At 50.0% G+C, this 281,920-nt stretch overlaps 7 protein-coding genes, 2 long non-coding RNA genes, 1 other non-coding gene and 2 pseudogenes across 36 annotated transcripts in view; 6 read left to right on the top strand and 6 right to left on the bottom strand.

The window, feature by feature from the left end:
* The window catches only part of TOB2 (transducer of ERBB2, 2), a 12,574-nt gene extending 9,762 nt beyond the window's left edge, over nucleotides 1–2,812 (top strand). For all 5 annotated transcript variants that reach the window (XM_027107808.1, XM_027107803.1, XM_027107804.1 and 2 more), the window contains one exon: nucleotides 1–2,812. This exon is cut by the window's left edge and continues 1,129 nt beyond it. The gene's annotated coding sequence lies outside the window, so the exon portion shown is untranslated.
* LOC113621087 (uncharacterized) lies at nucleotides 2,740–12,834 on the bottom strand. Its single transcript, XR_003433025.1, has 4 exons — nucleotides 12,719–12,834; nucleotides 9,830–9,930; nucleotides 4,228–6,934; nucleotides 2,740–3,853 (listed from the first exon to the last, which is right to left on the bottom strand). It is a non-coding gene; the product is annotated as an uncharacterized LOC113621087 (long non-coding RNA).
* A 10,494-nt stretch (nucleotides 12,835–23,328) lies between these two features.
* TEF (TEF transcription factor, PAR bZIP family member) lies at nucleotides 23,329–46,225 on the bottom strand. 15 transcript variants are annotated; one of them, XM_027107792.1, is made up of 5 exons: nucleotides 46,099–46,211; nucleotides 37,601–37,743; nucleotides 32,806–33,123; nucleotides 27,983–28,231; nucleotides 23,329–26,863 (listed from the first exon to the last, which is right to left on the bottom strand). In XM_027107792.1, the coding sequence occupies exons 3-5, from the start codon at nucleotides 33,065–33,067 to the stop codon at nucleotides 26,415–26,417; spliced, it is 960 nt and encodes a 319-aa protein (XP_026963593.1). In that variant the 5' UTR covers nucleotides 33,068–33,123; nucleotides 37,601–37,743; nucleotides 46,099–46,211; the 3' UTR covers nucleotides 23,329–26,414. The 15 variants fall into 15 exon arrangements, with proteins under 15 accessions (XP_026963593.1, XP_026963591.1, XP_026963590.1 ...); XM_027107790.1 differs by lacking the exons at nucleotides 37,601–37,743; nucleotides 46,099–46,211 and adding exons at nucleotides 33,213–33,433; nucleotides 36,893–37,589; XM_027107789.1 differs by lacking the exons at nucleotides 37,601–37,743; nucleotides 46,099–46,211 and adding exons at nucleotides 33,213–33,433; nucleotides 36,385–36,498.
* Nucleotides 46,226–50,804: 4,579 nt separating this feature from the next.
* On the bottom strand, nucleotides 50,805–104,338 carry ZC3H7B (zinc finger CCCH-type containing 7B). 4 transcript variants are annotated; one of them, XM_027107776.1, is made up of 24 exons: nucleotides 104,065–104,335; nucleotides 89,578–89,789; nucleotides 83,970–84,028; nucleotides 80,751–80,784; nucleotides 80,421–80,618; nucleotides 79,409–79,567; nucleotides 76,934–77,014; nucleotides 76,055–76,111; nucleotides 70,565–70,607; nucleotides 69,723–69,916; nucleotides 69,022–69,343; nucleotides 68,107–68,165; nucleotides 67,193–67,292; nucleotides 65,213–65,374; nucleotides 63,372–63,577; nucleotides 62,257–62,357; nucleotides 61,104–61,285; nucleotides 58,717–58,802; nucleotides 55,235–55,368; nucleotides 55,020–55,125; nucleotides 54,772–54,880; nucleotides 54,407–54,540; nucleotides 54,109–54,272; nucleotides 50,805–53,749 (listed from the first exon to the last, which is right to left on the bottom strand). In XM_027107776.1, the coding sequence occupies exons 2-24, from the start codon at nucleotides 89,689–89,691 to the stop codon at nucleotides 53,503–53,505; spliced, it is 3,051 nt and encodes a 1,016-aa protein (XP_026963577.1). In that variant the 5' UTR covers nucleotides 89,692–89,789; nucleotides 104,065–104,335; the 3' UTR covers nucleotides 50,805–53,502. The 4 variants fall into 4 exon arrangements, with proteins under 4 accessions (XP_026963577.1, XP_026963579.1, XP_026963580.1 ...); XM_027107778.1 differs by lacking the exon at nucleotides 89,578–89,789 and having other exon boundaries at nucleotides 68,095–68,165; nucleotides 104,184–104,338; XM_027107779.1 differs by lacking the exon at nucleotides 89,578–89,789 and having other exon boundaries at nucleotides 68,095–68,165; nucleotides 104,065–104,336.
* On the top strand, nucleotides 86,084–88,271 carry LOC113621076 (uncharacterized; annotated as a pseudogene).
* Nucleotides 104,339–116,912: 12,574 nt separating the features above from the next.
* On the top strand, nucleotides 116,913–144,953 carry RANGAP1 (Ran GTPase activating protein 1). 3 transcript variants are annotated; one of them, XR_003433024.1, is made up of 17 exons: nucleotides 116,913–117,140; nucleotides 119,243–119,392; nucleotides 123,539–123,666; nucleotides 126,534–126,593; nucleotides 128,003–128,182; nucleotides 130,399–130,533; nucleotides 132,472–132,630; nucleotides 133,639–133,752; nucleotides 134,118–134,217; nucleotides 134,303–134,387; nucleotides 135,458–135,599; nucleotides 136,606–136,725; nucleotides 138,331–138,433; nucleotides 139,386–139,474; nucleotides 139,748–139,869; nucleotides 140,948–141,149; nucleotides 141,888–144,953. XR_003433024.1 is itself a non-coding variant. In XM_027107775.1 (16 exons), the coding sequence occupies exons 2-16, from the start codon at nucleotides 119,281–119,283 to the stop codon at nucleotides 141,012–141,014; spliced, it is 1,716 nt and encodes a 571-aa protein (XP_026963576.1). In that variant the 5' UTR covers nucleotides 116,913–117,140; nucleotides 119,243–119,280; the 3' UTR covers nucleotides 141,015–144,953. The 3 variants fall into 3 exon arrangements, 2 of the variants coding, with proteins under 2 accessions (XP_026963576.1, XP_026963575.1); XM_027107775.1 differs by having other exon boundaries at nucleotides 140,948–144,953; XM_027107774.1 differs by lacking the exon at nucleotides 140,948–141,149 and having other exon boundaries at nucleotides 116,915–117,140.
* Nucleotides 144,954–146,882: 1,929 nt separating this feature from the next.
* On the top strand, nucleotides 146,883–158,361 carry CHADL (chondroadherin like). 3 transcript variants are annotated; one of them, XM_027107773.1, is made up of 5 exons: nucleotides 146,883–149,531; nucleotides 150,334–152,028; nucleotides 152,556–152,722; nucleotides 153,375–153,573; nucleotides 158,144–158,361. In XM_027107773.1, the coding sequence occupies exons 2-5, from the start codon at nucleotides 150,364–150,366 to the stop codon at nucleotides 158,168–158,170; spliced, it is 2,058 nt and encodes a 685-aa protein (XP_026963574.1). In that variant the 5' UTR covers nucleotides 146,883–149,531; nucleotides 150,334–150,363; the 3' UTR covers nucleotides 158,171–158,361. The 3 variants fall into 3 exon arrangements, with proteins under 3 accessions (XP_026963574.1, XP_026963572.1, XP_026963573.1); XM_027107771.1 differs by lacking the exon at nucleotides 158,144–158,361 and having other exon boundaries at nucleotides 146,883–148,258; nucleotides 149,363–149,531; nucleotides 153,375–154,576; XM_027107772.1 differs by lacking the exons at nucleotides 146,883–149,531; nucleotides 158,144–158,361 and having other exon boundaries at nucleotides 149,959–152,028; nucleotides 153,375–154,576.
* Nucleotides 155,854–174,096, bottom strand: L3MBTL2 (L3MBTL histone methyl-lysine binding protein 2). 2 transcript variants are annotated; one of them, XM_027107769.1, is made up of 17 exons: nucleotides 173,986–174,062; nucleotides 171,553–171,787; nucleotides 169,944–170,077; nucleotides 168,562–168,685; nucleotides 167,671–167,750; nucleotides 166,004–166,121; nucleotides 165,469–165,603; nucleotides 165,096–165,184; nucleotides 162,273–162,504; nucleotides 161,841–161,917; nucleotides 161,550–161,654; nucleotides 160,776–160,923; nucleotides 160,292–160,374; nucleotides 159,752–159,986; nucleotides 159,193–159,258; nucleotides 158,217–158,333; nucleotides 155,854–157,777 (listed from the first exon to the last, which is right to left on the bottom strand). In XM_027107769.1, the coding sequence occupies exons 1-17, from the start codon at nucleotides 174,007–174,009 to the stop codon at nucleotides 157,665–157,667; spliced, it is 2,115 nt and encodes a 704-aa protein (XP_026963570.1). In that variant the 5' UTR covers nucleotides 174,010–174,062; the 3' UTR covers nucleotides 155,854–157,664. The 2 variants fall into 2 exon arrangements, with proteins under 2 accessions (XP_026963570.1, XP_026963571.1); XM_027107770.1 differs by lacking the exons at nucleotides 165,096–165,184; nucleotides 165,469–165,603; nucleotides 166,004–166,121 and having other exon boundaries at nucleotides 173,986–174,096.
* Nucleotides 174,097–181,244: 7,148 nt separating this feature from the next.
* LOC113621071 (uncharacterized) lies at nucleotides 181,245–191,321 on the top strand. The gene is made up of 3 exons (XR_003433023.1): nucleotides 181,245–181,929; nucleotides 182,496–182,535; nucleotides 190,224–191,321. It is a non-coding gene; the product is annotated as an uncharacterized LOC113621071 (long non-coding RNA).
* Nucleotides 191,322–195,125: 3,804 nt separating this feature from the next.
* On the top strand, nucleotides 195,126–195,719 carry LOC113620349 (glycine cleavage system H protein, mitochondrial-like; annotated as a pseudogene).
* Nucleotides 195,720–204,279: 8,560 nt separating this feature from the next.
* EP300 (EP300 lysine acetyltransferase) lies at nucleotides 204,280–278,813 on the bottom strand. Its single transcript, XM_027107767.1, has 31 exons — nucleotides 277,486–278,813; nucleotides 255,236–255,873; nucleotides 249,009–249,188; nucleotides 247,513–247,774; nucleotides 246,049–246,162; nucleotides 244,879–245,124; nucleotides 240,714–240,807; nucleotides 240,004–240,141; nucleotides 237,839–237,956; nucleotides 237,001–237,175; nucleotides 234,529–234,606; nucleotides 233,958–234,067; nucleotides 232,184–232,321; nucleotides 231,483–231,920; nucleotides 229,875–230,054; nucleotides 229,509–229,653; nucleotides 227,276–227,394; nucleotides 225,834–226,073; nucleotides 225,324–225,412; nucleotides 223,210–223,290; nucleotides 221,252–221,308; nucleotides 220,531–220,608; nucleotides 217,082–217,149; nucleotides 215,455–215,605; nucleotides 215,191–215,337; nucleotides 214,447–214,560; nucleotides 213,310–213,475; nucleotides 212,361–212,525; nucleotides 210,575–210,736; nucleotides 207,832–208,113; nucleotides 204,280–207,564 (listed from the first exon to the last, which is right to left on the bottom strand). Exons 1-31 carry the CDS (start codon nucleotides 277,577–277,579, stop codon nucleotides 205,369–205,371), a joined length of 7,263 nt encoding a protein of 2,420 aa, XP_026963568.1. The 5' UTR covers nucleotides 277,580–278,813; the 3' UTR covers nucleotides 204,280–205,368.
* On the bottom strand, nucleotides 215,764–215,866 carry LOC113621393 (U6 spliceosomal RNA). The gene has a single exon (XR_003433177.1). It is a non-coding gene; the product is annotated as a U6 spliceosomal RNA (small nuclear RNA).
* Nucleotides 278,814–281,920: the final 3,107 nt, after the last annotated feature.

The raw sequence follows: 281,920 nt of genomic DNA, 5'->3' as shown, positions 1-281,920 counted from the left end.
TGCCCACCTGCCCACGGGGCCAGGAGCACCCAAGACCACAGAAAAGAGAAAGGAAAGGAAAGGCCAAAAAAAAGAGGAAAAGAAAAATACACAAAAAGATTTCCAGTCTTCTCACTCTAACTTCTAGAAACATGACCCAGCCCGGGCATGGAGTGGGAGGGGCCCCTGAAGCACTGAACAGTGTTTAGCTCAGCCCCCTGCTGCTCTCCTGCCTGCCTCCGATTTATTCGGTTGGTTTGGGTTTTATATTTCTTTTTCTTTTTTTCTTTTTTACATGTAGTTTTCTATATAACATCTTTAATTAGTGGCTTCCTGTGCTAAGAATGGTCCAGATGTGAATTGCTGCTCCCTGCTCCCTCCCTCCCTCCCTCTCTCCCTCTCTCCCTCCCTCCCTCCTTCGCATGCCTGGTTTAGGGTTGGTGTGTCCCAGCTCACAGGGAAGGAAGACAGTGGCTGGGGCCTGGCCCTCCTCAGAACAGGGAGAGACTGCCCCGTGTCACTGTCTTCATCACCCAGCTGTCCTCTCACTCAGAGCCATCCAACCTCAGCAGGCCCGCTCGGGCCCTGCCACCCAGATAGGTCTGACTCCAGCCCCCGCTTCCTCTCAGGCCTGGGCCCTAGGGAGCTGCCAGCTGGCCACTTGACACCCTCCCCCTAGAGCTGAAGTCTGTGACTCCAGGGAGGTTAGCACTCTGTCTGGTGTCCCTTTCATCTCTGTCCTGTGGCCCCATGCCACCATTCCCACCTGGCCCAGACCATCACCGAGGCCCTGGAGACCCAGCCATTGGCACATGTGGCCTCTCTCATGTAGCCCCTTCTTTCCTGGGCCTGAGTTCTTGGGTAGGGAGGTGGGGTGAGTGTAGGTGTGCGTGTGCATGCGTGCGTGCGTGATTTGCTCTCCTGTTTTAAAGGATTCCGAGCCATGTGAAACTTCCCCTCTGGGTGTGATTCTGGGTCGCAGCAAGTGTTTATGTGTGAGGGTGGGGAATGCACTGGGGGTGGGTTGTCAGTCCTTTTGTGGGGTGCTTCACGTGGTGGCGCCAGACTGGCTGAGCCTGACGCTTCCAGAGGAAAGCACTGCAGAAGGAACTGGTTTCCAGACTGCGGAGGGATCTGCACTTTTGTTTTTGACCAAAAAAAAAAAAAAAAAAAAGGTTAGCAGTGAGGGGCTGAGGGAATGCCCAGCCTCTGATACCTAAGAGAAGTCCCTGGACTCGGACCCTCCTATTGTGTGACCTTAGCCCAGGGTGGGAAACGCTTACCTGAGCGCCCTGGGGGGTGGGAGTTTTGGGTCAGTGCCTGTAGTGGGCAGTCCAAAGCCTTGAATTGAGACTTTGGTCTTTTGGCTGTAGATGTCGCTTTAATACATTTCTTCCCCTGCCTGCTTGAGAACCTCTTGGTACCTCTTGCCATCCCCTCACTGTCTGACCCAGGCCCACTGGGCCCAATGCTGATCTCGAGCAGGCTGGGCTGGACAGGCGCTTGGCCACGGCAGGCGCTGTGTCTGGATTCTTGAAGAGCCCTCCCCACCTCTGCTGGAGAGAATTTACCTTGACCCAACCCTAGTGGGCTAGCTTCCACGCCATGACGCTTTGGCAAGTGGGCACGTAGCATCAGGGCCCCCATCACCAAAGCCTTTGGCACCCCACCCTCTCCTCCCCAGTGACCCCAAGTTGGCAACTGCTGTGGCAGCGGATCCGGCCCAGACGGACACTGCCAGCCTCCTCTCCCTGCAGTGGGCACCAGCTCTACCTCCCCGCGCGGGGCAGTGCCCTGGCTCCTTGGCCCGGCACCGTCTGTCCCCCCTAGACTTCTCAGGGGCCAGCCCCGTCTGGGCCACCCTCTCCCGAGCCCTCAGCTCCCGCACAGGTGACAGGCCCAGGCTGCTCTCTGGGAAAGGTTGGATGCTGCCTTATGCCCCCTTCCAGCCCCTCTTCCCCCACTCATGCACACAGGCACCCACCACACCCTGGGCGGCTTGTTCCTCACCACATACAGGGAGGGGGAGACCAACCCCTTAGTGTCTTTTGAAATACGAAGAAAAATGTGTGATCAGGAGCATGACTCCTGTGCTGGGCTCTTGGGCCCACCTCAGTCTGTCTCAAATCTAGGCATTTTTGCTTCAACTTTATTTTTTTTTTTTAAGAAAACAAAACAAAAATCTGCACTAATTTACCTGGTTTCATAGGAAAACTTTTTTTTTTTATTTTTTACATTTTTTGGTGTCCGTTTGTATTGAATAATTTGCTACATTTGTAAAATGTAAGAGGTATATATAATATATGTATATTTCTAACGTAAAGGTAATTTTTTTCTTTTCAAGATTTTTTCTTAAGAGGAGAGAAAGATATTTTTTCAGGAAAAACAAACTTTAAAATAAAAAAAGAGGAGAATAAAACCTATTTCTCCCCTTTCCCCATCCTCTCTCTGTCTACCCCCCTTTCCCAGGAACAAGTCAAAAGGTGGATCGTCTTGTAAAGGAAGTAAACTTTCAGTCCAGAATGATGTCTTTTTCTCAGTGCAGTGAGCTGTAGATTCTCTAGTTTGACCCCTGGGGATGGGAAGGGGGGCACTGAGGCAACATGGAGAGGAGCTCGCGGGAGCAGGGTAATGAATTTGTTTTCTTTAGTGAAGGAGGAATACAATCAAGTGTTTTGTATTCAGAATGTTGTGCAATATTTTGGAATGGAACATTGGTGTGTTTAGAGATTTAGTTTAAAAACAAAACAAAAAGATTGATCAAATCTGTACAGTTTATATTGTTCCAGATTTTTTTAAGTTTGTATTAAAAGCATGATATATAATAACCTTCTGCTTGCTCCCTGCTTGTTTTGTTTCTGGGGCCCCTTTTGGGATGGGGAGAGTTGGAGTGACCCAGCCCCTGTGAACCTCACGAAACGATTAGTCATCCTCACCTGACCCCTGGGTGGGCACAGTGTCACAGGGCCCTTTTACCACCTCTCCCCTCGGCCCAGGACACTTCCGGGTGCCCATTCCCACAGGGCCTTTTCCACACGGAAGCAGGTTCCATGAGGTTGGGAACTGCCCCGCTCCCTCTGCTGACAGGTGGTGAGAACAGGACACACCTCTTCTGGTATTTGGCCATCAGAGACCACTAGACCCTTAGGAGTGGGCAAGGATGAGAAGAGCCTACCTAGGTCAGGTTCCATCCAAAAACCTGGTGCTTAGATTCTCGACCCTTCTCTTGGCTGGGCAATTCTGGAGCTGTTTCAGGGTTGACGTGGCCTGCCTGAGCCCGGGGCTAGGGAGGAAATCAGCGTCTCCTCCCTCTTCCTTGGTACCTGGTGCCCCTCCCCAGCAGTGATGCACATCAGCTTCGCAAGGCCCAAGGGTTGAAGATGTCAGCTAGGTATTTGTTGAATCTTATTTTACACTCACAACAACCTGGTGATAACAGGTATTATCTCCATGGTACAACTGAGAAATGGGCTCCAAGTTAGACTACCTGCAAAATTCATAAAACTAGTAAGTGGGGAAGCTGAGATTTTGCCCCATGTGTGACCTTTTCATGTATAAAACTGTGGAAACTGCTATGGAAGAGTGCCACTGGGGTGTGGGGGGAGGGCTGCCACTGGGTGTGGGAGAGGTGACAGGCCTGGGGGATGCCACCTCCATCCAGGCTGGGGCAGGGGGCAAGCAGCTCTTCTGGGGCATCAAAAGGACCGGCGTTTCCTCAGGCCCCTCACCCCCCAAACAGGCCAACACCGATCCCTCCCCACCCAAGTGTGTGAACTGGGCCTAGAAGCTCTCAGGCCAGACATCCCACATCTGCACAAGGTCCCAGGAGCCCTTGATGTCTGGCCCCTCCATGGGCCGCTTCCTTCAACAGAGCCTGTCGAGGAGAGAGAGGCCCCAGTCCAGGATGCCCAGGCCCTGGCAGAGCTCTCCCTTTCCTCTGCCCTGGCAGGGAGAAGCCCAGCCTGTCTCAGTGTCCCTGTGCACAGGTTGCCCATTGCCTGTGGGCCCCAGGTCCCCTCACATACTCATTCCTATTTATGTTAATATAAATAAAACACCTAGCACAGGTTCTACTAGAGTAGGGGCCCATACCCACTCCCACTCACCCATACCCACTCACTCATTCCCACTCCCTGTGCACGTGCCAGGGAGCTGACAGGCCTGGGGGAGGCCCAGCTCAGGTGCCGAGATCGCCTTCCCGGCCAGCCCCTCCAGCTGAAAGAACAGAGAGTCCGGGTTTGAACAAACCTCCAAATTCTCCATGGCTCAGGCACAGAAATGATTCATTCATACGTTCTTGCCTCCATTTATTCACCAATTGCTGGCTCTGAAGGGGTGCAGTGGGAGACCTGGGGGTAAGGAGAGAAAGAACATTCTGGTAGACTCAGAGTTCCTTGGAAAAAAGGCTCACTTATTCACAAACACTCCATGAGCACCCACTGCCTGCCTGGGGAGCACAGGTGGGACAGCAGTTACAGGAGAGGTGTATACAGGGGGCCTGGGAGCCCAGGGATCAGGAGGCAAAGAAGAGCCAGGAAGGAGAAAAGCAAGACCAAGTCCCCTCCACAGGGAACGTGTCAGGAGGGCGCCCATCAGGGAAGAGTCTAGACTCTGCTCCCTGAGAAAACAAGGATTCCAATCCCAGCCCTGCCGCTTCTGAGCTGGGTGACCTCAAGCAACCACTCCACCTACTCAGGCGTCTCAGTTCTCTCACCTCTAAAATGGGTATAATAATTACACCTACTTGTGAAGATTAAATGAAACAGTGAGTGGAAAATGCTGAGCACCGTAGCTGGCCCAGAATAAATGACAAGTACCATTTCATCAGCAGGGCCATAATCATTCATCCTCAAACACCAGCAGACAGCCCAGTCCTGGATGCTTCCTTGAATCAGCAAACAGGTCGAAACCCAACCCTGCCAACAGCGGGACCAGGCTGGGGTGGAAAAGGAAACTCCATTCTCAAAGCAGACACTAGGCTGGCCCCCAGTCTGCCCTCTGCAAGAGTGGGAAGCTGCTTGTCCCCCAGCAAGGTAACATCCTGGGACGTATACTAATCACCCTCAAAACAGTTTCTCCTGGAGAACAGATGGGTGGGTAGGGGTGAGTCATGGTGGCAGGAGAACCCTGCTCCATTCGTCACTGCCTGCCTGAGTCAGCACCCGCCCTTGGGCCAAGGGGATGCCACTGTCTGGTCCCCTCACTGCCACCTCCCCCAAGTGAGTCATGGGGTGGAGGGGCACACTCTTACCCTCCCTCCTCCTTTCCCTGGGTCTGGCCACTTCAGCCAAGTCCTGAGTGGGCAGGGCCTAAGGACAGGCTGGGACCAGCCAGGAAGTGTCCAAGCCCCTGGGTGACAGGAACCTGCTGATTTTCTGGGTTTTAATTTGGGGAATTTCACTGCCAGCGAGAGAAGTGGGTCCTCACAGCTGCCGACTCTGTGTAACCTCAAATATCTCTCTCCCCTCTTGACCTCTGTCCCATTTGTACGAGAGGCAGTGAGGCTAGGCGCCTGTCCAGCTAGGCCATTTGGGCTGGTCCCTGGGTCAGCACCTCTTCCTGCCCCACTGGCTCCTGAGCTCTGGTGAGGGCCCTGGAGGACCCTGTGCTGTGGCACCTTCCCCAGGGAGGGGAGAAAAGAGTGATGGGCTGATCGCTGGGTGGGACCATAGGGCTACCAGCCGAGACCCCCCACAGGCATGAGGACCTGATCAGAATACTGCTGACCTGTGGCAGGGTTGGTGAGGCCAAGCAGGAGAAGAGGCCTGGTCCAGCCACCTGGACATCTGGGTCCTGAGGCTGGCTCTGCCCTAACTGACTCCAGTAAATCACTCAACATTCAACGTTTACCATTCAACATGGAGGCCCCATAAGTGCTGGACACTGTTCCAGGCATCTTCCTGAAGTGATGTTCTAGGAACCACAAACAAATAAGTGAAGAATTTGTCAGATGGTGAGGATGTTCCACTAAGACAATCAAAACTGGTGATGGTAGCTAGTGACCAAGTGGCTCCTTGAGATTGGGCAGTTGGGGGAAGGCGAACCTTTCCAAGGAGGGGGCTTTCAACCCGCAATCTGAATTACAAGAGAATTGGCAGAGAGAGCAGAAGAGAGGTCAGCCACTCCCAAGGGCGAGGTAGAAAATAGTACGGTGTGCTCAGGGAATGAAAAGGCCAGCAGTAAACAAGAGACAGGCAAAGATGAGGTCGAAGAAGTCCTCAAGGCCGCATCATGGGCCCCATAGCCCAGGTGGCGAGCTGGGATCTAACCTCCAATGTGAGAGTTAAGTCTCTCATGCCCAGGTTGCTGCATCTGTGGCTAGGAGCAGAGATAGAGTTCTCTCACACATTCAATCAGCAAACCTCCCCAGAGCCCCTCCTCTGTGCGAGGTCCTGACCTGGGCCCTGGGCACGGGCCTGCTGGAGGACAGGGAGACTTCTAGTGGTAGAAAAGTGGAGTAGAAGACAGACCCAGGTCATTATGACTTCAACACCTTGATCAGATCCACGGCAGAAGGAAGGTCAGCGAGCCGCAGGAGGCTCCTATCCAGCCCCGGAAGGCTCTTCAGAGGGTTGATAGAAGCTCATGGGGGAGGAGCTATGGCCCAGCACACATGCCCAGCACACATGCCCAGCACACACTTCAGGCTGGGCTGGTACGATGGCACCTGGACTCTACATTGAGGGGCTCCAGGCGGTGGGCAGGGAGATGGGAAAAGAAACAAGACTCCTGAGCGGAGGAGCGAGGGGGTAAAGCCATGGGCACAGCAAGTGCAGATGACCCCCTTCACGGAGCCACAGAGATATCCAGGGGGCAGAAATGTAAAACTAAAACTATAAAATGTTTAAAAGAAAACAAAAGAGGGACTTCCCTGGTGGTCCCATGGTTAAGATGCAGCGCTCCCACTTCAGGGGTGCAGGTTCGATCCTTGGTCTGGGAACTAAAGTCCTGCATGCTGCACAGCCAAAAAACAGAAGGAAAAAAAAACAACAAGAGAAAATATTTGTGATCTTTAGTTATGCAAAGATTTCTTAGATACGACTCCAAAAGAATGATCCACAAAAGAAAAGACTGATAAATTGGACTTCATCAAAATTCCCTTAGATACTGTTAAGAGAATAAAAAGACAAGCTATAGACTGGGAGAAAATGTAGGCAAAATACAGTCTTTGTAAAAGAGCTTTTATAGAGAAACTATGAAGAACTTTCAAAACTCAATTATACCATTTTACAGGATATACAAATATCAAATCACTACACTGTACACCTGAAACTAATATAATTTTGAAAGTCAGTTATATCTCGGGACTTCCCTTGCGGTCCAGTGGTAAAGAATCTACCTTACAATGTAGGTTCAATCCCTGGTCAGGGAACTAAGATCCCACATGTCCTGGGGCAACTAAGCCCACATGCTACAACTACTGAGCTCTCGTGCCTCAACTGGAGAGCCTGTGTGCGGCAAACTACAGAGTCCACATGCTCTGGAACCTGTGCACCACAACGACAGAGCTCACACGCCCTGGGGCCTGCATGTCACAACTAGAGAAGAGAAAACTCAAACACCACAACTAGAGAGAAGCCCATGCACCACAACGAAAGATCCCACACGCCTCAGAAAAGATCCCGCATGCTGCAACTAAGCCCCATGCAGCCAAAAATAAATAAAATAAATAAATAAATCTTTAAAAAAAAGTCACTTACATCTCAATTTTTTTAAATCCTCAATTATAAGAAAACAAACAGCCCGTCCCTGGTGGCGCAGTGGTTAAGAATCTGCCTGCCAATGCAAGGGACATAGGTTCAAGCCCTGGCCCGGGAAGATCCCACATGCCGCAGAACAACTAAGCCCATGGACCATATCTACTGAGCCTGTACTCTAGAGCCCGCAAGCCACAACTACTGAGCCCACGTGCCACAACTACTGAAGCCCGTGCGCCTAGAGCCCGTGCTCTGCAACAAGAGAAGCCACCACAATGAGAAGCCCGTGCACCGCAACGAAGAGTATCCCCCGCTCACCGCAACTAGAGAAAACCCGCATGCAGCAACGAAGACCCAACACAGCCAAAAAGAAAGAACAAACAACCCAGCACAAAATTGGGAAAAGATTTGACTATATCAAAAGAAGATATATCGATGGCAAATAAGCACACGAAAAGATGTTCAACATCATTAGTCATTAGGAAAATGCAAACTAAAGCCACAATGAACACAACTATTAAAATAGCTAAAATCAAGGGACTTCCCTGGTGGTCCAGTGGGTAAGACTCCACGCTCCCAATACAGGGGGCCTGGTTTCAATCCCTGGTCAGGGAACTACATCCTGCCTGCATGCTGCAACTAAGAGTCCATATGCCGCAACTAAGACCTGCTGCAGCCAAATAAATAAACAGATTTTTTTTTTAAAGTTAAATCAAATTGAACATTTGGAAAAATAATAAATGACTTTTTTTTTTTTTTTTTGCGGTACACGGGCCTCTCACTGCTGTGGCCTCTCCCGTTGCGGAGCACAGGATCCAGACATACAGGCTCAGCGGCCATGGCCCACGGGCCCAGCCGCTCCGCGGCACGTGGGATCCTCCCGGACCGGGGCACGAACCCGTGTCCCCCACATCGGCAGGCGGACTCTCAACCACTGCGCCACCAGGGAAGCCCAATAAATGATTTTAAAAATAGCTAAAATTAAAAAGAAAGGCCATACCATGTGTTACTGAAGATGTGGAGGAATTAGTAACTTTTATACACTGCTGGTGGGAATGTAAAACGGTACAACCACTTTGCAAATAATTTAGAAGCTTCTTTAAAAGTTAAACTTCTGGGGCCTCCCTGGTGGCGCAGTGGTAAAGAACTGCCTTACAATGCAGGGGACACAGGTTCAATCCCTGGTCAGGGAACTAAGATCCCACACGCCGCAGGGCAACTAAGCCCGAGTGCCACAACTACTGAGCTCGCACCTCAACTAAAGCCCACGTGCCGCAAAACTACAGAGCCCACACGCCCTGGAGCCTGCATGCCACAACTACAGAAGAGGAAAGCCGCACGCCACAACTAGAGAGAAGCCCGAGCGCCACAACGAAAGATCCCACATGCCTCAACGAAGATCCTGCGTGCCACAACTAAGACCCAATGCAGCCAAAAATAAATAAATAAAATTTAAAAATAGATATTTAATTTTTTAAAAAGTTAAACATCTACCTACAATATGATCCAGCCATCCCATTCCTATTCACCCGTAAGAAAAGGAAATAACTGTCCATACAAAGACTCGTACACAAATGTTCATAGCAGCTTTATGTGTTAGCCCTAAACTGTAAACAACCCAATGTCGTTCATGGGGAGAATGGCTGAACAAACTCTAGTACACCCACCCTATGGAATACTGCTTAGCAATAAAAAGAAATGAACTACTGGGACTTCCCTGGCAGTCCAGTGGTTAAGACTCTGTGCTTCCACTGCAGGGGGCCTGGGGTTGGATCCCTGGTGAGGGCACTAAGATCCCGCATGCCGCGTGGCACGGACAAAAAAATAAAAAATAAAAATAAAATAAAGACAAAAAAAAAAAGAAACGAACTACTGATACATGAATGAAGCTCAAAATATTAATGCTGAGTGAAAGCCCTAGCAAAAACAAAAAAACCCACACATACTGTTTCAATCCATTTATAGAAAATTCTAGAAAATGTAAACTAATCATGCAGCAAGAGAAAACAGATTAGTGGTTATTTGGGGACAGGAGAGGAGGAATGGAAGGGACTGGAGGGAAGGATTAAAGTGGGGAGCAAGGGAATTTTGGGGGGTGATGGATATATTCATTATCTTGATTGTTTCACGGTATATAATATGTCAAAACTTACCAAATTATAATCTTTAAGTACGTGCAGCTTATAGTTTATCAATTATTCCTCGATGAAGCTGTTGGACAAAACAAAGTCCCTGCCCTCACCAAATTCATGTTCTAGTGGGCAAGATAAATAGTAAACCTCATAAACAAATGAGAAAAATACCCTCAGGGAAACAAAAGGATGCCACATGGTGAGAACGCGGCAGAGGGAGTGGTGAGGAGGGTGCCTCCGAGCAGGTGCAGTTCCTCCCGTCTCTGTGCCCCTCACTCCCTGGGGCGGCCCCCTTCCTGTTTCCCATGGTGAACACTTAACTCTCAGCCGCTGTGGGGCTTTGCACAAACTGCTCTGCAGCTCAGCTTCCTGAGCCATGGGGGGCAGGGGGCAGGGGAGATAAGGCTGTGTCCTCTCACGTCTCGGCGTCAGCACAGGGCCCCGCAGTCAGTTCTCTGCCCAAGGGGGCCTCTCACCTGCTCTGGCTGGATTTGGGGACAGGGAGAGCAAAAATGCCAGGAGCAGGAAAATAGGCTTCTCAAGAGCCCAGCTGCCTTCCTCTGAAAGGCACCCCAGGGAGCCTGTCCCTCAGGACTCAGGGCTGCCTTCTGGGAGAGGAAGGTTTGGAACAGCGGGCACCCCTCTTCAGCAGGGCATGCAGAGAGGCAGGAGGGGCTGAGGCGTGCCAGGCCCGGGGACAGGCCAGGTTGGCCTGAGGCCCAGAGGGGCGGGGCAGGAGGTCATCGGCCATGGGCAAGGGGCCCACTTGGCCCTCTCTCTGGACACAATGTCCTGGACTGCTCCAGAGCTTGGCTGGCAGACAGGGAACAGTGACTGGCAGAGGGTTCGGGGAGCCGGCCGAATGGCGGGGGGGCGGCCGGGGGGAGCAGCCTGGCCTGAGCAAAGGGCTGGTTCTTACAACCTGTCCTGCCACCTTGGGCAAGCAGAGGACCAGCTTGTCCGGGAGGCAGGCAGGGGGCCTGGCGCCCTGTGGGGACCTCAGCAATCCCTCCCTACCCTGTGCCCTAGTTGCCCCGTATCACCAGCAGCTGCCGTAACGTGAGCTGAGTTCTCCAAGAGTACAGAACCCTGCAAATGGCAGTCTAGCTGCTCACTGTTGTGGCCTTAGGCAGGTCACAGCCTCCCTGAGACACAGAACTCCACCTGAAAAATGGTGTCTACTTCTTCCGGCTTCAATGCTTGGGAAGCATTTAGGATAATTACCCTCACAGGGGAAGCCCTTGATGGAATAGTTTGCTATAATTACCACATTATAGCAGCAATAACAATGTTCATATATGGAGGGCCTCCGGGGTGCCAGGAGATTTACCTACATTGTCTTGAATCTCCAGCAGCAACCGGAAAGCAGCTTTATCACCCTCATTTTATAGGTGAGGGAACTGAGCTCCAAAGTGACACAGCTGATATCAGGGGGCAGTGGCTCCCTCAGTAGGAACCCAGCCTCCCCTGTGGGCAAAAGGGTTAGGGCCTGATGGGTGGACCCTGGGGGGTTCCTTGTGGCAGAGCTGAACCAGGGAGGGGCCGAGGGGGTGCTAGGAGCTCAGCAGCAGAACCCAGAGACCTCAGTTGCTTCCCATAGGACTCTCCTAGATCCTGATATACAAGCCACGGGAGTCAGCAAGGGTTGGAGGCAGGTGCAGGAAGAGATGCATTCGTACATTCAGAAAATACCGATGGAGGGAAATACAGTCCGGTGTTGCTGTACATGGCCTCTGGAGTCGGACTGCCACTTCGGACTCAGACACTGTCACTAGCGAGCTGTGTGGCCTGGTGACTCCCAGTTTTCCCATTGAAGGTGTGTTTGTCCCTGGGCAAACCAGGACTTTTGATTACCCTACCTGGAGGAGTTACTCCACTTCTTGGTTTCCCCAACTGTAAAAGGACACCAATTCTCACCTCAAGTTGCTGTTTGAAGGTAAAATTAACATGTAGCCTTGGACTCACCCTCCAGGCCCGATAAAGGTGAGCAGGGTTAGAGGCATTTCATCTCAACCTGGCAGAGGCCAAGCAAGAGGGGAGGAAGGGAGGTGTGATTGTCCCCATTTTGCAGATGAAGAGACTGAGGCTCCCATTGTGTCTGAGCAGCACAGAGATCTGGGCAGATACCTCCTTCATCCCAAAGCCTGTTCTTAGAAGGTGCTCAAAACGTGTTGGGTTGGCTACCTCAGAGAGAGACCATGGGTGGCACTGCAGGGGATCCCCAGGTGCTCCCAGGGGTCTTGTGCGAGGACAGCCGGGCAGGGCCTGCTGTGCTGCACCAGCGGGCCCTTCAGCAACAGCCTCAGCTGCAGCTGCCGGCCGGGCCACAGGGCAGACCTAGACCACGTGCTCCCCGGGCAAAAGCCAAGGTGCACTGGGAGTTGACTGGCCCAGTGGGGCACCGCCTACCAGCCCAGGGCCAGGCCCAGGTCCTGCACTTTGTCAGGCCCTGGGAGGGGTGAGTGGAGGATAAGGACAGTTCACAGTTACCTTGCTCAGTACTCAGCAGGTGCTGAAATGCAGGGTTCTTCCCTAAGACCTTAGAAGGAGGGCCTGCGAGCAGCACCATTTTATAGGTGGGGACAGTGAGATTCAGAGAGGCGGTTTACCCAAGGTCACCCAGAGGGTAGGCGGAGGTACCAGTCACCACTGGGCTTCACTGCCTGACTTTAGAATTCAAGATACTGGTGGCCCACACACAGTGGGATGGGAAAAGCAACTGCGGAAGACTCCTCAGCAGGGGACCTCCAGAGCCCCCAACGTCAGGGCCAGGAAGGGAACTTTTGTTCAGAGGAGGAAGTCGTGGCCCCAGCCGGAGCTGGGGCTCTCACCGCAGACTGGGCTCCCCTGGGGGGCCCAAGGACCCTAGCGAGGGCGGTTACCCCCATCCCCGCGTGCACCCCAACACACTGTGCCCTGCTGGACAGCTGCCTCAGTTTCCCCTCGGGCACTAAGCAGAAGGGGAGGATGCCGGCAAGCAAGGCAGCGCCGAGGGAGGCAGCCCTGGCCTCTCCTTTCCCAGCCCCACACCACAGCGGAGCACGAGGGGGAGGGGGAGGGGAGGGGAGGGGTTACGTAACGGGCGCGGGGCGGGGAGGGGCGGGGCGAGGTGGGGCTGGGCGGGCGTCAGCGCCGGCGCCGGGTAAGGGGAAGGGAGGCGCTGGGGGCGTCCTCTCCCGGGAAGAGCCAGGCTGTTCCGTCTTCTCCACACTAGGGCAGCCCCCTCTGCGCTCCCTTCCCCGCTCCTGCCCGCGAGTGCTGGGGAACCCGGCGGGCCTACAGCTGGAGAGACCGAGGCCCAGAGCGGGCGCGGCGAACTCGCCGAGTCCCGGGCTGGGCGTGCGGAGTGGCCGAGGCCGTTCACCGCGGGGAGTCTCCTGCTCAGAGCCACTCGCTGGCTCCCCAGTGCCCGACCTCGGCGCCCCGCAGCCTCCTCCCCAGCCCCTAGCCAGGCCTTGTCACACCTCCGGCTCGGGCCTGGCTGGGAGCTCAGCAGCGCCGCGGACCCGCCTTGAGGCCTGGAGGCCGCCCCCCCACCCCCCGCCCGAAGGTCACCCGGGACCCGAGGGAGCTCCCGGCCCGCGTCAGCCGCGCGCCGCCCCGTTCCCGCTGGAGCGCCTCTGCTTCCCCCGCTCCCTGGCGGCCGTTCCTGCCTCCCTGCTCGCACTTACTTCATCCGGCCCGGCCTCGCTGTTATTTATATCCGCGTCTGTCTCCCCAGCACAGAAGGGAGGCAGCAGCAGGCCCGGCGCTGAGGCCTGCAGGCACACCTGGTGCGACAAATGCCGCTCGCCGCTGGGCCCACCTTTGGCCGGTAGACTGAGACAGCCCTGTGCCTAAGGCCCGGCAACTGCCACCGGAGGTCGTCCCCAGCCCAGAGTCCCACCTTGACGGCAGTGGCTCTCCCTCCCTGCCCCTCGTCAGGGCATTATCTTGGGTCTCCGTGTTGCATCCCAGGAAGCTCCTAAAGTAGGATCATCGGGGCCACTGGGAGGCTGCTTAACAATGCTGATTCCAGGGTTCCGCACCAGGTCCCTCTGAGTGGGCCTCCCGTGAATGATGCCTGGGACTCTGCATTTGCAACAGGCTCTCTAGTAGAATTACGAGCCTTTCTAAGATTTGAGAGCGGTCTGTGCTGTGGTTGCTTTTGGGAGAGGGAGAAAGCAAACAGTAGGAGGGTGGCAGATTGGGACTGCCCCTGCTTTGATTTGATGGAGCAGGATGGAAAGACCCCGCAGGGGAGAGGTTAGGGCAGAGCCATTGACGGCCTCTGGGGAGGGTAGCCTGGGAGACTTGGCTGGAGAATGAATTGTGGACGCTGAGCAACACCCCACCCCCACCAGTAAAGCCCTTTAACGCCAACTAAGGGACAGACCCCCACCGTTCTCCTGCAAAGTGGGCCTTGGCCCCGCCTTACAAGGCTCAGTTTAATCCCTTCATCCAAGCGCTAGCTAGACCCTGGGCTTGGAGAGCGGAGTACCATACTGTTGCTGCCCCGCCAGTCCAGGAAGAGAGGCGGGCAGCAAACATACAGCGGTTACAATCACGATCATAACTGTGATTCGATGGAGCAATGAAGGCTCAGAGCAGAATTGTGAAGGATGAATAGGAATTCCCCGGGGAAGATAGGATACAGGAGGGGGCATTCCAGGCAGCAGGAACATCTTGTTCAAGTGCTCAGAGGCCTGAAATAGCAACCTCTGTAGGAATCTATGAGCAGTTTGGTGAGGCTGAGTGTCAGGAGCATGGTGAGAGATGAGGCTGGATGTGCAGGGCGAGCCTTGGCCAGGCGAGGAGGCCAGACTTGGTCCTGAGTGCATGGGGGCTTGGAGCCCCTGGAGGAGGGATGAGGAAGAGGAGGGATGGGAGGGAAGCTAAACACAGGACACCGCCACAGCAGAGGTGGCAGGGCCTCCCTCCCACCCCTTCCCTGTATTCCCATGGCAGCCCCCTATACCCACTCTGGCTCTAGAAGCTCAAGCTGGAGACTGCCAGGGGACACTGGACCCCATCCCAGCTGGGTGTGATGTGCTGTGAGGCCTGGAGTAGGTGATTTTTGTGCTCCTGGGTCTCAGTTTCCTCATCTATAAAATGGGGGCAGCACTAATCCCTGCCAGTCCCTCCTTGGGATGAGAGTGAGGAGCAGAGGAAATGGATAGGCGGGAGGAGCTTGCTTGTTCTGAGCAATGTTGAGCACAGACCTAGGCACTTGCTCAGCTGGTGCCTCCCCCCTGCCCTCGTCCAAGTGAGCCTTCTCCCCAAATGGTCCCCCACCCCATGCCCACCAGACTTCAAGAATCACTACTTGAGAGCCAGCACTGCTGGCTTCCAGTTCTGGAGCTGTCAGATCTCTCAGAGTAGGGGCCTCAGGCAAGTCAGTCTCTCTGGGCCTCATTTTTCTCCGATGCAAAATGAAATACTCCCAGGTGTTGGGGGAGGAGGGACCCCTGGCAGCCCCTCTGGATGGTGACAACCCGGGCTGGCTCTCCTTAAACACAGACAACTCCCAGGTGCAGGAAGTGCAGATGAGGACCCCCTCTGTCCTACCATGTCCCCTCTGCCACCTCCAGTCACTGCCAGGGACATCCTGTGCCCTGATGATGTCACCAGGCCCAGGCCCTGGGAGCCACGGTTGGCTGTAGCTGACAGCACTCAGGCAGGGTTTATTTATTTATTTGTGTTTTATTATTTATTTTATTTTTGGCTGCGTTGGGTCTTCGTTGCTGCGCGCAGGCTTTCTCTAGTTGCAGCGAGTGGGGGCTACTCTTCATTGCGGTGTGCGGGCTTCTCATTGCGGTGGCTTCTCTTGTTGCGGAGCACGGGCTCTAGAAGCATGGACTTCAGTAGTGTGGCACGCGGGCTCAGTAGCTGTGGTGCACGGGCTTAGTTGCTCCGCGGCATGTGGGATCTTCCCGGACCAGGGCTCGAACTCGTGTCCCCTGCATTGGCAGGCAGATTCTTAACCACTGCACCACCAGGGAAGCCCCAGGCAGGGTTTAGTTTTAAACTCTCAGGGCTTGGTCAGCTCCTTGCCCCCTCCCCACCCCACCCCACCCTGCCTACCCTGTCTCCCACAGCCCAAGCCCCCAGGCCCCTCCTTGAACGTTCTCTTCACACATGCTCTGCTTTCCTGACTGCATCCACCAGGCTTCTGAGGGCCATGCGGAGCCAGGCCATTGGCCAAATGTCTCTGATCACCAAATCCAGACCTGCCAAGGTAAACAGATGGGGCCCTGGAGGTAGACCGTGGCCTCCTCTGCCTCCTGAAGTCCAGAGAGGGCAAGGCACTTGCCAGGGTCCCACAGCCAGGGCTGGGGGTCATCAGACGGGCACTGTAGACACCTGGAATCCGTGACTGGGCCTTGGGGTTGTCACCGTCTTGATTTGAATGCATTTTTTTGAATTAGTTTTTACTGGAGTATAGTTGCTTTACAATATTGTGTTAGTTTCTTGCTGTACAGCAAAGTGAATCAGTCATATGTATACATATACCCACTCTTGAATTCATTTTTAAAAACAGCTTTTTGCCTGCGGGCCTCAAGTCTTTCTTGATGCCTTGCAGCTCAGACCAGCTGCAGAAATAGACGGAGCGCTGGGGCAGCTCCCAGTGGGACCACGGCCCTCACCAACACCCTGGGTAGGGTGTGTCCATCACTCACGGTTGTCACACACTTACCCTCTCAAGTGACTTTAGACTAAGGACCTGTCAGCACCCTGAGCTTGGATCAACACCCCTTTTATCAGTGTCATATGCTGGCCTTCTGGAGAAGACTACGGCTGAAAAACGAGGTTCTGTTGGAAAAATCCATTTGAAAATGACTTGAGCCCTGACTCCTCACCGCTGCTCTGGGAGGCTGGGCAAGGGCTGACGTACAGAGGACAGAAGGAGGTGGGATGCAAACCCAGGCTCGATGGGCAGACTCTGAGCGCAAGGCCTCCCCGGAACTCCTCATTCCAGACACCTTGCTCTGGCTGAGCCCCCCTTCTCCCCACACGTCCCTCTCAGGCTTACACGTCTACTCCCTGCCCAGAAAGAGCCTAGAAGCACAGGCCCTGGGAGGCAACCAGCCTTCCCTTCTTCCAGGCTCCCTGGATACCTCCAGACAGTGTCTGCCAGCAGCCGCTGGAGAGCAGGCAGGGCGGGGCCGAGGCAGCTGGTGCCTCACAGCACTGCCTGGCACGGGAGGCCCCGCGAGGCTTTACTGAGAGGACAAATCTGGAGGCTGGACCAGAGGTCACCGCCCAGGGATGTGTCTGCAGCGCCACCTGGTGGTGACAGTGGCGCTCCTGTCACACCAGCCCTGGTCCAGTCCTCCCGTCCCTGTGGGTTTGGCAGACAGTGCCAAGCATCAGGCAGGCCAGGCACTGCGAATGGGGCTGGGCTGAGAAGATCTGGGGGACAGCACTCCAGGCAGATGGAACGGCAAGTGCAAAGGTTCTGAGATGGGAAGGAGTTGGGCGTGACCCAGGCGGAGCAAAAGGGTCAAAGTGCCAGGGGTGGAGAGGGAGGGGAAGTGGACCAGGTAGACAGCCAGGTCTCAAAGGGCTTTTTAGGCTGCGGTGACAAGTTTGGATTTGTTTCTGAGTGTGTTGGGAGCCACGGGATATGACGATGGTTATAGGCAGCTGTGAGGAGGACAGTCTGCAGGGTGAAAACAGGAAATCAGGAGGAGGCGGCCGTAACCCAGGCAGGACATATGGCAGCTCGGACACCACGGGGTGGCCTTGGGGGTGGGAGGAAATGGCTGGATTCTAGAACTGACAGGAACTGTGGATGGATTGGATGCGGCTGTGAGATAAAGCAGGTGATCAAGGATGACCCCAAGGCTTTATTCTGAGCACCTGAGGAATGGTGGGGCCCCTCACTTTGAAGGGAAAACTGAGGAGGAGTAGCTATGGGGAGACCAGGAGCCTTTGGGCAGGTCAAGGTGGTGCTGGCAAGGGAGCAGGTGGAGGCACGAGTCTGGAGCCCAGGGGAGAGGATGGGGCTGTAGACACCTGTGGGAGTTGCCGGGGCATGGATGGCACTCCAGGCCTTGAACAGAGTGAAAGACCCGGGGAGCAGGGCACCTGCTGACCCTGGGGCCTCTGACATTTAGAGTTCGGGGAGACATGAGGAGCAGCCACGGAGGGAGGTGAATCTGGAGCCGGGGAGAGAGGGTTTCTAGAAGGCAGGAGTGAGCAACTGCGCCAAACGCTGCTCAGAAGCAGAGAAAGACGAGCTTGAGATCGACCCAGGTTGATGTGGCAACACCAAGGCAGTCATCAGTGTGACCTTGAGAGGGTGGAAGTCTGAGGGGGGCTGTGAATGTAGGACTCACTCCTGTGGAGTTTCACAGTAAAGGGAGCGGAAGAATGGTGGTAGCCGGAGGGCAATGGGGGCTCAGGTTATTTAATTTTTAGGATGGAAGATTTTAGAGCATGTTTTGGGCTGACGGAACGATCTTGTGGAGAGGGAGGGGCTGATGACACGGGAGAGAGAATCTCAGGGGCAACGTCCTTTCCCAGGCAAGTGGGGATGGGATGGGTGCCCTTGGGAAGGGACTGGGTTACTGGGGGTGGGACACTTCATCCCTAGTACAGGAAGGCTGAGAGGGAGGGCCCTGGAGTTGGGCTGCCTGGGTCCAAATCCTGGCTCAACCACTGACAAGATGTGGGATTAGAACAAGTCATTCCTGGGACTTCCCTGGTGGTCCAGTGGTTAAGGCTCCATGCTTCCAATGCAGGGGGCTTGGGTTCAATCCCTGGTCGGGGAACTAGATCCCACATGCTGTGCAGTGTGGCAAAAAAAAAAAAAAAAAAAAGTCATTCCTTTTTTCTGAGCCTCAGCTTCCTCACCTGTAAAATACAGGTGGTGATAAGAGTAATAGCTGGCATCTACGGCTGCTTGCTCCATGTCAGGCACTATTCTAAGCATTTCACAAGCTTTAACTCATTGGATCTTCACCTCAAGTGTGAGGGAGGGAGGGGGCCTGGCTGGGTGGCCTGTAGAGGTGTGGGACCATGCAAGAGGAGCAGCTGGTTCCCGAGAGTGTTTGTGAAGCCTTCCTGGTGGAGGTGACAGCTGACTGGGGCCTAGAGGGATGACTAGGAGTTTGTGAAGCAGAGAAGAGACTGAAGGGAAGGCTGGGCTTGCCCATGCCTGGGGTGTTCCCGAGTCTGAACCTCAGTACTGAGATCCACAAGTCCAGGGCTCTTGGGCAGATGGGGAAATTCAGGCCCAGAGCAAGAGAAGCCCAGCAAGTCTGGTGGGTTGGGCACTGGCTCCTGGCTCAGGACTCTGGCCCCAGCTTTTGGCACCTCCACTTGCTCTAGTCACACCCCTGCAGCCTTGGCAAGGCTCTAGGGTAGGCTCTTAGGGCGATTTGAGCTCGGTCTAGCAGCTTCTCAGAGGCCTGGGGTCGGGGGCATGGCCCAGCCTTGCCACAGAGCTGGGTCAAAGCAGTTCTGGACTCAGACCCCAGGAAAACAGCCATGTTTTTCAGCCCTGAGTGACCTGGCCCTGCTGGCTTCCAGCCCCTTCTGCTCGCCACCATCCCCAACCCCCTGGCCCACAGGGACTTGGAGTCAGCCTGGAATCTAGGTGGGAGCGGATGCCCCCTGCCCAGCTTGGAGACACCTGCAGCCTGGGAGCTGATGGAGGCTGAGCACCATGCAGCCACTGCTCACAGTAAAAGGCCCCGCTCCACGGGGTCCCAGCATCAACCTGCTCGGTTGGGAGGGTTTGCTGAAGTGAGAAGCTGATGAGAGTGCAGGGAGCGCTGGCTGGGGGCTGGGGGCACCCACCTTCAAACCTGTCTCTGATTTCGTCTGCTGCTCAGCCCTATCTCTGGCTGGCAGCTTTCCCAGATTAGGTGCTGACGTCAGGAGCTGCCAGCTGGGCCAGTGTGGCACAGCCGCGGGCAGTGTATGGAGCTGTGTGGTAGTTGGGTACAGTCAAGGAAGGGAGCATGTGTCCAGCTTTGGCGATTTGTCCTCCAGGGAGGTGGGTGAGAGGGAGGACTGTGTCAGACGAGCTGCACTGTGTCAGGCACTCGCACGTTATCTGTGTAGCACATCCTTGCTGTACAGAGAGGGAAATAGCTCAGGGAGGTGGAGCCACTTGCCTGGGGCCACAGAGCTGCTCCAACCTCGGCTGCATCCCACACCCTCCGGTGGACACCCCCGTACCCCTCGCCATGGCTGGCAGCTGCCAGGCCTCGAGGGCTCATCTCTGTGCAGCTCACTACCCTCTGCAGCATCGCCACAACACAGCTGCCATGTGGGGAGCACCCACCCTGTGCCAGGTGCCTGTGAGGCTGGTGCCCATTCTATAGACAGAAAACCAGAAACCCAGACAGGGGAAGTGACTCGTCCAAGATCACACCCCAAATCGGTGATGGAGGCAGATCTGATCCCAGGACTAATTCCAAGCCTGCGCTCTTACCTGCTACATGCTCGGCAGAGATCTCCCAGCTTTGACATAGTCCAAGCCCACAGCCCCTGTGCTTCCCGTGGCCACACAAATCTCTGCTGTGAGTGAGAGCATTTGTATGCAGAGCAGAAAACACAGTGGGTTACAACAGTTCATCTCCAGAGAGAAACCTCAAGTTCACAAATCTCAGAGAAGGGCCTCGTATGCCCAGTTGGGTCACATGTTCACTCTTTGACCAATCAACTGTGCCCAGGGCTAGGGTCAGCTAACCATGTAGCAGCCCCTGGAGACCACAAGGTGGCTCAGGGGTGGGGCAGGGCCTGCACAAGGCCTTTGCCTAAAGATTGGACCCCTGGGCCAAAGGTTCTGTTTGAGTTACATCTGCCTCCCCAGGCTTCTTGGCATCTTATTCCCAACCTCAGTAACAGGAGGCTGGGGTATCGGGGTTCCATGCACCCTGGGTCCTCTCATAACTGCTGTCCTGTGCCCATTCCTTTTTGGCCAGCTTGTCTGGCCACGTCTGCCCGGGAAACTGAGGTGTATGGATGGAGGTCAGAAGCTGCCTGAGGGGACTTCCCTGGTGGTCCAGTGGTAAAGAATCCGCCTTACAATGCAGGGGACATGGGTTTGATCTCTGGGTGGGGAACCAAGATCCCACATGCTGCAGGGCAACTAAGCCCACGTGCCACAACTACTGAGCTCGCGCGCCTCAGCTAGAGCCCACATGCCGCAAACTACAGAGCCCACGCGCTCTGGAACCCGTGCGCCACAACTAGAGAAGAGAAAACCCGCGCACCACAACGAAGAGCCCGCGTGCCTCAGCGAAGATCCTGCGTGCTGCAACTAAGTCCCAACGCAGCCATAATACATTTAAAAATCTTTAAAAAGAAAAAAAAAAAAAGAAAGCAGCTGCCTGAGGACTTGACTCTGTGCCCAACTTGTGTGGGAGCCTTGGGGGCAAGTCACATCCATTCATCCTCTGGTCTCAGCTTAAATGACACCCACAAAGAGGTCTTCCCTGACCCCTCCAATATAAACGTTCTCTCCCAGATCCCCAATCTTCTCAGCCACATCACTCACCACAATCCATCGTTCTCTTATTTTTATCCGTGTAACGTTTGTCTTTCCAAGCAGATTGTGAAGTCTGGAGGCAAGGCTGACACAAAATAGACATTTAATAAATATTTGCTGAATGAAGTTTCTCTAACCTTTGGTTTCCCCATCTGTATGAGGGGGTAACAACATCCCTCCGTGAAGTTCAAATAAGATAGTGCCTCAAAGCACCCAACCCAGGCCTAGGAATGTGGTAGGCGCCCACGATGCTGGGAGCAGGGATAGAGGGGAGGCTGAGCTGGAAGGCTCTGTAAGTTGTCAGGAATGGAAAAATCCAAGGGTGCAGTTGGTGAAAAGATGGGGTGTGTGACACTGCCCTGAGCCCAAGGTCAAGAACCGTCTAGGAATTTGAATTTGAAAAGTTGAAACCCACCCTGGGTTTGAATTCTAGCCCTGCTGCTTTGGTTTGGGGCATATCACTTTGCTTTTCTGAGCTTCAATGTTTACTGTAAAATGGCCATTTAAAAAAGTCCACCTTGGGACTTCCCTGGTGGCGCAGTGGTTAAGAATCCGCCTGCCAATGCAGGGGACACGGGTTTGAGCCCTGGTCCGGGGAGATCCCACATGCCGCGGAGCAACTAAGCCCGTGCGCCCCAACTACTGAGCCTGCACTCTAGAGCCACAACTACTGAGCCCGTGTGCTGCAACTACTGAAGCCCGCGTGCCTAGAGCCCGTGCTCCACAACAAGAAAAGCCACCGCAATAAGAATCTGCAACTAGAGAAAGCGCGCGTGTAGCAATGAAGACCAAACACAGCCAAAAAACAAAAAAACTCCACCTTGCCAGCCCATCTCCAAACTCCAAATGCATGTTTTTCCCCTTAGAAACAAAATAGTTCCTGGTCCCTCAAACCACAGGAACCCTGAGCATTAACAACACGCAGCACGGGAAGCACGAGAGAACAGCCACAGTTGTCCACAGGCAGCTCTGGGCCTCACTGAGGAAGCAGGCAGCACCAGCTCCGCATATGCACACACAGAGTGAGCGGAAGCAGCGTGAAGAGTGGGTGGAGAGGCGGGGAGGGGGTGGAATTTGCAGCAGGCTCTGCCAAGGGTGGGATACCCTATTCCGTGCCCACCCCCGGAGCCTGGGCCCGTCCTGAGTAGGGGTCTTGGGGACGCCAATGCTGAGCGGATCAGCAAGACAGTTCTGGTGCTGAGCAAATAGCTGCACCCTTGTGTATAACCTTGTCCAAACTTCCCCGACCAGGGATCCCAGGGCTCGAACCCACACCCCCTGCAGTGGGAGCACGGAGTCTTAACCACTGGACTGCTGGGGAAGTCCATAAACTTGTCTTTTTTATATATATATAAATTTATTTATTTTTGGCTGCGTGGGGTCTTTGTTGCTGTGTGCAAGCTCTCTCTAGTTTTGGCGAGCAGGGGCTATTCTTCATTGCGGTGCACGGCCTTCTCACTGCAGTGGCTTCTCTTGTTGCGAAGCACGGGCTCTAGGCACGTGGGCTTTAGTAGTTGTGGCATGTGGGCTCAGCAGTTGCGGCTCACGGGCTCCACAGTGCAGGCTCAGTAGTTGTGGCACACAGGCTTAGCTGCTCCACGGCACGTGGGATCTCCCCGGACCAGGGCTCGAACCCGTGTCCCCTGCATTGGCAGGTGGATTCTTAACCACTGCGCCACCAGGGAAGCCCCGTAACCTTGTCTTAATTGTGATGGTCTCACGGCTGTAGACAAAATTTGGCAAAAGGAAAAAAGGAAAACCTCTAGAATCCCACCACCAGCCCCTTTTCCACGTTGCCACTGAGGGTTCCCTGTTTGCGGACACTTTTCATGAGCAGTTCCCTGTATTTCTACCAGCTGTGCAGCACTTTTATTTGTTCTAACTGCTTGGGGCCTGATACTTGTCCTTCCTGAGTAAACTGTGAGGTTAGGGAGCAGAAATTACTTCTAGCTGACAGACAAGGAAACTGAGGCACAGCGTGGTTAGGTGACTTGGCCTTGAAGTGGGGAGGAGAGAAAAGACAGCCCCACAATTCTCATCTCAAAATATTTAATTTCATTTGAAAAGGATACATTCCCCGCTTCCCTCCCGCCACATCACTCCGGCCCACCGGCAGCGGCACACTCACACGCACACACGCACATAAGGCCAGTGGGCTACGCTCTGCCTCTGCCCTCACCGGCTGGGAAGAAGGGTTTGCGCCTTGCCTCCTTCCCCAGCAAAGGTAAAGGAGAGAGAGGCCTGCTGGAATGCCAGCTCCCAGGGGAGGACGCAGAGCCCCACACACTCTGTCACGTCACATGCACTTAGAAAAATAAAACCAAGTGGTGTTCTGGCATCCCCAACACTGTAAGACAGCAATATCCACCTGGAAGTCATCTTTGCCATTTTCTAGAAAAATTTATTGCACTTAATTAACAGATGTTAAAGGAGCTCTGGGGTGGGGCTTTGCCATGAAAAACAGGGGCTTTCAGCCCTTTGCTCCCAGGGCCCTGGATGGAGAGCTACACAGCATGAAGGGGCCCTTTTCTGCCGGCCCCCATGCCTGCCACCCCACCTCAAGCAGGAGCTGCCTGCCAGGGCCACAGCAGGTCCCCTCACCAGGGTGATGCTTACCGAGTCAAGGTTCACTACTACGTGCCTTCCGCAACCTCAGGACCCAGGCAGGCAAACCCTTTCCTTTGGCCAAGGGTAAGAATTACCCAGGTCCTCCACAAGGCTGCTGGCCATTGTGAAAGCTCTCTCTCTCTGAATATATATATTTCTCTATCTAGATATACATTTATTATATGCATATTCTTGCAAGATTCTAGCTCATTCATTCATGATTTGTCTGTTCTGAGGTTGCAATGAGGCTGAAGACATGGTGCATAAGCAGGGATGGCGCTTCCCAGCCCACTGCAAGCCCATAGAAAGCCATTGACGTTGGCGTCTCTAGTCTCCAGTGCTTTTTAGAGGATGTCAAAGATCTGAGCATAGGTGCCTCAGTCTTTGGCTGTCAGCCCCAAGACAGAGAGGGTCCAGCGGGGAGTCAAGGAGACTCCCAACTCCACAATGGAAACTGAGTAGGCACCACCCTCTCCTCCTGCAAGGGCTTGATCCTTAAGCCTGGGAAGAAGACATGCTTACCTGAGCACTCTTTTCCCCAAAATGTCAACCTCCACGGATATCTCCTTCCTGTCCCTGCCAGGCTCCTGGCTCAAAGGGGCTCTTCTAAAAGAAGCCAGCACCACACTCTTCCCAAGTAAGGAGAGAACCAGACACCCACTGGCTGGCGGCGGGGGGGGTGTAAAAGGGGAGGGCACTGGCCAGGCAGAAGGTGGGACAAAGAGAAGAGACATCAAGTCATCATCTCACCCGCTGGGGTCGGAAAGTGGACGCCACCCGGGGACTAAATGTCCATCCCTTAGGGAAAAAAACTGAAAAAAACACAAACCATACACTTCTGGCCAAAGAAAATGAAGAGCTTTTAAGCTGGTGGCTCTTCTACCAGTAACAAAAATGAAAAGTGCCCTCTTGGTGGGTGGCCGGACCAGAGGGAGTGTGCCTGGGCGGGACACTGACATGCCGGATGCAACTGCCCTGTCGTGGTTACAATAGAGTGAGAAGTGTGAACATGGTTTTCATAGAACCACAAAGTAAAAGTCAGGGGCCTGCAGGGAGGGCGCTGACATCCCTTGGCCTCAGGGACCCTTGTCAAGTCCCCTGGAGAGACGGGTGTGCAGGTCCCTGGAGGGCCGTGGCGTTCCCCTGGGGTGTGGTCCACGGCCAGTGGATGGCTTCCCCTGCTCTTAACATCTGTTATGAAAAGTCTTTAGGGGTCAAGGCCCAGGACTCCAAGCCACCACTTTAAATAAAGCCAGTGGTGAATGTGACAAAGTGTGCCCATTACCTCTGACCCCTCCTTACCACAGGCTGCCTGCCCTGAGCAAATAAATACACCCATCTCTGGGTGCCCCAGCTGACCGCAGCGAGCAGACGCTTCCACGGATCTCCGTAATTAATCTCTCGGGCAGAGCCAAAGGACGAGTCCAGCTGGACACAAGAGAAAGGAGCAGCTGGGAGGTGGGCCCCTCCGCACCACACCACAGCCAGGCTTGCATGGGTGGCTGTCTCCTGGGACCCAGATCGAGGGGACTCTAGCCTATGTAAATGTCCCAAGAGCCTGCTGTTCCAAAAGAGTTGTGCTGCGACCAGGTGACCAGGTGTCCTGCCTGGTGACGCCCTCCAGGCCGCTCGCACGGGGTGGATCCTGAAGCCAGAACTGGGAAGCCCTCTTCTGCTTTTCAGGGACAGTGGACTCGGGCCTGGCCCACACGGGAAAGCAGAGCAAGAAAGAGCGGGAGCTTCTCGAGAAACATGCCCCAGCTCCCCACCTACAGCGTGAGGGGCTGTGGAGACCGGTTTTCTGAACACCATGCAGAAGGTGCATCCCAGCTCCAGGAAGTTAAGCTTCCTAGATGAGGAGACTTTTTCTTTTAAATCCAAGATCTGAGCTTGGTCACTGGATGAAAAGAAACAGCAGGCCCAGAGGCCCAGTCTGGTGGGACAAATTTGACTCAGGCAGCCTCCACAAGTGACCTGCAGAAGACGAGATATGCACGGCGACCAAGGCTCAGAGACCACCACCCTGGGAGTCTCTCCCCAACCAACGGTGGATGGAACGCAGAGGGAACCCCTCACCAGGGCCTCCTCCTTCCAGGCCTCGGAGCCACAGAGAAAAGGGGTGAGGGAGCCAGGAATGGTTGGGTGCACTTCTGTTGCAGGCCCAGACGCAAAGCCTGTCCCAGGCTGTGCAGACACCCAGCCGCTGCGGCCTGGCACCCACGTGGACACTACAGAGGAGCTGGCATGTCTTTTTACCTTTGAGGAAGATGGGAACGGATGTTTTTCTCTAAGACTTTCTCGGGAGGACAACAGACCCTCCCTGCCTGGAAATGCGCCCTGCTACCTGAGAAGATGTAAGGGCGACAGCCATCATGACTCATTCTGCAGAGACAGGCCAGGACGGCCCAGGCTGGAGAAGCAGGGAGAGTCAGGGAAGCCTGGGTACCCTGGAAAAGAAGAGCCCATGCTCCAGAGGTCCCCTTCCGGTCCAACTGAGACAGCCAAGAACAGAGACTAAGGCTGAGTCACCACCTCATAGATTCTCTCGCAACCCGCCAGGGAGGAGGCTGGCCCCCAGGGAAGTTGCCGTGCTGGCCATGTGATAATGAAGCTTGAACGTGAAGGCTCCTGGGGCAGGTGCACCGCCATGCGCCCACGACGAGTCATAAGTCTCCACGCAGGGGTGGGTTTCAGGGGTCCCAGGCAGAGGTCTGAGGTGAGGCAGCGTGCCCGGGTGGGGGCACGGGTTACAAGGGCCCGTACTTGGTCTCGTACTTGGACACGATGGTCTTGCACTTGCCCACCTCCTTGCGCAGCTCCGCCACCTCCGTCCGCAGGGCTGTGTTCTCCTTCTCCAGGAAGGCCGCCCGGATGGTGATCTGGTTCTCCTTCAGGCGCCGGGCATCCCGAGACCGCTTGGCCGCCACGTTGTTCTTCTTGCGTCTCGTCCAGTACTTTTCGTCCTGTCAGGAAGGGTCCTCTGTGGGTCTCTCCTCTTTCCCATGAGGGAACCCAACCTTCCCCTCCTGCCAGCACTGCACACACCCGACTCCTCTTATAACCCACGCGGTCCAGCCAGAATGAGAGCTGGGACCCCGGGGAAGGAGCTGCATGTGCCCCGGGACACTGAGGGGCCCCGCCCTTTCCCAGGGAGGCGGGATGAGAATGCAAGCCTTTGGTGGGATCTGTGGTGGAAGGAAGGGCGCTCCACCTACTGGTGGCCTGCTCTGTGCTGCTCCAACATAAAGCACTGCCTATACTCTTGCCTCACTTAGGCACTCTGGCTGTGGCTAAGGGTGGGCACTCTGAGTCCAGTCCCCTGAGTTCACATCTTGGTTCTGCCACTTTCTAGCAGTGGAACCGTGCGAGTTCCTTAACCTCTCAATATCTCGTGCCCCTCATCTTTACAACAGGGGATAATTACAGTAATGACCTCACAGAGTTGCTTGAGGATAAAATGAGTTAATATGTACAAGGTGCTTGGCCTACCAGTGCCTGGCCTACAGTGAGGTTTACCGTATTTATTGTTGTTATTATTAAAGCCTCAGAAACATCTCAAGAGGCAGGTATGGTTATTCCTACTTTACAGATGGGGAACCTGAGGTCTGCCTGACTCCAAAGCTTACAAGAAAAGTCCTTCTTACGAGTTTTTCATCAGAGGGAAGGGAAAAACTGCAGAATCCTCCTCCCTCCCCCCTCCCAGTTGCTACAAAACCACCAGCTTGAAGGCTGCTTGCTAATCCCTGGGATGGCAATACACAACCATCCTCTGTCCTTCAAAGTGAGGGCTTGTTCAACCCCAGTTTCTGTGGCCTAGTGAGCTCTTGCCCGAAGGCTGGGTTGAAGCCAGGGAAGTGAGAGCATCAGCACAGCTGGCTGCCAGAAAGGAAAGAGAGAAGCTGCAGGGAGTCACGCTGGGGCCAAATGCCACCCAACTCCCTTTCTTTCTCTCAGTTGCTGCAGGATGTGGCTCTAAGCTCTGAACTCATGCCTTTCTAAATGTGTCCACAGGAGGGAGGGTGCTCTAGATGAAATCGAATGTGAAGAAGCACAGCCCCTTGGCTTCTGAACCAACACTGTACCTTCACTACAGTGGATACACCAGGTTACCTTCTGCTCATCGGGGACAAAGACCTTCTTGGCCTTTTTGATCATGGGCTGGGGCTTCAGGTCCTCCTCTGCAAACTTGTGCTTCCGAGGGTTGAACAGCTCCCCGCCCGGCACACTGGAGAGGACCAGGTCGGCAGGGTCGGGATTGAAGTTCACATCCACCTCCACGCAGTTGGGGTCGATGGGACTGGGTGTCTCCCTCTCCTTTTCCAGGGAGGATTCTGAAAGACACAGAGGCAGGTGGTCCTGAAACAGTCTAGACTCACTGGACGGCCAAGACTCACGTCACACACCCAGACACCTGCTTGAATCTCAAGGTTCCACAAGCCACTGCCGCTTGGAGGGAAGAAAAACTACCACAGCACCAGCCCCCAAGCCAGATTGGCGTATGTGATTCAATTCAACAACACAAACATGGAAAGAATTCTTCCCTTTAGGAACAAAATGCTCAAAAGGAAACAGAGGCCCTCGAAAAAGACAAAATTTTCCGATTGTTTTTTTCCCCCCAGAAATGTTAAGCAAAACATTAAATCATCATACCCCCTTAACTTCCTGTGGTTTCAAGTTCTCAAGTAATGAGAAACAGCTGAATCTCACCAGGAACTGTGATGGGTTAGGGACACAGACTGAATAACGAAATGGCTTCCATTTCTGAATCCCCTGAGACAAATCAGTGGCTGTGCTCATTTAGTCTTATAACAACTCTGAAAGGGAGATGGGTGTTAACCTTATTTTACAGATGAGGAAACTAAGGCTCAAAGCAATGACATGGTTTTCCCAGGATCACATGGATGGTAAATGACTGAACTAAAATTTAAGTCTGGGTCTGGCTGACTCTGAATCCTTGTTCTTCACTGCCCTACCCGGCTGTGGCTTTATAGTGGACATTGGATTTAAGGAACTTTCAGATTTCAAAGGTTATGTGTTAGGGAGAATCCCCTGGTGGTCCAGTGGTTGGGACTCCATGCTTCCGCTGCATGGGGCGTGGGTTCGATCCCTGGATGGGGAACTAAGATCCCACAAGCTGTGCGGAGCGGCCAAAACAAACACACAAAAAAACCTGTTCAAAGATTATGTGTTATTAGAGATAATTTATTTAAAACAATCTACGCCTTTGGCCTACTTGTTCAATGCTACTGATAGGAGTACACAAAATAATTATTCAGTCCACAGATACTTATTGAACACCTACTATATGCCAGGAACTGTCATGCCAAAGACAAAGCAGTGAACAAAACAAGTAAAAGTCCTTGCCTTCATGGAATGTTATTCTAGTGGGGAAGGCCAACATTACACAAGATAAATTACAAGTATCTATATAAAACTGTTAGATGCCATGTGGATATTTGAGAAAAGAACATTTCAGAGAGTGAACACCAGGTGCATGGTCTGTGCACAGGCAAGCACTGGGATAGTCAAGGAAGAGCAAAGGAGACCACTGTGGCTGCAGTGGGTGAATGAGAGGCAGGAGTAACCGGAAAGGCCCAGAACAGAAAACATGGGGCCTTTAATCCCTATAAAGCAGTGGTTCTCAATAGGGGACGATTTTGTTCTGCAGGGGATATGTGACCATGTTAGGATGGGGGGGTATGTTCTACTGGCATCTAGTGGGTAGAAGCCAAGGATGCTGCTAAACATCCCACAGTGCACAGGACAGTCCCTCCCCAACCCCAACAAAAAAATTATCTGGTCCAAGTGTCAATAGGGCCACTGATTTTGACTTTCACCCTGAGTTGAAAGAAGTCATTGGAGGGTTCTGAGCAGAGGTGTGACATGATCAGACTTAGGTTTTAACTGGATCATGCATATAAACTAACTGTATCCTATCAAAGGGGTTAATTACAAACAAGGATGAGTGTCAGAGGAGTGAATGACCAGGGACCAATGTGGTAACTATAGGAATAAGCAACAAACAGTCAAGGCACCCAAGGCTGGCAACTAGACCTCCCCTGTCCTGCTGGTGGAAGTATACATGGCTACAGCCATTTTGTACACTATTTGGCAACACCTACAAATGCTGATTGGGTAAATGTCTGATGACCCAGCTGCTCTATACCTTGGTAAATGCCTGACAGAAATGCATACAGGTATTTACCAAAGACTCACACGCAAATGTTCAAGGCAGTGCTATGTACAATCCCAAACTAGAAACATCTCGTGTGCCCATCAGCTGAAGAGTGGATAAACTGTGGTGTAGTCATACAATAGAACAATGGAATACCATTCACCAATGAAAATGAACAAAGTTCTGCTACAGGCAACAACGTGGATGATTTTCACAAACGGAGCTGAGGAAAGAAGCTAGGCACAAAAGAATACATACTACTTATGTCTTTTCTACAGAAGGAACTGAAAAATGAACTCTTTCATTTCTACCATGTGTACAACTCTTACTTCATCTGTATCGTGGCTTTTCTCTCTGTCACAGGAATTTTCCGTAAGTATGTTCTGTAAATCTATTTTGTTAGTTACTGATGCCCACATGATTTATATGTTACTGTAAGGCTAGTTATAGGATGCTATAAATGTGAGAGTATAAATGTAATTGACTTATGATTGTTTAAAAAAAGAAGGGAACATAATATACAGTTCCATTTACAGAACATTCGACTATAAGCAAAATGAATCTTTGGTGATGGAAATAAGGATAGAGACTACCTCTGGGGAGTAAGGACCGAGAGGGGTCCCAAGGCACTTTGGGGATCCCAACAGTGTTCTCTATCCTGAGTAGTTGCACAGGTGGGTTCACTCTGTGAAGATTAACTGAGTGGTATACTTATGATACTGGCATTTCTGGATGCCGTACTTCATTAAGAAGGTTTACTTAAAAACAAAATCAAAGGCAAATGCCACCTAGGTGGTCTAAGGTGTAAGAAGAGGGCTCATTTCCAGTTCTGTCCCCTACCCACACATGGAACCGGCCTTGCAGGACAACCTGACCTGCACAAAAATGAGCTGCCTTCAGGGACCTCCCTGGTGGCGCAGTGGTTAAGAATCCACCTGCCAATGCAGGGGACACGGGTTCGATCCCTGGTCTGGGAAGATCGCACATACCGCGAAGCAACTAAGCCCTTATGCCACAACTACTGAGCCTGTGCTCGGGAGCCCGCAAGCCACAACTACTGCACCTACGTGCTTCAACTACTGAAGCCTGAGCACCTAGAGCCCGTGCTCCGCAACAAGAGAACAAGAGAAGCCCCTGCTCGCTGCAACTAGAGAAAGCCCACGTACAAAGACCCAATGCAGCCAAAAATTTAAAAAATAAAATTAAATAAATAAATTTTTTTAAAAAAGCGCTGCCTTCAAACAAAAATTTGGCTAGAATCAGCTGAAGCCTCTCAAGCTGAACAGTTTACAGGAAAGAAATGAGGGGCAGAGGAACATGTTAAAAGGCAGTACAGAGATATAGTCAGAAAAATCTAGCATGGGCAATACTTTACAGGACAAACAATTCAGCTTCTTCAACAAATAAATTACAAAGAAATAAAAAGGAGAGGGGACCCCATAGATTACAAGAGATTTAAGAAACATAACTAACTGAAACATGTGGGTCTTGTTTGGCTCCTGATTCAAAGGAACTGTAAAGCAATAACACTTACGAGACAACTTTTTGGAAATTTGAATGCTGATGGATGTATTGTCAATTTCAGATGTTAAATTGGTATTTTTGCTCTGTTTTTTAAAAGAGCCCTTATAGTTTATATATATATTGAAATATTTATCGATGAAATGATACAATACCTAGGATCTGAATGAAAATAATCAGGTTAAGGGAATGGAAGAAGTTATAGAAAACAAGATAGATTACAAGTTAATTATTATAGAAGCTGAGTGATGGCTACTGGAGGTTCATTATAGCAGCCCTTTACTTTTGTATTTGAACGTTTTTCCAAAATAAAAAGAAAAAAAAATTGAGCGTCACAATTCCTTGGGTGCAGGTTCCCTGGGTTCCACACCAGTTCCTGGGGTCTTTCCTGGGAGACATCTGCCTATACGCCTCGAACTGAGCCTGCAGAAAGCTTTGTAGAGCCCCTGAAACAGGGGCCATGCCTCCTCTGGTGGGTTCGTGACCCAGGGGCATGAAAACCAACCAACTGATCTCCAGAGGTAAAACAGAAAAAGGACACGAGGATGCGGGAGGAATCCCAAAGACGATATCTGTCCTGGCAGCAGAAATGCCTTCTTCATGCCAGTGCCTGAGCAGAACCTGGCTAAACAGCCAAACATCCTGGGTTCAATGCTGCCTCCACTTCCTACCAGCTGTGTTACCTTGAGCAAGTTACCTAACTTCTCAGTCTCCTCACCTATAAAATGAGGATAACAGTATCAGTCTCACAAGGGGGTTTTTGTGAGGATTATGTTAATGCCTGGCACAGAGTAAGTGCTAAATATTATAAATGTTAGCTGTTGTTGTTGTTATTATTAGTGTCGCCTGAGCTTCCTAATCATCTGTGGCGAGGTGCGCGTGGGGGTAAAGAGCAGCACCGAAGATGCAGAAGGGATTTCTATCCTGTGAAGCCTCTGGCTGGGAGGGCTCGCTCCACCGGGCTAACCAGCTGCGGCAAACAACCAACAGAAAGGCTCCAGCTGCTGCCGAGGGGACTGCTGTTTTCATGTTCAGCCTTGGGGGGCTGTCCTGAAGGGTGAGGAGCACAGGGTTTCTGCTCCCTGTAGGCCCACTGGGACCTCCCCTGAGAGGAGGGGCTCACTAGGTGCGTGGACACAAGCAGCCCTCAGCAGGAAGCAGACTTCCTTGGATGCGGCAGGTGGCCCTGCCCGAAGGCCCATCACCAACCTGTGCTAGACACGGTTTCCGAGGGCTGAAAGACAGCGGTGGAGGAGGATGGTGGGGACGCCGTGGAGGAGCTGGCCGACTCCTTCCCTTCTAGCTCAGCCACAGGCAGCAGCAGGTTCTGGGCCAGGTGGGTGGGGCTGGCAGGGATGCCATTCTCCAGCAGGAACTCATCCAGGTCCATGTACTCCAGGTGGAAAGACTCGCCATCATATGGGATGGTCTTGTCCCAGATGGGTGGCATGAGGGAGGCAGAGACGGCCATGGTGCTGGCTGCTGCAGCCTCGTCTTCCTCCAGCTTTTCCTTCCCCTTTTCCTTATCTGCAGACACAAAATCTGTGATGAGACATCACTCAAGAGGGTTACTCAATCCCAGGAGGCGAGCAGTGAGCCTCACAGGGTGGACCCACCTCTCTCGGAGTCCTGATCCATCCATGAATGTCAAGAGCCCATTCTATTCTCCAGTTATAACCTGGTGCTTGAACCAGGAGCAATGGTCTCCTTTAGAGGTGGCAGCAGACCCTCATCCGTGCCTGGGTTTCCTAGGATGCTCTCCATAAGCTCTGAGGCCTGATGTATCCCCAGGGTTAATTCAGAATGGGCTGTGGGATTACCATCTGCCAGAGAGAGGCTACAGGGAGGAAATGGAGTTTCTGACCCTTCCTGATATCTTAGGAAAGGGCTGATTCCTCAGGCCAAGAACTTTTGTGTTCTCCCGTCCTGTCCCCTCCAGCTGCGCTTCTCCACAGCAACCCAGCCCGGGGCTTGAATCCCAGCTCTGCCACCCACTGCAGTGATGTGTGACTTTAGCCATGTTACTCAACCTCTCCCAGCCTCAGTGTCCTCCACTGTATATAAGGAAAAAGCTGCCTCTTTGGTGAAGATCAGAGGTAACATTTGAAAGTGTCTTGTAGAGCTCCTGGCACATAGCAGGCATTCATTATTACCGTGAGCTTGTTCAGGGCAGGGATTGTGTCTGATTCATTTCTAGATCTCGGGGACCAATACAGGAGCAGGCAGACAGTGAGCCATAGGAAGCTGTGTATAATGAATGAAGAAGGCTGGGTTTGTAAACAGACTCCCTTCAGGTTTCTCAAAAAGAGAGGGCCTGGAGCTGTCTTTTCAGGACCTTTTTCAGAGCAACCATTTCAAGAGACTTCTATCCCTGAATAAGCAGAGAAGACTTAAGGCAGGTTTTCTGGGAGGGAAGAGAGGGGTGGAGCTGTAGAAGAAAGCCTGCTCCCATTCAAAGCAAAACTGATCAATCAGTGGGGACGGGATCCCACCTAATTGTTTCAGCCCAAAAGTTATACACGTGGATTGGATATCCAAGAAAGGGTAAATTAAGAAAAAAAGACAAAAGAAAAATGTGACAAGGTTGGAAGGAAATCAAAGTGACAGGGAGGCTAATCAGAGAAGTGGGAGATAAAATCATGACAAGTTCATAATAGGTTTTCAAATTGAGGGAGACAACTTTGAATTCTGGATTCTGAAATGAAAAAGAGAAATCAAATATGATTATGTTGGAAATGAACCAGTCATGCACGGACTCCTAGACCACAGACAGCCAAAAAGCAGCCTGTTGGTCCAATAAAAATGGACACACCCAGTGAGTTAAGAAGGTGCAGGTTTTGACAAACAGAATTTGGTCACGGCTTCTAATACAAATTAACTCGAATTCTTGCAACTGCCTTCTGTACCAGGCTTTCGTTTAAAACCAAATGGGAAGTGAGAGAGACAAGCTTTGGTGGGCTGGGTGGGCCAGATGGCCTCCCTGGTCTCCTTCCTTGGGATACTGACTCTACATTCTGTTCAGAAATGACTGAGATCCATGTTGGGCGGGGTCATGGGGATCAAAGGAGGCAGGAGAAGGGAGGAGACAGAAAAACAGCCCTACTAAAAGGACGAGTAACACTGAGTTCCAGGTTTTGTCTGGCCTAAGCAATTATGCATATTTTTAATCAGTGTTTTCATAAGATGGAGTTTTAATTGTAAGAGATGATAAAGGACTAGGCCCCTCACTCAGGTCAGAGGGATTGACATCATCAGTGGTTGCCAATGATACAGTAAAGAGCATGTAAGGGCTAGTTCCGTGACCTTGAGGAAACATCCTCACCTCTCTGAGTGTCAGCTTTCTCCATCTGAGAAGTGGGGTAATCCCCTACTGGATGGCTGTGGAAGACTAAATAGAGATTATGCTGAAGTGCTCTGTGAGCATTCTGCAAAGGTAAGGTAGAACTATCGTGATGGATGGTTATTATTTGGTAATCTGACAGAACCTGACAGATGTGGACACCTGTCCTGAGGCAGCTTAACTCAGCCCCAGATTTGGAACAAAGCATTGCCTTAAAAACAAACAAAAGGGTCTGTGCATATGAGGTCCTGAAGCAGGAGAAGAGAGCCTGGCCTCACCTGATGTGTGGAAGCTATTGGTAACCCAACCCATAGAGATGGGAGCCTGAGAACACACCCAGGAAAGGAAGATAAATGGCATTTTAAAAAATAAAATTAATCCCCCCAGACAGGTAATTCACAAAAGGCCCATTCCTTCCCAAATCCCTGAACTACACCAGTGGTTCTACGAAATTAAAATCTCTCAGATTGAAATCCTCCCTCAGTGCACCTAAAACTCCACTGTAGGTGGCACTCCTGCTGCTCCCTGAACCTCATGTGCCCAGGCCAAAAAACAAGGCCAAACCTGCTTTCCACATAAGCCCCAGGGACCCTTGTGGCCTAGGAAACAAGACAAAGCCCAGCCCTGCCACTGTGGCCCCAAAGACTAGGGTCAGCCCCAAACAACCAGGTGAAGGGCCTCAGTGGCCTCGTTCTAACCCTCATCCCTCTACCTGTCTCATCCCAACCTCCCCCTCAGAAGGCGCCTCCCATTCCTTCTCCTGACACCCCTCCCCCACCTCAGCAGCAGCCCTGAAACTCATTTCCAGAAAATCTCCAGTGAGTACCTAGTACCTGGGGATACTCACACGCAGGGATGAAGACAGGTCCTCCTCTCAGGAGGGGGGACGGCCATATACGAAGACAATTCGCTATCAGAGCATCTCAAACTTTAGTGGACTTTGGAATCACGGAGGTGGGGTGGGGCTCTCCTTAAAATGCAGATTCCTGTCCCAGGAGCCGCAGAGTCGGTGGGTAAAGGGTGGGGCCCAGAAATCGGCATTTTAAACAAGCACCCCAAGTGATTCTGATACAGGCGTCCCCAGAGAAGGCGCCCTGGAGCCTCGTTTAAGGGGCTGCTGCGACCCCCATCAGCCTCCTCAGTAAACCTTACACGTCGCGCGCGCTCCCGGCCGCCCCAATGAACCTCCTCACTGCGACCCCTACCCTACCATCTCCCTCCTGACCCTTCCCCGCCAACCCCCATCTGACCCAACCTCTCTCAACTCGTCCCCGACCTTCTCTTCCCACCCCCTTTGCCTCGCCCTCCGGGCCCCTCATCATCCCTGGCCCCATCCCCCTCCGCTGGACCACTTCACCCCGACCTCCGACCTCCGAGGCCCCGCCCTCACAAGGCCCCGCCCCTGCAGAAACCCCGCCCCCAGGCGCGCGCGGACCCCCTCCCCTCACCTAGGCGCGCCTCGCGCGGGGGGTTCTCCATCAGCTTCTTCAGGACCAGAGGGAAGGAGCCCGGCAGGCCCCTTTCCCCGGCTGCGCGCCCCGGCCCCGGGCCCGGCCCCGCCTGCGGCTCTACAGGCGGCTTCTTTCCGCCGCCCGCGTCGGACATCGTGCCCCGCGCTCTGCTCGCGCGCCTCGCCTCCCCCGCCCGCCCCCCGAGATGGGACGGAGCCGTGCGACCCGCCGCAGCTGCCGACACGGGCAGCTATTGCGCAGGCGCCCAGCGGCACCCCCGCCTCCCTCCATCCCTACCCCGCCTGCGGACAGGCTCTGTCATATTAATTATTCATAAGGCCAGGCCAACTTCCCCGGATGGCAGCCTTAGATTGGCCCGCCCCGCGAGAGGGGCAGGCTCAGCCTTCCGGGCCGTAATTGGTTAGGCCGCCCGGGTAAACGAGACACGTGCGGGGCCAGGTGAGGAGCAGGGCCGAAGGCCCCGCCCCGTCCGCCTCTCTGTCACCTGATTGGTGCCTGCTGGAGTCTTGGTCGTAGGCCCTTTTCGGCGACAGCCCCTTCCCTTCTACCAGCGGTTTCACCTTCGCCTCCTTCTTCGTAACCCCTGCCCTTCTTTCGGAACACTGTAACCGGTCTCCCTTCCCTCGCATCCCAATCTCACCACCTTCGGGACGCGCTGAAGGGAGGCGGGGCTGGGAGCAGCCATGCCAGCGGGGGGAGCCTATCAGAGAGCCCCCCCCCCCCGCGCGGGTCACGTGCAGATGCAGCCGAGTCCAGTCGCGTGGGGAGGGGGAAGAAGGAAGGCGCGGAACAGCCAATGGAGGGCGGGGGCGGGGCCCGGGGCGGTGCACGAGGCGCAGCACGTGCGGGGCTGCGGCGGGGCGGGGCGCAGCGGGCATTTCTATTCCGGGGACTCTGCCCAGGGTCGTGGGACAGGGACGCAGAGGCCAGTCCTCACCCTACCTCCCCCGCGATCTAGAGGTTGGCTGAGGGCAGGGCCGGGGACGGCGACATGTTCCCGTAGGGACGGCCGGAGCAGGTTTGGCCACCGCTGAAGGGGGTGTCAGGTTCCTCACTGATCCCGGGTTTCTGGTGCGGGCGTGGCGGCCAGATAAACACTAGCGTGGAGGGAGCATTCTTGAGGCCGCGGGTGGAGAGAGAGAGCCCGGCCCTGAGCCAGAGCCAGAGTACACGCTTCCGTCCTCGCACTTACTAGTTTGTGACCTTGGGAAAGTCCAGTTGCTTCACTTGAGCCTGTTTCTTCGTCCATAAAATTTAGGGGTTGGGCTAGATAATCTCTAAAGCCCTAAACAGCTCTGAAATTCTGTTCCTCTCTAGGACCTTCCCTTCTTTTTCCTAGGGAAAAAAATAAAAAAAATTCCTTTACACAGGGTACCGGTTACACATTTTGTGGGACAACTACCTCTTCTCAAAATATTTACAAATACTCCCTGGGAGTTCCTCAGGAAACGCCTAAAAATACAAAACGTGAGGGGGTACACAAGTGTGGAGGCCTTATAGGAAGCTGCTCCTAAGTGGCGCCCAGAACTTTGTACCTCTTTACAGCACAGATCATACCCTGCCTTGAACCCAAACAAAACTAGACTCTCCCTCCCTGAGAGGGCAGGGACTTCGGCTTATTTGTCCTGTATCGGCCAGTGACTCCCGCCTTCCACGAACGAGGCTGGGGAATGGCAGGGCCTGGTCCCTGGTTCATAGGGTAGGTGCAGGACCGCAACACCCAGCTAGATGAAAGTTGTCAGGCTGATGCAATCAGAACTGGGAGTTGAGGAGGAAGAAGAGGCTGGGCCCCTGAGCAAGCCTGGAAATCAAGAGGTTTGAAGAAAATCTGGGTGGTGGTCGAGGCCAGGGGATGGAGCTTGACTCCAAAATTCAAGTTCTTATGGCCACACTAATTAGACTTCAGTCGCTTTCGGACTCTGATACCTGCAGCCAATTGCTTCATCTCTCCAGGCCACCTTTCCTTATATGTCAGACGGCGATAGGGCAGGATTGACCTTGTGAGGCTTCCTAAGCCAGTTCGTATAAAATGTACAATTGCAACCCTGCCACAAACAGTAGTTTTCACAGCTTTACTACCACTGATGGGTACAAATCCACTGCTTGGTGTATCCGTTATCCTAGAAGCAGGTATGGTGCCCATGTCGCTGTTTAGTGAAAGTACTAAATTGTGTACAGAACATTTGTTGTGTTGCAGAGTTGTTGTTAGTGGTATTCTGTATGTGGCTAAACTAATATATCTTTAGGATAAACTGACCTAGAGGTTTTGTTGTTTTGTTTTTGTGGTACGCGGGCCTCTCACTGTTGTGACCTCTCCCGTTGCGGAGCACAGGCTCCGGACGCGCAGGCTCAGCGGCCATGGCTCACGGGCCCAGCCGCTCCACGGCATGTGGGATCTTCCCGGACCGGAGCACGAACCCGCGTCCCCTGCATCGGCAGGCGGACATTCAACCACCGCGCCACCAGGGAAGCCCTGACCTAGAGGTTTTTAGAAACAAAATTCAAAGGACGGTCCGAGGAAATTGATTAAAACAATGTATGAAGTTTAAAAAAAAATGGCTAGTTTGGCCGCAGAGCAGCTTGCTGGGTTAGAGTTAAATGTATATTTTCATGGCTAATGTGACATTATTGAAGAGAAAAAATTTCTCAAGATATTAGAGGAGGATTTGTAGTAACATAACAGTGGAAGGTTATAACATTCGTTGTATGACAAAGGTGGTATGTAGTAAGAGGGAGTAAAGATTTAGATTTTTTTTTTAAGGCTGCAGTTGTCCAAAAGGGATAATGCCTACTCTGCTTATCACCCGTCCTGGAGCAACTGATTAAACAGGCGAGTGGCACTGGTGAGAAGCTCAGTAAGCAGCTTAGGGCCTTAAAACTTAGTTTTGATTTGGTCCTCTGTTCATGTACCGACACTCCCCAAAGAGGGATTTTTTTCTCCTGGACAACCGCAGGGTAAATGGTGTGTCACAAACACCACGGCAGGAACATTATAAACATGTTCTCTCTCGCGCTTACTTGCAAGCTGGGAGGTGAGCTACACTGCCAACTGGCAGCACTCAACAGCACCATCCTGGAGGCGGGAGCCATTATGTTCTTGTCTTCATTCTCCGGCTGATCCGAGAAGAGCCACAGCATCCTGTCTCTACCTCTGCCTCCTATCGTAAAGTGGGAATAACAGCGCAGCCTTGCCCCTTCTCTTAGTGGAGGAATAAATGTTGTGAGAAGTAATTGGCTAATTTCCATAGTGTTTGTGAGCCCAACAAAGAAAGAAACTCTATAAAAAGAACATGTTATTACATGGTTGAGACTTCAAAGCTATGAAGTGATACCTTAGTATTTTATAGTAATAGGGTTTCAATGCAGCAACTTCTTGAGGGAAATGTGGTCCTGGGGCAGCAGTGACTTTGTGGGGTTGGGACGCAGACCTGGGTAGAGTCTCTCCACAGCACTGTCCAGCCACTTGTCCTTGAGCTAGGGACTTCTGCTGCCTAAGTCTCAGTTACTTTTCTCTTGGAAACGGAAATGGCTCTGCTTACCTCATAGAGTGGTTATGAGGATTACGTGTGGGAAGCCTGAACAGCATATGGCGTGGAGTGCGTGGGCCTCCACGCTTCCCCTTCATTCAGGTTGTGTCGGGTGAGGAGTACGATTATTTTGGGTGAGGGGACAAGGCTGTGAGTGGGTTCTTCAGTCTAAGCTACTGCAGAGAAAGGATGTGAAACATCCATTTTCCAGAGCTGGACTGGCTTTAAATTCTACTCTTTAGAGTTCCAGAAACTTGCTAACCAACCCAAGTTAAAAATTTAATTCGGTTGAGCATATGCAGAACAGGTGCCTTTCATTAAGCCGCTATACCAACTTGGATTATTTAAATTTGAAGTTCTGAGGAACTAAAACTCCAGCATGGGAGCCTTTGGCCAGATACCGCATAATGATCTCTTTGGCCACATAGTCAGCACCTAACAGGACAGTACGACTCCGTCTTCTGACTTACTGCACAATGTGACATGATGTAAGAGCAGGACGGTGAGAAGGCTTCCATTGAGCTCTAACAAAGCCCAGTGATCTGGGTGCTTTGCGTTACCAAATGCAGGAGAGCACAGAGCTTTGTTCAGGGTAGTAACTCAGTAAGTATTTGTCGGCTCGCTCTGTTGTGGGTGCTGGTAGGAGGGTTAACAAAACCTTTCAGAGCCAAGTCATATACATCTGGAACGTTATTAACATGAAATAACAGTCATTGTGTTTGATTCACAATCAAACCTGGAATAACAAACATGAACGGTTTTTATGGCAAGTCTCCCACCACTGGCCTTGCCCACAACTGCCGCCTTTCGAGCCCACATACCTCGTGGCTGCATGGTTCTGGGCTGTGGTTTGTACCTCGGTCTCAGTGTGTCCTAGGGGAGAAGTGGCAGGTGGAGGCCCTTCGCTAACTCTTGCCCATCTCTTCAATACTCTCAAGAGTACCAGTTTCCTGTTCGGCTTGCATTTTGTCCGCTGCCCAGGTTTGGACTGTAGAAGGGAATGCCCCAAGAGCCATTTCCAGAGAGCAGCCCTCACCTCCAGGCTCTGCCACGTCTCAACAGCCACTTCCTGACAGCCAAGGGCTCTCCAGTGGAGGCTGTGTTGGTGTAGTGGTAGGGTGTGGGCTCTGGAGCTGGAACATCTAGGTCTGATTCCTGCTTTGACTACTTCCTGTGTGACCTTGGGAAAGTTACTTAACCTCTGAGCCTGAGAAGTAAAGGAGTCAATTCAGGTGCACTGCTGAGACTAGCACTAGGAGCATGGCAAGTGCTCACCTGAGGTTGTCACTTACCACACTTTCATGTTGGGTTGTCCTCGAAACACCCTGTCCCTCCTAAGCTACCACTTCCCCAAGAATAGTGTGTGTGTGTGCGTGTGTGTGTGTGTGAGGCGGACCTTGCAGGCAGGGAGGTGATGGCCTCACTCTTCTTTATGACCTTCAAGGCCCTGCAGGCTCTCCCCGTTGCGGGTCTCTCCAACCTCACCTCTTCCTTCCTTCCCACTTAATAAAACACCTCCTGCAGCCACAGTGGCCTTTCATTCCTCAGACACATGTATCTTTCTTGCCCCAGGACAGGGCCTTTGCAGGTGCTGTTCCCTCAGCCTGAAAGTTCTTGATGTACCTGGCTCTTCGTCACCCTCCAGGCTTTGGCTCAAATGTCACCCCCTCAGAGAGGCTGGCCCTGACCTCCCTGATTGCTGACTCTCTGTCTCCCCGCTGGAATGCAAACAGCAGGCGAACAGGGGCAGTGCTTGTCTCACTCGCGCCTGTGCCACAAGTGTAGCAAGGACTCAACGTGATGAATGTTTGGATGACTCGAGAGGTACTGCCCTGAGACCTGGTTCCAGAGACCCCAGGGAATTCCGTGGGTAGGGGGGAGCCTGGAAGCCAGCCAAGCTGGGTTGGAGCCCCTCGACAACTGTGTGGCCTTCCCATCGCTGAGTATTAGCCTCCTCATCTGTACGATGGATCATCACAACTCCCTTGCAAAGCCATTGCACAGATGGAGATGCAAAAGCACTGAGCACGGTTCCCAGGACACACCTGGGAACCAGGGGCCTTTAGAACCAGGATTCATTCCTTTAGCAACCTAGCCTTGGGACAGGCCCGTTAAGATGTAAAAGCCATCTGGACTGCTGGACACTGCTGTCAGTCTCTGGCACTCGGTGAGAATGAGTTTCTCACGTTTCCCTGATCGGTGATGGGGATGGGATGGGGTGGGGGGACAGGTAGAGAAGAAGGATGAGTCCCTGACGCTGGGGTGAAGAAAAGGCAGGCCTGCATGCTGGCCCCGAGGGTAGCCAGTTCCTCTGAGCGTGTTTCCTTGCCATTTAGGAGGTGGTAACGAGGGTTAGAACTAACACATCCAGTACAAAGAAGGTCCCTTCCCGCACTTCTTCCCTGGAAGCAAACTTCATGATTTCTCGGGTTTGCTCTGGTTCCCCAAGACTGGGAGTGGAGGCGACCACATGGACCTTACTGATGCCAAGCCCAGGACAGCCCAGGCTGCACTGAGTCCACTCTCTCGCCTGTTCACCTCAATTCCCCAAGAGGAGGCTACCCAGACCCCTGCCTCTGCCCCAGCGAGTCCCACTGAGATCTGGCCTGTTATCATTCAGCCCTTTCTCTGGCCAGCTCAGCTGGCCTGTCCTGTTTGGTGCGGGGCTGTTGGCACCATGCCCCCAGGAGCCTCAGCACGTGTTTCCAAGGAGACAGCCCTGAGTATGCTCCCACAAACTTGCAACGTCCCCTTCTTTCAAGGAGAATATCCATGGAAAGGAGGGTGGAAATGAGGGAGTGAAGGTCGGATTGCAAATGTGATGTCCGTGGAAGGAGCATAATGCCAGGCCCAGCTGCCGTTTGCCTTTCACAGAGAAAACAGTGGGGCACTTCACAGTTTGCAAATGTTCTCACACGGGACAGCTCACTTAGTCCTGGCCACAAGCCTGTGAAGCAAGCATTCTTCCACAGATTGGGGATGGAAAGAGGCAGATCAAGGATACCGTGCTGGGTGGCCCACAGCGATTCTGGTTAGGAGCTCCTGACACGGGGAACCTGCCTGCTCAGCTGAAAGTGATGGCCTTATTCAACCTCTGGTATGCTTTCACGCTACATGGTTCCCTGAAAAGGAGGCCCGAGTGACCAAAGTTGGCAGAAAGATGAGGGGCGGCCTCTGAACACAGCCAAGGAATGAGGGAAGGATAGGGTGTAAAGAGCTAACAGTGTGGTTTAGAGAAGCAGGGTCTTTCCAGAATCTGGAGAAGGAAGTGTGAGAGCAAGCAGCCTGGAACAGAATGGCCTCTTGGAAGAGAATCCTTGGGAGAAAAGGCAGGTGCGGAAACAGGAAGAACCGTCCTTAGGGGTCAGGGCCCAGAGGCAGAGGGGAAACTGAGTCAGAGCTCGGGACACAGACCCACTCTCTGGCTGGATGTAGATTTCTCTGCCTACAAGAAAGTTGGTTGAACGGGTGGCTCAGAGTGGGGGGCCACCGGGTGGTGGCTGTAGCCTGAAGCCAAGGAGTCTCGAGCCTGGTCAGCACTGTTGGAGGAAATCTGCTTACCCAGGAAAGGGGGGAGCCTACACAGGCTGGGGTGGGAGGCCCAGGGCAGCAAAAGTGAGAGGCCCCGAGGTCGGGGCTCAGGGAGCGTCCTTGATTTAGAAAATGGAGAGGCTGCAGGGAGAGCAGAGTCTCGTGAGCGCACGTTCTCACCCTCCGCACAGCTCCCCTCTGACGTCCCCTCCCGCTGGACCCAAGGTGTGCTCTGCATGTGACCCCCGTGTGAGCTGAAGCACAGTCACCGGGCTGGGGAGAGTGGGGACTTTGTAAAGAGGTCTCCGTCCCCCACCCTGGAGAAACCTGCACCGCTCACACCACAGCACCGGGCGAGAAATCCTGAGGGGCAACCCGGGGGTCCGAAGCCAGAGTGAGGGATGCACGCGGGGGAGAAGCCCTTGAACGACACGGGTTTGAACCGCGCGGGTCCACTTACACGTGGATTTTTTCACTAACTACGTACAGTACTATGGGATCTGTGGTTGGTTGAATCCAAGGATGTGGAAACATGTACCCACGGGGTGACTATAAAGTTATACGCAGATTTTCAGCTGTGAGGGGGGTTGGGCCCCTGACCCCCATGTTGTTCAAGGGTCAACTATGCTTGCTACATGCCCACTGGAAATCCTAGTTGTGATGGTGTGTATACTCTCTTCACCAAGGTATAGTGCCTTCAGCTGGATACTTTTATTTTTATGAAAGATTTGGAGAGTCTGGGAGCTTTGGAAAGTGGCAATGGCAGGTTAGGGGCAGTAATAAGAGCGAGGTCTTTGTGGGTTTCACTGATCCCCTTGACTCTTCGACCCTCGTCCCCTTATTTCATCCACCCATTGGCATCTGTCAGTCTGTCCGGGTCTCATGCTTCTGACTCTCAGTGAGACACCACGTAGAGAAGTGATAGGAGGTGGCCTGAGACTCTGGTCCATCCCCCGTGGACCAACCCAGCTGTACCAAACCAACTGTCCTCTGTGAGGTCGCCAGTTCTCAGCAGAGCTCTCCCTGAGACCCTGGGCGAGTCCCCTCCGTGCTGGGCCCTGACTTTGCCGTCCACGGTGCGCAGTGGGGACTTTGCAGCTGTCGCGGGGCTCTGGGGACCAGCTGGGAGCCGGGGACCAGCAGCTGCTGCTGCTCTTCATAGACCTTGTTATTCAGGTCCGAGGAGCAGCGCCCTGAGTTGCCCCCCAGACCCCTGCCCAGCCGGGAGCTGACCGTGCAGACCCGCCGGCAGCCCAGCTGCTCCCTGTGCCCGCACTGGGCCACCTGGGCCACCCTACCGTCCCTGGGTGCCCGGACCAAGAAGGGAGCCCTATTCCTCCAGCTTTTGGAAGGACTTCCAGCCTCACCTACCCACATGGGGTGTTCAGAGATGGCAAGAAAAAGTCAGCTGTGGTTCATTGGCCAGGCTGAGTTGAGAGTTTCGAGGTGATGGGCTTCTCCTGGTGAGCAGCTGGGGTCCTGAGTGCCAGGAGGGCACAGACTGCCCACAGGTGAGGCCTGAGGGGGGCCTGGAGCTAGATGAGAGAGCCCACGGGGAACCCTGCCCCGAGCTCTAGGAGCCGCCTTCTTCCCTTGGGCTGTGTCTCCATGAACGGAGCCTGCCGCTCTCCTTTCCTGAGCCTGGCTCCCTGGCTCCTGCCTCAGGGCAGGGGCTGTGGTGTGTGTCCTCGGCCTCCGGTTTGGGAGTGGCCTAAGGGTTCCGTGGAAGGAAGTCCTGTGGGGACAGCCAGGGCTGACTGGTGATGAGATGTGTCAGGTGCCAGCACGCAGGTGAGGGAGAGGCCTGAGAAAGGTCCCTTGAGGGGACACCTGGGACTCCTGTCAGACTCTGGCAGCCGAGGGCAGCTGGGCTCCTTTAAAGGCGCCTGTGCAGTTTGAGCAATGAGGACCTGACATCTTCGAACAGAAGCGATTTGGAGAAATATTTGGCAAGAGGGGGCCCCCTGAGCAGGCTGGCGCCCAAAGTTCGCATGGCCCTGGGCCTCTCGGGCAGGACTCGGGAGACACCTGGTGCTGGCTGCCCACTCTGCCCCTCGGTCCACATCCTCCTCCGCCGGCTCCCTCGCCCCGTGTTTGCCTGTGGTATCCTAGGAACCGGGGCTTCCAGCCTGTGGTCCTGTTACATAACAGCTTCCATCCCATCCACGGGTTCAGCCCTCCAGCGAGCGGAAGCCGAAGCAGACGCCCAGAGGAAAGCCTCTTCTCCAGACACGGGAGGCTGCCCGAACCTACAGTCTCTGCCAGCCCCCTGCCACCCCAACATGCAGAGGGAGGAAACTTAACAAGCAGTCAGCATCCAGTGCGTACTCTCAGCAGGGCCCTCTGGTCCTGTCCTTGTCCCGCGTGAGCACGGCACCTGTCAGTGGCCACACGCTGGCCACGGCTTCCCAAAGCTAGCAGGCCCTGGGGGCAGTCCCTGAGTGACGGTGCCACTCCCTACCGTGTCCCTCTCTGCACCCCAGCCCTTCCTCGCCCAGGAAGAGGCTAAGGGCAGACCGCTGCTGGGAACCCTCCCTTGCCTGGAGATGCCTATCCGGCCAATGTGCCTACGGCGGCCTCCACCCCTTGGGCACCTGGGCAGCCAGCCATCACAGACCACGTCCTCTCCTACCTGTCCTCTTCTCTGGCCAAGGCAGAGAGTGCTCCAGCAGGGACTTGAGGACCTCAGGCATGTCCATGGTGGGGGCCACTCCAATCCTGTCGCAGCTCGACATGGCCCGGCAGGGGGTGCTTGCTGGGGGAGTTTAGAAGCAGCTGGAGAGGCAGGAGCTGGCCGGGGAGCCACAGGCTCTGGAGGCAGGCGGGGCGGGAGCCCGAGGCAGCCAATGGGCAGCACGGGCCCCGGCCCGCCCGTCCACCCCCGACTCGGCCCCCTGCCAGCTCCGGCTGCAGCCAGGCCTTCCCTTCCTGCTGCCTGGCAGGGCGGACCTGGCCCTGCGCCAGCCTCAGCACGTGGAGACACAGCACCAATCCTCTGACAGAGAGCCCGGTGTTATCTAACTTTGCAAAGGGAAGTTCTCCCCCAGGCTGGGCGCCAGGACCGGGCCTGCCAGGTGAGAGCAGTGAGCATGCACTACACACTCCGGCCCACTGGGCAGAGGAGCCCTGGAGGCTGGGCCCCGCGGAGAGCAGGGCCTGCCGAGGAAACCAGCCCGGGCTGGGCCCCGAGACCCCGGCAGCAGGCAGCTCAGCACAAGGATGTACTGTGTTGGCACTCACAGGCACATGAGTGGGCGTCACGCACCTACCTGTGGGCTTGTGAGTCTCGAGGGGTTGCTGGCATGTTCTGATGCTGGTCCATATGCTATGCATGCACACGTGCCCTCCCAGGCATACGGTGTGCATGTGGCATGCGTCATTGGGGCTTTACACCATCTGCAGAGCCTGAAGCCTGCTCTTCTAAGGGGAGTGACAAACCTGCAGCCTGGGGTTCCTTTGGTCTTCGGGGACGGGGAGAAGAGGCAGGTGCCTAGCGGACAGGTGCTGGAGGGCAGGCAGAGCAGGCACCACTGAAGGGGGACAGCTCTGTCAACCGGGCTCAGGCTTGTCCTGGGCGAGGTCCTGCTTCCCAGCCTGTGTCCCAGCCTGTGTCCCAGCCTGTGTCCCAGCCTGGGGAGCTTGGTGGCTATTGGCTGTTTGCTGTAGTCCCCTCCCTGGCCCTCTCAACAGGACACTGGCCTCGGAGGTCCCCAGGCCACTTAACTTGAACGTGTGGTTGAAGCCAAAGTTCTGTATGTTGCCCTCCACAAAGACCAACACCTGCCTTGGCCGGCTGGGGCTGGGGGTGGGGTGGGGGAGGGGGCATTGGCTCCACCTCTCCACGCAGTGATGTGGCAGCTAGAACAAGCTGCTGGGTCTCAGTTCCAAAACCACTGAATGTTGCGACCTCCAAGGTTCCTTTCAGCTCTGGTTCTGTCTCTGACGCTCCAGGTTGGATGCAGTAAGCATTTGGGTCCTGCACCACAGCTGATTTCTATGTAGTCTTTCCCCGCTTTCTAAAATTCCATTCTGCACAAACAGCAAATACTTCAGGACGCCCTCTAGCCTCTCCTCTTCCCAACAGCCCCAGCTTATCCTCCAATTACCCACTTTGCCACCCTAATAGTCCTCCCCAAACCATGTTCTTTTCCCAAATTAATTAAAAATTAATTTCAAGTTTTGAATACAAAAAACAGTATATGGCTCAAAGCTCAAAACTTTTGATGAAGGTATACTTGTTATTTTTGGCTGCGTTGGTTTTTTTTTCTGTTGCTGAGGCTTTCTCTAGTTGCGGCGAGCGGGGGCTGCTCTTCGTTGCGGCGCGTGGGCTTCTCATTGCGGTGGCTTCTATTGTTACAGAGCACGGGCTCTAGGCACACGGGCTTCAGTAGTTGCAGCACAAGGGCTCAGTAGCTGTGGCTCGTGGCTTTAGAGCGCAGACTCAGTAGTTGTGTTGCACGGGGTTAGTTGCTCCGCGGCATGCGGGATCTTCCCGGACCAGGGCTCGAACCCCTGTCCCCTGCATTGGCAGGCGGATTCCTAACCAGTGTGCCACCAGGGAAGTCCCTGATAAAGGTATACTTCAGAAATGTCATTTCTATCCGTGTCCCTCCTCCTCGTTCCCCTTCCTCATAACTGATTTAATTTCTTATTTATCCTTCCAGTGCCCTTTGCCTCTGTGAAACCGGGGGCCCTGGCAGTGGGGGACAGCAAAGGTGCGGAGGACCTGGCGCGCAGGCTGTCCTAAGTTGACCTGTGGCTCGCAGGCTGGGGCTGAGGCTGGGCCAGTGCATTAACCATTCCTTGGCCCCAAAACACTTTTGTGTTCGAGACTGGCTTACCCCAAAGGTGGAGTGGGCAGGCGCCCACAGAGCACGATTTCAGAGGCAACAGGAGGTCCCCAATGTGTCTCAAATACACCCACCTGCCGCATGACATTTCATTCTCGGAGATCTGTTCCTGTCAGACCCCTTCCAACGTATGAACGTACGAAGGCTCTAAGACTCTGACTGATTGCTCACTGCATACCTGGCACCAGCCTAGACCTTGTAAGGAATTCAAAGCTAAATAACAGACCTGGCCAGGCAAGTCCCTCGCCTTAGGGAATTTTCATGCCACTGAAAGTCAGCCCACGTGGCACCCCGCACTCTGCAGCTAGGGTGTCCAGCTGGCAGCATCACCTATGGCTCATACAGGGGCCACATCAGCAGGACGCTGGGTCAAGCGGCTGGGGAGGGCAGAGATAGGGAGAGGGGCGGCCACAAACAAGCCTGGAGACATCCGGAGGGGCCCGCATGGCAGGCATGTTGGGATTGCCTGTACTCCTTGGATTTCCTGCCTCAGAGGTCTAATGTCTGCTGTAGATGGCTCCCCTGGTGGGGGCTATGTGCGGATGCAGTTTCCGGCAGAGGCCTCTGGGGCTTTCTCTAGAGAGATGCAGAGCTGCCCCCATCTCCACCTCTGCCTGTCACCCCACTGTCAGAAGCAGCTTCCTCAGAGGCAGAGAGGAGGAGCTGCGGCGCCACGGGAGTGGTGGTGCTCATGGCAGCCCCTAATCACAGGACCAAAGACCAGAAATGGGCCCACATTCAATAACTGCGGGCTGCTCAAGCCAACCTGGCACCTTGATGAATGAAACCATTGACCGTAAATATCTAGGATACACTGGGGCGTGGAGATGCACGTGTGAAATACACTTCAGAGAAAAGAAAAGGTGCAGAACAGTAAGTACACATGGCTTACAAGGATCCAACAATCTTCTTAAGGCTCAAATCCAGGTTCACCTCCTCCAGGAAGCCCTCCCCAGCTCCCCAGCTTGGATGAGTTGCCTTCCATGGCACCTGGCATCTCCCACCATGGTGCCTGTCACATCATCCTACACTCTTCCATGCAGAACCATCTCCCCTGGCAGACTGGATTCAAGGAAGGCCACGTTTTGTCTGTAATCTTGTATCCCCAGGATCTGATATGGGGCAAGTGCTCAGTTAGTGCTTACCAGCCTGAGCTAAAAGAGAACTAGAAGAGAATTTAGGGGAATTTATGAGAATTTAAGAATTTAGTCCATTAGGTTCACTGAAGTACTGCTTATCTTTTTCTTTGATTTTCCAAGTTTAGGGGAGGTCCTGACGCAGGTTTACAATCTCTTCAGCCTGAGGATGGGTCTGCATTTTCTTCTGGGAGCTGGGCCTTGCCATGCCCCTCTGGTTTTTCACAGTGCAGCCAGGGTTGCTAAGAACCCTGGAACGTCAGCGCTGAAGGGAACCTTGCCGATCACCCAGTTCCCAGTGTTCTGGATCTATTTTGTCTCCTTTCTGAGGGTCCTTGGAACCTTCACTGAACCTCTGTGGGCCAAGATGTGGACACCAAATGTACACGTTGCTATGGAGACAGACTTGCGGCATCCATCACGCCTGGCGCACAGAAGGTGCTCAATCAAGTCGGCTGCTCCTGTTACTCATCTGGTCATTTATCAAGTATTTGAGCCCCTACCGCGTAGCCGGCCCAAATGATTCCCTGTCCCGAGAGAATTCACAGGCCTTGGACCTCTGTTCCTGGGGTCACTGCATACTGTAGTATGAAGTTGTCTGGCGAGAGCTTACTCTTAAACGTGTGCAGCCCCTCCCATCAGGACCCCCTCCATCACTGTCACCGCACACAATCCAAGAGATTTGAAAAGGTGCCTCCAGGGACTTCCCTGGTGGTCCAGCGGTTAAGACTCTAGGCTTCCACAGCAGGGGGCGCGGGTTCGATCCCTGGTTGGGGAACTAAGATCCCGCATGCCACGCGGCCAAAAAAAAAAAAAAAAAAAGTGTCTCTGGCAGATACAAGTGTCCCTGATTGAAAATCCCTGATCTAATATGCTCTCTTTTAAGGAGGAGGAAGCTGGGCCCATGTGACTTGGATCTCCCTCAGGCCCAGAGGAGTCCAGGTTGCAGTTGGGATCACATTCCAAAGCATGTCATAGCCCCCTACCTTTCTGGAAAAGCCATACCCAGAAAGGGCACAGAGACAGCCCTCTGGAACCCAGGACAGTGCACACAGTAAAAGCAGGGAAGTGTGGGTACAGGTGGAAAGCCCCACACGGAAGGCCATGAGCCCCCTGACCACTGGGGCCACCTGTGCAGAGCACAACTTGTCCCTGCCAGTGAGGCACTGCGTGAGCCGGGGTCAGCTGGGCTGCCCTGTTTACACAAGGACACAGACCTTCTGCCCCTCACCCCTCGGAATGTCTGCCTTGGGGCATGCGCTGCGCCAGCCAGCTCTGCCCCATGAGTAAAGAGAGGCCCAGGTCCCCGCACAAGCGCCGGGAAGCAAGGAACAGGAGCAACACCTCAGGGACAGAGGTCAAAGTGCACACATTTATTTTCTAGAACAAAGGCTAAAAGAAGGAAATTTCTTTCATTTTATTTTAAGAAGGACAAAAATTGTTATTAAAACATCTACATTATTATCAAGATACTAGACCTTATGAATATTTAATATTAAAGTGTGGTATTCTTAAATTTTTTAATACACAGACATTTTTAAAGGACCATTAAATTTATCACTGCCCAGCTGAGAAACGCAGCATCCCTCTTTGCCCCATCCCAAAGGGACACTCACATCAAGGGTGCCTGTCCCCCCTCACCATATTTGCCGTGATGTCTTGTCCCTGCCTGCCGCCGGGAGACACAGGCCCGATCCAACTCTCTGAGCCTCTCCGAGTCACAAGTGAAATAATCACACTCATCATTCAAAGTGTGCTGTGCCACGCCTCTACTTCCTACTCCCTGCCTGCCCCTCGCTTTCTTCCAAGCCTGCGGGGGAGCCAGCTCTGGCCAAGCCAGGGAGCACCACATCCCAAGGCCCCTGCAGGGATAACAGGATGGAGAAGAAAAATCCGGATTCTAATCCTATTCTTTTGGGTGGGAGACAAAAACCAATCCTTTTCCTTCCCCGAGCACTCGTGCTCTCTCCCCACTAGGCTGGGGTGGTCTGGACGCCATCAGGCGGAGCTGGGCCCAGGCAGGGGCCGCTTCTGCCCCCGCTGCCCATATCACCTCTGACCCCTCGCTCCAGTCCCTCAGTCCTTCCAAATGGCATGATGACCCTGAAAGTCCCTCCTCATTATGCCAGGATGGCTGCATTTTCCGGCCAAATTCTTTATCTTTAGCCCTCATTAGGAGTGATTCCTCGGATACCACACACATATGTAATATTATATAGAGCGATATATTTAATACCTGTGTATATATGCATCACGGGGGCGACATATATACACACTAAAAACAAGGCTGGTGACGACAGACTGCAACAGCACGGATCAGGGAAAACAAGTGTCATCAACATTCACGGCCACAGGCCCCACCTTGGGTCTCTCCTCCCCTCCAGCCACACCACCAGCACCCAAACTCCGCAGTGCTGGCCTGCTGGGGGAAGGGGCAGGGAGAGGAAAGGATGCATGCCACAATTATCAGGAAAAGGTTGGGCAGTGGCAGCGAGAAGAACAGGGTTCTCTGCGGCCCAGGGTGCCCGCCATCATCTCAACGCACACTCGAAATGCTTGTTTAAGGAGAAATAAAGCGTATTCCATTCTCTCTGTCTCACCCTCCCACCAACTCCAGCCTCGATCCCCAGCTCCTTCCGGGGGGCCCCACCCCTTGTGCCAATAGTGTGGGGCGTTCTGGAATGTCTAGGGAACCAGGGGAGGCTGGGTCTGCCCACAAGGGGTGGGATGGAGAGGAGGGGGTGCACGCAGACACGTCAGACGAGAGGGATGGGAGAGGGCTGGGGGGGGGCAGGGGTTGGGGGTCAACTGGGGTCCCAGGCAGCTGGCAGGGTCGGGACCAGGGAGGGGCTGGGATGGATGGTCCTAATCGTATGTCTGGGTCTAGGGGAGAAAGGGAAAGGACTCTTCTGAGTTCCCAAGAAAGAGGGGCTGTGTCCGATCCTGGAGTAGCCCATGCTGCCCACGGTCAAGTTTCCCTTCTCTCCATGTCCCCTGACCGCCCACCCTCCCAATCCCCCCAGTACCTCGTGCAGAACCTGAGCCCATGGGTGCCCTGCCAGGTACCACCTCTCTGGGAGCGGCCATGGGGAAGTGACCTTTGCTGCTATACTCCTTAGGACCATCCTCAGAGGGGACTGTCCCTCTACAGGGCGCTGACACAACCAACCCCTGGGCGGTGCTGCCAGGATCCCAGCTGATTCAGAGACTGTCACATCCCTGCCAAGAGCCTGGAGGCTCCAGCTGATAACTGGCCCTGAGTCTTGTGACCGCAGTTTGCATTCCAGCTCTACCGTGCTGTGGGCTGGAGATGCTGGGTAGAGAACTCCTTCCTTCTAGGCCTGTTTTTCTATCTGCAAAATGGGGGTCTGGGCTGGGTCATCTCTGAAGCCTCTGACGACCTACAATCTACATTCAGCGGCCCACAAAGGAGAGGGGCTGGGCTGGTGGTCTCACCAGAGAGCCACGCTCCTTGGTCAGGCTCCAGAGATCATGTAGCCCAGCCTCTCCCACTCTTCCAACCAGAGGGGAAACTGAGGCCCCAGAGGGTAAGTGACTTGTACAGTATCCCCAGTCCAACCTGGGCCTGCATTTTAAAGCTGGGTGGGGCCTCCTGCCCTCTGTTCTATCCTGATCTGCCCCCAGGGGAGGTGGGGAGGGGTGAGGGTGGGGCAGGGGGAAGGACCCTTCTGCTGCAGATTCAAGTGGGGACCCCACGCTCCCCAGCCCTGAGCGCTGGGCCCCCTTTAGGAGTAGACGGAAGTTAAAGCTGTAGGCTGAAGCTGGAGGGGTCAACCAGGCCCCTCCCTCCGCAACCAGGAGAGCCGGGGTGGGGGAGGGGAGGACCTGCCCAGGGCTTCAGCAGGATGAGGACCCTGGGACCGAGTGGGGCTGCAGCTCGTGCACCTGGGTATGCACTGGGGCAGTGGGGGCAGAGAGGATGGCTGGGGGCCCCAGCCCCAGCCCTGGCCTGCCCCGGCCCTCCTATCAGGCGCTCCGTGCCCACCCCTGCCCCCGATCCTAGGACTTCACCCACGGCCAGGAGCTGGTCTACTCCCCAGTGATGGAGGCAGCAGCAGGGGCTTCTGGGGCGGCACCAGTGGCATTCCCGTCCTCCTGCAGCAGGAAGTTGTATTTTCCAAAGTCGTCATCCCGTGGGCACAGGAGCATGTCCTTGCGGGCCTTGGCCAGCTTCTGCTTCAGCACCTCGCGCCGGTCCAGCCACTCGTTGAGCTCCTCCTGCCCGTGAGCGCAGCGGCACTTGTCCCCGTCCGGGCAGGCCTTGCCCTTCTGGAGCCTGTGGGCGGCAGGAGGCTCACTGCCCGAGCCCTGTGCCCTTTCCTCCACGGGCTGCCGGACATGGGGCCGGCCACTCCGCCTCCCCCGACAAGCCTCTCCCCATGCAGCATCAGGCCCGGGGAAAGCGGGCGTGGCCTGGCCTTCCCGAGGATCTGATGCCCGGCTGCAGGGGACGGGTCCCCACCTCCAACGCCACTCCGCCCCACTCCTGGGTCCTCACACCCAGGAGCAGCTGTCTTTCTGGACATCCCCACCCCGCCTTATGCCACCTCCAGGCCAAGTGGAGCCAGAGCTGGCCGTGGCCTCCGCCTCTTCAGGCCACCCCACAGCCCGCCCGGCCCTGCCCTCCGGGGGCACCTTTCGCAGAGCCGGAACTCGCCCATGGGGAAGCGGTAGGCCCAGCCACTAGCGTCGCTGTCAGACGTGAAGACCTTCTCCTTGTGCTTCTCAGACTGGATGTGCTGCTGCCACTGCTTCTTGCTGTTGCTGTTCTTGCCGCAGAGCCAGCAGTGGTAACCCATCTGGGGACACAGCCACCGTGGGCGCCTGCTCCTCCCACCTGTGCCGGGACCACTTCCCCCAGGGAGGCTGAGCCCCTCCGCACAGCCGTTCCGGGTCAGGCTCGGACCGGGGCCCCCAGGGGATGGGGTGTTACCATGATGTCGGCGTAGTCCGTGGGCATCTGGATCTGCTTCTCCCCCTCCCGAGAGCTGATGGGCGTCCCTTCCCCCGGCTTCCCTGGGTTGTGCTTCTTCAGCCACATGTCGTAGGTCTGTTGCATGTCCAGGACTGGTGGGCAGTAGGGGATGCAGGGCCTGGTGAGAGGGGACTCTCCCGCTACTCTGTCCCACGACCCCTGTGGGACCCCTGCTGCTGGGCTGCCCGGTCAACTGGAGACCCAGAGAGGGCTCAGCCCGGTGCAGCCGGAGTGGGGCCCGGGTGGCCAAGCGAGGCTCAGCAGGTGCGCTTGGGCCTGCCGACGAGGGGGGTGTCCGGGTCAGCCCCGCCCTGCCCACTCACTCTTGTTCTCCTTCATGAACGTCCACATGTCCCTCTCCTCCGGGCTGTGCGCGAAGGAGCAGTTCCCCACGTACTGGCACTTGCGGCCGTTCTGCGCATGGATGCAGAGCTGCAGGGCAGGCATGGGGAGACCCTGCTGAGTCCCGCCGGACTGTGTCACTGCCCCGCCAGCGGGCAAGCCCTCCTGGAGCCCCACGGCCCCATATCCGAGGTCCCGCTGCCACCCTGCATCCCACCGCAGCGCTCACATCGTATTGCTGTGGGAAGTTGCGAATGGACGGCAGTGGCCTCACCGACACCCACTTCCTCTTGGCCTTGGACATCACCAGGAGGACCCGCCGCTCCTTGGTCCAGCTGCAGGATAGAGCAGGCTGTGTGACCTCCACAGAGAGCCCGGCTTCCTCGCCTGTGGTGCTTAGGTGGTCCCCACCCTGCCCGTGCCCCCGCCCGGCACCTGGCTCACCAGTGCCGGGCCTTGGCGCTGCAGTACTTGAGGTCCTTGTCAGGCTCCACCACCTGCCCGTTCCTCCAGCACTGGCCACACACAAACTTCATCTGCAGGTCAAAGGTGCTAGGCCCATGGGTCCGCGGGGCACCCTGCGGAGGAGAAGCGCTGATGAAGCCGCAGGCACCAGGCTGAGGCCCCGGGGTCTGATATACAGGTGGCCTCCGGGAGCACCAGGGCCACCTGGAGCCTGTGGGCTGGTCCATTACCACTTGGTGGTGGGAAGTGACCCCCTAACTCCAGGCCCATGGCCTCTCAGGGTGGGAGCCAGGCCTTGGACTCCTGATGGAGCGCTCTCTGCCGTAACTGGCTATTTCCCGCAGGCCTGCTTGCTGGAGCTGCTGGCGTGTCCCTGGGCACAGCATTCGACCTCACATCTCCCTGCTTTTGCACATGCTGTTCCCTCTGCCTGGAATGCCCTTCTCCATTCTTCATCAGGCTTGTTCTGAAAACTTTCAAAACCCAGCTCAGGCACTACCTCCTTCAGGAAGCTTTCCCTGAAGCTCTCCTAGGTGGCAGCTGCCCATCCTATGGGCCCCCGTAGTACCTGAATTACCTCATGTTGACTGACTCATCTAGTTATGAGGGCCAGGCCTGGTGGAGAGCAGAGCCTAGAAGGTGGGATGCACCCGCAGAGGGTGGGGATGGAGGAGGCTGCCTCAGGTGGTGGGACAGACATCTGGGCAGCCCTGGACTCTCGAAGACCCCACCATGTTCACTCCCCGTCCTCTGCCTCAGCCCTTCCTCTGCAGGCAGGAGGGCCTGCTCTTCTGCACCCCTGCCTGGGAAAGGGTGGGGGGGTGAGAGGCAGAAAAAGTGCCCACCCAGCCTTGTCTCCGGCCACCTGCAACCCCCTCGCCCAGCTGTGCTGGCCACCCTGCTGTCCCTCCTGCTAGCTAGAGCCTTCCCATCCTCCCTGGAGCCTCAGATGTGGAGTTACCCCTCCGCTCTTCCTCCTCTGACACAGGAGTACCCGTGTCCTCGGCACTGCCTAGCCCAGGGCCTCCCCTGAGCAGCAGGGGGCTCTCACTTTGTTGGGTGCCAATTGACCCCTGGCTGGGAGACTTGCGGCCTGGCTCAGCCCCAGGATAGTACACATCCAGACAACAAAGTAAAATCCTGCCTCTGTAACTGGGACACGGCCTGGCTAAAGCAGACAGGAGGCTTATCCGTGTCACTATAGACTTCTAGACGTTCCACTGATTCTCACAGAAGCGTAAGAAGGCCCATTTCACGGGTGAGGTAAGTGGGGTCCGGAGGGGTGCTGTGGTTTAGCCACTGCTCTAGGGAACAGCCATGCCGGTCCACTGAGCTTCCTTTTCACAACTGCACAGACTCGACAGCCCTGGGGGCGGTAGGGGTCATTCCCATTTGACTGAGCAGAAGCAGAGGCTCAGAGAGGTTACTAACCCCGCCACGGGTAAGTGGCCCAAGGATAGGGACCTGGTGCGAGGCAGGGGCTCATGCTTTTCTGTAGGACGGCACAGCTGCACCATGGGCACCAGGCACGAGCAGCTTCTACCCTGGCACCCTGTCCTTGGCCTCACACGGCCACGGGCCCCACCCTCTGACGGCAAGCAAGCAAGATGCCTCATGCCTGGGCCACAGCCAGGTCCGGCACAGAAGTCCCATTCCTGAGCCAGGCCTGACAGTGGCGTCTTGGGTGGGCAGGATGCAGGGGGGTCAGGGGGATAGGAGGTGGTGAAGACTCAGTGTTCTGTCTTTAGCAGATGACGCTGCAGGTCCAGCCTGAGCCCCACACTGCTTCTCAGCCAGGCTCCTGGCCAGGAGCAAAAATAAACCATGTGGTGGTTGGGGAAGAGGACTGAACAGGAGAGGGGCAGAGGACGGGAGCAACTAGGAAGAGGGGAGAAGAAAAAGGACCAGGAACGAGGTGGGTAGGGAGACAGGGGGAAGGCCAAGGGGGCCGAGCAGCCCTGTCTGCCAGACTGGCCCAGGCCTACCCCACCGGCCAGCCTGCGCTGCTCCCTGGCTCACTGCCACACCCAGGCAGGCCTCAAGAGGGACCAGAGGCCCAGGCTTCTCCCAAGGTGACCAGTGCGTGGGCCTGGTATGGTGAGGGCGTCATCCCTCGTGTGTGGATGGCGAGAGGCCTCACCTCACATTCACTGTCTCCTGGGCCCTGAGACCACCCTTCCATTCCCACTGTCACCTAAAGTTACAGGGATCCCCACCTCCTGGGGAGGGTGTGAGGATCAGGGACGACGGGGGCCCCGTGCAGAGCAGGGACTCGGCAAGCTGTAGCTAGCTCCTGTGAGCCTCACACCCGCCCCAGGAGGGGGCAGGCAGGATTATGATCCCCATTTCATATGAGGAACCCTAGGGGTGATGGGGATGGTGCAGGTGGGGAGGGAGCTGAGCGAGCTCTAGACAAGCTGTCAGAGAACCCGGGACCTACTCCGCTCCGTGCACCCCGGGCAAGTCTCTAGCGTGTTCTGAGCCTCAGTCTTCCCGCCTGCAAACGCTACTGCACCCCAGCTCACATCCTCAGGACCAGGGTAAGGATCCAGAGGGGTGGGAGGTGATACAAGCAGTGGTGGAAAAGGTTGAGGAATACCAGGACATTTACATGGTCTCCAAGGACCTCCCTGGAAGATATTCATTAATTACAAAGGAGGAAAGGGTAACTTCATAGTAGAGAAAGCTTTACTGTGGAGGCACCTTTAATCAAGTTACCAAGGTATCGCTGGTGAAGGGACAGATGGAGATGACGTGTCTGCCCCATCAGACAATCCCAAAGGGATGGGCCTTTTACAAAACAACTGCCTCTTCAAAAATGCCAATGTCACGAAAGACAAAGAAAGACTGAGGAACTGCTCTAGATTAAAGGCGATTAAAGACACTACAAATGAATGCAGTGTGTTGCTGGGATTTGGGGAGGATTCACAAAATCTGAATAATAGCACACCACGATTTGGATAAGTCCACCAATGTGAATTTTGTGATGTTGATAACTGTACTGTGGTTATTATGTAAGAAAGTGTCCTTATATTTACTTACTTATTTATTTATTTTTTGGCCACGTGGGATCTTTGTTCCCCGACCGGGGATCGAACCTGCGCACCCTGCATTGGAAGCGTGGTGTCTTAACCACTGGACGGTCAGGGAAGTCCTTATTTTTACACTAAAGTTTTTAGGGGTAATGGGGCATCACGTCTACAACTTACTCCCTAGTGGTTCAGAAAAGTATATTTCTGTAAATAAATGTGTATGTGTGTACGTACACACGCATACACACAGGACAAAGTGAGTGTGGAAAGCAGTAAAATGTTAACATCTGGGGAATCCAGAAAAAGGTATACACAAATTCTTCATACTCTCCTACAATTTCCTGGTAAATAAATTATGTCCAGGTAAAGGGATGGGGGATGGCCCTCGTGGGGGCTGACCTCACCCCCACGGCCAGCCCGGGGTCTTACCAAGCTGCTGCTGGCCTTCCCTGCGTGTGCCTCCACCTGCTGCCAGTATTTCTTGGATTCCTGGACAATGTCTTCGTGGGTCATGCCTGGTGAGGGGGGAGCAGACACAGCGTCCCTGGAGCTCAGTGAGGAGAAAGGCAGGGGGTCTGCAAGGTGCTGGTGCCACCCCAGGCCCAGGGAGGAGCCCCACTCCCCAGTTAGGCCGTGGAAAGATGAGGGGAACAGGGAAACCACTCATCCTGTCTGGACCTGTTGGTTCATCTGCAGTTGGGAACAGAGGCCTGCTCCAGGCTCACACAGAGAATAAAATGCAGGAGCAAGATGTGGGCTCGGCAGCATGGCAGGGGCCTCTCCGCACCCACGCCAGTGGCCCTGTCCCTCGGGCCAGCTGCTCAGCCCCCTCCCTTGGCCTCCGCCTCCCTCAGTGGGGCCTCAAGCCTGACCCCTGCTTGGCAGCCTCTAGCGTGCTGGTTCTTAAGGCTCTGTGCCCGGCCCGGCCCGGCTCCCCAGATCACCGAGGGGCCAGGGCCCTTCACTGCCAGTCGGCAAAGGGCAAATACCCAAACCTTGTGGCCCAGACCCTCCCAATCTGACTGTGGACACTGCGCCCACCTCTTCCATGAGGCCCACCCTCCTCCCGACCCCTTACGGCCTTCTAGTCCCTCTTCCAGAGCTGATTTAGTTTCGGCCTGTCCTATGGTTACTGCTGCCCCGTGGCCACTCGCCATCAGGGGCTTACTCTGGGCCAGGCATGTGCTTGACATCCATCCTCTTGCTGATGGATGTACCTCTAGCCCAGGGCTCTCCCATGACCTTGCAGACCCCCCCACGTGGCTGCCTGCTCAACCTCTCCACTTGAAGTCCAACAGGCAGCTCAGACTCCCCACGTCCCACACGAGCCCTGATGTGATCCCCCCAACCTATTCCTCCTGCAGCCTCCCCTCCTCAGAACACGGCAACCCCACTGGGGTCGACCAGATGCCGTCCTTCGTCTCATACTTCATATCTGGTCCATCAGCTCCCGTTGGCTCCACCATCAAAACACACCCAGAATCTCATCACTTCTACCACTTCCACCCGCTGCCACCCTGACTTGAGCCACACCCTCCCAGGTCTCCCTCCATCTGCCCTTGGCCCCTGACTTCTCCACGCAGCAGCCAGAGCAACTTCTTCAAGACACCGATCAGGTCATACAACTCCACCTACTCAACCCCTACCCCCAAACCCTGCACACCGTATTTATTTATTTTTTTTGCGGTACATGGGCCTCTCCCGTTGTGGAGCACAGGCTCCGGATGCGCAGGCTCAGCGGCCACAGCTCACGGGCCCAGCCGCTCCACAGCACGTGGGATCCTCCTGGACCGGGGCACGAACCCGTGTCCCCCGCATCGGCAGGCGGACTCTCAACCACTGCACCACCAGGGAAGCCCTGCACACCGTATTTAGAACAACCCCAACTATTTCTATGTACCATCTAGAGGTTTTTTCACACTCAGGTCCCTGCCAACCTCTTAGGCCTCATCTCTGACACGCCCCCCTGCCCCCCAGGGGTAAGCTGCTCTGCCCTCACATCCCCACATACAGAAGGACATCCTTCCTTCTGTACCAAGCTTGCTGCTGCCTCAGGGCCTCCAGCCTTGCTGTTCCCTCTGCCTGGAATGCTCTCCCTGCCCTTCCTTGGTCAAATGTCACCTCCTCCGAGAGGCCTTCCCAGACTATCTTATCCCAAATGCCCCCTCCCCGAGTCCCTCTCCATCCTATTGCCTGCTTTACTTTCTTCACAGAACTGATGCACATCTGAAATTCTATCACCCTATTTCATCAGCTCGAAGAAGACAACGATTGTTAGACACGCCATTATTTTATGTTACACACACACACAACAATGCCGCTAGGCAGACGATGACAGGCGTGGGGCACAGTGTGCACCCCAGAGCAGATGGACGTAGGGCCTGGTACCTCCCCGTCAGACTGTCTGCCTTGCCCTCGCGTACACACACCAGGGCCCCGACTCGTTTTTGCTCAAGCCCCTGACAGCGCAGGTGCTCAGGGAGTCCCATTAGGTGAGCAAGTAAGCGAGCGGCTTTCCACCTCCTCATTCCTGAGGCCGAGCTGACATCACCCCCTCACAGAGGACCAGTGGAGGCTCAGTGAGGGGCCGCTGATGACCAGATCCCCCAGGTGGCCCGCGGGGCTCTGCCTCCCTCCCCCTCTCCCCACGTGTCCCCGTGGCAGTGCCACACAGGGAGAAACCCAGGGTCTTCTGGGCCCGCAAGCTCCCTGATGCAGAGCCTGCGCATCCTGTGACGTCCAGGAAGCACCGGCTCCTCTGCAGCCCCACAGCCCGGCACTGCCCTCCTCTGAACTGTGCAGCCCCTCGCCCTCACCTGAGTACTGCTGCAGCAGCCAGACTTTGAGCTCTATGAAGCTGTGGGCGAAGTGGCAGCTGTCCTCCCGCAGGCAGCCGTAGCGCACCTCGTGGCGGCACACGTCGAACTGGAAGTGCTCCTGGAACTGGCGGACCTTGGAGTACTTGAGGGAGGTGGAGCGGACGATGTGCACCAGGCACCTGGCGGGCGGGATGGGGGGCGCACAATGCAGTCCGCATGCCGCCCATTCCCGGTCGGGGCCCCCTCCCCAGGGTCAGTGCCGTTCACCCACGGAAGGGGCTCCTCCGTGGGTGCCTCCCCCTATTAACTGCTGGCACAGGAGGGAAGAGGTGGGGGTCCTACGCTCAGGCAGTTCTGGTTTGGGCCTCAGCTGTGTGCCCCTCTCCTGGCCTTGACCTGCGGACAGCTCAAAGCCGCAGCTGCCAGCAGGAGGAGGGCACCAGACCCCACCTGCTGCGAGGCTGGGAGAAGGGGGCATCTCTCTCAGGTTCCCCAGCTCGATGCTCCAGAGCTGGTCCTGCACCCGGAGGAATAATAATTGAGTTATCTCCTCTGGGCTGGGAATTTTAATTACCTTCATAGCAACCCTAGGAGACTGGGATCATCATTCACTTTATGGATGAGGAAACCAAGGGTCACAGTGGCCAGAGGACATAAAACAGACCATTGTCCAAGCTGGGATTTGGACCCAACTCTGTCTGACCTCAGGGCCGGGGCTCCATCAGCCATGCTGGGGCACAGCCAAGGGGAGTCAGAGGGAGCGCAGGTGGGTGCCGGAGTCCACCCAGCCCCTCCCACTCCCTGTCCAACACCCATGCCGGGACAGTGGAGGGTGCTGGATGGGAGTCAGGGATGTGGCTCCCACCTGCCGGCGGAGTAAGCTGCTTCCAAGCCTCAGCTTTCTCATCTGTTCCTCAGAGACACTCCTCCCCATGGGACTGCCGAGATCATTAAAATACCCAACAGAATGCTTGGAATATAGAAGATGCTCAATAAATGTGGTTCTGTCCTTTCCAGGTGGATGCTGGACCTGAGTCCCAAATCCTACCCCTTGCCTTGACATCCTAGGCCCACCCTCTGCTCCCCAGGGGGACTCTGCACCCGCCCCACCCCAGGCCTGGCCACGGGTCCGGCTGTGGGTCCCACTCACTTGTTGTTATAGAAGCTATGCTTGGCGGCCAGGTTGGAGCAGACAGACGGAGAGTCCTTCGTGCCTTTGCTGATGATCCGGGGTTTACTGTCAAAGCAGATCTGCCCAGGGAGGGGGTGGGCTGGGATCCAGCACGGCCACCCAGGAGGGACAGGGTCCCTGCAAGCCCTGCCCTGCGTCAGGGGAGTGAGGACGGGAATCCCAGGGTCTGTGGTCCCCACCTCTCTGATCCCACCACTCCAAACGCCTGGGGCAGGGGTTACTCCATATCTCTGAGTCTCAGTTTCCTCAACTGTAACCTGGGGAAAACCACACCTGCTCTGTCCCACAGCTTCACTGTGAAGCTGGAAAAAGATCTAATATAACTTCAGGTCCTTTGTAAAGTATAGGCAGCCACCAGGCTGTGGGCTGTGATCCCCTAAAGGGAGAGGGCAGCCCACCTGCTCTAAGAGTCGGAGGGAAGCGCCGGCTGTGTGATGGATGGGGGCTGGCCAAGCAGCACCAAACCCTGCCAGCAACCTGGACCCAGCACCCTCACTTCATGGAGATGGACCTGACACCGTCCCTGCCCTCATCACACTATGCCTGGGTGGGGAGGCAGGGGGCCAGCAGCGTCTTCCGAGACAGCTTTGGGGAGGAAATGAACAGCTTGGTGGGGCTGCTGGGATCAGAGCTGAGCCTCAGAGGGTCCAAGACGTAGACACACAGGGAGGGCACCCCACGGAGAGGGCACAGCGTGGACACAGGCAGGGAAGTGGGCGGAAAGGTGCAGTGGGCATTGAAGCCAGCACAGCTGGACGAGGGGGCATGGGGCGGGTCGGGATGAGCTCCTAGAGCACCTGAGTCTGGCCTACGACGGCAGGAAGCAAAGAGCAGATGTGGTTACTTCTCTTTCTGGCCTCAGTTTCCAGCTCCGAACAATGAGGGGACTGGATAGGATCTGGGCTCTAGCGCGATGGGAGCATATGGGTCTAACTTTCTGAAACTCCCAGGACCTGTGGATTCTAAGGTCAGGCCTCCAAAACCCGTGGGTCCCAGGGCCGAGAGTCCACGGTGGAGCCCGCGGGAGCCCCTCCCCAGCCCCGTCTGTGAATCGACCGTGGAGGGGCTGGTACCTCACAGAGGAACGTGAAGATGCCCTGGTGCTCCTTGAGGAGCTTGGCGATGGTGAGGCTGCCGCGCTTGACGCCCCCCAGCGGGTCGAAGAGCAGGTCGCGGTTGAGGGTGCCCTTCCGCTCCTCCGTCCACACGTCGATCTCCTCCTGATGGTAGGCGAAGGTGCAGTTATCCCCGTACTTACAGTCCTGCTTGTTAATCATGTCTGCAAAGAGGCAACAGGACACACGTTCCGCCAGGCGGGATGGCAGCCCACAGCACCCCCGGTGGGGCCTGCGGAGCAGGAAGGCTTGGCAGGGGTGGAGCGGCGGAGCTCAGGGAAAGCGCTTCCCAGGCCAGGCCCTTCTTTGTTCTACACTTGGGTGTGGGGGCCAGATCTGCACCTTCCCGTGCAAAGCATGGCGGTCGCCGTGGCTCCACCACCCCACAAGGCTGCCTGGTATGGGTCAGGCAAGATGACAGGTGGGAAAAGGGCTTTGTAGACATATACAAGCCGTTTTATCATTATTATTATTATTCTGCACCAGGAAAATATACCACTGGTTCAGGAAGGCATGGGCCTTGGGGTCCAGCAGACTTGGGCTGGGATCCCGTTATTCCTGAGCCTTAGCTGTCTGTCCATAAACAGAGAACACGGTTGTTGTGTGGATTAAGTGAAACAATAAATAAAACTCCTGGGGGCCAGGGAGCAGGGAAGGCAGCAGGTTTATAATTCAGAGACCCGCCATTTCCTGGGGGTGGGAACTGTTTTTCTTTCTTTTTCTCCCTCCCTCACCCTCTTTCTAAGTCTGCCCCATTCCAGCCCCCTGCCAAGCTTGCAGGCACACGAGGACAAGCAGGCCGGATGGCCAGGTGACCTCACAGACTGCTCTGCACTGCGACCAGCTCCACACCCAGTGGGGAGGTCTGCAGGGAAGGGCTTCCCAAGATCCAGGTGCTGCTTGAAGGAGGAGCAGAGGATGACCAAGTTCAAAGGGCACAGCATGTGCAAAGGAGTCAGGGTTCAGCGTATCTGGGGAATGCTTAGGGCAGACGGGGACTTGTAGGCCTCGTAGAATTGGGACTCCATCCACGCTGGCCAGGGCATGGCTGGCGGGGGCCTGCGAGCTCAGAAATGACAAGTCTTTAAGATCCACCTGGGCAGACAAAGAGCTGATCCAGAAAGCCTGGGTGGGCTACTGCCACGGGCTGGGTCGGGGGACAAAGGCGGAGCCTGGAGCGGACTCCCAAAGTCTCCTTCCTCACCCAGAGCTGTCATGAGGATGTGTGATGGTGGGTACAGAAGGGCGACACTATAGAACACTTAACAGTATCAAGACTGTTTATGTCCTGCTGTGCAGACTGCACCGAGATGCTTGGTTGGGGAGTAGAAGAAAGCAAATGAGGTACCTGCCAAATGTCCACTAAATGTCAACCAAATGACATGAGCCAGAAGTGAGGAAAATGACAACAACCTATTAAATTTTAAAAGCTAGTATTTATCAAGCCCTCACTGTGGGCCAGTCCCCAGTGATTTACATGGATTCTCTCTCCATATCCTTCCAACAGCCCTTTGGGACCCTGCAGTGTAACAGAAACTAGCTCTCCGTGAACCACCTGAGCCTTGCACCCGGGAGCGCATTCTGCTGGTGAGGCCCCAGCTTGAGCGTAACATCCAAACACTCCCACCTGTCTGTGGAGCTGGTCAGGGCAGGAGCTGCTCGATCTGAGATGGGACTCCCTCCTTCATGGACCACACCTGTCTGTCTACCTGTCTGCCTGTGATGAGAAGCAGAGCTGCGGCCGGGCGTGAGAAGCTGGGCCTGGGCCGTGCCACCTGCCCCTGCTGCAGCCCACCCACCTTTGCACAGGTAGTAGGAGCCCACGAAGCTGGTCTTGGTTGGCCGGGGCCGGATCCGCTTCCAGGTCTGGTCCTCGGAGCTCCGGAGGCGGCCGAGCAGGATGTCCCGCTTGCACTTGTGCTCAAGGCCCTCACGGTAGGTGTAGTCGCCCGCCCTGGGGCCTGTGGGGGCAGGGAGGACAGGGACTGGTTCCGGAAGCAGAACTGAAGGGTGACAGCCAACGGGCCCGAGCAATGGGGACTGGCCGCCCTGCTGCCTAAAAGCCCGCCTCCTTCCCCTGGGCCTCCTGCCAGCTCCTGCCATCTCTTCCCTGCCATATGCTCCCTGGGGACAGGGGGCTTGGGCAGAGGGGAGCCCCTTTTCAGCACCCACCCCCTTTCCACCACCACCCCGACTCTACAGTGAGCCTGACCACTTCAGTGTTTCTTTGGAACAAATGATGAAGACAGTGCCTGGCAGAGAGCAGGCTCTGTCCCTGTCTTTTCCTGCCCCGGAAAAGCGCTGCCAGACTCAGCCTCCCTCCCCTGCTCCTGTGCCTCTTCCCTGGTGCTCTCAAATCTTCTGACCAAAGGCCTCCTCTCCCCAACAATGGGGTGGGGGGGTCTCCCCAAAGAGACCAAGAGGACCAAGGTCCCTTGTGGGGACCCACGTGACGTGGCTGGGCCAGCACCAGGTGTGCAGTGGCTCTGCTTCCCCAGCACAGGGGGCAGCGAGCAGTGGGCGTGCGGATCGGGGAGGCTGGTGTGGTCTGCAAGGAAGAAACTTCCTCACGGGCATAGCCACCCAGCGAGACGGCGCTCTGCTGCCCATCCGCACGGGGCCGCGGGCTTTGGCAGGACGGCTCTGTCAGGGGTGACATGCGTGTGACATGCGTGACATGCGTGTCCTGTCAACGTCAGCACCTCTGAGAGGGAGAACTCTAGACTGGTAAGATCTGTAACCCTGAGATACCAAGAGAATATTCTAAAATGTCGGAACTATGGGATTCTGGCAAATGAAATACTGCAAGTCTTAGAGTCTAGAATTCTGAAATTCTGGGACTTCCCTGGTGGCGCAGTGGTTAAGAATCCGTCTGCCAATGCGGGGGACACAGGTTCGAGCCCTGGTCCGGGAGGATCCCACATGTCGCGAAGCAACTAAGCCCGTGCGACACAACTACTGAGCCTGCGCGCTAGAGCCCGTGAGCCACAACTACTGAGCCCACAAGCCTACAGCCCGTGCTCCGCAACAAGAGAAGCCACCGCAATGAGAAGCCCGCGCACCACAATGAAGAGTAGCCCCCGCTCTCTGCAACTAGATAAAGCCCGCGCACAGCAACAAAGACCCAACGCAGCCAAAAAAAATAAATTCGAAAAAAAAAAAAAAGATGATTCTAGAATTCTGAAATTCTAGGTGTGCTGAAAAGTGTCTACCAACACTGGGCATCTACTTTGAATTGCTCCTACAGTCTCCCTTGGATTTGAGGGCTGGAAGCCTAGGAAGTACATTTCCCAGACTCCTCTGCCCTCTGCGTTCTAGGCAAGGTTTGAATTCACCCAGCAAGAGGTGGACGGAGAGGATGTGCACAGAGGTGCAGGCCGCCTTTCCTCGGCAGATGTGTTTTCGCAGCAGCCAGCTGGACCCTGCCTTCCTCAGCCTCTGGGCTGTGGGGTGGCCGTGATGCTGGCCAGCAATCCCGGCAGCCCCCTGGGCTCTGTGTGAGAGCGGCGGACCCTGGCTTCTGGGCTTCAGTTTGTGGAGAAGTAGCCCAAAGGCCCGGTGGAATCTCTGGGCTTCCACTCCTCTAGGCTTTCTGGCAGTTTTCAAAGTCCCCGCCTCCCACATGACATCCCTGTCTGCTCGGAGTAGCTGGTGGGGCTTCTGTCTTCCCATGCTTATCTCTGACTGGTACACTGGGATTCTGTCATTCTGGGATTCTACACTCCTGAGATTCCCGGCATCTCTGGGCAGAGGGGTGGAGTATGAAGGTGTGACCTTACCTGTTTTGGGGTAGCAGAGCTGGCACGCCTGCTTGAACTCGTGGGTGGCAGCCAAGGGGTTCTTGATGAGCAAGGCGGTGTTGGGCATGGAAGGCTCTGGCTGTGACAGGGGGAGGTTGGCCATTTGGGGCGCTGGACGATGGCCGGTGCCACCAGAACCAGCCTGGGCACCAGAGGCTGGGGAGCACTGTGACATCCCCCAATCCCACCCAAGAGCAGAACTGCAGCCCAGGACCCTCCCTCTTCCTCCACCCTCCCAGCTGGGCAGCCCCTTGTAACATGATCCAAGAATCCAGCAGGATTAGATCAGCCTAGTGGCGATGCACGGGTGACAGTGACCTTGGCCCAGAATCTTTCCTTGAGTTAAAACCCAACATGAAAGTGGAGAAGCAAGAGTGGCCCTGATTGGGGCCTAAGCACAGGCCCTCCCCCACTCCCATCCTTTCTCCGAAGCCCCCAAGGCATCAACAGATGGGGAAGACGGCAAAACTCAGAGAGGTTAGGTGGCTTCCCCAGGGCCACACAGCTAGTGTCTAGGCCAAGGCCAGAGTACAGGCCGCCTAAGCCCTGGTCAAGCGCTCTCCTCAACTCAAACCTGGCTGAGTCCTGAGACCGCGGATGTTACTGACCCTGGAGAGGTTACTTAACTCCTCTGAGCCTTGATGTCCGATTTGGCCAGACAAGGGCGGGTGGTACCCTCTGCTCACCCTCCCAGCACATGGCTGGGCCAGGAAGGATTTGGAAGGGCTGGGAAGAGACCATCTCTGGCCAGTCCGCTCTTGGCCTCCTTGGGGGATGCAGCACCTTATCCCACGCTGAGGGCTCACCCCTGACTCTGGAGACCACAACCACTTCCCCTCCGTCCCCCGGAGAGCACGAGGTACCTGCGCACCGATTCTCACCGAGTCACTCACCGAGGGGGCTGGTCTCTGAGTACCGCTCAGGGGACGATGGTCCTGTGAGTCGGCTTCCTCTGGGCAAGAAGACACAGGGGTCACCTGCCCTGCTCTGAAGGGCAGAAGGACCCTCCGAGGACTTTCTCTTCCGTATTTCTAACTAGGAGAAGCCATCCAGGCCACACATCCTCTCCCATTTGGGCCACCGCCCGGGGACAGAGAAATGTCTCAGCCTGGGCGTGTCCACCCTGTGCTTACACCTTCTGCACCCCCATAGCCCCCGGGAGAAAGCCCGAGCTCCTCAGCTTGGCTCGCGGGTCCGGTGAGACTAGCCTCAGGCCTTCAAGGCCCCCAACCCACTCCCCCTCCGGCCAGCTCCTCTGCTCATCCGCCAGGCCCTCTATTGCTAGGCCTGTGTCGCACTGCTTCCTCTGCCAGCACATGACCCTGCTCAGCTATCACCTCCTCCAGGAAGTCTCTGTGAAGCCCATCTGTGCCCCCTGCAGCCCCACGCACCCCACTCGGCAGTGAGCGCCCTGAGCGAGGTCCGACTGTCGGAAGGCCGACCCTGCAGAGGCCCAGGCGGGTCTGTTTCCTCACGGGGTCCCTAGGCCAGAGCGGTGTTGGAGGGGCCCACGACCTGGCACCCCCTCCCCCAGCCTCAGGACCATCCGCGCACCCATCTGGTGAACCCAGGGCCCTGGAAGGCTGGGTGAAGAGCACCACACTGCGAGCCTGGAATCCTGGACTACCCCAGCCCTGCTCTTTGACCTTGAACAAGACACGCAGCCCCTCAGGCCTCAGCCCCGCGCTGTGCTGAGCACTGCAGGAGACACAAAGCCGGAAGACGTGGCCCCAGACCACGAGGCAGAACAAGAGTTATAGTCCCAACTGCACAGGGGGTGGGGGTGAGCGTGCCCCTCCAGGCCTCACCCATGAAGGAGCTGGGCTTGTCCAGGGAGCCACGGGTCGACCCGAAGCTGTCGAGGGTGTCCAGTCGGGTCTCCGAGTACGGCAGCAGGTCCAGGGAGTCCAGCGCCGAGCCTGGCGGGTCGAGGGCATCCAGCACCGAGGCAGCCAGCTTCTTGGAGGGGTCCATGACGAGGCCGAAGGAGGCAGGGGGCAGTGGGCTGGAGACGGGGATGGAGCCGCCCACCACAGGTGGCAGCAGCGGGGTCCCGCCGGGGAACACGGGTATCAGCTGGGGCAACTCGCTGGGCACGCCGCTGCCAGGCAGGCCGCCCTGCACCAGAGACTGCAAGGTGGGAACAGAGGGAGGAGTGGGAGGGGCTGGAGAACGCGAGTGCCCAGGCTTGGGCAGGCCCAGGTGAGGCTCCCCACCTCACCCCGCCCCGCCCACCTCGCCCCCCCCCCGCCCCCGCCTGGTGGCCTCAGTCCCCACCTGTCCCACAGGTGGAGCCACAGGGATCTTTACAGTCCCTTCTGGACCCACGTTCTGCACTTTTGTGTTTCTATCCAGAGCGAGTCCCTCCCCTACCCCCGAGGCCTCAGTTTCTGCAACTGCGATGTGAGATGGGGCCTTCCCTCCCCCCGACACGGGACGTAAGGATGGATGTGATGGGGTCCCGGCGGGGAGAAGGGTTCCGGGAAGAGGAGGGGGCAGCACGGCTCACCAGCGAGTCCAGGAGGGTGTCCAGCTCCGGACCGAAGACGTCCCCATCGGAGAAGTCATCCAGACTCTCGGTGCCGGGGAGGGCCCCGCTGCTGCTGTCCAGGGGGGCCAGCAGGTCCAGAACGTGAGGGAAGAGGGGCATGGGGGGTGGGGAGGGGAGGGGGGCCGGGGAGCCTCGCAGGTCCATGTAGCAGTCTGTGGATGGGGGTGGGCTCAGTAGCTGCAGGGGGTCCTGCTTGGTGGGAGTTGGGGGTGGTGTCCTAGGGCCTGAGGTCCGCCTCCAACACCTTCCCCCCTTTCCCTGGCTTCCACCAGGAGCCCTGCCTGCCCTGCTGGCCTGACCCCATCGGGGGAGGCTAGGCCGTAGCGAAGGGAGGCCCCATGGGGTGGGAGAGGGGCCTTTTCGTTCTGCAGTGTTCCTCTGATGGGCCTGGTCAGTGCCTGAATAGCCCACCTCTGGGGTATGCAATGCCCTCTCTCAAGGACACTTTTAAAATGTGACCCCTCCTGGAAGCCAGTGAGGAAGAGAAAGGGAGAGGAGGACTTGGGGAAAGGTGGACTCCCGGCAGGGGGTAGGGCCACTGCTACCCCACTGAGGCAGCCCCTCACCCTCCCAGGCTGGAGGGACGCTCTTCCCGCCCTGCAGGGGAGTCTGTTTTCCTGAACCCACTATTCTTTCATGCTTCAGGTAGTCCCCAGGGCAGGGAGCCCCCAGGAGCCCTGTCTACAGGGCCGGGGATGGCAGGTGCTTGACCCATCTGACCTCCCGGGGTCTTGGCAGGGAGGGGCTGAGCTCTCCCCAGGGCCCATCTCCACCCCGTCCCCTCAGGTCAGGGACACTACCTGTTTCGATGTCATCTATGGACCCCAATCCATTGGAAGATCCCTGTGGAGAAGAGGACAGGGCAGGTCAGACAGACACAGGCTGGGAAGGCCACGGTGCCCGGCCCTCAAGGCCCCTCCCCAAGTGACTACTGCTGATGCTAATTAACCAGGGGGCTGGATGGGCACAGGCCAGAGGCAGGGGGAGTGGGGTCAGACAAGCCTCACATCTGCCCCTTGCCGGAATGCCCTCAGGGGAAGGGATATAACCTCTGAACTCCGTTTCCTCACCCATCAAGGGAGGTGTTGTACAGAGCCCTCCACGCGTGTTCCAGGCAGGGAGAGTTCGCAGCTCAAAGCTGCAAGTGCCGCTCCTGGATCACCAGGGTCCCCTCCCCCAGTTACAGCCCCAGGCTGAGCCAGCCCAGGTGGGATCCCACTGCCACCCGTGGACCTTCTGTTGGAGGGAAAGCTGGGCCCAAGCTCGCCCTATGGCCTTGCCAAGCTCCTCATCCCCTCTGGGCCCGTTTCCTTATCCGTAAAGTGAGGATGATACAGTCATCCACCTTCTACTGTAAAAAGGATGAGATCGGGACTTCCCTGGTGGCGCAGTGGTTAAGAGTCCGCCTGCCAATGCAGGGGACATGGGTTCGAGCCCTGATCCAGGAAGACCCCACATGCCGCAGAGCAACTAAGCCCATGCGCCACAACTACTGAGCCCACGTGCTACAACTACTGAAGCCCGTGCGCCTAGAGCCCGTGCTCCACAACAAAGAGAAGCCACCGCAATGAGAAGCCCGTGCACTGCACCAAGGAGTAGCCCCTGCTCGCCGCAACTAGAGAAAGCCCGTGCACAGCAACGAAGACTCAACACAGCCATAAATAAATAAATAATTTTTTTAAAAAAAGGATGAGATCACTTGACATTTGTACAGAGCTTAGAACTGTGCCTGACACACAGGAAGTGCTGTGTTTGTTAAACGCGTAGCATCGAATTTTAAATCCAAGCCACCAGGAGGTTGGCCTGGGTAAACTAGTGTTCTCGTTCACTGGCCTCCACGTTTGGCCCGAGTGGACTCGCCTGGCTCGTGTCTAGCTCTGGGCTGTGGCGTGCACTTCCCCACCTGCCTGCATGCCTTTGTGCGAGCTGCTCCCTCCTCTCCACCTGCCCCAATCCTGCCAGCCTGGCTCTGTGACATCCAAGGTGAGACTGAAGCCAAGGCTGCCTCAGGCTCTGTCTGGTCCTAGAACTCACAGCCCTCCTTTTTTTTTTTCTTTTTTTTTGTGGTACGCGGGCCTCTCACTGTTGTGGCCTCTCCCGTTGCGGAGCACAGGCTCCGGACACGCAGGCTCAGCAGCCATGGCTCACGGGCCCAGCCGCTCCGCGGCATGTGGGATCTTCCCGGACCAGGGCACGAACCTGTGTCCCCGGCATTGGCAGGCAGACCCACTGCCACGCACGGCACCATCTGTGGTCCCCTGGCTGCAGACTCCGTGGACACCGAGGGTTGGCCCTTGTGGAGCTGGGCATTCCACCCACATCTGCTGTGGCCCTTTGGCCATGGTCATTTAGTCATTCAACAAAGATCTTCCGAGCATCTGCTGTACGTGCCCAGTGCCACTCTGCTTGCTGTGATGAGCAGCTGACACACTACGCACCCCCTCGCTGCCCGCAAGGACCGGCAGGCAGGCTCCCTGTCCCTGGTCCCGGAAGAGACCTGTGAGCTGGCTGGAGGGAAGGGGTGCGAGGACTGGCCTTGCCTCGGGCACCACCGCCCTTATCCCATCCGCACAACCACCCTGGGAACCGGGCACAACTGTCATCTCCCTTGTACAGAGGGGACCTAAGGCTAGGACATGACGTCATTTCCTCTAGGTCACGCCATCAGTGAGAGGACCCCCAAGTCTCCGCTCTCAAGTGAGCTCACTACGGAGCCAAGGGGATGGGTGTGCACACATCGTCTGGCGCGTGAGGAGACGATGGTGAGGACAGAGAGGGACGTTGGAAGCAGACCATAGAGTGGCCTGAATGTCAGGCTACAGTATCCGGATGTGATTGATAACAGTACTTTTAAACAGATACTTTATTATTATTATTTATTTATTTATTTTTTCTGTACATGGGCCTCTCACTGTTGTGGCCTCTCCCGTTGCGGAGCACAGGCTCTGGACACACAGGCTCAGCGGCCATGGCTCACGGGCCCAGCCGCTCCGCGGCATGTGGGATCTTCCCGGACCGGGGCACGAACCCGCGTCCCCTGCATCGGCAGGCGGACTCCCAACCACTGCGCCACCAGGGAAGCCCAGATACTTTATTATTTATTTGTTTATTTATTCGGCTGCACTGTGCGGCTTGTTGGATCTTAGTTCTCCAGCCAGGGGTTGAACCCGGGCAGTGAAAGCGTGCAGAGTCTTAACCACTGGACCAGCAGGGAAGTCCCTCAGATATTTTAATTTACAACCACTGAGGGTTTCTAAGCTGGGGAGAGCCCCACGAGGCCAGGCTGTCGGAGTTCATCCAGCAGCAGTGTTGGGGGACAGGAAGAAGAGTCCAGACAGTCCAGACACTCCCCCAGAAGGGGAGGCCAGCCACGACCTGGAAGAGTGGGATGTGACCTGAACCAGGGCAGTCACTGTGGGAAGAGAAGGAAGGAACGGGGATACCCCATAACGTACCCAGCCAGGGTCCCCCCAGAGTTGCCCTATAATGCACAATCGTGCCACTATCAGCAGAAAACAAAAGGGAGCCCTAGTTTCTCTGGCTCCAGGAATGAGGCAGGAGCCCGAGATCTGGGAACTCTGGATAGGATCTGCCTGGATGACTCCCTGCCTCCCCAGCACCACTGGCAGGAGGGAAGAGGAGCCCTGCACAGCCCCCTCCAGCCATGCTGGCTTCCTGGCTGTTCTTCGCACACACTAGGCACACTCCTGCCTCAGGGCCTTTGCACTGGCTGTTCCCTCTGCCTGGTCCCCCAGTCCTCCTCATAGTTCACTCCTCATCTCCTTTGGGTCTTTGCTCAAGTATCGCCCTCTCACTATTTACTGTTTAAAACTGCAACCCAGGGGCCTCCCTGGCGGTCCAGTGGTTGAGACTTTGCCTCCCAGTGCAGGGGGTGGGGGTTCGATCCCTCGTTGGGGAGCTAAGAGCCCACATGCCTCACGGCCAAAAAACCAAAACATAAAACAGAAGCAATATTGTAACGAATTCAATAAAGACTTTAGAAATGGTCCAAATAAAAAAAAAAATCTTAAAAAAAAAAATTAGGTTTAAAATCAATAAATAAATAAAATTTAAAAACCCTGCAATCCACCCACCCCCCACCAATAGCCTGGCCTCCCCAGCTCCCTTCTCCAAGGCACTGGTCACTTTTTGTTTACCACTTTTTGTTTGTCTCCCCCAGTTAGACCAAGTTTTATGAGGGTGGGGCTCTTTGGCTGTTTCTCCCTCTGCTGTGTCCCCAGTGCCTAGATCAATTCTATGACGGGCACACAGAAGCACTCAATAAATATCTTCTGAATGAATGAATGAAATCAGTGCTATCCGCCTTCAGTGCTTTCCCAACACTCTTACGATGAAGACCTCACCAGGGACTAGGTGCTGTGGCTTCTATCCACTGTTCCAGCCCCACTGGGCCCCCTCCACCTGGTCCCTCCTATACTCCGAGCTCCTCCCAGCCTCAGGGCCTTTGTACACACCTTGCCCTCTGGAATTGTTCTACCCACACACCCTGCCCTTGCCCTACTCTCGACTTCGGGTCTCAGCTTACAGATTGCTGATGCCCAGTCTAAATCAGGCCTCCCAGGCCCAGTGGCCCACAGCTCCCCACCCTCTGCCTCTAGAGCTCTCCTCATGGTTTGTAACCAGAAACGGCTAGTGTCCATCTGCCCTGGACTGTGAGCTCTTCGAGGGCAGGGAGCATGTTTGTTTTATTCAGCACGTACGTACCCAGGCCCCAGCTCAGTGCCTGGCACATACTGGACCAACTCAGACAAGTCTCCTAACTTCTCTACGCCTCAGTTTCTCCTTTGTAATAGTGGGTAAACAGCACCTCCCTCCAGGCATTGTGAAATTATCTGCGATTATGTATTCATTCACTCACTGCTATGGTCTGAATGTCTGTCCCCCAGAAATTCATATGTTGAAATCCTAACCCCCAAAATTATGGTATTAGGAGGTGTGGCCTTCGGGAGGTGATTAGGTCATAAGAGTGAAGCCCTCATGAATGAGATTATGGCCCTTATAAGAGAAACCCCAGAGAGATCCCTTCCGCCCCTCATGTGAGGTTACAACTAGAAGACCATCTATGAACCGGGACGTGGGTCCTCTCTAGACATCGAATCTGCCAGCACCTTGATCTTGGACTTCCCAGTCTCCAGAACTGTGAGTAACAAATTTCTTTTGTTTATAAGTCACCCAATACATGGCTTTTTTTTTTTTTTGGCTGCCCCTCACGGCTTGCGGGATCTTAGTGCCCCGACCAGGGATCGAACCCAGGTCCCAGAAGTGAGAGCGCCGAGTCCTAACCACCGGACTGCCAGGGAATTCCCGGCATCTTGTTATAGCAGCCTGAACAGACTCAGACATTCACTTAATTTTATTTTTTTTGAGGACCCAGTAGGTGCCAGGCCTAATGATTTTTGGTTACAAACCATCGTGACTGCTACACAGGCAGGTCCACATCTGCTTCCCTTGCAGCCTGGTAGGCCCCAAGGGCCAGGACACGCCTAACTCAGCTCTGGCCCAGTGGCAGCTCAGGGGCAAGAAGTGGTTCCCTGGGAGTCTGTTGAGTGAATGAATGAAAGTGTTGTCATGCTCTGGGGGGACGGGGGCCAACTGTGTGACACTGGCCAAGTCCCTTCCTCACTCTCGTGCCTCACTCTCCCCTTACGTACAACGAAGAGGCAGGGCACCAGCCGCCATCCACGCTCTTCCGGCCTGTCCCTTCCCAAGTCCACCTGAGCAGTTCCTGTATGGCGGGCGGTGGGGTATGATGTGTGTGCTGGGCCCTGCCACTCCCGCCCCCAACCAGGACGAGGCCTGGTGGTCTGGTCTCAACTGCCTTTCTCCCTCCTTCCTACTCCCACCCTGCCTGCTGCCATTTGTTTTCTTTCTCAGGGGTCCACGAGTGAGGGTACCCCGACGGTCCCCCTGCGTGACCACTCCCAGCACCGGCAGCCACAGCTCATCCCTATACTTTGCCCCTGTGGTCACAGGAGGCCCCTCTTGGGACGTGGAGGTGCTGTGGGTCCCAGGACTTCCCTCAAGACCCTGGCCCAGGCCCAAGCTGTCACTCACCCCTCTTCCCAAGGCAGGGGCCTGCCTTGCAGCAGTGGGGACAAGGACAGATTGAGCCCAACCCTTCAGTGTGATACCTCTGGCCCTGCTGCCTGCGGTCATTTATATCCCAGAGAATGAACCCAAAGCTCTCATGATGGTTGAACCAAGATAGGTTGGTCCTGGGGCGGGTTGGGGTGGGGGAGGGAGGCTCGGGGTCCTGGTCTCCATCCTACCTGATCTGCCACACCAGCCGCAGTGCCGTTACTGAGCAGAGAAAAGGTTTCCAATTCCTGCCAGAGATTGGAGAGACGTGGGAAGAGATGACGATTCTGCGAATGTGCTCACGGTCCCACCAGCCGGGGCAGCAGAGGAGCCCCGACCAGGCGGGTGGGGTCTGTGGTGCCCTCTGAGCTCCCTGCCCCCAGGCCTGCAGGGAGTCACCTGGGTCAGATTCAGGCGTTTTCTCCCCGCAACCATGGCCTGGGCAGAGGACTTCCAGGTACACGCTCCCACTGTGAGCCCGGCACTGTGCCAGGCACCACCTCAAACCTCTCTCCCTTTGATCCCCCAGGAGCCCTCTGAGGCGGGCATAATTTCCCCCACATCCCAGATGCGGAAAAGAGGGTGGAGAGAGAAGAACTAACTTGCTCAAGGTCACGGCAGAGATTCTAGAGCCATACCCTCCCCGGTGTGCAGCTTCCTGGCCAAATGCAGGAGCCAGATGAATGCACGTGGATCTGAACGAGCCAAACAGGTACCAACGTTTCAAATATGCACCACACAGGGGTGATTTGAGAACACGAGGCTAAAGGACGCTTCAACTGAGGCCACCTCCAGGGTGTTGAAATCGGCCAGGGCAGGGGACGGAGAGGGTTTGCACAGCTGGTGTCTAAGGTGAGCTAGAAGCTTTGGCTGTCCTTTCCTTTGCCAAAAGGTTCTGGAAGTCGTCCCAGGGCTTTCAGCCAACACAGGGAAGAACACCTGCTGTCACCCCCTCTGTCCTGTCCTGGCCCCGGCCCCCTCACGCACATCTCCCAAAGGCTCCTGGTCACCCTCTTCAGGTCTCCCCATCTCCATCCCCGCCCAGGCCCCAGCGCCCAGGGCCCACCTACCTGGGGCCTCTTATACGCCTTCCGAACTCGCAGCCCAAGCTTCTGAGCCAGCTCCTGACCAAGGTGAGTTACACTCTCATCCTGGGAAGGAAAGACACAGGGTAGGGTGGTTAGTCCGCCCTGACTCACGAGCTGTGCTCCGGACACCTGTGCAGCCCTGCAAGGGGGGGTCCCTGTTACCCCAGGTTACGGATAAGGAAGCAGGACCCTGGGAGGGGACGTGGGCTGCCCCAGTCACACAGCCAGTGCGTGGTAGGGCTGGGGCCAGGAACCCGTGCTTCTGTTTTTCCTTGTGTTGTGGGGAGTGGACAGGAATAATTTGGGGGTTTTATTTCAATATTTTCCTTTTGTTTCCACAATTCGTCAAGTAACAGTGTCACTGTAGAAGGCTGAAATGTTAGAGGAAGAGCAACTGCTTCCCTGGATCAGCCCCACCCTCACCCTAGGCTCCTCCCCAGGGGAAGCACAGCCAACAGTGCTGCTGTGTTGCCCTACGGATCTTACCTGGGAATTTACATACACGCATATGGACGACAAAGGATGCTTAGTTTTGCTTTGTGGGTTTTTTTTTCTTTTTTTTATATAAGTGAGATCATATCATATCTATTATTTGTTCTACAACTTGCTTCTTTCACCAAAAAATGTCTTGGAACTCTCTGCAAGTGAGGTCACAGGAATGGAACACAGGCCCAAAGGAGCGAGGCCGTGTGAAGTCTAGAACGCGCCTGGCACATGGTTGGTGCTGTTACAGAACCTGCATTCCTTCCTCCCTCCAGGTCTGTACTACTTTCTGTGTGCTGTGTGCCAGCCACAAGCTAGGGGCCGGGGACACCACAACCACAGGGCAGACGGGGCCCAGGCCTCACGGAGGCTCCAGTCTAGTGGGGAGACCAATCAGTAAACAGAGGAACAGTGACTGCAGTCCTGGCTACAAAGGGACAACGGGGATCCTGTACCTTCGTTGACCTCCCCACCTCACCGACGAACTCCTAGAGTCCAGGGTCTGGGTCACCTCTGGTCCTGATGCCCAGCAAGGAGCAGGGCCCAGTCAGTGTTTACCCATAAGGACTGGAAAGTGGGGGAATTCTCCAACTCGAAGCCAGAAGTCCTTGTTTGGATACTTTCCTCAGGGGAGTTACCGGCCCTCGCGGGGCCCAGCTCCCTGACCTGTACAGTGGGGTGAGAGCCACCCTGTCCCCCAACAAGTGGGTAGTCATGGGACCCGGATGTGGACCTGCTTCAGATGCTGGAGAATGTAGTACAGGTTGGGCACTGGGTCATAAGAGAGGTTCTCAATTGTGAAGTAAACTTAACTGGAGAAGCAAGAATAATAAATAGAAAGTATAATACCAGTGAATGTTCTGAACACTTACTGTGTCCAGCCACTGTGTCAACTGCCCTGTGTGATTTTCTGATTCCATCCTCAGCACAGCCCTATGATGCATGGCATGTTACCACCCCCACTTTATAGGGGTGCAAACTAAGAGTCAGAGGGGCTAAACTGTGTGTCCAAGGTCACAGAGCTAGTAGGTGGCAGACTCAAGATTAGAACCCAAACACAGGCCAGTTCTCTGCAACTGACATCCTTGATCACTGTGCATACAGCCTTTCTGCTTTGCCCACCCAAATTGCTTCTTCCAGCCCCACTCAAGCCCTGCGTCCTCCAGGGAGCCCTCCAGGATCCTGACCACTCCTGAACTCTCTCAGCCCTTCCCGGGCAGCATTTACCCTTCTCCAAGCCCTTTCACACCCATTATTTCAGAGATAAAGTAGGAAGGGCACTTTATAGATGTGGAACTGCTGTGCAGAGAGGGGCGGTGCTTTGTCTGAGATCATGCCAGGGCTCTGTAGTGAAGCCAGGCCCAGACCCCAGGCTTGTCTCCATTTGTCTCCTAATAGACTGTGGGTCCCTGACAGGCACAGATCTGGGCACTCCGTGGGCACTTAGTAAACAGTTGTTAAGCTGATGAATGAATGCAGAGGGGCTGTGTGCCCAGCTGTGCGTGGGCTGGGGCAAGCAAGACCCTCGATTGTTTTTTTTCCCATTGACCGTCCCCACCTGATGACAGCCTGGACATCAGGTCCCCGCACGTGTGGCACCCCGTTTGGTGCCCACTGCAACCCTGTACTCTCAGAGTGTGGAAGTTAAGAGTCAGACTGCCTGGGTTCAAGTCTCGGCTCTGCCGCCCCCTAGCCGGGATCCTGGGTAAGTTTCTTTCTCTCTGTGCCTCTGTCTCCTCATCTTTAAAATGGGGATAATAATAGCGTCTATCTCTATCTCTATCTCTATCTCTAAGGATTGTCACAAGGATTAAGTATTAAGTATTAAGTATTTTCAGCAACGCCTGGTGTTAATATCAGTGTCTCAGTGGAGGAAAGCGAGGCTCAGAGAGGTGTGGTGCCTGGCCCCAGAGAGGGCAGTGCAGAGGGCTGGGAGCCTGGCCTCTGCAGGCAAGGCTGCAGGGCCGCACTCACGTGGGGCAGGGCCAGGGAGCACCGGCTGCTGCACGCGTAGGCCTCTTTGTGGCGCCCCAGCTCGGTCAGGGCCCGCGCCTTGCGGAACAGCGCCCGGATGTTGTCTCCGTCCAGGCCCAGTGCCTTCTCGCTGTCCTCCAGCGCCTTCTCATACAGGCCCTGCCAGAGAGGAGCAGGCAGCGGCCGGTCAGCCTGTTACCCTCCCTCCCCCAGCCTCCTGCCTCCCCCTGGACTGAGGACCAGCCTCCCTTCCCTGCAGAGGAGGAGGGTGTCAGGGAGGGGCTGGAGAGCTCCGGGAAACAGCTCTGGCGTTCAGGCTCAGTCGAGGGCACCCGTGTGTCCAGCTGAAGGGGCTGCTGTGGGGCACTGGCAGGACATGGAGGGGAAAGGCCTTTAAACCGTACAGTGATGAGCCCGGTCACTCAGCAGACCACGGACTGAAATCCGGAAGGCAGCTCAGCGTGCAGAACGGTGGGAACGGGCATCGGGCAGACCCGTTTATCCAGAACGGGCTGGATCCTCTGCAGAGCCCACGGCAGGGCTCCCACAGGGTCAGGGAATGACTGAGTCAGTGAGCGAGGACAGAGAAGAGGAGGAGGCTGGAGACTGAGGGAGGAGCGAAGGAGGAGGAAGCTGGAAGTTGGGAGAGAGGAGCAAGGTTGAGGGCGTGAGGGGGGCAGGCGCCCAGGGGCAGGGGCAGGAGAGGTTTGCAGAAAGAGGCGGTGGACACGATGAGGGCAGCAGCCCTCAGCCCTGACGGCCCACAGACTCCTGCCAGGGCCCAGGCCACCCCGAGAGTCTAACTTAACTCATCTGGGGGAGGGCTTGGGCACCAATGTCATTTCAACCTTTTTTTTATTAGGTATTAGCCCTGTAAAAGCTCTCCAGGTGTGTCTGTTGTGCACTGGGGTCGAGAGCCACGGGAGTGGACGGTGGAGCTGCAGAGGCTCACGGCGGCGGGGGCCCAGTCGTTGGGCCCAGTCAGGGTAGCGGGTGCAGGAGAGGAGCTCACCATGGTGAAGTAGCAGGCGGCCCTGTTGACGTGCAGTTTGCACAGCAGCTCCCGGGGCAGGGCCACCTGGTCAGAGGCGGCGTAGTCGGCCACGTTCAGCCCCTCCACGTACTGCACCAGTGCCTGCTTGTAGTCCTTCTCTCGGAACAGGTCATTGCCCTCAGCGAACAGGTTCTGCACCAGCTTGAGCAGAAAGGCCTGCCGGGGCAGGGTGCAGGGTGGCTCAGGGGGCCTTCTCCACTCAGCCCCAGCCCTGGCACCCGGGCCCCCAGCCCCCCGCCAGGGACACTCCGCCCTTCACCTTCCCCCAGCCCAGCCCCTGAAGCTCACCTCATATTCTTCTTGCTTCAGGGGTAGGGTCGACCTATAGGAAAAGAAGGACGCAAGCTCTGGGTGGGCCCAGAGTTCCCAGCCTCCCAGGGGCCCAGGAGCCAGAGCCTCAGACTAGAGACTGTGCCTAGAGCCGGCTCCCCAGCTCGGACCTCAGACATCCCCTTGTGGACTGGGGTCAGGGGATAGCAGTTTTTTCTCCTTAAATCAACACCATGCTGGCCCTCTGTTTCCGATGGAAGATTGGATGAAGGCCTTGTGTTTGCCCCAGGGCCTGGCAGCCAGGCTTTCCCAGGTGCAGATGCTGAGAAAGTGCTCCAGCTCCAGCCGGCTGTCCTCTGCCTAAGAAACCAGCCCTTGGGAATGACCATGTCCCCCCAGACCAAACCTGCAACTGCAGGCCCTTGGGTGGCACCCAAAGTCCACCTCAGGGCCCCTTAGTTTGGGAGTCTCTGCACTTGTGTCCCTGCCCGCAAAACCCACACAACCCCAGCCAAGGCCCGGCACTCAGAACCTCACCCCTTATGCCAGACTCAGAAAAGCAGATGGGGTCTTATGCACCCTCTCCTGCCCATGGCCAAAACAATGCCAGCTCAGTACAGAAGAAAGCGTCAGCCCAGGAGCCTTGAGGCACATCTCTGAGGCTAAATGGCAGGGCTGGAAGGGAGCTGGGGTTTGTCTTCTGGTCTCTCATGTCACAGAGGGGAAAACAGACATTCAGAGAGGGGCAGTGACTTGCCCAAGGTCACAGAGCAGATCAGAGCCAGGGCCAGAGGGCAGGGCTGGGGCTCTTTCTGTTGCCCGGAGCCACCGCGAACACCTGGGCGAAAAAGAGCAGCCTAAGCTAGTAAGTGACAAGTGGTGAGAGGAGATGCCGGAGGTCCCCTGTGTGTGTGGGAGGAGGTGTCCCTGATTATGACAGCGGGGCCAGTCACCCGCCCTCTCACTTGCCTCCCACCGTCAGAGACCAGGGCCCGGCCCTCCTGCCCCAGCACTGGCCCCACCACTCTCCTCCTAACTGGTCTCCCACCTCCAGCCTCTCCTCTTCCAGCATCAGCTTCATCTTCAATAGGTCATACCCCGTCCTCAAGGTCGCCTCATCCTGGTGTTTAAGGCTCTACACAAGCCATCCACTCACCTGTCCAGACCACTTTATGGCTCCTACGGTGCTCTGTGCCCAGAGGTGCCTAATAAACGTTTGCTAAGCACATGAAGTCGGTACGTGAGGAAACAGTCATTCTTAAAGGAGCAGGTCCTACTATGTATGCTGCAAAGCAGTCCCTCAGGAGACCAACCTATGGGTTCCCAAGAAGCCTGTTGCTAAACCTTCTCAGAGCTCCCCTTTGGGAAGGGGAAGGAGGACACAAGGCTAACATTTATCCCAAGCACAACGACCCTGGGAGGGAAGTGGCATCATCTCCATTTCGCAGGCACTGAGACCACCAGGAAGCAGGGACACTGGGATGTGGATCTAGGTCTGGGGCTCACAGTTTCAGCTCCGCAAAAATCAGTAACTTAAAAATAGAATTCTTGGGACTTCCCTGGTGGCGCAGTGGTTAAGAATCTGCCTGCCAATGCAGGGGACAGAGAATCGATCCCTGGTCTGGGAAAATCCCACAGGCTGCGGAGCAACTAAGCCCGTGCGCCACAACTACTGAGCCTGTGCTCTAGAGCCCGTGAGCCACAAGTACTGAGCCCACGTGCCACAACTACTGAAGCCTGCATGCCTAGAGCCCGTGCTCCGCAACAAAGAGCAGCCCCCGCTCACCGCAACTAGAGAAAGCCCACGTGCAGCAACAAAGACCCAATGCAGCCCAAAACAAACAAATAAAAATAAATAAATTTACTAAAAAAAACCCCAGAATTCTTAAAATAGATAACCAACAAGGACCTACTGTATAGGACAGGGAACTCTGCTCTGTAATAACCTAAATGGGAAAGGAAGTTGAAAATGAATAGATACTTGTATATGTATAACTGAATCACTTTGCTGTACATCTGAAACTAACACAACATTGTTAATCAACTATACTCCAATGTAAAGTAAAAATTTTTAAAAAAGACAGAATTCCCAAGGCTTGCCTTTTTCACCAGACTGGCGTCTGAATAAAACTCAGGCACTTTCCCAAAATCAAAGCCCTCCCCCACATGGAAGAAGAACCCCCAGTGAAGGGCAGCTCTGAGCCGGCCGGAGCCAGGAAAAGTGGCTGTGCTGCAAGCTGAGGAAGGAGAGCGTGGTGTGTGAATATAAACAGGAGCAGACCCTGTGTGTGTGTGTGTGTGTGTGTGTGTGTGTGTGTGTGTGTGTGTGAAAAGGGACCCAGCTTGTGGTGAAAAGGCAGGTCGCGTTTTGCAGGTCTCTATGAGAGAACAAAATTGGGGAGTATATGAGGGTGTGTAGATGCAAATCCCAGTTCTGTGGAGAGTCGTACTTAAGAAAAAGAACACAAAATGAGAAACAAAGAATTGCTTAGGGAGCCTTTCGGGGCTTCAGAAAGGACCCGTGCAAGCGGGGGGCCAGGGGCTCATGCTTCATTAGCACCATGATAAACACGCCTCTGAGGGTCCATTTCAGAGAGAGAAAAGAAAAGGGTTAGTAAAAATATCTTACGTGTAAAAAAAAAAAATATTTTACGTGTAAAGAAAAAGATGAAAAAACAAACACAGCATGTGGGTACAGGGGGCAAATAATGCAAAGAGAGGTGGGCTTGGAGTCAGCGAGACCCAGGTTAGAATTCCGTCATTTAACAGCTGTGTGACCGTAAACACGTTTCTTAACCTCTCTGAGCCTCAGTTTTCTCATCTGCAAAATGGAGACAAGACCACCTGCTTTACTGGGCTGCTGTGAAGATTAGAGAGATGATGGATGTGAAGGGCCCAGCACGGAGCCAGAAAGACATGCTCAGTAAGCAAGAACTAGGGAGTTATTATAAGATGTGCACAGACAAGCAAGAGAATTAACAGGGAGCGTAGGAGCAGGCATGGAGGCGGAGGGTAAAAGGATACGCCAGACGAGACCAAAGGGTAACCAGGGTCAGGGAGCGCAGATGTGCGGGGCAGGTTCACGGCTCAGGGTTAGGGGTAACTCCGGCCCCTGCCATGCCAGCCCCTTCCCAGCCTGTCCCACCTCCCCACTCCCCAAAACACAGGCAGCCTGAGAGCGCGTGCTCCGGGGATGCCTCAGAGGACCCTGCCCAGCCAGGCCCACCGCACACTCACTGAATGAACTGCAGCCCCTTCTCGATGTCCGCTTTCCGTCTCTGCCTCTCCATCAGTCTCTGGGGAGAGAACACAGTCCATCAGGCAGTCAGCGGGGGCCAGTCACCGTCCAACCCCCAAGCCCCCAATGTGTGCTCCCTCACTCCCGTGCTCACCCCACCTCACAGGTGCCAGGGCGGGTGGCAGGAGTGTCCCCGAGGGCAGTGACCTGTCTCGAGGTCTACACAAAGTGTCTGAACCAGGTGCACAGCTCTGCCCTCCACACCCACATCCCACTGGACCCTGAGTTTGCACAGTGACTTTGATGGGCCCAGGCTGCTTGGAGGCCACCTGCCCTTTCCCATGCATGGCTGGGGCTGCAATACTGCACGGGATACCCTCAAGTTCAAGGGAGAAACCTTGTTTTACCACTAAGCACAGTTTGGGGAGAAGAGACACAGAAAAACAATGCTGATGATCACAGCTACAATGTAGCACCACACGTGGGCCAGGCACTCTGTACGAGGGTCTCACTGAATCTGCCATGAGGCGGGTGTCATTTTGTCCCCATTTTACCAAGGAGGAAACCAAAGCTCAGGGAGCCCCCTTCATGAGCTGGCTGGCCCCCACTGCACCAGGCCGGGGTGGCCCGGTACCTGCACCATCTCGGCGAGGTGGAGGGAATTCCCCACGTTACGGATGAGGGAGACCGAGCCTCAGCGAGGCTGAGGGATGGCCCAAAGTTGCACAGCAAGTGAAAGACACTGAACTCGTACAGGAATGTGCTCCGGAGATGAAGGCGGGGGTGCTTAAGGAGAAGGGAGGCTCAGACAGAGCAGCTAGGGGTCTGGTACCTCCAGGGTGAGCCCCCGGGAGCTGGGAGCTCATGGCCAGATACAGACAGCCCACCTGGCTCCCCTTCCCTGCAACCATGGAGGTCAGCTGGTCCCACGCAGTGACAGCCAGGAGGGGGCTGGGCCTTCCCCGGGTCAGAATCTGAGTCTGGGGTGCCCACGGCCCAGCTGGCCAGCACTTTCTGCCCCAGCCATTCATGGGCCCTTTCCATGCTCTGCCCCATCAAACCGTTACTGCAAGAGGATACGGGCAAGGCCGGGAGGTGGGACTGCCCAGCCCGGGACTGGGGGACGGGCCTCCCACTTTGTACCTCGGCCCCCGCACAGCATCCACAGAGGGCCGGTATGCGGACACAGGGAGTGGATCCTCACTGCCTCACTGGCAAAGAGATGTAAAAAGGTGTGAAAAACACCCAGCTACTTTGGAGAGGCAGCAAGTGTATCAAATTGACACCTTCCAAAAATTCTCTACTTCCTTGTCCTTTATTGCCACCTGGGTTCTACAACGTTGTCTTCACATAAGGTAAGCAGGCAGGGGTCACTAAGCCTGTTTTACAGATGAGGAAAGTGGGGCGCAAAGAAGTGAACTCTCTTTCCCAAAGTCACTCGACCAGTGAGCGGGCAAACAGGGCTGGAACCCAGCTTGTCAAGGGCCACATCCTGCCCCACACTCTGAGCTGTGAGACGCCGTGTGGCCCGGGGCCAGCAGGGTGTCCGTGAGGCTCCAAGGAGACGAGAGTATGGGAGCAAAGAGCTCAGGCCACCAGAACCTCCCTCCTCCCGCTTGTCCTTCCCAGGACGGGTAGAGCCACACCGCGTCTTCAGGCTCCCAGAACACTCGCACACAGCAGCTCCCCACCCCAGGCAGGGCCAGGGCCACTGGCAAGGGCTCACTACACGCCTGCTCACCCTGCCAGGGCCTTGGGCCAGGGCTCTGGACTCAGACCTGGGTGTGAAGGCCAGCATGTGCACACAATGTGACTTTGGACCTCAGTCATATTCCTGATGGGGAAAGTGGGGCTGATGGCACTCCCACCGCATTGGCTGTCGTGAGGGGTTAGACTCGTGCAGAGCGCCTGGCTCAGAGCAACAGTCCAACAACCGCGGAAGTATGTGTCCTCCAGCACTGCCCCTCCCTCCTGCCAAAACCTCTGCAAGTGTCTCCTGGGATGGACACAAAGATCCTGTTCTCCTGCAGGAGGCAGGCTGCAGTGGCCCTGGGCCGCCTGTGCCTCGCCGAGCAGGTCTCTTGGTCGGTCTCTCTGTCCTCAGTGTCCCTGTCTGTGACACAAGCTCTCATCATCCTCACACCCATGCCCCACGCAGGCTTCCAGCCGGAACAGGCTGCTGGGCTTTCCTGTCTCCTAGCCTGCGCCTCTGCAGTTCCTTCCACCTGTGTAGCCATGCTCCTCTCAATCCTGTGAACGAAATTCCATCCATCCTTCAAAGCCTGGCTCCTCCATGGAGCCGCTCCTGGTCCCGTCGACACGACCATCACACACTCATTCACCCTATTTCCTGGGGGCCTGGGGTCAGGCCCAATCCTTGCCCTGGAAGAGAGAGTCTTCAGGTGGGGAAGACAAGGGTGTACCCATCACCACACAGGGAGGCCCAGCACCGGCAGGGGAGCTGTGGGATGGGGGAAGGTGCCGCTGGCCGTCACACACAGGTGTAGCCACAGCTGCCATGCCCATCCCTCCACACCACCTGCCCCAGACAAGAACCAGCCTCCTCACTGCCCCCATCTCCTCAAGGTCATCACAGGGGTCTTTCAAACCACAAATCAGACTCTGTCCTATCCAGCCTGGAGCCTCTCTTTACCTTTCCAGCTGGTCCAGCTCCCCACACCATCTTTTCCAACCCCGGCCCGGCAGGACGGCTCCCGCAAAGAAGGGTGGCGAGAAGAAGAAGGGCTGGTCCACCATCAACGAGGTAGTGACCAGAGAATACACTGTCAACATTCACAGGCACATCCATGGGGTGGGTTTCAAGAAGCGTGCCCGTCGGGCACTCAAAGAAATCCAGAAATCTTCCACAAAGAAGATGGGAACTCCAGATGGACGCATTGACACCAGGCTCAACAAAACTGTCTAGGCCAGAGGAACAAGGAATGTCCCATACCGTATCCGTGTGTGGTTGTCCAGAAAACATACTGAAGAGTCACCAAACAAACGCTATAAGTTGGTTACCTAGGTACCTGTCACCACTTTAAAAAATCTACAGTTAGTGTGGATGAGAGCTAACTGGTGATCGTCCAATAAAGTTATAGAACCACACACACACACACACACACACACACACACACACACACACAAATTCCCCACACCAGCCCATGCCTCGTGGGAACACCTGACCTATTACGCTCCCTCACCCCCAACCCCCAGCCCCGTTCAGCCCAAAGTCCTCTCAGAAAACCTCAGTGGTCAGACGCATCTCTGAGTCAGTTCTCTAGGCCCTGAGGTCTGAGCAAACAGAAACCAATGCTGCCTGTAACCATCCCAGTGGTAATTCCTGGTAAGTCTGAAGCCCATGCCGGGGAATAAGCATTCTCTGCCCCAGGCAGCATGAAGAAGGCTCCTCACCCGGTGGGCGTGAATCCACTTCTCTAACCACCAAAATCCCAAAGGAGCAGTGCAGCCATGGACATGGGCTATGGAAAGGGGTTCAGATCCCCCGAGTGGCAGTTTCCTGCTGGGTAAATTGGAGATTACAACTAGCTCCCACCAACAGGATTAATACATAGAAGGCACTCATTTCAGGGCCTGGTATACCGCAGACACTTAATAAATGGTGGCTGTTAGATCAGAATTCCTGTGCTGGACATTCAAGTCAATGTCTGCCATATGCCCATTATATGCAGATGAGAAGGCCAGGGTGCCTTCCCTACTCAGGCCTTACAACCTAGTTAGAAGCATACAAAGATATCCCAGCAGCTGTACCCCAAACCAGGCTCCTGTGGTAAACTGGCTGGGATGAGGCACAAAGAAAGTGGAAGCTCCTCAAAAGGGGCAACGTCTGAATTGGGTTTTGAAGGTTGAGTAGGAGTTGGCTCCTTGGTGTCAGGGAGGGCAGGCCTTCTGGTGGGCTGCATGTGACGGTTTATGAAATCACTGTCATCTTCCACATTTTATCTGATCCTGACTGTGGGCTGGACCATGCTGGGACCCACATTTGAGAGATGGGGAGAGTGAGGCTCAGACGGCTCACAAGGCCTACAACTGCTGACTTTAGGTTGGTAAAGACACTGCTGCCCTCCCCCCTCAAAGGCACAGTAGAGGCGGAACCGCTCAGCAAACTTCCCAGGCACCTGAGCCTGTGCTTGGTGTCCGTGAGCGCTTGTATCCCACAGAAGGCAGATGCGTCTGTGGAGTGACTAGGGGGAAGGCTCCCACACAAAAATATGTTTCTCTCAATTTCCTGTCCCAGGATCTATATATCGACCACTCTAGATTCATTTTATTGAGTGTAAAGTTCCCAGGCCAGGGCTGGCAAATAGATTTCATCTCATTAGCAAAACTACCAGTCACCTAATGCCCCACACGCCTCCCTTTTCCTCAGTTTCCCTGCCCTGGGAAGAACCTTTTTATAGGTGGTTGTGATGAATTAAATGTTTGTGTCCCCAGTAAATTAATATGTTGAAGCCCTAACCCCTAGTGTGACTGTACTTGGAGAAGGGGCCTCTGAGGAAGTAATTCAGGTTAAATGTGGTCACGAGGGTAGGGCTCTGATCCAGAATTTTCTTCTGGTAGCCTGGCTAGACGAATACAGATTTTGGTACTGAGAAGTGGGGCGCTGCTATAACAAACAGTAGAAATACAGTAAAAATAAAAACAGTAAAAATACAAAAGTGGCTTTGGAGCTGGACGATGAGTAGAGGCTGAAGGAGTTTTGAGGTACATGCTAGAAAAACCCCCAGACTGCCATGAAAGAACTGTTGGTAAAAATACGGACACTAAGGCGATTCTGGTGAGATCGCAGATGAAAATGAAGGACAGGTTATTGGAAACTGGAGGAAAGGTGATCCTTGTTAGAAAGTGGCAAAGGTCTCGGCTGAATAGTGTTCTAGCGTTTGGTGGAAGGTAGACGTTGCAAGCGATGAAACAATATTTAGCAGAGGAGCTTTCTAAGCCAGGTATGGGAGTTGTGGCATGAGTCCTCCTTACCGCTTATGGTAAAACACGAGAGAAGAGAGAGGAATTGAAGAAGGAATCGTTTAACAAAAGGAACCAGAACTTGAAGAATCAGAACATTCTCAGCTTATCCATATTGCAAAAAATGAGAAGGAGTGTTCTGAAGAGAACACCTAGGGTGTGGCTGAACAACCGTGTGGTAAGGAGATCAGTATGCATCAAATCAGCCATCAGCAGAAGTCGGAAACAGAGATGGGATTATACCAGCAGAAATAATTCCAGTTTGAACTAAAGGGGACAGAGAAGGCTGGATGACGGAATGCAGGAAGGCTGCAGGACTTCTGGAAGGAATTCTACAGGACAGGATCATAGAACCATTTGGCTGCAAACATGCTCTATCCTTTAAGAAAAGGGAAATATAACCCCAAAGATAATTCAGAGATCATCAGGGCTGCCTCCCTGGTTTCAAAGGGTGGGGCTACTGCCTCCTTTTCAACAGGCCCAGAGTCTTGGGGGGCAAAGTGCTGGAAGAGCTGTGGGGGTGATGCTGTGCCCCAGTGGGTCGGGAAAGGGGAGCATCAAGCCAAAGATGCTTCTCCAGCCTGAAAATCGAATGGAATTTGCCCCATTGGGCTTTGGACTTGCCTGGAACCTGTGACCTCTTTCCTCTTTCCGATGAATCCCTTTTGGAATGGAAACGTCTATCCCATGTCTGTCCCACCACTGTATTTTGAAACCTTCTAACTTGTCTGGTGTCATAAGTTCACAGCTGGAGAGGAATTCTGCTTCAGGATGAATCACACCTCCAGTCTTAACCGTATCGGATTCAGATGAGACTCTGAACTTGAGACTTGATGCTGTAATTAGATAAGGATTCGGGTGCTGTTGGGATGGAATGAATCCATTTTGTATGTGATGAGAACATGAATTTGGGGGGGGGGGCAAGGGCAGAATTGATAGATGGAATGTTCGTGTCCCCCGAAAACCTTATGTTGGAAGCCCTAACCCCCAATGTGACTGTTTGGAAATAGGGCCTCAAAGGAGGTAATTAAGGTTAAATGGGGTTATAAGGGTAGGGTTCTGATCTGCTAGGATTAGTGTCTTTATTAGAAGAGACACCAGAGAGTTCTCCCTCCCTCTCCCCACAAGCAGGCATCACCAAGGAAAGGCCAGATGAGGCCACAGTGAGAAGGCGGCCAGCTGTCTGCAAGCACAAGAGACTCTCACTAGAAACCAAATCCGCCAGCACCTTGATCTGGGTCGTCCACCCTCCAAAACTGCGAGAAAATAAATTTCTGTCATTTAAGACGCCCAGTCTATGACACTTCGTTATAGCAGGGGACAGGGGTGCGATCCCTGGTCCAGGAAGATCCCACATGCCGCGGAGCAACAAAGCCCGTGCGCCACAACTACTGAGCCTGCGCTCTAGAGCCCGCGAGCCACAACTACTGAGCCTGTGTGCCACAATTACTGAAGCCTGCGTGCCTACAGCCCGCGCTCTGCAACAAGAGAAGCCACTGCTATGAGAAGCCCGTGCACTGCAATGAAGAGTAGCCCCCACTCGCCACAACTAGAGAAAGCCTGTGCACAGCAACAAAGACTGAATGCAGCCAAAAATAAATAAAAATAAATAAAAAAATTTATTTTAAAAAAATAAACGATCCTCAGGGAATTCCCTGGCAGTCCAGTGGTTAGGACTCAGTGCTTTCACTGCTAGGGGCCTGGGTTCGATCCCTGGGTGGGGAACTAAGATCCCACAAGCTGCATGGCACAGCCAAAAAAAAGGAAAAGAAACTCACTGATGACAGAACCACATGTTAAAACAACAAGACAACACTTTTCACTCATGAGGCTAATGAGAGAAGAGAGCCAGGTCGATGAGGCGGAGGAATGGGCACTCTCCAACACTGCCAATACAGTGAGTGTGTGAACTGATGGTGTCTGAGAAGCAACGTCTACCAAAATGAGCAAGCTGCCTACCCACCAGCCAGCTCCCCTTCCTCCTCCCTGGCACTGCCCCAATACTGTTGCTTTCCCAGGTACCCCGGTGAAGCTGCACTGGGCTAAACCAATCGTAACGGTCCTTTTCCTCGCCAGGATTGGCTTGGACGAGGGCATGTGACATCACCCTGGCCAATAGGAAGGAGAGGAAATCAGCTAAGGGGCTTCTGGGAAAGATTTCTTTCACACTTAAAATGGGACAGGAGAAATAATCCCTTTCCTGCTGCTGTATGGCAAAGCGTGGTAAGAAGATGGCAGAGAAGAAAGACTGCCCAAAGGTGTTTAATAAACTGACTCAATGAACTGCTCCCCCTCATTTATCACTTGAGATTTTAATAAACTCCATTTTGAGGAAGGAATTCTGTTACTTGCAGCCAAAAGCCTTCCAAATGATAAAATGCCCTTTCCCTTTGACCCAGAAATTTCTCTTCCAAGAATTTAACCTACCAAAATCCTTGTACAAGCCCTCAAATTATATTTGTACAGGGATTTTAAAAATATATTTATTTATTTATTTGGCTGCACTGGGCCTTAGCTGCGGCACTCAGGATCTTCACTGCTGCATGCAGGATCTTCGTTGACGCGTGCGGGACCTTTTAGTTTAAGCATGTGGAATTTTTAGTTACGGCATGCAGGCTCTTAGTTGCAGGCATGCGGATCTAGTTCCCTGACCAGCGATCAAACCCGGGCCGCTGCATTGGGAGCACGGAGTCTTAACCCCTGGACCACCAGGGAAGTCCCCAGGGATTCTTTTTCTTTTTTTTTTTAAAGAGAAAAAAACTAGAAGCAACCTTAATGTCCACCAGTAGAGAATAGCTTAATCAATCACTTGCATTATGGAATACAATGCAGCTATTGAATCTATATGTACTGTCATGGAGATGTCTCTGTACGTGGTTGAGAAAGGAAAAAAGCAGATTTCAGAACATTCTGGGTTGTATGATTACCTCTGTGTGAGAGAATATTCTCCAATTTAACTGGTTCTCTCTGGGACCTGGGATCTGCCAAGAGGCAACAGACCACTTTCCTTTCTGCTTTATATACCTCACCATGGTCTGGACTTTTTGCAGAGAGCAAGTATTAGCCTTGTAATCTAAAATACAAAATGAGATGACTGACATCAGGCCAACAGTAGGACAGGGGCCAAATGGGAACCAGTAGCCTGATTTTAAGCCCAGTGCTCCAGGACTGCCAAAATGTCCATGGACTGTTCTTCCCAAGAAAAAGACCAAACCATTGACCTGAGAACCATGAAGGAAACACATTGTTTTTTCCATTTTGGAGAAGGGTTTGAAGATGACAGAATTTTAAAGACTCAGATCTTCATCAGACCAGGCAGGGACTGTGCTAGCCCCTCCAAAATCTCAACGTCTGGCCCATGCTTGACACAGAGGAAGTGCTCAGGAAATGGTGGTTTGGATGAAAAAGAAATGGATGAATGTGTATCAACTCACCCAATCCAAGCATTACCTAGATAAGAATGAATGAGTGTTGAATACATAAATGAGCAAAACTGAGACCGAGATAAATTCACAATCAGGTAATAATATTAACATTTCCTGAGTGGCTACCATGTTCCAGGGGCTGTCATGATCCCTATACACATAATACCTTCCTTAAGGATTGCACAATCCTATGAGATAGGGACTGCTATCATTCTCATTTTGTGGAGGAGGAAACAGAGGCACAGAGAAGTCAAGTGACTTGCCCAAGGTCACACAGCTGAAACAAGGTAGACCTGGGATTCAAACCCTAGCAGCCTGGCCCCAGGGCCCACACACATCACCATAATTACCCTTATTGTCGCCCATTAAGTAATCAGACCCAGCCCCAGGACCCTGAGTGTGTCATCATGCTCAAGACTCCCCCACCCCCAAAATAATTCCCTCCTCTGCTCCTGAATCCCCTTCTGGCTAGCACAATCTTGATTCCCTTTCTTGGTCACATTTTTAAAAAATTTTTATTGGAGTATAGTTTACAATGTTGTGTTAGTTTCAGATGTATAGCAAAATGAATCAGTTGTACATACACATATATCCACTCATTTTTTTTTTAAGATTCTTTTCCCATATAGGCCATTACAGAGTATTGAGGGGAGTTCCCTGTGCTGTACAGCAGGTTCTTCTTAGTTACCTATTTTATATACAGTAGCGTGTATATGTCAGTGCCAATCTCCCAATTTATCCCTTCCGCCTCTTGGTCACATTTCGTGAAAGGGTTGTCTATGCTGTTCCCACATCCTCACTTCCTACTCCCAGCAAGCCCATGCCCACTCCACTGAGGGTGCCTGCCAAGGGTCCTCCCCGTCCCAGGGGCCTCCGAGCGGCTGAGTCCAGTGGGGGACAGCTTTTTACTGGCCTTTTCTAGGACCCCTGGCTGCGTCTGCTGGTCCTCCACTCCTCTGCCCAGATCTTCCAGTTAAGGGACGGTGCTCTCCTCACTTGACATGCTCTCCCCAGATGAGCTCTTGCATTTCATGATCTCATGAGTCATGTCAGTGACTCACAAATCTATTCCTCCCACCAGGCTCACCCCCTCCCCAGTATTTCAGATTCACATCTCTTACCTTCTGGGAAGCGCTTACCCAGATGTCCAATCCCCAGACTGTTGAGGACCTCTGTGCCTTTCCTCATCCTGAACCCTCTACGTGGAACGCCCTCATCCTCCCCAGCCCGCCCCCAGCCAACTCCTACTCATCCTTTAAGACCCAGCTTGGATGCCTCCGTGTCCAGAAAGTCCTCCCTGGCGCCCATCCCAGTTGGGCTGGGTGTTCTTCTCACTCAACACATCCCAAACTTAACTCAGCAGCTTCTCCCCTAATCCTGCTCCTCCGCCATTGTTCCCCAACTCTAGTCCTAGATCCAACCGTCATCCTGTTCTCAATCTCCAGTTCCTTCCACCCTCACCTCCCAAACACTTCTTCACTCTTCTCCCATCATCTCCACTAGCAGGCCCTCATCATCTCTGGCCAGCAGCCTCCGTCGAGCTCCCTCCAATCTGCTGCCATTTGGTGGTCAGGGGTATCCGACATACATGTCAACGTCACTCCCCCGTGCGACATCAAAACCCTCCCAGGTGCCTGCACACGCACAAATGAATGTAGGTTTAAGAAAAGGCGGAAAGTGAATAAGCTCTGTAGTCCACTAATGTACCAATGCCAGTTTTCCGGTTTTGATCATGTATATTGGCTGTATATCACCATCAAGGGAAGCTGGGTGAAGGGAACTCTTTGTTACCATTTTTGTAACTTCCTGTGAAGAAAGTTAGAAAACAAACCAAACCTTGCATGACACCCACTACCAGGAGGACAAAGGTCAAGCTGCTCACCCAGGTCACACAGCACCCACCCATGGCCAGGCCTGGAATGTGACACTCCAGCAACTTTGGAGCATCCAGCTTCCCGTTCAAGCTGCCCGCTCTTCCTGGAACAACCCTAATGCCCAGTGCTTCTTTAAAGCTCAGCTGAGGGCTGCCCTGGTGGCGCAGTAGTTAAGAATCCGCCTGCCAACGCAGGGGACACGGGTTCGAGCCCTGGTCCGGGAAGATCGCACATGCCATGGAGCCACTAAGCCCGTGTACCACAACTACTGAGACTGTGCTCTAGAGCCCGCGAGCCACAACTACTGAGCCCACGAGCCACAACTACTGAAGACCGCGTGCCTAGAGCCTGTGCTCCACAACAAAAGCCACCGCAATGAGAAGCCCACGCGCCGCAACAAAGAGTAGACCCCGCTCGCTGCAACTAGAGAGAGACCACGCAGCAACGAAGACCCAATGCAGCCAAAAAATAAATAAATAAGAGGATCAACAAATTAAAAAAAAAAAAAAGCTCAGCTGAGGTGGCTCCTCTACCAGGAAGCCTTCCTTCCCCAAACCCCACCTTTGCACAGCACCCCAAGCTCACAAGCACTGCACTGATCCTAGTTAATGTTCCCATTCTCTCCCTAAACTAGGAGCTCCTTGAAGCCAGAAGCTGGGTCTGATTCATCTCTGAGCAGCACAGAGAAACATATTCTGAGTAAGTGGAGTCTCATAAATCCTAGAATAACAGTGAAGATGTGGGTTTCAGTAATCTTTTTTTTTTTTTTTTTTGGCATACCGCGTGGCCTGCGGGATCTTAGTTCCCCAACCAGGGATGGAACCCGGGCCCTTGGGCAGTGACAGCATGGAGTCCTAACCACTGGACCGCCAGGGAAATCCCTCAGTCATCATTTATTAAGCACTTTCTCTTACCAGGTATTATTCTAAGAGCTTTAAGTATAATACTTAATCCTCATAACACCCCTTAAGAAAGTACTACTATCATCCTCATTTTACAGATGAGGAAACCAAGGCACAAAGAGGTGAAGTGACCGGCCAGGGTTCGTTACTAAGTGACAGAGCTGGGCTTTGAACTCTGGTAGTTGGACTCTGGAGACCACACAGTGTCACCTCCTGACTCAAAAGTGCTCCCTCACCCCCACAGGCCGCCTTCAGCCTAGACCCACACTGCACCCTGCCACCCCACCCCGAGCACTCACCTGCCCCAGTGCAGCCTGCAGACGGGCCACGCACAGCATGAACACCACCTGAGCTTACGTCATCTCCACGCCTGGCACTTCTCCTGACTCACCAGGCCCTCGATGGCTTACTCCGAGAGACCAGGAAGGCTTTAATTTCACAGTCCCCGACCTCACTCATCAGCTTTCTGGGTCTGCATGGAGCCCGAGGACCCTCTGCTCCAAGGAGGTCAGGGAGGGGTCTCAGCTCACTTCTGGAGGCTACCTGCTGGGCGTGAAGCACCTTCTATGGCAGGGGTTTTGAACCTGGGGCCCAGGGAGAGAATTCAGGGGTATGTGACCTTTCTTCAGGGGTCTGGGAAAACATTTGCAACTTTTTTCACTAACTCCTACCTGATATTTAACATTCCACTCGATTATGAATGTAGGCAATACACTCAGTAGTGTCAGCACAAGAAATTACAGCTTTTTCCCTGTCAAATTTCAGCTACTGCGGACACAACAAAATATTGTTCACGCTCACCACAACTTCAAAATTACAGTAGTTACATTAGACTCACTGCAGATCTTATTTTTTAGTGCATTGATGTAAAAGCCCAGCTGTAGTTCAAGAGAATTGGTTTCCTTTGTAATCCTGTGTATGTTACTTTATGCATTTAAAAAGAGTATTCTGAGGGGCTTCCCTGGTGGCGCAGTGGTTGAGAGTCCGCCTGCCGATGCAGGGGACATGGGTTCGTGCCCCGGTCCGGGAAGATCCCACATGCCACGGAGCGGCTGGGCCCATGAGCCATGGCCGCTGAGCCTGTGCGTCCGGAGCCTGTGCTCCGCAACGGGAGAGGCCACAACAGTGAGAGGCCCGCGTACCGCAAAAAAAAAAAAAGAAAAAAAAAGAGTATTCTGAGAAGGCATGCATGGGCTTCCCCAGGCTGCCTGATAAGTCTGCAGTACAGAGGTGCTTGGGAAGTCCTGCTCTCAGGAATCAGGTTATTTATCCCTACAGTAATCTCAAAAGTAGGTGCTATTATCCCCACTTTCCACCAAAAAGCGAGACTTGCAAAAATAAAGTCTTTTTTTTTTTTTTTTTTTTTTTTTAAATGAGGCTTGGCGGGATCTGTGACTTGCCCAAGGCCACACTGCTGCATGGGAAGGAGGCTGCAGGTACTGGCACCTCCAGGCTCCGCCAGGAACATCTGTCCAGAAATGAACACGCAATGGATACCCGCAGGACTCAGGAACCTGCAGTTTGTTTCTTTTAACTGGCCACCTTGAATAGAAACCAAAGTTCAAGAAACTTCCCCCAGGCCCCCTCCACGGCCCCACTATAAGCCAAACTAAGAGTCAGCTGCAAAGCGTAATCTCCACCCTCCCACAGCATTCTGGTTCCAAAGGGCTTTTTTTTTTTGTTATTTATTTTTGGCTGTGTTGGGTCTTTGTTGCTGCATGCGGGCTTTCTCTGGCTGCAGGGAGCAGGGGCTACTCTTCGTTGCGGTGTGCGGGCTTCTCATTGCAGTGGCTTGTCTTGTTGCCGAGCACGGGCTCTAGGCACAGGGGCTTCAGTAGTTGTGGCATGCGGGCTCAGTAGTTGTGGCTCGTGGGCTCTAGAGCGCAGGCTCAGTAGTTGTGGCGCACGGGCTTAGTTGCTCTGCGGCATGTGGGATTTTCCCGGACCAGGGCTTGAACCCGTGTCCACTGCATTGGCAGGCGGATTCTCAACCACTGTGCCACCAGGGAAGTACCCCAGTGCCACCAGGGAAGTCCCCCAAAGAGGCTTTTACTTTCTTCATCTTGTCTTTCTTGTTCGCAACAACCTAAGGGCCCAACTGCACAGAAGGGTTCAAACCCACATCTTTCTCCAGGGGCCCAAGCTCTACTCCTGCTTCTCCACCTCCAAGACCCACCTGCTAGGCTGCTAAAGTGAGACGTTTAAACAGTAACTCTTTTATATATATAATAGAAAAGTAACAGAAGCTCACTGTTAAAAAATAAAAATGAAAAAAAAAAAACAGAGCTTGCCCAGAGTCCAGAGCTCAGAGTGACTGGTTACCACTCTTTTTCTTTTTTTTGAGCAATTTGAAGTCACTGCTCCTGTTCATGGGCGGAGAAATCCCCACCTGGGCACCAAGAGTTTCATGGGCTGCTCTGCAGAGGGCCCTGAGCCGGTTCCAGTCCCAGCCCTGTCCCACGCTAGCTTTCAGGGAATCAGCCTGAGCCTCTTTTTTGTCATTTACAAGATGGAGCTGATGATATCCACCTTCCAAGACTATTTTTCAGATTTACATAGTCCCCTCCGCCTACACACACACACACACACACCCCAGAGGAGGTCAGAAATTTGTGTTTCTGCTGAACTGGGCACCATCAAAGAATACTTGGCAACTTTCAAAATTATCCTGTAAGTACTTTTCAATCAGTCAACCCCAATTTCTTTGCAGTTTCCTTCTAGGCCACTGTTTTCTGGCAAGGGCTGCTCCGGACCACCCTGCTACTATTATTCATTTACTCAACAAATAACCACAGGACACCTTTGTGTGCAATGGGCTCTGCCAGATGCTGGGAGAACAAGGTTAATGAAGTCCCTGGCCTTGGACAGCTTGTGGTCCACGCACAGCAAGACAAATAAAAAGGCCAGTGTTAAATGCACAAGTAATGATACAGTTAAGAGTTACACAGGGCTTCCCTGGTGGCGCAGCGGTTGGGAGTCCGCCTGCGATGCAGGGGACGCGGGTTCGTGCCCCGCTCCGGGAAGATCCCACATGCCGCGGAGCGGCTGGGCCCGTGAGCCATGGCCGCTGAGCCTGCGCGTCCGGAGCCTGTGCTCCGCAGCGGGAGAGGCCACACCAGTGAGAGGCCCGCGAACCACAGAAAAAAAAAAAAAGAGTTACAAAGAAACTAAAATAGGAAACGTGGCAGGGAATGATGGAGAGGGGGGTGGGCTGGGAGCTTAGCGAAGGCCCTTCCAAGGAGGTGGCATTTAAAAGGGACAATTAGGATCCAGTCACAGGAACGTGGGAGGGGGGTAAGGGCACACCTGGCACAGGCTATGGCGAAGACAATGGCCCTGAGGTGGGAACAAACTTAGAATATTCAAGGAAAAGACAGAAGGCCAATGAGGCTGCAGTACTGAAGTGAGGGCAGGCCAAGCAGGAAGGAAGGGGCAAGGGACAGGCTGAGGCTGGTCAGAGAGCTACACACGGGCCAAGCTGGAGAGCCAGCACTGTGCTCTATGTGTGCCAGGAAACCACTGGAAGGTTTTCAGCAGAGGAGTGACAGGGTCTCGCTCTTGAGAAGATCCACTTGGCTGCTGTGTTGAGGACGGACGACAAGAGGGGAAGGTGTCAGATTAGTTAGGAGGCTACTGCAGTCGTCCAGGCCTGGATCAAGGTGGGCCGTGGAGAAGAAGATTCAGAAACACTCTGGATGTTATTAAATGCTCATGGCAATCACAACCATGCCCTCACACCGGGTGGTCTTTATAGCTTTCAAAGTTCCTTCATTTAAGTTTCAGAGCAAACCTGAGGCAGACAGGACTGAATCAGCAAGGCCATTTTTCAGAACAGGAGACTGAGGCCAGGAATGACAGGATGATGGTGCCCCAACTCACGCAGCAAGTGTGTGCTGGGACTGAACGAAAGGCAGGACTTTGGACTCCCTGCCCTGTGCTCCTCTGCCTGCAAAGGGACAGGGTATGACACGGAATGCTCCAGAGAACAAGAGCTTAGATGAGCCTCTGAAAAGCCCGGAAGGGTCAGAGCCTCGACCTTGCCCGCAGCCCTCAAGGAAGCGCTCGACGGATTCTCGCTGGCTGACCCCAGCTCTCAGCGTCAGGGAATCTGATACCCGGTTCCCTCTCTGAGTCATGGTGTGGACAAGACAGGAAGAACTGAGGGGTGGGGGGCCCCTCGGGTTTCTTCTGAAAAACAGAGACCTCTTTCACCTTGAAAGATTATCATGAGGATTAATGAGAGACTGTGGGCAAAAGCACGATACAAATGTTAGATCATTAGGGTTTCCAGACAGATAAGAAAAGAGCTCCATGGAGACTGAAATAGCTTGACAGCATCTCTCCTGCAGGACGGCTAAGACCTCGGACTCAGGAGTCCAGCAGGCTTGGCTCCCTCTGACCCCCTGCTCTACCTCAGCTGTGTGATCTTGGAACCTCAGTCTCCCCATCTGCAAAATGGGGCTGTCAAGAGTTGTTCCTGCCTCAAAAGAGTCATTAAGTGGATTCAGTAAGAGAAAGCGCAGAAAGCACAAGCACAGGGCCGGCACACGGCCGCATTCCAGACATGGTGGCTGCTGTCGCTACTGCCACTGTCACCATCAGGCCTGTGTCTCAGCCTCTGATTCGGGGCTCGGGAATTGCCGCGGAACTGAAGTCAACTAGAGATGTCTCCTGGATGCAGAAATGCTGCCGCCCCTTCCCTCTGGGCCTCCACAGCCTGATGGGGAAACAGCGCTAACACACCTGCAGAAGCCATCAGGGTGCCTGCAAAGAAACAGACTTACTAGGAGAAATAAATAAGGTGGGAAGGAGCCCCATAGCTGGTGATGACAGAGAAAGGAAAACGAGCCTGTTTTCTATGGGCCATTAAATGTGATGAAAGGAACTGGCTTCTGTGGAGACTCCTGGGAGCTGACACGTAGCAGTCACTTCATCAACCCCAGCTGAGGCTCCAGTTGAGGCTGCAGCCAGACTTCCTCAGAGGATACCTCCACCTTCTGCTGTCTCACCTTATCACCACCAGCCCCGTCAGCCTCCTGCCTCCCTCCCTCCCAGCCTTACCTAGTCCTCCACTGGGCCAGCTCAAGAGCCAAACTGCCCGGGTTTGCCCTCCAGCTCTGTCACTTACACGATGTCACTTAACCTCTCTGTGCCACAGTTTCTTCATCTGTAAAATGGGGACAATTATAGCGCCCACCTATAGGGCTATCATAAAGATTGAATAAGCGCATCTAGGAGAAACCACTCATGAGAGCTGGCCACTAGCTAATTGCTGGATTGGTGTTTGTTAAGTTACTAAAAAATTTTAAACCCCTCTAGTTCCTCTCATCTGAGTCTCCTGTCCCGATCCCCGGGCACTTGGGCTCCTCCCAGAGGTTACCACCAAACATCATCAAACCTCAGGGCTCATTTTCGGAAAAGGAAACTTGGGCCTGGAGAACCCAAGGGACCAACAGTGGCAGAGCCTGACGTGAACCTGAACTCACACCTGCCACCTGCACCGTGGCTGTACCAGATGATCTGCCTGTTCTTACTTCACACCACCCTGCCTTTGTCCAGCTCAGTGCCTCTCCCTAGAATGCCCTTTCTCTGGCCTTTCTCAACCCATCTTTCTTTTTTTTTTTTTAATTTTTAAAAAAATTTATTGTATTTATTTATTTTTGGCTATGTTGGGTCTTCGTTGCTGCACGCGGGCTTTCTCTAGTTGCGGCGAGCAGGGGCTACTCTTTGTTGTGGTGCGCAGGCTTCTCATTGTAGTGGCTTCTCTTATTGCGGAGCACGGGCTCCAGGCGTGTGGGCTTCAGTAGTTGTGGCTCGCGGGCTCTAGAGCGCAGGCTCAGTAGTTGTAGTGCACGGGCTTAGTTGCTCCACGGCACGTGGGATCTTCCCAACCGGGGATTGAACCCGTGTCCCCTGCATTGGCAGGCGGATTCTTAACCACTGCACCACCAGGGAAGCCCTCAACCCATCTTTCAAATATTTAAATGGCACTTCTTCTCAGACCTTCCACCCCCCAGGGCAAAAGAAATCTTCTTCCTCTACACTGGGACATAATTCAATTTGACAACAAAATGGCTGAATGTGTCCTCCTGGCACCTCCACGGGGGCCTGGGACACAGAGGGTGAATCAGATCCAGTTCCTGTCCTTGGGAAGCTCAGGTTAATCATCCATATCTTTCTCCTTTCCAAGCCACAAGCTCCTCCGTGGCGTCAAGCCAGGCACTGGCAGGCACTAGGAACTTAACTCGGATCTCCACACTCAGGGCTCAGTCTTCCTTCCACCACCATTCTGCCTTCTGCAGTCAGGCTTCCAGAAACCTCCTGAGAGTACCTGCGAGGCCATGGGGCACAGGGCTGGTTCATTAAAACTCCCTGGCCTTGGGGAGCCTGCTGACATTTTAGCTTAAGCCCCCACCCCCGGAACATGTGCCAGTTCAAACTGTCCTGGTCTCTGTTCTTGTCTACATATTTGGGATGGAGGTGGTCCAATTCTGACGCCACGCAGCACACTTAACAGTCACCCAGGACTGGCTTCAAATCCAGCCAGGTGATCTTGGGCCAGCCACATAAATCATGTGTTCCTCAGTGTGTTCAGCTGTGAGATGGAGATAATAATGCTCACCCCTCAAGGAGCCACTGTAAGAATTAGCCAGAATGTACGTCAACCTCCCAGAGCGGAAGCAATGGTGGTGAGCCCAGAATCCCCTACCTCTTCTCCACCCCAGCCAAGCATCCCCATTCTTTCAAGCTCAAGACCCACTTGCTGAAGGAAGCCTTCCCTAACTTTTCCAGGTTACCCTGAGAGCTCTCTCTTCTCTCCACTCCCACCGCATTGACCCTAGTATTGACCATTTCCTTGTTCTCTCATTGGTTCGCTAGTTAACTTTCTCTTCCCAACCAGCCTCTAAGTGGCAAACTCAACCCAAGCCTGCCCCACAGTATCGCACTGTGCTCACAAGAAGCGCCTGAAAAGTAACTTGCTAAGGTAGCCAGGACTCTGGGAGAAGGTGAAGATTTGGAGGCAGAAAACCAGGTGGGAATCCTAGCTCTGTTATGTGACCTTCCAGGGAGAACCTTCAGCTCTCTAAGCCTCAGGTTTCTCATCTGGAAAATGAGGACTGAAAAATGTCGAGCTGACATGGTTGCTATGGAGGACAGATGAGACAGCATATGTGAAAGCCCTTTTGTTATAAACTAAAAAGTGCTATTTAAGGGATTATTATTTTCAGATTTTCAAATCCAAACCTACTGATGCCTCAACTTTCCTATACCTAAGACTCAAGAGCCCAGCTCTTAGCCCCAAATAATCCACCCAAACCCACATTCTTAACTGTTCATCCTAAACAAAAAGCCAACAGCCTAGAATTCACAGCATCCGTGGAACCTCGTCCCAGCTCAGGGCTCACAAAACCTCTCTCCTACCTTCAGATCTCAGCCCTCCTGGACACAGGTTTCTCCTTCCCAGCTCAAGGAAGCCCACACCACAAACCTATTCCAACTGCGATTGGCTGGGCATCATTTCTAGCTTGCAGTCCAATTTCCACGGAAAGTGAAAATGGGGAAAGATGACCAAGGTGGGTATGGTAGTATGTGGGGGGAGAGGGGGTCTAAGTCTTGGTAGTAGAATTAAAGATTCTGCTGGAATTTTGTGTCCACTAGCGGCTAAATGTACTATAATTATCACATTTGTGTGAAAATCCAAGGATCTGCATTCTGCTGTTTTCATGGGACTGGATGAACTGCAGGCACTGAGGAAAATGCTAAGAAGTTGGAGTTCAAAGTCTTGTACCCAGGAAACAAAAGTCCCAGTAAGCAATCCCAGAGAAATGAAATCCCTGACAAAGCTGATGTGGACACCACAGTCCCTCACTCTGGGCCCAGGCCCCTTCTCCAGCCCCTCCATTCCTTCTCCAGCCCCTATTCTTACCCATTAATGCCATGTAGGTATCACACCCATCAGAGTCTATCAGAGTGAATGCTGATTTTTTTTCCCCTGGGAATACTGCTTTGTCTCTGTGAAAGACCCCCAAACCGGGCACCTTATAAATATCCGAGCCAGACAGATTTTAAGAGGAAATCGGGGAAAGGAAGGAGCAGGCCGGGAGGAGTCCCTGAGGCCGGCGGAGGGCAGGAGGGGAGTCCGAGGCCGGGGTGGGTGGCTCCCGTGCACTCATCTCCCGGGGGCGCCCCCCAGGCGCTGGAGCTGTCCCCCGCAGCCCCTGTGCGCCCCTGGTAAGACGACGGACCCCTCGCAGGCCTGAGCCCAGGGACTGATCCCGCGACCGGAAATGCACCCCCCAGACCGCGCCCCCCTTTCCTGCCGCCCTCTCCCCCGGGCCGGGCCGCAGGCCCCGGATCCCCGGGCTCGCGTGGCCGCCGCAGCCGGCAGGGGCGGCCCGTCGGCGGCTGCGGTCCCTCCAACTCCCGGCGCTGCGGGGCCAAGGCGCACACAAAAGGAAGGGGCGCGTTGCCAGCGACGCCCCCGCCAATCGCCTCGACCCCCATCGCGGGAACCGGCAAAGCATCCGCACACCCCAAAGCTTCGGACGCCCAGGAGAGAGCCCCCCACGCAATTAGTTCCAAGACACCCCTCGGGGGGTTGTAGAGGCAGCCAAATCTCCCAGCGGCAGGTGCCCCCGGCAGCACAATAACTTTGAAACTTTGGGGCAGGGCACGGGGGCCGGGAGGGGGAGCCCCAAAAAGAAGGAAAGGGGGGTTGGGGGACTATTCGTTTTTGCAAAATGCACTCTCCGGGTGTCCCCGCGCAGCTCCGGCCTGGCCAGGGCTTTCCGCACCTCCTCCCAGCCCGGCGCGGCCCCCGGGCGCCCCGAGCCCTCCAGAGCCGGCCGCCGGTTCGCGGTCGGGCCCCGGCCTCTGCCCCGCGGGGCTCGGGCCGCGCGCAGCACTCACCTCGGCCGGGCTGCGCTCCCCGCGGGCCTGCGCCGAGCCCGATAAATGGTATGCTATGACTAGAGGTATGATTACGTTATTATTATTAGTAATAATAAGAGTAAATGCTATTTAATTACGGGCGGCAGCATCCTGCTCCCGGCGCCGCCGCCCCGGCAGCTCCGTCCATGTGGCTCCGGAGAGCTTTACTTTCATTTCCAGCCCCCTCGGCCGGCCGCTCGCGGCAGCACCCGCTGGAGGCACCGTCTCCCAGCAGTTCTTCCTCCTCGGGTCCTAGAGCGCGGCTCCCCTAGCCGGGCGCCGGGGGTGGGCGGCGCGGGCTGAGCACCTGGGGGCGGAGGGGGCGGGGAAGTCCCCCTTCCCCTTGGAAAGCTCATGCCTGGAATTCACCTTTATCTTCTTAGAAAGTGTCCTTCCCTCTTGGGGCTTTTCTTTTGGCAATTCTGCATTTCTGGGCTGATGCTGTTCTAACTCAGCGCCTCCGCCCTTCCTCATGTGTGTAAAGAGCCCCCCGGGGTTTCCAGATGCTTTCAATGAAGGCGCCCCAAAACCCTAGATGCCTTGTGACCTTTTCAAGGATAAGGACCAAAGGCTCAGAGAGGAATCAGGACCTCCCTCGACTGTTGTTGTATGTATGGGATCTTTCCCGAAAGGATTTGAGGCTGCTTAGAAGACCCAGAAGGTAAGGGGAGATCACCAAAGGAGAAACTGGCTGTCAGCATCCCTGGCACTGACACAGAGCTGGCCAGGTCCAGGTTGGATTTGAATCCAGAACTTCGGATTCCAAATACGGTGTCATCCCACCCTACCACCACCTGCCCCGTGGATTCCTGAGAGTTCTCTACCCTCTTCATTTTACACGCACACACACACATATGTATGTATATGTGTATCTAGGTACATATATATACCTATATATATGCCTATATGTGTACCTATATATGTGTGTGTATATATATATTAATTTATTTATTGAGGATTCGCTGTGAGATTTGTAAAGATTTTATCTTTACAAATGTTATCTTTTCCACATTTGTGCCAGAAAATCTTAGGGACTGGAGATGCATCGCTGAGATAAATTTTAAACATGCTGTGGTAAATGCTAGGAGGGACCAGAAACTGGCACAGTTTGCCTATTTAATTCTCACAATAATCCTGGGAGATTGGTTTTAGCATGCCTGTTTTACAAATGGAAAACTGAGGCTCAGAGATTAAGCGACTTGTCCAAGGGGGCAGTTCTGACTCCAGAGCTTGTATGCTTTACACGGCCTCTCACACTTTTCACTATCTACCATAAGGGAGCCTTGAAAGAGGGGTAAAAAGCACCTGCACCGCTGGAATTTCTCAAACTCTTCCTTCTGTGGGTGCCATCTCTCCCCTCACTACTCTAAGATTAATAAACAAAAAGGCAGCCTCTGGCATAAGGGTGATGGACGTTTATGTCCAGAAACGAAAAGCAGAGTCCAGTGGCCTTCTGACTCACTGCGAGGAGGGCCTTGTTTAAAATGAAAACCTTTAACCCCTCCCACCACCTCAGAGATTTTTTTTTTTTTTTTTTTGCCACCCTGTGGTTTGCAGGCTCTCAGTTCCCCAACCAGGGATTGAACCCAGGCCACGGTGGTGAAAGCCCAGAATCCTAGCCACTAAGCCACCAGGGAACTCCCAGAGATTCTGATTTAGTATTTCTGACAAGCACGGCTAGGTCACCTGTAATAGTCCCAAGATCGTGGGCTAAAGGCATACACAGGATAAGCCTGGCAATTTAGGGAGCCTGGGTGGTACGGTGGGGCTGTCACTGAGGCAGCATGAGAAAGACCAAGGTCTGTTGGAGTCCCAGCTCTGCCACTTGCTAGCTGTGTGACTCCAGGCAATCTTGCAGCATTAGTCTCCTCATTGGTAAGATAAGGATGAGAAAACCTGATCAACATAAATTTTGTTTCAAGGACTACAATTAAATAATAGCTGTAAAGCATATAGTATAGTGCCTAGCCCACGGGTATGAATAAATGTTTGTTTCCATACCTCCTGTACAATTTATAGTGAAACACTTATGACAATTTATCAGATTAGGTTCCATTGTTATTATCACTCCCATTTTATGGATGAAGCTGTTGAGGCCAGTCGGACTACTGCATCTTGCCTCAAATGAACTAGCTGGTAAAAGGTGTGGTGATTCCACCATCCCAGGCTGCCAGTGGAATAACACATATCCTTAAAAAAGGACTGGAGGGACTTCCCTGGTGGTCCAGTGGCTAAGGCTTCACGCTCCCAGTGCAGGGGGCCTGGGTTCAATCCCTGGTCAGGGAACCAGATCCCACATGCTGAAACTAAAAAAAAAAAAAAAAAAAATGAGGACTGTCCATCATTTAAGGAGGATTCAGCTGGACACCAGCCCTCCCCTCTCTGCCTTCACCTCTTGAATTTGGTATCAACTAGTTAAACTATCTGAGCTGCCTGAGATGGTAATTGGGCCCTTACAAGACCCCAACCAGAGGTGGTGGTACTTTGGAGGGAAAGGCCCCAAAGGTGGCACCAACAGGTTGCCCTATGTCCCCACATTAAAGCTGAAATAGCAGTAACAGCCACCACTTTTTATTTACTTATGAGTCAAGCACTTTGCACATGTTGATTCTCTTACCCTCCCCAAAACCCTGTAAGGTAGGGATTGTTTTTACCTATTTCAGGGTGAAGAAACAGACACAAAGCAGTTAACTGACTAAGAAAGAGGTAGAGACAGAATTCAGTCCCAGCCTCATCCCTCTGTAAGACCACAGCATCGTGATGTGGATATCTTAAATCTGGATGTATCACTGGTTACCCCCAAGAGCCTGTCACAGGAGCGGGTCGCTGGAGAATGGGAGGTGGACACTCATGCTCTGACCTTTGAGGAACTGACAGGTACATCATTCAGTTACCCCTTCTCCAGCAGGCACCTCCTGCTCCAAGCTTAGGCCTGCCATGGCTTGGACCCCAGAGATGCCTTCTTATCCCCTGGGAAGAGCCTGAGTGCATGACAGTCTTAAGTGCAGCCATGTACAGTGTTCATTCACTCACTCAAAAACATTCATTGCCAGGCCCCACATGAGGTCCTGGGACTGCAAATAAACCCCTTTCCCCACAGCTCCAGCACAGTCCCAGGTCCCAGTCCTCCAGCAAGGCGTCTTGGGGTTTAGGGAAAGACCTTGAAGATAAAATGCACCATTTTAGGCTCAGGTTGGGGATAATGAGTACTTTCCCCATAGGGTTACTAAGAGGATTAAGTGAGTTCCCGCATGCAAAGCATTGATAAATGTGTGGTTAAATAAATAATAAATAAATAATGCATTCTTCTGGGGAACGGTCCATAGAATTCAGATTCTCAAAGATGAAGGTGATTTTAAAAAAAAGAGAGGGGTGGACCCACAAGCCTAGAAGCTGAGATAGGTTATAATACAGTGGATGAAATGCAGGTGATAAAACATAGTCACATTTGTCCCCAGTATGCTTGAAAATGTTCAAGCATACAGAAGATTTTTTTTTAGAGGAAAGCACATTTATTTATTTATTTATTTATTTAATTTATTTTTGGCTGCGGCGGATCTTCGCTGTGGTGTGCTGGCTTCTCTCTAGTTGTGGCGCGTGGGTTCTCTTCTCCTCTAGTTGTGGCGCACGGGCTCCAGGCATGTGGGCTCTGTGGTTTGTGGCACGCGGGCTCTCTCGTTGAGGTGCGTGGGCTTAGTTGCCCCTCAGCATGTGGGATCTTAGTTCCCTGACCAGGGATTGAACCCGTGTCCCCTGAATTGGAAGGCGGATTCTTTACCACTGGACCACCAGGGAAGTGTGGTGGTCTGAACACGGGTTGGAAAAGAATTTCCAGACACAAGACAGAATGTAAAGAAGATAGAATTTATTAGCGGGAAGGGTCGCTGCCAGAACAGCGGGCCGACTTCCTTGTAGTCTGGGAGAGAGGAGCCCGAGCATGTACTATTGATCAGTTTTTATAGCCAGAAAACAAAGGAATGGTCCGAGGTGTAATTTTGTTTACTGATTGGTCGAGGCACATACACCTTCCTTCTATAGGGTAAGAGTGGGACAGGGCAGATGCCTTTCCTTATTTGGGACAGGTCCCGTTGCCCAGGTGGGCTCCAGATTTCGTAACCATCGCAACATGGTGGTGGGGAGCGCGATTGATTAAGAATCCGGTAGAGTGTGTAACCCTGACACTTTTTCAGGCAGGGTCGTCCTTTGTCCTTGAAGCACCATTGTCCTTGGAGCACCACATTCCCCCCTCTTTGTTTATAGGTCCAATTCCTTGGCCCTAATGGATACCCTGCTCATGTCTACCTAACTGCCTAATTCCCTCTCAGGCATTCGGGAACCCCTTTGTGAGGAGAAGGGGCGACAAACTCTCTCTGGCTGCTTCCTGCTGAGCGGGGGCATCGTGGGGCCGTGGGTTCCGGTTGCCTGCTCTCTGTCAGGGTTTATCTAGGGAGGAGTGCGGGCCCCATGGAAAGTGATGGCAGCTTGTTCAAGGGTTGTACAAGTGTTGTCTGGCCGGTATTCTTGTTGCATCACCATTTGGAGGTTTATTTGTGGTATTCTGGAAGGGACAAACTTAACAAGGAGGTTAAAAATACATGGCCTGAAGATTAGGAGAAGTAGAAAGGCTACTATAGGACCTAGGAAAGGGGTTAGCCAAGAGAACCAGGACCAGATATTAGTCTTGAAGTCCCACCAGTCGAGTCCCCCTGAGACTGCTTCCCTGTAGAATCCATTAGCTCTTTCAATAATTGCTCAAAGATTGGTCTGGACCTTGCCCGACTGGTTGACAAAAAAACAGCAATCCTCCTTTAACATTGCACAGGTCCCTCCTTGATTAGCTGTTAGGAGGTCCAGAGCTCTTCTATTTTGTAAAACCACTCCTGCTAGAGAATTTATTTGTTCTTGCCGGGTGTTAATTTGAGCTGCTAGGCAGGCAGTCTGTTGTGTGAGTTCAAGAGAGAGCTGTCAGGCAATGGAGGTACCTCCAGGGGAACTTGGTGAAGGATATGGGGTGGGATTTTAGCTAGAGTAAGCTTCGCAGTGGCTATTAAAGCCATATTTACCGGCATAAATGATAAAGTAGCTTCAAGTTTTGTTAAAAGGTTCCGGCCTAACAGGGGTATTGGACAGGCCAGGAGAACTAGGAAAGAATGGGTGAATAGAGTATTTTCAAGGGAACAGGGTAAGGGAGGTGTAAAATGGCCATATGAGGGCTTTCCATCTACTCCCATTAAGAGGATTGAGGAACAGCAAGTGGGACCAGAGAAGGAGGTCAGGGCCAAGTAGCACCTGTGTCAGTTAGAAAGGTTATAGTAGCCCCTGCCACATCCAGGGTTACCCGGGGCTCCTCAGGTCTTATGGGGAACATAGGCGCCTATAGATTGAGCCGGGCGCACCGTCAGTCATCCGCACCCAGGAGCCCCAGATCTAGAGCGCAGTCTGGTTCTTGACCCTGCTAGTCAATTACCACCAACAGGGGCAATTGGCCTTGACCTTGGCCCAGGGGGCTGGGACCCAAAATGCCCCGAGTGTTGGGTGGTCGCGGCGTTGGCCTCCCCGCTTGAGGGCGGCAGGGACAACTTGTCTTCCACTGGCCCTTTTGGTGACAGTAAGGGCACAGGGTATCGGGTGGTGGGCCGTTCCTGACTCTGTGCCCCTGCTGACCGCACTGGTAGCAGCTCAGCGGTGGTTTCTGAGACGGGAGAGGGGCTCCCGTGGGTCTGTTTTGGGAGGGACTGAGCAATGGTAAGAGCCATATACTGAGCCTGTCGTTTTTACTTTTCTTCCTCTCTTTGTTCTCTTCTTTCCTAGAAGCCTCCTCCCTATTGTTAAAGACCTTAAAGGCCGTGTCAAGTAGAGCAGGAAATGGGGTCTGTGGCCCTTGCTCTAGTTTCTGTAATTTCTGTCTTATGCTTGGGGATGCCTGGCTTATAAAGTGAACTACAAGTATAGCCTGACCCTTAGGGGTCTCAGGGTCTTGGTTGGTGTATTTCCTCATAGCCTCTTCTCATCGGGCCTGAAAAAGGGCCGGATTCTCAGAGCGTTCCTATGTAACTTCTCTGAGTTTATTATAATCAGGTTTGATGATTGCCTTTTTCATACCTTCTAGTAGACAGGTAATCACGTAGTTTCTCCTAGTGAGCCCTCCTGCTGGCCTATTTTCATCTGCCTGGTGTCTCCATCCTGGGTCTGCCCTTGGGACTGCCTCCGCCCCTGCTCGGTTCTCATTAGGATTTCAGGCGTGTGCCTTATCTGCCCAGGCCTGAGCCACGGCCTCGATCCTGGCCTTTTCTTCATGATGCAGCATGTAGTTAGGACCACATGAATATCTGGCCAGGTTAAGTCAAAGGCTATAGTTAGGGCCTGGAATTCCCTGATGAAGGTGGAGGGGTCCTGGCTGAAGGAGCACAGTTTCCCTTGGATATGAGAGAGATCAGACATGGGGAAGGGGACATGAACCCTGATAGCACCTAGGTCTCCGTCAGCGACCTCTCGTAGGGGAAGCATATTGGGACTGGATGCTGAGTTTTGGGCTGCTCGTGCCCGAGTGTGGGGAGTGGAGGGAAGGTCTGCTTCTGGGTACGGAGGTAGGGGTTGGGGAGAAGGTCGAGGAGGAGACTGGTGAGACCAGGGACAAGAAGGCTCATCCAAGATACCTGGTGGAGGGGGAGATGGGGAGGGACGAAGTAGCTGGAGGAGGAGGGTGGGAGGATGAGGCATTAAAGCGGCAATGGAGAGACACGTGCGACAGGAGTCCCTCAGGCTCAGATTCTGACCCAGGGCCGTGAAGGCCAGCACGGATGGAACCTCGGAATCCTTTCCTAGTTTCCAACTAGTTGGAGGACTGTGTTGTAATTTAGGGTCCCGTTAAGAAGCCATTGTTCTTGGTGCCTCAGTTTGTACTGGGGCCAAGCCGTGTTACAAAAGGAAATAAGCCTCTTCTTCTTGAGATTGTCTGGGTCAAATTCCTTCCAATTCCTGAGAATACAACCAAGAGGTGAGTCTAAGGGCATAGACGTCTCTGAACCCATTCTTAGCCTCAGTGCGACGAAGGCACCAATGACCAGAGACGGGAATTCCCGGAAACCAGCTGGGAATTGACTCACCGATAGAAAATTCTCAGGGATGGGAAGGAGCTCTCCCAGGACAATCTAGAGGCAGTGAGGTCCTCTGGAGTCAGTCCGAGCTGAGGAGAAAGAAGCAGAAGAGACAGAAAAGAGGACTGAGGATTCAGCCTTCTAACCCTACCGAGAAGGCGGTGGCCAAGGGACTGTGGGCTTTATGCTTTCTTCGTCCACGGTGTGCCTCGCATTGCACGGAAGTCGTCTTGGCGGGAGTGGACGCTCTAACAGCCTGGTCTGTTCCGTGACCCCCTTATCCTTTCACGGGAGTCTTCAAGCGGCAGGCGCCCTAACGGCTTTTCAATGCCTGACCCGTCCCCGCATGATACCAATCGGCCTAGTCCGCAGTCGGGAGGAAGACAGAGGGATCCTCAGCCGTCTGGGCGGCAGTTACTGGGGCGAAGCGAGCCGTGGAGTCTTCGGAACACGCCAGGATGTGGCCCTGGCCGGAGTTCCTCTGTTGATTTCACGGCAGCTTGCCTGTTCACAGAGAGTCCCAAGGAATGAGGAGAGGAGGTGGGGAAAGAGACCGCCCTGGAGGTCCCTGTACAGGACACCAAATGTCGTGGTCCGCACGTGGGTTGGAAAAGAATTTCCAGACACAAGGCAGAATGTAAAGAAGATAGAATTTATTAGCGGGAAGGGTCGCTGCCAGAACAGCGGGCCGACTTCCTTGTAGTCTGGGAGAATGGAGCCCGGACATGTGCTATTGATCAGTTTTTATGGCCAGAAAACAAAGGAATGGTCCGAGGTGTAATTCTGTTTACTGATTGGTCGAGGCACATACACCTTCCTTCTATAGGGTAAGAGTGGGACAGGGCAGATGACTTTCCGTATTTGGGACAGGTCCCGTTGCCCAAGTGGGCTGAGGAATTTCGTAACCATCGCGAAATGGTGGTGGGGATGGCGATGAAGAGTCCAGTAGCGGGTGTAACGCTGATACTTTTTCAGGCAGAGTCGTCCTATGTCCTTGAAGCACCATTGTCCTTGGAGCACCACAGGAAGTCCCTCAAGCATTCAGAAAATTGAAAGAACTGTACAGCCCTATATTATGCTACATTTGTTAAGATTTTGCTGTATTTGCTTTATCATATATTTATCCTTCCATCCATCCATCCACTCATCAATCTACATAACATTTTTGTTAAAAACAAAACAGGTAATTTTTAACTTTCTTCTTTATGCTCTTTTGCATTTGTACTAATTTTTAAAATTGCTGTCAGTTTTCATTTAAAAACTGAAATAATTTCCATTTTGGAACAAAAGAATTATTAAAAGGAAATATAATCTACCAAAAGGATTTGGTACCAGGAAACCCTTCATACACGTTAGACCCAAATTTAAGCTCCTCCCCAGACACCATCCTTTTCTATCTTATTCAACACTGGATTCTGGAACAGTGCCTGTACATAGTAGATAACTACTGGAGTAGTTATCCAGTAGTTATGGAGTAATGGAGTGAATGAATTCTTTTAAGTATGGTTGTTTATCGAGGTTAAAAAAAATAGTTAAGGGAGCCCTGGGCTTGAACCCAGGGGGGAATGTGGTTTGAGTTATCTTTAACAAGGGGAGGGGGCAGGCTCTCCAGCAATATGGGTAGGCCAGGCCCACCTGCCTCTCCCCCAGGGCCCAAGGCCAGCATCCAGTTGGATCTTGGGACTTTCTCTCTACATTCCTCACGTGTCTGACATAGTTCGGGCATTTGTTTTTGATCTGACTAAATGGCAAGTCTGCAGCCTTGGTAGCTCTACAGGAAACCAGAATAAATATTGTTTATTCCATTTACAATTGGCAATTAAGTTTGTTTTCAGGCACAAGAATGGAATCTAAAACACTCAGTTAAAGTAAACCAAACTAATCAGAGGCAGTCTGCTTTTCTCTTCAAAACATTAAAAGAAAGAAAGAAGAAAGGAAGGAAGGAAGAAAGAAAGAAAACAATAAAAACCGCTGCACAATAGAGAGAGAAAGAGGTCTGGAATATCCACTCTCCCCTTATTCTCACCTCACACTCACAAACTGACTTGTTTTGCATGTGTATTGAAAAGAACCCCGGAGATCTGGTTCTACTATCTCTTGTCTAAATTACTGTGTAATTCGGGCAGGTTACTTGACCTCTCTGGGCTTCAGTTCTCCATCTGTTGAAAAGAGGAGAGGGATGGCCTAAGATGGTTCTATCTGTCTGTCAAAAGCTTTGATTTCATTTCTCGGGGCCAGGCAAACAGACTAGCTCTCAGGTGGTAACTTGAGAGAGAGTTGGAGAAAGGGAGGGAGAGAGAGAAAGACGACGACAAATGTGTTGATTGGAAACACTGATGGTTCTGGACTCTTCAGACTCACTGTGCAAACCCCCTTCTCCTTTTTTAAACCCTAGTCTCCCCATTTTATTTATTTATTTATTTTGGCTGTGTTGGGTCTTCGTTTCTGTGCGTGGGCTTTCTCTAGTTGTGGCGAGTGGGGGCCACTCTTCATCGTGGTGCGCGGGCCTCTCACTGTCGCGGCCTCTCTTGTTGCTCACAAGCTCCAGAGGCGCAGGCTCAGTAGTTGTGGCTCACGGGCCTAGTTGCTCCGCGGCATGTGAGATCTTCCCAGACCAGGGCTCGAACCCGTGTCCCCTGCATTGGCAGGCAGATTCTCAACCACTGCGCCACCGGGGAAGCCCTCTCCCCATTTTAAAGGGGTTTGAGAGAGTAACAAACAGAATCTCTTTGCTAAGGGCCTGGGTTTGTGATTTTTAGCTTTGAATGTGAACACCTGCAGGCAGAACACCTACACGCCGGTTCTCCACAAGCCCCAATGGACCCCTGTTACCTCCTATTACTTCCCGGGGCTTTGAAGGCCATTGAGTTTCTGCTAAGAATTCTCTTGCAGTTGTGAAAACCTTATGATCCATCACCCAGAGGAGGAGGAAAGGATGCTCGCCTAAGATGTTCTGCCGCCCACCTCTCTCTTCCCTTTGGGAGGTGTCCATCAGAGAAACGTCTCAGAGAGTAAAACTGGAAAAGGGAGGGGCTGAGGATCACCCCGAGGAAAATTCAGACTGATTTGATCAGTCCTAGCTGGAATCAGCACAGGAATAGCATCAGGCCTAAGTGGAAGCTTTTCAGCCTTCTCAGATGATGGTTCATTTTAAGGAAACACCCCGTGACCCTGACTGGAATCCAGTTCAAATGAGGAAACCTGAAGCATCTATGATAGGCCAGGCCCCAAGAGGATGCTGCTCACATAGAAACAGTACCTGCCCAGAGGCTCTCCAGGAAGCTGCTAAGAGGACTGTTAACTCTGTGAGAAAGCTCTCAGACCGCCTGCTCTGGGGGCTTGCAGCTTGTTCTGCAGAAAATCCTCCTGGAGGAGGTGGCAACCTCCTCCTGGAGGAGGCGGGCCTTGCAGGCAGAGAAGGAGAGGGAGGGTGGAAAGAGGATCCACATCTCAGTAGTTGTGTGAACCAGGGTCTGGAGCTTCAGTGTCTCACCTCTGCTGGGAAGGGTGGCAATGAGGCCCACTTCCTTTGTAGAGATTAAATTAGTTGTATGTGGAAGGATCTGGCACATATTTAACCCTGAATTGCAGGTAAAGCAACAACACGTGTGTGGGCTGAGTTGTGAGAGGTAACTTTGGAAAAGAAAGCTGCATATGTTGAGGGTGATTATGTCTGGGAGCTAGAGTTTCTTGGGTAATGTTTACCTTTCTCTTTATCCTGTTCTGTGTTACTTGAAGTGTTTATAATGAACATATGTTATTTACATAGTGGTTAAAAAGTTCTTTGTGAAAAGAAAAAAAGAAAAGCTGTTTGTGTTCTGTTACTTTAAAAAATTTGAATCTAGAGAAAAGTGGCAAAAAAGTTCAAAGAACTTCAGAGACCCTTCGCCCAGATTTACTTATTTTATTTATTTATTTTTTACTTTTTGGCTGCGTTGGGTCTTAGTTGCAGTATGCAGGATCTTCATTGCGGCATGTGGGATCTTTTGTTGCAGCGTGTGGGCTCTACCTTGTGGCGCAGGGGCTTCTCTCTAGTTGTGGCGTGTGGGTTTTCTCTCCTTACTTGTGGCGCGCGGGCTCCAGAGCGCATGGGCTGTAGTTTGCGCCACATGGGCTCTCTAGTTGAGGTGCGCGGGCTCCAGAGTTGTGGCACACAGGCTTAGTTGCCCCATGGCATCTGTGCCCTTAGATCCCCGACCAGGGATCGAACCCGCGTCCCCTGCATTGGAAGGAGGATTCTTTACCACTGGACCACCAGGGAAGTCCCCAGATTTACTTACTGTTAACGTTTTGCCACATTTGCAGTCTCTTGCCATATATATGTGTATATATATGTATATACATATTTTTTGGAGCCATTTGAGAGTAGGTTGCAGACATCATGCTCCTAATTATTTCAGCATATATTTCCCAAGAACAAGGGCAGTCTCTTACATAACCCAGTACAATATAAAAACAGAAAAAAACAGGGACTCCCCCAGTGGCGCAGTGATCAAGAATCCGCCTGCCAATTCAGGGTACACGGGTTAAAGCCCTGGTCCGGGAAGATCCCACATGCCGTGGGGCAACTAAGCCCGTGTGCCACAACTACTGAGCCCACGTGCTGCAGCTACTGAAGCCTGTGCGCCTAGAGCCTGTGCTCTACAACAAGAGAAGCCACCGCAATGAGAAGCCCGCACACCACAAGGAAGAGTAGCCTCCACTCGCCACAACTAGAGAAAGCCTGCGCTCAGCAACAAAGACCCAACACAGCCAAAAAAAAAAAAAAAAAAAATTCAAGTCTAATGTGGATACAATGCTATGATCCAACATACAAATTTTGCTGTCTCAATATTGCCCTCTATAGTAATTCCCCCCATCCCCACCCCCAAGATCCTAGCCAGGACCACGTATTGCATTTAATCATCATGTCTTTTTACTCTCCGTTAATCTGCCACAGTTCCTCAGCTTTTCTGTCTTTCATGACACAAACATTTTTGGAAGAGCACAAACACGTTATTCTGTAGCATGTCCCTCAGTTGGGTATGTCTGATGTTTCCTCACGATTAATTTTATGCGTTGCTGAATGGATGGTGATCCTTCTCAGTACATCACAGCGGGAGGTGTGCGATGGATGTCAGTTTGTCCCGTTATTGACGTTAATGTGGACCACTTAGTTAAGGTGGTGTGGCAGTTTCTCTACTATAGAGTTACTATTTCCCCCCTTCCCCCCCCCCTTTTTAATTATCAAGCAATTTGGGGCTATTTATGTGAAATCCTCGAACGTCCTTCCAATTTCATGGGACAAAATAGGCGAGGCTTTCCCTTTAGGAAATGGACACCTAGTTCTTGCCGAATCGATGTAGCGCGAGCCTACGGCAGTACCACCCTTTGTCAATAAAGTTACGTGAACGTGAACCTTTCCGGAAGGGCTGAGGCGGTCGGGACGCAAGGCGTTTAGGGAACTGTAGTCGCCCTAGGAGCTCGCGGCTAAACACCGCCCAGTGGCCTCTCAGAGAAAGAACCAGAAGCCGAAAAGGGAGGGCAAAGAGGGACGAGCCGAGGCGCTCTAGGATGCGGTGCATCACGGGAGTGATAGTTCAAGCGCGCGGTCCTTCGGCGTCCTGCCGCGCCCCGCGCCGGAGAACTGGACTGTCATACCCGATAGGCCACGCGCGCGGGGGAAAAGGGAAGCCGGCCTTGGCCTCCAACAAATCAAATCGAAGGAAAGAAACTGCCGGCTTTCAAAATCCTCCTCCTCCGCCATCATCTGCCGCCGTGCGGGGAGCAGGTGGTGTTGGAGGCTCGAGCGGCGAGAACCGCTCGGAGAGCTGACGGACGAGTGGGCTGGGCATCGGGGCCGCTGGACTGGAGGCGGCGACCCCCACCTGACCTGACCCGGACCCTAAATCAGTCCCCGCCCCGCCGGACCGACGTACGCGCTCCAGTCGACCCACGCGGCGGCGCCGCCTGTTTACGGTAAGGTCGGGGTCCCTTTCCTTTTCTTGTCACCTGCCTGGGATTGGGGCGGGGGGCGGCGCGGCCCTGGAACTGGACGAGGAAGGTGTGGTGGCCCCGAGCACTCTGTGCGTGCCCCCTCCGCCTTCTCCCCTGTGCCCTCGATGGCAGAGCGCGATGGGGGTGGGAGTGAGGGAGTTGGGGGGCGTTGGCCCTTTTCACAAGTGGGGAGACTGAGGCTTAGAGAGGGCGTCAGGCCCACCCTGGCCGCCCAGCCCGCAGCTGCCAGCAGTGGCGTCTCCTGTTAGCGTCGGTGTCATCTGGGGGCGGTGCGCGTCTGCCTGGGATCCGGGATGGGGTTCCCGTACAGCGTGGCTGTCATTTGCGGCCCGTACTCGCGCATCGCTCCCCCGCTGCCGCCTCCCAATAGGCCCACACCCGCGGAGGGCCTGGGCTGGCGCCGCAGGCCCTGGACCAGCGTGAGTCTCTGCTGACGCTTGGCAGCAACCGTGGATGTGCACCTAGGAAAATCTGCGACGCTCCTACGCGGAATGGAGAGGAGTGTGTGCAATTACCGTTCGTCTGTGCTTTGCCGCTGGTCCTTTACAGACCTTGGACCAATCAGTTCACCACTGTGTGCTTCAATTTCCTAGTGTTTATAGTGGATGGTGTGTTTGTGTGTGTGTGTGTGTGTGTGTGTGTGTGTGTGTATGTATGTACTGGACTGAGAAATGGACCCTCTTTCAGCTGAGAAGTTTTGTGTTTCTATTCCATCTGGAGGCCTCATCACCATTTTTCTAACCTTAAATTGTCCCATTCCATAACTCAAGTGGGGGGCGGGGGTTGAGGCTATTTTATATTCAGTTTCATCCCCTCATTCATTGTTGGAGCAGCTTCGAAATGCCCTGCCTCATGCAGCAGATAGAGTGATCCTGTCAAAACATACGTCAGATCACAGTCTCTCTTCTGCTAGAAACCCTCCAATGGCTCTCTTTGTCACTCAGAGTAAAAGCCACAGTTCTTAAAATGGCCTTTGTGACTCGGGCCTCTTGTTGACTCTCTTTCCTCATCTCTTACCTCTTCTCTCCCTCCCTGTCTGTGCTCCCGCCCAGCTGGCCTCCTTGCACTTCCTCTAATCACCCCTCTTCCCCCACAAGAACCTTTGCGTTGGCTGCTTCCTTTGTAAGAATGCTCTTCCCCCAGATATCTGCATGACCCAATCCCTGATATCCTTCAAGTCTTTGGTTTTTTATTAATAATACCTTCTCTAACCATTCTATTTTAGATGGCAGCCCTCCCCCAAGAAAAACAAGAAAACTCCTTACCCCTTTCCCTGTTTATTTTTTTCTTATCACTATCTGAGACACTACATATCCTCGTTCTTCCCTGATTACCTGTCATTCCTCTTTGGGGAAATGTAGTGATGCTTTCTGCCAGTCTGCTGAACTCCAGTCTGCTGAACTCCAGGCTGGAAGCTCCTTTTTTCAGCAACTCTGTCCTTGGTCTGTTGTGATGGTGGCTGTTGTGATGTAGAGACTTCTGGTCTCCTAGGAACCCCTGAAGTCTGGCCACCATGGGCTGTCCAGTCTCCTGGCCAAGGCTGAAACCAGACGTACAGTGGGCTGACCCTCGTGCCCCACGCCCAGAGTCATGCCACCGTAGGTGGTGGGGCATTCTTTGGGATGGATGACCTGGATCCCGTAGCCATCCATGTCCTGTTTGAGGAATGGGACTCTCAGACAGAGAGCAGCCAAGATGATCAGGCAGCTGTGTATGCTTTGGGTAGACTCTTTGTAGCCATCAGACTGGGACTTGACTGCCATTCACTGGGGACCCAGGAAATAGTCAACTCACATGGCTTTGCTTGGTGTCCCAGCTGGGGCAGTTGGGCAGAGGAGGACTTGTAGTCGGATGGTAACTCTTCAGAGGCTGAAACCTCCACCTTTTTAGAACTGTTCCTTCCCAAATGCTATTTTCATTTCTCCCAGTGGTTTAGGGCTTGGGATTTCCTTAGCAGGGGGAGGTGGGGTCAGGTAGCTGAAATGGCTGATGTCCTACCTTGCCCTCCCCAACCCGGAGGCACCCGGAGAATCCTGTCTCTTAATGAACTTTGACCTCCTCAGGTTGCAGATTTCCAGGGGAGCCCACCAGCGTGGCCAGCATGGCCTCTGAAGACATTGCCAAGCTGGCAGAGACGCTAGCCAAAACCCAGGTGGCCGGGGGACAGCTGAGTTTCAAGGGCAAGAGCCTCAAACTCAACACTGCAGAAGATGGTGAGTTCCCGTGCAGACTGGCCCAGCGAGTGAGCGCTTACTGTTCCCACTTGTCAGGCCGGTTTAGCTTCATTATCACACGATTTGTCCTAGCACAGTGAGGCTCAAAGATGATTTGCCCATGAGCACACGGTAGGCATCCCTGCTGGTGACAGCTCAGGCTGGCAAGGTGGGAAGGGCCCCTTTATCTCTTGGAAGGGATGGTAGGCAATGAGGGACCACAGTTAGCGGCAGTCCCGAGATACAGCCCTGACTTCTTACTTCAGATCCAGCCCCACCTTCACCCCCAAGATCCAGAGCTGGTCTGGGAATAGTTGTTACCTTCCCCAGAGCTGAGGCCCTCATGCAGATGCATTAAAACAACAATCCAGGCCCTCTTGGGAGGTCTAGTCCACGCAGCTGAAGGGCCCTGGGAGAGGGACGGATGCTCCTGACTGAACAGGCATTAGGACTGGAGAGAACGAGGAGTCGGAAGGCAGACCCTGTCTCACCATCCCTGGCCAAGGCATGGCTGGCACTGATCAACCCTGAATACCCTGGCATCTGGAAGCAAAGGCACCTACGTCAGTACTTGTAAGGCCTCTTGAGGTTCTGGCCCAACCAGGGAAACTGGTCTGGACTTGCCTGGTCGTCATGGTGTGCAGGCAGGCATGCTCCCCTCTGCCAGGTCAGAGACTGCTTGAGTCCTTCCTTGGGTTGCTGGAAGTGTGGTGATGCACGTTCCTAATGTCTCTGTAGGGCCTTAAAATTTAGAGTTTCTCCCTGTGCTTTGTCACTTTTGATCCTTGCATCATCCCTGAGGGAGGGAGGTAAAAATGTTGCCATTTTATAAATAAGGAGAAAAGGACTTGGGGGACTTCAGTAACTTACCCAAGGTCATACAGCTGGTAAATAGCAGAGCTGGGATTTTATCAGAGGTCCAGCTGAATCCCTGTTCTGGTATTTCTCAGTAGATGTTCAGCTCAGCTCAGTAAGCATGAATTTGCTATTAAATGCTGTCATTAACACTGTGTCAGGCAGTCTTAAGTGCCATACAAAGAGTATCTCAATTTATCCCCCCCAAAAGGCCTTGAGGTAGATTTCATCCCATATTGCAGATTGGGAAATTGAGGCTTAGGGAGGTGATAGGACATTCCTAAGGCCCAGCTAGAAGTAGTGGAGCTGGGAAGAAAGTTCAGGTTTGTCTGGTCCTAAAATCTATGCACATAATGACTTCACTAGCTCAGGCTGGATATGCTGCCTCCCATTTTGGAGGTCATCAGGGATGGCCAGCTTATAGCCATGGCGTCTCAGGAGCTCCTTACCTGGAATAGGAATGAGGTACCCAGACAACTAACAGGAGGGAGAAGATGAAACGTGCTCGGAGAGACATGAAGAGAAAGCTCTGGGAAGTGAGGTCGAGGAAAGGGATCTCTTTTAGCTTAGAAGGGCACAGGAAGTCATTCTATGGATGAGGTGGGTGTTTGAAGGAGGAAGGGCACTGCACGTGAGTTGACCCAGGAGCTGAGACACATAGGGTGGGCTTGAGAGAAGAGAAGTCAGAATCTCATCTCACCAGGGCAGAGGCCCTTGAATGCTGTACTGAGGTGCCTGGTGGCCTAATCGTGGGCCCAGAAAGGGCCTCTATCTGGGCTGGGAGTGAGCGGGTGAGGTCCAGGGAGGGTAGGGGCCTGTGAGGGGAGGCCGTGAAGCTGATGATTAGAACAAGGGCCTTTTCTCTCCCTAGTAAGTCATTTAAGGATCAAAGAAAGTTCTTGCTGCCTTACATAGCAGAGTACCTGGAACTTGTTACTTTGTGAGGCAGTAGAGGCTGAAAAGACAGATCCCTTCCATGCAGCCTCATGACAGTCGGTGGTTATTCAGGGATGGTTGGGGCCCATCCCTCACCTGTTTTTGAGTTTAAACAGAGGTATGGGTTGAATATCAAGTGAGAGGGGCAACTCAGCTGTGACCCCCACCCTCTCCTGTACCTGCTCTTCCCATTTTGGTGCTTTTCCTTCCACGCTCACTCTGTACTTGTGACTCTCCCCAGGCTAAACTTGTGGCAAGTGCAGTACCTTCGGATCTCTGTACCTGTGTCACTTACACGGCTCCCCTTGGGGCCCTGGCATCTCTGTTGCCTTCCTTCTAAGAACGGTATAAACATTCCCTTGAGCAGCCATCCTTTCTCCTGGTGACCTGGCCATTCCCTGGATGTTAGGGGGACTTCCTTTTGGAGCAAATCTTCCAAAGGGCTGAGAGGCCATGCCAGCCCTTGCCCCAAGTGCCAGCTGCAGGGGAGGCCTGGGCACCTGGAGCTCTGGAATTGCAGCTCCAGAGTATGGAGAGAGGTTCGGGGACTTCTCCACCAGGGCCCTGCATGAAGTCCTTGGTTGTGCAGAAGCAAGGCTTTGGGGAGCAGCACGTAGGTTCAGCTTTGGAAAACCAGTCTGAAGCTCAGCTCTGCCGTTTTCCCTGAACTCCTGGGCAGGGTGGTTTCATTCCGTGGAGCCTCAGCTTTCCTTTCTAGAAAATGGGAGTCTCATACCTGTCCAGTCTTTCTTGTTGTGAAACGAGTGCTGGTCACTGCCGTCTGTCCATGTGACCTTAGTAGGTATTTCCATACTCTCTCTGTGTCTCAGTTCACTCAGCTGTAGACTAGACCCAACAGTAACTACCTTTAGATGTGGTGGTAGTGAGCAGAGGCAAAGCGAGTCCCTTTCTCCACAAACTCATGACCCAGTAAGGAAGATGGTATAACGATCAAGTCACGGGAGTTCCCTGGTTGGCCTCCACGTTTTCACTGCTGAGGGCCTGGGTGGGTTCAACTCCTGGTCAGGGGAACTAAAAAAAATAAAAAAATAAAAAGTAACTATTCAGATGAGTGTAAAATTGTAGCAGGCTGCACATGAGACATCAGAGACTGTGAAGCCCGGTTGTTGGCCAGTAGCAAGGGTTTCTGAGGAAGTGCTGCTGCACGGGAGGCGAGGGGAGGGAGGCGCGTGTGGAGGCTTCTCAGGGAGCCCCTTATGGGCTGCAAGTCACAAGCTTTCCGACAGCCCTCCGGTTGTGTGTTCTTCTCTTCTCTTACACTCCTCTGTCTCTTCCCTACCACGTCACCCGCTCCATCCTGTGCCAGCCAAACTAGATTTGTCTTTCGTGTAACCTGCGTGCTTTTTTCAGATTGTGAAATTAATACATGCTCATTATAGAATACGGAAGCATCGAAAGACGGAAAAAGAACCATATCTTCATGATAACACAGCCCAGGGATATAACTACTTTTAATTTTCATGCATTTTTTCTGGTCTTTTGTTTTTTTTCTAAACACATAGCTGAGTTCCTCTTTTTTTTCTTAAAATAATTGAGATCATAATTACAGATACTTTAAAAGCTGCTTTCTAACCTGATGCATTGAGAATATATTGAGCAGGTGCTGGAAAAACACAGATTCACTCAGAATCCCACCACCTGGAAATAACCCCTTTAACATTTGGTTTCTGGACCTCAGTGTGTGCGTGTGAGAGAGAATGCATACAACATTTTAAAAGTGTGATCAGACCAAACACCACTGGATAACCTAATTTTTCACTTACCACTATAACATGATTATTTTCCAAGTCAGGTAATCACCTGTGTCACCATTCATAAGGACATCAGTGTAACTATTTATATCACGTATCCCAGTGAATTAACCTGTCCTCTGCTGATGGACATTTAGGTTGTATGGAATTTTTCATCATAATGAAACAGAACAGTAGTGAGCACCCCACACGCGAGTCATTTCACCATGAAAGCACGTGTGCCATTGTGCCTGCTGGCCTCTGACTTGTGCCGTTTCCCTGCTTGGCCTGGTGTACTCCCCTTCAAGGGTGTGCCTAGCACCTTCTTCACCCAAACCAGCCAGTTCCCCTTTTCCCTTGCCTCCCAAGCCTTTCATGCCTGCCTTGTTTTAACACTCATTAGAGAGGGATTTTCTGTGTAGCCATGTCTCCTGCTAGACTGTGAGCCGGTCCAAGTCTCCCTGGTGAGCCAGGGTCTGGCACCCAGTAGGTGCACCGTAGCCCTTGGAGTTGTGAGTGACGAGGTAGTCGCTGGGCCTCAGCTCCTGCCTCTGCCGTTCGTGGTTCCAGAAGTCTAAGGTTCTGTTTTTTTGGTCCTGGGCAGCCAAAGATGTGATTAAGGAGATTGAAGATTTCGACGGCTTAGAGGCCTTGCGCCTGGAGGGCAACACGGTGGGCGTGGAAGCAGCCAGGGTCATCGCCAAGGCCTTGGAGAAGAAGTCGGAGTTGAAGGTGAGGTCTGCAGGGCGAGTAGGCCCAGACTGGTTGGGGACAAGCCTCCGCTCACAGCCCCACGGCCGATGTCATTAACCCTTAAGGCGACTCAAGTCCATTTTGTGAGTTAAGGGAACTGAGGCTCAGGGGAGCTGAGGAAACAGCCCAGGGTCTTGCCACTGGTCAGTGGCTGAGCCGTATTCCCGTTTCCAAGTCGGATGCGCCTTCCGTGGTACAGCTGTGCTTTCTGAAAGGGGAGGCGTACAGGGCCTGGGCCATGAGAGGAAACGGAGCAGATTTGTCCAGGGAGGGCCCCGAGCTCGTTGTCAGAGTGACCCTTGATGTTTGTTTCCCTCAGGAAGATCACGGTCAGGTTAACAGACAGCCAAGTCAGGACTGTCTCTGCTCTCCTGCCCAGGGCCTCCTGTCCTGAGCATAAGCTGGGACATTTTCCTATGAAAGAACTCAGCTCTCCTCAGTGACCTGTGAAGGACAGGAACGGAGGAGAGGTGGCCCGGGCATGGAGGCCGCAGCAGCTGAGCTTTGGCATCCAAGGACCTGGGTTCAAGCCCCAGCACCACCACCTTATTTGCTGCATTATGAGGCCTTGCATTGGACTCAGCTCTGAAACTGGGCTCCTTTATGCAAAGAAGTTTTTCCTCCCTGAGATGTTGCCATGGTGGCCACATGCAGGCTCATGTAGTGAGAGAGCTTGAGCCGCGGGAATACCGCATGCATCTTGTCACCCTGTGTAGACCCAGGGCCTTGAATCGCCCCATGTAGTGTCTCAAGCCTGCTTCAGTGCTGGGAGGAGCCCAGGGTGGGAGCAGCGGCAGGGCCAGAGCTGCCCTTGACACCGGTGCTGTTCTGGCCACAGTACTGATGCGAGATAAGTTGCTATTTCCACTCTTGCAGCACGTGCACAAGTTAGGTCTTGACAGATGAGGAAAGTGTGGCCCAGGGTCACACATCTCAGGATTGCAGCCCAGATACCATCCCAGTCTCTTGACTGCTCTGCTGCCCACTTGGAGATCATTGAGGCCTAAAGCCTATTTCAAAGATAAGATACAAAGGGTCAGAGACAGGGAGTGGCAGGCCTGCATCAGCTAAGGCAGGACTAGAAGCCAGCCTTGTGCCCCAGAGCCCCATGCTGACCTCAGCCCATCAGAGTTGGGTTGGGGAAGCTTCAGGATGAGATGCCACTGTCTGTTGGGAGGGGCTCAGGCTGTGGCTACCTGTTCTGACCCTGCGCACCTGTGTGCAGGTGTAACTCACTGAGCAGACCCATATAGAATGCCTCCCGGTATGTTAGTGATTTGCATTATTGGAGGATGTGAGAATTCTACTGCAAAAATCAACTTCTCTTGTACTTAAGGTTGGGTTTAGTTCATACATTTTAAGGACTGGGTTTCAGGGGAAAGTTGCTTGTCCTGTGTCCCATCATTTCCAGGTTTGGCCCAGGAAAGGCTAGAGCTGCCAGAGTTGATATTTTGGTGGACACAGCAACCAGAGTTAGAGAGTAGGGCTGTGTGCTTGGAGCCTCAACTCTGCTGGCCAGCATGATACATGACCCAGTCACGTGGCCACTACCTTTGTGACATTTACCTAATATTTCCTTTAAATCAGCTCATTTTGAAGTAATTTAAAAGCAAACACGATCCCTTCTATAACTGGAAAATGGCATCCCTTACCATAAAGGAAATAAAAGAGTGTTATTCAATTCTAGTTTGAGGCCATTGCCATCCAGAGACTCTGAGCCTGAAGCCTGCTCTCCCTTCGTTAGAAACGCAGATGAGCTGGAAGTGGGGAGGTGGGTGAGACCCACCGGCCCCAAACCGAGCCTGCCTTCTAGAGGTGGTCAGGAGGGTTGAAAAGAGACTTGAAAAGAGAGTAACTTCCGGGACTTCCCTGGTGGCGCAGTGGTTGAGGATCCGCCTGCAGGGCTTCCCTGGTGGCGCAGTGGTTGAGAATCCGCCTGCAGGGCTTCCCTGGTGGCGCAGTGGTTGAGAGTCCGCTTACCGATGCAGGGGTTGTGGGTTCGTGCCCTGGTCCGGGAGGATCCCACATGCCGCGGAGCGGCTGGTCCCGTGAGCCATGGCCGCTGAGCCTGCGTGTCCAGAGCCTGTGCTCTGCAACGGGAGAGGCCACAGCAGTGAGAGGCCCACATACCGCAAAAAAAAAAAAAAAGAATCCGCCTGCAAATGCAGGGGACACGGGTTCGAACCCTGGTCCTGAAAGATCCCACATGCTGCGAAGCAACTAAGCCCATGTGCCACAACTACTGAAACCCGCGCACCACAACAAGAGAAGCCACCGCGTTGAGAAGCCCACGCACCGCAACACAAGAGTAGCCCCTGCTCACTGCAACTAGAGAAAGCCCACGCGCGGCAACGAAGACCCAGTGCAGCCCAAAAAAAGATAAATAAATAAATTAATATTTTTAAAAAAGAGTAACTTCCTCACTGCTGGATCCTGTATTGTTTCCTTTCTGTTCCTCCACCGCCCAAAATCATGTCGCTGTGGCCCACACAGTGTGGGAAACTAGCACTGGGGAGAAGTAGTGGGCCAAGAGTCTAGTGTCTTGGTCCTGGTCCTGCCACTGCCCTGCCAGCGGGCCTGGGGCCAGTCCCTTCCCTCTCAGCCTGATTTCCCTCTTGGAGAACCAGAGGGTTGGACAGATGGCACGTTTTCCTGACACTTCTGCTGATTCCCCCATGGTCCTTAGGGGCTGCCAGGTCCTATTAGCTTCGGTCAGAGCTGGTCCCACTTTTCACCCCAATTCAGCAGTCTTGTTGTGCTCAGTAATCCAAGTCTGTGGAGACAAGGGGCTGCCCGAAGGCCACCTCCAAGGGTTTCAGCTAACTCTTTTCTTCCTCTTTCCAAAGCGATGCCACTGGAGCGACATGTTCACGGGAAGGCTGCGGTCTGAGATCCCACCTGCCCTGGTGAGTGAATGGGGCCTCTGCTCGTGCCGCCGGCTGCAGGGACCCCTTTAGCACTTCCCAGGACTTTTTCTCACGGCCTCTTCTTTCCGGAGACTGAGTGCCCTGTGGGTGCCTGAGATGCTGAAAAGGCAGCCAGGCGAGCACAGCCTCCGCCTGTGTCCTGACGAGCAGGAGCCAGGAAGTGAGGACTCAGAGTCCCTGTGAGACCGGGCGGCCCGGTGACAGGAAGTACAGCAGACACTTCCCAGGGTTCACTCTTGAGCTTAGTGGTTTCGCCCGCAAGCAGCATGGATCTTACTCCCTACGTGATTACCCTTCTCGTCCTGGCCCCTCCCTCCCCTGCACCCTGTGGTCCCTCTCGACCTCATTCTGCACACAGGCTGCCTTGGCTGTCCTGTCTCCCTCCGGTCCTTCCCTTTCTCCGATACCACTCTTTTTATTTTTTAACATCTTTATTGGAGTATAATTGTTTACAATGGTGTGTTAGTTTCTATTTTATAACAAAGTGAATCAGTTATACATATACATATATCCCCATATCTCCTCCCTCTTGCTTCTCCCTCCCACCCACCCTCCCTCCCTATCCCACCCCTCTAGGTGGTCACAGACCACCGAGCTGATCTCCCTGTGCTATGCGGCTGCTTCCCACTAGCTATCTATTTTACATTTGATACCACTCTTTTTGCTTTGGTTCTCATCGTGGGTGGCTTCCCTCTGCCTGTTTTCCATTTCCCCATTCCTGGGGCTCAGCCCCTCTTGGGTGGAGCTCCCAGCCTGTGTGTGCACAGGCGCACTTGTGGGAGGGATAGGAGGGGTCACAGGACAGAACATGGCTCAAGGGAAGGGGGCGGGGCTGGCAGCGGGCAGCCTCTCAGTGTATCCTTCTAGCCCAGAGTGTCCTTGGGGCGAGGTTCGTGGTCAGTTGTTGGCACAATTGTCCATGTGCCAGCGCTGCCTTCTCAGGCCTCCATTTATCTAGCCGGCACTGGTGCTCCTGAGATGCCTGGGCACCAACCTCATTTCCAAAGCAGTTCAGTCCGGCAGACAGTTAAGGGTCATCCAGGTTGTGACAGGTGTCCCCATGGAGGCCCTGGAGGGCGGGCTCCCTGCGTGGGGGATTTAGGAAGCCCCTGGAGAGCTGCTCCAGTTAGATACCAGCCTCAAAGGATGGACGAGAACCAGAGGAGGCTGGGGTTAGAGGGCAGGTTAAATAAATTGATTTGGGTGATTTAAGAGCTCTCTGCAGGGTTTTCAGTCTGATATAACATGATCAGCTCTATAATGAAATGGTCTGTGTCTCTGCCAGTTCCCCACCAGCCTGGATGCCCCCTGAGGGCAGGGGGGGCCTGGCATAGATGCAGCACCTTGTCCGTGTCTGTGAAACGGACATGAGCTCCCTCTGTGCCCAGATCTCACTCGGGGAGGGACTCATCACAGCCGGGGCCCAGCTGGTGGAGCTGGACCTGAGTGACAACGCGTTCGGGCCCGACGGCGTGCGAGGCTTCGAGGCCCTGCTCAAGAGCTCCACCTGCTTCACCCTGCACGAACTCAAGCTCAACAACTGTGGCATGGGTGTCGGTGGCGGCAAGGTGGGTGCGGCAGCCCCCTTCCCCGCATCCCCATTGTCCTCCGCCTCCCTCCCTGCCCAGTCCCCTGCTACATTTGTGTCCATCTGAAGTATGTGCCCTTGGCCACCCACCGTCTGGGATGGTTGGCCTGTTGTTTTTCTCTTCAAAGGAGAAGGGCCTCAAAGGCAGCAGCCTGTGGCCAGTGGGGAGAGGAGATGGAATCTGTGAGTGTGGGGTTGCCAAGCAACCATCCTCAGTTCTTGTGTTGCCGTGGCAACACATAGGCAGTATTGCATACATGCTCCGACCTGCTGGCTCTGCAGAATGCAGGGCTTGGGCATCACTAGACCTGCTGTGCCCTCAGAACAGCTGGCAGAGCCATGTAAGGCCTGGCGTGTGCACGTGGGAGAGGGAGCCCAGAAAGAGAAACCACTCTGGGAGGCCTGGGCACAGCTCACCTTTGTTCCTGGCTAGGACCTTGCCCAGGGTGCCTCCCCCATCCTGCCAGCAGGTCAGGCTGGTCCATGTAGAAAGGCACCTAGGGAGGCCAGCCCTGTTTATTCTCTTCTTGGTCCATTCTGGCTGCTTTAGGCCTAGATTCTAGAAAGGCTGAGCACCAATCTGCATTCCCATCCTCCTTCCCTCATGTTCTGACCAAAAGGAGCAAAGGGCCAGGACATAGGAACAGACAGCGAACGGAGACATCTTCTCTTTGAAGATGTGTTACCTTAATTCTCTCGCCCTTACTGAAAGGTGGGTGACGCTGTCCCCATGTTTTCAGATAACTACACTTGAGCTTAGCGATGTTGGGTTGAGCACCCCAGATGATGTACCTAGCATGGGACGGATGTGGGATTTGAACCTGCATCCACACGGCTGGTCAGAGCAGCAAGAGGAGCCACCTACGTGATGCTCGCGGTGGCCCAGGCTGAGGAGCCAGAGGGGCCACCCCTGCAGACGGCCTGTCTCCTGCCCGCAGGAGGGAGGGCAGGTCACGCTCGTGCACCCATCTCAGCCAGCGCTCCTCCAGTCTAGGGGGCAATAGGCTGTATGTGTTAAGACATAAAAATGTTTGCATCAGCACTGAAGACAGGTCCAGCCCAGCCCAGAGTGGGATGTGCTGGGAGAGCCACCTCTGCAAAGATTCCTTGAGGCTGGTCTACAGCAGAAGTTGGCGGTCTCTGCCCTGAGCACACGCGTGACCCACCACCATCACGGAGTCAGGCTGGTGGTGTCCCGTGTCCTGTATGTGCCCCAAGAACAGAGCTGCGTGCAGGCAAACTGACCCAGCTGCCGGTCACAGCTCCTCCGCGTATTTGCTCTGGGAGCTCAGCCAGTTCATGTGCCTCCCCCTGAGCCTCGGCTTCCTTGTCATAGAGTAAGGCCAGTTCCACCTGCCTCCCAGGCCCGTTTTCAGGTTGAAACAAGGCGTGAAAGTACCTTTGCCGAGAGTGCTCCAGACCTAGTAGGTGCTCTAAACGTTATCTCTCTTCTGCTGCACTTCCCCTGAATCTTCGATGTCTTATTTACCCTGGTCTCTCCAGTTCCAACCTAGCAACCGACAGCATTTTTAAACTCCTGCTCTGTTGGTGTCACGGGAGAGAGGCTACCTCCTGGCACCACCCCAAGGTCAGGGCAAACCAGATTTTAGGGTTTCACCCCCAGCAGCTGAGCCCCTGCCGTGTGGCTGGCCTGAGCACGGGCGTGTGTCAGATGGGTGCGGCGGGGCCCTGCTCTCCTCGGCCGGCTCCCCTTAGGCATCGTGGAGCGTGGAAGAGATGCTGGAGGATCCGGAAGATTTGGGTTCTGTGCAGAGTCTGCCACTTAGTGAATGTAGGAGAGTTTCTGTCGCTCTCTGAGCCTGAGCTTCTTCAGCTGGAGAGTGGGAATCGCGATGGTCCCCACCTGACAGAGGGCTTCTGACAGTAAAGCGAGCTGTGAGGCCCCTTCCCCAGGACCTGTCTTAAGGTTGGCCACTCAGTGTTGGTGTCTCCCTTCTCCCGGGTTCAGGCTCCCCATCTCTGCTGTGGGGCTAAACCCCATGGGGTGACGAGACATGCAGACACGGTGGTGGATGTCAAAGCCCTTGTCCCTGCAGGGTGCTGGGTGTGGGTGAGGTATGACGCTGTGCTGCTGAACAGCTCTTCGTCCCCGTGTCCACCACCCTTGGGTTTCATGGCTTGTTGAAGACCAGGGCCTCCTGCCTTAGGCCCGGGCCCCTTGCCTTTCCCCCCCAGATCCTGGCAGCAGCTCTGACTGAGTGTCATCGGAAGTCCAGTGCCCAAGGCAAGCCGCTGGCCCTGAAGGTCTTCATGGCTGGCAGAAACCGTCTGGAGAACGACGGAGCCACTGCCTTAGCAGAGGCTTTTGGGGTGAGTGGTTTCTGCCCGTGGAGCCCATCAGACTTGCCCTTGAGCCAGCGGGGAGGGCGGGAGCAGGAGCCGCGGCTGGATGAGACGCCCCTGGATGTCCTTGTCCCCGCTGCTCCCTCTGCTTTGCCCTTGCTCCTCCCAGCGGGCCCAGGACACTGCTGAGTCTCTGCTAGTGAGAGGGCTGCACCTGCCCCATGGGCTAGGAAATTGGGGGTCTGTCTCCTACTTCTCTTAATTTAAGCATTTCCTTTGGCAGACGATATTCTAGCAGCATTAACCATGCTCAGGCCACAGCAGCATCCCCCGTGGTCCTGCTGCTTCCGGCACTCCACCTGCCTCAAGAGAGCGGACGTTGCAGGGGAGAAGGGCCTTGTGTCTTACTGGACCCCTGGCTGCAAGGGGCTTCTGCCTCTTCCTCTGTAGCTGGAGTGGCCTGGTCACCTCATAGACACGGTGACATTAAAGATTACGCCCTCTCTGCACCCCTTCCCTTGGTCGCTGTCCTCCATGTGCTGGGACGGGGTACATCGTTCAGCAGGCGTCCTCGGTGCTCTTAGAAGCAGAGGGGGGGCGCTTAACTTGGGTCCATGGGATCCCACTGGTCTGTGGGTAGAATTCAGGGCGTCTTTGAACATGGCTGGGGGGGAAATTGCATGATTGTTATCACTACCAGAGTTAAATACAGTGTTACCTTCCGCTGTGAATATAGACAGTAAACCTCAGCAGCTTTAGAAATTCCTGTAACTTTGTTACCAGGAGAAATCACAGATACTTTCCTGTCAAGTGATCGCTGTTAGAGATAGATAGAAATTTTGTTTCTCGTACATTAGGATCACAGTGATGGTACACCTAGGTCTTGTTATTCATTGCCTTAAGAGGTACATAGGTTACTACAGCACACATTTGGGCAGCTTCTCTTAATATTTTGATAATTGTCTTCCGAATAAATTTGTTATTCTATATAATTTAACTTAAAATTTAAAATCATCCTGAGGAGGGGAGCCCTGGGGCTTTCCCAGATTGCCCGACGGGTCCATGGCACAGAAAATATTAAGAGGCCCTGACTTGGAATGTGCCTCAGTTGGGCTGCCTGTATTTATTTGTGAACCCCCACACTGTGCTGGGCGCCCAGAGACAACAGAAGGTGCCTGGGTACAGAGTTATGCCCGCCTGTCCTCAGTCCCGGGTAGCAGTGGCGATTGGGACGTGGGCCTCTTCTAGAGCTCTTGGGGGCTGTTGGGGTGCAGACGAGAAGGTGGCTTCGCTACTCCAGAGTGATGAGCGCCATGACAGAGGAAGGATGAGGTGCTCTGGGGGCAGAGAGGAAGAGCCCTGGATTGTGCTGGGGGGTTGATCCAGGAAGTCTCCCTGGAGGGAGGAGGCATCCAAAATGAGAGCTGCTGAATGCATGAGGAGTCGGCCTGTCAGGAAAATGCCAACAACATAAGGAGACAGAGTTCCAGGCAGAGAAAGGGAGGCATCCAAAGCCAGAGTGAGAGACGAAAGACCCTCCTCGCCCCCAGAAAAGGAGGTGGTGTGTGGGATGCCAGTTATATTGTGCAAATAAGGCAGTAGGGCCCCAAGAGAGAAAGGCCAAGCAGAGCTATGTTATATAGAGTAGAGCCAGGGCTGACTGTCAGGCCAGAGCCCAGGGTCCCCACAGTGCAGAAGGTACCAGACGAAGACACCTGTGCTCAGAGCTGTGTGACCCTGGGCAGGTTACGTAGCCCCTCTGATGTCTGGTCATCTCTTATCTAGTGGTGATCCTAATCCCAGGTCGGTCTCCCTTGTGAAATTGTGGAGAGGCGGAAGCGGTCATGCCCTGAACGGGCCCCAAAAGGGCAGGTCCCTCTGGTGTCTGATGTGTAGTGCTGCCTTCCTGCCTGGGGCTGTCCCCCTTCCTTGGGGGTCCACCTGTCTCCCTCCTGCTCCTCGCAGATCATCGGGACTCTGGAGGAGGTCCACATGCCGCAGAACGGGATCAATCACCCCGGTGTCACTGCCCTGGCCCAGGCGTTCGCCATCAACCCCCTGCTGCGGGTCATCAACCTGAACGACAACACCTTCACCGAGAAGGGTGCCGTGGCCATGGCCAAGGTGAGGGGGTGCGGCTGGGCCAGAGCAGGCCCCGGAGACTGGGTCTGGCTGCTGCCTTTGTGGTGGACCCATCAGCAGGTGGCTCCTCTCCCTCCTACCCGCCCACTTGGTGTGTATCCCATGGGTTCAGCCATGTGAACATCTCCAGAGCGGGGCGTATGTCACAAGCTAGCCTGTGCCCTTTTGGGCAGCTCTGCGTGTCCATACCACCACATCCTAAGCTGCCTTCATGCAACCCTGGCTGTCGGTGCTGGTTTTGTTCTCAGAGGCCTCTTGGAGGCTGCTTCAGCCTGTTTCCTCACTGATTCTTTCGTCAGCTGTTGATTGAGCCCCAGTCTAGCACCCATCCCTGTACTAAGTGCAGGCCACACACAGTTGAGTCAAAGACTCTGCCTTCAAGGAGCCCTAATTCGAGGAGGGGAGGAAGTAGCTAATCGGCAACAGCACAGGGCCGTGAGCACAGTGGCTGGCTGGGTGTCCCATGACCCCACAGGAGTCTAGTAGGCCTGCCGTGGGGTGTTAGCAGAGACGTGTGCAAGGGTTGGGGAGCACACAGGAAGTTCCAGTCAGACGCAGGGCAGGCTTCCTGGAGGAGGTCACATTTTGGCCAAGTTCTCCAGGACAAGTGGACTTTGTCTGGACAAGGAGGGCGGGAGGGGTGTTTCAGGCAGAGGGGTCAGCAGCACGTGGGGAGGCCCAGAGATGGCAGGAGCCGTGCTCCATTGGGCCTGGTGTGAACAGGCCAGGGTTCGAGGTGTGTTGGAGGGCTGGAGGAGCTGGAGGGGGAAGGCAAGTCCTTGTGGCCTTGCTGACTCCTTGAGACGTGCTCCCGTGAGTAACAGGGAGCCACAAACGGGGCTTAGCCGGAGGCCAGGAGGCTACCTGGGGGCAACAAGAAGAGCTGATGAGTCCCCCAGACTGGATACAGGAGGGACAGGGTGTGATGACCAATATGGGGTGTGGCACCAGCTCGAGGAGGGCCCTCACCCTGGTCCTCACTTCCCGCAGACGCTGAAGGCCTTGCGGCAGGTGGAGGTGATCAACTTCGGGGACTGCCTGGTGCGCTCCAAGGGCGCCGTCGCCATCGCAGACGCCGTCCACGGGGGCCTGCCGAAGCTGAAGGTGCTGGCTGGCTGGCTGCCTCCTCCCTCCGGGGTCCAGGCTCCCCCACGCTCGGGGTGACAGCTGCGCGGGCAGAGCAGCTGTGGGGGGAGGTGGCAGGGTTGTAGCCTTCAAAGGCAGGTGGCCTGGGTTGATAGCCCACTTCTTCTACACCCTCCACCTGTGACTCCGTGCACGTCTCTTCACCCCTCTTGAGCTGCAGTCTCTCATTTTTCAAAAAGGAGGAGGAGAGTGGTACGGGTCATTGCAATATAGCAGAAGTATACTGCACCCTAACTAGGGGGAAACGGAGGCTTCAGGGTAGTGGCAGGCCTCCCGGCCCGTGTTTCTATCATCCGCCTCTACCCCTTCCCATTATTTTTTAGGAGCTGAACTTGTCATTCGGTGAAATCAAGAGGGATGCTGCTCTGTCTGTTGCTGAGGCCGTGGCTGACAAGGTGGAGCTGGAGAAACTGGACCTCAATGGTAATAGGGGTGGTGGCCTCGGCCCAGGCCTGCCGGGCGGGCCCCAGCCCCCGGCCTGACCCTCTGTTCCCTCCCCTGCGAGCAGGCAACAACCTGGGAGAAGAAGGCTGTGAGCAGCTCCAGGAAGTGCTGGATGGCTTCAACATGGCCAAGGTGCTGGCGTCCCTCAGGTGGGGAATCTGGATTAGTGGCTCCTTTGTTACTACTTTTATTCATTCAGTAAACGTTGGTTGAGTCCCTGTGATGTGCCAGGCACTGTGTTGGGCATTAGGGATATGACAGTAAGACAGCCAAGGTTTCTGACTCACGAGACCTCGTTGCCACGGGCGAGGGATCAAGGAGTGAGACAGAATAATCAGGTTATCACATGTATAGCAAAGGGACAAATGGGGGCTGAGATCGGTCACCCTTTGGAGTGGGTGAGTTGGGGAGGCCTCTGAAGGGATGACCTTTGATCATCAAGGTGATGTGACGGGCAAGGTGGGGCAGCAGTGACGTTGTGACGCGTGGGTAGTGGTCTGGGGGGCTCGGCATTGTTCCTGAAACCAGCCTTAGAGCTTGACTGTAGGAGGAGATTGATGCAGGCGAGTGGGGCTTCCTGGGTTCACAGAGGCCGGGGGTGGGGTGGTGGGGGGCTGCCTCCTCGATCGGGATGGGAGTTGGTTCAGCCCTCAGCACCCATCTCCGCCTGCCTCTCCAGTCTCTGCATTGGCTTCATTCACTTGTCAGGTCGTCGGTTGTGTCCCTCAGGGCCAGGCCCAGTGCCGCTGCTAGGAGCTATGCCAAGGTGGGCTCAAGGGGCTCCCAGTCCAGAGGACATGGAACAGCCTTCCTCAGAGGCAGGGCAGCCCCCTCCTTCGCCCTTAACCATAGCTTCCTGTGGTCAGCGAGATGTGGGTAGCACAGTCCTGGGCGTCTCAGCCTGGGCAGTATTCCTGCCAGGCCCTGGGCCGCAGCTGTGACAGGCGGTGTTCTTCATCTTCTCTGTCTCCCCAGTGGGGCCGTGGGTTCCTTTGGGACAGGGACGAGATTGAGGTCTTCCTTGTCTGCAGCGTGGGCTTCCCTGGGTGATGAGCAAGGAGGGATGGGCTCCCTGGTGACTCTACGTGTCCCCACCCTGGCGGCAGCTGCGCCCCTCGCCCTGTGCAGGCTCCTGCCCAGCTGGGGCCTTTGGGTTCTCGGAGCCATCGTGGGCCACTGGGCAGGGAGGGTCTGCTTTAGCCAACCCTGTCCTCTGCAGTGATGATGAGGGTGAGGATGACGAGGACGAGGACGAGGACGAGGAGGAGGAGGAGGAGGAGGAGGAGGAGGAGCCACAGCCGGGAGAGCGAAGGGAGCGGCCGACCGCACCGCCCAGGAAGATGCTGGATCCTGACGGTGGGGTGAGTCCCGTGGTTGCCATATCAGAGCCCTGGTCCCCCGAGCATGAAATCTTGAGACGTTTTTCACGGGGGTCATGGGTGTGGGATCCTCTTAGGCAGTGACTGCAAACTAGTTTTGACTGCACACTCTTTGTGGAAAGAGGAAATCATCCCAACGTAGTTGTATTTGTACGTACCTCAGTCTAGATGTGTTTATTCATCTATAAATTATAACACGCGTGACGCTGCTACGTTACACGCAGTCAGTAATTGTATACTGCAGTGCTGCAGGATCCTCAGCTGGTTGAATCCGCGGATACAGAGGGCCAACTGTAAAGTTATACAGGATTTTCCACTGTGCTGGGGGTATATAAGTATTTCTAAAAGAATAGGGTAAAAAACAAGCATAACTAGAAGTTTTTTTTCCTACTCATCTTGGTGACCCATAAGGATGGCCCCCATTCCAGAGACTGGCTGGCTTGGTGACTCAGCTTGGACACTTGGTGTTCCTTTCCTGGCCGGGAGGCTGGTGGACTCAGGGCTGCCACGTCTGTTCCCTCAGAGGTTCCCAAATAGAGCTTTGGGAGGACTTTGGGTTGGACAGATTCAGCAGCTGTTGAATTTGGCTTATTGTCCAGTTTTATGGAAGCAGTTCCAGAAATGGCTGGGCGTCTTTGGTTCTTTGGGCGCCTCTGGTGCTCGCCAGCAGTGCTTACCCGGGCTGAGGCTCTAGTTCCTGGTGAGGCCACTTCAGCCCTGGAGTCGCTTCTGCAGCATCACACGTCATGGCGAGGATCCACTTGGCTGCACCAGGCTCTTGGAGTCTGAGGGAGGTGGCTTGCCCCGACCCCAGAGGCTCTTACACAAGGAGCCGACCAGGGCCAGCATCTGTGGGCACCCCACCCTTGGGGAACTTTGGGGAATTCTGGACTCTGAGCCTTGACTGGCCTGCATGAGGGGCATATGTTCTGGGTAAGGAGTCTGGATCTGGACCTCTACAGAGCCACCTGTGCCACCTGTCCCCCAGGAACCAGCTCCTGTCCTGTCCTCCCCGCCTCCTGCAGACGTCTCCACCTTCCTGGCCTTCCCCTCCCCGGAGAAGCTGCTGCGCCTCGGGCCCAAGAGTTCCGTGCTGATAGCCCAACAGGTAACAGCACTTCCGACACCAGACCTGTTCCGGCCTTGGCTTCCGGAGCTGCCGGAGCAAAGGTTCAGGCAGAGCACGGGATTTGGGGGGGCGGGGCACTGTCGATGTGGGGGGCGGGGACTACCACGTGTTGTTTTTTTGTAAGACACACACACACATGTAAATGGGTGTGACCAGTGGTTGCAGATGTCTGCGCCCACTGCGAACACACTTGGGCTGTGAGGAAGGGTAAGCCTGTGGCACCTCAGTGATGACTGGAATTCGGGAATCTTCCCAGGACTCTCATGTGAGCACACGCACCTAGGCTTCCCTCTGTGTGTTCTGCAGGACCAGCTGCTTCTAGAACAGCTGTCCCGCCCCCGGCCCCTGTGCAGGTCCCGCTCTACTTGCGTTCTTGCTCCAGCCTCACTTGTTCGTTGGTTGGGTCGTTACTTCGTTCATTCGGAGACAGTTATCGAGCACCTCCTGTCTGCTGGCTGCTGCTCTGAATACTTGGGCATGATTTTATCTAACCTTCTTGGCAACCGGAGTGTAGATCCTTCCACTCTTATTTTACCGACGAGAAAACTGAGGCTTACAGAGGTTAAATGATAAAAACAGGCACGTCTTGTTTTACTGTGCTTCACGGTTACTGCGTTTTTTGCAAATTGAAGGTTTGTGGCTTCCCTGTGTCGAGCACGTCTATTGGTGCCATTGTTCCAACAGCATTTGCTCACTTTATGTCTCTAGATAACGTCACATTTTGGTAATTCTCACAGTATTTCATACCCTCCACCAACAAAAAGATTATGACTTGCTGAAGGCTCAGATGACAGCATGTTTTAGTAATACAGTGCTTTTTAAATCATGTATGTGGCTTTTTTAGACTTGATGCTGTTGCACACTTAACAGACTTAAACAATGCACTAGGATACCAGAAAATCCACATGACTCGCTTTGTTGCGGTATTTGCCTTATTGCTGTGGTCTGGAGCCACACCCGCAGTATCTCTGAGGTATGTCTATGCAGAGAAATAAAAGGGGCCACTCGCAGAGCTGCCTTGATATTTTTGCTTTTTATCCCCCGTTTATATTTTTCTGTACTCTTATTTTTTTCCCCCATGATAAATGAGATTATATGATGCAAACCTCCATGTGGCCCACCTTTTCACTTAATACCATTCATCATTTTCCTGTGTCAGTAAAATTCTTCTCGTGCCCTTTATCTCAGTGAGTGGATGTAGCACTTAAGCCATCCACTGTTTCTGTGGATTCACATTCTTTCCACTTTTCTCCGTCGTCAGGGAAATTGAGGTCAGTTTCCTTGTGTGTTAAGTATCGTTTGCATTCTGGATTATTTCGTCAGGTTAGATTGCAGGAAGGGGATCTCCGGGTCACAGGGATAATGATTTTTAACGTGAATTCTCTCAGTGTGTGTGCACACCTGCTGTGGCCGGGCCCGTGCAGGCTCTGAGGAGACAGCGTGGGGCGAGGCAGGACCTGTCCTTGCCTATTGAAGGCCCATTTCTTGCCAAGGCCTCCTCTAGCCACAGGCACATCCCCACTGTGTGCCAAGGCCCTGGGGCTCTCACCCCTGGTGACCAGCCATTGTCTCCTGTGTCCTCAGACTGACACATCTGATCCGGAGAAGGTGGTCTCTGCCTTCCTGAAGGTGTCCTCCGTGTTCAAGGACGAAGCCACAGTGAGGTCGGCGGTGCAGGATGCAGTAGGTGCGTGGGGTGGGTGGGGCCCGGATGGCTCCTGCCTTTCGCTGCCCCCGGGGCTCGGGTCGGAACATTCTCCTCTCACCTGCTCTTCCACTGGGTTCTTGCCTTAGAGCCGGCCGGGTGCTCGCCTCTCTGCTTTTTGCAGTTGGGGAAACTGAGGCCTTTCCCAAAGCCATACAGTTCTATACGGTGAGAACTCGGGCCAGGTGGCGCCCACCGCAGGAAGGTCGGACCTCTCGGAGGAGGGGTGATGAGAGCCGAGCCCTTGTCCCCACCTCTGAGCCTGTGCACACACAGTCCCCTCCACCTGGAGGTCCCCCTGCTTTCCCCGCATCTTTCCCAAGGCTTCCCAGGATCTCTAGTGTGGCCAGGTTGGGCCAGGCAGAGGGGGGAGGGAAAAGGTAGAAGGGAGTGGAAACACTTGGGAGGCTTTCTCCAGGGTTGTCGGTGACACTGAGACGGGAGGGTCCATGGGGGGGGAGGCTGGGTGGGGTGGGGGTGGGAGTCTCCGTGTCTGCTCCCTGAGAGCCCCGCCGCACCGTGGGCGTTTGTGGGAACGGGTTACCTGAATTCGGTTTCCCAGAACAGCCTCGCTCGCTCGGAGGCAGGGGCCCAGGCGGTCCCTGCGGGCCCTTGGCCATGCCTCCCCCCGTCCCTTCCCATCCATTCCCCCAACCCCACCCCCAGAATGGCTGAAACCTCCCCCAGCGGTGACCTGCCTCACTTAATCTCTGCCCAAGCCCGTCTTATCTGTGAGGCCAGGACAGAGAAGGGCCAAGGTATCACAGCTGGCAGGTTGAGCCCTTCGCCTGGTGCTAGCTGTCCCCTCAGTCTGCCACCTGTGTCCACATCCCACCCCCCGTGTTCACCTCCTGATGAGCGCAGGAGACAGGGCCCAGCCTGTGTGCTCAGGGGCTGCGGGCCCTTAGGCCTCTTTGCTGCTTCTGCCTTGCAGATACCTTGATGAAGAAGGCCTTCAGCTCATCCTCCTTCAACTCCAATGCCTTCCTCACCAGGCTCCTCATCCACATGGGGCTGCTCAAGGTGCGCTGGAAGGAGCGCGGGCCCCGGGGGGGGGGGGGCGGGGGTGCACCAAAGGCAGCAGCATCCCGGACCTCGAGTCCTGCCGGGGCCTGTCACCCACACTGGCCCCAGGCCTGGGTCTGCTTAAGCAGCCTCGGCCTTCGTGACAGGATTTAGGATTCAGCTTGACCTTGGCCGTGGGGCTGTCAGCAGGGGCCAGGTGGTGGAGACCTGGGGTCCCCCAGGTGACCTTTTGAAGCTCACGCTGCCTTCTGCTGTGTGTTCCCCTTGCAGAGTGAAGACAAGATCAAGGCCATTGCCAACCTGTACGGCCCCCTGATGGCATTGAATCACATGGTGCAGCAGGAGTACTTCCCCAAGGCCCTTGCTCCTCTGCTGCTGGCATTCGTGACCAAGTGAGTGTGCCCTCGTCAGCTCACGCGGCCAGTGACCACGCGTGCAGGCCTCTGGTCAGCTGAGGCTTCCCTGGCCTGGTGACTGGGGCGTGTCAGAGGCCCTCACACCTCTCGGGCTCTCGGCATCTGTGTTTGAGTCTCACCACCCCTGTGCCCAGCTGAGGACACAGGGCTCGGGGACAGTGTCTCCCTGAGAGAGACAGGGGATGTGCACTGGCCCCATCTTGCAGACGAGGAAGCGAGCTCCGGGTCAAAGGAGGTGTTGGCCCACGGTCGTGCTGCTGCCCCAGGTCCTGTACCCGGCAGCGTCTCTGGGAGCAGTTCTGTGTTCGTTCCCCCAGCTACCTAGGCCAAAGGGGTCTGCCCATTCGGCCTTCCACAGCCGCAGGCCCCTCTCCTGGGGACGCCAAGTGCCCAGACACACGAAACCTTGGCCTCCTCCTGGAGCGTCCTGGGAAAGGTGGGGCGCTGGCCACAGTCGAGTAGGAAGGAGCCTCCAGACCTCAGGGCCCCTCAGGGGCGGGTTGGGAGGCTTGTCCCCATCCTCACTGAGGCCCTGCGTGGCCCCCAGCTGACGTCCGGCCATCCCCAGGCCTCAGTCTCCCCATTTGCCCAACCAAGGGGTGGGTGAGGTTGTCGCCTTGGGGGAAAGTGGGAGGGGGTGTAGGAGAAAGGAGGTGCCCGCACCCTGGGGGACATGTAACACTGGCGGGTCCAGACCATCAGTCAGGGTGCTTAGAGCGTGGGACGAAGTGTCGTGGGGCAGCCCGCCTGGGGTGGGGGGTGAGGAGCATGCGCCGGTCCCCCAGGACCTAGTTGGCATCTCGGCCTCTTTGCCACCTGACATCTCTTAGTTCCGTGTGCATAGCAGCGCCTCCTTAGTTGGGCCTGACTCCCTCGCCGTGTCTGCCCCCCTCTCTGCCACCACACTCCCCCCACCCAAACCGCCCCTTGCACTGCAGCTGCTCCTCTGCTGGAGTCCAGGGCAAGTCCAAACCCTGGTCCTGGATCTCATGCTGGCTGCAGCCTGGCCTCCCCGCAGCGAGGTGCACTCTCCCCACACCTGTTCCCTCTGCAGGAGATGTTGCCTCAACCCGTGGGCCTTCGCTTGGACTGTCTGGGGTGTCCCCACGTGGTGGCCCTAGCCCCCGCCTGCCAACCCCTGACGAAGCCCGGCTCCCTCTGTCTCCTTCCAACCCCTGGTTGGGACTGTTCGCTCTGCATTCCCATCATCCCCTGTGTGGCCCTTGGGCTGGGCATGGACACCCTCGCCCTTGATGGTCAGTTGACAGGCTGCCTCCTCCTGGCTTGTTGCCTGCCTTCCAGTGCAGGCCTCAGTCTATTCCACTTTAAAAGAGGGGGGCTTGGTAAGAGCTGCCCCCAGGGCTTGGGGGTGACTGAGCGACGGTGGAGTGATATGCATGCCCCCTTCCCTCAAGTCCCAGCCCAGTGGTCTGGGATCCAAGCCCGGACGGGACCAGGTAAGGTGTCTGTGGGCTTCGGTCCTGGCTGCACCACAGGCTCACCCATCCCCCTGAGCATCTTTCACCAGTTTCTTTCTCTGCAGTGAGACTAATGATCTTGATGGTAACCTGTTACTCGTAGGGGCCCAGGTGGGACTCCTGTGGTCCACTCTTACATGTGCACTAGCAGCTGCTGAGGGCTCCCTGGCCCTGTGCACACTGGAGAGGCCTCGGAGAGCCTGTCTGGTGGAGAGCAGAGGCCCAGGTTCCCTGCCGGCTCGGCGGGCCTGTATTCTGGCCAGCTCTAGGCCATGTGGCCTCGGGTGTATCACCCGCCCCTCTTAGCCCCACCTACCCCCACCTGCAGAAGGTGGGAGCTACCGTCTCCCTTGCAAAGTCACTGTGAAAATGAGAACGATGGAGTCGGGTGTATATTTTGACCTCAGAAACGGCCCCCACTCCATCTTCACAGGGGGGAAACTGGCCCTGCTGTAGCCTGAGCTTCCTGGCCCCCAGAGGTGCCCGCCCCACCTGCTGACCCTTCTTTCCCCGCAGGCCCAATGGCGCCCTGGAATCCTGCTCCTTTGCCCGCCACAATCTACTGCAGACGCTCTACAAGGTCTAGACGCAATCTGGTCTCTCCCCATCCCTCGGCCTGGACCGGTGCCCTGGGAAGGGACTCAGAGGAAGGACTCTGGCCAGCAGCAGGGACGGTCTTTGTCGCGTGTGTCGTGTCTCCTGAGTACGTGTGTTGGTGCGGCGTATGTGCAGGTGTGTGCTTCGTGTCGGGGTTCGCATTTTTAACGTCTCCCTGCTGGCCTGGCCCTGGTCCCGCTGGAGGGGAGCTGGCCCCCAGGCGGAAGGGCTGCAGGCTGCTCTGCCATTAAACTCACCGCCATCTGAGGACGCTCTGCTGATCTGTGCCGCAGGCGCCAGGCCCTGGTGGCTGTCCCCACCCACCTCGCCTTCCTTATCCTCTGGGGCTGCACCAAAGCCTGGGGTGTTGCTGTCCGTGTGCTGTTCCCTCCGTGTTGTGGCTGGGTGTTTCCTGCCCTGCCTGGGGCTGCTCACCCGATGGCTGCCTCTGCTTCCTGTCGCCAAGTCCCGGTCCTGCAGCCGCCACTCTTCCTACCATCCACCCACGCTGTGCTGAGCCCTCAGCCCGAGGGCCAGAGACTGCTGTGCGTGGGGCCGCGAGCAGAGGGCAAGACCCTGGCACCCACACCGTGTGGACAGGAAGAGAAGCCAGTGGGCAGACGCTAGGGTCTAGGCGCTGGACTTGCCTGGACGGTGCCGGCTCTGTGCCCGGTGGGCCCTTCTCTGGCTGCGGAAGTGTCTGTGACAGGCCTGCGTGCTGAGCTGGAGGGGGCATCTGGGCAGGCCCAAACCTGTTCTCCAGCCTGGGGGGGCAGGGCCAGGGCCCACTGATGCCTGAGCTGCATCTTGGGCACCCTTAAGGATCTGGGGCAGGGGCCGGGTGGGGGCTGGGCATGCCCTGTGACACCTTGCTTCCTCTCATGCTCTTTGTGTGTCTGGGCTGTGCCCGGGGCTTCACAAATAAAGTCATGTGTACCAGCAGCGGAGACTTGAGAAGCTTTTCACCTAAAGTGGGCTGTTCTCAAGGTCTTGGTGCCTGGGGTCCCACCTCAGCATGGCCACTGTGACCCCATCTTGGTCTGTAGTAGGGGGGCAGTCCATCTTGCAGAAGAGCCACCGGGCCAGCCCTGTGTCATGACCTGGGGCAGACCTGGATGCTTCCTCTGTTGTGGGCATGCCGGCTCCCATGGGACAGCTGGGTGGGTGGTACCCAGGAGGGGCAGCGACCCATAGGGGTCGGGGAGGGTGGTGGGACTCCTGCTCCGGGCAGGGGAGGATCTGAGTTGCGGCCTGTCTCACCTGCCTGGCCCCACTTCACCCTTTACCCGACCTCTGGGCTGCTGCTCCACTGGCCCCTTCATTGCCCCATTGGTGGGCCTGGCTGAGCTGGACGGTGTCCAGAGTTTGCCACAGGCCCTGCTGGCTGCACAGGCAGGGGCCCCTGGGCCTGCCTGGGAAGCTGCCATGGGGCCCAGAGTGGAGGGCACCACCCCTGGGGTCCTCCCCTCCGGCTGCCACAGCGGTGTGAGGATAGCCCAGCACTTCTTACTGCCCCTCCTAGACAGCAGGCACAGGAGCAGAGAGGTCCCTCCGACGTTTTTTAGGGGGCAGTGTGTCTTTATTGGCCACGGACTACTCCAGCATCTTTCTAGGGCGGGTGGCAGAAGCGATGCCCAGGCCCTTGCCCTCCCCTCCTCCCAGCTGATAAAGCAGGTGGAGGTCCGACCAACTCCACCCCCATCTCCTTGCCTGGCCCTGTTTTGAGCTCTGGGGCTGCAGGTGCAGCCCTCGGAGAGCTCCCAGCCTGGTGCAGGAGACCATGTGTGGTCCAAAGTGGGGACTGTGGGCAGTGAGGTCAGAGAAGCCTTCAAGAGTGACGGGTGCGAGAGCTGAGTCTTGAGGTTCAAACAGGACTTTTCACAGGTGATATTTGAGAGACGGAGAAACTGCAGCTTGGAGCCGAATAGGGGTCTGTCCAAGGTTTTCTGGCCTGGGTGTTCCTTCCCTCCAGGCCACCCGGGGCTGGCCCTTGTTCCTTCCTAGCTAATGCGGGTCCAAGCTTCAGATCAGACTGAGAGAAGCAGCACAGATCTCGTTTCCTTAACCTCACAACAGGTCGGCAGTGCCTGACTCCTGGGACCCAGGGACTGAGGAGGGTGCCCCGCCCCTGCTCAGCCCTTCAGAGCAGCTCCAGGTGCAGGGAAGGGCCTGGGGGCCTCTACTTGCTGCTTACTGAAAAAGGAAATTTCCCCCCAGACTCAAACGCCAACCCTAAGATTACACAGGCTCCAGGTCCCTGAGCACCGTGATTTGGTGTCTGCAAGATCACAGATGCCTTTGCCTGGGCAGCCTGTGACCCCCACATAGGAAGGCCTGCTCAGCACCAGGCTATTCCCACTAAAAGGAGCTCAGCTATGGGCCAGGAGCTCACAAACTTATCAACTCCATTCTAAAAGCTCAGACTGGAAAACCCCCAGGAAGCATGGCAGAAGGCACTCCTAGCAGCACTGTTTGATGGCAGGAACCTAGAAGTGACCCACAGGCCATCAGGAAAATGGATCAGGAGCCAAGCCGCACAATGCAACGTTACACAGCAGTGACAGTGCATCCACTGCGGCTCGGCACGCACCGTGCACGCCGTGGATGGATCAGTAGTGACATCGAGTGAAAAAATCTAACGCCCTTAGTTCAAAAGCCAGTAAATGGAACGTGTGGGCATGTGTATGCGTGTGACAAACCCAGCTTTCACGATAGGAGTTAGTCTGGGGAGGGCAGGGGACAGGACGGGGTGGAAGCACAGTTAGGCCACCATCGTGCACCAAGATTCTAAGTGATCTAAATCCGTTTGCCTAAGGAGCCATATTTTTTAAAGGAAAATTAAACACAGGAGAGCATTTCTTGACACAAAAAGCACAAGCCATAAGAAAACTTGCCTATTTCAAAATAAAAAGTGAAAAACAATGACCAAAAATACCGTAAAAGTTAACGACAAGGTGAGAGAGTAGAAAGACATTGCGACATATATAACAAGGATTCATGTTGAGAATATACATCCAGTTGAAAACTGGGCAAAGGGTATAAACAGGCAGTTCACAGAAGAGGAGACCTGAAGAGCAAAAAGAAATTATGTTCGGGCTTCCCTGGTGGCACAATGGTTAAGAATCTACCTGCCAATGCAAGGGACACGGGTTCGAGCCCTGGCCCGGGAAGATCCCACATGCCGCGGAGCAACTAAGCCCGTGTGCCACAACTACTGAGCCTGCGCTCTAGAGCCTGCGAGTCACGACTACTGAGCCCACGTGCCACAACTACTGAAGCCCGCGCGCCTAGAGCCCGTGGTCCATGACAAGAGAAGCCACCACAATGAGAAGCCCGCGCACCGCAATAAAGAGTAGCTGCCGCTCGCCGCAACTAGAGGTAGCCCGTGCACAGCAACGAAGACCCAACACAGCCAAAAATAAATTAATTAATTTAAAAAAAAAAAGGAATTATGTTCAACTTTACTGGAAAATAAGGAAATGTGAAATACAACCACAGATAATACCATTTCAGACCAGACTGGCAAATACGATTAAAAGAGGTGACACCAGGAAAGAGGTGAATCTGGCACGTCTTACACGTTGCTGGAGGGATGTCAAACTACTAAAAGCCACTATAGACAGCAATTTGGCAGGTACTGAGAAAGCTGAAAATGCACGTAGCCCGTGACCCCAAATTCCATTTCTAAGGATCTACTTGAGAGAAACTTGTATGTGTACACAAGGAGACATGTACAACAGCAGCCTGATGAGGGATACCAGGAAATTAAGAAATAACCAAATGTAAGTAGAATAGTTAGATGATGGCACGTGCATGCAGTGAGATCTCATGTAGCAGTTACAGTGAGTAAACCGGATGCAGAAGCTACCTGTATCCACTGAGTAAATCTTCAAAAAACACTGCTGAGTGAAAGAAACAAGTTTGCAAAATAATATGCACTGTTTGATACATTTAAAAAAATTAATGCCCTATATCGTAAAATTATACTACTTCATGAAAGTGGTTGCCTCTGGGTAGAAAGGGAGGAGAGAGAATGAGACTACACCTCCTTATTACCTGCGTCTGGGGCAGATTGCGCTCCTGCCTCTGTCCCATGCCGCTGTTGTGGAATATTTATAGAAGGGAATGCTGGAATTACTATATAAAAATGAACGAATTTTTACAATATGCACCATAGGTGAATCTCACTAAAATAATACTGATTAAAAAAAGCCAGACAGGGCTTCCCTGGTGGCACAGTGGTTAAGAATCCGCCTGCCAATGCAGGGGACACGGGTTCAAGCCCTGGTCCGGGAAGATCCCGCGGAGCAACTAAGCCAGTGCGCCACAACTACTGAGCCTGCGCTCTAGCACCCGCATGCCACGACTACTGAAGTCCGCGCACCTAGAGCCCATGCTCCGCAACAAGAGAAGCCACCACAATGAGAAGCCTGTGCACCGCAACGAAGAGTAGCCCCCGCTCGCTGCAACTAGAGAAAGCCCGCACACAGCAATGAAGACCCAACAAAGCCAAAAAAAAAAAAAAAAAAAGCCAGACATAAAAGGATAAACACTGGGGACTTCCCTGGTGGTCCAGTGGTTAAGAATCCACCTTCCAATGCAGGGGACGCAGGATTCGATCCCTGGTCAGGGAACTAAGATCCCCCATGCCTCGGGGCAACTAAGCCCGCATGCCGCAACTACTGAGCACTCGCGGGCCGCAACTAGACAGAAGACCACGTGCTGCAACGAAGATCCCGTGTGCCGCAACAAAGACCCGACACAGCCAAATAAATAAACAAATATGGGGGGTAAAAAAAAGGATGCACACTGTGCAGTACTGTTGATAGAATTTGCTGAGCGAAATAAAGCACATGCAGAAGTCTGTGTGTGAGGACTTCCCTGGTGGTCCAGTGGTTAAGACTCCGCGTTCCCTGGTCAGGGAACTAGATCCCACATGCCGAAACTAGGACCCGGCGCAGCCAAATAAATGTTAATAAAAAGTCTGTGTGTGGTGTGACACTATTTCTTGTTTGTTTGTTGTTTTTAAAGCCAAAAAACAGTAATGAAAGCTGCATTTCCACCAGAAACACAGATCTAAAGTATCACAGGATCTGAAAAATCATAGCATACATAAAGGTTTTAAATGTTTGCTATGGTCTAGATGAACTATTTCATTTTTTTAAAAAATGCACATGTCCCCAGGAAGATAAGTATTTAGGTATTCTTTGCAACACTGTAATAACAAAATTGGACGCAACCCAAACGTCCACGATTAACGCATAAGTTGATACACTTATACAGTGGAATACTATACAAGTCAAAATGAATGAATATAACTAAGAAGAATCAATTTAGATAGTTCCCTGATGTTGAGTGAAAAAAAAACAGATTTACAGAATAATTTATGTACAGTGCTAAACGATGTATGTAAATGTATTATAAGCACAAACAGGGCAGAGTTAACTGTTCTTGAGCACCTACTATGTGCCAGGTGCCTACCTTAACCCCCAGAGCAACCCTATGAGCTAGTTACTGATACTCTGTCTTTTCACAGAGTAGGAAACTGAGGCTCGGTGAGGTGCAGCCCTGCCCAGGGACACAGCCGGAGGAAGCCTAGGTCTGGGACCCACTGGCCAGCCCCTTGAGGCCCCTCCCTGCTCGGCCGGTCCAGGGACTCGGGTCTCAGGCCTGGGCCAGGATTCTGAGCAAGAAGCCCTGCAACTTCAGCCGCTGCTCCTGCCATGCCCGCCCCTCACTCACCTCACAATGCCTCCCATTCAGCCCTGTCCCCGCTGCCAGGTCTGCGGGCTGGGAGGGGGGCTCCCGCTGGCGTCCAGGCAGGGACCGTTGCCAGCCTTCCCCTGTGCTGCATTTCCAGGCTGGACTGGCCGTGCGATCGGCATGGCGGGGTGAGTCTTTGGGCCCTGCGGTGGCAAGGTGGGTTAGAGAAGCTGAGTGCCTCCAGGCAAACCCCTGCCCCTCTCTGGGCCTCTCAGGGGCTGGGGGACAGGGGCTCTGGGATCTCCCGGGGCAGAGATTCTCCAAGGGTCTCTCCGAAATGGGTTCCGAGGAAGACGGTGAACGTGGCCGCTCCCAGGAGCTCCCCTGGGCTAGTCCTCCAGGAGCCTGTCTGAGCGCTAGGCAGGCCTGAGGCCTGGACGCTTGTCCCTCAGGGATCTGTCCCCACACCCCCGACCTGCCCTGAGCCTCAGCCTCACTACAGCTCTACAGGATGCCACCAGCCCCAAGGCCGGGCTGGACCCTGGGACCCCAAGGAAACTGAAAACCGCATGGTGACAGCCAACCCAGTGAGTGGAACACGGGAGGCTCAGGGTGGGAGTCAGCCCAGGGATCAGGAAGGGTTGCTCAGAGAGCTGAGGACAGAGGGAAAAGCTGGTGAGGCAGAGAGGAGGGAGCTGCTTTGCGTGCTGATGGTGGGGGAGCCCGGGGTGACACTGAAGGGTCTGAGCGGGTACCAGCTGGGGAATCAGGAGTCAGGATTTCCCAGCAAAGGCAGTGAGGAGAGGCTGGAGGGATTTCAGCCGGGGGTGTCAGGGCCCGTCTGTATCTTGGAAAGTTCCCTTTGGTTGGTGGTGAGCGGAAGTGGGGAAGCCAGGAGTGCCACCGTGGCGCGGCCCTCCCTGTGGAGAGGCAGGCGGTAGTTGTGAGGTAAAGGGGTCCAGCTGGGTATTGGGTAGACGGGGAGTGGATGGACAGACAGGAAAGTGGACAGACCTTGCCCAAAGCACAGCCCCAAGGCCATACCCGCAGTTCCCCCCATCCCAGGCCAGGCCAGCGGGGTGGCACTAAGATGAAGAGAGGACAACACATGAATAAACAAGAGAGAAGTCGGAGCCCCTTGCTTGCCTGTCAGAGTGGCTCTGACCAGCCATTAAGGCTCCTCAGGGCTTTCGGATCCCACGACACCTGGTCTCCCAAGTTGTGCCAGCCCTGGGTCCTCCCCTCCGGCTGCCAGGCTGTCTTCTCGAGGTGGGTGCCATTACGCTCCCTGCCACCACGGTGCTGATGCCACTTCCGTCTGAGGAACGGCTGATTCTCTCTCCACCGCCAACCTCACCCTGGGAGGACACAACTCCCCCTGGACCCGGGGGCTTCTGCACAGCCTGGGCACACCTCTGAACTGCATTCGGAAAGGCCTCACTGAGCCACTGGCAGACAATCAAAGGGACTTGCCAGGTTGCCTTTCTGAGCCTGTTTCCTCTGGTATAAAACAGGGATAACAATGCAATCTATGCTCTGGGGAGGGTTTGGAGGCTCAGGGTAATGACAGCTTCCCTGGGGCCAAAGGAGGAAGACATCTGAGGGGCTCTGGGACAAGAGCTGGGGCTCAGTGAGTGGACAGTGTGGGACCCTTGCTTCTGTGAACACCTGACCCTTCTTCTCTCTGCCAGGCCCCAGAGTGTCTCCGTGGTGCTGCTGCTTCCTCTGCTGCTGCCACTGGGGCCAACCTGGCATGCAGCTGCCCAGCGCTGCCCACAGACCTGCGTCTGCGACAATTCCAGGCGGCATGTGGCCTGCCGGCACCAGAACCTCACCGAGGTGCCGAATGCCATCCCTGAGGTCAGCAGGACAAGATGGGGTTGGGGGGGGGGACAGCAGGAGGAGCCCGGGCTGGCACCAGTGGATCTGCCATTGCCGGGCTGGGAGGCCTTGGCAAGTCACTTTTCCTCTCTGAGCCTCAGTCTTCACATCTGTAAAATGGGAATGATAATAACCAACAACAGGGAGACAGTCTATTTAAAATGCTATGCAGTGGGCTTCCCTGGTGGCGCAGTGGTTGAGAGTCCGCCTGCCGATGCACAGGACATGGGTTCGTGCCCCGGTCCGGGAGGATCCCACATGCCGTGGAGCGGCTAGGCCCGTGAGCCATGGCCGCTGAGCCTGCGTGTCCGGAGGCTGTGCTTCGCAACGGGAGAGGCCACAACAGTGAGAGGCCCTCATACCGCAAAACAAACAAAAACGAAACAAACCCCTCGTAAAATGCTATGCAATTGGAACAAGTTAGGTGACCTATATAGATACAGCATTGAGTTAATTACAGGCCCTGTGGCAGAGAACTGGGGATATACTGGACTAAGGTATGGTCTCTGTCCTATGGAGTCAAGAGCTAGAGGAAAAGAGTGAAAGTAAAGGGGCAGTGACAATTCAATGTGAAAAGTGCTAGACTAGGGGATACCCAGGCGGCTGGGGAGGAAGGCTTCCAGGAGGAGGTGTCAGGGAGCAGGATGAAGAGAATGAAGGAAACGTGAGGGGGAAGAGAGTGTTCCAGGTGAGGGAACAGCACGTGCAAAGGCCAGGGTAAGCAAGGGGCACAGGCCGTGGTCCTGGTGCTGCTCAGCCTCCCCTACCTCTCCCTGCTCAGCTGACCCAGCGGCTGGACCTCCAGGGCAACATGCTGAAGCTGATCCCCCCAGCTGCCTTCCGGGACCTGCCTTACCTGACACACCTGGACCTGCGGCACTGCCAGGTGGAGCTGGTGGCCGAGGGTGCCTTCCGAGGCCTGGGCCGCCTGCTCCTCCTCAACCTGGCCTCCAACCGCCTGAACGCGCTGCCCCAGGAGGCGCTGGACGGGCTAGGCTCGCTGCGGCGGCTGGAGCTGGAGGGGAACCTGCTGGAGGAGCTGCGGCCGGGGACGTTCGGGGCGCTGGGCGCGCTGGCCACGCTGAATCTGGCCCACAACGCCCTCGTCTACCTGCCCGCCATGGCCTTCCAGGGGCTGGTGCGCGCCCGCTGGCTGCAGCTGTCCCACAACGCGCTCAGCGTGCTGGCCCCCGAGGCCCTGGCCGGCCTGCCCGCCCTGCGCCGCCTCAGCCTGCACCACAATGAGCTGCAGTCCCTGCCCGGAGCGACCTTGTCCCAGGCCCGCGGCCTGGCCCGCCTCGAGCTGGGCCACAACCCCTTCACCTACACGGGCGAGGAGGACGGGCTGGTGCTGCCCGGCCTGCGGGAGTTGAGGCTGGACCACGGGGCCCTGCAGGCCCTGGACCCCAGGGCCTTTGCCCACTGCCCCCGCCTGCACACCCTGGACCTCCGTGGGAACCAGCTGGATGCCCTGCAGCCGCTGCAGGGCCCGGGTCAGCTGCGCCGGCTGCGGCTGCAGGGGAACCCACTGCGGTGCGACTGCCGGGCTCGGCCCCTGCTCCAGTGGTTGGCGCGTGCGCGCGTGCGCTCGGACGGCGCGTGCGGGGAGCCGCGGCGCCTGCGCGGTGAGGCCCTGGACGCCCTGCGGCCCTCGGACCTGCGCTGCCCCGGAGCCGGGGCGGAGGAGGAAGAGGAGGAGGTGGCGGCCGCGCGGCCCCGTGTCCCTGACGGCACCTCCAAGGAGAAGGCTGGGGCGGCCAGGCCCTGCCCTCGCGCCTGCGTGTGCGCCCCTGAGTCCCGGCACAGCAGCTGTGAGGACCGCGGCCTGCAGGTCGTGCCCCGCGGCTTCCCCAACGACACCCAGCTCCTGGACCTGAGGCAGAACCACTTCCCCTTGGTGCCCCGAGAGGCCTTCCCGGGCCTGGGCCAGCTGGTGTCGCTGCACCTGCAGCACTGCGGCATCACAGAGCTGGAAGCAGGCGCCCTGGCGGGGCTGGGCAGCCTGCTCTACCTCTACCTCTCGGACAACTCGCTCTCCAGCCTCAGCGCTACCTCCCTCGAAGGGGCGCCCTGCCTGGGCTACCTGTACCTGGAGCGCAACCGCTTCCTGCAGGTGCCAGGGGCCGCCCTGCGCGCCCTGCCCAGCCTCTTCTCCCTGCACTTGCAGGAAAACGCTCTGGACCGCCTGGCACTGGGGGACCTGGCAGGCATGCGGGCCTTGCGCTGGCTCTACCTGAGTGGGAACCGCATCACCCAAGTGTCCCCCGGGGCACTGGGCCCCGCTCAGGAGCTGGAGAAGCTGCACCTGGACAGGAACCAGCTGCGAGAGGTGCCCACTGCGGCCCTGGAGGGGCTGCCTGCCCTCCTGGAGCTGCAGCTCTCGGGGAACCCGCTCAGGGCCCTGCAAGATGGGGCCTTCTGGCCCGTGGGCCGCTCGCTGCAACACCTTTTCCTGAACAGCAGTGGCCTGGAGCAGGTGGGCACAGGGGGAACAGGGGTGAGGGGAGGCAGCACGAGGGTCTACACAGCTTGCGTTCACTCAACCAACACTGCCACCCCTGCAGTGCCAGGCCCGAGGCTGGGCGTGGGGTCCCTGAGATGAGCCCGACCCTGCGCCTGCCCCAGGGAGCTCAGGTGTGGGCCACAGACCAGGAGGAACGCTGTGCCACACGGAGGGGCTTGGCAGGGAGGGCACTGCCGAGGCCTGGAGGAGGGCGGAACGTGGATCCGTGGGGTTACCTACTGTTACACACTTTGTGGGCAGAGCTTTGCCAATATGCGGGGGTCCAGGCATAGCAGAAAGAACCATGGACTGGGGGTCTGTGTGACTTGCAAAGGGCACGTGCTTTGGCAAAACCTGGGTTTCCACCCCAGCACTGCCCTTCCTGCCCATCTTGGGCTCTCGACTCCCCTTCTTCACGGGGAGCATGAGGCTCCCTCCCAGGCCTGGGGGTGGGACAGGCCTGGCAGGAGCTCACACCAGGGCCTGGCGCCTTCTTGCAGATTTCTCCGGGGGCCTTCTTGGGCCTGGGGCCTCGGCTCCAGAGCCTACATCTGCAAAAGAATCAGCTGCAGGCCCTGCCCGCCCTGCCTGGTCTCAGCCAGCTTGAGCTCATCGACCTCAGTGGCAATCCCTTCCACTGTGACTGCCAGCTGCTCCCACTTCACAGGTAAGCACCCCCAACTGAATGCCCCAGCTGGGGACCCAGCAGCTGCTCTCAGTCAAGCCCTGGTGCCATCTGAGCACCTCTGGCGGGCGAGGATCCTTCCAGGGCCAGCTACCCTTCCTGGGGGAGCCAGACATCCACGGGGCTTGGGTGGGCTTCTCTGAGCCCCTGTTCCCTCATCTATAAAGTGGGAATGAAATCTGCCCAGCCTAGTGGGGTGGGACCTAGTAAATGTGTGAGAGCACTTTACGTCACTGCCTAAGAAAGCAACAAGAACCGTGGAGTCTGGTGACCTGGGCTCAAATCCACCTCTGTGACTGACCATCTACCTGTGAGCCATGTGGCCTCTCTGTGCTGGCCCCTCATCTGGAAAGGGGATGATAGCGATTGCATCCACCTCCTGGTGGCGGTCGTAAGAATTACATTAAATTAGATAGCTTATCTAGATTGAACAGCGTCTGGGTCTTCAGCCCTCTGGAACTGTTTATTACTGGCCCCCTGTTACAGGGAGGGGATTGAAGGTTGAAATGACTTGCTCAGGGTCACATAATTGGTGAGTGGCCGAGTCCCACTGCCCCCGCATCACTGAGGACCTCTTCGCTCTCCTCAGGAAAGCTCAGCACAGTGGCTTCCCCGAACCCCCTTTTCTCCTCAGGTGGCTCACTGGGCTGAACCTGCACGTGGGGGCCACCTGTGCCGCCCCTCCCAGTGCCCGTGGCCAGAGTGTGAAGGCTGCAGCTGCTGTCTTTGAAGCCTGCCCGGGCTGGGCTGCCGGGAAGGCCAAGCGGACGCCGGCCCCCAGGCCTAGTGCCCAGAGGACCCCCATGAAGGGAAGATGGCAGGGAGCGAACAAGGTTGGTTGGGGGCAGGTGCAGGGAGGCCTCGCTGGGTGGGTCAGGTTTTAAAGCCCCTGGGGTAGCAGGGATCTGACTTGTCTTGGTCCCAATTTCGTGAGGTTCTAGATCTGGGTAATGACCCTGTTGCTTCCGTTAAAAAATGTCTATCCCCCTCTCCTTACCTCCTCCACCTCTGGGCTAAGCCCAGAGTGGGTTTGTAAGGAAATGACTGTTTCATCCCACGGGACAATGGCCTTTCCGATTAAGCTGCAGCATCCCAGGACCCTGGGTATCCATGAGAACCCCACAGTGACTGTTACTGCTGGATTGCCATTGATTCAGCCTGTCCCCACCTGATCTCGGGGGCCTCGCTCATCCCTGGGGCGGGAAGAGCAGGAGTGCAGGTGTGTGGTTGGTACCACGGGTCGGACTCCATCACCCCCTTGACGTTACGTTTGCTGTCCGGACAAACCCATTCACACTGGAACGCTCAGTTGTAGCAAAATCTCGCAGCTCATCAGAGAAGAGTGCGCAGGACATGGGCACCCCTCCACGTGGCGACCCGTGCTGGGTGGTGAGGGGATGTAGGGGAGGCAGACCTTAGAGGAAAGCCGTGACCAGAACAGGGTGGGCTCTGGGAAGGAGGGGAGAGGGCTCTGCCTGCTTCTGGACCTGCAGCTTGAAGAGTTGGGGCACCTAGGGACCATCAGATGGTGTTTGTATCAGTTCCCTAGGGCTGCAGTACCACAAACTACCACAAGCTGGGTGGCTCAGAACCACAGAAATGTATTGTCTCACTGATGTGGAGGTTAGAAGCCTGGAATCAGAGTGCTGGCGGGGCTGTGCTGCCTCTGAGGCCTCGAGGGGAGGGTCCTTCCGTGCCCCGTCCAGCCTCCGCGGGCCCCAGGCGTTCCTTGGCTGTGCCAACACAAGCCCCGTCCCTGCCTCCACCGTCACACGACGTCTTTCCGTGTCTCTGCACATCGTCTTCCTGCTGGATGTGTCCAAATTCCCCCTTTTTGTGAGGACACGAGTCATTAGATCAGGGCCCACCCTAATGACCTCATTGTAACTGGATCACCTCTGTGAAGACCCTATTTCGAAATAAGGCCTTATTCTGAGGTGTATCTTTTTCGTGGGGACTTAATTCAACCCGAAACTGTTCTTTGTGGAGGTCGGCTGGGCGTGAGGAAGAACCCCTAAAAAGACCCCAGGCTGAGGGTGAGCATTCGGCCTTAGAAGCGAGCCCTGGAGCCAGGGTCAGTGACGGCGGCCATGCTCGGCGAACACTCGGGCGGCGCTTTCTGCCGGGAGTCGTGATGAACGGCACCAGCGTGGATGCTGAGCTCGACTCGGGAGCAGCAGCCCCGACGGGTTCACCTCAAGGTGTGGACTCTCATTAAAAGACCCCCACGCCAATCCCACATTTTGTAGCTGCGACAGGAATGGGGCCTCGCGGGCCACCCTATCCAACCACCCTTTCTGACACGGAGATACGCCACCAGCAGGCTTTTTGTTTTTACTTTGTTGAAAGTGGCAGCTTCCTCCCGGGAATACCAAGGCATCGAAGAAGGATAAGGGCCCTGAGCCCTGGCAGGGTGTTCTGGGCTGGGGGACTTGCCTGGCCGAAAGCACCTGGCAGACGAGCCTGGGCTTGCTCCCACTGCTGTCATTTAACAGTTGTCAAGCCACCAAGTTACTGAACTTTAACGAGTCCTCTGTCTCTTATGCGTAAAATGAGTCAGCGTGTCCTCACGGGATTACTGTGAAGATGAAGCGAGCCGTGTGAACGCCTGTACACTAGTGCCTGTCATGTGGGGCTATCACAAATGGTAGTGCCCTTGCTTCCCGTCCCTCAAGCAGAGCTGAGGATCCAGATGGGGGTGATAGTAAAGGAAGGTGTTTGCACGTGGCCTAATCTGCACCAGGGAGCTGCTGCAGGCTGTCAAGCAGTGGGAGCAGGGAGTGGAAGTGGCTCTGTTCTTGAGGATATTTCCCAGCCATCAGGTGGCCCCGCTGCTGTGAGACTTCAAGACCTGGTTCCATCCAAGGGCAATTGAGGAACAAGGTTCATTCTGTGCCTTGAGCTATTATGTCCCAGAGGTCAACACTTCCATCTGTAACAAATTAACCTCTAGGTCCCAGCAACACGTTATGTACACTTTGTCACATACTTGGGCTTTCTGGAACCTGTGGTTTTGGGAGGGGAATGGCTGAAACATAAGGAGAATATAGCATGTTGTTGCTATGGAGACGGGGAGCTCCGGAGATGACAGATGACACTTGTGTTCTGCACTCTTCATGTGTGAACTCACCCAATTTTCATAACTGACACCGTCGGGTGGCATATCAGAACGCACTCTAGCTCTAAGAACAGAACACTGACAAATTGGACTTCAGCAAAAAAGAGATTCAATTGTCTCATGCAAGTTAAGTACGGGAGGCCAGTGCAGGGCCGCAACGGCAGCTCATCGTGCCCTCCAGCTCTGCCTGTGGTGCTCACGGCACATGTAGATTTCACTTCTCCATTCAGGAAGAAGCAACCGAAGGCCAAAATACCATACAAGTCCTGTTTTCCTAGAAGCTCTTCAGTCAGAACTGGATCCATTAACAGCAAGAGCATCAGGGACGATGAATTATTCTCAGCTGAGCAGTTTACCCTCAACAAAGGCAGAGCTGAAGTGCACACACATGCCACCTTCCTCCCCTGGGAGCTGATGCCACTGACTGACCCATCACCACTCAAGTCTGGTGTGTGTGAGATGGGGGTGGGGTCAGGCATGGTCCCTCTTTCCTGGGACCTGCCCCGTCCTTGGTCATCACTGTGTTCCACACACACCTAGTAATGTTTTGGGGAACTCAGGCTGCAAGAGGGTGCTTTCTGGGCCTGGTTTCTATACCATGTGGGCCTGCAGGGTGTCTTTAGAAAAGGAGAAAGGATCAAGTTCTCTTTGAATTGACAGGAAATCAGCTCCCCTTGGGCTGGTCACCCCATCTCTGGGATGACACCCAACAGCTGGGTCCTGAGCACATCCACGGTCAGCACCCCATCTGGCAAGCACCTGACAGTCCAGGAAGCCAGATACCCGCCCGGCACAGCTGCAGCCCTTAAAGGGGTGACACAGGGACCCACCCTGCCGTGCCGTCACTACCCAAACATGTAGAAGGAAAGAAAAGGGCTGAGGACAGCACCTGCCATCACCTTAGGTTCCAGGAAGAGAGTCTCTTGAAGAGAGGATGGATCAGAGGGAGGAGACAGTTTCAAAGGAGACTAACTGGGGAAAAAAAAGCAGCTGAAATTTGGGCAGATGCTAGATGAACTTCTAGAAGGTACTTTAGAGAGAAGGAGATTCAAAACATGTTACAGAGTTAAGGACACGAACAGTGAGGAAAACGAGCCAGGAAGTGTGTCCCTTCCTCCAGGAGCTCCTCCAGGGCCACCTCAGCCAGCAGGGCTGACCACCCAACTCTGTCGCAGCCCTGTGACTTTCTGGCAGGGCCAGACCCGTCCCTGGTTAACAGGAGAATGAAAAGGACAGGTCCTAGCCCCCCTGGGCTCCAGAGCGGGTTAAGTTCAATGCTGGTGGCAGCCTCCCTCTCAGGGGACGTGTGTGCTCGAACACACATACACACACACAGACACACACATGCTGACTGTGCTCGTACACACACACACACACACGCATGCTGGGTGTGCTCATACACACACACACACACACACAGAGGCGCGCTGAGCTCACCCCCGCCACCAACCAACTTGTCCTCCAGTGTGCGGTCCCTCACCCCTGGCAGTTGAGGGACACGGTGGGTGTGGATGGAGGCTGGTAAGGAAGAGCTTCGGGAACTCCAGCTGGAGAGGGAGCTGCTCACAGGCGAGTCTGTGGGTCTCAGCAGCCCTAGTCACGCCGGCCTTGCCCAGGAGGGGGCAGAGGCGACAGGGCGGGTCCGGGAGACCCTGGGTGTTCGTTCGCTGCCCAGCGCCCACAGCACCAGGCGGCATTCACGCAGAAAGGCTCAGTCTCCAGAGGAAAGTGGGGTGGAGGGGTGCTGGCAGTCGAGGCGCCCTGGGCTGGCTGCCAGCTGGGCGGCTGGGCAGCAACGAGGAAGTCTCAGTTGTCTGTCTCCTGTTTGATGTTCTCGATGGGAACGGGCAGCTCTGGACTTGGGGCCTTGTCAGGCGTGGCCACGTCGAGATGCTCTTCCTTTACACGCACAGTAATGACTGAGGAGGAAGAGAGGTGGGGGACAGGGAGAAGAGAGTGTGCCTGTAACTCCGGGAAGGGCGTGGCCTCAGGATCTGGGGAAGAAATCAGGCTTCCTACAGACAGGCCCTCAGGACATGGCAAGGGGAGCCCCTTCCCCCTCTGTGGGGGCAGGCAGCACAGAAGGCCTAGGGTCCTGTCACCCCAGCCGGGCAGGCTGCCCACCCTGCCAAGCACATGAGGTGGAGAGGGCCATGCGAGACGCTCGGCTCCATTCAGAGCTGGGGGTGGGTGTCTGGGAAGCCCTCCAGGCCCAGTGGTCTGAGAAGGGTTGCTTGGTGCCCAGAAACTTCCCTTCAAACTTGACTCTACTCTTCTGTGCCCAGGTGGGGAAGGAGGGGGTCGGCCTCTGAGCACCGGAGCCGCCCCCAACCTCGACCCCGCGTGGGAGGCTCTTACTTTCATCAGGAACGGGCTCCGACGAGATCTTCTCTGCCGCCTGCAGGTCGTCCTCCAGCAGGGGCTTCTTGGACCCCTGTCTGAGGGGCCGGGTCTTGGTTGGTGGTATTCTTTTTCCTTTGAATAAACACAGAATTAAATCCGGGGTAGGGATGCATCCACGTGGCGCACGCAGGCTGGGTCTTGCCCAGTGGTCAGGCAGCACAGCAGAGGGGAAAGCGCCAGTTTGGGAGGACAGAGGACCCAACTCTGACCTCAGCCCCCAGGGCTGTGTGCCTGCGGCTCAGAGGCTGCCGCCAGCAAGGGACTGACACCCACCTCCCCCCACTCGCCGCCATGGTTAAGCTTCCCTTTTCGGATCCTCGCTTTCTTCATGTCTGAAGTGTGATTCCCAGCCCTACATTTTGAACGGCACAGGGTCCTGCCGCTTGGTCGCCTCCACACCCTCACAGCATCTTAATCCTGCCTCGGGACCACACTGTTTCCTCCCTGTTCCCTTCAGGACATCCTCTCCTCTGCATGATACCACGTCAGGAAGCCCACCTCACTGCACTGGCCTGCAGCTCAGCTTGGGGCCTGCTGAGAATGGGCCTGTCTGTGGAGAGGTCCCCAAGATCAGTGGCCGCCCTTCCTCCCACTCCCTGGGGGTCATGAGGGAACAACGACAGCCTCAGGGAGCAGCTTCCACCCATTTCCTTTCGTACCTTTTACTTTCAAGCATGGCCTCTACACATGGCCTCCCTACACCCCAAATAGTCTCTTGTCTCTTTTCCTCGGTATCCTGACCATTGCCAGAGATGGAAGACTTACGCTCTGGGTCCCTGAAGACACAGGGTGATTGATGGCTGGGCCCGTGGGGCAAGGGGTGAAGGAGAGGGCGGGACCATGAAGAGCACGACTTAGGTGGCGACACCCCACCTCCACTCCCAGGGACACAGGCTCAGCTGATCCCAGGTAGCTTTAGAGCATCACTTACTTTTCTTCCCAAACTGTTTCTTTTTCTTCTTCGTGGCCTCTTTGGCTTTCAGAGGTGTGGTGGGCTCTGTTGTTGAAAGTATGGAGAAGAGGTGAGGAGAGAGTTCTGAGAGGACACAGGCTGTAGGCACACCCCAAGATGCCTGTCCGCCCCTCACCGGCCTCCCTGACACAGGGGACGCCCCCAGAAGGAAAGCCAGAGCTGGGCAATGAGAACGGGGAGGGGGCTGCAGAGAGGGACTGGACAACAGCTGTCCCTTCTTCCCACCCTCATCACCAGGGCTCTCGGAGGGACCTAGGGAGTTTACCTGGGTGCACAAGGGCACGAGCATATGACAGAGTGGGCAAGGTCAAGGAAGGAGCTCTGCAGGCCAGAGGGAGAGGGAGACAGAGAAGTCAGGACAGGGAGGGAGACAAGGGCCACTCTTTTCTTAGAAGTGGTCCAGGAGATTCTCGATCTCATGCCAAAGAACGAGGTGGGCGTGGGGCGGGGGCGTGGTTGGCAGGAAGGAAGAAGAAGAGGAAAGTCAAGAGCCCCTTAGGGCTGTGAGAGCCCAGACCTGTGGCCACGGGCGGCTGGAGCTGGTAGCCGGTGAGCTCACACCAGCCGACGGGGTAGATGTCCGGGGACTCACAGTCTACCCACTGGTCATACTCGCTGTCCCAGCCATCAAAGTGGATGCTGAGGAGACGGTGCACCACCCGCTTCACAGTGGCCACACAGATGAGCCGGGGCTCCATGAGGTCCACGGCCTCCAGCTTCATGCCCACCTTGAAACCATGGTTGGGGCAGTCCTGGGAGGGGGAACAAAGGCAATGACCAAGCCAGCCGGGGCCCTGCCCCAGTGGGGCACACCTGGGGGAGGGAGCAGGGCTGAGCATGCCTGCGGGGGGAGGTTCCTCTGACCAGTGATCCCACTGCATTTTGTTCCCAGGCACTGGCCCTTTTGGGAAAGGGACCAGCTGAACTGTTCGGCATAGCGCCCAGGTCAGAGCTTGGGACTTCTCCCCTGAAGGGGCGGACCTCAGTAGCAAAGACTCAAGAAAAGAACAGGGCTGGGATTGCCGCTGCGGGCGGTGGGCAGGACTGGCCTCCTCACCGTGTTGAAGAGCCTTGACGGAGCTGCTTTCGCCTTGGTCTTCTCCAAGTAGGTCTCCCAGCTGAAAGTGTGAGCCTCATACCCTGTAGGAGTGGGAAGTGTAGGTGAGGAGGGGGGAAGGGAAGCGGGAGGGAGTCCCGGAAGGTCTCCCAGCGCCAAAGGGGCGCCTGCAGCTCAGTCAGGACCCCCCCGGAGTCTCCCCAGCAGCCTTCTTCCCTCCTCCCCAGGCTGGTACCTGCTCTAGGACCATGGTCCTGTTGCACAAGTTGTTCACTGACCAAAGGGACAAGTGGGAGCTCTGCTCACCGAGCCACATACCAGCCATGGGGCCGAGCCAGCCCAGAGTATGGGCTAGTGGTGACCCTGGGTAGCTCTGTCACCTCTCCAATCCACTCACAGACTTCAAACTCCAGGGGTCTGGCTTGGCCAGGAATTGGGGCCAGTGGCCCCACCCTGCTCCTCCCAACTGTAAGGCTCGTCTTGCCTTTTGGGGGTGTGAGCTCAATGTCATTCTTCTGGCAGAAGGTGGCTGGGAAGATGGCGTGGGAAGAGGCATGATAACAGAACCAGTCTGAGCCATCTGTGGAGGGCCCCCCGTCCACACAGATCATCAGGTAGCCATCCAGGAGGACCTAGCAGGTGGAGGGGAGGAGGGCAGACAGAACATGGTATCCTGAACTGCACCCCCATCCCAGGGTGAGGTGATACAATGGGGATGCAAGGTGGATGGATCCAACCAGAGCTGGTTCTCAGCCTTCCCCGAGCTGCTTCAGAGCACTCAGCACTGGTGTACCCCACACTCGTGAGATCATTTAGCCTCCTCACTAGACAGCAGATGCTGTGCCAGCAGGAACTGCATCTGTCTTCTTGTCAGTGTGTTCTCAGTGAACACACGGGCCCAGCCTGGAGATCTGCTGGATGGATAAATCGGCAAAACCCCCTGGAGGGCCGAAGGGTGGCTGTTGGCTCTTCAGGCTGCAGCAGTAACAGAGGTTTGCAGTGAAGTCAGCCCGGCTATGGCTTGGCTAGGTCAGCACTCAAAGGAGGTGGCATGTGGCAGCAGGGAAGCCTACACCTGACCCAGGACAGGCTCAGGCCAGGTGTTCAGTAAGCACCTGTCCAACGCACCTCTGACCCCGACACGAAAGCAGATTCTGACCCTGACACGAAAGCAGGTAGCCCAGGAGCAGCGAGAACTGGGAAGCTCTGCCACCTCCATGCCCGCAGAAAGCCATACTGGAGGCTCCCCCAGGCTCACCTTGCAGATGGTTGCCACGCAGATGTTGCCCAGATTCAGGGGGTCAATGGCTTCCAGTTTCATCCCCTCCTCAAACCAACCGCCTTCCGTGTAGACAGCTCGAACCTTAAAGGAACGGGGCACTTGGGGAATCTCCGGGCTGGCCCAGGGAAGGTGGGAAAGCAGGCCTCATCTGCCATCGGCCTGGGAAGGAAGTGGGGAGGGAAAGGGACATCCCAGGGAAGAGCTGGGGTCCGCAGGCCTGGAGTGGACCTGTGGCCAAGGGGACAGTGCCCAAGGGCTGTGCCTCACCTTCTTGAACAGATAAGGAACAGCATCACAGTAGATCTTCCGGAAAGTGGGATGGTGGGCCATGTCGCTGCGCCTCTCTTTTAGGGAAATGGCAGAGGGAGGAAGGGAGAAAAGGAAGGTGAAGCTGCTAACAGGGCCATCTCCACGCCTCCCCCAGAAATGTGCCCCCTAGACCAGAAGGTCTCTGTAGGAACTATTCAGCCCTTAGGACCCAGACTCTTCCCACATCACATGGAAAGGATGTGGCCTGTAGCCTCTAGTTTCAAACCAGTTTTTAACACTTCAACCTGAGCATCCTCAGTCAAGGCACTCAACCTCTCGGGATACTTGGTCAAGTCCTGCCATCCGCATGGTAGAGATGATCGCCTCTACCGTGCAGCATGGTTGTGGGGTGTAGAGATGTGCCCTCGCTGGCCAGGGACTTCTGCTAACCTGACAGCTTGATGCCATGGCCGACACGCCTTGACCAACCCACTGGGTGGATCAGGGGGCTCCACATGTGGCACCAGAAGTCATCATCGCTGTCGCCATCCTCGTAGAGAAGCCGTAGGCGACCCCCGATTACCGTGTCCACCACAGCCATGCGGGTCCGTGACACCTGGGACTTGTCCACCACCTCCAGCCGCATGCCCTGCCGAAAGGGGTACTTCATGCTCTCCACCATCTGCAATGACATCAGGACACAGGCCTGCTGGGGTCATGTGGACCCTCCCACCCACCTTCCTGTTCTGTCCCTTAAGAGTAATCAGAGGATGGGGAAGGTGGAGTGGAAGCACCGCACACACTGCGTCAGGAAGCAGGTAGATGAGCCCTCCTGTCCCGCCAGGTTCAACCCTGGCTCTCAAGTCCCTGGGATGATACTGATGATATGATTTTTACATAAGTGAGTACATAATTTTTACATAATGCCAGTAAGTCATCATGATGGGTATTACAGAACGCTTTTCAGACTAAGGAAACAGGTGCCCCAGAGAGGTCACGTGACTTACCCAGAGTCACACGGGCTCGTGAGTGGCAGAGCTGGGCCGCAGATCTGGCTCTGGTGTCCAGCTTTGTGCTCTTTCAGGGATCTGCACTCTGACCACACGGGCACCCCGCTCCCCTCTACCTGCTGGCCCCCACTGACGGCACACACAAGCCTCACGTTTAGGGAACTGAGTGCCCCTCGCCTCCATACATCTAATTTCAGCTCCAGCCCCTCTGCGCTGCAGCTCTGAACGGCTCTCATAGCACCTCAGTAGTGATGCCTGCCCCTCTGACGCAGCAAAGGACAGTGACCAAGATGTCCACAAGCTGCTCTAGAGCCCTGGTGGCGGGGCCTGGGTGAGGAGACGGGAGATTCTTTGTCTGCTGTGACTTTGGTGCTGTCCTGCCGGGGGTAGAGGATGGTTACGTAAGCTCTGTAGGGCTTTTCCAGTACCAGGGCACTGCGGGCTCAGGGAGAAGCATCCCAGTCTCCACGTGACGGGGGGCTGAGCAGTGCTATTCCAAATCCCACCAGGAGGGGGAGCGGCCCAAGGGTCACAAAGCAGCCACCAGGACACAGATGTTTCACCCTCAGCTCAAGGGCTGGAATATACCAGGCCCATTTAGCAGAGGGAGAGACACAGGGCGAGAACTGGGCTGGGGTCCCTCTGGGCCGCCTCCCCGCCGCTGGCCTTTCCTGACAAGCTCCTTTCCTCTGTGCCCACTGGTGCAGCCCACGACCCGACAACGCTTTATTGCCCTCCTTTGTTTAAGGTCACACGCTGGAACTCAAGGTCTGTAAAGGCAGAAGCTAGGTTTGAGTCATTTCTATTGTACATTCTCAGCTCCAAGCACAGAACTAGGCACGGAGATGCGGGCCTGGATTACCATATAGGGATTGGATTTGGACTTGAGCTCCCTCCACAGACCCACCCCTCCTATCCTCTCCACCCCCCAATCTTCAGAGGCAGCTGCTTTTGCACGCATGCCCTGCAGGGACTGGGCACGTGACAGCTAGTGTGTGCTTGCTGACTGTTCACGCAGAGCCCTGCTCTGCCACCCAGAATCAAGCTCTTTTTAATTTAAGCAGAGATGAGGCCATCTTGACACTCCTGGTGGCCTGCACACAGCCACCTGCCTCATCCTAACACTAGGGCCAGCTCATCTTCAGTCGCCAACCCTGTCCACTGTGCAAGGTACTATGGGAAATATAGGAGAAAAAGCTTGCAGTTTTGTGGAAAAGACTATGATAATTAACAAAATATAGAGAGATGAAGAGCAAATGAGCACTACCCAGTACGTTCAAAGAAGGGAAAAACTGTTTTTGAGGTGCTTGGAACCATTACTCATTGAAGACCAGCTAAGGCCCACGGCGCCAATGTTCTCACCAGGCATCCAGGGCCTTGGGTGAGATGGCCCCAACTACCCTCCCATCTGATTTTCCACCGCTGGCTTCCATGCCCGCCCACATCCTACCCATCAAGGTACAATTCAAATGCCATCTTCTCCACAAAGCCTCCCTCAATACCTGCTCGTCCTGAGGCTACAAGGCCAGTTCAACCACATGTCACGGTGGTACCTGCCCTGCATCCCCTTGGCTCACTGCTGTGATGCTTACCCAAGCAACATGAGAACAACACGTGTGGGCATCCGGGTCAGGGGCCCCAGAGACCCTAGATGTGGCCCAGGCACCTATGTGAGCGAGCCGCACAACAGCAGGCCTGGCACACAAAGGGGGAAGAGACTAAGTCTTCACTGCATATCCTTGTGATCCCTTTGAATTTTTACCATGTGTATGATTTTTTATGTTAAAGAACTAAATTTTTTAAAATTCAATGCCACACAGATGATTTTGAGGCACATCTCTGGTACAAAATCAAGGCTATTTTATAATTCTTCATGGGTGTGACTTCATTTCCTCTGCCAGAATGGACGGTCCCAGATGGCAGGGTGCACATTCTCCGTATTTCCAGTGCCTTGTATACAACAAGTACTTAATAAAATCTATCGAATGAACGCTCCTGAAAATGCTATGAGCAAAGGTAAGGATCTAGGAGAAGAAATGGCAGACAAAGCAACATGATCAATGCGTCTGAGCAGGGAGGAGGCTATTAGGCTGGGAAGGCAGACGACACCCACCATCCATCCTTAGGAAATCTGGAGCCGCTAAGATTGCTAAGCAAGGGAGTCTTAGAAAAAATACTCCAGTGAATAGCACAAAGGACAGATCAAACGGGACAGGGGCAGGAAGGAGATCAGTTAGGAGACCCACAGGGCTCACTGCCAGACCTTGATATGGAAATCCACGGGAAGCGTCCTGGAGCCCACCAACCGTTTCATGAGGTAGCCCTTCCAATCGGTGAACTTGGCATGGATGGCTGCAGAGACAGAGCAGAACCCTGAGTACAGACTGACAACACTCCCACTGATGGGGCACCAAAGCTGCCCCAGAGAGCAGCAGAGGGGCCTAAATAACTTATTTCTGCCTTTTCAGGCCAGCAATCACCATCTTATAAAACTGGACTCCCCCAACTTGGACCTGCCACAGGGCCTCTGGGACAAGGCAGGACAGGAAGCAAGGAGGCAGGTGGGCCCTGTTCTGGTCTAACTGCTCCCAAGGGCCCCGCAGGAACCAGGACAGTGAACGTTCTCATCGACTCACTCCGCGGGGGCACCAGGATCTTGCTGTTGATGGCGCACCAGCCGATGGGGTGGACATCCACAGTCCCCAGGTTGCACCAGAAGTCATGGCTGGCGTCGTTTTCAAAGCCTTCATACCGGAGCAGCACCCGGTACCCTGAGAAGGAGGAGGGAGCGGTGTGCTCTTAGGCCTTCGCTCTTCTCCAGCCTAAACAGGACTTGTGCTGCCTACTTCAAGAACTCCTTCCACAACAGCCAGAGTAAAAACAAACCCATGCCACGTACTCGGAAAGCAGTACAGCACAGGAGGGAGAATAATTTTCTATAGCCTGATCAACCCTGGAATGAACTTAAAAGATGGGAGTTTCCAAACTCGCCAAACCCTGTGGTCCCCTCTAAGGTAGGCAAGATAAAAGAACAGCAAGAAGGGAGGCAAAAACTCCAGCAGGCGGGTTTTTGTGTTTGTTTTATGAAGCTGATTTCTGCTCCACCACTGCCGGTCTATCTGGAGATGTCACTGCCCAGCCCGACCCTGCCTCGGCCGGAGGAACACCCACCTGCCGCCTGGATGACCGAGGCGATCCAGTACACACGGCTGGGGAGCACAGCATCGCTGTTGAGCACCTCCACCTTCATCCCCTTCATCACATCTTCCCACTGGTCATAGAGTGGGACCTGTAAGGGGGACAGTGAGCCACCTGGGCTGGCAGAGGAGAGCAGCTGGCTGAGGGGCCTCGCGAGAGTCTGCGTCCTTCCTCCTTCGCCCCTCAGCATTGCCCCTCACTCCTTGTGTGTGGAAGGCCAGGCCGGGGACCAGAGATGAAGAGACGGGCAAGACGTGGTGGTGGGGCTGGGCAGAGACCCAGAGTCAGATGGTCCTGGGTGCTAAGCTCTCCAGGGCCGCTCCTGGCTGCTATCCTCGCGGGCACACCATGGCTGCGCCAGCCTGCGTGACAGTCACGACGCCTAGCAGTTTCTCACCCTCACCACGTGCCAGGCGCCATTCTCGGCACAAATAGCACCTCTTCCAGTCATCACTCCACCTGGGCCGTTAGGACCACGACCCCTGCTCTCGCAGCTGTCGCCAGGCTGGCTCTCACAGAGCCGGCTGCCCACCCACCGCTCTGGCACATCCTTTCTCCATCTCTCCTCCTCCTGTTAACATGCCCCCGACAGCACTGGACTGCTTGGGGCTGCCTCCCCAGTATCTAATCCTTACTTTGCTGCCAGTGGCACTTTGGTTCTCCTTTAGGGAGATTCTCCTTTTTTCCTTCTCAGCCCTGGTTTCAGCCAATCAGTGTATCCCATTCCATCTCCCTGGCCGGAGGGACTGGGTTCATCACAGAACCCAGAAACAGTTATACTGCTCAGGCACGTTCAGGTGGGCTTTTTACAGAGCATATCGAGGCAGATATATTAGTGCAAGTATGATGCAACTCCCCGCAATGAAATGCCTGAACTGCTAGAGAATTCAGGAAATAAAGAGCTCCCCCCACTGGGAAAGACGTGCACCTTCACTAGGAACCAGACAGGAGAGGAGGAGTTAAGCTGCACCGAGTGCCAACCTCTTCCTGATCAGCACCTCCCCAGAGTTAAGTAGCAGCTCAGAAATTAGAGGCTAGGAAGTGGGTTTAAAGAGGCCTCCTCCTGGATTTCCCGGGTTTAGGAAATTGGCTTGAAAGACAAGAGAGCTCCCTCGGTTTCTCTCTGCGCCTGCAGGAGACCACCGCTCAGGCCTGCCTGCTAAGTTCTTCGGCTCCAAGCCCAGCCCTCCAGGTCTCAGCCTTTGCTGTTTCTCAGTGACAGGGAATCGGGGAGCCTTTAGAAGAAGGGGCTCCAGGAGGCATCCACATTGGCCTCCCAGGAACCAAGGGGCCCAGGGCAGTTCACAGCACCAAGCTTTCAACGGGAAAGCACTAAAAATGGGGGAAAAGGAGAAAGGGATTCTCAAAGTTTGCTTCTGGATATCAAAGCACAAAGTGCCATTATGTAAATAAGCGAAGTGGGGAACCTCCGAGGGGCTAGAAGCTCGCATTGAGGGTCTGTGGGAGGACTTTCTGAAAAAGTGGACAGAAAGGTAGGCTGGAGGGAGCGGCAGAGCTGGGCTTCGAGCACCCAGACCTCACCCTGTTCTCTCCCGGTGCCGACGTTGCGAGGCAGGTGGGTGAGATGGTGGCAGCACTCAGGACCCTGCCCGCCCTCCCCTCATCCCCAGGGCACTCACGTGTTTAAAGCAGCTGACAGGAGCAGCCTTGTAACTGTGATCCTTCAGGAACTTCCCCCAGTCGAAACCCAAGACCAGCGCTGCGGGGCAAAGATGGAGAGGGTTAAAGGGTCGAAGCTGGGAGCTCCGGCAGCAGCCATTCCAGGACCCCGGGCCGGAGGGGCGGGGGCAGCAGGTCCCCTCCTCACCCCATACCTGCCCCAGCAGCGGCCATCAGGACGGCGGAGGGCCTTATCCAAAGGCTGCCAGACTCTCAGGAGTAGAGGAAACACTCAGAGGGAAATATGTCTGGTCTTCCTTCCCCAGAGAAAGACGGAAATTCAAAGACCCTTGGGCTTAAATTCCTCAGACCGCCCCCAACCTCTCATTGGCCACAGCCAATCTAAATGATGGGAGGTGCACACACCTAGGCCCCTCCAACCCTTGAGCCTGGGGGCTCAATATCGGTCAGAAACTCAGACCATCTAGCGCAGACGGTCAGAAACTCAGACCATCTAGCGCAGTCGCTTCATGCCTACATTTGCTCAGAAATAGCTACACGAGCTCAGAAAGAAAGGTTCCTCCCTTATCCCATCACCCTTTTTCAAACAAGATCTGGGTCTCCACTGCCCCAGGGAAACAGAAGCCAGAGAGCTAAGGCAATGCAAAACAAAAGCAGCTAATCCTCGGCTTTTAAATTATCAAGAGTAGGGGTCTTGGCAATTTAAGAGTGATTGAGGGATCTTCTGGGGTAATTTCACAATTACCAGGTGAGGAAGATACAATCCGAAGCCAGCCCGGGCCGGCACTTTCTAGCTGGCCACCTCTTCCAACCCTCGCTCCCTGGGAGGCCACCCCCGTCCTGGCACTGCACCCAACCTGCTTCCTGAGCACCGGTCCCTGCAGTCTTACCGTCCTGCCCTGTTGGTGTCCCATCTGCGAGTTGTCCTGTCCCTTGGGAATGGAGGAAGGCTCCAATTTTGGCAGACCAGGCAGCTTTGTGCAGGACTTTGGCCTTCTTGGTAGGTGGTTTTCCCTGGAGGGAGGAGAGGGTGTGTAGCCTAAAGGCTAAGAACAAGGCTCTGGATTTGGACAGGTTTAAATCAGGCATCAGTCCAGTTAACGCTTTGGGACTTCAGTTTCTTCATTTGTAAATCAAGATGATAACAATGATAATGCTTAGCTCAGAGGGGAGTTGCAAGGATGGGGGTTGCCCACACTTAGCTATTGTTCAACTGGAGAGGGGGGGTGGGGATTGGCAGAGCCACACGCAGGGAGGGGCACTTTTACTATCTTTTAAGCCCCGCCTCTGCCAGGAACCTCTTTTTGTTGTCGTCAACTCTCAGCCATCTCCTTCCTTTGGTGCTCCTACAAATTTACAGCAGAGAATGGGCTTCAAAGGGCTCGTGAACTGAACCATGGACTCGCTCTAGAACATACATGAATGTTCTAGAGAGAGTCCATAGCTTATCGGGTGCTCAAAGGCATCGTCCCCCAAAGTGAAAGGCCAATGATCTGGTCTGTAATTTGTAACTTAAGTACTGATCAGAAAGGCCCAGAGAATTTATTAAAGAGATCGGTGAGATGGAAATGTGGATTGAGGGAGTTCCCTGGCAGTCTAGTGGTTAGGGTTGGGCGCTTTCACTGGTTCAATCTCTGGTTGGGGAACTGAGATCTTGCAAGCTGTGAGGCGTGGCCAAAATTTTTTTTTTAATTTGGGTTTAAATTCCAGAGACCTGGGTCCAAACCCTGGTTCTTCAATTTTATTTGTGTACCTCTAAGTAAGTTAGTAAAAATTTTTGAGCCCTTAAAATCGGAATCTTTAAAAATTCATTTTTTAGGGATCACTGGTTGGACTGAGCGTGCCAAGCCCATAGCAAGTATCCCCAAACTACAGTTATAAACAATACCATTATTAGCTCACTGAGAAGGACTTTTCTATGCCTTGACTAAAATCTGCAAAATGAGGGACATAATAGTAACTGTCTCACAAAGAGAGAGATAGTGTATGAGGCACTAAGCAGAAGAGCGGGCACTGCGACCCTCACGCTTCACAGGACAATCACCTCGGGAGCTCGTTAAAGACCCTGTGTCCAGGCTACACTCAGCCCCAATTAAATCAGAATCTTTGCGAGTAAGACCCAAGCATCAATATTTTTTAAGGTTTGCAGGTGACCCCAACGTGCAGTCAAGTTTGAGAACCGGTGCTGTGAAAACACAAGGCCAGTCTGCTGATTGTTCCTGTCTCAGCGCCCACGGCCCCAGGAAGGGTCTTCCAAGTGATGGCCTCTCACCTGTAATCTAGCCAAGATACTGGCTTTCTTGGAGTTGGAGGAGTAGCTCCTAGAACAGGAGACGCTGCAGAACCTCTTGGTCTTGGAGAAGAAGGCTTCCCTCGTACCCACGATACCACACATCTCACAGACAGCTGGGAAGAGAACTTAGCACATGACTCCCTTGATCGTCACTCCAAATCAAACAAAATGATGGGCCCTTCAAAACCTGGGGCACTGCAGTAATCAGGTGAGTCCCAGGCCCCCTAAGGCTGACAGAACTGGAATAGAAGGTTTGGGTGCGTACACCTAAAGCTCCTTAGCACCCCTTGGCTATATGTGTCAATGGTGGGGCTAAGGAAAATCCATGAGGATGACTGGGGAAACAGGTGAGTGTTGGAAAGTTTGCAAAGAGGAAAATGAGAAGAAAAAACGTACCCATATCATTTAACTTCCGTGGGCCTATTTTCTTCTCATCTATAAAGAGACTGAACTAGATCAATGTTTCATCCCTGATATCACATCAGAGTCACTTGAGGAGCGTTTAAAAATGCCCAAGCCTGGGCTTCCCTGGTGGCGCAGTGGTTGACAGTCCGCTTGCCGATGCAGGGGACACGGGTTCGTGCCCTGGTCGGGAGGATCCCACATGCCGCGGAGCGGCTGGGCCCATGGGCCATGGCCGCTGCGCCTGCGCGTCCGGAGCCTGTGCTCCGCAACGGCAGAGGCCCGCATACCGCAAAAAAAAAAAAAAAAAAATGCCCAAGCCTGATTCTAATTAACTGGTCTGTGGTGGGACACAGGCATCTGTGGTTCGTTCAGAGTTCCCCAGGTGATTCTAATGTGCAGCCAGGAGATAGCACCCCTGGACTGGATGGTCTCTAATAGTTCGTTCCAGTTCTAAAGTTCTAAGATTCTAAGAGAATGGTTAGAAGAAGACAGAAGGGAGAAAGATAAAAGAAAGGGGAGAAAGGAAGAGAAGACAGGATGAATGGAAAGGAAACAAGTGGCAAAGAGTATTAGATTCTCCTCTCCTAAAGAGTAAAGGGACCAGGGGACAGAAATGTCATCACAGACCATCTAGCCTCCCCATTGTCACAGGCGGTCCCCACACTGGAGGCCCTGACACAGCGGTCCAGGAGCTGTGTAAGCATCACACCTCTGAAGCCAACTGTCTTCCAGATGATTCATAGGGATTCTCATCTGCCCACCCCTACCCTAACCCTCTAACCGGAGGTCACTTTATTCTGTATTTTCCCCCCTCTCACTTCCAACCCACAAGCTATTTCTTGTCCCTTCCCAGATAGTAACCAGATCACTTTAGGTGTCCTATATTCTCAATATCTAGAGAACAGGACAATCGCAAAAGCAGCACCATGTTAATGACTGGCATCTAATATGTGCTGAATAAATACTAATTATAAGAAAGAAGGAAATCACAATTTGAAATCAGACTGCAGCAGAGGAAATGACCCTTGGGGATACTTGGGGTGCCTCTGCTCTCTCCTAGGGCCTTAGACATCAGATCAAAGGGCCCTTCACACCTGGACAGCTCTGCCCACCTGGCCTATATCCCCCTCTTCCTCCACAGCCCCTGAAACCTCCCCCTCTTCAGGGGACACTCTGAAGGCACCTGGCTCAGAACCACTGCCATCCACAGAGCGGGGAGTCCCAGGGCTAAGCAAATGCAAGGGGGAGGTGGGCAGCTCCCCTGCTTCCCGATCCTCATTTTCTGCTTCACTTGACTCCTCGAGGTAGGAGCTGCTCTCACTGCCCGCACTGCTGTTATAACTCCGGAAACTGTCGTAGCCACCAAAGAGCTCCAAGTCATCATCTTCCTCTTCCTCCTCCATTGGTTCTGAAGTCTCCTAGTGACACAAAAGCAGGCAGAAGGAATTATGGTTGGCTTAGTGTATGGGAAGGGAAGCTGCAGATCTGCTATCAACTCCCTTTCCAGTTCTTGGTCAAGTCAACACTTTTGGGCCAAGTGACAGGCAGAATCAAATACTCCTTTTGCAAACACCTGGATCATTACTCTTGTTTATACATTTCTCAACTGCAAATCAAAAGAATACCTTAGGGGCTTCCCTGGCGGTACAGTGGTTAAGAATCCACCTGCCAATGAAGGGGACATGGGTTCGAGCCCTAGTCCAGGAAGATCCCACATGCCGCACAGCAACTAAGCCCGTGCACCACAACTACTGGGCCTGCGCTCTAGAGCCCACAAGCCACAACTACTGAAGCCTGTGCGCCTAGAGCCCGTGCTCCGCAATAAGAGAAGCCGCCACAATGAGAAGCCTGGGCACCACAATGAAGAGTAGCCCCCACTCGCCGCAACTAGAGAAAGCCAGCGCTCAGCAGTGAAGACCCAATGAAGCCAAAAATAAAAAAAAAAGAATAACTTAGCAAGACAGAAAACATGTATTAGGAATTCACCAAGGTCCCTCTGTGGATTTATAAGTGATGACATTTTACCATAATTCAAACAGAATACACTGATGTGAAAATATCCTAAGCAAAGTGCCTCATGAAGACTTTCTGGGGAAGATGTATTTTAGAAACTCATTCTTCCCCCTTCAGCATATGTACACCAAAGTAATTTCAACTCAAAAACAACGTAAGTCAGACAAAAGTTAATTTGGGGCCCAGACTGCCCTAAAGAGGATTTCGGAGGCTAATGACACGCTGGCTATAGCACTGTGGTACATACAATAGCTTTGGACTCAGCTGTGATCCTAACTAGCTGTGCGTCCTTGGGCAGGTCATTTAACCTCTCTGGGTCTCAATTTTCTCATCTATAAAACAAGAAAAATACTTGGCTCCAGGAGGTGGAATGTAAATGAGATACTGTACATAAATCTACCTGGCATGTTGCAGAAAAGGTGTGAAGAATTTGGGCTCTAGGCCAGGGCTCCAACACCCTCCCCACTGCCTACTAGTTACTACCATCCCCACCGTATGACCTGCAGCAGGTCAATCTCAATGCCTCAATTTCCGCACCTGTAAATGAGGACCATTCCACCTATTACATAGGCTTTGGGGGAGAAGGAAGGGTTAATACGGGCAAGGCACTCAGAGCAGTGAGTTGCACACAGCATGTGCTCAATAAATGTTGGCGATTATTACTGGTTAAAAGCATGGGCTCTCAAACCAGGTACACCTGAGTTTGAATCCAGGATCTTCCACTGATTACCTGTGTGATTTTGTGCAAGATATTTAACCTTACTGCTCCTGGTTTCTCCATCAGTACAATGGAGATAATAACAAGCCCTCTAGAGGACTGCTGACATGCAAAGCCTAGTTCCATTTCCAGCAGTGAGTGACAGCTTTAAAACTGTGAGCTGTCATTCTTACTCTCCACTGTATGATTCTTTTCCTTTACCCTTATAGAGTTTTTGAGCGATTCCACTTTACATTTACAAACTACACATGCAAATGTGCTAGAAAGGAAATTCAAATATAAGGTGACCAGAAGCCAAATGATTAAAGGATGCGTGGGTTACAGGTGGTGGTAGAGTGGAAAAAGCAAACCTGGTAGAGTTTTGGAACTTGACGGACTTAGTGCCCATCTCCTTCACTTTACAGTCCTGTGACCCTCCTGGGGAGTCGCACCACCCCACCAGGCCTCAGCTACCTGAACCACAAAAACGAGACACTGGGCTGTTGAGTATACTGGGAGACAATGCATGTGAACGCTCCGGACACGGAGGGTTTATTAAACTTTAATCATCCCTTACTTCCCACCAGGATGTGACAGGCCTCATAGTCCCTAAAGGACACCACCATGAGACAAGGAGGAGGAGGAAGATTCAGGAGCTCTCAGATTCTGAACCCAATTCCCCTTCCCCAGGCCAGGGAGGCTGTTCCTCCCTCAACTACTCGGCCCCAGCAGAACCGGAGCAAAAAGCAACGCCAATCGCCTCGGGCCCTGCTCAGCCTAACTACCTGTTTATCCATCCTTCCACCCTCCACCCTCCAGGCGTCGCTCAAAGGCCTAAAGAAGGGCCCACCGAGCAGGGCTCTCGGGGTTCCCTTTCCCAGTCACGAGAATTCCTCTCCCTCTCACCTCGACGCCCCGGGGCTTCTCCATGAGACCTAACAGTTTCTTCAACCGTCACCAGGTGCGGGAAGCCATATTGGCCTCGCTGCTCTCCGCGAGCGCACTCATTGGCCGCCTCCCAGAGCCCCGGGCCAATCACGCTGCAGGAAAGAGGTAAAGCCGGTTCGGCGCTCCCCTGTGCCCCTCCTCCCCGGGAGAGGGGGAAGCCGCGGACCTTATGGGACTTGTAGTTCCCCCTTGGGTGCGCTTGAAGTGGGGGCGTTGCTATAGCGACGTGAAAATTCCCCCGGCCCTAGAGCTGCGGCGGCTCGCGCGGACTGTTCTCGTTTCTCCACGCCAACCTCTTGCTATCACTCCAACTCCATTCTTCATTAACGTTATTGAATACCTAAGATAGGTACTGTCCAGGCGCCAGGAATAACCTCGGACTCTTCCTGATCAGAAATTTAAGGTGCCCTAGGGCGGGGATGCTAGCAGAGAGACTCTTTTCCGGTTCAGGCAGAAACTGGAATACTCTTATGCCCAATGCTGTAAATGTGCCGCATGCTCAAAATCCTGCAAAACTCCCTCTCACATCACCATCTCCTGAAAAAAAGACTCAGATACGTGGCTCTCTGCCTCTTTCCTCTTGGATTTCCCACAACCTCCTTACACACTCGGAGTTCTAGGTGCTGTCGTAGAGCTTTACAAACATCTCAAATCAGGGATAATCAATCACCCTTTTAAAGATGAGGATGGACTTCCCTGGTGGCCAGTGGCTAAGACTCTCTGCTTCCACTGCAGGGGTACGGGTTCGATCCCTGGTACAGGAAGTTCCACATTCTACAGTGAGGCCAAAAAGGGGGAAAAAAAAAAAAAAGAGGACGATGAGGAAACGGTGGCTCTTTGGGTTTAGACACTTTCTAACATCACACAGGATTGGACTTTAAGATTTAGTCCAAATTCTTTCCCTGTGCTATGCTGTACTCTGAGAATCTAACTGTAATAAGTGGGACTCAACATATATTAAATATGTTTCTAAATTTGAGGTCCACCAGATATATGTGAAAGTCTTTCCTGATTTCTTTCTTTTCTTCAACACTTTCTACCTCCAACCCCATATCTGTGCTATCCACAAAAACTGTTGGTTCTTTTTAAAAAATATTTATTTATTTGGGTGCACTGGGTCTTAGTTGCGGCACGCTGGATCTTCATTATGGCATGTGGATCTTTAGTTGTGGCATGTGGGATCTAGTTCCCTGACCAGGGATAGAACCCGGGCCCCCTGAATTGGGAGCGTGGAGTCTTAACCACTGGATCACCAGGGAAGTCCCTGTTGGTTCTTCTACCTCCAAAATGTATCCTGTATTTCTCCACCTCTACCACCCTAATACAAGCCACTGGTCCACTGCAGCAGCCCTCCTACTAGTTTCTTAGTTTGAATCTTTATCTGCTTTAATCCAGGCAGGTGATCTTTTAAAATCACAAACCAGATCATGTTCATTCTCTTGCTTAAAACCCCTAATAGCTTCCCCTTGCACTTTGAATGAAATCCAAACAATCGACAATAACCTGGCCCCAGCTTTCTTTTCAACCTCCTCTTGTACCATCCTCTCTACCTTTCGCTGCATCCATCCACTCACCTCTTCTTTCTGTTTTTGACTGCCAAGCTTGAGTTGGCCTCAGGGCCTTTACACTTGCTGTTCCACTTGTATGCAATATTCTTTCCATGGCTCTTCTCATGGATGGATCTTCATCTTTTTAGATTTCAGCTCAAAGTCACCTCGTCTGGGACCTTATTTAAAGTAGTTGTTCCCTCCCCTCACTCTGTATCTCTTCCCCCATTTTACAGTCCTTTGTAGCACTTGTTTCTGTCTGAAATGCTCTCATTCATTAGTTTACTTGTTTATTGCCTATCTCCTGCCACTGGAATGTAAGCCTCATGAGGGCTGGGACTTAAGTCTGTCTTGTTCTCTGCTGTATTTCCAGAGCCAAGAACAGAGCCTAGCATACACTAAGTGCTCAAAGACTAAAGAGCTAGTTAATGAGACTTCAAGGATTACAACAGGCTGCTGCTTTTTTCTCCCTGTTTCTTCATCAAAGATTTTTTAAAAATTGAGGTATAGTTGATGTACAATGTTATATAATTTTCAGATGTATGACATAGTAATTCACAATTTTCAAAGGTTATATTCCATTTATAGTTATTACAAAATATTGGCTAATTTCCTATATTATACAATATATCCTTGTAGCTTATTTATCTGTACATAGTAGTTTGCCCCTCCCCCCTTTCCTCTCCCCACTTGTAACCACTAGTTTTTTCTCTATATCTGAGTCTCTTTCTTGCGGGCCTCTCACTGTTGTGGCCTCTCCCGTTGCGGAGCACAGGCTCCGGACACGCAGGCTCAGCAGCCATGGCTCACGGGCCCAGCCTCTCCACAGCATGTGGGATCTTCCCGGACCAGGGCACGAACCCGTGTCCCCCGCATCAGCAGGCAGACTCTCAACCACTGCGCCACCAGGGAAGCCCCCCCTTTTTTTCTTTTTATAAATTTATTTATTTACTTTTGGCTGTGTTGGGTCTTCGTTGCTGCACGCGGGCTTCCTCTAGTTGTGGCGAGCGGGGGCTACTCTTCGTTGCGGTGTGTGTGCCTCTCATTGCGGTGGCTTCTCTTGTTGCGAAGCACAGGCCCTAGAGCGTGGGCTTCAGTAGTTGTGGCTCGCGGGTTCTAGAGCACAGGCTCAGTAGTTGTGGCGCATGGACTTAGTTGCTCCGCGGCATGTGGGATCTTCCTGGACCAGGGCTTGAACCTGTGTCCCCTGCTTTGGCAGGCGGATTCTTAACCACTGCACCACCAGTGAAGTCCCCCGAGTCTCTTTCTTTTTTCTTGTATTCACTAGTTTATTTTTTAGATTCCATATATAAGTGATATCATACAGTATTTGTTTTTCTCTGACTTATTTCACTTAGCATAATACCCTCCAAGTCCATCCATATTATTGCAAATTGCAAAATTTCATTCTTTTTTATGCCTGGGTCATATTCCATTGTATACATATACCCCATCTTCTTTATCCATTTATCTGTTGCTGGATAATTAGGTTGCGTCCATTTCTTGGCTATTGTAAATAATGCTGTGATGAACGTTGGGGTGCATGTACCTTCTTGAATTAGTGTTTTCGTTTTTTTTCGGATATACAGCCCGGAGTTTTAATTTGTAAAATAGGAGTAAGACCACCTCATTGGGTTTTTGTAAGAATTAGAAATAATAAATGTGCAGTGCCTGCCACATACAGGGAAGAGTAAATGGTAGTTATTATCATCCTATTAGATGCTAGGTGGCAGCAACTAGAAGAGTAAACCTACCTAGAAGAATAACTTCTGTGAGTTGCTTAAACTTTTATAATTTTATAAATGCACAGCCATGAATCTCACAGACAGAGAATCTGCTCCTGGCAAACAAATCAGCTTATTCATCATATACTTATTTAGTGCCTACTCTGTGCCTGGGACCACACTGGACACTTGAGGAGAAAGAGGTGAACAGCTCTGTCCTCATGGAGTTTACTGCCTCCTGCAGGGAGATAGTGGAAACTGAACAAATATCTAGTTCCAACTGAGAAGGAAATTAGCAGGGCACTGTGATGGAGAATAGGGAAGTGAGCACCTGCAGAGGGGGTGTGGGGAGAAGGCCTTACTTGCAGGATGAGAAGGAGCCAGTTAGGAGAAGAGAGTTGCTGGGGAAAGGTCATTCCAGGCACAGACACAGAATTTAGAGCGGGAGGTGAACAGCTCCAGTTGGCAGGAGAATATAATGGGAAAGCTTTAAAGGTTTTAAGGAGGGGAGTAAATGGTTCAGATTATGTTTTAAGAGCTCACTCGCTGGGTGCTGTGTGGAGAATGGATTGGAGGTGGGTCAAGAGAAGCAGCAGGGAGACCAGTTAGAAGGCTCCTGGACTGATCCAGGGGAAGGACGATGGTGGCTTGGACCAAGGCAGACTTAGAAGGCATGCAGAAAAGTAGAAGAATTTGAGAAATATGTTGGAGGCAGTAATTAATTGTATGGAGTAGGTTTGGAAGAGGAGGAATCCAGAAGGACCCTGGGCAAACCTGTCAGATGGGTAGACGGTGGGACCATGTTCTGTAGTGGTTAAAAACTGTACAAGGAATAAGGGAGTTTGGGTGGCTGAATAGAGGGAATTAAGAATTCTGCTTGGTCTAGCATGCCTCCAAGAGGGCAAGAAGGCAGCTGGAGCTCACCAGAGAGCCCTGACCTGGAGATGTAAATCCTGCAATTTTTGACAACCTCCCTTTAAGATAGAATGAGAGTCCCTAAATCCATCTTCTCTGTGATGTATTATTTTTCACATCTCAATGCATATATCGTTAACAGTAGAGGAAAGCGGAAACTGGAGCTTTCCAGTTTCACACATTTCAACAAAAGAAACAAAATTACCAGGCTTTGGGGGAGGGAAGGAAGCTGAGGCAGGACCCCACAGTGACAGAAACTGTTAGCATAAGTTGAAATGGCGGTTAATTAGGAATTCAGTTGAAACATCTTATTAAACACAGGTTGCTAAGCAACAGTGGCCACCTGAAACAGTGTGGCTGTTCCTTCTGCAGTGGAGCTCCTGGGCCTTGGGTCTGAGCTGTTGCAAAGTTACGTTTTTTGGCTGGTCTGAGCCATGCCTTTACACACAACCTCATATACTCCCTTCTTTTGGGGGGGCGTCCCTCTGTGAGTCACTGTCCCTGTCTCTCTGGGATCATTAATCTCTGTCAGATCCCAGTTAACAGCACAAATGTGCTCATATGTCACCCATTCTATACAAATAAATCCCTTGAAATCACCTCCTCTGTCCCTGGCCACGGTGCTATTCCACCCCCCAACGTCTTGAAAGAATTGTCTGCACACACTACCTCCACTTCGTCTTCTCCTCACTTCGACACCTGTCCCCACACTCCACCAAAAGCACTCTGGCAAGTTCAAGTACAGCTTCTCTGATGTAGAGCCACATCTTTCTTCTTTCAGTGGCATTTGACATAACCGATGACTCCATGCTTCCTGAAACACTGTCCTTTCTGGGTCCCTCTTGGTTTTCCTCCTGCCCCTCTGGCCAATCCTCTCTCCTTTGCAGGGCCTTCCTCTTCTACCTCAACCCTAAGGAATGGTGATCTCCAGGGCTCTGTCCTGGACCTGCTGCTTTTCTCTTTACTTCTCACTGAAGGTGATGTCTTTCATTCTTTTTTAAATTTATTTAATTTATTTTTGGCTGCATTGGGTCTTCCTTGCTGCGTGCGGGTTTTCTCTAGCTGCGGAGAGTGGGCGCCACTCTTTGTTGTCGTGCCCGGGCCTCTCATTGCCGTGGCTTCTCTTGTTGTGGAGCACGGGCTCTAAGTGCGTGGGCTTCAGTAGTTGTGGCACACGAGCTCAGTAGCTGTGGCTCGTGGGTTCTAGAGCGCAGGCTCTGTAGTTGTGGTGCATGGGCTTAGTTGCTCTGCGGCACGTGGGATCTGCCAGGACCAGGGCTCGAACCCATCTCCCCTGCATTGGCAGGCGGATGCTTAACAATTGCGCCACCAGGGAAGCCTGATGTCTTTCATTCTTAATGCTGTAAATGCCATTCATATGCACCGGATTCCAATCTTCAGCCTGTGTGTTTGTCCTCTGAGTTGCAGACTCATATCCATCTGTAGAGATAACTTACATCGTAAACTGCAAAACAGAACACTTTATTCCCTTACCCCAAACCTATTTCTCTTCTAGTTTTCCCCATTTCAGTACTCAGCACCATCAGCCACTCAGGAACTTCCTCTTGATTCCCCCATCTTTATCGCTTACTTTCAATCCGTCAGCAAATCCCTATAATTCTCCAAAACCTATCTCAGATATTTCCTCTTCTTTCTATCCCTACTGCCACCCCTTAAACCCAGACCACTATCATCCCTGCTCTGGATTTCACTGAAGCCTCCTAGCTGGTCTCTCTTAACCTATCCTGTAAATTGGATTAACTCCTCTGCACCAGTGCTGTGCAGGCTGGGTGCTCGTTTCCATATCATACCACACCTGTCGGGCCTTCCCCCAGTTATTTCATAAGATCTTTGGGGAGAGGGCAGGACGACTCATGTTGAGCTTAGAGAGATAGGGAAGAGCCAGAGTAAGAGTTATTTATCTTTTTTTTTTTTTTTCCTTGCGGTACGCGGGCCTCTCACTGCTGTGGCCTCTCCCGTCGCGGAGCACAGGCTCCGGACGCACAAGCTCAGCGGCCACGGCTCACAGGCCCAGCCGCTCCGCGGCATATGGGATCTTCCAGGACCGGGGCACGAACCCGTGTCCCCTGCATCGGCAGGCGGACTCTCAACCACTGCGCCACCAGGGAAGCCCTATTTATCTTTTCTTAATAGAGAAAAATGTTTTCTTCTTTCTTCCTTTTTTTTTAAAATTTATTTATTTTTGGCTGCGTTAGGTCTTCGTTGCTGCTCGTGGGCTTTCTCTAGTTGCGGCGAGCAGGGGCTACTCTTCGTTGCGGTGCGCGGGCTTCTCATTGCAGTGGCTTGTCTTGTTGCCGAGCACGGGCTCTAGGTGCGTGGGCTTGTGGCACACGGGCTCTACAGCGCAGGCTCAGTAGTTGTGGCGCACGGGCTTAGTTGCTCCGGGCATGTGGTCTCTTCCCTGACCAGGGCTCAAACCCGAGTCCCCTGCATTGGCACCAGGGAAGCCCCCAGAGTTAAGAGTTATTTGTTCAAATGATTTACTGCGTGCCTACTGTGCTCTGGACACAACAGCAAACGGGAGGACGGCACAGTTCCTGCCCTCTTGGAGCTTCCATTCCAACATAATCCAAAGGAAAGGAGACCAACGCTTTCCGGCCCCGACAAGCGGGGGGCATGGTGCTAACCGCTTTGACACCCGGTCGGCCACCTATGACTCGGGGAAGGCCTCAGCTCTTCGCTTCATCTGCAAAATGGGATGATAACGGTTAGCTCCTGACTCTCTGGTGCTCCCCGGGTGGTAGGGGGTGGGGATACCGCCTAAGTGAAAGGGGATCGCAATAACTGCCCCGCCTCCATCCCCAGAGGGGCAGGGCGGGCCAGTGGGTCACGTGGCCGGGCGGCGCTCGCCGGTTCCCAGCGCCAACCGCTGGCCACCCCGCCCCGCCCCGCCCCGGGGCACGCCCCCCACGCCCGGCGCGCGGCCCCCGCCTCCATCACCCCGCCCCCGCCGCCCGTCGGCTGGAATCCTGCAGCTCGTACCCGTGCAAGCCCGGCTGGTGCGGGGAGCAGCGGCGCGGGCTCGCTGGGACCGCTGAACAGCGGGGTCCAGTCTGGGGGCGTCAGTGACCGCCGTGTAGGGTGGGGGCGCTGGGGTCGACGGGAGAACTACTGAGTTGGGGGCTACAGAGCTGGGATGTCCGCCCCCGGGCTGCGCCCAGCGTGGGGGGAGGGGGCGGCGCGACTCCCCCCCTACCCCCTTTGGCTTGGGCTGAGGGGAGGGGCTGCGCTCGGCCAGAGCAATGAGCACAGTGCCTGGCGCGCAGCGAGCCCTCAAACTATCCCGGCCTTGATTGCAACTCCAGCGCGGGGAGAAAACAGGAAAGGGAGTGATAACTGGGCTGACAGAGGCTAACTGCCATTATTAAGCATCCAGGCTGGCCAGGCGCCGTCACCACCCTTTCCTTCCCGCGGTGGCAGCCTTGGCACACAGGGCGCACGTGTGTCCTAGGATTGTGAAAGAGGCAGAGCTGGGATGCGAACCTGGGCCATTTGGCTCTTGCCGGCTGCGCTAGGCTGAGGAAAACGCGTTCTTGAACCAGCCTTTGAAGATTGAGAAGGTTTGATGGGTGGAGATAACTGAGCGAGCTCTGCCCCAGTTCGCTGTAAGACCTTGGGAAGTCGTTTGATCTTTGAGGGCCATACTTTCCTCCGACGTGAAAATAGCTGGACTTACGAAGACTGAGAACTAATATGTGAGTAGTGCTTTGCAAAGTGTAGAGCACTTTCAAATACGTTGTCATAGATAACGCCTCACAATTAACCCACCAAGGGAGTGTTTTTATTAGCCTCCCTTTATCAATAGATGGAGAAATTGTGTCCTAGAGAAGTTTATAAGATCAAGGAGCAGGGGCAGAGCATTAATGTTGAATAAATCAAAGGCTTGTAGGATAACTGCCTTGGATGAGCATAAAACTCTGAAACTGAAACATCCTGTGAGCTCACCGGAGCTCCTAGCTGTTAGTTTAAAACAATACTTTGGCTGGGTCTGCTTGCCCCTTCCCAACTCCCAACAACTGTGTCCCAGCAACCCAGATCACCAGGCCGCAGCAGTTTTAACTCTTATTAATTTTTAAATGGTTCCTGGTTTGGGTTGGACCAGCTACGAGGAGTCCTTTAGGCAAAGTCAAAACTGGGAAGTAGTCGGATAGGGGGTTGCCTGAATTCTGAAAATTCCAACTGAATGTTTTGGGTTTTCTGAGCAACAATTATTTTGAGGGCATTGGTGATACATAATAATTTGTGTCCTTCCTATTGACAGGTTCACCTTCTAGCAAATTACTGGAAGGAACATGAGAAATGTAAGTAGGGGTTTTGAAATCTCAGTTAAAGGAACTGAAACTGTTTATTTGTAGAATAATGGCAGTTAATTTGGTGATACCATTTCTAGGGGTACAGTAAATTGGCAGGCGCTTATCAAATGCCCATTTTTGAGGGGGTGTATTTACTAATACATGCAGTGAGGTCTAGGCAGGTGGCAGTCCGTCACCACAGACACTGACAGGTACCCTGAGAGATGCTATTTTTGTTCAGTCCCCATTGGCCTGTGAAAGGGAAGAGGGGCCAGGTGTTTTCTACTTCTGTGATGTGTGTCAGGTGTTTTCTGGGCTAGGTCTTATCACCTATCATATAACCTTGTTTTTCCTCACAACAAACTTAAAAGGCAGGAGGGTTTTTTTTTATCCTTTTAGAAATGAGAGTGAAGCTTAGGAAAGTTAAGTAAACCAGCCCTCTTGGTGCCAAAAAAACTTTTCACTAAACCACACTTTTCCCATTGTTGATCGATCCAGGTTCAGAGTCTGTGAATATTTAATGAAAAGCTACTCTTGCCAGGTGCCTTTGAGTATTTTATTGAATCCTCATGACAACCCACCATGCTTTTTGCTATTTCAGCTGATCACCTTAAAATCAACTAGGAAGCCTTAAAAAAAAAAAAAAGCCCAACCACTCCTACAGGGCAGGAGATAAGCATTTATAAATCCATGGTGATGTTGTAGTCCCTCTTTCTAAATATAATGTGGTGCTCTGGAGACGCCAACAGCAGTAATTCCTTTAATACAATCCTGACATCTCAAAAGGGGTGGTGCAAAACAGAGTGAATTGCAAGAGCACATTCTTCCACTGACAACAATTAAATCTGAAAATGTCACTGGTTTCCTGTGATAAGTGCACTCAATATTGATTAGTGGGACTAACCACTGATCTGACACTTGGACCAATTAGGTGTTACTTATGAAAAAACATCTGGTGGAGATTCCAGCATGTCCAGTAAGAAAGGTGATTGGTAGTTTGTTAAAAGGCCTTTGCCTTCAGGTGCTTAAATCTGAGCATTGAGGGAAATAGTGACAGAGGCAGCCTTCAGTCTTTTTTAAAAATTTTTGGCTGCGTTGGGTCTTCGTTGCTGTGCGCAGGCTTTCTCTAGTTGCGGTGAGCAGGGGCTACTCTTTGTTGTGGTGCGCGGGCTTCTCATTGCAGTGGCTTCTCTTGTTGCAGAGCACGGTCTCTAGGTGCGCAGGCTTCAGTAGTTGTGGCTCGCAGGTTCTAGAGCGCAGGCTCAGTAGTTGTGGTGCATGGGCTTAGTTGCTCCGCGGCATGTGGGATCTTCCCGGCCCAGGGCTCGAACCCGTGTCCCCTGCGTTGGCAGGCGGATTCTTAACCACTGGGCCACCAGGGAAGTCCCAGCCTTCAGTCTTAACCCTCCTCGAACCAACCTCCACAACTCAGAGGTTGTTTTAAAAATATAAATCTGATCAGGTCATTTTTTTTTCTGCCTTTACTGGAAAGGCACATATTTCTGTTGTTGTTTTTATTCATCCCAGACTTAAAAAAATTTTTTTTATTGAAATATAATTGATTTACAATGTTGTGTTAGTTTCAAGTGTACAGCAGAGTGATTCAGTTATACACATGTATATCTATTCTTTTTTAGATTCTTTTCCGTTATAGATTATTACAAGATATTGAGTATATTTCCCTGTGCTATACAGTAGGACCTTGTTGTTTATTGGACATTTGTACAGCCAAGAAGTAGATCAGTGGTTGCCTGGGGTGGAAGTGGGAACAGGCATTGACTGCAAACAGACAGGAGGGGTCTTTTGGGGTAATTGAGATCTAAAACTGGATTGTGGGGATGGTTATACAACTCTTTAAATTTACTAAAAATCATTGAATTGTACACATAAAAGAGATGAATTTTTATAGCATGCAAATCATACTTCAATAAAACTGTTAAAAAAATAAAACCCCTTTTTTGTTCCCCATCTCTTACCCAGTCAAGGCCCTGAATGCTTGGAAGATGTCCACCCTCCAGCCTCTCCCAATGTGCCCACCATGTTCCTTGCATGTGAGCCATTCTGGGCTGATTGCAGGTCTTTGGATAAAGATTTGGTCATCTCGAGGCCTTTGCACATGCTGCCCCTCAGCTGGCCTCTCCTTTCTGTCCTTATCTGCCTGGGAAACACGTTACTCTCTTCCTTCAAGACTCAGCTTGAGCATTTCCTCTGCCAGGAAGCTTTCCCTGATTTTTGCAAGCCAAACCAAGTGACACTGCTATTATTTTAAATTAAAAATTTACACGCCTGGTACCCTCACCAAACTGAGCCTTCTAACCATGATCTGTCCATGTCTAGAGCCCAACAGGTGTGACTCATAGAAAGGTTGTTGAAGAAATACCTGTGTGGTCAAGATCACCCTTCAGAGCCTACCGTATCCACACATACAGATGGGGAGTGATCCATTTGTCTGTTCATTCGTGAACATTTAGTGCCAAAGTACTTATCTCTCTGGATTCAAAAATGATTAAGATGAGACACTAGTCCTCAAGGAGCTCCCCATCCAAGTCCTGACCCTGCTCTGTCTAAACGGAGTGGTCTCTGGCAGGTTACTTAATCTTATGTAAAATGGGTGTGGAGTAGTACCTGCAGTCACAGGTATGTTGAGAGGATTCGATGGGTTTTTACTGGTAAAGATCTTCAGGCAGAACCTGGCACAGTAAGTGCTCAGGGAATGTTAGGTAGTCCTACAGGGCGTGGTGGGCTAAGGGATCAGGGGACAGATTCCCGGGGAAGGTATCACCTGAGCTGGGTTGTGAAGAATAAGTAGAAATTACTTTTTTCTCTTTACCCTGAAGCATGTTGAGTGAAGTTTTAGATACTTTGTTAAAAAAAAAAAAGACTCTCAGCTTTATTGTTAACTGAGAAAGACATGGGGACAGACAGGCTTAAGTCATTTGTACACACACAGGCAAAGATGAAGGACTCTGACCTTGGTGGAGGTACCCATTCCCATGGTTTGCCCCAGCCTCAATTTCCTAAGAAATCCTGTAGAAAAGTGTGGTGCAAACTGGAACTTATGTGCTGAATTCAGCCTGCAAAAGTGTTTTGTTTGGCTGGTACTGTGGTTATAAAATTTTTTGAAGTAATATTTAAATGTTACAAAAAATAATCTGGATTTCCAGCTTTTCTTTTTTAAAAAGTTAGAATATATGGGGACACTGGTGCCTACACGGTGGGCAGCACTTGGCTGGGGCTGCTAGTCTTGTTTCCTTTAGACGACATTTGTCCTCTCCGGCTTGCCAGTCCCCACTGTTTACAGCATGCATGCATCTTTGCTGGCATCTGGCCACTGAAAGCATGTAAGTCTGTGACTGCTGCTGGCTTGGAAGAAACTCTTGTTATCTATATAGTGTTCATCACCGAACAGAGCTACTGCCCCGGATACCTGTCTCCTTACTTTGTGGTTTAGAATGGACAGTCTAGGGCAAAGGATTCCTAAGAAATCATTTTCTTCTCCCGGTGCCAGCCCCCTGCTGACCAAAGCCATACTTCTTCTTCTTCTTCTTCTTCTTTTTTTTTTTTTTTTTTACCACCTTTGCTTTTTTGCTAAGCACTTCAGACAGACTTACTGATTTTGGCGGTGCCTTTTGTTTTTTTGCTCACGTTTTATTTATTTATTTTTTTATTGGAGTATAGTTGATTTTCAATGTTGTGTTAGGCCATACTTACTCTTAAGCATGACCCGTCTTTCCAGGGTTTGGGAGCATGTAAAAAAAAATGGATATGGAGTAGAAGGCTTGGATCTGTTTTTCTGTTTGTATTTTTAAAAATTTATTTATTTATGGTTGAGTTGGGTCTTCGTTGCTGCATGCAGGCTTTCTCTAGCTGCGGCGAGCGGGGGCTACTCTTCGTTGTGGTGAGCGGGCTTCTCATTGCGGTGGTTTCTCTTGTTGCGGAGCACAAGAAGCTCTAGGCGTGTGGGCTTCAGTAGCTCTGGCATGCGGGCTCAGTAGTTGTGGCTCGTGGGCTCTAGAGCGCAGGCTTAGTAGTTGTGGCGCATGAGCTTAGTTGCTCTGAGGCATGTGAGATCTTCTGGGCCCAGGGATCGAACCTGTGTCCCCTGCATTGACAGGCGGATTCTCAACCACTGTGCCACCGGGGAAGTCCCTAATTTTAAAAATTTTTAAAATTCTTCTCCCGTGCCAGCGTGGCTTGCAGGATCTTAGTTCCCCGACCAGGGATTGAACCTGAGTCCCCTGCAGTGGAAGCGTTGGAGTCTTAACCACTGGATCACCAGGGAAATCCCCCTGTTTAAAATTTTTATTATTAATTTTGCTATCTCTTTATTTTTCTGATTTTCAAACAATACATAAAAATACATAAAATGGAAATTTAGCCCCCCTCAAAATCTGTCCCCCCACACCCCATAATCACTATTAGCGGTCTGCTATATTTTTTGCACTTTTTTTTTTTTTTTTTTGCGGTACGCGGGCCTCTGACTGTTGTGGCCTCTCCCGTTGCGGAGCACAGGCTCCGGACGCGCAGGCTCAGTGGCCATGGCTCACAGGCCCAACTGCTCCGCGGCCCAGACCGGGGCGCGAACCCGTGTCCTCTGCATCAGCAGGCGGACTCTCAACCACTGCGCCACCAAGGAAGCCCATTTTTTGCACTTTTTAAAAGCTACTCTGCACTGCGTGCTCGATGGATGCCAGGCTCTTGACTGAGCTCATTACGTACGTCTCTTTTGCTCTTTGCAGCAACCCTGTGAGGTTATTATCATTCCATTTTACAGATGAAGACACAGATGAAGACCTAAGATGAGTCTTAGGTTAAGTAATGTATTCAGGGTCGCACAGTGAGGGTGCAGTGGGAGCATCCTCACTGTGTGTGTTCCAACACATTTCTTTCCAGTTCCAGAGCCGTTTTTCCTAACCATCTCAGGGTGAAGCCTCCCTAAGAAGACCACCAACTAGGAACTAAACATACTCCCCTGGAGAAGTGTATTCATAAAAGTCTCCTCCTTCTGCATTGTTCTCCATTCATTAGATGTTTCCTGAATGGTGCTGTGCAGGGGTTTCAGAGGTGCTCTCGGTGCCTGCCCTCTGCGACTTCACAGGTGAAGGTTATAGATCAATCAGTGAAGTATTGGAATTATGTGCAATTTACAGTAGTAATAGAGAGGAGAGAACAGTTCTTGGTGGATGGGAAGGGAGGTGTCAGGATAAGTGATACTTAAGCTGTGTCTTGACAGATGAGTTATTGTTTAACAGGTACATGGGGGTAAGAATACTTTGGCATAGACAAAAGCACGATAAGTTGGAACAGTGGTTTATTTGGTGAACTGAAATAATATAGCATGGCTGTAGGCTAGGTCATGGGGAGGCAGGCAGCGTGCCGAGTGTGCAGGGCCTTTGGGTGTTGTTCTAAGACTTTGGGGTTTTGTCTGTAGGCAGGGGAGCCATTGCAGTGATTCTGAAAGGGGAGTGACATGACTGGTTTATGTCCGAGGTAAAGTCCTACAGCAGAGTGAGGATGGATTGGAGCAGGTGCAGCTGGAGGCAGGGAGGCCAGGCAAAGAACAGTTGCAGTTGGTTCATCGGAATAAGTGTGGAGATGTCCAGTAACTGAGCGCAGTGATAACCGCTGACATTCACTGAGCTCTTGCTGTGTGGTCAGATTCTGTGCGAAGTGCTCTGACTGGGTTCTCTCATTTAACTTCCACCGCTCCGCCTAAGCCCAAGTGTTGTTGTCCATCCCCCTTCTCCAGGGGAGGAAGCTGTGAAGATGGCTGGTATAAGGTCACACAGTGGCTGAGTGGTGGAGCCAGAATTCAGATCCACGACTGTCAGAATCTAAAGCCCTAAGGCTGCAAATCTGAACCTAAGCTGCAAATGTCAACACCTGTGACTAGTACGAGGCCGACTGTCCTGAGCTTTGTACAGCAGGACCTTTGTGTGAAGTGCAGGTCTAGTTGATTCTACATCTAAGACACATCCCAGATCTGTCCTCTTACGTCTGTCCCTCCCCTCAGATGAAGTCACCCTCATTTCTTGCCTGAAGTCCTATAGTAGACTCTTTTCCCTAAAACCTATTCTTACAACTGCCAGACAGATCTGTTTAAAAAGTAAGTCGGAAAAAAAAAAAAAAAAAGTCAAACCACACCGCTTTCCTCATTTAATCACCCCCTTGCTCCTCATCAGTCTTTTTTTAAAAAAATATTTATTTATTTATGTATTTTGTCTGTGCTGGGTCTTAGTTGCGGCATGCGGGATCTTTGTTGGGGCATGCAGACGTCTTGGTTGCAGCATGCAAACTCTTTTTTTTATTTTTATTTATTTAATTTTTTTTGCGGTACATGGGCCTCTCACTGCTGTGGCCTCTCCCGTCGCGGAGCACGGGCTCCGGACACGCAGGCTCCGCGGCCATGGCTCACGGGCCCAGCCGCTCCGCGGCATGTGGGATCTTCCCGGACCGGGGCACGAACCCATGTCCCCTGCATCGGCAGGCGGACCCTCAACCGCTGCGCCACCAGGGAAGCCCAGCATGCAAACTCTTAGTTGCGGTATGCACGCGGGATCTAGTTCCCTGACCTGGGATGGAACCGGGGCCCCCTGCCTTGGGAGCGTGGTGTCTTAACCACTGGACCACTGGAGAAGTCCCTCTCATTACTCTGAAATAAACTCTGATTCCTTACCCTGCTGACCTGTAAGGGCCTCTCCGTGATCTGTCAGCTGCCTGCCTTGCCAGCTTCACTCTGCATCATTCTCTCCCTCTCTCACTGAATTCCAGCCCTACTGACCTTCTTTCTGTCGCTGGAACATGCCAGATCTGTTCCTTTGGGAATTTGCTTTTGTTCTTTCTTTCTAGAATGTTCTTTTCCTGGATATTCTCATGTCTGGCTCCTTCTTACCATTTAGGTCTTAGTTTATTTTATTTCTTAAAGCAAATTTATTTTCACTACTGGCTTGTTTATTTTTTATTTTAATTAGTTAATTAATTTTGGCCACACTGCACGGCTTGTGGGATCTTAGTTCCCTGACCAGGGATTGAACCTGGGCCCCTGGCAGTGAGAGTGCACAGTCCTAACCACTGGATCACCAGGGAATTCCCCTAGGTCTCAGTTTAAATGTTATCTCCTCAGAAGGGCCTTTCCTGAGCCCCCAGGGTAAAGTAGTTCATGAAGCTCTCTGTCACATCCCCCTTTTTGATTTTCTTCATTGAACTTACCACAATGTAATATTCAGTGTTTGTTTTCTGTCTCCTTCCACTAGGATGAAAGTTCCCTGAGGTGTAATAGCTAAAACTTATAGACTACTTACTCTTGTTAGGCACTGTTATAAGGGCTGTAATATATTAAGTTTTTAAATCCTTATAGCAGTTCTAAGAGGTGGATACCTTTATTATCCCCATTGTGCAGATAAGGAAACTGAGTCTTAGGTAGGGTAAGTAACTTGCCCAAAGTCACACAGCTACTAAGTGACAGAGCTGGAATTTGAACCCAGGCAGTCTGGCTTTAGCATCCACTCTCCTAATCGAGTGAAAGCAGGGACGTTGTCTTTCCCGCTTCTGTATCCCAACACCTTGGACATAGTGTGGCATTTAGCAGGCTCTCACTAAAAATTGTGGAATGAAAGATTGTAGTCACAATAGAAATGTAATTAATTATAAACCAAAACCTAGGAATTATCCTTGATTCTGGTCTCTCCCACTCACAGATCCATCTACAAGTTCTGACTGAACTACTTCTCGCCACAAAACATATCCCGATATGTCCACTTTTCTGCATTCCCACTGCTACCATCCCGGTCCAGTTCATGACTGGCTTTCTCCCAGACTACTCCAAAGACCTCCTAAATCACTGGCCTAGGGTGACTCTTCGACCAAATGATGGATATCTACTGAAGCAAAGAGCCAGGTGTGTGATTAGGGCAGAAATGTTTATATATGCTGAGTGAAATTTTGCTAGCTGACTTATACCCTAGCAATTACTGATTTGAGTGGGGAATATTTAAGACCCTCTGTGGTTCTGCAACTATGTGTTGAGGTGCTCTGAGGCATGGCAGGGACCTCTCAGGGGTGCTGAGGGATATTTTAAAATCTAGTGTGTTGGTTTGCCGGGCTCCCCTAACAAATTACCAGGACTGTATGGCTTCAACAACACAGTCCTGGAGGCTAGCAGTCCAAGATCAAGGTGTCAGCAAGTTTCATTTCTTCCAAAGCCTCTCTCTTTGGCTTGCAGATGGCTGTCTTCTTGCTGTACCTGAAGTGGTCTTTCTTTTGTGTGGGCATATCCGTGTTCTAATCTCCTCTTATAAGGGCACCAGTCATATTGGATTAGGACCCACCCATATGACCTCATTTTACCTTAATTACCTCCTTAATAGCCCTGTCTCCAAATACAGTCATAGTCGGAGGTCCTGGGGGTTAGGACTTCAACATGAATGAATTTGAAGAGGGGACACCATTCAGCCTGTAACACGGTGCCGCCTGATGCTGCACAGACTGCTGGCTTGAGGCAGTTTCAGCGCTGGCTCACACTGCATTCCTTCTGATAATGTCTTATATTTGCCAAGCCGAGGTTTTGGAGGTTGTTGTGATAAAAAGCAAGTACCGTGTGTAAGTCAATATGGAAGAGGAAAAGAGAGTGGGGTGTCCAGTCTGATTTCGAGGTTTGAGACAGTGTGCGGCGCCCAAAAGGCACTAAATTGTTAGGACATAAACACTTACTGAGTTTGGGGCTTCCCTGATGGCGCAGTGGTTAAGAATCTGCCTGCTAATGCAAGGGACATGGGTTGGAGCCCTGGTCCAGAAAGATCCCATATGCCGTGGAGCAACTAAACCCGTGCGCCACAACTACTGAGCCTGAGCTCTAGAGCCCGCAAGCCACAACTACTGAGCCCACGTGCCACAACTACTGAAGCCTGCGCGCCTAGAGCCCATGCTCCGCAACAAGAGAAACCACGACAATGAGAAGTCCGCGCACCGCAACGAAGAGTAGCCCCCACTCACTACAACTAAAGAAAGCTCGTGCGCAGCAATGAAGACCCAACACAGCCATAAATAAATAAATACATTTATTTTTTTAAAAAATAATGAGTTTTTTGGGGCTTATCTACTTAATGACAGAACTATTAGGTATTTCTTTAGGCCTAGCGGCATCATGAAGCAATTATTGAGTCACTAAAGGCACGTGAGTGGCGGAAATTTGGGAACCTTTACTCCAAATGAGTCAGTGGATCCCGGAGATCAAAAACACCAGCGTTAAGTTTTTAATTATACAGACTTCTCCAGGTGCTCCCCAAACCTACTGAAAAAGCATTTGGGAGTTGAGCCCAGGATCCACTGGTGTAGCCTAACCCCCTCATTAAGGCCCAGAAGGGGAAATCTCTTGCCAGAGGTCATACAGCAAGTTAGTGGTCGAGCTGGGATTAGAATCCAAATTCTAATGGAATCTGTCAGATTCTCCTCCCCTTCATCAGCATTTCTGATGTCCATACCTACAAATGTTGTCACACCATCTGCCACTTAAGCAGACATGGCCCTGACCTCAAAGGCAGATGGCAATTACATGGACAAACTCCATACTGAATACGTGAGTGTGCGTATTAAATGTTTATATCATACAAGACCTACATGAGGAAAACTACAAAACTCTGATGAAAGATACCAAAGAAGGATTAAATAGTTATTTCCTGTTTATGGATAGGAAGACTCACGATATCACGTCATGATATCAGTTCTTCCTAACGTGATCTATAGATTCAATTCAATCCCAGTCAAAATCCCACTAAGTTATTTTGTGGATATTGACAAACTCAGTCTAAAGTTTGTAGGGAGAGGCAAAAGATCCAGAATTAGCCAACTCAAAATTAAAGAACAAAGTTGGAGGACTGACACTACCCAACTTCAAGACTTCCTATAAAGCTACAGTAAATCGAGACAGCGTAGTATTGGTTCAAGAATAGACAGATCAGTGAAACAGAATGGAGAGCCCAGAAATAGACCCATATAAAAATAGTCAAATGATACTTGGCCCAAGGAGCAAAGGCAATACAATGGAGCAAAGATAGTCTTTTCAACAAATGATACTGGAACATCTGGACATCACATGCAAAAAAAAAGAATCTAGACAGACCATACACAGTTTGGAAAGATGAGCTCAAAATGGATCATAGACCTAAATGTAAAACAGAAAACTATAAAACTCCTGGAAGGGACTTCCCTGGTGGTTCAGTGGTTAAGAATCCTCCTTCCAATGCAGGGGACGTGGGTTCTATCCCTGGTCAGGGAACTAAGATCACGCGTGCCACGGGGCAACTAAGCCCATGTGCCACAACTAGAGAGGAGCCCACGCGCCGCAACGAAGAGCCCGTGCGCTGCAACGAAAGATCCCGCGTGCCACAACTAAGACTCCATGCAGCCAAAAGTAAATAAAAACAAACAAAAAAAACTCCTAGAAGATAACATAGGAGAAAATCTAGATGATCTTGGGCTTGGCAATGACTTCCAAGATATAACACCAGGGCTTCCCTGGTGGCGCGGTGGTTGAGAGTCCGCCTGCCGATGCAGGGGACACGGGTTTGTGCCCCGGTCCGGGAAGGTCCCACATGCTGCGGAGCGGCTGGGCCCATGAGCCATGGCCGCTGAGCCTGCGCTTCCGGAGCCTGTGCTCCGTGACGGGAGAGGCCCCAATAGTGAGAGGCCTGTGTACCGCAAAAAAAAAAAAAAAAAAAGATATAACACCAAAAGCATGATCCTTGAAAGAAATAACTGGTAAGCTGGGCTTCTTTAAAATTAAAAACTTCTGCGCTGTCAGGAGAATGAAAAGATAAGCCACAGGCTGGGAGAAAATATTTGTAGAAGACATATTTGATAAAGGACTGTTATCCAAATTATACAAAGGACTCTTAAAATGCAATAATAAGGAAATAACCTGATTATAAAATGAGCCAAAGATCTTAACAGACATCTCTCCAAAGAACATATACAGATAGCAAGTAAGCATATGAAGAGATGTTCCACAGCTTGTGTCACCAGGAAAATGCAAATTCAAACAATGAGATACCACTGCACACCTATTGGAATGGCTAAAATCTGGAACACTGACAACACCAAATGCTGACAAGGCTGTAGAGCAACAGGAACTTTGCTGATGGGAATGCAAAATGGTACAGCCACTTTGGAAGACAGATTGGCGGTTTCTCATAAAACTAAGCATAATCTCACCATATGATCCAGCAATTTCACTCCTTGGTATTTATACAAAGGAGTTGAAAACTTATGTTCACACACAAACCTGCACACGATGTTTATAGCAACTTTATTCATAATTGCCTAAACTTAGAAGCAACCAAGATTCCTTCAGTAGGTGAATGAACAAACTGTGGTCCATCCGGACAATGGAGTAGTGTTCAGTGCTAAAAATAAATGAGCTATCAAGCCATGAAAAGACATGGAGGAATCTTAAATGCATTTTACCTAGTGAAAGAAACCGATCTGAAAAGTCTCCATACTGTGTGATTCCACCTATATGACATTCTGGAAAAGGGAAAACTATGGAGACAATAAAAAGGTCAGTGGTTGCCAGGGGCTGGGGGGAGCGAGGGATGAGTAGACAGAGCACAGAGGATTTTTAGGGCAGTGAAAATACTCTGTATGTTACTGTAACGGTTTGTTTTTTTTTGTTTTTTTGTTTTTTTAATTTTGGCCATGCTGCATGGCTTGCGAGATCTCAGTTCCCCAACCAGGGATTGAACCTGGGCTTCTTTCACTCAGCATAACGCTTTTGAGATTCAGCCATGTCATATTTATCATAGTTTGTTCCTTCTGATTGCTGAGTAGTGATGCACTGAACGGATGGATCTCAGATTGGCTCTATACTCACCATTTGTTGGGCTGTTTCCATGGTTTGGCTATTATGAATAACGCTATCAACATTCACATGAAGGTCTAAAACTAAAAAATAAATTAAAAAATAAATAAATAAAAGGGAATCCCTTGGCAGTCCAGTAGTTAGGACTTGGCGCTTTCACTGCCGAAGGCCTGGGTTTGATCCCTGGTCAGAGAACTAAGATCCCACAAACGTGCAGCGCAGGCAAGAAATGAAAAACAAACCAAAAAACCCCAACGTTCACATGAAGGTCTTTGTGTGGACATAGGTTTTTCTGTCTGTTGGGTAAATATCTAGAAGTGGGAGTCCTGAGTGGTGTGGTAAGTGTCTTTTAGAAAGAAAGAAACTGCCGAAGTGTTGATCGCATTTTACATTCCCGCTAGCCGTGTGTGAGCGTTCCTGTTGCTCCATGTCCTTGACAGTACTTGATCTTCTCAGTCCTTTTATTTTATTATTATTTTTTTGTGGTACGCGGGCCTCTCACTGCTGTGGCCTTTCCCGTTGCGGAGCACAGGCTCCGGACGCGCAGGCCCAGCGGCCATGGCTCACGGGCCCAGCTGCTCCGCGGCATGTGGGATCTTCCCGGACCGGGGCACGAACCCATGTCCCCTGTATCGGCAGGCAGACTCTCAACCACTGCGCCACCAGGGAAGCCCCTCTTCTACTTTTGAAGGAGTTTATGTAAGATTGGTGTTTTATCTTCCTTAAATATTTGGTGTGGCTCTATATGCTGCGCGGAGACCCTCTGCACCCCTGCGAACATGGCGCTGCGAGTGGCGTGGCGCGGAGCGTGCGGGCCGCGGTCTGTAGCCTGCGCGCCATCTCTGCGCCCAACGCGCCCTGCCGCCTCGGCCCTGGGGACTGCGGGTGGGCGCCGTCCGGGCGCTGCGCACCGGCCCCGCACTGCTGTCGGGTCGTAAATTCACAGACAAACATGAATGGGTAACAACAGAAAATGGTGTTGGAACAGTGGTAATCAGCAATTTTGCACAGGAAGCTTTGGGAGATGTTGTTCACCGTAGTCTGCCTGAAGTTGGGACAAAATTGAACAAACAAGACGAATTTGGTGCTTTGGAAAGTGTGAAAGCTTCTAGTGAACTCTATTCTCCTCTCTCAGGAGAAGTAACTGAAATTAATGAAGCTCTAGCAGAAAATCCAGGACTTGTCAACAAATCTTGTTATGAAGATGGTTGGCTGATCAAGATGACACTCAGTAACCCTTCAGAACTAGATGAACTAATGAGTGAAGCAGCATATGAGAAATACATAAAATCTATTGAGGAGTGAAAATGGAACCCCTAAATAAACTAGTTTGAAACAACTTAACCTAGCATAGTTGTCTTAAATTAGTGGTGGATTTTTAAAAAGCAACTTTTAGCAAAAGAAACTGCTTGCAACAATGTTGCCTGAAAAAAATACCCCTTAACTTCCTAATGATTTCAGATAAACACTATACATCTTTTTCACAACACCCTGTGATTTTTAGGCTAGTCTCCAGTTATAATACTCAGAATTCCTGAAATTATCTGTGGTAAAACTAGTTACAAAAATTATGTAATTCAAGGATAACATTGTTATCTTAACCTTATATAATATTGTAACTTGCTTACAGCCGTCCCTGGATTTGGGTCAAAATACTCAATGAACTTGCCACTGGAAATAAATGACAGTGGAGAAAAGTTTGTTAGTTGTATAGTGTCCAGTGAAGAACATTAGTGTCTTAATTTTGCAATATACTGTGTTTGCTGGTGCTATTTTTATACAGTGAAGCAACAGCCTTGCAGGAAAATAAGAAACAGTTTAATAATAAAATATTCAACTTCTTAAAAAAAAAATTGGTGTAATCACCAATGAAGCATCTGGGCCTGGAGTTTTCGAGTGGGAAGGTTATTAATTATAAATTCAATTTCTTTATTATAGATCTTGAACTATTCATATATTTTATGTTTTTGTATGTTTTGGTAAATTATATTTTTCAAGAAATTTATCCATTACATTTAAGTTGTTAAACATATTGGTGTGAGGTTATTCATGATTTCATCCTATTCTGTAGATTTTGTAGAGATGTCCTGGTTTTCATTACTGTTGTTGGTGATTTATGTTTTCTCTCTTTAATGAATCAAGAGATTCATCAGTTTTATTGGATGCTTATTCCATTTACCTTTAGTGTAATCACTCATATGATTGGATTCCAGTCTGTCATCTTGATATTTGTTTTCTTTTTGTCCCCTCTGTTTTTTGTTCTTTTATTTCTCCATTCCTGGATTGTTTGGGTTAGTTATTTTTAAGTAATTCATTCTTTTTCTTCTATTGACTTTTTAGCCAGTTCTTTGATCATTTTTCAAGTGGTTACTTTAGGGATTACAGTATCCGTCCTTAATTCATCACAGCTGATTCACGTTTAACGAAACCTTTACAACAGTATCATTGTATTTACACCTTTATTGTCCTTTGTACTGTTGTCATTTATTTTACTTCTATAAATGATATAAACTTAGTGATCCACTACTATTTTTACTTTAAAAAGGCAATTGATTTTTTTTTTAAACTTTTTTTTTTAAAATTAATTTATTTTGGCTGCATTGGGTCTTCATTGCTGTGCATGGGGCTTTCTCTAGTTGTGGTGTGCGGGGGCTACTCTTCGTTGTGTTGCGCGGGCTTCTCATTGCAGGGGCTTCTCTTGTTGCGTGCAGAGCATAGGCTCTAGGTGTGCGGGCTTCAGTAGTTGTGGCATGCGGGCTCAGTAGTTGTGGCTCGCGGGCTCAGTAGTTGTGGCTCGTGGGCTCTAGAGCGCAGGCTCAGTAGCTGTGGCGCACGGGCTTGGTTGCTCTGCGGCATGTGCGATCTTCCCGGACCAGGGCTTGAACCCGTGTTCCCTGCATTGGCAGGCGGATTCTTAACCACTAAGCCACCAGAGAAGCCCCAGATTTACTATTTTAAAGTGTACAGTTCTGTGCCATTAAGTACCTTCATATTATTGTGCAACCATCACCACCATCTATCTCCAGAACTTTTTCATCTTCCCAAACTGAAACTCCATCCTCATTAGACACTCCCCAATAGAATAGAGGGCAGACTAGAGCCCAGAAGTAAACCCATGCATGTATTGAATATGATCATATGAGTTTCAACAAGGATGCTAAGACCATTTTATGGGGAAAGAAGGTTTTTCAACAAATAGTGCTGGAACACAGTATTGTAAATTAACTATACTCCAATAAAAATTAATTTAAATAAATAAAATTAAAAAACAAGTAGTGCTGGGAAAACTGGATCTCTACATACCAAAAAAAAAAAAAAAAAGGAAGTTGGACCCTTACCTTTACATATACAAAATTTAACTCAAAATGGGCGAAAGAACTAAGAGACCTCAGAGATGTAACTGTAAATACCTAAGTGATCTAATTATAAAGACCTAACAACTAAAACTATAAAACTCTTAGAAGAAAACAGGAGAAGACTTCATGACATTGATTCAGCAGTGATTTCTTGGATATAACACCAAAGTACAGGCAACAAAAGTAAAAATCCATTAACTGGACTACATCAAAATTAAAAACTTCTTTTCATCAAAGGACACAACCAACAGGGTGAAAAGGCAACCTATGGAATGGGAGAAAATATTTTCAAATCATGTATCTGATAAGGGATTAATATTTCAGAATATGTAAAGAACTCCTACAACTCAACAAAAAAACCCCAATTAGCCTGATTAAAAAATGAGCAAAGGAGGGACTTACTTCCCTGACGGTCCAGTAGTTAAGACTCCACACTTCCACTGCAGGGGGCACAGTTAAGATCCCTGGTCGGGGAACTAAGATCCCTAGCAAGCCGCGTGGTGCGGCCAAGAAATAAAAAAATTTAAAAAGTTAAAAAAAAATGGGCAGAAGACTTGAATAGATATTTCTCCAAAGAAGATATACAAATGGCCACAAGCACATGAAAGAGTGCTCAACACCATCCTTAGGGGAAATGCAAATCAGAACCGCAAGAGGAAATAACAAGTGTTTTTTGAATGTGAAGAAAAGCAGTATGTTACAGGTTGGTATTGTCTTTTATAGTGCAAAATAAAAATAGTAAAAAGAAAAAAAGGAAAATAACAAGTGTTGACGAGACTATGGAGAAATTCGAATGCTTTTGCTGCTACTAGGAATGTGAAATGGGGGAACAGCCACTGTGGAAAACAGTATCCAGTATTTCGAAAAACTAAAAGTTTCAGGGCACTTCCCTGGTGGTCCAGTGGTTAGGACTCTGCGCTTCCAATGCAGGGAGCTCGGGTTCGATCCCTAGTTGGGGAACTAAGATTCCACATGCTGCATGCTGTGGCAAAAAAACCCCAAAGATGAAAACCCTAGAAGTTTCAGATTTGCGAGATGAAGTGTGTTCTGGACGTTGGGTGCACAACCGTGTGAATGTATCTAACACTACTGAATGATAACACATAAAAATGGTTAAGATGTTTAATTTTATGTTATGCATATTTTACCACATTTAAAAAATATTTGAGAGAGAAAAAAGTACATGAATTCCAATTTCCAGGTTTTGGTGATTATGAATAATGCTGCTGCTGCAGACATTCTCATACAGGTTTTTGTGTGAACATAAGTTTTCCTCTCTCTAGGGTAAGTATCTAGAAGTAGGATTGCTGAGTCATAAGGTAAGGGTATGTTTAACCTTACAAGAAACTTGACGAACTGATGTTTGTAGTGGTTGTACATTTTGTCACACCAATGTGTGAAAGTTCCAATTGTTCCACATTGTCACCAGCACTTAGTATTACCGTTTTTTCCGCTCCGTTCTAATGGGTGTGTAGTGATGATCTCATTGTGGTTTTAATTTGCATTTCTTAATGTCTAGTGATGTTGAATCTCTTTTCCTATGCTTATTTGCCATTTGTATGTCTTTTTCGATGAAGGGTCCAGATCTTTTACTCATTTTGAAAAATTGAGTTGTTTGCCTTGTTTCATTGAGTTTTTTTTTTTTTTTGCGGTACGCGGGCCTCTCACTGTTGTGGCCTCTCCCGTTGCAGAGCACAGGCTCCGGACGTGCAGGCTCAGCGGCCATGGCTTACGGGCCCAGCCGCTCCGCGGCATGTGGGATCTTCTCAGACCGGGGCATGAACCCGTGTCCCCTGCGTCGGCAGGCTGACTCTCAACCACTGCGCCACCAGGGAAGCCCTCCACTTAAGTCTTGAACCCTCAAAGTCATCCACGAGGGTTGGAATCAGTTTCTTCCAAACTCCTGTTAATGTTGATATTTTGACCTTTTGCCATGAATCTTATTGGCAGCTAGAGTGGAGAATCCTTTCCAGAAGGTTTTCAGTTTACCTTGCCTGGATCCATCAAAGGAATCACTGTCTATGGAAGCTACAACCTTATGAAATGTAGTTCCTAAAAATCAGACTTGAAAGTAGAAATTACTTCGTGATCCACAGGCTGCAGAACGGGTGTTAGCAGGCATGAGGATGTTAATCTCATTACATCTCCATCAGAGCTCCTGGGTGACCAGGTGCATGGTCAATGAGCAGTACTATTTTGAAAGGGTTCTTTTTTCTGAGCAGTATGTGTCAACTGTGGGCTTAAAATATTCAGTAAACTATGTTGTATACAGATGTGCTATCACCCAGGCTTTGTTTTTCCATGTATAGAGCACAGGCAGAGTAGATTTAGCCTAATTCTTAAGGGCCCTAGAAAATCCAGAATGGTAAATGAGCATTGGCTTCAACTTCAAGTCATCAGCTGCGTTATTCCCTGACAAGGGAGTCGGCTTGACCTTTGAAGATGTGAAGCCAGGCATTGCTGACTTCTCCTCTTTAGTTATGAAAATCCTAGATGGTGTCTTCATCCAATATAAGACTGTTTTATCTGCATTGAAAGTGTTGGGTGTAGCCATTTTCATTAATCATCTTAGCTAGGTCTTCTGGGCAACTTGCTGCAGCTTCTACATCAGCTTGGTGTTTCACCTTGTACTTTTATGCCATGGAGGTGGCTTCTTTTCATTAAACCTTATGAACCAACCTCTGCCAGCTTCGGACTTTTCTTCTGCCGCTTTCACACCTCTCTCATCCTTCCTAGAATTAAAGAGCGTTAGGATCTTGCTCTGGATTAGACTTTGGCTTGAGGGAATGTTGTGGCTGATTTGATCTTCTTTCCAGATCACTAACTTTTTTTTTCAAACCAGTAATAAGGCTGTTTCGCTTTCTTATCATTTGTGTGTTCATTGGAGTAGAACTTAAAAAAATTTTATTTATTTGGCTGCGTCAGGTCTTAGTTGCGGCATGCATGTGGGATCTAGCTCCCCGACTGGGGATTGAGTCCAGGCCCCCTGCATTGGGAGTGCAGAGTCTTATCCACTGGACCACCAGGGAAGTCCTTGGAGTAGCACTTTTTAATTTCCTTCAAGTATTTTTCCTTTGCATTCACAACTTGTCTGTTTGGTGCAAGAGGCCAGCTTTCAGCCTAATCTTAGTTTTTGGCATGTCTTCCTCACTAAGCTTAATCATTTCTAGCTTTTGATTTAAAGTGAGAGATGTGCGACTCTTCCTTTCACTTGAACACTCAGAGGCCATCGTAGGGTTATTAATTGGCCTGATTTCAATATTGTTGTGTCTCAAGGAATAGGGAGGCCTGAGGAGAGGGAGAGAGACGGGGGAACGGCCAGTCTGTGGAGCAGTCAGATCACATACATTTATTGATCAAGTTTGCCATCTTAGATGGGCGCAGTTCGTGGTTTCCCAAGACAGTTACAATAGTAACATCAAAGATCACTGATCACCATAGAAAAAATAATAATACTGAAAAAGTTTGAAATATTGGGAGAATTACGAATATGTGACACACAGAAATTAAGTAAGCAAATGCTGTTGGAAAAGTGGTGCTGGTAGACATGCTTGATGCATGGTTGCCACAAACCTTCAGTTTGTGAAAAAACGTCAGGGACTTCCCTGGTTGTCCAGTGGTTCAGACTCAGTGCTTCCAATGCAGCGGGCCTGGGTTTGATCCCACATGCCACACTAAGACCCCGTGTCAGTGTGGCAAAAAAAAAAAACCCCAAACCACCAGTATCTGCAAAGTGCAATAAAGTGAAGCAAAATAAAACAAGGCAGGGGACTTCCCTGGCGGTGCAGCAGTTAAGACTCCGTGCTTCCAATGCCAGGGACTCAGGTCCGATCGCTGGTCAGGGAACTAAGATGCCACGTGCCACATGGTGCAGCAAAAAAAAACAAAAAACAAAAAAACAAAGCATGCCTGTACTTTCTTAACAGTGTTAGATCTTCCCAGTCTTCTTTTTTTAAAAATAAACTTATTTATTTTTGGCTGCGTTGGGTCTTCGTTGCTGCACACGCGCTTTCTCTAGTTGTGGCGAGTGGGGGCTACTCTTCATTGCGGTGCGCGGGCTTCTCATTGCGGTGACTTCTCTTGTTGTGGAGCACAGGCCCTAGGCGTGCAGGCTTCAGTAGTTCTGGCACGCAGGTTCAGTAGTTGTGGCGCACGGGCTTGGTTGCTCTATGGCATGTGGGATCTTCCCAGACCAGGGATCGAACCGGTGTCCCCTGCATTGGCAGGCGGATTCTTAACCACTGTGCCACCAGGGAAGTCCCTTCCCAGTCTTCTGATCTGTGAACAAGGATGTCTTTTTGTTTATTTAGGTGTTTAATTTCTTTCAATTATGTTCTATAGTTTTCAACGTACAAGTCTTGTACTTCTTTTGTTAAATTTATTCCTAAACATTTTATTCTTTTTGATGCTGGCCTGTGTGCTGTTTAAGCAGGGTGACTTCATCATGAACATAACATTTCGGAAAACCATCTGTCTAGAGATTAGGTTCTTTGGTTGGAAAAGAAGCCTGGAACATACCTTTATGATTCCTGTTTTTTCCCCCTTTCAGTTTTTAGTCTGTATTTTGAATTTGGTTGGAATAGGGCCCTGTGTCACAAGGGCTTCTGTACAGTGAGAGAGAGCCAGGATACGGGGAAGGCAGGCTTTGGAATCCAGCAGAACTTTGGCTTTCTCTGGCTGTGTGACCTTGAGTACACATCTGAGCTGCCCTTTTCTCATTTGTCAGTCTTTGGAGCTGTTTTTGAGGATTCAGTGAGCTAAGTAAATGAAAAAGCACCTGGCTGCTGCTTGGCCCCCATTGGGCTCATTTCCTAGACTGATGTCTCAGAAACAGCCCAACTGGAAACTTGGGGCTCCTTTTAGCGCTTCTGAACTTTTCATTGTGATAATTTTCAAATACACATAAACATCGAAATCACCTTCCTGTATTCCTGACTGTGGATTAATTCACATCTTCCCCCTCCTTAGCACTGCCTCTGGCCTGGTGAGGACAGCCTGTTTCCCCTCCCCATTTAATTTCTGCCCCCACTTTCTCCTTGCCACACTGGGGTGAAAACGTTAACACTTCAGTCCAGCTGTCTTTAGCCAAAGAGCCTAGGACTATGAACGCTGGGAATTTACTGCTTGGAAATGGGTTAGAATCCTAACTATTTCCCTTTTGAGGGCTCAGATCAACCCTGGGCCCCTAGTTGTGGGGACCATTATGGGGCCCTTTCTGTAACAGGCACTCAGCATCTTCTCTCTGGTCTCAGTCAAGTGGACCTGAAGCTGGTTTTCCCACTAGGATCTGATTCTTCACTCCTCTGGGCAGGGTCCCTCCTCACCCCTCTCCACCGCTTCCCATTCATCTCCCCCACAAGGTCCAGTTTCATGCTACCCTTCCCGGAAACCTTCCCGATTCCCACCAGCCAGAAGCTTTTACCCCTGCTGCCTGTGTCCCCTGCGTAGACCACTGAACACTTTTCTGTTTTATCTTGTTTAAGCATCATTCTGTCTTTTCTTCTAGATCTCGAGCTGGCTAGCCTGAGGGAAGGGCTGCACCCTGTCCACGCGTGTTGTCTGGCCTGGCACAGGACACAGGTGCTGCACGTACGTCTGCTGGACCACTGACCTGAGGCAGGTGGACACCTGTTAACATTTTCTGGGGTGGGCGCCGATTAATGCTTAGTGTGCGGGTTCACCGCACATGGAGGTACTGGTTATTTTTCCTGAGACAATGTAAAATAGTGGAAAGGACAAACAGGAGTCTGAATTATGGTACTTGAAGAGAGTCTTCTTTAGCCCTCAGCAGATGATCGAACATAGTCAGTGTAGAAGCTCCGTGACAGTAACAAGGAAGACCTGCCGAACGATGCCAGAGCAGCTCACTCTCAGTATTCTTCTGAGTTTTCAAACTTGTTCAAAGCCGATGTAATGTTCAGTTCGAGGGAGGACTGGTAACCTCTCTTCAGTGCCCAGCACAGTATCAGACTCTGCGTTGTCATCTCTCTCGGCCTCCTGGGTTTATTTCCACACGGTTTCCTTTCCTACAGCCTCATTCCCCTGACGATTTCCTGACTGGCAGGTAGCAAAAACAAAGTGTAACAGAGAATAGGGATGTACTGTCAGCCCAGCTCCAAGTGCTTTTTCAAGGAGTTACTTGTGACTTAGGCAGATATGACCCCTCTTAGGTGCTCATTCTTAGCCCTGTAAGATGAGGGTGATTGGAAGACCATGAGGTTATCCACAGGGGACCACAGAAGAAGGACCTGTATCAAGCTGATAAAGGCTAATTAGTATCAATTCCAATTGATAACATTTAGCTGGTATTTGTGTTTTCCCCTGAACTTTGGACAAATTTACCAAAATCTGTTTTTTAAAATCTATTTTATCACAAAATCACTTCACGTAACAGTTAGGGAGGGCTGTAAGCTAGTGCTTGCACCCCCCCTCACCAACCTGAATCCTACACATCAAGCATGCAAACTGAGGCATTCTAAGATAAAGATGCAAGAAGTGAAACAAAGTCAGGTGTCTGTCTCACACAGTTTATTTAACAATAGGTAATAAGAAATCAAATTTAACAGTCTATACAGTGATCCAAAGTTCATATTTATAAGTAATCAACTTTAATCTCATGATTTACAAGTTGAGGGTTTTTGCTTTCTATTTTCAAGTTTTACAGAAAGTGTGTGTGTGTGTGTGTGTGTGTGTGTGTGTTTTGGGGGTGGACAGGGTAAGGAGGAAGAAAGCAAGCAAAGAAGAAACCCCAGGGACATTTTGCATGTTAAAATCATCCCACTGGAATTGTTTCTTACCCTCTTTTTAATTTTTTCCTTTGTTAGATGTAAAAATAACGAAAAAAATTCTTTCAAGAAACAGAACCACAATATATAATACATCAATTTGGCAGCTGCCCCTGTATATTTTGAAAAAGTCATTTTTCTCTCTACATGTACAAATTACTTTAATACTTGAAGTTTTTACGATCAGACTTACGGAATAGAAAATTTTCTGGAGCACAAAAGTTGACTTGAGGGGACTTTTTTTCCTTTTTTTTTTTTTTTTAAACATTTTTAAAAGAATGAACATCTTTGCACCCAGAGAAAAAAATTGGTATTTTAATATATATTTATATATATTTATATATATATAGAATGTAATTTTAAAGTAACATTTACCCCTTTTGTCCTCTGGTTTTAGAAATGTTCTTTTTTAACTCTTCCATAAAGTGAGGAAAATAGGGAAGAATGTCAACCATCTGCACCAGTAAATAATAACTATTAATATTACATATTTTCATTAATTTAAAAAAAATAATAAAACCTATTGGAGGTGCAAGGCGGGAGCATGTGGTTGGCTTCACAGACCTCAGCCTCCTCCCAGTGCACACTTGAACCAAACACACAAGGAAAAAAAAAACCAGGCTGGTGGGGACCAGCCATAACAAAAATAGATTCTTTGTGTTCTATCAATCACCCCTCAGGTTCATTTCGCATGTTTGCTTTAAACCACAAACAGCTACCGCGCAGTTCTTGTGTGTTCCAAGGAAAATTGTCTTTTAAGCTAAGAAAGATTCAAAAAAATTGTTTTCAGTACAAAAAGTCTTAAGAGAAAATAATTTTTTTGCTCCCAAAATACTACAAGGTGTCTCTAGTGTATGTCTAGTGTACTCTGTGAGAGGTTTGAATTCAAGTCTGAGTTGTCGGTGCTGAGTCCCAGGTCCGTGGCGCTGGCACCATGGAGGTTTGCCATGCCTGGATTGCCAGTCAGCTGAGAGAGCATCGAATTCTGGTCCGGGCTGGCAAAATGCCCTTGTTCCATGGGGTTGCCCTGGGCAGCGACCAGTCCAGGATGTGGAGAACTGGTCTGTGGGGAAACGTGGTGTGGAGAAGGCTGAGGCTGCATCCGTGGGGAAGGACTGGAGTGGGGGGGCTGGGACTGTGGCCGCGGAGAAGGAACAGGCTGGGGAGACCGCACTTGATTGGAGAGAGATGGGATCTGCTGGCCTGGAAGGTGCGGGGACTGAGCCTGACTCGGGAGCATATGCTGCTGGGGGCTCATGGGGTTGGGCTGAGCGGGTGACCCCATCTGTTGCTGAAGGAGTCGCTGCTGATAGGCCTGCAGGCCAGCTCCTGCCTCTGCCCCCAGGGCCTGGGGGAGCTGGCCCAGCTGGCCCCCGCTCCCTTGCTGCAGGTGCTGCATGTGCTGCTGCATCCGGGGCGGCGGCGGCTGGGGGGCAGGGTAGCCCAGGCCCTGGGGTGGCTGAAACTGGCTGTGGCTGGCCAGCCCAGGCCCGACTCCTGGCCCCGCTCCCTGCTGCTGCTGCTGCTGCTGCTGCATCATCTGCTGCCGCCTCAGAATGTCTCGGAACTGCGCCGGCATGGTGCTGTGATTCATGCTCATCTGCTGAGCCTGGGGGCTCATCCCCCCCATGGGCGGCGGGAGCTGCTGCTGTGGCGCTTGCTGCTGTGGCAGGCCGGCCCTCTGGACGCCCGCCTGCATGGGATTCAAGTTCGGCATGGCGGGGCTGGAGTGGACCCCCTGCTGGCCCGGCATGGCGGGGGGCTGCAGCCCTGGCTGGCCCTGGGGCACGCCGGGCTGCCCGGGTAGGGGCTGCGGATTGGAGTTGGCGTACTTGGCAGCCCGCTGCTTGATGAACGCAGCCAACAGCTGGGGGTTGGCGTGAAGGATACTAAGCACCTGTTGCTGCTGCAGGGGGGAGCTGGGAGACCTGAGAGTCCGCAGAAGGTTTTGTAAGGCTTGTTGAGACACAGTGCCCGGTTTGAGAGGGCTCACACCTACCTGGCCCAATCCCGGTTGGGGAGCCATGTTCAGGGGCTGACCATGCTGTGACACTGACATCATGGCTGGCCTGGGCATCCCGGGCTGCAGGTGCTGGGGCTGAGGCAATCCTCCTTGGGCCCATGGTGGTGGCTGCTGCATCCCCGTGGGCCCCACCCCTGGCTCCAAATGCCCGCCGGGACCTCTGGCCATGGGGGGTGCGTTCATACCCATGGGGGCCATCGGCGTCATCTGGGGCATCTGGTGCTGGATCGGCCTTTGAAAAATTTGCACATGGGCCATCTGGCGCTGTGTCTCGGCTGCCCTCTGAATCTGCATCGCCATTTCCACCGCTGCAGGAGGGGGTCCTGGGAGGGGTGGCTGAGCAGTCTGCGGAGGGGTCGGGGGGGTGACCTGGCCGGCTGCCTTGCCCTGGGACACCGGGCCAGCAGCCTGAGTCCTGGGCAAGTAGGGCGGCATGCTGGCGGGAGGGGTGGGCTGGGGCTGGGAGGGGGGCTGGGGTGTCTGCGGGGTGGTCGGCTGCTGGCCGGTGGGCGTGGTCGGGGTCGCAGGCGTCGGGGAGGGCAGGCCCTGCTGCTGCCCCACCACGCCAGCCCGCTGCATGCTGGCCATCCTCCTGCGGAGCATCTGGGCTTGCTGGAGCCGGTGCTGTAGCTGCTGCTGCCGGAGCTTCTGCTTGATGTTGAGGCAGAAGGGCACGGGGCACTTGTTCTCCTGGCAGTGCTTGGCGTGGTAGCAGCAGAGGGCGATGAGCTGCTTGCAGATGGGGCACCCTCCGTTGGTCTTCCGCTTGCAGCCCTTGGTGTGCTGCACAACCCGCTTCATCTTCTGGCAGGAGGGCAGGGAGCAGTTGGCATTTCGGCACTGGCAGGCGTGGACCAGAGACTGGATGCACCGCTGGATGCTCAGGCGGCGGGAATCTCCCGGGCTCTGGGTGGCCGCGGCCTGCTGGTTGTTGCTCTCGTCATCTAACCCGAGACCGAGTTTCTCCATTTTGTGGTCATGGTTTTTAGTGTTATAGCAGGTGATACACAAATCATAATCCTGGGGGAAGACATAGGTGCAGGTCAACTCTCCAGGATTAAAGTCATTCAAAAGTAGTTACATACTCTGCTTGGGCTAAAAAGCCCCGTTTTAGAGAAAGCCTCTAATCAACTACTCAGATTTGAGACCAGGCCCCACCCACCCCGTCCTGTTACTCACCAGTGGCCCCGGAGCCCAGGAAGGCCCTCCAGGCCTGCATAACCTCTGTCTGAATCGCATCTCAGGCACCTGGAAGCCCCCCCCGCCCCTCCCCTGCCAGGGGCCTACCTCGCACACGGTGCAGTGCCAGCGCGTCTCCACGTGGTGCTTGCACTCGTTGCAGGTGTAGACGAAGCGGTCCTGGCTCTGGGTGTGCAGCTCCACCAGCATGCACATGGTGGACCACTGGGCTCTTCGGAGTGAGGAGAACTCCAGGTGCTTGTCCCTTGCGAGGGTGAGAAAGGCATCCCGCCCGTCCATCAGGTCGCAGGGGATGAGGGGGTCGGGATCAACGATGGGAGGCAGGGAGTTGGCGGCGGGGCCGGCAATGAGACGGATCACAAAGAAGACCTGCAAAACAGACAGTCTCATCCTGACTCTGGCGCTAGAGCACCACGGGGCACTGGACCAGATGCCGCGGACGGGTGGGCCAGGCTGTGCACCTGGGGGGCCAGGACACCTGGCTTAGTTTTATGACCACCTCGCAAGGTTACACGACATGGCCCTCTTTCTCCTGCTTCACTACCTCTGTGCTCTTCTCTGGGACTTGTCTACGATGGGCCTAAAGAATCTACATCTTATGTTTTCTACCTCATTCAATAATTTTTTCAAAAGAAGACTGGTTGGGTACAGCACCGTACAGTGGACATTCTGCCTCAAAGTGGTCTACTTTAAGATACAATCCATGATTTAACCTGACTCTAATCATAAGGAAACAGAAAAATCCAAATTGAGGGACATTCTATAAACAATTGGGCTGGAGTCTTCCATGTCATGTTAAGAAAGTAAGGCCAGGAACCAAAACATGGCGACTCGGCATGGAGCAGGAGAAGCAGGCCCGAGATGGCAGCAGCGGGCGAGGTTCCTGAGCGTGAAGCCACAGCGCGCTCACACAGAAAACGCCCTCCTTCCTAGAAGGGACTTGCTGCAATAAAGAGAAAGAAAATGTAGCAGAATGTTAACAGCTGGTGAATCTAAGTGAAGGCTATGGGAGGGCACCTTCTATATAACTTTCCTGTAAGTTTGGAGGAAAAAAAAAGTTGGTAGGGGTGGGAAAATTAAAAAAGCAAGACCTCCTTCATCCTTGCTACAGAAACAGCAAAAGTTGAAGTTTGTTCACTGAAGTTTAAAGACACACAACCACCATTAATTCCCATAACCACTGGTGTAAAGGCTGCAAGAGGAAGCTCGGATTATATATGTAATAATAAAATGTAAAATGGAACCTTCAAGAGATCAAGAACTTGTAACTGCTGTATTGCCCACTATATTCTACCAGTTTTTCAGAGGCTGAAAATCTGTGCAAACTGGCAGTAACATTTGTTATATACTTGGGCAGCAATGCTGGCATAAAACAAGAGTCTAGAAAAAGAACACAGGGACTTGCCTGGCAGTCCAGTGCTTAAGACTCCGTGCTTCCACTGCAGGGGGCGTGGGTTCGATCCCTGGTCGGGGAGCTATTAAGACCCTGCATGCCACACAGTGTGGCCAAAAACAAAAACTTGAAAAAAACAAAAAAAAGAAAACATAGGACAAGAGTGCACACACTGACTAAAGACATATAAAAACAGATGCCGAAAGTTAAAAACATCAAGGGAGGACCGTGATGTGTGTGTGACCTTGTAATACTGGGTGTGACATTGTGGCTCAAAGAAAGCACTCATCAAGCAAGGAAGAGCATTTTGAAAATGCCTGATCTAACAAGTAGGGAATGTCTGCAGCAACCCATTCAAAAGAGGGGCAGATAAAACCATCTGGTGACTCCCTAGGAAATCTTCACTATGGCCAACCATCCAATAACAACCATTATGACTGATTCCACTGTATGTCACCCTAGAGCTAAGACAATACTTGAATTTAACCTAAATTGACGACCTTAGATTCTAACTCCTAACAGGTGACTACTACCCACATCTTCTTCAGATGATGTATCCACAACTTAAGTCACACCTATTATGACATACTCTAAGGGCTTTCCCCAACTGCTGTTACGATAGAATTCTGTGACACTATATATTGCTCAAAACAGCTGACAATCATTATCTAAGTGAGGCATCCACACCTTAAACCAAGACTTCAAGTCCCCTCTCCACATAATGGCCTCTTCCTATAAGAACTTGACTATGATGTCTGAACAGAGTCATACATGTTAAAAAACAACAACAACAACAAACTGACATGAATTACCCTTCAAGACTCCTCATCTTAGCAATGATGACGTTGGGGAGAAAAAGTCCAACACACCCAGTTTTACTCCCAAGCTACCTACAACAATAAAGCAATTTAAATAATGAAATAATTCAAAGTTTTAACTTTGCTGAGAAGGTGTTACAGGTGCATATATGAAAGTTTAACTTTTCTTCAATTCTCTACACTTCCCAGTTCCCTTTCAGGAAGGCAAATATTCATTCATTTTGCCAAAGTTCCATTACAGACAAAGTGGAGTGGCCAAATGGAGTTCTAAGGAGCTTGGTCTAAAACAAAACAATAAAGATACCCAACAAGCCAATCTCCTGAACAACGGACAGAAATACAAACATAAAAGGATCACAAACAACAGGGTCAGACAAACTATGCTTACACTTTCCCAGCACCATCTAGCTTTGTAACAGCTACAAATCAAAGACGGCTTACGTTTCCTATTCTCAGCACCCACTCTAGCCATCCTCTTTTTGCCTTCTTTCCCCTCAAATGATTTTCTTCCTTCTGAATTTCAAATGGTCTGGTGCTCATGTCATAAATACCAACCACGGTGGGGAGCTTTTGAGAAATCCTGCCCTGTTCTTTTCCATGCTTGGTGGCTGTATCTTACCTCTTTATGCTTCTCCATGGTGGCATACAGTTTTTGCGAGAGGTCATTGGATACATTGGGCATGCCTGGCTTCTTCTTATTGCCCCTACTCAGGCTGCTCTTGTTTTTGCTAGTTTTCTTATTATTCTTCTTTTTAGCATTTTTGCTGTCTCCCTTTGTCACCTGCAGGTTAGCACAAGAGGACGAGAAAATGTTAACTATTTGTTAAGAGATTTAAGAAAAAATAATGGTAAAAAGACTCCATTTTTTTTTTTTTAAGACTCCATTTTTGAAACTAGAGATCATAACCTTCCACCTTACACCATCTGCTCTCTTCATTCCTCCTCTCTTTTTTAAAGCTGTTATTTACAGTAAACTAAAGTTTACTAACGTTTTTGCACTTATTTTCTCCCAGTGAAGAATGTCTCCACTAATGTCTCTTCGTTAAGACAATGGCAGCCTTAGCTTTTTGGCCAGAAGAACCCCGCAGACTAAGGAGACACCTCAGGTGGACCCAGGCTATCCCAGATTTGAGGACAAGAACAAGGAGTGAGTGGCAGTGTGGGGTAGTGAAGTGCACACAGGAGCAGGGAGCCAAAGGCCTTGGCTACATTTCCTTCTGCTCACTTTCTAGAATTTTATGGGCCTACTATTAAAAAAAAAACTTGAAAAACGTTCAATCGAGGAGTTTAAACTGCAGGCTGTAAAGGGTTTTTATTAGACTATTTAAGGGTGACTTTAATAGTTCAGACTCAGCAAGGGCAATCTAGATAAACTATGGGGAAATAAATGACAAGGAAAAGCTCCTCAGATGATCCTTCTACAACATAGGTTCTGTTTGGGGACTGGCAAACTCTGGCCCAGACCTGTTTTTTTTTTTTTTTTCCCCCAGACCTGTTTTTGTATGGCTAAGAATGATGGTTTTTATATCTATAAAGTGTTGTTTAAAGAAAAAAAGAAAAAACAGAAAAAAAAGAATGTGCTGGAGACAATATATGACCTGCAAGGCCAAAATATTCATAATCTAGACCTCTGCAGAAAAAGTTTACCAACCCCATGCTCTAGATGGGTAATTTTCTCAGTCTTCCATTACTAGAAATCCAAGATTCCATTTAAAAATGAGGTCTGGTACTTCCCCGGTGGTCCAATGGCTAAGATTCCGTGCTCCCAATGCAGGGGGCCCGGGTTCGATCCCTGGTCAGGGAAGTAGGTCCCGCATGCCATAACTAAGACTCTGCGGAGCCAAATAAATAAATATTTTTAAAAAATGAGGTCTGGGACTTCCCTGGTGGCACAGTGGTTGAGAATCCGCCTGCCAGTGCAGGGGACAAGTGTTTGAGCCCTGGTCTGGGAGGATTGCACATGCCGCGGAGCAACTAAGCCCGTGCGCCACAACTACTGAACCTGTGCTCTAGAGCCTGCGAGCCACAATTACTGAGCCTGCGAGCCACAACTACTGCAGCCCACGTGCCTAGAGCCTGTGCTCTGCAACAAAGAGAAGCCACTGCAATGAGAAGCCCATGCACCGTAACAAAGAGTAGCCCCTGCTCGCCACAACTAGAGAAAGCCCGTGCACAGCAACGAAGACCCAAAATCAGCCAATCAATTTATATATTAAAAGAAAGAGGTCTGATGCTAAAAAAGGCTTAAAACCACTCAACTAGAACCACAGTAACTTATCTACGCCAATATTTCTTGCCCAACTTGAAGAGCTGAGAGCTTTAAGACCATGTTGAAAACTTAAGCTCACTTCTGGGTTATACATGAGAATAGGTAGAGGCTGGAAAGGGAAATGCAAAGCCCTCACATCTGTGCTTTCGTTGCTCGTGTTCTCCTCTCGCTTTCTCTCTTCCTCCTCCTGTTCCAGTTCCTTAATGCTCTCTTCCAGTACATTGGGCCAGAAATCACCTTCAAAGTAAGGCAATTCCTTCGCGCTTGTTAATCGATCTTCAGTAGCTTGTTTAAAAATATCCTGTGAAAATATCCGTGTACAAATAGGAATTTATATATTAAAAAAAAACACGTTTATTATACAGAAGCAGTCATAGCTAACGGATGCAAGAAACATGAAGAATCAGATGTGTCTTCTGGAAGATGGCAGAGATTTTATACCCAAGTCTGATGTCCGGGGAGACATTTAGTGTCACAAACAGTGAAAGGTCTGGTCTGAAATCAGTATTTCTGGTTCCTCTTTCCTCTACCCACGAGGACAGGGAAATTATCCGCCTTTACATAACCAAGTGGCAAACTATCCTGTCAGGAACAATGGCAAAGGCAGCATCATTCACACCGTGGCTTCTACCACTCTTGAGACAGAACGCAGTGCGACAGGAGGCACGCCCGCCTTGCACACACCCTTGAAGTATCAGCAGTTCCTACTGAGAAATATGTTCAAAACAACCCCAATTACAATTACTGGAAACCACATGGTTAAAGAATGATTTGCTGGGCTGCTTAGGAAAACACCCATTTCATGTTTTCCTCCCCATGAGTAAAAACAGATAAGATATTTAGTAGTTCAAGTTTCTTAACATGGGATACCCTACAATCACAAATGGCTATTAAATATTTTGCCAGATCCACTCATCTTAGTAATTCAGGAAAGAAAACACCTGCTATCAAATTAGCTTAATTTTACAAATTACATGGAAGAGGGAGAACAAACAGGAGATTTCTGTTAAGATAGTAAAAAGAGCAGAATACAGAGCAGCAGGATTAGCCAAGCCACAGTTCTATCATCCCCCCCACATCCTGACCTTGTAGTCGTGGACAATTCGCTCGGATACAGCCTTGTCGAGCATCTTTTTGTACCACTCCTGCAGTCGCTTGGGCTTGGGTATCTTCTGGTCGGGGGGGTGGCAATGGAAGATGTAGTCGTCTCCTTCACTTGGGGGGCATGCCCAAATATGCCCTGTTGTATACCTAACAACACAAAGAGAAGGAACATTCAAGAGAAAGATCACCCATCCTAGAAAGAATGTTATACTTTAAACTACAAAATGGAGTCAGTACAGAAACCAATAATTTCCCCGAGATAACATGAAGTGTGCAATCCACATCAGACCAAAAGTCTTAGGCCAGGGACTTCCCTGGTGGCACAGTGGTTAAGAATCCGCCTGCAAATGCAGGGGACGCGGGTTCGAACCCTGGTCCTAAAAGATCCCACACGCCGTGGAGCCACTAAGCCCATGAGCCACAACTACTGAGCCTGCGCATAGCAACAAGAGAAGCCACCGTAATGAGAAGTCTAGACACCGCAACGCAAGAGTAGCCCCCGGTCGCAGCAACGAAGACCCAACGCAGCCAAAAAAAAAAAAAAAAAAAAAGTCTTCCAGGCCAGAACTAGGCATAACCCTGGATCAAAAAAATCCCAAATTTGCATTTAAAGACCAAACAAAAGCTACAATGCAAAGGAAAATGAATCCATGTCAGCAGGAGGGCTAAATGAAATGCAAACTGTTAAAAGGAATAACCTGCAAGGTGAGGTGGTGAGGTGCTGAATATTCTCAAGTACATATATACCTTGAAGGTAAGGAACCAGTCTGATGAATTTTTTTTTATCCCCAGACCTTAGTGTGATTTTGGTTTTGATACTCAGGTGCAAAAGGACCAAGTGCAGGTTAAGGTTCTGGCCCTTCAAATCAAACTGTACCTAATAGCTTAACTGAACAAAATAAATCTGGGATGGGTGCAACTACGGTCAAAATATCCATTTCTATCCCACTGGCAAAATCAACCAAGGGTCTCCAAATTATAGTTCCATTAGATGAAAGCCAAAGTTGAGGAAAAAAGACCAAAAGTCACATATTTGCATGTATATCTCACCATAATATCAGTGGTGATTAGTTTAAAACTAATTAAACAAGTTGTTTTGCATTTGTTTTTATGCTTACCCTAATTTCTTGACGTATTCCAAATACCCAATTAGAATTTCATGATAGACTGCAGTCCTCAAGCATTTAGGACGGAAGAAATGAACACTGTCCAGGTATGATATGTAAACTCTCCTATACCAAACGAGGAGAAAGAAGCCAGGTCAAGTCACGCAACGAGTTCCTACTGATGTGGCTAAAAACACCTTCTCTCTTTTCTGTGCCCTTTGCTGACCTTGTCATTTTTAATGCTTATCACACAATATTACAGTTATTTAGGTAAATGACTAGATTGTGAACCCGTCGGGGGGTTTTGTGGGCCTGTGGCTCTATTACAGTCTCAGCACCTAGCAGGGCCTGAGACACAGTATAATCAGTCAGTATTGAGCAATCCAAACATTCTGGTAGCACTCTTATTCTGGCCTTTATACTATTTTGGAAATGGAGAATTCTAAACCATATTCTACCTCATTTGTATGACATTCTTTCACGTACATCTCAGCAAGGTACTTGAAACAACCTAAATTACATTTTCTGAAAAGTCGTCATTTTGTGTTTTAAGCTGCTGTTCACATCCCTTTCCCTATTACTATGACCACACAAGAGCAGTATTTTCTAGTTTTGTTTTACTTCAATACTACACACTTGAAAACTTGCATTTCCAAAACAAGCACATCAAATATTTTCTTGTCCATTATGCTTGTTTACCTTACTATAACTTCAAACTCCCACGCAAATTAGAAAGTAGCCATAGTAAAGTCTTACCTCTGGTTCGGCGGGGGGCAGTCAGAACCATACTCTTGAACGTGCATGCCAAAGAAACACAAGTCAACACCATCAATCTCCTCAAAGGCAAAGAGGGCTTTCGTTCGATATGGAAAGGATTCTGCCATCTCTCCACTGTCTACAAACCTATACAATTCATGTTGGAGGGAAAGACCACAACGTTTCATTCAGATTAGATTCATCAACAGTAACTGTGTATGAGCAACTGTGGATCCACAAAGAAAAGGGGAAATTATGAGGTACCTTGCTTTCATGCCTGGTTTGACTTCCACAGTTTTGTCAGAAGCATGAACTACTCTAACGGTGACCTCTCCTGACTCAGGGTGATTTTGTCGCCTCAGAAAGTCATTCACACGATTCTCCAGAAAGGTGCCAAGCCTGGTAGATGGCAACCCTAAGAATTTAAAAGTTAAAAGTTCAGTAGTATCTAAGGTGCAAATTTATTACTATCAGTCTTAAGTTTCAATACCAAATCTCATTTCTGCTTTTTCAATACTAACAAGATTACTTGCTAGATTTTGTTAAGTTAGCAATCTAGTTAATACTTAAAAAAAAGATTTAATGTGGAACACTTTACGAGTCTATCATCCTTACAGAGCGCCATGCTAATCATCTCTATATCATTCTGATTTCAGTATATGTGCAGTTAAAGCAAGCAGGGTAGTTAATACTTTTTAAATGTTATTTTCCCCAACTTTTTATTTTGAAAAATTTTCCTTTTCAGAAGAGTCAAAAAACAGAACAGGGCTTCCCTGGTGGCGCAGTGGTTGGGAATCTGCCTGCCGGTGCGGGGGACGCGGGTTCGGGCCCTGGTCTGGGAGGATCCCACATGCCACGGAGCGGCTGGGCCTGTGGGCCACAACTACTGAGCCAGCGCGTCTGAAGCCTGTGCTCCGCAACAGGAGAGGCCGTGATAGTGAGAGGCCCGCGCACCGTGATGAAGAGTGGCCCCCGCTTGCCGCAACTAGAGAAGGCCCTAGCACGGACACGAGGACCCAACGCAGCCAAAAATAAATAAATAAATTAAAAAAAAAAAAAAAAAACAGAACAAACACTCATATGCACTTTGCCTCAATTGCAGTAATATTAAACAACTGTCGGGTGCTTTGATAAGCTTTACAGAGGATTAAAAGCAACCTGTAGATCAGCAAAAAACTGCAAAGGCATCATTCTACAAAACTAAAACTGACTGCCATCCCCACCCAACTGAAAAGATCAGACAGGTCTAAATGCAGTCCCGACTAAGGGTATACACAAAACTGAGGGAATCAGTTTGAGGGAATTCATGAGATGGCAATTCTGGGAAAGTATTTCCACATCTGGCCTCCATCAGGATACGTGCAGGAACAAGAAAAACATATATCCTCCTTCCTATAAATAACTAGGTCTAATGATTTTCACACCAAAAACTACATTACAGTTCAACTTTAAGTACATCATGGAAAAATTATTTGGTTTTAACTTTGGTTAAATATTTCAAACAGGGGCTTCCCTGGTGGCGCAGTGGATAGGAATCTGCCTGCCAATGCAGGGGACACGGGTTCGATCCCTGGTCGGGAAGATCCCCCATGCCGTGGAGCAACTAAGCCCGTGCACCACAACTGCTGAGCCTGCGCTCTAGAGCCTGTGAACCACAACTACTGAAGCCTGCGCGCCTGGAGAGGCCACTGCAATGAGAAGCCTGCGCACCACAATGAAGAATGGCCCCCACTCAGAAGCGAAGACCCAATGCAGCCAAAAAATAAATTAATTAAAAAATTTTTTTAAAATTTCAAATAATGTTGAAACAAAATAATTCATTCTGGATGTTTATTTTTAACTATGCTTCAGTGAAGCTTTGCCAAATTTTACCTGTAAGAATGAAACTTACTTTTAGCAGAAAACTTATTTTCTTTTCTAGTTCGTGCAGTCTTCTTTAAACAGCCATCACAGACAAATCTAAAATGTAAACCAAGACTTTGCTTAAACAACTTAGAGAAACACTTGAAGTAACGTATGCTATAGAATCTATCTTATGTATGTGTAAGGTTGAAATTTAAAAGACAACCTGGGAGCAATATTTCTAAATACACAACAAAAAGTTAATGTAACCAATATACACAGAGCTTTTAGAAAACATTAAGAGAAAAAGGATAAAAAACCTAATTGCGGGCTTCCCTGGTGGTGCAGTGGTTAAGAATCTGCCTGCCAATGCAGGGGACACAGGTTTGAGACCTGGTCCCGGAAGATCCCACATGCCGCAGAACAACTAAGCCCGTGCGCCACAACTACTGAAGCCCGCACGCCTAGAGCCTGTGCTCTGCAACAAGAGAAGCCACCGCAATGAGAAGCCTGCGCACCGCAGAGTAGTCCCCCAGCTGCCACAGCTAGAGAAAGCCCGCGTGCAGCAATGAAGACCCAACACAGCCAAAAAAAAAAAAAAAAAAAATAGAAATAAAAAACCTAACTGAGAAATAGATAAAAGACATGAAGAAATGTGAAGGGCATATAAATTGGCATACACGCACAAAGATGCTGAAGAATCACAGATTAAAGCAGAAAATTTGTGTCATGGCCAATCACATTGGCAAAAGTCTACATGCTACCGGTGGGAATGTAAATAAGTACGTTTTGAAAGCAGCACTAATATTTTTTAAAAAAAATATTTTTTGACTACGCTGTGGGATCTTAGTTCCCTGACCAGGGATTGAACCTGTGCCCCCTGCATTGGAAGCCCAGAGTCTTAACCACTGGACTGCCAGGGAAGTCCAGCACTAATAGATTTTAAATGTACATTCTCTTTGTTTTTGCAATTTTAAGTACTCATCAACGCCTGGCTGACCTTCAGTTGCAAGGATCATTGCAACTCCCTTAATTATCCTTACCCACTCTTAATTAAGGAAAGCACTAAAAAGGCCTATCTAAAGACAAGCCATATAAACATCAACTACTGCGCTTTTCCTTAGTGTTTTTTTCTGGAAATTTGTTAATTAGCCTCTTCTTTCCTGTGACCTCTGAACTAGCATCAACAGTCAGTCCAGGGGACTTTCCTGGTGGTCCAGTGGCTGAGACTCCACGATCCCAATGCAGAGGGCCCGTGTTCGATCCCTAGTCAGGGAATTAGATCCCACATGCTGAAACTAAAGATCCTGCAGCCAAAGTTCTTGCGTGCCGCTACAAAGATCCCACATGCCACAACTAAGACCCGGCGTAGCCAAATAAAGAAATGAATGAATGAATGAATATTAAAAAAAAAAAAAGTCACTGGAGGGAAAGCAACCTAGAAAATAAAGCTCTTAAAACAACAACAACAACAGTCCAGGAAAAGAGCAGAGAGTAGATATCCATTCAAATGAGTCATTTAATACACAGATACTCCTTCCCTTGGAACAGAGCTGGGATCAGCCCCATTCCTGGACAAAGAGAGGTAGCCCATAGCAGTAAACACATAAGTGTCACAATGGACAAAAATCCACTCACTGCCCATGAAAGGCATTGATGATGTGCACCCTGGGTAAATATGTGGAGAATATTCAGAAACAGAACACGAGGCCCAAGAATACCTAGTTCATTGAAGTCTGTATCTAGTCATTTTCATGCAACTTTGCCTTTCACTGGACAACACCTAGTTAACTATTAACCAACTCCCCAAAGGATTTTATGTTTGCTTGCTTGCCTGTTTATTTATTTATTTATGGCTGCGTTCGGTCTTCGTTGCTGTGTGGGCTTTCTCTAGTTGTGGCGAGCAGGGGCTGCTCTTCATTGTGGTGCACGGGCTTCTCATTGCGGTGGCTTCTCTTGTTGCGGAGCATGGGCTCTAGGTGTGCAGGCTTCAGTAGTTGTGGCGTGTGAGCTCAGTAATTGTGGTGCATGGGCTTAGTTGCTCCACGGCATGTGGGATCTTTCAGGACCAGGGCTTGAACACATGTCCCCTGCACTGGTGGGCAGATTCTTAACCACTGTGCCACCAGAGAAGTCCCCTGGTTAGGATTTGATTTAAAATCTTTTGGGGGACTCTCCTGGTGGCACAGTGGTTAAGAATCTGTCTGCCAACACAGGGGACACAGCTTCGATCCCTGGTCTGGGAAGATCCCATATGCCTCAGAGCAACTAAGCCCGTGCGACAAAACTACTGAGCCTGCAAGCCACAACTGAGCCCATGTGCCACAAGTACTGAAGCCCGCGTACCTAGAGTCTGTGCTCCGCAACAAAAGAAGCCCCTGCCTCGCCGCAACTAGAGAAAGCCCGCGCACGGCAACGAAGACCCAACGCAGCCAAAAAAAAAAAAAAAAAAAACCTAACCATGGTCACCATTCAGTATGCTGTTCAGTGCGATGTTCTCTCAGAGGCAGAAACTGAGGTGGCTCCTTGGCAACCTGCATTATCCATACCGTCTAGTTTTTCTACTACAATGTAAGTAATGTTCAAAATCTAGCAGGTTTAACTGTGTCTAACATCTCCTTGCTGGTTTCCAGGTGCTACAGACTTCCTGTTACCCTCTACTGATAAATCTTTTGTATTTACTTTTGATGCACAATGACCACTAAAGAATTTAAAACAGAATAAAGTATTTGTATATGGATTAAAACAATGCAAATAAGAGAAATATCTATATTTTTGGATTCTAGGTTATTTAATATTTTAAAACTGGATTTTAATGATCTTTTCCCAAACCAGAATAATTCTAGGGACTTCCCTGGTGGCGCAGTGGTTAAGAATCCGCCTGCCAATGCAGGGGACACGGGTTCGAGCCCTGGTCCAGGAAGATCCCACGTGCCGCAGAGCAACTAAGCCCGCACGCCACAACTACTGAGCCCGCTCACCTAGAGCCCATGCTCTGCAACAAGAGAAGCCACCGCAATGAGAACCCCATGCACCACCGCTTACCGCAACCAAGAGTAGCCCCCGCTTACCGCAACTAGAGAAAGCCCGCTCGTAGCAATGAAGACCCAACACAGCCATAAATAAATAAAATAAATAAATAAATATTAAAAAAAAAAAAAAAAAAAAGAATCTGCCTTCCAACACAGGGGACATGGGCTTGATCCCTGGTTGGGGAACTAAGATCCCACGTGCTGCGGGGCAACTAAGCCTGCGTGCCACAACTAGAGAGCTTGTGCACTGCAACTACTAAGCCACAACTAGAGAGAAGCCTGCACGCCACAGCAAAGAGCCCGCCCACCGCTACTAATACCCAACACGGCCAAAAATAAATAAACAAAAAAAAGAATAATTCCAAGAGACAGTAACTTTGAAGATAAAACATAATCATTGCAGAGAAGACAAACTTCCTAAAATTCACAACAAAGAAAAAGTCTAGGAAAAATACTGATGTCTCACCCAGATGGCCAGATGATCTCATGATGAAGGACACAGATCTGATGCATCTTTCTTCCACACTCCGTACATTCAACAAACCTGGAAAGGAAAAGTCAAAATGTCAAGATTAAATCCAAAAATTTAACCAAATCAAAACTTCCAATATTTCCCAATTTCTGACAATTCAAAAGATAGCCAAAATCACGTCCAAAGAATTGAAGAATAGGTTTTAAAAGCTCTTTAGTGTAACAGGTAGAGCAAATCTCAAAAGCAGTTTAGTCATTAAATATGAACTGTGACTATGGAATAAAAAGTGAAAGATCAAGATGACTGCTGGTTAAACTTCCAAGTGAGTCTGACACCATCGTATCCATTCCAGGAATACCTAGAATACCAGTACATCTCTGTACCTCTGAATACTTCTGGAAGGCCTCACTATAAAGGAGGGGATTATGAACTGGTTTGAAAATACAGAGGACAACAGGGCTGGAATAATGGCACTGAGCAGAGGTAGCTTTGTGCTTCACTCAAGCCTATAAAACACCAAAATATTAGGTAGATTTAGTGAAATGTAAATGAATACTAACCATATGTAAATTTTAGCACTTCTACCATGTCTGTTAGATGTATGTTATAGATTTAGTCCAAGAATACAGAATCATCTCACTGGCTGTGCAAACCAAGAGAATGAAAGGAAGAAGGAAAATCAAAGTGTACTGACTACTCAAGGGGAACTACTTACAGTTCAGGATCCAGAGTGTCATTTTTTCTCTTCGAAAATTGTTCTTTATTTATTGTACTAAGGAAAAGAAGAGGGACACAATGAGAACAAGCAACACAGAAAGATTAGCAGTCTGACTACTGTGCTAATTACCAAAGGGCAAAAACCCCACCCTGTAAGTGGATCATTTAAATCTAAGAACATACCAAGGATACAACAGTACATTCTTGGCTCCCACAAAATGCACATTTACATGCCTATGTTTTTGGAAAGGACTTTATAGTAAATCTGTTCCCATTTACAGGAAGAGAACCCAGTAAGAACTAAAAACATGAATTTGTTCTTCTTTTCCTTTTAAAATCTTGCCTACTACTCTTAGTGTTAGGTATTTACACCTTCTAATAGTTTAATGTTCCTAGACTGAGCTACGTATGAAAGATACTGTGTATAGAGGGAGCTAAACCACTATTTATAAAAAATACTAAAATTTCAGGAGTCTAGTCAAATTCTTTATATTAAAAAATTTCAATGTTAAGAATACATATTTCAGGTTATTCATTAAAAAATTTCCACATGGCCTCCTACTCTGAAATCTAGCCTACCACACTGCTCATAGCCTCACAAATACAGGAGCTAACAGCCTTATTCTCCACCTAGAACAAACTGCAGGGGGCCCAACTTCGACTACTGTGACTCTACCTCACAAAAATGAGGAATGAGGACATTTCCCCATTTAAACTGTTTTCTATTAGTTACAGGCTAGAGATTCATCGCTACCTGGCCTAAGGTCTTGCTACCCAAAGTGTGTTCTAAAGACCAGCAGTCTAGAAGGACCTGGGAACTTGTTAGTACCGCATACTCCCAGGCTCACTGCTGACCTGAGGAACTGCAAGAGGGGTTTCTACACTCTTCACAGTCAGAGTGGTGCTGTCCTAAGGTACAGAACATGTGGTAAGCCACTCAGTAGTACCCATGGTAAGGCTGCCTCCCTTTGCTGCATCAGACCTGACTTCCCTGGTTTAGCCAAGGTCAGAAAAATCTCTTAAGGTTCAAGGGGACCCGGTATCTACCCCAAGACCAGTACCAGACCCCACTATATTATATGTCAATGGTGACTGAAGAAAAAGTACAACTTGAAAACCCAATTTGAAAACACTAACCAGTTTTTATCAGAAGCCCTGTTTTTACTAGTAACATAACAATTCCATACTTTTTGGGGAAATGTTCTGAATTGACTGTTTATTATAGGTTAAACCGGAAAAGAAGCTGAAGAATATTAAAAGGACACCAAATAGTTCTTTCTTCCTAAAACAGTCCAAATTTGTGTGTGTAAACTAAATCTTAGAGATCAGAAGTACTATGAGGCAGTTTAGGCTATGTTTAAAAATTTTTCTTGGCATTTACCAAACCACAAGAGCATGCGAGACTGTGAATGTCCAACCAAGTCTCTTTCTAATAAATCACTCTCACAAACTCCTAAACCCCTAATGATGTTAAATGACACTGACGATTATAATGACTTTGGTATCGTTAACCTTTATGAGAAGGCTGTAAGGTGGTTATATTTGTTCAATTCCTCTCAAACTCAAAACCAGTTAACAATGAAGTTCCCTTGCACTACAGCCTTTCACTTTTTAGGAGAAGCTGATTACTTCCCTATAGAAGAAATATATCTGAAATGACCATCCAATATTGATGTATTCCCTAGATCAGTACCGACACAACTCACTGCTGTGATGGAAATATTCTCTATCTGTGCTGACCAATATGGCAGCCACTAGCCACAGATTGTCTACTGAGTAACTGAAATTGGGAATTTTAAATTTTATTTACTTTGAATTAATTTGAATCTAAATAGCTACCTGTGGCTATACGATACTGGACAGCATAACCCAAGACCACTTAGAAGCCTGAGCATAATCACCTGACAACAAACTGAGAAATAAGAGAATACTTTCCAAAATAATATAGTTACTTACGTTTGAGGCTGGGAAGGGTCATCCCCCAAAGAAACGCTCTCCCCTTGGATTTCATTGAAACACTTCTCACAGAAATGATACCTGTCGGCAAGAAGGCCATACTGGGGTGAACTGTTCCGTTCACACAACACAGCCCAAGCCAAGCAACGAAGCCACCAATCACAGCAGGCCAAGAGGGGGACGGGAGCAGAGAGCAGGTCATCAACGGCGACAAGGACATTCAATGATGCAGATTTATGGGCACCACAGTTTGGGTTTTGTTTTTGGTTTTTGTTTTTTGCAATCAAAGCCAAGTGCAGACAACGACAAGCATGAGGGAGGAAAAAAAAAACACAAAACAAACGAAGAAATGAGGGATTGCAGGACAACAAAAAACATAAAAGCAAGACAAGACAACACAAAGCAGAAAGCCAAGGCAAAGCACAGATTAGCATTAAATATCTCAATGGGATCACAAGTAGCAAATGATTACAGCAAATAAAACAAACAAGTCTCACACAGACCTACAGCCTTTCATTTTAGTAATTTATGCTACTTGATGCAAATAATCGAAAGTAGGATAAATATACTGTGGAGAGAAGAACTACTACTCTATTACCTAAACATAGCAAAGAAAAAACCTTCCCCACTTCCAAAGAAAAAAATCCACTATGGATACAGTACCAGGAAACAATCATCTAGAAACAACTGTGGTCTGAAAAAACACCCCAAATTTCCTTTTGATCCCAAGGAAGCCACATAAGTACAATAAAAAGTCTGCACAAGCAGTTAAACACTGATTGTAGCCACCAACTGACATAGTTTAAGAGGGAAAAGGCAGTGGTGTATGCAGATACATGATTATATATCCCTGGGCGCTGTAGATTGGTGCTTAAAATCCAAAAAAGGTACATAAATGCCAAGATTATAGCATGAGATTACAGCATGCCAGCTGTCACTTGCTTTTTTTTTTTTTTTTTTTGGCGGTACACGGGCCTCTCACTGTTGTGGCCTCTCCCGTTGCGGAGCACAGGCTCCGGACGCACAGGCTCCGCGGCCATGGCTCACGGGCCCAGCCGCTCCGTGGCATGTGGGATCTTCCCAGACCGGAGCACGAACCCGTGTCCCCTGCTTCGGCAGGCGGACTCTCAACCACTGTGCCACCAGGGAAGCCCAGTCACTTGCTTTCTTGAACAACTTGAACCCCCACTTTTCCTAGGTTTTAAGGAGTAAAACACTATAGATTCTTATGACTACAAAGCATTAGGGGAGTGCACCTAACTTTTTGTAAATAAAACAAAAAGCTTAAGTGACTTTTTCAAAGCTAGAAATACATCTGTAGCACACAAGTTCAGCAAAAAACGACCACCATGGGTTTGGGTCATCAAAGTATTGACTGTCCAGCCTTGCTTTTTTATTTACATCCCATGCCAGCTATACTGTTGGCTGATTACACAAAATAAGAGACAAATCATGATTAAGATAGATTAGCAAATCCAATTTGTGTGATTACAGCCCTTATTTGAGCAGGAGAAAATAAGGCAGAAGTGTCTAATTTATTAGAAGCCTACCGTCCATGGTCATATGCAAATTTTTGTAAGGAACAGTCTGGTACAGAGGTCTCTTTAACGTGCCCAACAGAGGCAAAGCAAATACCCTGGGATCCTTTGTTTTTACATACTCCAAGAAAAACTTCGGTATCAGCTGCACACAAAAAGGAAACATTTCCTAAAAGATACAGCTGGCTAGGAAACTTTTGGTTAAAGTTTTCTGGGTGGTTTTGGGAATGGCAATAGATGGCAGCAATTTCACAGGGAAGTAGACCAATTAGTTTGAAACTTTTTTGTTTTTGCCTGAGGCTGTGGTGAGCTATACAAGGACAGTGGGAAAAAAATATGGGGCCTGGGACGTAATCCCAGGTATGCCACCAACTCATAAAGTTGCTTAACTTCTTAATGCCTTGGGTTCCTGCCTTATAAAAATAAGGGCCCAGAAAACTGATACCAGAACTTGTGCTGTACAGTTGTTTTCAAGCAAGTTACACGTGAACCATGACTGTATGTGTGCTGGTCCATCCGCATGCACTCCCTGGACACGCGGACACTCTGACCATGGTCCACACAGGTCGAGCTTACCTGTTCTGGTAACTGTAGTAAGTGGCATCACGAGGGATTGTGCATAACTGTTTGCCATAGCAACAGAGTGTCTGTGGAGAGAACTCCAACTGCAAAAGAAACCATTTGTTAAATATGGTTTGAAGGGCAAGCTAAAATATTTACACTGGCAAGTAAATCAGAAACAGAAGTTAGTGAAGCCTTACTTCTCATTATGTCTCTTATAATGGGTTATTTCAGTTTCCAAGACAGTTCACTGAACTAAAACTAATCTTGTTTGCTACTGTTTTATTCCACCACTCTGAGGTAAGCTTAACAGTCATATCCTTCCACCATCTACCAAAGAACTGAAGAGGACAAGAGGAGCTCAATGTGAATTGCCATGTACAGGAAAACTAGTATATGCCACGCCCTGTGCACCACAGGTAAATACGACCAAGTCCCTATCCAAGATGAACTTACAATCTGATGACTCAGGATTCTAACTGGCAAGTTTTCCATGCAGTTCTTATCTGTGCAAACATTTCTTACCTTTCTGCCACAGCAGTATCCAAGGCTTTGCATGACTGGGTCAATTTCTTGTTCAAAGACCTCAGACAGCTTGGAGCAGTATTTGTACACCCGTGATGTTTTCCGATTATATAACCAAGCATTGTTGAACATAAGCCAAATGTCATCCACATACTGCCAGGGCTCCTGATACTGTCCAGTGTCTAACTTCCTTTTGATAGTAGAAAGATCCATGGGGCTCTTCACAATATCAAAGTAATCCTAGAAGGACAAGTGACACCAAACAACATTATCCAAAAGTCTCACTATATTCAAGGTCCACAGCATATCTTGCTATAATCATTATAAATTTTCTGGATAATGTTGAGTCTCTGATGTGTCTGTATTTCCAAAGAAATGATCGATGCCCATCACTTTTTTAAATCATTAGTCTACAGAGATATGAAGCAGCCAGGGGCAGAGAGAATAACAACTACTCTAGATTTTGTAGGAGCAAGCTGATCGTCTACAGGAGCGATTCTAGATACTTTACCATAGTACATGTGTGATCAACTTAAAAGACCAAGAAATCAAAGACCCTTCACATTTTAGTACTAGATGCAGCCTACAGATGAAACTAAGCCCAGAAAATATTGGTGATCTGTCTAAGGCCACAGAAAAATATAGGGAAAAAAAAAAAAGATTCTAACAGATTTTTGCCCCTCGAAGCACTCCAATGACTTATCCAATACAACTTAAAATACTCAAATGAAACCTCCCAGCAGCCTGGTGTATAAAGGCAACTTTAAAAGCAGATGAAGCTAATTTGGATCTATCTTTCCTATCATGAACTACTGCTACTCAAGTGATAAAAATAAATAAACCATATGATCCAGCAATCTCACTCTTAGATATATACCCCAGAGAAATAAAAAGATACACACACCAATTTGTATGTAAACATTCACAGGTGTGCTATCCCCAACAGCCAAAAAGTATAAACAACCCACATGTCTATCAACTAATAAATGGATAAAGAGAATGTATGCACATCCATATGATGAAATATTGCTGGGCTGTAAGAAGGAATGAAGTATTGATTTGTGCTACAATATGGACAAACTTTGAAAACATTACGCTAAGTGAAAGAATCCAGTCACAAAGAACCACATACTGTAAGACTCTCTTTGATGAAATGTCCAGAAGAGACAAATCCACAGAGGCAGAAGGCAGACCAGCAGTTGGTTGGTAGTAGGGGCTGTAGGTGGAAATGGGGAGTGACTGCTTATGGAAATGGGGTTTCTTTTTTGGGGTGATGAAAATCATCCAAAACTGACTGTGGTGATAACTGCACAATTCTGTTAATACACAAAAACCATTAAACTGTGCACTTTAAATGGGTGATTTGTACAATATGTGAACTGTATCCGAATAAAGCTGTTAACAAATTTTAAAAGAAAAGAGAAGTACCACCACATACTTACAGGGATTCCTAGAAGCTGGGGGTCCACAGGTTGACGAAAGGGAAGGGATTCTGGATCCTGTCGGTAAAGTGCCTCCAATGTTGGCATCAATGCCTGTCGTAACTCTTCAGGTTTGAAAACTTAAGAAGAGTATATTTGAAATTAGTTACCAATTAAGCAAAAGAGGAAAAAAGGTTCAAGTCAAAACTATAAAATATATCTCAAGGCTCAGAAAACACAAAATTCTCTACATTATCCCCATGAAATATCACTAAGGGTGTTTCTATTTCCTGGTTCAGAGAGATCCTTTATAACACCTTGTCGAGGGGCTTCCCTGGTGGCGCAGTGGTTGAGAGTCCGCCTGCCGATGCAGGGGACACGGGTTCGTGCCCCGGTCCGGGAAGACCCCACATGCCGTGGAGTGGCTAGGCCCGTGAGCCATGGCCGCTGAGCCTGCCCATCTGGAGCCTGTGCTCCGCAACGGGAGAGGCCACAACAGTGAGAGGCCCGCGTACCGCAAAAAAAAAAAAAAAAAAAAAAAAAAAAGAAAAAATCCATCTTGTCTAGTCACCTTTAAATACCCTTCATGGCTCAGATAATTTCTCAGTCAGAAACCCAGTTAAGATAGTCTTGACCAAGTAGAAACAGAATGCTAAGCCTTCCAAAAATTTATGAAAAGACTTGTCAGAATGTTCCAAAAGATACGACAGGCGGGGGATGCTGTGAAGCAAGAACGGAAGAAGCCCTCCTTCCTGGTATCAGCATGTAACAAGTCAGAAATTAGACCTGGTATTGTCTTATCGCCAAAGGAATCAGAGCCACTGAAGGCCAAGAGTCCTTTGAAATGTTTGATGTTTTAGAGCTTCAGCAGAAGACGTATTTACTATTTTAATGGCAAATGTTAGGTTCCAGTCTAAAGAAAGAACTAAATTGTTATTGCCAGAATGATGGACTCAGTTGATCAAATTATGCTCAAATGTATTCTCAGTATGTCTCCCAAAAGTCAGGAAAGATTTGCTGGCATGTCCCAAATGGAATTAATTTAAACTACCATTTAAGAAGCTGGCCATTAAGGGTCCAGTTCGAGCTTTGAATCAGTCTGAGCAGAGAGGCCTTATTACTTCTTCTATTTACAAATTAATTTTATCTTCAAGGGGGTATATCTGTCAGTACCTTGAGTATTTTTTCACCACATGGTGGGGGCTGACATGAAAAAAATCAGACAGACGGGAGAATCTTCTTTGTCTCATACTTTGTTGTGCTTTGAGCAAATTTGTGAGATTAGCTGTTTTAAAAGCAGATTCCTAATATTAAGATTGGGTTTGTTGCAGCCTAGATCAAAATAACATCTCCATATATAACAAACATTCATTCATTCATTGGCCATGCCATGCACATGCAGGATCTTACTTCCCCGACCCGCGGGGGATCAAACCCATGCCCCTGCAGTAGAAGCGTGGAGCCTTAACCACAGGACCGCCAGGGAAGTCCCAACAACCTTATTTTTAAATGAAAATAATTTTTTAACCCCATCATTTTAAAGTATATTGTATTCATGGAGCACTTTTGTATACGTCATCTTCAGGAGCCAGCAGATTCCTCTTTGAGATAAGTCCTACCTGTGCCATTGAAGGGGTCACTAGAGCCACGAGAAGTTCCAGTCCTAAACTAGTTAGTAAACTAATTTCTGTGGGAATTGTTTAACACTCTCTGCTAAGCATTGCTGCTTGCTTGGCTTGACTCATTAATATTCAGTAGCGTGGTTCAGAGCAGAGACTCTGAATCAGCCTGCCTGGGCTGAGTGAGCTGGGAAGTGTTACTTGACCTTGCTGAGCCTCAGTTTTCCTGCCTGTAAAACAGTGATCAGTAACCTCACAGAGGGGCTGTGAAGTTCTTAGATGAGACACGGCAGGTTGTAGCACAGTGCCTGGCGCACAGCAGGTTAACAAAAAATATTATTATTGCTATTATTTCCTGCATTTTAGTCAAGAATATTATTTAATAATTTCTGTCCTCTAACAAAGATAAATTTGAGAAATTGTTAGCCACCCAGTGACTGTAGGATGCACATATACCTAAAGGAAAGAAAATTTCTTCTCCAACATTAGCAGTAATGAAGAGACCAGGCCAAGGGCTCCAAGCTTAATGAAATCACATTAAAATTCAATTCCAAGGCCCAAGAAATCCAATCTCACTCTACTAAGGTCTTTGGTTTTTACTCTGTCTCCACAAACACAGAGCCTAAGAGACTCACTCTTCTTTTTTGACTGTCCTGGGGCTGGAGATGACTGGGCTGCTGAAGTACTTGGCTGGTCTTCCTCCTCTTTTGTTTCAGTTTTTAATTCAGTGCCTCTCTCTTCTGTTTCTGTAGGTTCCACTTTACAGTCTTCTGCTTTAGTCTAAAAGGCAAGGTAGGAATTTTTGGTTTTTTAAAGACATGTAACTGAGAAGCAATAACATCATTATCTTACTTACTCTCCCCTGTGGATGTAGCTGAAGACCCTTTTTCATATGGAAATCAATAAAATAAGACCTAATTATAGAATACTTTCCTGTAACATGTTTGAGTTCCTAGACAGAGGTCCTAACCAAAAAACAGCAGTAACTGCCCTACTCTCACCTCTGGAATATCCTCTGGCTGAGTATCTGCTGGTTCTGGTGCATCCACTTCCATTTTAGCCTCCATTTTCACTTCCTGTGAAGGCTGCTTCTCAGGAATGGCCTGAGAATTCACTTCCGTGCTACTAGTAGATGGAGGGTTTGATACCTGACCTTCGATGCTTACAGCTGGCTGGGAAAGCTGGGTAGAAAGAGGGGGAAAAACAAAAAGTTTGCCTATTACACACAACAAGATGGCATGATTAACTACCTATCTTTAGGCTAGTGTCATTACACCCACTGATGGTGCTTTCACTTACTCAACCTATTTTGCCCCCTTGAAGTAAATTACACTCAAGAATAGGAGACTGAGGACTTGCAAATATAGGTTGGTTGGTTGCAGATAAAAGAGTAGGCAACTGTTTCTTCAGTAACTCATTCTGTGGCAGTGTGCCTGGGAGGGGGGTTTCAGAAATGACTACCTCAGAGGAGTTCATGTTTATAGAAAAATGGAAAGAGAACAAGGATGACTGGCAATCTTTTCTTTTAAACTTCTCATTAGAAAAGGTTTCAATGTACAGGAAAGTAGAGAGAATATTATGAACTCCCACAATAAGCAGCTGTTTTGAATCATCACACTTTAATGGGATAACTAGCAATCTCTGTTTTTCCCCTAAGTCTTCCAATAAGATATCTCATAATGAGAAATTAGTATTTTCAGAAACTATCCTACATAGAATTAAGTTTCCTTTCTGCATCCTGCCTTTCCTTACATATCAGAAGCTAAGATGAACCAGTCATGGATAAGCAACGTTTTATGAAGTAGCTATAACTCATGGGGATCCTCAGCTTGCCAGTATGACAGAGAACTGAAATATTAGTATCAGTGATCAAGTAGAAAGTTTTAGATTGTGACACATAGAGTTCTATTAGTAAGAATGCAAGTATTAAATGTGCATTTGGATCTCTACTATATAGATAACAAGCCTTTCACAAGGAAGCTACCGGTTTGTTTCAGGCCCATAGTTTTCTAATCTCTTACATGATGAATTTTCTAACTTTGGCTAGTACCACAGACACTCATAAATCGATGATTTTGTTCATTTGCTCTTGAGTACATCAGTTCAGACTGTATGAAAAGATTCTTTAAATATCTGTAAAATTCACGTGGGGTATTAAATGTACTGTCGATGCTCTCCCTTTGTCACCTCTCCTTACATGCCTTCGAGCCTCGTAATACAACATGACCATGGTCAACATACGATCTAAACAAAATCTTTTGAGCTCCTCCTATGTTAGGTACGACAGCAAGAAAAAAAGAGAAAGAAGGTCTGTAACTATAAACAGATTCTAGTCTAACTGCGGAGACAACAATAAGAGAAGAAACAACACAGAAGAGAAACAGCACAGAGAATTCCCCGGGGGTCCAGTGATTAGGACTCAGCACTGTCACTGCCGTATGCCCGGGCCAGGATCCCTGGTTGGGGAACTAAGATCCCAAAAACCATGTAATGCGGCAAAAAAAAAAAAAAAAAAAAAAAGGGAGAAAAGAATAAAGAAACAGCACAGAAGCAGTGTAAAACTACAGCACAGCTGACACGATCCTGCTTAAAGCCCCGTCTCTGCTTACTGGAGTTGCCGGCTGCGGAGGCAGCAGTGGCGCCGTCGGGGTGGGCACAGAGGCTGCTGTACTCTGCTGGGACAGAGGCTGCTGCTGCGCCTGGTCAACTGAAGGAGCAGCAGGAAGTGAAGGCTGCACTTGGGGAGGAAGTTGCGTTGGTGGCGGTGTAGGCGTCTGTCTTGGAGGAGGATGTAGAGCCTGGGACTGTGGCCCAGGTGGCATGGCTGGAGGTGTAGGAACAGGGGCTGGAATTGCTGTTGCTGGTGGCTGCTGAGCCCCTATGCTTGGGGGAGTGTGGTGAGGGGTTGGGGTACGACTAGGTACAGGTGAGGGTGAGTTCTGATGCAGAGCTGGTTGAGGGAGAGGGGGACAGTGAATGTGGCTCCCTTGGGACCCAGGAGGCATTATAGGAGAGTTCACAGGGCAGGAAGAACTGGACATTTGTGCCTGTTAAAATGAAAAACATAAGACGCAATTCAGAACAGAATTGAAAATCCAACCAATACAGTATGTAATTAAGTAGACTTAGTAATTCTTTCATGTTCAGAATACCATGTCCATAACTGTTCTTATTAAAAGCTTAATCATCTATTTCCAACCATTATTTGCTGTCACCCTTCTCTGTAAAAACCCAAATTAAGAAGTTCCAGGAATCACGGAAACAAGTTTAAAACAACAACAACAAAAAAAAACCCATTTGTGAGACATACTTGAGACACTGGTGCTTGACTGCCAGACGGAGCCAAAGGCATATTTGTTACATTCATTCCCTGTGTTGAGAACTGAGTCTGAGGAAGGAACTGGCTCTGGCTGGAAGGCTGCTGCATGCGAGGCCCATAGCCCATAGGCTGTACACACATACAAAAACAAAAACAAAAAAACACAGAGCACCAAATTGCTTTTTTTCAGTTATTCTACTATAGCTGGAATTACCAATTGCTCTGGCTCTGCTATGGGGAGGGTGGGGTAGGAAAGGAAGAAAGTGGTGCTACAACAGCTGACGCTCATGCCAAGATAATGGAGAACAGCCTCACAGCTTACCTAAGCCCACCGTCAAGAAATTGCACAAATGCATCTAGAACGAGGCACATAGGTAACTGCCTATACACTCCGTTTGTTTTATAAGTGAGGAGAGCGAATCACAATTTCATGAGGTCTTTGCTTACGTAGGCGGTATTGTTAAAGCACAAACTATAAGACTCCATAGTGAGTAATTATGGATACCAAAGGCCAAGAACTTCAAAGTCTAAGAAATGTATTTGTTTCACAGGTTAAAATGAAGAATAAGACCCCTCATTAAATACAGCAGACTGGTGCTAGACAACTCCAAAGAGGCTTAACAATTGATAGTACTAACTAACTCTGAGAGGCAGGGTAAGGGTTGGGGACAATATTGAAAGCTGGGTGACAGGTTTAGAATTTGCACAAGGAGCAGTGAGATGCTCAGAGGCCATCTTCTCCATGCTCTAAAATCAGGCAACTGCCCCTCCATCACCCTTGACAGTTTCCTGCCTGGGTAGGTTCTGTGTTTGGGGAAGAGAGGCATTACGGAAGAGAGATGACTGTGTCAAAGTATGCAGACTACTCAACACTGAGACTCCAGGCAGTGGCGACTGGCTGCTCCTACAAGCTTTCTAGTACTGTGACTATATATGAACAGTATCTGGAAGGAAATCTTTCTTTTAGTGTTTATTTTATATAAATTATAATCAAGAAAGTCCTTAACGATACAGGATCCTATAATAAATATACTTTAGACACCTGATTTTCCCACTTAAAGCTGTAAACACCTTTCATGCCATCATATAAATTCTGAAATTATTGCTTATGAAACATTCCAATTTACAGATGTACTGTAATTTAAACATAATCCCTTACAGTACATTCAGGCTATGGCCTTTTCCTAAAACACAGTACATAACGTAGCATCCTTAATATGCAGTTTCTTCAAATTATATCTTTTTTTTTTTTTCGGGACGCGGGCCTCTCACTGTTGTGGCCTCTCCCGTTGCAGAGCACAGGCTCCGGACGCACAGGCTCAGCGGCCATGGCTCACGGGCCTAGCTGCTCCACAGAATGTGGGATCTTCCCGGACCGGGGCACGAACCCGTGTCCCCTGCATCAGCAGGCGGACTCTCAACCACTGCGCCACCAGGGAAGCCCTTCAAATTATATCCTTTTAGTATCTCAAGAATTATTTATGTAGGATAAATTTCTAAAAACAACGCATACAGGTAAAAGAGGTAGGTGAAAATTAAGGACTTTAGTATTCTCTGCCTAATTGTGGTATATGGTTTAGTTTTAATTATTTAATCATGTCTATATTAAGGGTAAATACAACAGAATTATAGAAAAAAATCAGTGTTAAGAATTAATTATGTATAGTTAGCTGTTTAAGCAAGTGTGAGAATTTGTTCTCTGAAAGAAAAAAGGATTTTAAAAATGTCAAGTAAAGGCCAAAGATTACTCAGAGGTCAAACTTACCGGGTTGAGAGTTCCAGGTTGAGCCAACTGTCCATGGTGCTGAAGAGGAGAGGTTTGCCGGGGTCCAATAGGGGGCTGGGGCATACTCATCTGGCCAAATTGATTCAAACCTGTGAGTAAGTGTAAAATATTAGATCTGAACACCTTCATGTAATTGGAGAATAAAAGAGTTCTTATTTATGATTCTATGTCACTGTATCAGGACAAATAAAGGCACCTGCTTCCAACTGTGAATCTCTGTTTAATTCACAGCAGCCACAGAAGGGCACTGTTAATGAATGTATGGTCTCTGAACCAAATTTTACAATCTGGAATAAATTTCATCTTGGCTAGTTGTTTTTAAATGGATGCTTGATCATTTAATGTCTTTTGCCCCTTGACCTGTCAGCCAATCTGCTCTTCACCCTTCCTTCCTCCCTGGGCTCCCACTCTAATAAAAGGCTTTCTGATTTCTCAGGCAGGTAATTATGATAGCTGCTGCTGGCCTGCGGCAGGTGTAATCTTGTAATACACTAGGAACTCTGTTAAAAAAAAGCCATGGTTAAGTACACCGATTTCCCTCATAATTTACCAGGTTGTGGAGTTATCCGAGGCATCATCTGGTTTGGCACACTGCCACGGATCATAGATGGATCAGGTAGAGGGCCATCTAGAATGGAATACAGAAATGGTTAGAAATGCATCTTTTAGGCAGCCATTCCCCTTTAAAAAATAAAGTATAACTTACAGAATTCAGTCTGAATATCAAAAAAATAAAGCTATGAAGTAGACAGGAACCTGAAGAAAATGTTATTTCTGGAACACAAGAAAATGCCTCCAAATGGTTTTAGTACATTTCTTTATGAACCAGGGTGCTTTCAGCACTGACAGGACAATAATATAAAAGCTCATATTTAAACAGACTAATACAGCATTTAATATGCTGTTATTTGATCAAGCCTGATTATTTCATTGGTATGAAGAATACCTCTATAGACAATAGCCACGGATTCTATCCAGTGACCAAGTTTGACTGTGTACCCCAATAATGTGTTTTTATGCATACAAGCCCATTGTGAACACTGACTTTAAGTAATACATATTACACTGCACTTTATCTCATCATGCAGCTCTTAAAACAAATACAAAAATAGAAATAACTAAGAATGATGAAAATATACATATGTATATATTCTAAATGTATATTAAGGAAACTAGCACCTTTAATATGAAAATAGTTTCCTTGGTTTGCTCACTAATTATGTTTATGGTATCTTCCGTTTTTTTCTTCTTTCTTTAAAGCTTCCAGGTAGGGCTTCTTTGGTGGCGCAGTGGTTGGGAATCCGCCTGCCGATGCAGGCAACACGGGTTCGAGCCCTGGCCTGGGAAGATCCCACATGCTGCGGAGCAACTGAGCCCGTGTGCCACAACTACTGAGCCTGCGCTCTAGCGCCCTCGAGCCACAGCTACTGAGCCCGCGTGCCACAACTACTGAAGCCCGTGTGCCTAGAGCCCGTGCTCCACAACAAGAGAAGTCACCGCAATGAGAAGCCTGCACACTGCAATGAGGAGTGGCCCCCGCTCGCTGCAACTAGAGAAAAGCAATGAAGCAGCAACAAAGACCCAACGCAGCCAGAAACAATAAATAATATAATAAATAAATTCATTTAAAAAAAAAAAGCTACCAGGTAGTATTTACTTTAGAGACCTTTCTCATTTCATTTTATATTTGCTTCAGTATTCTCTGTAGTACTTTTGATTTTTTGGTTTATAGTTTAAAAAATTTGGATTCTTCTACAATTAATTCCTGTGTATGGGGTAAGACAGGAATCTCAGTCTATAAACACATACTTAGGGCTATTCAGTTCCACTAATATTTATCCCTACCCTACTGCACCAGTACCATCCTGTCTTTATTTTAACGTAACACTACAGTTTAACATCTGATAAACTTTTAACTTGGCTCAAATTTCTGAAGAATTCAAGTAAATTCAACCACACAAGTATCTCAAATTTGTCTACTTGTCTCTGTATCTTAGTTACTGCCCTAGTTCAAACCATTAGCACTGAGGCAGTGTCCACAACTCTAGTCTTGACTTTGTTTCTGAACAATTGTTCTCGTACCTACTCAAAAAATACCTGCATTTTCCCTTGCTAGTGGGGCCTCTGTGTATGCTGTTCCCTCTGCCAGAAATGCTATTCTCAATTCTTTTCACATCATGGCTCAATGAGAAAATATATCTAGCACAACACTGCAGTTAACAAATGAGGCTGCTAGAAGTTCTCCATTTGACTACTTCAAGGCCTGTGGGGGGTGAATTTCTCAGCCCACTTATAATCCACTAATGGCCTAAGAGTTGGTACCTGCTGGCTCATTTGGCACTATCTATAGGTAGCCAGCTTTCCCTGACTCAAGAAACATAGGTTTTCCCTATCATAGCCTTTCACACATCATTTAAGTAGCCTGTATTTTTCCTCACCGTTGTGTACCCACACCATATTTCACTGCTTGGAACCTAGTAATGAGTCAATAAATGAATAATGGAATGCATGATCATCCTGGCTATCCAGTTAATTCATTAGGTCAAGAAGGCTGAAACTGTCAAGATGAATTTCAAATGCTTCTTCTAAAAAATAAACAGTTCTTAGACTTTGAACATATTGGGTCAGGAAGAAAGTGTGACAACGTAAGTAACATATTGTTTAGGATGTATCAAAGCCAGTAAGGCATTTGAACCTGCTCAGTCTACATCTATTGGCTGGCTGCCTACCATATGCAAATCAGTGAAAACCTGTGGACTATCACTTCCTAGGTGTCACTATGACAGAATAATATCTTTGGCACTAAAAATGATGCCATATTGTCAAGTCATGTCCAGAAATTTCAATATACTGTTCAGCTTACTGTTTTTACTAGAGAATGAATTATTTTCTTTGAAAAGGTAAAAAAGAGTCATTTGAAAGCTCAAGAATAGTTACACAAGCTAATGCAAATTAGTGAATTTGGTTAGGTACCGTTTTATTTCAGTTTCTCCCCAAAATAAATATAATAAAAAGCACTTACTAGAAGTCATTCCTGGTTGTGGCTGCCCCATGTTAGGCCCTGGGTTCATGGAAACTGGCACCATGCTTGCAGCACTTGGTAGCATGTTCTGTTTTTGTAGTCTAGTCCTTCGTTTTTCTTCCAGTTCTTTCTGGATCTTATAGATCTTCTCAGCTAGCAGGTGGTAGTATTCCGCCTTTTTGAATTTTGAAAATAGAGATGAGGAAAAAAGGGGGACTACCATCAGGTAACAAAAAATGAACTAAGAACAGACATTAGCTTCATTTAAAAAGGTAGGCAGAAATGAAAACGGAGAAGAGTAAATCTAATCTACTTTCCTACAACATTAAAAATATGAGCTCATGTTTGGAATGATCATATGAATAGCTGCTATATAATGAACCTACATAGTAAAGCATGACTTTTCAAAGTAGGTTTACAATTTACAGCATGTGGGAAGAATATGCTACATTTTGAAAAAGTGCCAATTTAGGGAGGAAGGTTCAACTGATACAGAAATACTACTTGAGATGAAAATACTAAGCAGCTGATTCACCATATTCTAGTGAAAATAGCACAGAGCTGGTTAACAGCTCAACCACTTTTTAGCTGACAGAAGGACAACCCAGATAAAGTGCCACATGAGTGCACTGTATTATTAAGAGGAAAAATGTAAGATTCTTGACGTACACTTTAAGAAAACTGCTTTGTTATCGTGACTCCACAGTGAGAGTAAGACAGGATGGCTAAAGGGTGTCCTCTAAAGTATAGTATTCCGTGTATGTGCAACTAAGAGGAATAAACTAAACAGCCAGAAGAGGTCCACTTTTGCCTTGAGTAGAAAAAAACAGACGCTCACTCGATTGTTCGCAGATTCATACATGTCCCCTTCCACTTTCCGGGCATATGCAACCAGGTTTTCCATCCGTCTGTCTTTTAAAGCAGCAGGATCCGGAGTAGGAAATATGGCTTGAACACTAGGAATAGAAAATCCTTCTACTATTATATCATGTCAGCATTTTTTTACTCACCATATAAGTACACAGTATTTTAAATGTCTTCCTGATTAGTATTTACTCATTTTTATACAACGAACACTTTAGGTAAAATTTTAAAATGAGGTATGAGATGTCTTCAAATATAAATTACTGACCAAAATGAAAGTGTCTCTCTGTGGTAATGAAAGGGTTTTCCTGATCAGAATTAAGAAATGACTCCATAAAAATACTTTCTGGTCCCAGTCACTCTAACGTAGAGCAAGAAACTTATACTGTGGGACCTCCCTGGTGGTACAGTGGTTAAGAATCCGCCTGCCAATGCAGGGGATCCGGGTTTGAGCCCTGGTCCGGGAAGATCCCACATGCTGCGGAGCAACTAAGCCCGTGCACCACAACTACTGAGCCTGCACTCTAGAGCCCGTGAGCCACAACTACTGAGCCCACGTGCCGCAGCTACTGAAGTCCGTGTGCCTAGAGCCCGTGCTCCATAACAAGAGAAGCCACTGCAATGAGAAGCCCATGCTCCTCAATGAAGAGTAGCCCCCACTTGCTGCAACCAGACAAAGCCCGTGCACAGCAATGAAGACCCAACGCAGCCAAAAATAAATAAACAAATAAAATTAAAAAAAAAAACAACTTATACTGTGCTATTTGCATAAAGGAAGTGAGAAAACCTGACCTTTGCCCAAGTACCAACAGCCTTAAGATCCTTCTACTCTCTTTATTCAGCTTAGTAAAATAAAACTGAATAATCTCTACAAAATCTTAAATGATCAAATACTTGAAGTGAAGGGAACAAAAATGCATAGTAGTTCTGCTAAATTCAATGTCTTTTGCTCTCTAGCAATTCCCTGCAAAATGCTTGGCACTAACTTTCCTGAAGGTTGACAAAATGTGATGTCAGCTACTAATTTTATCATCTGGACATCTCATGTTCAGTTGTGTATTATACCTGAAATAACCAAGTGGAGAAGAAATAAATGGAAAACCCGAATTAGTAAAAAATTTGCAAGCACATAATAAACATTTAACATCAAGTCAGATGATCAATCCTAAATAATCTATTGTGATCACAAGATAAGTTTGTTTTGGTTATTCCTTATTAATTCAGTATTAAAATCTCAGAGTTTTCTCCTTGTGTCAAATTCCATTATTGATGCTATCATTTGAGAACTCCTAAATGAAGCTCAAGTTGAATTAGTAGGCCAATGTAACATAAAAATAAGAAGATAAAAGACAGACCACATGGTTCTAAGCCAATACAAAATTGGATGAATTGAAGGAGATCCCTCTATTAAGTGTAAGGGAAATGAAAAAAGACTGATTCTTCCAAGAAAAAAAAAAAATGCTGCATTTTGTTTGAAGTATAAGCTCTCTAATCAGTAAGGGCAGAGCTCTATCTTTAGGTACTGGGTACATTACATTTTACCACTCTATAAGCCTTCCCCCTCTTTCATCCAACAAGACAGTGCTTGTGAGGCAGTGTGCCTGGCATACATAAACTTCACACCAAACAGTGCAGGGGTATTTCACATACTACTACAATGTGCACATTTGGAGGACCAGAAGACCACAGAGAGACCACCCAAACAGATTCAATTTGTCAAGATAATAAAAGCTTTACCAAGGATAACAACAGAAGACAGTGTTGCCTCTACCATTCTAATGATCTAAGACCTAGATTTTCTTTTAAAATATGAGTTTTGTTAAGATAGCATTAAATGAATAATTTTTTTTTTTTTTTTTTTTTTTTATAGATAAATGAATAATTTTTAACTAATATATATTGATTATTGTTGCTAGGCAGAATCATTCACACACCATTAAAGGCTGAAAAACTCCTAACAAATGATGGTGAAAATGTTGAGAAGCAGAGAATAGGAAGCAGGAAAGCCATAGAAGTAGCAGCAGCAGCAGCCAGGCTATAGAAAAATCAGTAATATTTCTCTTGTGTTTAAGTGCCTGGCAGATTGGTAGCATGTTGACCTGGTAACTCCTTATGAATAAGACAAGCCGACAATCTTACAGTTTGTGAACAAGATGATTTCGAAGATCCTGAGTAATATCTTCATGCCATTGTTTCCGAATTCCAGTACTGGATGGTTGAGCTGCTGTTGGCATAGGACCCAGGGAGGCCACACTGGCATTTTCACTCATCATTGGGCTTTTAAAAGGAGTGAAATAGTTTTAGTGAAGAAGGGTAGGAGAAGGAGGATCTCATTTAAATAGAGCTGACAGTGATGACTGCAATAGGACCAATACACTATGACAAGTCTATTTACACATAAAGAAGTCTGGGGGAAATGGTGTGTATGTATTTGTACTTGTGTGAGGGAAAAGAGTTAAACCCACAACATTTCTTTGTGTGAAGGGGTAGATGATGTCTTGTGTTTAAAAGACTAAGTCTTGTGTTATAAGACTAAGTTGTCACTTTGACACAGCTTATCCCAGGGAATCCACTGGGCAATGGATTAATTGTTAACACTGGGATAGAGCAAACTCGTTTTTTAAGCAGCTGCATTTGGAACTTTCTACTGTATGTGGGAAGGTGTCAGTTACCCCAAATAATTGATACAATTTCTAAAGAGGTTATAGAGAGCCTAAAGAATAAACTCAAACATATTATTTGTCTTCATTCATCAAGGATATCTTCAAATCAAGCAAACTAAAAAAACTCAAGGAATTCTAACAAGTGTCTGAAATCTGACAAAGGGCACAACCCAAGATAAAACTTACTTTTGAGAATTTATGGCTGAATGCAACATCGAGTCAGAAAGAAGATTCGACGTTTGAACCCCTACACCTCCATTTACTCCCATAGGACTAGCACCTAGGTCAAAACAAAAAGCAAGACAGAGTATTTTAAATACCAGCAACAATAAAAACAACAAAAACGGATGAAGAGAAAGGAAAAGCTATGAAAGTACTAGAAGAAAATATCACAGAAATTTTTATCCTTTTAAAGTAAGACCCAAAACAGAAGTCTTAAGGACATTTAGAAATTTGAGTAGTAAGTAAAATAATCACCATAGACAAAGTCAAGAGACAGAAGACAAATCGGGGGAAAAAATGCTAGCATTGTATATAATAAACAATCATTTGCGATATAATTAGCAACACATATATAAAGGCTAATATACAAAGTACCTTTACAACCCAGTGAGAAAAAGATGAAGAATCCAAGAGGAAAGGAATAGGCAATTTACATAAAAAAGAAATACAACAGCTTTAAAAGTATGCAAGTATGTTCAACTGCATTTAAAGTAAAACTTAAAGTAATATATTTTTCATGTACGAAAATATGAAAACTTTTTTTTTTCTTTTGGCTGTGCGGCTTGAGGGATCTTAGTGGCTTATGGGATCTTAGTTACCCAACCAGGGATCGAAACTGTGCCCCCTGCAGTGGAAGCCTGGAGTCCTAACCACTGGACGGCCAGGGAATTCCTGTGAAAACTTTTTTATAAAGTCTGAGAATACCAAGTGTTGAGAAAGGTTTGGGAAAAGAAGCATTTTCAATAAAAATTCACAGATGTGTAAACTGACCCACTCTTGGGAGAGCTATCTGGTAACTGCTAAACAAATGAAAAAATGCGTGCATATATTCATTGACTTAGGATTTCCACTTGATATTGTCTTACAGTTATATATGTATGGACAGACATAAGAGTAATGATGTTAAAAGGAGCTAAAAAACTAGAACCAAAATTGTTTAGGGAACTGAATTAATATATGCAGGTGCTTTCATAAGCACAATCTATGTAAGGACATGTATGATGACCCCTAGAGAGGGGAATGAAAAACAGTGTTTGGGTTAAACATTTTTAATTGAATACTCCTTCAAATTGGCTTGAATAGCTCTATGTACACATATTAACTTTTTTGATTAATGATTTTAATGAATATTATTTCTTTAAAAACAAAAAAACAAACAATATTTACACTAAACCAGATTTTCGTGTGGTTAAAAATTTTTCTGATATACAATTTTATTAATATACCCTCCAAGATATTAAAAAAAAGAAAAAACTTCCGTAAAATGAAAATAATTGACTAGATTTCTAGACAATGGCTAATAAAAATCCTGTTGCCTTCTTTCATCATGCTTCCCAAATGCTTAGGCAGAACTCTGCTTCTAACATCATCAAGGCAGGCTCTAAAATGTAGTTGCTGGTAGTGGTCTACTTGTCACTATGAACACTCCACGTGTGAATACTCATTTTTAGAAAAATTACATACCCTTAACACAGATTTGTTTTACTGGTCATAAGAATATGAAGGTAAAAGAAAAAGTGATTACACTATGTATCAATTTGCTTATCTTACTGCCTTCTGATGGCACATGAAAACACAGCCAAACATTCCCTCTGAAGTATCCGGGTCCATTACTGCAAGTAATGGCTCCATAACAACTTGAGAAGGATACCCTTATATAGGTTCGCATTCAAGACCCTAAGAGTGAGCATTCACTTGAGAATACAAAAATGTAGGAAGAAAGACACTACTGGCACTGAGAGAATAAGTCAGAAAGAAAATGAACAAAAAAAGAATTCAAGGCACCTAATATTCAGTGAGTGTGTGTGTGTGTGTGTGTGTGTGTGTGTGTATTTTAAAGCCCTAGGGGGAATCCTAAGCCATAGGAGAATACGTATTTTTTCTAAGCCCTAACACAATCTTTACAGAATAAGTGAATTCAATAGAAACCAGAAGATTAAGAATGTGGTCAAATATGGTCATGGAAGGCTTACAGTAAAAAGCTCTAATATGGAGTTCTGGAGTGGATTCCCTCTTGCCCTCCCTGTTACAGAGTCTCTATAACCTGATACACGTAGTAGAGATCTTGCTATTTTGCCTATTTAGTCACTTACCTGCCCATCCAAACTAGAGATGTTTCAAAAGTAGGGATCATGCCCCCTTTAGTATGTTTTTTTCAGCACACAGCACATCTAAGTGAATGCTGTTTTTATTCAAATGCCCTTGTCACTCACAGGTACGTAAAATTTATAACTCTGAGAATGTCCCTGCATTACAGGACTTTGGTATAAAAGGAAAAATTACTTCAAAGGAGGCCTTTGACTATCTGGCTTGTGCCTGAAGAAAAGAAACCATGATGACATTTTATGTTTGTTTTACACCAGTTTTCAAGATGGGCTCTGACACAACAAAGAAATATCTGAGGTATTCTAAAAGTACTGGCTCACAATGATGATTATTATCAAAAAGGCACTGTTAACTCAATAACAAGAAATGGAAAAACCTGATTAATCTTAATCCTAAAACATTTTTTAAAAAGACACTGAGAAAGGGGAAAAAAGAAATCCAAGAAGCTAGTTAACTTTCAAATAATCTTGTGGGTATATATAAATGTACATGCAAATACACAGATGATACAAGAGAAGATGACAAGAACTAAACTGGTAATTATACACAGAAACTTGAAAAAGTAATGGGAAACAACCAATTACAAAAATGAAAATCTAGGCCAGGGGTAGACAGCTGCATTGGGTCAAGATCCTAAAGCTCAAGGAAGATGCACTCTACATAACTTTGAAAGAGAGAGGAAAAAAGCAATCATAAGTCGGAGAGGGAGGGGGGGGGGGGGGGGGGGGGGGGGGGGGGGGGGAGGCTGGGAGGGGAGGGGAGGGGAGGGGGAGGGAGAGAAGGAGATGGAAAAGGGGGGGGAATGAAGTCCTCAGATCTCTCTTTTAATAAATAAGAGCTTGAAAACAAGCCTGAAAAAGCAGGAATGCTCTTCATTCTGGTTTCTAGTCCAGTTTTTAAAACTCCTTTCTCAATAACTGTTTAACAAGTTAGCATTGCTTGTTATGAAATAGTGTACATTTCCTTAAGTTAAAAATAAAAATCAGTAAGATTTACATTCTTACAAGAGTAGCGTGCCCAATTTTCTCATTTAGAATCAAACAGTTTGCAGAAACTAAAGCCTACTGCACTTACTAATAGAGGGATGAAAATGGGTTTCAAAGGAAAAAGCATGGTAGATTATTCCAAATTAGACAGTTGTCTAATTACAGAAGAACTTCATCATCAAGAACAATTTTAGAATAAGAGGCAAATAATTAAAAGTTATGGGCTTACCTGTGCTGGGCATTTAACAATTTATATAAAATTGCTTAGATGTTCAACTGCCTGACAGTAAAGGGATAGTCATAGGGCAAATCTCCTTTATTTTACCATACAATTAGAGAATAAAAACTACCCCCAAATCAGGATATTAAAACACTGCTCACACTTCCCCTTCCCTCTCAGTTTTATTATAGGAAGAGGTTAGGAGAACAAGTGTATTTGATAAACTATTTCAAAGGCAAACGACTACTGCTGCCAGATATGCAGAAATCTGTATTAACAATAACCAAACATTTCAAATCAAAAGAATACTACCAAAAGAATACTTCGAGCCAAAACAGTTTCTTTGTGGCATTTAAAATATCAAAAAATTTGGAAACTTAAATGTCCACCTGTAACACACTGTTCTATGCGACAAAATACTATACAAGTATTAAAAAGGATACATTAGACATGGAAACGGAAAGATGTCCACATTGTGTAAAGAAATAAGTCTGTTATAACACATGGGATCCCACTTCTAGAAATATAAACTAATATATGTATAACAGGATTAAGAAGGATATAAACCAATAGCAGTTGCCTCTGGTATGTGGATTACAAGGGGATTTCTACACTATAATCTTTTAAAAGTTACTTCAAAAAATTAATCATGTAACAAAAAAAGTAAGAGAGGGAGACATGGAGAGAAAGAGAGACAATAAAAGAGACAGACACACACACAGAGACTAAAATAAACAAAGAAGTTAATCTTGCATATTACATGGTATTTACACACACAACTGGTATCACATCTGTCACTAGGAGGACACAGACTTACTCATGTTGCTCATGGGCCGCATCCCCTGGGGAGACTGTCCAGATTGCTGGTTCTGCTGGTTCTTTGCTTGCACCTGGGGCTGTGTTGGCATCTGATTTACTTGATAGGGTAGTCCAAGGGCTGCATAAGCCCTTTCTATAGAGCTGGGATCAATCTGACTAACAGTGCTTAGGCTGGGAGTAGACTGTTGACCCACCCCTAGAGAGCTAGTATTTCCAAGTCCAACTGGTGCTCCAGTCAGAATTGCTAGAGAAAACAAAAGAAACAGTATTACAACATTAAAGATGATGAGAAAGAAAACACTAGGATGTCTGAGTGAATTTTAAACACAAAATTATTGTTACGTGATTATGAAATACACACATCTTGTTTCCCATTATTTCCTTGAAAAAATTTCTAGATGCAGAACTGATTGGTCAAAGGGGATCATTGGCATGAAAAGCTTTTGATCCAAAATACCCAAAAGCCTTCCCACAAGCTGTATCAATATTCCCATCAGAGTGTATGAAATGCCTCAGAGCCACACAAAAGCCAACACCAGGTAGCATCATTTCTATCAATGTGACAGGAGAGAAATGGTACTTTATTTCATTCCTTAATTTAACAGGGAACTTTTTGGTATTTCCTCCCTCTAGTGAACTATTTCCTAGTCCCAATTCTCTACTGGGCTATTTATGATTTCTTCATTAATTTATGGAATTTAATTACTTTTTAAAAACATGCTATATATACAGTTCCAAATTTATCTTTCAATCCTAAATGCTAAATGTTTTGTTTCTAAAGGAGGTGTGGTGGCTGCACTTTCTACTTTTGACTTGTCTTTCCTCTAAGAAAAGCTCATCACCCCAGGCTTCTAAAAATAATCTCAAACTTTCTTCTTTCTTTTTACATGAGTTTCAAATTATCTAAATATTTATATCACAGGTATAAAAGAGTAACTTGCCCAATGTCAAAGCAATGATCTTTCTGGATCTTATTTTAGGTAATAAGTACTTCCGTTCTAACCTTATTAATATGAAGTTAGTGGTAAGTGGAAATAATCTAGTGTGATAGCACTAGGCAGTCACAGGAACTTCACACAATCAAGAGGTACTCTACCATCTCACCAAGTTGTGCTGGTGAGTCTAAGAATACTTTTGATATAAAGCTTCAAAAGATTTAGTCACTTACACTGTTGATTTCTCTTATCTCCAGCATTTTTAAGGGGTAGACACACAGGACAATCATGCCTTGTACAATTCTTCCAGTGTGAAATGATTTGTCGAGAAGATGCACAGTGTGCCACTAAAAAGAAGAAAAATGATTATTTTTTCAAATGCAGGTTATATTTTTATATTACTGTTAGCTAACTTATCGATCACATAATGAGTGCTACAAATGCTATTAACTCATTGCATATTCATAACACCTCTATAGGGTAGTTATTAATCCTCCCACTTTATAGTTGAGAAAACAGGCAAAAACTGGTTAAGTAATGTGTACAAAGTCACAGAGCACCCAAAGTGGGATTCAAACTCAAGTGGTCTGGCTTCCAGAGCCTCTATTTTTCACCACAAAGCTGTGCAATCTACTTTACATTATAAAAACCTGAGGACTTCCCTGGTGGCGCAGTGGTTAAGAATCCGCCTGCCATACAGGGGTCATGGGTTCGATCCCTGGTCCGGGAAGATCCCACATGCTGCAGAGCAACAAAGCCCGTGCGCCACAACTACTGAGCCTGTGCTCTAGAGCCCGTGAGCCACAACTACTGAAGCCCACGCGCCTAGAGCCTGTGCTCCGCAACAAGAGAAGCCACTGCAATGAGAAGCCTGCGTGCCACAACAAAGAGTAGCCCCCACCTACCACAACTAGAGAAAGCCCCCGTGCAGCAACAAAGACCCGAGACAGCCAAAAATAAATAAATTAAATAAATTAAAAAAAAACCCTATAAAAACAGATTTCTCTTTAAAAAAAGAAATGGTACAAATTAACTTATTTACAAAACAGAAATAGAGTTACAGGTGTAAAAAACAAACTTATGGTTCCCACGAGGGAAAGGGAGGGGGGGATAAACTGGGAAATTGGGATCGACATATACACACTACTATATATAAAATAGATAACTAATAAGGACCTAGTGTATAGCACAGGGAACTCTACTCAATATTCTGTAATGACCTGTATGCGAAAAGAATCTAAAGAAGAGTGGATATATGTATATGTTTAACTGATTCACTTTGCTGTACAGCAGAAACTAACACAACATTGTAAATCAACTATACTCCAATAAAAAATTAAAAAAAAAACAACTCACAGATTTCTAATGACTCTATAAACATACAAATTGTACTAAGTTGGGTAACATTCTTTTAGTATTGGCCTACATGATAGTTAGCAAACCTTCAATAATATTTAAAGCTATGCTGGGGCAAATAAAGGTCAGTATCACCCCAAAAGGGAAGAATCTAAAACTTCCTCTCCTACCACATCTCTAGATACTCATTCACAAAATGATTCTGAATTTTATCATAATTAAATACAGAGTAAGGCATTATCAGTAAGGAGTCTCAAAAGAGAAGAGAGAAAATGTGATCAGCTCTAACTGTAAAAAAAAATATTAATTGCTGAGCACAAAAACCTTTTGAGCCCACTCACCTTGGCAGGACTTGCCTGACTGGCAGTGTGTCATGTGGTTAAGGACGTTCTTCATTGTACGACAGTGGGGAAGGTTGCACTGCCTCACTTCCCCATTGGCCTGCTCTCGCCGCTGGCACTTGTGAGCGTGCAAAAGGAGAACAAGCTGCTGCTGGATGAGCTTGCGCTTCTCTGGATCAGCTGTGTGTGCTCCAGAACCCATCCCTTGGGCCACCGGAGTCACCAGGCCTGGCTGCTGGACCTGCGGGGTCTGCTGCTGGCCCTAAGGGATAAAACAATAAAGATGCATTTGATGTTAGGTGTCATAGTTTGCTACCTCCTTAATAAATACGGACTTGGAGATTTTCAATGAAAACCTTTAAGGACAGTCTACCATGTACCAGACCCAATTTTTTGACACAGGGGATTCTACGATAAATGATGACTTCTACCAACAAGAAGCTCAATTTAACAAGAAAACAAATTGCTATATTAGCAAGCAATATAATCAAAGTATGTATAACATACAGAGAGCAAAAGAAAGAGAAGGACAACTGTAAAACAACTATACTCCAATAAAAATTTTTTTAAAATGTGTATTTGTATTTGGTTGCTCTGAAGCAACTCTTCTGAAAACAGAAAGAGAAGGACATGGTAAACTCCAGTGCGAGGGGGGGAAAGGAAGGGATCTGTTGTGAAGAGCGTGTTCAAGTTAGGTTTTGAAGAATAGTGAAGAGCTTCTTGGGAGAGCTGGCAGGGGCCTTTCAGGTGGGTGAAAAATTAGTTTCTGTAAACCCTGGAAGAAATTTGGTTTTTCCTAATAAAAAAGTAAACATTTCTGGAGGCAGAAATGACATGTTTTGTTCATCTTTGTCTCCAGTACTTAGTGAAGTATCTCAAATATAGGCATTCAATGACTATGGGACACAAAGCAAAAAACCTAAAACATCTGAAAAGGAAATAAAATTCCTATAGGACAATTTTTTCCAAAGATGGACATGGACTACCTGACACATTTACAAATGGAGACAGTTTTACTTTAGAAAAATAGCAACGTTAGAAGCTTTGGAGATTTTACCATAACAAAAATCACTGTTAAAAACAACCTGTAACTTTGAAAGGGAAGTTACTTCTGTGTTATAGCATCAGATACAAATCAGTAGATGTGGTGATTGAGAGTTGGAATCCTTTTTCAGAGAGTCCTTCCCAAGAGGAAAAAGGTTCCACTTTTGTATCCTACAAAAAGAATTGCTCACAAGGAGAAGCTGCATATGGCAGGACCCCAAAACTTTCAGTGTAGCAGCCCCATTTGCTCCTATTTGGACAGCATCCTTACTGGTCAATACTGCAAGTAAAAAAACACCAGGTGAAATGGAAGGAAGGCACAAGCTTCCTCAATCACAGGGGCCATCCATTACATCCTAGTGTGCATAGTATAATAGAAGACATAAGAGGTTTAACACAATTCTGTTAAAGTGTCAGATGGAAGACAAATTTGTAAACAGATTACTACCCACCATGTTGGGCATTCCTCCACCAGGAGGAACTGCCTTTTTGTCCATTGCAAATGGAGATAAGCTATTTGGTAGTACAGACTTTGTCGGAATCTGTAGACCAAGGCCACTGGCTCCAATCTGCTGTCCAGAATTCTGAGTATATGGTGAACCGTAAGGATTAGGGTTGTTCATCATTCCCATCTAAGAACAAGAAACAGAAGAGAAATTAAATCTTATTCCCCACACTAATAGGAAATTACTATTTCCTTTCCTTTTCCACTTCCTAATTTACAAAGACAATTTTAAAAGAAACTCTCTGTATACATAAACAGACTATAATCTAGGGGCCTGAGGTACAGTAAATTTAGAGCTGTTTGCTGTAAATATGCGATAAACGTTTTAGAAAAATGTATAAGCGTCTTCATTTAGCTATATCTACTAAGCAGGCTCTGCCATTCATCTCCACTTTTAATGCACTAAATAACTTTCATTTAAGGTGCAAACTATAACTTAATAAATTCAATTCAACTCAACAAACCAGCTAATCCTTAAATATATTAGAGAACTTGATATATCAAAATGCTTATTCCAGCATTTTGTTTATATAAAAGGTAGAAGATTGGTAGCCTGGGGGGATATGTACTTTTTTACTTAGGGACAGGATAGAACAGTGATTTTAAAACTTTTTCAATCTGAATCCTTTAGGTATAGCATGCAAACTTCAAAGTCTGCACCATTTCTTGCTGTCTTACACCTAGCTGCTTTATTAAATTGCCTTCTTGGCTCTTAAAGTAATCTGAGTGTATGTGCAATCCCTATGTACTTTAAAAAGTAAGTTTCGGGAATTCCCTGGCAGTCCAGTGATTAGGACTCCACATTCCCAATGCAAGGGGGCACAGGTTCGATCCTTGGTCGTGGAACTAAGATCCCACATGCTGTGCAGTATGGCCAAAAAGAAAAAAGAAAAAAAAGTAAGTTTTTTCCTGTGTTTATGTAAGTCCACGTGGAACCATCATACTGTATAATGATTAACTTGAACAGAGCATTAATTATTCAAAAACCAAATGTTTTACTGATAACAATGATGCAACTTACAATTCTATCCTTCCACATAAGACCCCACTGTAAGTCAATCATCACCTACTAGGCAAGCACTCAGAATGAAAACTAATGACACTACAGCTACTGTCCAATTAAAAGGAGTCATACTAGATTTCTATATCCTTCTCAGAGAGATCCAATTCTATCAAAGGGTCCTTCAAATTCTGCCTCTAGCCACCCAATCCCCATCATTCCCATGTATACATGCCCACTGTCACTGTCCTAATACAAAGCTCTTCATCACAGCTTTTGTAGACTGTGACTAACAGGTTTTCTTGCCTTCTGTCCTCACTTGGTTTCTACTCATAAAGGGGGAAAACCACGGTATACCAGACCTTTCATGATCTTCATGTGAACTGACTACTTCTCCATGGTATCCTATCTCCTATACCCATTAACTTGCAAACCTGAGAGCATCATGCTTCTTGAATCGCCAGCATTTGCTTAAGATTTTCCCTTTCCCTACAACTAGGCAGTTGAGTGGCACACCCTCCTTTCCTATTTTTTACTCCTGAATGCTAAACTGTAAAGGAAATAAAATATTAAATTCGCAAAGAGGCAGGAATGATGATAGGGAACGAGACTGAGGGAAGTGGCATAGTGTGGGTGAAAGCATAAAAAAATGAGGCAGCATGAATGGGAAGCATCCAGAGTAAAAAATTTATTCAGTCTCCAATAACTGGAATTTCCTACGTGAATCTGGCCAGAAAATCAAATACAAAAACAGGCTTAAATGCAAAGTTCAGGTTTCTTTTGGTAGTTTCCAATGTGGCTGGGAGTGCTGCTGCTACATATTGCTTTTTTTTTTGCGGTACGCGGGCCTCTCACTGTTGTGGCCTCTCCCGTTGCGGAGCACAGGCTCCGGACGCACAGGCTCAGCGGCCATGGCTCACGGGCCCAGCCGCTCCGCGGCAATGTGGGATCTTCCTGGACTGGGGTACGAACCCGTGTCCCCTGCATCAGCAGGCGGACTGTCAACCACTGCGCCACCAGGGAAGCCCTACATATTGCTTTTAAAGTACTAATATTTATACTAATATAGTCCCAATAGTATGCTCACCTACACCTGGAGGAGTATTTTACTTGTATTTCTTATTAGCATGGAAATTCATGGTAGACATAAAATGAAAGCCATTTAAGAGTCCATAATTTATATAGATAAAATGCTGGGATTTGTAAGATGCCTTGATGTCTCCTGTTAATAAGCTAATACCTTCATCAAACACGTCCTAGTAGAATCTGGTCCTTCACACATTTGTTCACATGGATATTGCCTTGACTGCCTACACTAACCGAGTTTCAACCAATTCCTGACATTGCTTGTTCCCTCAGTCACAATGCATTACCTAGAAACTCCAAGTTCACTCTGTAGCAGACTACGGTCTCAAATATACAGATTGCACTAACTGCGGGTCAGCTGGCAGTAATTCACTCCTGACACTTCTGGTCACTCTGACCAACAAAGACTCTCTCAGGCTTTTTGTTTACCTATCTCCCTCAGAGTTCTGCTGTCAGTGTTAGAAAATGAAATGCAACCAACCCCCCCCACCGCTACCCTTTCTATTTACCCACCCCCCACTACTCCCCGGCGAAATAGAATAGGAAGGGAATATACTGTACTTAATTTCTGCTACACTGTAGTTAGTTATTTGATCTTGTTCCCTTCTCTATAGCTAATGGGATCCAGATGTCCAACTAGTTAACTACCACCTACCTGAACAGCAGCGATACAGATCTCCACCTAAACTGAAAAGGCAGAGGACCAGGAAGCCACAGTCCTAGGCAACTAAAACCAAAGGGCCTGCAGGGGACTATTTTATCTTTCTTTAAAAATAAATCTGACACTACAGGTTGTTTCTTAGTGTTCAATACATTAAAAGGGAACACAGGAACACATAAGACACACCATGGTACCAAACACTGACAAATAAAAAAGTAGTGCCCAATATACAACAAATATAACAGTTTAGGAACATTTAACATAGGGACAAAAATCCCTTAATAAGACTTGCAGGCATCAACAGTAGTGCACACTGATACTAAATGTGAAAATGTGACTCCGTGATTCACCAAATAATAACAAATTAAACAACATCCTGACATGTCCTCCAGCCTATCAGATTTGATAAATACATCTATATCCAAGTCATTCGCCAGGCACTATGTTAACCATGGCAGGGGCAGGGCAGCACGTACAATGATAAACAAGGAAGACTACAGGGATCTCTCAGAACAGAACTGACAACCAATCTTAAACGTTTTCTAGACTCAGTCCTATTACTCTTATACCACTGCCTTAGTTTAGGGGGGCGTCATCACCCCACAGGGACTATTTTTCAAATTGATACTGTACACCTAAAACCACACCCATCTAGATCGTAAATTTGGGAATAAGATCCTCCTCTTTAGAACCCATCAGGATATGGCATTAAGATCTGTCTTTTTCTCTCTCAACATGGATTATTCCTCCCTGCCTTATACTTAATACCCTCTTAACTGGCTCTTCCTACCTGCTTCACTCCTTGCCTATCCAAGAACACACAAGAAAGACAAAGATGCAACATATCAATCACTGCTCTTACTTTAAAATTTATAGGTTAAACACTCTTTAATATCACATGCCAAAGCGCATCACAAACTGATGTTAATTTTAAGAGAAGAGCTCCAAAAGTAACAATTTACATCAACTTTCAAATATAAAATATAGGTGGGATTTCCTTGTTTCATTTAAAACAAGGAAATATTTTAATAATTAAGTTTTTATATTTGAATTGCCCCTTTCCATGAAAATATAAGCTCCACAGGTACAGGGATTTTTGTCTGATTAATTTACTGCTATATATCCAGTCCCTGAAACAATGTTGATACAGAAATTTGTGATTTAGATTAGAAGTAGGACAGTGCCCCACTCTCAACCTAGGCCTTCTCCCAATGTGCCTTTCCTTCCTTTATTTTTCTTCACAGCACTTACCTGGAACACTATGAATTTATATCTTATGTGTACACTAGAAAGTAAGTTCCGGGCTTCCCTGGTGCAGCAGTGGTTAAGAATCTGCCTGCCAACGCAGGGGGCATGGGTTCGAGCCCTGGTCCGGGAAGATCCCACATGCCGCGGAGCAACTAAGCCCGTGTGCCACAACTACTGAGCCTGCGCTCTAGAGCCCGCGAGCCACAACTACTGAAGCCCAATGTGCCTAGAGTCCATGCTCCGCAACAAGAGAAGCCACTGCAATGAGAAGCCCGCGCACTGCAACGAAGAGTAGCCCCCGCTTGCTGCAACTAGAGAAAGCCGGCACGCAGCAATGAAGACCCAACGCGGCCAAAAATAAATAAAATAAATTTATATATATATATATAAAAAGAAAGTAAGTTCCATGAAGTGAGTTTATTCACTGCTCTATCTTCAGCATCTAAGCTAGGACTCGGGGCTTCCCTGGTGGCGCAGTGGTTGAGAGTCCGCCTGCCGATGCAGGGGACATGGGTTCGTGCCCCGGTCCGGGAACATCCCACATGCCACGGAGCGGCTGGGCCCGTGAGCCATGGCCACTGAGCCTGCACGTCTGGAGCCTGTGCTCCGCAACGGGAGAGGCCACAACAGTGAGAGGCCCACGTACAGCAAAAAAAAAAAAAAAAAAAAAAGCAAGCTAGGACTCAGTAAATATTTGTTCAATCATCCCTGCCCCCCCACCCCCCATATAAACATCAGGAGGGCAGGGACTCTTCACAGGCAGGTTCCTAGAAATCTAGAAGAGGTACCTAATAAATATTCTACCTTCTTGTTTCTGGTTCTCACTCCAAGTGTTCTAAGTAAACCACATCAAAACAGCAACATAAAAGTGCCAGAAAGGGAGAACCTATAGAGTAGATAGTGATGCCAAACAGAATTTTTTCCTAAGTCAAGATGTCAATATTCTTTATCCTGTAGCAAAAAAAAAATATTTAAGGGCTTTCATTTATCTACATGTGACCTCAGTGCCCCCACTCCCAATTCATCCGTATGTCTTCATTTCATCCTTGAACTCTCACCATCATTATTCTCAGGAATATAGAAGTCCCAATGCCTGCTCAAATGATTCCTCTTACAGAGCAAGCTTGCTCCTGACTCCTTGTGAAAATCTCTCCCATCTCTAGTATCACCTTCCAAGCGAAGCCATCTCTTTCATTCAACAAGTATTTACTAACTACATGCCAGGCACTGGCAACCACAGTGTGATACCATTTTAAGAAAAAGGAATAAAATGTGTATGAAAAATATGGTGGAATAAACATCCAACATATGCTTATAACATCTTAATTATACATACAGAGTACACATTTAAAAGGTTTTTAAAAATATATTTAGCATTCTCTACTTAACAAGGCTAAGAAAGTAGGCTTTTTAAAAAAGAAAAGGCTTTCAGACTTCCCTGGCAGTCCAGTGGTTAGGACTCCGCGCTTCCACTGCAGGGGGCATGGGTTCGATCCCTGGTCAGGGAACAGAAGATGGAGCAAGAGAGCCAACACAGCACTCAGGATAGGCCCAGGGATGGGGAAGGCCAAGAGAACAATTCACACCGCATGGCCCCTCTATGAAACACAAAACCTATTTTTCTCTAAACCTTTCAAATAACAGCCAAAATCAGGATAACTGGAAGACCTGGAATGTTGGTTGAGGCTTTATAGTAAACTAATGCATCTTAATTTCCATCAACCGTTAAGAAAAAAAAATAACACATCTCTTAAAAAACAGGGACATCCCAAGCAATCTTCAGGTAGACAAATAAAGTCTACCTGAAGATAATATAATGCTGGCTATCTCAAAACTGTGTTGTTTTTTTTTTAAGGAAGGCTATGAAGGCTAAAATGAGATGAATTAGAAATGAAATGAAAATATTCTAATACTTGTGCCACAGGGAACAGGAATTAGCTGGCAATCATTTGTAAAAAAAAAAAAAAAGTATTACTTACATTTAATATAAGAGCTTCATAAAACTTGTGACAACACAGTAGATACCTGGCATATAATACGTGGGAAATGATACATGATGTAAGAAGATTAAACATGAACAGTAAAGAATAAATGAATAACTGACCTCAAGCCCTCCTCCTCCATCACTGGAGCACTGAAAAACATACTGACGGTACACAGAAACCAGAACTGCACTTACCTTAAGAGGCTGGGGCCCTCTCAATCCTGTTTGTCCTCCCATCTGGGGAGAGCCTTGCTGCAGTGGCTCAGTCATTAAGTTGCCAGCATTTCCCATGCCTGGGTTTGGGTACTGCATATTAGGTCGCCCCCGGCCTGCTCCAATTGAACCGTTCATGACTTGATTAGGCATCATCCCTTGTCCATTGCCTGCAGTCAACATTCCAGGATTCATGCCAGCATTCATCCCTGTGTTCATTCCCATGCCAGGCTGATTTACTGGACTGTTCATCATACCTGTTGCAGATGGTGTGGGACCCTGATTTGGTCCACTAGTGCCCATCCCCATGTTGGGAGAAGTCAAGCCTGCCTGTGCCATTGGGCTTTTGACCATGCTATTTATCAAACTTAATCCAGGACTGTTCTGTTGGGCCTGGCTGGCCATGCCTTGGCCTGGGCCACTAACCCCCATGTTGAGGTTAGGGGAACTACCAGAACGTAGCAATTCTGACAGTTGTTTATGTTTAGAGGCTGCATCTTGTACCATGCCAAGGCTCGTCTGAAGCTGACTAATATCACCACCATTGGTTAGTCCCAATTCTGTAGAGTTGATTAATTCATCTGGTAAGTCGTGCTCCAAGTCAAATAGAGAGCCAAAATCTAAAAACAAAGAGGAAAGATAAAGGTTAAAGTATGACAGAGTCAAAATTACAAAGTTCTCTATACTTTGTTCTTGATAAGCATTAAATATCATTTCTAAACCTCACTCCATGGAATACTATCTATTTTTATTAGTTTTTCATATTATACTAAAAAAAAGGTGTTTTATATATATATAAATATATATAAATTATTGTCATGCCAACAAGTTTGAACACTTATAGACTGTACCTAAAACAAGACCAGAGAAAAGGGGAATACATCTTACATGGGGGGAACACACACCCATTACATGAGTTGCCAAAAGTTTGTACTGACAGTCATGCAAAAGATACACAATTAAGTTGTGTACCAGACTTCCCTGGTGACACAGTGGTTAAGAATCCCCCTGCTGGGCTTCCCTGGTGGTCGAGAGTCCGCCTGCCGATGCAGGGGACACGGGTTCGTGCCCCCGTCCAGGAAGATCCCACATGCTGTGGAGGGGCTGGGCCCGTGAGCCATGGCCACTGAGCCTGCGCGTCTGGAGCCTGTGCTCCGCAACGGGAGAGGCCACAACAGTGAGAGGCCCGCATACCGCAACAAAGAGTAGCCCCTGCTCGACGCAACCAGAGAAAGCCCACGCACAGCAACGAAGACCCAAAGCAATAAAAAATAGATTAAAAAAAAAAAAGGTGTATACTATTCCAGAATTCCTTAGAAGAGCTTAAAATAACTTATCTATACACAAAATAAATTCAGAACAAAAGATTTAAAATATAATAATAATAAAAAAAGACAACTGATAAAAAAGATCTCCCCTTTGTAAACCATTCAGTGTAAGCTCCAGGAAGACAGGAGCTGCTTACCACTTTACCAAATTCCCATCACACAGTGCCTGCTACAAAGCTGAATGAATTTGCTTTGACCTGACTTCAGACTACAGATTAGTTTTCCTTAACCAAAATCTAGCTGAACAGGATACAAAACCATGCCTCTAGATTCTTCAACAACTGACAAACCACTACCATTCCACCTCTGCCCCATCCCTGAGAAAGAGGATGCAAAAATTATGGATTAACCTAGGTTTCTCATCCTTGGCACTATTAAACATTCTAGGCTGGATAATTCTTTGGGGAGAGGGGGAGATTGCCTTATGCACTGTAAGATACTCAGCAAATCCCTGGTCTCTCCTCTTAATACCAGTAGTAGCTCTAACCCATTTGTGACATCAAAAATGTCTCCATATATCACCAAATGTTCCCTGGAGGTGCAAAATTGTCCCTTGGTTGACCTGTTGACAGTACTAACTCATTATACAGATTGAGGTGTTTTGAGTTTTAATTCTCCAAGTAGTTTTAACATTAAAAGGACACTTCTGGGTATTTAAAAATTAAATATATTTGAATCTACAACTGATAATCCTATTAAAAATAACCCATCCATCAAAGACAAGATACCACTCTAATAATGATCATGTTGGTCCAATTACCCTTGGTTCATAAGTGCAATTCTTCCTCTATGTGTCCTTCCTGTTCTTTTGCATTCTATCATGGCACTGAAATTAACATGTGTGTCTATACTTCTCTCCTCCTCTCCTGCCATCTCTTCCCCATCACCACCCCTCACCCCACCTACGCACCCAGACTGTAACTCCGGGAATAACATGTCTTACCACTTACATACCAACTCCTTGCCTAATGCCCAACAGAGATAAGCAACTGGTCATATTTTAGTTGAACTGAATTATACCCCAGGATCTCAGGACATGATTTAGAGTCCAGATTTTTACAGAATTATTCAATTCCTTTGGAAAAATCATGTGCCCCTCCATCATAAAAATAAAATGTCTTATGAATAGTTGTGGAATATGAATAAGGTTTCAAATAAAATTTACCTGACATCACTACTCAAAAGGCAACTGCTTAATATCAATATAATGATATATTTCCTTCATTATTTCCTATTTACATAATTCACAATACTGGAATCATATACACTTTTAAATAAATAAATAAAATTATTTATTTATTTATTTATTTTTGGCTGTGTTGGGTCTTCATTGTTGCGCACAGGCTTTCTCTAGTTGCGGCGAGTGGGGGCTGCTCTTAGTTGCGGTGCGTGGGCTTCTCATTGTGGTGGCTTCTCATCACTGAGCACGGGCTCTAGGCGCGCGGGCTTCAGTAGTTGTGGTACGTGCCTCAGTAGTTGTGGTTCGCAGGCTCTAGAGCGCAGGCTCAATAGTTGTGGCACACAGGCTTAGTTGCTCCGCAGCATGTGGGATCTTCCCGGGCCAGGGCTCGAACCTGTGTCCCCTGCATTGGCAGGCGGATTCTTAACCACTGTGCCACCAGGGAAGTCCCCATATATACTTTTAAGCAATTTTGCATTCTACTTTCCCCCTGGAGTATACAAGGAAACATTCCATCATCAGCATATTTTTAGTGTTAAACATTTAGGAAAAAATAAAAATAATCTCTACCTATTTAGAAACTTAAAAAATACACATGGGGTATTCCCTGGCAGTCCATTGGTTAGGACTCTGTGCTTTCACTGCTGAGAGCCTGGGTTCAATCCCTGGTCAGGGAACTAAAATCCCACAAGCCATACAGCACAGCCAAGAAAAAAAAAATAATAATAAAATAAAATAAATCAAAAATACACAGGGACTTCCCTGGTGGCACAGTGGTTAAGACTCTGTGCTCCCAACACAGGGGGGGCCCGGGTCCAATCCCTGGTCAGGGAACTAGATCCTACATACATGCCACAACTAAGAGTTCACAAACAACAACTAAGGAGCCCACATGCCACAACCAAGGAGCCGGTGAGCTGCAACTATAGAAGCCCGCCTGCCACAACTAAGACCCAGTGCAACCAAATAAATAATATTTAAAAAATTAATCAAAAATCAAAATACACACATACGTAAGTGATAAAGGAGAAATCACAAACTGAGAAATAATAAAAATACTACATTTCAAAACTTAAAGGTTTATGTTAGAAAATAAAGCTTGAAATTAACAAGTATCCAAGTTATTATGTTAAAAAACAGTAAGAAGAAGATGATCAAATATAAAAGCAATTAAAAAAAATAGAAAAATGGAGATAGAACTGAGAGGTTATTAACAAGATCAGAATTTGGTTCCTTGAAAAGAGTAATAAAAGATAAACTTCTGGGAAAGTTAAGGAAAAAAGACAATAAAAAGAGAAAGTGGTCCTACTAATCAATTTCACACAAAAAAACTGAAGAAAGAAAAATGAATAAATTCCTCATAAAATACTCAATAGGGCTTCCCTGGTGGCACAGTGGTTGAGAGTCTGCCTGCCGATGCAGGGGACACGGTTTCATGCCCCGGTCCGGGAAGATCCCACATGCTGCGGAGTGGCTGGGCCCGTGAGCCATGGCCACTGAGCCTGCGCATCGGGAGAGGCCACAACAATGAGAGGCCCGCGTACCGCAAAAATAAAAAATAAAATAAAATACTCAATAAACTTCAATTAAAAAGAAATTATATAGGATAAGTGTCCTAGCTTCTCCAACAAATCAATGGCATAAAAGGGGGAAGGAAAAAAAAAAGAGAGAGAATGAGAGAAGCTGTTATCATTCAACAACCAAACATACCTCGTTTGGATCCTGATTCAAACTAACTGGAAATACATTTTAAGAGAATCAGGATAATACAGACTGAATAGTGGGTAATATTAAGAAATTATTAATTTTGTTAGGTATGACAATAGCATAGTTAAGTTAAAATAAGTCCTAAGAGACATATATTTAAGTATTTCTACTGAAATGACAAGTCCGGGATTTGCTTTTAAAAACTCCAGCAGAAAAAAAAAGGGTGTGTGGGGGGGTGGTGGACAAAATGATCAGTAACTTGTAGTGATAGGCACATAAGAGTTCTTTCTACTGTTCTACTAAATTGAATTATCTCATTTAAAAAACTTTAAAAGGAGACAGAGAAAACCTGAATAATCCTATTACTATTAAAGACTTATTGGTTAATTTTTCCCATTAAGACCAGAACTAGATATTTTTACAGGCATGTCCTACTGAACTTTCAAGGAAAAGACAATTCAAGCTTATACAAACACTTCTAGAAAATAGAAATACTCTGAAAACCACATATGGCCAGTAAAAGAAAAAGAAGTCATGAACACAGAAGCAAGAATCCTTTAAAAAAAAAAAAAAGAGAGAGAGAGAAAAGAAAAAAAAGAAAGAAAAAAAACCGAAGAGCAAATCAAGTTTATCAGTGTTTTATAGATGTAATATCATGATCGAGTTGGGATCATCTCAGGAATCCAGAAGGAGGGTTTAGCATATTCACTGTAGTAACAAAGGAGAAAGAAAACATTATATCTATCTCAATGACTATAATAAAAGCACTGGCTAAAAGTCAATACCCAATCACAATTTTTTTTTTTTTTTTTTGTGGCTGCATTGGGTCTTCGTTGCTGCACATGGACTTTCTCTATTCTCTAGTTGGAGTGACCAGGGGCTACCCTTCCTTGTGGTGCACAGGTTTCTCACTGTGGTGGCTTCTTCTTGCTGTGGAGCACAGGCTCTAGGCACGTGGGCTGCTTCAGTAGTTGTGGCACACAGTCCCTAGAACAGGGGTGCTTCAGTAGTTGCGGCCACAGGCTTAGTTGCTCCGTGGCTGCAACTACTGAGCCTGCGCTCTCGAGCCTGAGAGCCGCAACTACTGAGCCCGTGCTCCACAACAAGAGAAGCCACAATGATAAGAAGTCTGTGCACTGCAATGAAGAGTAGCCCCTGGTCACTCCAACTAGAGAAAGTCCATGCGCAGCAACGAAGACCCAATGCAGCCAAAAAGAAATTAATTAATAAAAAAAAAACTGATGGGAAGAAGGATATATGTATATGTATAACTGAATCACTTTGCTGTACACCTGAAACTAACACAACAGTGTAAATCAACTATACTCCAATATAAAATAAAAATTAAAACAAACAAAAAAAAATGATGGGGCTTCCCTGGTGGCGCAGTGGTTGAGAGTCCACCTGCTGATGCAGGGGACACGCGTTTGTGCCTCGGTCCGGGAAGATCCCACATGCCGCGGAGCGGCTGGGCCCATGAGCCATGGCCGCTGAGCCTGTGCGTCTGGAGCCTGTGCTCCGCAACAGGAGAGGCCACAACAGTGAGAGGCCCGCGTCCCAACAACAACAAAAAATGATGGGAACTTCCTTAAACTGATAAAAAGGTCTCTTCCAAAACCTAAAAACTGACAGCAAATATGGATAATGGACCAACATTAAAAGTAGCCTCTTTAGCATCGAAACAAGACAAAGATACCCATAACAACCACTTCTATTCAGTGTGAACTGGAGTCTCTAGCCAAAGAAATAATATAAGAAACACTCATGAGTCAAGATTGAAAAGGAAGAAACACAACTTATTGTATGCAAATGATATAACTGTCAACATGGAAAACCCAAGGCAAAGAAGTAGAAATAGTGAGAGGGTAGCCAGGTGATTGAACATACCACAAATACAGACAAATTAAATTGCACTTCTATACATGAGCAAAAAATGATTAGAAATAAGTTTTAAAAACACAATAGGGGAAAAAAGATCTGACAACGTTATTAGAAAATATGTGTAAACTGTGAAACTAAAGACCACCTAAACAGGACTTCCCTGGTGGTGCAATGGTTAAGAATCTGCCTGCCAATGCAGGGGACAGGGGTTCGAGCCCTGGTCCAGGAAGATCCCACAGGCCGCAGAGCAACTAAGCCCGCGTGCCTAGACCCCGTGCTCTGCAACAGAAGAAACCACCGCAATGATAAACCCACGTACCAAAACAAAGAGCAGCCCCTGTTCACCACAGCTAGAGAAAGCCTGCGTGCAGCAATGAAGACCCAAAGCAGTCAAAAAAAGACCACCTAAATAAATAAAATAACATCACAAAATCACAAGTGTCTGGATACAAACCCTCAATGTTATATAAAGACTTCAATGCTTCCCCAATATTGATCTAGATTCAATGCAATGCCAATCAAAATTCTAACAGTTTGGACTTCCCTGGTGGTGCAGTGGTTATTCATCCCCCTGCCAATGCAGGCGACAAGGGTTCGATCCCTGGTCCGGGAAGATCCCACATGCTGTGGAGCAACTAAGCCTGTGCACCACAACTACTGAGCCTGCATTCTAGAGCCTGCGAGCTACAACTACTGAGCCTGCATGTCTAGAGCCCGGGCTCCGCAACAAGAGAAGCCACTGCAATGAGAAGCCTGCGCACCGCAACAAAGAGTCACCCCCACTTGCCTCAACTAGAGAAAGCCCGCGTGCAGCAACGAAGACCCAACATGGCAATCAATCAATCAATAAATTCTAACAGTTTTTCAAAGAACCAGACAAGATGATTCTAAAGAACCTAGTTTCCACCTCTGTGTAACAGGAAAAGTACCCACTTCACAGGTTATTTGTGAGAATTCAATGAGTTAATATAAGTAATTGGAACAGTGCCTGGCATATATTAAGCACTATGGAAATGTTACCTCTATTATTATTTAGTGGAATCATCACTCTATTAGGAGATAAGACTAGCTCATAATAATAAGAACAAATTTTTTTCAGGCACTCTCAATGTGTCAGGCATTGTCTCTGTGGCTCCTCAATAACTGTATTATTCTCATTAATCCTCTAACAACTTCAGAAGTAGTTAACAGCCACATATATAGAGTCCATTGAGGAAAAATCAACTTCAGTAATACCAAAGTCTTACTCCAGGCTCTAGTCTTGAGGACTTTAATTTAACCTGTACTACAGCCAAATCTGCTGCACTTGGTTGTTGTTTCATGTTTATTATGCAAAACATTTAACATCTCATTACAAGGTTAGGCTCCATTATGAAGCAGACAGGAAGGCTGGCATTGGTAGACCTTGACAATAAAGGTTATAGGGTTGTTTTTTAATGGCAATTCTGTATTTTCAACAGACTTAATTGTAGTGTCCACTACAAAAGATCCACTCAGGTTTCAACTCAAAGACAGATTCAAATACTATTTCCTAAGATGGCTCACTTTGTTACAACCTCAACTATGCACTTTGTATCTTCTATCTTTTGTTATAGCTAAGTATTTGTGTGCACCTTACTTCTTTAGCAAATCATAAGTATTTGAAAGATAAGGGTCTCATTTAACAGATATTTACATTTCCCATAGCACCTAGCACATGCTCAAGGAGTAAATTTGATAATAAACATTTCCAGCAATTCTGCAATTGCATACTATAATTATTTTTATCTGATTGGCAGTTCACAAATCTATAAAAGTTCTCTTAACCTTTCCTTAAAACTTGTAATTTTCAATGACTATATTAATTAGATTTGGAAGATTATATAAAAAAATCATATATACTTTGACCCATGATTAAGCAGACCTTATTATTTCATTTGATATCACTGACTGTCATTATCACTCCTAAGCTGTTATGATTGTGCCTCAAAGTTCTGGACATTTACGATTCCTAAATGCCATCAGCCATCACTGGTATCTAACCTGGCACAGCTCAAAGGGTCCAAGTACCTGGATTTACACCCAATTCTACAAGCTGACTTCATTTACCAGTTACTTTCCAAATGTGAGCTCATGTTACTTCTTCTATCAGAAGGCAGTAAAACTTATTCTACTTCCTTCATGGAGTTGTTTTAAGAACCAATGAGATGGGTCTTAAATATTTTAATAGATTCTAAAGCATATAAATTATGCATCTATAAAAAATGTGTAAATTTATTAACCCCCTTTTTAAAAGTTATATACACCAGGTGGGACAGAGCAAAGGATCCTTTAGGATCATCTAGTAGTGTTTATTTGGAAACACAGACAGAATAAAAAGCAGAACCATATTGGGTGAGGAGGAATTGGGAGAATGAAGATGGATTTTCCTCAGGCTTCTTAGAACACTGCCCCTCCCAGGGAGGGCCCAAGTTTGAAAATTACTGATTCTCTCATATTATAGATGCAGTAACTGATGCATCACTAGCTTCCCTAAGATTGTACTATTTTGTTATTGAGTATGGACTCTATTATAAAGTCCCTGGATCCCAGCAGAATATTCTTTCTATGTAAGTAAGCAAACAGACTTCATTTTTAGCAGCTGTTTTAGATTATTCAACATTATGAGAACTATAACTTTTCTAAACATTTTTAAACTGAGAAAACCATTTTTTAAACAAAATTTAAGTATTTCCAGACTAAGAAAAACTACTCGAACTGTAAATAATCAATTCTATACTGGTAGGATAAGAGTACTAAAGCTCAAAAACCTAATATGTGGATTTTATTTTAGCCATCAAATTTCCAATCTTTCCCCATTAGGTCCTTCTGCAAGGGGCTTCCCAGAAAAAAACCTGGCCGCAAGCTCACGAGCAGCATATTGGAAAAAGGCTACTAAAAATAAGACACTATGTATTTAACCAGTTTGTCATAAATAGCAAATAAAACCCAATGGACTAAAACTAGTAGAAAAGCAAGTCTCAAATTAAAAGCAATATGTATGAAGATGCAAGGGAAAAATAATTAGAAATTTAAATGTCATAATTCAAACAAATCCTACTGAACAGTGGGTTTTAGTACTGACCAGCCTCAATCCACCCCTCTTACTAAGCTCCTCAGGTTCTTCCTTTTTGTTCAAGGAAAGGGAAAAAATAAAGGTTCAAATAAATCACCTTCTCAGGCCCCCATCTCAACTTGCTCTTCATAGGGATTAGTTCAGATCAGTTGAATAAAATTTACGTGTTCAACAAATAAAAGAAGCAACCTAGAGGGTCCTACACATAATAGCTTGGGATTTTTACTGTAGAGAGAAAATTGATCTACTAAAGAATTTTAAGCAGAAATATGATATGAACAAATCTGCATTTATTAGAGTCCACTGAAACAAGCAAGATGAAGAATAAATTGGACAGACAAATCTAGAGTCAGGGAGACTGGTGAGGAGGCTGCTGCTAAAGAGGCATCAAAGAGGCCAATCAAAAGACTCTCTGACTAGGGCTTCCCTGGTGGCACAGTGGTTGAGAGTCCGCCTGCCGATGCAGGGGACATGGGTTCGTGCCTCAGTCCGGGAAGATCCCACATGCCGCAGAGCGGCTGGGCCCGTGAGCCATGGCCGCTGAGCCTGCATGTCCGGAGCCTGTGCTCCGCAATGGGAGAGGCCACAACAGTGAGAGGCCCGCGTACCGCAAAAAAAAAAAAAAAAAAGACTCTCTGACTAGAGTTAGGGAGTTAAGGAGAGAAAAAAAGAATGACTCCTAAGTTTCTGGCTTGGATAACCTAAGAGTACAGTTATCCATATGGGCAATCAGAGGAATACATGGCAATGTGAGAGAGAAATGTGGAGCTTAAGTCACCATCAGACATTAAAGGGACCACTGGAAATGCCAGTATTTAAGGGACATGATCTTTTTTTTTTTTTTTTAAGGGACATGATCTTAACCTGCAAAGGATGCTAAAATTCAACATTCCCCAGCCCATCCACCAGGAATCCTGGAAATCAGTTTCCAAAAGGAAATGTTAGTGGTGTTCCATGCTCGGCAGAAAATTCACTAAATATAGGTAATAGGAGATATTTAGTAAACTAGGTAACAACAAAAGCCAGACTGCAATGGACTGAGAAGTAGGAAGTAGAAAGTAAATGACAGCGAGTACTTCTTCTAGATATTAAGGTGAGTTCTTACATATTTGATTTGCTGACCCCCCCTTTCTCTTTGATTAGACATTTACAAATCTGAAATGTATCCCATTACTTTTAAACTATCCTATGACAAACATTTCAAGACAGTATCAGAAACAACTTGAAATGAACAAACTCACACTATCTCCAGTAAGACATTTCCTGCTTACTTTCTAAAATATCAACTAATTAACATCATCGGCAGGCTACTTCTACCAGATAGTTTATTGACAAATTCCCATATATGGTTCCCAGATGCTCAAATACAAAATGACTTTGAGTAAAATGTTTCTTCGGGACTTCCCTGGTCCAGTGGTTAAGACTCTGCTCCTACTGCAGAGGGGGCGCAGGTTTGATCCCTGGTCAGGAAACTAAGCTCCTGCATGCAGTGCAGAGCAGCCAAAAAAAGAAAAAAAAAGGAAAGTTTCTTCATCTGAGTGTACATTCAGTCCAAACACGGTGACATGAAATGTGACTGACAGGACAGAATTAAATCTGATTTGAAAAGTTTAGCATAATACATTAGGTTTATCCAATGAACTGTGTATTAGAAATGTGATAATTTAAACAAAAACGAACTTGGATTGAGCATGTGGGAAACTAGTATTGAGTCAAAACATCCTTTCATTATTACATACTGATTCTGTAGGTCACCCTTGTTGTCTTCTTAGTTCCGTGGTCTTCACAGCAGATTTAGCTATATCATCTCTTGTAAAATAAATACTCAACTCACTTAGCCTTTCCAAAAAAATCAAAAGATCAAGACAATTCCACGATACATGAGAAATTACACAAATGTTCCCCACCATGAAATATGTAAGTGAAGTATAACCTTCAAAATTAGGATTACTAACAATATAATCCCAAATACTGCACTGAGTATAAACAAAAGATTTTAAAAAGTTACAAACTAGGATGCAGAACTGAAATAATTTTGGCTCAAAATCTAATTCTAGGGCTTCCCTGGTGGCGCAGTGGTTGAGAGTCCGCCTGCTGATGCAGGGGACACGGGTTCGTGCCGTGGTCTGGGAAGATCCCACATGCCACGGAGCGGCTGGGCCTGTGAGCCATGGCCGCTGAGCCTGTGCGTCCGGAGCCTGTGCTCCGCAACAGGAGAGGCCACAACAGTGAGAGGCCCGCGTACCGCCAAAAAAAAAAAAATCTAATTCTACTGCATAACAGTACCTCTTTCAGTTACAAATTTTTTTCCCATTTAGAAGGCTCAAACATTATTTGCTGAATAAACAGGCTTATTTTTGTACTTCAGGTAAGCGGAATTCAAATAAAAACTCAGTTGGGTTTTAAACTGTGTACATTAAGCAAAATACCCATACGAATTATTCTAAAACTAGTCAATTCTCAAGTATCTGCTTAAAAGACAGAATTCACCCATCAACTCTCCTCCTTTCAGTTAGTTTTCTCTGTGGCATTAAAAATGCTTTTTAAAAAATGAACATTCCAGATCTCAAAACCTTTCTTTCATCCCAGTGGTGAGACCAGAGGACGAGTAGGAACTAGACAAGTGAAGAGTGGAAAAAACGAGGACAGGTGAACAACTCAAGCTGAGCCACAGCAATTGAAGTAATTCAAAGGAGGGGGAGCCAGGTGAGGGATGAGGTGGGCAGAGATCTGAGATTTAAAAAACTAAGGATTAGAGATGAAAGTCAAATCTACAGAACTCTAATAATTCTTAAAACAGTTTGGCTAGACATGAAAACTATCAATCTCACAAGATCTCTCCTTATTGGTTTAGGGCACTGCTACTCTTACATTAACTCAGCTGTTTTGGGTGCTTAACAAAGTATGACGTTTTAAAACACCGTGGCCTTTAAAATGAGGCGATTTTGTAAATTTCATGAACTTACCAGGTTAAAATAACCATCCTAACTTTCATCCAGTACTTTATTTCAGAAATGGTATTTAATACTCCGTAGATGAAGCAGAATTAACCTAATCATAAAAAAACCACCTATCAAGGAAGTAAAGGTACATAAACACTTAAAACTACAATACTGAATTTGAAGGACACTACGAAAATGTAACGAGGGCTTCCCTGGTGGCACAGTGGTTAAGAATCCACCTGCCAATGCAAGGGACACGGGTTCGAGCCCTGGTCCGGGAAGATCCCACATGCCACGGAGCAACTAAGCCCATGTGCCACAACTACTGAGCCTGCACTCTAGAGCCCACGAGCCACAGCTACTGAAGCCCGTGCACCTAGAGCCCGTGCTCCGCAACAAGAGAAGCCACCACAATGAGAAGCCCGCGCACCGCAACGAAGAGTAGCCCCCACTCGCTGCAACTAGAGAAAAGCCTGCGCGCAGCAACGAAGACCCAACGCAGCCAAAAAAACCAAAACCAAAAAACAACTGGTAACAACCTGTGGGTTATATACAAATTTGATCGAAGATGATAATCAATATTAAGTTTCACAGGATCACATAGCTATGCATGTTGGCAGCTGGTGAACTGTGAAAGCTAATAGAGCCAAAGGGCAAAAGTACAGGTTAATTTTCAAAATATGCATTTTAAAAAATTAATTAATTGGTTGATTTTTGGCTGTGTTGGGTCTTCGTTGCTGCACGCGGGCTTTCTCTAGTTGTGGCAGCGGGGGCTACTCTTCGTTGCGGCGAGCAGACTTCTCATTGCAGTGGCTTCTTTTTGTTGTGGAACACAGGCTCTAGGCGTGTGGGCTTCAGCTAGTTGTGACTCATGGGCTCTAGAGAGCAGGCTCAGTAGTTGTGGCGCACGGGCTTAGTTGCTCCGCAGCATGTGGGATCTTCCCGGGCCAGGCTCGAACCCGTGTCCCCTGCATTGGCAAGCAGATTCTTAACCACCGCGCCACCGGAGAAGCCCGAGTATAGTAACATTTTGAGAGAAGCTTTGCAGTGAGGGTTGGATTTGTTTGCCTAATTGGGGTTTGCTCCAAGGGAATGCCTATAGGGGATCCTAGATGGTGAAACTATCATACCATTTCTGAAAAAAAAAGAAAAAGTCTCCTAGAAATTGTATATCTGTAAAGAGAAAGGGGAGCGTGACTTTTAAAAAAAATCTGCTACATTTTCTACATGCATGACAACTGGTAAACAAAACTTGGATCTTAAGAAAATAAACAGTTCACTTTGTTAACTACAATTTACCAAAAACTTCAAAGACAAATGATAAGTGCATTTCAAGAGATAAATGACAAACCCTAAGTCTTCCTGCCATTAGGTTCCCTCCCTGCTACTGATCCTGTGCAGTGTCACTAGCATTACTCTTTCCCTGACCATGTCACTCTTCTCATAAAATTTTTATCCAGATGGTGAGATGAATGTCAAATTCCTTAGCATATTTGTCTTTCCATATTAGGACCCTAACATCCTTTTCCATCTGTCTCCCATGAAAACATTCCACCGTATGGTCTGTTCCAGTCACATAAAAACCACTTGTATTTGTTCCACCTGAAATACCACTCCAACTTTCCCTACTTTTTTTGTCTTGGCTGCACCGCATGGCTTGCGGAATCTTAGTTCCCAAGGAGGGACTGAACCCGGGCCCTCGGCAGTTAAAGTTCTAACCACTGGACCACCAGGTAATTCCCAACTTCTAAGAAAAGGTAGGTCATGCTCTCCTACCCCCATTTTAATATACATTTTCTATATGAAGTTTTCCCCCAATACTCCAAACCCATCCTGTCAGAAATAATCCCTATCCTCTGCCTTTATCTAAAACATTTAAAACTTAGCAGAGTAGGGCTTCCCTGGTGGCGCAGTGGTTGAGAGTCTGCCTGCTGATGCAGGGGACACGGGTTCGTGCCCCGGTCCGGGAAGATCCCACGTGCCACGGAGCGGCTAGGCCCGTGAGCCATGGCCGCTGAGCCTGCACGTCCGGAGCCTGTGCTCCGCAACAGGAGAGGCCACAACAGTGAGAGGCCCTCGTACCACAAAAAAACAAACAAACAAAAACCAACAAAAAACCTTATCAGAGTATAACTCATGGGAAAACTGTGTGGATACGTGTACTACCAACTCCACCAGATCCTAAAGGCTTTGAGAGCAGAAACTGCACCTTGATTCATCTTTACATTCCAAATACCTAAAACTTGGTGGGTAGTCAATGTTTCTTGGCTCGAATGAAAGGTGCTCCAAATGAAAATAGTGACTACCCAATTCAGGAGAATCACACAACTTCAAAATATGCAAATTTAACTCATCACAACCCCCCCCCATCCATATCCATACATAAACACTTCTCTAAGTATTGAATAAATGACATCCTCACCAATTCTGCTACCCAAGCTTGAAACTTGGGAATTACCCTTGATTCCTCTATGGCAATATTCTGACACTAATTAATTAATCCCCAAGTTCTGCTGACCACCCATGTTCTCTCAAACCTTTTCACTTCTTTCCGTGTACTAATCCAGGCCACCCTCATCACAGCTGGAATTCTGAAACAGTCATCTCACTGGTCTCCCTGCCTATTTTCCCCTGTTCCTTTCCAAACCATTCCTCGCTTTAGTCAATCATCTAAGGTACAATTCTGTCCATCCATTTAAAAGAGCTAAAAAAATCTAAACTCCAATAAGCAGTAACTCCAATAAATCCTGCAAGATTGGCCCCTTGCTCACCTCTACAGTTATATTTCTTGCTATCCCCCAGATAGACGAAATTTACAGATTCCATGACAGACCATCTCTTGTTTTCAACCTGGGCTCACTCTTAGAAACCCTTTATCCTTCAAATTCCAAGATCAGACACCAATTTCCTCAAAAAAAGCCACTAGAGCAACAGTAACTACAGGTTAGGTACCCGTTTCTCCCACTGTACACCGTGCAAATACAACACTGTACATTGTACATATACAACACTGGTCACATCAGACTTGAATGTCGTTCTTTCCCCTTATCTACAAACCCCAGGAAGGAAGGGCCCACGTCTTTCTGGATCACCAGAGTATTCCCTGTTTTGAGTTGAAATGCCGGGCATACAGAAAACGTTGGTCCAATACAGGACTTTGGTCCAATACAGAACAACTGGCAGCTTGTCAACTCTTTTAAACTAGTATTTTTCAAATTGTGAGTCACAAGCCATAGTGGGTCATGAAATCAATATAGTGAGTCACAACCACCACTTTTTTTTTTTTTTTTGCAGTACGCGGGCCTCTCACTGCTGTGGCCTCTCCTGTTGCGGAGCACAGGCTCCGGACGGGCAGGCTCAGCAGCCATGGCTCACGGACCCAGTCGCTCCGCGGCACGTGGGATCTTCCTGGACCGGGGCACGAACCCGCGTCCCCTACATCGGCAGACGGACTCTCAACCACTGCACCACCAGGGAAGCCCACGACCACCACTTTTTAAAACATGAAATGCAATAGAAAATATCAGAGTATATTATAAGTAGTAAGGCTAGGTAGGATAAATATTGTTTGCTCACTTCCTGAGACAGGGTCTCTGGTTCTCCATGTAAAATGTAGTTCTTACTTGGGTGTGGTCAAAAAATATTGAAAAGCTCTGCATTGCCCCTTCTACTTTTCTTCCTCCTCCTTTAAGAAAGTCTTCTTTTAAGACCCAGATAATGCACTTCCCTGGTGGCACAGTGGTTAAGAATCCGCCTGCCAATGCAGGGGACACGGGTTCTAGCCCTGGTCCGGGAAGATTCCACATGCTGCGGAGCAACTAAGCCTGGGCTGAGCCTGCACTCTAGAGCCCGCAACCCACAACTACTGAGCCCGCATGCCACAACTACTGAAGCCCGCGCCTAGAGCCCGAGCTCTGCAACAAGATAAGCCACTGCAACGAAAAGCCTGCACAACGCAACGAACAGCAGCCCACACTCGCCACAACTAGAGAAAGCCCGCGCACAGCAACGAAGACCCAACACAGCCAAAAATAAATAAAATGATTAAAAAAAGACCCAGATAAATAAAAAATAATGCTCAACCACATGATTCTTTAGAAAAAAGCCATTCTTACCTTGATCATTTCCAATAAGAACAATCTTATTTCTCATTATGCCTTAAATATTTATGTTCATTTCAATTACTTACATATACAAGATTCCCCTATGTGACAATATATATACTTTTATTTTAACCTCTGCTGCCATATTCTTATACTCTCAAAAAACTTAATCTTTGAATAGATGATGTATACGCTAACTCTGCACCTTAAAAGTAAGGCTCTGTAAGCCTTACTTTTCAGACCACTCTCAACTTCACACATTTTGTTTTCTCTTTACCCAATCTATCTGTATACCCATTAAAAAAATCCAGCACTGCTTTTTTGGGATATATTTAGCAGTAAAGTTAAAAACAGTTAACACTTAATGAAAACATACTATGCTGCAGCAAACACTGTCCTAAGTATTTGACAAAGAGAATTCTCATTTACTATTCCTTACCACAATCCTACAAGGTGGGTACTACAGGTGAGGAAGTTGAGACAGAGAGATTAAGTAACTGGCCCAAGGCTCACAGGTAATAAAGGCAGGTCTGGGATTTTAACTCTACTAGTCTGACTCCAAAACAAATTCTCTCACCACTCACTTTTTTCCAGCAGTTTAAATTTTATACTCTCTCTCAACTAAATTACTCCTAATTGCCTTTTGGGGCATTTATTTAAAAAGATCTACATCTAGGGACCTCCCTGGCGGTCCAGTGGTTGAGGCTTCACCTTCCAATGCAGGGGGTGCAGGTTTGATCCCTGGTCAGGGAGTTAGGATCCCCCATGCCTCGTGGCCAAAGAGCCAAAACATAGAACAGAAGCAATGCTGTAACAAATTCAATAAAGACTTTAAAAATGGTCCACGGGCTTCCCTGGTGGTGCAGTGGGTAAGAATCTGCCTGCCAATGCAGGGGACACGAGTTCGATTCCTGATCCGGGAAGATCCCACATGCCGCAGAGCAACTAAGCCTGTGTGCCACAACTACCGAGCCCGTGTGCCACAACTACTGAAGCCTGAGCGCCTAGAGCCCATGCTCTGTGACAAGAGAAGCCACCGCAATGAGAAGCCCACGCACCGCCATGAAGAGCAGCCCCCACTCGCAGCAACTAGAGAAAGCCTGCGCGCAACAACAGAGATCCAACGCAGCCAAAAATAAATAAATAAAATTAAAAAATAAAAATGGTCCACATCAAAAAAATCTTAAAAAAGAAAACAAAAAGATCTACATCTAAAAACAAATGATATCCAAATTGTTCAGAAGAGGCTTAAAACCTCAATGTTTATTCTCTTAAACATTTTTTGAGACCTGAGCAATAAAATATTTTACCATTAAAATTTCAGAAGAAAATTACCATCCATTTCATGAAAAAAAATCATCTGCAAAAGCCAATGTTTTAAATATTTTACACGTGGCATAATTTAAGTTTCAACTTGCCCATCAATTTCTCTAATGCTTGCCACACTAAAAAAAATTCAACTTCAGAAATTCTCTAAAGAGGGACCCTAAAATTTCAAAAACACACAAAACAAGTTGTCTTATTTTTCCATTAATTGTTGGGTGTAAGAACTGGCAGAATAACTCTTGAATTGTTTTTGTAAATATACCAGGAAGAAGCATTTTACACTTCCACTTGTATCTGCAACATTCTTCCTACTCGTTTTCTTTCTTATTTACCACTTAATGTCCTTACAAAAACACCACAAGGCACTAATTTTCAACTTCTCGTTTTACCCCCCCCCCCACTTTATAGAATAGACTAAGGAAAAGGTAGAAAGCAAAGTAAAACAGAGAAAACAATGTCGCAACCAAGGCAGAAACCTTTTCCTCCCTCCCCATCATCCAATCACTGGACATGCGAATACATTTCTTACCTCTGTAACAGAATATGAACTCCAGCTGAAAAAGGGAACCCTTGTTGTAACACATACAAGATTTACAACGTAACAAGTCACCTTAACTTACTATCCACCACAGATAGCTTTCTTGAAGCCCTATAAATGAACTTACAAAGCCTTGAGAGTAAGCAACTGCCAGAGTTCGAGACACTTAGTAAAACGTTTTGCAATTTAGCAGAGAGGTCGGCAATACCTCGCTGGACCAAAGAGCAGTAACTCAAAAACTTCAGAAGCAGAACTCTCATGTAAACGCTGATGCCCGAAAAATAAAATTAAAACACAGTATCACAGGTTTAAGAGCTAACAAAGAAATGATCTCCAAAAAAAAATATTCTAGTTACATGACAAACCACTAAGACACAATGGTGTTGAGAAAGTAAAACTGACATTTAAAAAAATCCTTGCCAATGGAATATCACTCAGCCATAAAAAGAAACGAAACTGAGATATTTGTAGTGAGGTGGATGGACCTAGAGTCTGTCATACAGAGTGAAGTAAGTCAGAAAGAAAAAATACTATATGCTAACACATATACATGGAATCTAAAAAAAAAGGTTCTGGAAGTGTAAAACATAGCTAGTGGGAAGCAGCTGTACTGCACAGGGAGATCAGCTCGGTGCTTTGTGACCACCTAGAGGGGTTGGATAGGGAGGGAGACGCAAGAGGGAGGATATATGGGGATATATGTATACATATAGCTGATTCACTTTGTTATACAGCAAAAACTAACACAACATTGTAAAGCAATTATACTCCAATAAAGATGTTAAAAAAAAATTCCTGTCACAAAAAAATCTATTGTGTACACTAATCTAGGGGTCAAAATGCAGATGTATCTGCCCTGTGCCTTCAAAATGAAAACGGGCATAAAATCCAAGCCAATTTTGACACATGGGTACACAGCAGGGCCACAAAACCATACCAAGACCAGAAGAATCTTTTACCCTACTAAATATGCCAGATCCTAATGCCGACACGCCTCTTTCCAGAGTCTGTTCTTTCAGCCCATACAGCATCAAGTGTTCACAAAGCAGTGACAAAACATGTCCTGTGAGCAATGAAGGCAATATATCATCCTCATCATTCCATCACACAGGTGATTATCAGAAACAGGTTCAAGAAATATTTGAAGGACAATGTATTAACTATTCTGGTCAATAATTTTACCAAAAAATTTTTGCAAATGGTTTTTATGATGGAGTGGTAATGGAGGTGTTAGGACAGGAAGGCATTTGATTCCTCAAACAGTTTTGATCTAACCATGCCAAGTTAAATAGTATTTTCAATGTATCAAGTGCAAAGATTGAAACAGGAACATAAAAATACAAAAGTGGTAAGTCTTTCTCCCCATTCTAACATGTAAAACTTAAATGTAATTCAAATTATTTTTATCAACCTAGAAAATTTTTAGAAGAATCTTTGAAAATTAAATAAGTCATTTTTATTCTGCATCAGTGGATAACCTTAGAAAATCAAATTTTGGGATTTAAGTACTAATTTGTTTTGTAACACTTCAGTTTAGCATGTCGACCCAACTGGGTTCCAATTTTCTTTCCTATAAAACTGGAACATGCAAACACTCTTGGCAGGTACACTTACACTACTAAAACTGCAAGCCTCAATCATTTAAAAAAAGTTTCTGGAGTCTAGAATTTTGGGATAATTTTGAACAGTTCTAAATAAAATTAATCAAGTACGAAGGAATAATTTACATTCACATTTACAAAATATGCGGCAACTCAGAAGTAAAAATGTAGAAATTACAAGTTTAAAATGTAATGTTTTAAAAAATGAAGAGTCTCTGTTAAAAGTTGACTGCAAACTTATACTACACAGTGCTAGATGCAAATAAAAATAAAATAAAAATCAAATAAAAAATAAAAATCAAAATGTAATGGTGCCCAACTTGAAGTTCACAGGGGGACAGTATATTCTTAACACTCATTTCTCCCCTTCCCCCATCAAAAAATCCAAACTGGTTAGCATTAAAAATTGGATACCAAAGAATTCCTGGAGTAGAATCTTAAGGGGGGTGGGGGCAGAAAAATCAACCTACACTACAAAATTTAGAGAAAGATAAACTCTTAGGACTAAGACTGAATTAATCTCAGTGCTGAGGGTTTTATATTATAAAAACCCACTTGATACATTTAGCACTGTTACAATGATTCAAAGCTATTTCAAGTAGCAAAACAGTTCCTGTGCATTAGTCAGGTGAGACAGCACCAAAATGAGTTAAAGTTACCAAATACACAGATCAAATATGGAGACTGCAGCAGTGCACCTGAACAGAGATATCTGAACAAGAGAGCACAGCCTCCCTTTCAGACCTTGCATTACTCTAAGACTAAACTGTTCAAATCAGGAGTCATCAAAACAGTACAAGTAAAAAGTTTTCTCTACAATATTCCCAGTCACTGGCTAACTCAAATGTAAAATCCATTACCATATTACACAAAAACTAAAGAAACAAAACAAAAATCTACAGGTGAAAAATGTGTCTAAACGTGATCTAAAAGTCCTACCAAGTGACATTTTAGTAAGTACAAAGGAATACAATACTCCATATGGGTATGAATTCTGAGGAAAAAACACAGGTTTTAAAAAAAATCCCTGAAGACTACAGAAACTTCAAGGAATGAGGACAGATCAAAGTTCATGTACTGCCAACGTTACAAGCCTGAAGCAGAGGAACTCTGCAAAAATCCTCAATCTTTGCAGGTTACCTTAAACTCACGATACATCTTTCTTATAAAAGCAAAGAATCCAAAGCATTTGCCATATCCTTACGTTTTTCACCCACAGAAACGAGCCTACTTAGAACCACGCTTCTTTAGAAGTTCTCTACAAACTCAAAGGGTACATTTAACTCCATTATGCACTCTCACTGGCAGATGGAGGAATGACGTTGAGCCTGTTTTCTCAGGGAGTTAAAGAGATGCTCCGTAGTAAGGGGGAACATCTTGTAGACTGTCAGATGGCCAGCCATTCTTCATCTTCATTACCCTGGCACCTCAAACAACTAAGACAGCAAAAGAGAAGGTCGGTGGCCATCAGGATAGCATCAAACTAACTGTAAGAAGGGAATGATGGAAAGAAGTCTCCCCGAATTTCTCTTGACAAAAGGGCTAGTCCACAAATGAGCGAAGTAAAAAATTTGAAGCGCTTTTTAAAACTAAAATCTGGATCTCCACATATGTTTAAAGTGTAAAAAAGACAAAACACACAAATACAAAACCTACTGCACATTTAAAATTCTTGTATTATCAGTTCATGTTTGCAGTTCATGATTGGGACTCTTTCAACTTTTAATCTTGATTTCCAAGTGCATAACTCCATAAAATCTGTTAGCCCCCCATCCAGCCCTCCCCAAAGAGAAAGTAACTGCAAACTGCAAAGAAAATGCCTCTGTCCTCTCTCCCAACCTAAAAACCCCAGAGTTTCAGACGTTTTGGTCTGGCACCAAAGAAATGAGATGGAAAATGAACAGCGCTCCATATTGATTTTTAAAGCAAATGGGGGTGTGGGGGGTCGGCAAAAAAGCTGGGAATGGTAGATAAAATAATTCATACCAAATTTCGGGTTTGACGTTTAACTTCACGTCAAACCTGAAATCCTGGATCACACACACACAAATAAATAAAACCAAGATTTTTTTATATCCTCATCCTCAACAGAAAATCTCATGTAAAGAGAAATTCTTGAAGAGTAGAAAGCAGAGGAAACGGGACAAGTACGATCAGGAAGAAAGGATTCACGATTCCTCATTTATCAACAACAGAAAAAGTAAAATTGCAAAAAAGGCCCTTACACTCAAATGCACTGGCATTTCCAAAATTAAACTGAATGGGAACAACAATAAAGGCCATTTCTGCAGCACCACTCAATACCTCTAATTCCAGAACACATAGCGATATGACATAGTATTGCAATAAATGTATTAAGAAGGAAAGAAAATGGTTGGGCTACTGGACGCCTTCGACCAGTTCATTCAAACACCTTTAAAATCAATCAAGAGGCAGAGAACTAGGAAGAGAGAGAAAGAAAATATGGACGAATAAAGCTGCGAGGAGAAAAGATTAAGGAGGAGGTGGAAGGCCAGGGTTCCCAAGACTAACCTGTGCCATCGCTGGCGGACGCCGAGAGGGCCGGAGATGAGAGTTTAGGCCGCTTGGCTGAAGGCGGCCCCGGTTCCACCACATTCTCGGCCATTTTTAATTCTTTCGGAGATACGGGCGAGGAAAACGAGAATCCCCGGGAAATCTCTTCTTCAGGCCTGGGTCCCCGCCCGGATCCCTGGGGTGGGCTTGGGGGGCTCCGCCGGCCCCCGAAGGGGGTGGGGGAAGTTCCTTTTTCTCTTCGCCGGATCGCGGTGGCTGAAGAGGGATGCGGGCTCGATAGAAAAGGTAGGGGCAAGTGCGAGGGGCCGGGCCTGAGCCCAAGCCCGGAGGAGGGCACAGGCACACAAATGCGCCGAGCGCGTCCGCTGCGGCGAATCCCCGAGAACTCGCGGCTCTAGAGGCGCAGTCCCCGGCCCGCCACGGCCGGCCCCTGCCCAGCCGAGGTCTCTCGGAGCTCCGCCGCCGCCATCAGCTTCTTCCTCCTCGGCGCTGTCCTCCTCCTTCTCATCGCCACAAGGAGGCGGGGGCGAAAAGGGGGGAGAGGAGGAGGCGACGAGAGACACTCACCTCCTCCCGGTGCCCCCTCCCGGACCTGAGCCCCCACCCTCCGAACCCTCCTCTTGCCGCCGCGCTCCGCGCCGCCGCCGCACCGGCCACTAATGGCCGCAGAGAGCTCGCCCGAGCCGAGAGCCAGGCTGGCGCCGCCGCCTCACATCGCGCGGCGGGCGGCGGAGGCGCGGCGAGGACGCCGGGCGCGGAGCTCGCCGGCGCAGAGGGCCGAGGGGGCCGGGCCGAGCAGCGCCGCCAGCCCGCGCCGACGCCGAGGCCACCGAGGAGGCCCCGCTCTGGCGGGCAGCGCAGGCGGCTTCCTCTCGCGCCGCGCTCTCCTCCTTCGCCCTCCCTCCCGCGGAAAATAAATAAATACGGCCGCCGCTACGGCCCCCACCCCCGGCGGCCAGATGCCGGGAGCGCCCGCCCCCCGGGGCTCCGCTCGGGGCCGCCCTCGGCGGCGGGCGAAGGCGCCGCGGGGCGCGGGCTTATGTAATGGTCCCCCCTAGGCGTCGACGCCGGCCCGGCTCCCGGGCCGCGGTGGGGGTGTGTGCCGGCGGGAGGGGGCTGGGGGTCGCCTCAACCCGTGCGCCCCGGGCCCCCTGCCACTGTCTCGGCCCCTGCCGCCTCTCGCCGTCCCGGCTCTCCTCCGAACTCTCGCTCCCGCAGTTCGCACTCAGCCCGGCACCCCGCTTGCCCACTCTCGCCCGCTCCCTCTCGCCCTCTCTCCCCCCGAGCCTAGCACACAAACAAGATGGCGGCTGTTGTTTCTTCCCTCTGCCGAATCCTCCTTACAGGCTAGCGGTAGCAGCGGCGGCCGGAAATGAGCCAAGGGGGGGGGGTGAAAAAAAGGGGAGGGGTTGGGCCTCCAGAGGGAGGTGGCAGTGGGCGGGGCCTGGGCCCGAGCCGCTCTCACAATGGGGGAAGAGGACCCGGGGGCGGGGCCGGCTCCAATCACGGGATCCGCCCAAGGCCCCAACGCGGTTGGCGCTTCCGCAAACTCCCCCGGCGTCACCCGGTGGCTCCCTTTAAAGGGGAGGATTTGAAGGGGGGGGTCAGGGGCGGGCTCGGTATCTATTTTCAGTCGGTGGACACTTACGGGGGACTGTGTCTGGGTTGGGTCTCTGCGTAGGAGATCGGTGGGAACTGGGGGTGACGGGGCTGGCAGCTACTCGGGGAGGACGACAAGTCGCCGCACAGGTGGCCGAATGGGAACGCCATGGGGATGGCCCTGCGCCCCGGGCCCTTTGGCGGCCTGACTTCCGAAGCCGGTTGAATTTACCAGGCAGGGGAAACCCCGCCGCCCGGTATTCCAGGCCAGAGACAGTGCGTTCCTCTCCATCGCTTTCCCAAAGGGAAGGGCTCACATCCAAAAATCACACCAATTACGAGTTGTTTCCTTTTTCTCTTAATTTTAGTTTTTTGACAATGGACATATATTATTTTGATAACCAGGAAACAAAAATCACAGCAGTGGGAAGATGTTTTAATACCAGATCTAAATTCATTTCTTCCCCACCGTGTATCCACATTACCCCTACCAGTTAGCAGTCTCACCAAAGGAGCCTTGAATTATTTTGTGAACCACATCCAGGACCTGATGACATTTTAGGGTGTTCCTTTTAACCCACTCTCAGACCAGCTTAAAGAAAGACCATGTTTAGGCAGTGCCTTAAAGATAACGTAATTAGGGGAAAAAAGCAAAAACATACTATGCTAAAGGTAATGTAAGGATGGAAAAAAGCAAAAATGTAACGATGAAGGAAAATGCTTGAATATAAATAAAATGTGGTGTGTGTGATAACAGTTTTGCAGAGGAGGGCCTTGCCAGCATTCTTTCACATTCCTACAGGTTACAGGATTCCTCTGTGTTTGGCCTTGGGTAAATTGGTGGCAAGATCTCCCCAAGGAAACCCCCAAACCAGTATCTATGGAGATAGTTAAAAGCTTTTAAACATATTTCAAATCTTATGGTCCTTAGGTGATGTATGCTTGTCGTCCAGGATACTTTGATTTTTGTTGATTTTGTTTATTGCCTTTTAAATGAATGAATAGGAGAATAAATAAAAACCTAGGAGTGAAAATCTTAATGAAGCAACTCGGGTTGCCAGCAAGGATGAATTCTGTCCTGTGATTTCAGGCCTAATTTACCCCAAACTTTAGTGGAAAACCAGGCAAATTGAAAAGGACAGTACCGACTAACCTTAAAGTTGTTACAGGATGGATTCACCATGTTGGGCTAAGGTCAGAACTGGCCTTCAGGAATGATTCAATTATCTTTAATAGTTTATACCCACAGTCACAGTCAAGAGGACAGAGGAAAGAAATGTGGACAACACCTGGAAATTTTGCCTGTAATTTCCTCGTGGGAGGTGGCTCATCTGATTTTTTGACCTTTGGGAAAAGATTTGCCTAGTTTTGCAGAGGATGCAGCTTGAGGCTAAACAGCATTCAAACAGCCCTGGCCCATCTAGCCCCAAATACTGTGGGACTAGTTATAGGAAACTTATCAAGGAAGATCTGAGGAACATCTCATGAGAAAATTCTGCAGAGAGGAGTCAGGGGCCATGGATCTGCCCGGAAGGGAAGGCTCTGCCTGCTGTGAATGGGGAATTCTGAAGCATGGCACTCCTGCTTTACCCTGAGTTTGACACTGAAGTCAATCCTATTGGGAGTAGCTGGAGGAATGTTGTCAACACAAAAGGCAATCAAGGTGAAACTGCAGATGTTTTCAAAAACACAGAATTGAATCTTCAGCTTGGATTATATCTAGCCTAATCAAATGAAAATTTAATCAATTGTGGAGTGCTACGTGTAGGTGAAGAGAGCATTCAGAACGGTGCGGTGGCTGGGTGGTGGGAGAGAGTGGGGAAGGGAGACACACCAGACAGTAGAGCCTGGCAGGTGAGAAGTCAGCCAGGACTGGGTTTAAATTCCGGTTCTGTCACTTGGCAGCTGTGTGACTTGGCTCCTCATTGGGAAAATGGATTTTTTTCTTTTTTTTTTTTTTTGAAAATGGATTTCTTGATTAGACCTACTTTACTGCTGTGAAGACTAAACAGGATAATTCATGAATAATGCTTAACACAGTGCCTGGCATACAGTAAGTACACAATACACCTTAGTTGTTTCTGGTCATTCCTTCTAAAAGGGAAAAGGTCTTACCTAACTCAGAGAGTTGCTAGGAGAATGAAAATGAGATCACTGCATGTAAAGTGATTAGCAGTGCCCAGAGCCTGGCGATTGCTCCTGGGCTACCACACTGGCCTCTCCATAGTCAGAAGGAAACGTCTCACAGGTCGTCCAACTCCTTTAAGTCATTCTCTGTTCACCTCGAAACATCTAATCACTAATCCAGCTTCCCAGGTACCCTGATTGCCAAAAGGAGACCCCTAGAGAGTGGCACAAGAATAGGAGAAGAATGGTATTACCCCAGGGTGAATCCATCAGTTGCGTCTGGTCGAGATGCTACCCATATGACCCACTGGTACGATAGCCTTAGTTCATCCCTGCCCGCTTTCCCCAGGATCTATACCTCTTGTTTTGTGTTTCTTATTCCTATGTCCCTCTATTTGTCCAGCTGGATATCTGGGGACCATCCATGAATCCACATAGTCCTCCCTATTCCTTCTTCCTCACACCCAGTCAAGTCCTGTGGATTCTACTTCCTGAACTATCTTCCAAATCAAGGATGTTGAACCATGTGCAAGTATTGCCTATTCACAAAAATTAAAAAAAAAAAAAATACTCTTGCTCTTCCCTGGTGGTGCAGTGGTTAAGAATCTGCCTACCAATGCAGGGGACACAGGTTTGAGCCCTGGTCCAGGAAGATTCCACATGCTGCAGAGCAACTAAGCCCATACGCCACAACTACTGAGCCTGC

The sequence above is a fragment of the Aethalodelphis obliquidens genome, unplaced genomic scaffold (genome assembly GCF_003676395.1).
Source record: "Aethalodelphis obliquidens isolate GAN/ISIS:26980383/991018 unplaced genomic scaffold, ASM367639v1 scaffold8, whole genome shotgun sequence".
NCBI lineage: Eukaryota > Metazoa > Chordata > Mammalia > Artiodactyla > Delphinidae > Aethalodelphis > Aethalodelphis obliquidens.
The sequence above is the reverse complement of the archived record's forward strand: the minus strand, read 5'-3'. Positions and strand labels throughout refer to the sequence as shown.

Bases quoted from the DNA above. Each gene is read 5' to 3' on its own strand.
- TEF (XM_027107781.1), bottom strand. From the start codon at position 37,286: ATGCCCGCTGCGCCCCGCCCCGCCGCAGCCCCGCACGTGCTGCGCCTC. The intron at 28,232-32,805 runs GTTGGTGATGGG...TGTGTCTTTCAG, and splicing joins GGAAACCGTGTCTAGCACAG to AATCCTCCCTGGAAAAGGAG. The intron at 26,864-27,982 runs GTACAGTGTTGG...CCTTCCTGACAG, and splicing joins GTGTATCCACTGTAGTGAAG to GACGAAAAGTACTGGACGAG.
- ZC3H7B (XM_027107776.1), bottom strand. From the start codon at position 89,691: ATGACACCAGACAAGTTAGAAGGTTTCAAAATACAGTGGTGGGACAGA. The intron at 69,917-70,564 runs GTAGTGTCCCTG...CCCCATCCACAG, and splicing joins CATAGATGACATCGAAACAG to ACTGCTACATGGACCTGCGA. The intron at 67,293-68,106 runs GTGAGTGACTCG...CCCCTGTCACAG, and splicing joins CTCAGAGACCAGCCCCCTCG to CCAGAGCCTTCCATGCCCAA.
- RANGAP1 (XM_027107774.1), top strand. From the start codon at position 119,281: ATGGCCTCTGAAGACATTGCCAAGCTGGCAGAGACGCTAGCCAAAACC. The intron at 132,631-133,638 runs GTGAGGGGGTGC...CACTTCCCGCAG, and splicing joins GTGCCGTGGCCATGGCCAAG to ACGCTGAAGGCCTTGCGGCA. The intron at 139,870-141,887 runs GTGAGTGTGCCC...CTTTCCCCGCAG, and splicing joins CTGCTGGCATTCGTGACCAA to GCCCAATGGCGCCCTGGAAT.
- CHADL (XM_027107771.1), top strand. From the start codon at position 150,364: ATGCTGAAGCTGATCCCCCCAGCTGCCTTCCGGGACCTGCCTTACCTG. The intron at 152,029-152,555 runs GTGGGCACAGGG...GCCTTCTTGCAG, and splicing joins ACAGCAGTGGCCTGGAGCAG to ATTTCTCCGGGGGCCTTCTT. The intron at 152,723-153,374 runs GTAAGCACCCCC...TTTTCTCCTCAG, and splicing joins CAGCTGCTCCCACTTCACAG to GTGGCTCACTGGGCTGAACC.
- L3MBTL2 (XM_027107769.1), bottom strand. From the start codon at position 174,009: ATGGAGAAGCCCCGGGGCGTCGAG. The intron at 166,122-167,670 runs GTGAGTGCCCTG...TCCCCCTTACAG, and splicing joins CTGTCAGCTGCTTTAAACAC to GTCCCACTCTATGACCAGTG. The intron at 159,259-159,751 runs GTCTGGGCTCTC...TTTCAACAACAG, and splicing joins CCAGCCGCCCGTGGCCACAG to AGCCCACCACACCTCTGAAA.
- EP300 (XM_027107767.1), bottom strand. From the start codon at position 277,579: ATGGCCGAGAATGTGGTGGAACCGGGGCCGCCTTCAGCCAAGCGGCCT. The intron at 225,413-225,833 runs GTAAGAAATGTT...TTTCTTTTGCAG, and splicing joins GATACTGCTGTGGCAGAAAG to TTGGAGTTCTCTCCACAGAC. The intron at 215,606-217,081 runs GTAAGTTTCATT...TTAAATTCTTAG, and splicing joins AAATAAGTTTTCTGCTAAAA to GGTTGCCATCTACCAGGCTT.